A 288,358-nucleotide genomic window follows, 5' to 3' on the forward strand; every position below is an offset into this window, starting at 1 on the left:
TGTGTGGGAGGGAGGGAGGGGGTCAAAAAAAAAATCAATAAAATATATTTAAAAAAATAAATAAAATAAATAAATAAATAAAGTAGAGCTGTCCTCCTAAACGTAATTTAAATGGCATTGAAAGTTACATAATACTGCCGAAACTGGTTTGGCTCAGTGGATAGAGAGTCAGCCTGTGGACTGAAGGGTCCCAGGTTCAATTCCATTCAAGGGCATGTACCTTGGTTGCAGGCACATCTCCAGTAGGGGGTGTGCAAGAGGAAGCTGATAGATGATTCTCTCTCATCAGTGTTTCTAACTCTTTATCCCTCTCCCTTCCTCTCTGTAAAAAATCAATAAAATATATTTAAAAAAAAAAAAAAGAAAGCTACATAATACTGAAACCTAATTGTGTTTTTATTTGTTGGAACTCTAAAGCCAGTCATCTGTATCAGAAATAGTTTTATGAAACGGTATATTCAGCAGTATCACTAAATTACTGTGTGCCTTCTGATTTGGGGGTTTTGTCTTAATTACACACAGGCTATTCACATACTCCATGTGACTCTTGCTGAAGCAACCCAAGTTATTATTTTCTAAAGTTAAGCTGCTGACCTATAGAGGAAATGTTGATTTTTATCTTGTCACACATGATTACTATTTTTCACAACATGTTACCAAGTAGTTCACTACATATCAAATGCTCATATTTATAACTGTTAAGATTAAATACCAATCAGGACCAAAGTTGTGTCTGGATCATCTACTAGTACACTAATAAAAGAGTAATATGCTAATTGGACCAGACAACCGAACAACCTTCCAGACGACCTTCCAGAACGACTAGTGGGCGGGGAGAGGGAGACCAGCTAGCCTGCTCTGCCAGGCTAGCCATGGAGGTCCCAGTCCAGCACCGCTGCCCCTTTCACAGAGTGGGCAGGAGAGGCTGAGACATGGTCCAGGAGGTCCCAGTGCTACAGCCCCTCCCCCAGAAGGCCTGGCCCCAAATGGTCACCCCCCCCCCAACCAGTGGGCAGGGGGCAGGGCCAGTGCTAAGAAGCAGCGAGCCCAGCTTCTGGTTGAGCCACACTCTTCCCCCCTCTCGCCCCCAGCCCCGCTCAGCCAGAAGCCGGGCTTAAGGCTGGGGAGCACAGTGGAGGTGGCATGAGCCTCTCAGCTTCCATGGACAGGAGGTGGTAAGGAGCAAGGGTTCCTGGACTGTGAGAGCCCCAGACTGTGAGAGGGATGTCTGAGTCCCAGCTTAGGCCCCATCCCGGGGAGTCCTGGGTCCTGGACTACAAGAAGGCATAGGCCAAGTTGAGCCTCCCCCCCCCCCCCCCGACCCGCCCCCCCCCCAGTGCACAAATTTCATGCACCGGGCCTAGTTCCTATTATAAAAACTTAACTATTTTATTACAGTATTCCAAAAAAGCAAAACCATATTTGACATCAAATTTCAATATAATATGGCTTAGTATTCTTGAAACACTAAGTTTTAATACATACAACCGGAGTGCTCAAGGGAAATGCCACCTTAAAATGGTTTATTATAGACATAATGGCAATTAGTGACAGCCTTGAAACCATTGTGTAAAGAGGGCTTTTATTCCCCTTAGTGCTGGTAGGGAGGGCATCTTTATGCACCTTTAATGAGGACCTCTAGCAGCTTTCTTTACTGACAGTTATTCAAATAAAGCATCTTAAAAGCCCATTCATTTACCTGCTAGTAAAGAATGGGAAGTCATTAAGAATTATACGTTAGTAAACTCTGTAAATCTAATGATATTTTATGAATCACTTCAACCTTTGAAAATAAAGCTTAACTTTTTAATGACATTTTTTCCTCGCTCTGCTCATTATGCAAATGGATAGTTCCACATTTTATCAAAACAAATAAAGATACCCACTTGGTATTACCACCTACCCAAAATGACAATCATCTCAATGGTCACAGAGAAACAGACAGACTTGATATGGACCCATTATTTAATATCCAACTCAACCTTCCTTCCTCATGATTTCTTCCAAAAAGCTAGAGATTCCTCTTTTTAGTGACCTTATTGCATAGACTGAATATTGTTCCTGTGTGATGAATGACAAACTCTTCCATTTTGTCTACTGAGTTTTGCTGAATGTTTATACACATGTGTGTGGGTGGGTGGAGGGTGGGTGTTAAATTACATGGCAGGGAAGCTTCATAGGACTCTGGAGTTAGAGCTGCATTAAAATGGTATCTCCACTCATTGCTAAACTACAGTATTACTAATTTCACTGAGCTCAGTCTCATTTTTAAAGCAAAAATAATATGTAACTCTGGATATTGTGGCTCAGTTGGTTGAGTGTCATCCTGTGCACCAACAGGTCACCAATTCAGTTCCTGGTCAAGACACATCCCCAAGTTGCAGATTCAAATGCCTATGAGAGGCAACCCATTGATATCCTCCCCTCCCCTCCCCTCCCCTCTTCTCTCTCTCTCTCTCTCTCTCTCTCTCTCTCCCCTCCCTCCCTCCCTCCCTCCCTCCATCCTCCTCTATCTTTCCCTCTCCTTTCTGTTCTTTTGTAAAAATCAATAAAAACACAATTAAAAAATAATATCTACCTTTCAGTCTTTTTCTGGTTAGGATTAAATAAAATTTATTAAGATAACACCTATCAAAGTCCTAGTACAAAACAGGTGATGGAAGAAATGCTGGTTATATTTCCCTTTTATGGTCTATGCATTCATTCCCAACTAAACAGTTGATCTAAAACTTTAGCCTGCATGAGAGTGACCTGGGAGATTTTAAAGAATGCAGGAGCCTAACCCCATACTGGTGAGATGCTTTGGTCCAGGAGTTCTCTTTCAGATGATTCCTATGTGATTCAGTCATGGTGGGGTGGGGATCTCATTTTGAGAAGGATTAGCTCTAAATTCCTACAAGGAGTGACTGTTTATGATCACCTTGGCCCCTGGTATAACATTTCCCACATATTGGTATTCAAAAGACACAAGCTATGTAATGCAGTATTAACTATACTACTAGTAATAAATGCAAACCATATTCGTGATGAATAATGGCATTTATTGTTTTCATTATGAATTACATTTATGGTAGCTCTCTATTAACCTAATTATTTTCCTGTTCAGTTAATTCCATTACTAGATCATAACAGATAACAGCAAGTTCCCAACTCCTCAGTTTGCCTGAATAATAAATTTCTTGGTTTGGACTTCAGATATATATGCACCTACCTAGCCAATTGCTAAAAGCTATGCAATCACTTGCCTCATTACACATAAAAGAAAAATCCTTACTTTTACACTGCCGAGTCTTCACCCTCTTTTGTTAAATGGACATTTTAAATTACTTTTAATGACATCAAGTGACCTCAATATCCCGAGCACCATTTTAGGCAAGGGGGACACACCAGACAGGCATGTCCCTGTTGCCACAGGGCCTTCATTCTGGCGGAAAGACAGATAATAACCAGGTAAACAAATGGGCATTTAATATAACTTGTGTTTGGAGGAAATAAAACGATGTACAAGATGACGGCTGTGCTGTGGGTTCTGTGCTGCTCGACTGAGAGACTCAGCTGCGCCTTCAAGACTAATGACTTAATCTTTCCGCTTCTAGAAAATCTATCTGCTATCTGCTGATAGTGACCTGTCATACCTCTCTAGGTCTGTCTCTCAGTTAAAGACACCCCTGGCCCACTGTGAGGCTATAAAGGCTGAACTCTTATATGAACTTGGGAAAACTCTACTAAGGGGCCATCCCAGTTCCAGAGCTCAGGGTTTGGCTGCTCCCTTTTTGTGACTGCATCACAGTTCAGCTTCTCTTTGTCCAGTCCTATTTGCCTCCCCTCCCCAGAGTCTGCTTCCTGTAGCAACCGCACTGGGCTGGACATGGAAATGGAATGTCTGCTTTCCTCTCTTGGCATCCCCCTTGCATACTATAGGGGGGGGGAAAAAAAAAAAAATATATATATATATATATATATATGTATGTATGTATGTATGTATGTATATATGTATATGTATATGTATGTATGTATTTTCTGCTCCCATTAGCTTTTGTCTATATATAATGACTTACTTTATAAGCCAAGTTCTCTATAAATTCATGCCTACCATTTCTTCAGCTCAAAAAAGAAAAACAAAACAAACAACAACAAAAAAAAACAGAATTAACTTTTTGCCTCAAAGACATACCATTACTTTCTTCAAAAATATTTATCTGAGATACAAGTAGTAACTTACCTGTTTGAAGAACAGAAGGTCTTGAATATTTGAAGCATTAAATTGAGAAATCTCCACTCTATTCTAAACTGTCTTAGTAATAATCATATTAAGTTACATTTATAGAGCTTTTTTAAAATTGAAGGGGTTGGGGGTAGGGACATCGATGTAAGAAAGAAACATGGATCGGTTGCCTACTGCACATCCCTCGACCAGGGATTGAACCCATAACCTGGGTCCTGGTATAACAATCCCTGACTAGGGATTGAATTTGCCAACTTTTGGTGTACAGGATGACACACCAAACCACTGAACCACACTGGCTAGGGCTATAAGCATTTTCTGTGCTTGAAATGTGTAAAGTGCTTTTATATTCACTATCTCACTTTATCCAAGAAAAGCTTTATGGGATACAAATTTTTATTATCCCATTATACTGAGAAAAAGCTGAGTTTTAAGTAGTCTAAATAAACAGATCCAGTGAACCAAATCCAGTAGGTGGTAATTTTTTAATTTAAAGCCAGGCAGTGGACATGTGATCCTCAGCCACCATTTAGCATTGCCTTTCATGACATTTAGGAACTCTTCTAAGGTTAGAGACCATTTATATATTCTGTGGTGTTTTTTTTTTTAATTTTCTCTTTATTAATTTGATAAAGCGAGAGGAAAAGAAGAGAAAGGAAGGGAGGCAGGAAAGGAGTGAGAGAAAAAGAAACAAGGATTTGTTGTTTCACTCATGCATGCATTCATTGGTTGATTCTTGTATGTGCCTTGACCAGGGATTGAACTCACGGCCTTGGCATATTGGGACCATGCTCTAACCAACTGTGCTACCCAGCCAGGGCCTTATATATTCAGTTGTAAACTTCAATTCTCTTGTTTCAGCCAAAAAGGAACTCAGTACATTCTATTCACTTATGAAAATAAAGACAACCAGGTAGTATTAAAATGTATAAATTTCAAATAAAACCTAAAATTTTTGCCTACTTTAAAAAGAAAATGGAAAGTGTCTTTCTTCTCCAGAGTGCTGTATGCCACTGTCATGATGATCTCTTTTATTCTGTTGTGTTCTATGATCTGTCAGATGTTAATATGCTAGTGGGACAATACATACACATAGCACCCAAATGAAGCAATGACCATTTGAGACTTTTAATCCCACCTACTATGAGATAAAAAAGGAGTAAAATTTCAAATATTAGGGCAAGAGAGTACAAAAAGGAAAGTGACATAAAGAAGAGTTACACAGTATATCGTATACTATATAGTATTTTTTTCATTGCCCTTTTTAATACCTATGTCATTTTGAGCTACAGAATATCATCATATGGTTTGGTCCACAAAATACCTATTCATATTTCAATCATCCATATTTAAACAATGCATTTAATTAAATGTATCGTGGACATTCTTTTTAAAAATAGGTTTGAGAAGAAAGAAAAAAAAAAACTCTGTTACAGGAAAATATATCACTAATAGCACTGGAACACCATGATTTTAGGTCAACCCACTGCAGGGAAGAAATATTTATCTCTCTGAGTTTTGATCTATATATCCATTTCTAAGCTAAACTCAGAATGTCTCTCCTAGTTTCAAAAAAGTAAATTGTACTTGATCCATAACCCCTAAAGCAGAGAAAGCAAAGTTGATATGCTGAGTCAATTTAGGAAAGGCTGGTAACATTAGAAAACAATCAGACATAGCAGTAAAGCTTAAATCATTCAAAATCTGAGTTGGAAGCGAAATGAAAATAGATTCTCCAGTTTGGTTGCATCATTAGAAAGATTGGGTTAAATTATTGGTAAGTATAAAATGATGATAAAGACCTGTGTGTGCCATAATAATACATAATTCTCAGTCATGAAATCTTAGAAACAAAATTTTCGAAAGCCACACTCCGATCAGAGTATGTAGTCTATCAAGTAATAAACTTAAATTTTTCATATCAAGAAAGAAAATTCTAGGTTTCTTATTTTTATAAACTTACCCACCACTCAAATAAATAAACCCACAAATACAGAGCTTATCTTCAATATGATGGCTGAGTCTCCTTTCACATAATCTATGAATAAATCCCTAAGAAAATAGTACATCCATTCCTGTAACTCTATGACAATTGCAGCATGTATGAAATCTAAATATGGTCTATACTTAAAGCATTAATACTAAGATTTGTTCTGTCACTGGAGGATGTCTTCCATGAAGCCTACTTCAATTGGAGAAAACCGCAACTATCGATAGTTGTTTAATGGGCTTTTTAAAATAAAATAAAATAATAAAATAAAATAAAATAGGCCCATTATTAGAAAGACATTGTTATGGGCTCAGTTATGTCTTCCAAAAATTCATACTTTGAAGTCTTAACCCCATTACCTCAAAGTATGAGTAGAAGTATTTTAATTAAGTTAAAACAGAGCTAATGGGGTGGACCCCAGTCCAATATTAAAGAAGAGGAGATTAAGTTACAAACAGAGGAAAGGCCATGTGTAGACACAGGGAGAATACTGCCATCTACACTAATTAAAAAGAAATATGCAAATTGACCATACCTCTACCACACCCACCAGCCAATCAGGAGTATGCAAATTAATCCAACAAAAATGGCCAGTTAATTTGCATACACAGGCTAGGAGTGAAGACTGAAGGCTCTGGCCTGAGTGAAGACTGAAGACTAAAGAATGAAGACAACTGAAGGCTGAAGAGCTTTGGCTTCTCTGCTGCTGCCGGAGCAAAGGCCTGGGTCCCGGGTGCCAGAGGAAAACCAGTGCAGGCAGCCAGGGGAAGGAAGGCCTATTGTACAAATCTTCATGCAATGAGCCTCTAGTCTAAACATAAGCCAGGCAAAGAGCTTTCAAAGGAAGCAACCCTGCCAACACCTTGATCTCAGACTTCTGATTTCCAGGGAAATTAATTCCCCTGGTGTATATCACTCAGTGTAAAACTTTGTTATGGCAGTCCTAGAAAACTACTTCTGGCATGTAGATAAAGCTAGTTACCGCATGGCATAACTACATAAAATTCTTCATGCGTGTAGCTATTTGACCACAAATGATCATAGTAAGTGCAAATGCTGTTACATTCATGGCTCAAGTAATTGATCATTATCTAACTTATCTAGTTAATATTTACTTAAAAATTTAGGTTAATATTTTAGACTAATATTTACTTAAAATGCCAGTCAGTGGCTCCTTCACCAGATTGCATATTTCTCAAGTAAAAAAAGCAGTATTTCTCTTAATCTTCATATGAAGAGTGCCTAGAATGAAGCCTAACATGCATTACATGCTTCTAGAATGATATAAGTCCATGAAGTAGTGAAAGAAAAAATAAAGACTTGTTTGGCTAAATAACAGCAGCAAAAGAATATCAGTTTGAACCTAGATAATTACAATATGAGCTATCCATTCACCATATCCACTGTCACAATGTAAATAAATAGTGGAACTTGGGGCTCTGTTTTGAAAATAAAAATGTGATTTAGTAAAAGAGCTGGTCAAAGTGAAGCTAGCAGTTATGCATTCTTGTGGCAGTGTCAGACTCTGAGTAAATCATTTAACCACCTCATCCATTCTTCAGTGGCATGCTGGTGATACATGCCTTCCTTAGCTCACACACACTGAGCCTTTACTCCTCAAGGGTGAGAAATAAACAAGACAATATAACTGAACATGTTTGTAAAACATCTTTTATGAGATTTGATATATCTGGGACCAAATCCAATGTTTTACTGTTCCTGGCATACATCTTTTTGAAAAAATGGAAGCCACATTATGATCAAGGATTTGGTGAAAGATAATATATGCACTGGATCATGAATCCAGAGGGTATCTAAGTTGTCATGGAGTTTCCAATATAATATTTTATAATTTGTGTCCAACCATACCTACTGTGAGACTAAAATGAACAAGAAAATTCAAAATCACATTGAGAATGATTAACTATAAATTTCTTGTATTGCTCTCATTTTTTTTTAATTTTCTGCACAGTAGAGTAGGATATTAACCAACTAAAAACATAAGCTGCAACCACTTATGATCTTGTAAGATGTAAGCAAGGGTACAAAATAATAATGAATTGTGTACAGTGTGAACTTAAATTTGACTATGTTATCAGTAAAAATGTAAAGGCTTAAATCCAGTTCAATTGCTCAGTTAATAACCACAAAATGTACAGAATTTAATAAAATTAGCTTGTGTTGGGATTTCACAAAGTTCAAGGGCCTGGATGTCCAATGCATCTTTACTGCTTACCCATGACTCTAGGTCAAGTTGTTTATATGCAAAATTTTCCTTACTTCAGTCTAAGGGGGAAAAAACTTTTAAGATGTTATGTAAAGGTTATTTATAATTGTCTCCACATTATTTTATGATTTTTTTCACTTGATATTATTATGTTTTATTAAGTAAAAAGAAAGAGGTGTATGCTTGGGAAATACCTCAGTAAGCATTTTCCTTGTGTAACTCTAGCTTTAGTTGGAATTACCTGTGTGTTTAAGTACTCACCCTTGAACTCTAGTGTGAATGATTTTGTAATAAAATCTTGACTATGAAAAATATTCCTCATTAACTAATCAAGGTCCACACTATGAGTATTCCAAGCACTAGCCCAAGACAAGTCTATTTGTGAAAACTATTGATATGGGGTTTGGCAACTCTTGGTAAGACCTTCATTCAACTAACATTTGCTTAGGTCATGCTGGGTGCAAAACACTATTTACCCATTACCTTCACAGAACTTAAAATCTGGTGAAGAAAATCAGCATATACTCAGATCACCATACTCCAAGTGATATCTTATCATTCAGATAAACATATTGAGATTTTGTAGACACAATCGTAGCTTTCTTTGTGGAATGGATCCACTTCTTAAAAGAGTAGCCATTTTCAAAAGTGTAAAATATTGGATATTTTCCATCTTGTTTTGCTATGCGGGAGATACATTTTCTATTATTAAAAAACAAACAAACACATTTTAAATAGCTAAAATTTATCACAACACTTCAAAAACACTGTTGTTAGTAACTACCTCATAATGACTGGCCGGCACACTCTATGACCTGAGTGCATGTAAAATCATCCTGGGGGACGGGGTCTAAATTATATTACACATTTCGTTGATGAAGAAACTTGATCTCAGTGAGTCTAAACAATGTCCTCTAACTAGGAAATGTCGAACTAGTTTCAATAGACAAACCTGTTCCTTTTTTACTCTCACACACTACGTTTATCTTATTATTAAAAAGTAATTTGTACTATTTCTTACAAATGCACATGTATCTACAATTATCTAAAAAAGAACAACTTAATTTAAAAAGTAGATTAGCATTTTAAAAAACTCAATAATATTTTTCTTTTCCTATTTTACTGATTTTTTTAGAGAGGCAGAAAGGGAGAGAGACACAGAGAGAAAAACATCAGTTTCTTGTTCCACTTATTTATGCATTCATTGGCTGATACTTGCATGTGCTCTGACAGGGGACAAACCCACAACCTTGGCGAATCAGGATAGCACTCTCGGCAAAGGAGCCGCCTGTCCAGGGCCTTCATCGGATTTTGTATATACCAAGCTTCAATGTAAATATTATGCTTGTCATGACTAAGCTGTTTCAAATACAAATATATCCAATTACTCTACATAGTGGAAGTAAGCTGAAAATCCTATGCAAACAAGCCAACAGTGAAAAATTGTAGTAATTTAATTCTAAATAAATACCCACCAGCACAAAGCACATTTAAGATCAACTTTACCTTCAACATAGATTTCAAGTAATGGTACGGTTGTGGAATTCGCAGAATGAGTGCTTTAAAGGTTTAAATTGCTTCCCTCCACACAATAAAGACAAAAAGGCAATTCAAAAATCAGGTTAAGTGTAAGTAGAGATTTGAGAGATTTAAGCTAATTTCCCTTCCAAATATGAAATGGAAACACTGCCAACTTGAAGAAAAAGGAAAGAATTGCTCGTGCTCTTCTCAGTGACCCGTAAGCGGGGCTTGCTTTTCTGTATATTTTGTGTCATTGACTCATGATTTCCATGTAGCCAACGTAAAAAGAATACGTGGACGTTTCCTTATCTGAGCCAGCCACGGACCCTCCCACGGAGCAAGGAAGAAAAAACTCCACAGCATAATGGAAATCCCAGACTTTCCTCCTCCCTGCAAGGCTGAGTCTGTAATGATTTAAAATAGAAGGGAGTTTACGATCTTTACCTTCCCTTGCACAATAGAGAGGAATATGCAAATTGTCCATTACTCCATCACATAAGGGAGTAATGGATCACAGCAGGCGTGGGTGGGTGGGGGACTTGCAGCATCGGGTCTGGGGGTGGGACCAGGGCATACAAACAGGCCTCTGCCTGAGGGGCAGCTCCCGACCAGCCGCCCCAGCTTTGGTAGGGCGATGACTGCCAGTGTGGAAGGACACCCAGGCAGAGGGGCGCGGACCCATAGCCCTGAGGTGGGGGTTGAGGAGCAGTGCCAAGGCTGCGAGCATAGCAAGGCATGGGTGAACTAACCCAGCCCCTCCCCAGGCCCCACCTCTGATCAGCCTCTCCCACCCCATTGAGGGTGGGGTGGCTAGCCAACACCCCTTCACCCCTGCCCCTCCTCAGGCCAGCCACACCCCTACGCTTTCCTGGGGCTGGAGGTACCCCAAGCAGGCTGCAGGTAGAGTCAGTCAGAGGCAAGGGTCCTAGCTGTCCCTGGCCTAGAGAATGCCGAAAACCTCAGCAGTGACCAAAGACCAAAACTGAGTGGAATGGTACCTGATGGCGCTGATGGCTCAAAGTGCCAGGAGGAGGCAGAGCGACTTAAAGCTGCAACCCTGGCATCTGCACACCAACCCTCAGGGCACACCACGCAGGTGGCACCTGTGGGTGAAAGGGGAGAGCCAGGGACTGGGGTGCCGAGCTGGGAGGGAGGGGGCATAGAGTCTTCCGGAGCAGCTCCCACACCTGCCCCCTAGCTGTGGAGTCTGGGTGTGGGGACAGCCGCCTGCCCAGGTTGCTGTGACCCATGCTCTCTGGAAGCCAGGCCTTGCTCCCTGCCAAAATCCGGGTTATGACAGGTGAGCGAGTTTCACCAACTCCAGCCTCAGCTCTCCCCAGCTGCAGGAGTGGAGGGAAACCAAGCACTGCCCTGTGACACAGCATGCAGGGGACCACCACACACCCTGGTTTCCTAAATGGGCTCCTTCAGCTTCCGATGGCCCAAGCACAGCTGGAGCCTGGTCAAAGCCCCGGGTCAGTGCTGCCGCTTGCCTTCCCAGGGGGCTAGCTCTGGGGGAACTGGCGTTGTGCTCAGAGAAGCAACTGCCACTGGGCTCAGTTACATAAGAGAAATCAAAGAGCGGAGAGTAAATACCTTCTCAGCCCCTTCCTACAGCCCCGGATGAGGAGAGCTAGGGTTGGGGGTGATGGAAAACGGCTGCTGCTTTGCATTTTATAATGCAAAGACTCCTGCTAGGTAGAGAGGAGAGCTGATTCCTTTCCAGCAACACCTGCAGTGTTCCCTGCAGCAGCCCTGAAGCCTGACAGCACCTAGCAAGGGTGTGTCCGCACAGCCACCTTGGCCTGGCTCCTGGGACGCTGGAAGCAAGTTTGAGCTGCATTGATTTAAAAAAAAAAAAAAGAAAAAAGAAAAAAAAAAAAGTAAAGGTTGAAAAGCACCTCTTTGTACTCAAGTGGCACTATAAACGCAGATTACAGCATCTGATTTTGTCTTCTGTGTTGATTTTGAGGCAGAGCGCAAATAGGTTCATGGGAAAAGCAGGGGGGGGAAACGGGGAGAGGGGAAGGGAGAGAATCCTGCCGTCCACAGCACTGAACATTGGTTTGTTTTTGTTTGGTTATTTTTCCTTTTGTTCTTCAAGTCAGTATATGTCACTTAAACCGCTTTATGGCATTAGGTAATGAGCTAAAGCTTCCTCTATTAAGAGCAAGCAGCAGTGCCTTTCATAGGAATCGCATACATTTAATCCATTCAAATGGGGCATACTGAGTGGGGAGAATGGTATTGTCATTATATAAAGAACTTGGCATTGTGATGCTATCTGGCTGAAGATCTTATTTATTTACAATTTAGAGAATGTAGAGAAATCAGGCATTGCAAATGAATATGCATGCTTAAATGCATGGCTTTATTTTCATCCATAGAGGCCAAACAACTGGTCACCAGGAGGTACATTGACAGGTTTTGTGGCACAGCGGGTCTGGGGTCTTATGGCATAGTGGGTCTGGGTGAGGCTACGTGGCATGGGTCAGGGCCAGGGGACCTGAGGCTGTGCCCCTCCACCCCACCCCAGTGCCGGGAATTGAGGCTGCTTCCCCTGCCCGGCTGGGCTTGAGGGGATCTTGGTGTTGCCCAATAGGGGTGGTGCCGTCCGGACACTTCTGTTATAGAGAAAGGGCATAATATGGCAATATTAACATATTTCTTCTAATTAATTCCCTTTTAACATGCACAAATTTCATGCACCTGACCACTAGTATAAAATAAAACCTGGGGAGGGGGGCGGGGGGGAGTAAGACAAGTTACCAGTTTCCTGCTTGAAATCTATTCCTTCCATTCCTCATCTAATAAATAAGTTTATGAACATATTCCAATACAGATATGAGCAGAGTTCACCTAAGTACTGAGAAGTGTTTGTGATAGCGTTTATATCCATTGAGGTTAGCAGAGCCCCATTTTTACAACCTTTGCAGCATGGTGTGACTGAGGTTTGCATTTTGTGAGAAGTGTAATTCACAGCCCAGAAGGGAGAGTTATCTTGAGATTCTTGGATTCCAAACTAAAAGACTTCTTTGGATTTTTTTTTTTATTCCTGCAATATACTTACTGCCTAACCCTGTGGTCAGCAAACTGCAGCTCTCAAGCCACATGCGGCTCTTTGGCCCCTTGAGTGTGGCTCTTCCAAAAAAACCATGGCCTGGGTGAGTCTATTTTGAAGAAGTGGAGTTAGAAGAAGTTTAAGTTTAAAAAATCTGGCTCTCAAAAAAAATTCAATCCTTGTTCTATTGATATTTGGCTCCATTGACTAATGAGTTTGCCCACCACCGTCCTACTGTATTTTCTGGCGTATAAGACAACTTTTGAAACAAAAAAAAAGTCAGCCGAAAGTCGGGGGTCGTCTTATACGCCGAGTATATCCCGAAAAACGTCTCCATATGGATGTTTCTGTAACTTTGTCATAAAAGCCTGGAATGATATTACTGAAGAAACAGTAATCAGGTCTTTCAAGAAGTGTGGCATATCAAATTCTTTGGACGGTATGGAGGATGACTTCTTGTGGCAAGATAAAGGGAAAGCCGAAGCTGAAGCCACACCATCTGATTTGGAATTTGATCCATATGATGACTGTCTTACAAATGTACCACAAGAGGTCCTTGATGAACTTATCATGTCAGAAGAACATCATGATGAGGATTTTGAAGGATTTTAAGCTCACAATGCTCCTCTGCCTAGAAAAACCTCTTATCATCCCAGTCACAAACAAGCGTTTTCTGCAAGTTCTTCATGTAATTTTCTTTCCAGATGATGCCATCATTGTTAATGTTCTCTTTTGGATTTCTTGTTTCTCGGTCAAGTTCATGGCATTGCCATTTGTGAAGAGACCTTCCATTTATCATATCAATGTATGGTATATTACAATATGTTCAAAAAATGTCATTCATTAAAAATTTAATTAAAAAAAGAACTGGTGTTGCCTCGGAAGTGGGGGGGTAGTCTTATACAGCGAATATAGGCCTAAACCTATGTTTTAACTCTAAAATTAGGGGGTCGTCTTATACGCCAGAAAATACGGTAACCCATTTTTGGAGGAATGGTTTCATCTCAACCCAGTGAGGACACAGTCATCATCTAGTCTCTATAATTTCCTGTCACTAAAGATCTATATAGGGCTGTTTTAAGTGTGCAATATTGAGTTGTAATACAGTCTGAGTTTATCATCTACTTTGCAAGTATTATCAGTAAAAAAAAAAAAAAAAAAAAAAAAAAAAAAATTTGGGGGTGTGCATAGTTCTATAAACTGCTACCACATATTTTTTTATAGAATCTTCCTTTTTCATTGGGTAACAAGCTCTCCTAAAAACATGTCAGTCTAATCTGTGAGCCTCTCTTCCATTATTAAGAGTCATTCATCTCTGTTTTAACACATTGGTCTTCTATTTGATTAAAAGTTCTATGTGGAGGGACATGGGGCCTCATTGAAAAAAACAACCTATTTTTCCCAGAAAACATCTTATTCTACTGAAAACGGGGAAGGACGTAGAGGGAGAAAGGATGTTTCTGACTGTGCTGACTATGAAGATTTGGCTGTATTCTCCATGTGATGGCTTGTTGCTTATTTTAACAATCCTACAAACTGGCGGTGAGCTTATGATTCCCTGGTGTTGATTTCATCTGTGAGAACAGCACCAAAGGCGATTGCATTTGTTGCAACCTTGCCCACAACCTCAAGCAATTTCCTGGTGTTCGAGGTCTGGTCTTCCCTAAATCTACCAGCCCTGTCACAGTCTCTTTTTGGTGGACTCTCCTGATCCCATGGGTGGCCCTCTCTCCCTGGAAGGTGACTCGTCTGTGCCCTGCCACTGGTGGAGCCAGGCTGTGCCCTCTGCTCTCCTTCTCTGAGTTCCATCGCTTTTTCCAGACCACGTCCAAGTCCAAGCAGCATCAGATTCTCTTCCAGGTCAGTGGCTCAGCAACTTTCATACCAGATGCAATCACTGTTCCCTGTTTTACTACAGCAGTCTCTGTACTATTTGGTAGTTCCCCAGGTGCCGGAAATGTGTCCAATTGGGACTCATAACACTCTGATACAATTGCTTCCTCACATGAGACAGCAAACTGCACAGGAGATACATGTTGATGAATACGGAAGGTAAGATTTTAGACAGGCTGCTGTTTTGAGTGCTATCTTTTTGTAGTTTTTTTCTCTTAGTATCACACTCATTTCTTAGAAAAATGTTTTAAAAGGGGTTTTTAGAGGCGTGGCAGCAGGCTTAAGAGTAGTGAAGAGAGAGGAGGGGGAAAAAATGAGTGGTGTTCTTTCCTCATGACCACAGACACTCCTGTTTTGATGAGATTCTAGCAAGCCAAGTATGCTAGAATTATGCTTCCCAACTGCTTATCCTTCCAGCTAAGATTTCAAGGAAGTGCAAATAAATAAATATGATATATTAGGTAATGACATAGTAGATAGGTAGATAGGTAGGTAGGTAGATAGAATATAGATAGAATTGTTATGGTTTAATTCTTTAAGGGAAAGAGAAGAATAGACTACATCTATGAGCATATATCAAAGATAAGGCCATTCTAATGAGACATTTCTGAGTTCAGTCCATGCAAAGTTATCCTGAATTATATGTAATGAAACACATTGCAACATAAATCTTTGCTGAAATATTTAAGAGAGGAAAAGATGATATAAAATAGCAAGAATAAGAGGTAAGAGTGGTAACAAAACTAGACTGCTATTAAGTGAGCAAAACATTTACTATCCAGACAATGCCCTCTCTTCAATATGGGTAGAAAATTAGATAGCAAGTTATAATAGGACCGATGTTATTGTGAGCATATTAATTATATGAGAAGTGCAGGAATAAGCATTAGCACATAAAAAGAAAATTCCATCATTGAGATTTTCAAGAAGTTTATACACATAATTATATAGTACTTTTCCAGTTTTAACATAATAAAGCTTTCAGATAGGAAGAATAATAGACCAAAGCATATCATTATCCCTGAATCTTTAAGTGAACTGAAATGTTTTTAAGTTTCCAGAAGTTTGTAGAGAAGAAAATATAAACTTCAGAGTAACCATGAATTATAATAACGGCTACGTTAAGAAATGTATACAGCACAGGTGACTTTGAAATATCCAAGTTGAAAAGTCCAGTAGGAAGCTTGAAAGTGCAGAGTTACATATTTAAATTATTTTATTTACATTTTCTTTAGAACTGTGTCAGTCAAGATATGCCAGGTTTTGCTGCAGTAACAAACTTCTGAAAGTCTAAGTGAACAAAGACTTGCTTCTTGCTCATGCTACATGTTCATTCAGGTCAGCAGGTTCTCTATTCCGAGTTCATCTTACTCAGGGTCACAAGCTATCAAAGCCTCCACCATCTAAAACAGTTTCGGTGACAGGGGAAAGGGATGCTAACAAAACCAGCTTTGAAAATCTTCTTTCAGAAAATGGCACATGACTTCCTTCCATCTTTTCTTGGCCACAATAAATAGCATGTCATAACCTTACTTTAGGGTGGAATGGAAATGGAGAATTGCCATCCTTCCAAATGATTGGAAAGAGGAAAATAAGAAATATTATAAACAGATCTAATCACACAAATTGTTTTTTACATTCTATTTTAAATTACATTTATTTCCTTTCCTCCCAGTTAACTTTGAGTCCATGGAGAGAAAAAGTTGAATTTTAGCCGTATTTCCAGGATTTACATTAGGCATTCAATAAGTATTTGTTGAATGAATAACACTGACAGAAAACAGTATGATATATTTTAGCACTTTCAAGAAGTGATATTGAAAAGAGACCTTTGGATTTGACATAAAGTTCATGTGCAATCATTCAAGTGTCTCAGAAATATGGCAAATTGAGATGAAAAAAAAAATGAAGGAAATAGTTGGAGACTGCCCTTTCTAAAAGATTGACAATGATTCCAAGGAGAGATTTAGTACAGCAGTTTTAAGGAAATTATTCTAGGTGGCAAGGAGAGTACTGCAGTTCTGGAGGGAACACAGATGGAAGGAAAGAGTGAAGTTTTAAAGAGAGAGGATGAGTAATTGATGAAATATTTAGGCAGAACCAGGAGGAAGAGGGATCATAAAATAGATAAGTGGAGTTGGGACAGCAGTCCTCTAAGGAAAGAGATGTGAATCAGGATGTCTATAAATAAAACTGTGACTGTAATCAGAGAAAACATTTTTGAAGATGTGCCTGTCTGGTGGTCCTTATTCATCTGAGAAGCCACATCCAGTTAATATTCTGAATGTAAGAACAAGCATTGGACAAAACTTGAAATGCACGACAAAATTTAGAATGCCCTTTATTCAGAAGGAGGTACTGGGGGTTAGAAGAATGACAGGAGAATTAAGCATGGATATCTAGTTGAAGTTGAAATTTTAAGTGGCAGAAGCAAACACTCACCTCCACAGTTCTGAGAAGCATCTATATGATTTAGTGGCTCAATATCATGATGCCACAGGCTATCTGGTTACACACCCAGGTCTGGAACTCAGGGTATGCAAGCAGATTACCTCTTTCTGACATCCAGCAAAGAGGTAATGCTCGACTCCCTGTACCAAAAGATTTAAAACGATAGTTGACAATTTTAATTATTGGGAACAAAATAAAAATGCAATTGTGAAATGACTTCTAGCAGTGACAATTTTAAATCTACTACCATTGGTAATGCTAGAAGAAGACTGGAATTGACTCAAATATATATATATTTATTATTAAAGGCCTGATGCACAAAGATTCGTGCAAGAATGGGTCTTCCTTTCCCTGGCTGCCGACACACCACCTTCACTCTGGTTGGAGCTGCCTTTCCGCTCCAGCCCGGAGCCACCTTTCTGCCTTCTCACGCTGCCCAGAGGCCACCACTCTGTGCCTGTGTATGCAAATTAAGATGCCATCTTTTCTAGGTTAATTTGTATACTCACTCCTGATTGGCTGGTGGGCATTGTGAAGGTATGGTCAATTAGCATGTTACTCTTTTATTAAGTAGATATTATGCAAATTCCAAGAATTTTTTTTGGTCATGTAGAATCTAATACCTCCTTAAACATGAAGCTGGTATCAGGCTTTTAAAATAAGAAAAAATAAAACAGAAAGCTTTTGCATTCCCCCCCACCCCCCTAAAAAAAAAAAAATGTAGCTGGGTCTTCCTTGGGATTTGCAGATGCTCTACTACCTTGAGCATATTCATAGAATTTAGTTTTGGTCTCAGCCATAGAGAAATCTGAAAATGAAATGTCATGATAGTACAGAGCCTTTTTTAGGTTCCTTCTAATTACAAAGGTCTGATGATAACAAGGCAATCATTGCAAAACATGGTAAGTCAAGGTAACTTTCTCCTGTTTAAATGTATAGCAATAGTTAAAATAGCATTGGTACAAAAAGAAAGAGTTTATAAGAAGGAAGTGGTGTGGAATTTAGAGGCACAATGATGAACTCGGTTTGAGCTGAGAATGTGAATACCAGCAGAAATGATAAGAAACGGTACCCTATAAAGACAGTAAGTGTCTCACTGACAAAAACACTATGTTATGAATTGTATGTAAACAAACAAATGTAGAATATTATGTATGTTACTTGATATAATTTTTTATAGCGTTTATAAGACAGAATCAGCTATATGCATTAAAAACAGCATAATATATATAGTAATATGCAAATTAGCCAGGTAATATGCAAATTAGCCAGGCATCACAACCAGCTGAGGAGGAAACTGTGTCCAGACCTCTCAGAAATTGCTGAGGGTGCAGATAGGTGGGAGGGGACTGCTTGCAGCCTCCACCCCAGCAGACACACACCAGGGTTGGGGACATGCTTGGAGCGCTTGCAGCGTTGCTCGGAGCACGCCTCTTTGGGGTGGCAGCAGCGGCCAGAGAGAAGCTGGTACTGGCATCCAGGGGAAGGAAGGCCTATTGCACAAATCTTCATGCATCAGGCCTTTAGTGTTCAATAAGAAGGCAGTTTTAATGTAGAGTTGAGTTTTCAAAATTGTGGAGCCATGTTTTTACTTGTGTGGTAGGACAAAGGAGAGCTACAAACAACAGGATAGGATGAGGCTGAGATTCCCATGATTATCAAAGTCTAGCTTTAAGATCTTCTTTAGTGACATGTCCAATGTCATCTTGGAAAGTATTCATAGCTGAATTCTCATACGGTAACTTCTTTCATTTCCTGGAAAAATTCCGGAACTAGTAAAGCAAGAACTTAGTGAGCCTTTGCTAGACTAAAAGCAACGGTTTCTTTCTTTAAAACGTGTGCCCAGTAATTTTATTTTTATAGACCAAACTGCTTTTATGATTTTCCACAAAAGCAGGCCAAGCCATCCTCAAACTAATCTCTCAGTGACTTCCAAACTGCTTTAGTTTGCAGACATACGTGATTACACTCCCATACATTACACGCAGCCATATTCGTGGAGTCTGTAGCACAGTTCTAGTTCCAGACACAATAACTACTGCACGGTGCCTGGCAGCATCCTCAAGGACATACTTCACTTTGTTCTCTATGCCTATGACAGTCACCCAGATTTCAGTAATTGCCATCATCTTTTATTAGGCTCTATTTATTGCCCCTTCCAAAGAGCCAACTTCCAACGTTCACTGCTGTTGGTTTTAAATGGCAAAGCAGTGACAGGAAGTCTTAAAAATTCTTTCAAAAATGGAACAAGTACCAGTGCTCTTGTGTGCCCGGTGCACTGTGGGGAGCAGGAGAGGCACTGCGTTGGCTTACACTGTCACTGGGTGCCCCTCTGTTAGCCTCCTGCTTTAACTGTTAGAAAAAAAGAAACAGCACTTCAGCTTCAGTGTTCCGCTCTCCGTTAGTGGGAATTCCTGAGATAAAAATGAATACGTGCATTTTCCTAGGAGACTCTGATAATCAGACTGATCGCTCAGTTGGCACATTTCTGTTTCCTTCGGGTTATAAAAATTGAGAGGCTTCTAGTACTATTTGATTATGCTGACCCTCTAGAGACCACTAGCCAATGTCACTGTAAACCTTTTATTATTCTGAAGTACACAATGTCGATTATTAAAATATTCCATTTGATTTGTAATGATTAAAAATAATACACACAGCAACATCTTGCTGCTCAAAACAAAAACTAGGTGATGTTGCATCACAAACACATTTGGGAAAGTAGTTAAGTTGTCAGGTTTAAGTAAGCAGAAGGATGAGGGGAAAGCCAATTCATTGAACAGCACAGAATTTCCAAACTCAGCTAATGGACAAGATGACTCATTGTTCTGAGATAGCCAGACCAAAGGGAGAGCCAACAATGGGGGAAACACTGAAATGCCGAGACTGGGCGCTTTTCAACTTGGGCATACAGAGGAAACAATTTGCTATAATCGGAATGTAATAGGCAGCATTAATTTATAGGAAGAAGCCTTTTTGAGTATCAAATTAGCCTAATCAATTTAGAAACTTATTAATGGTCCTGACAATTTTCCTTAAGGACCATGGTAAGGTATATAACATTAACTGTGAAAGTCACTTAAGCATTTGCATAAAATTAGTTTACCTTCCCATTAAATCTCAATATGGTTATAAAGCCTCTATGAGAAGCACATTTTGGAGCAATTTTCAAATTAATGTTTCATTAGTGCTCCCTTAATACTGTCGCTTATTGATTATTCTCCTCTCCATTCCATTCATATACTATCATTGCCCCCTGGAAATTTGCTCCAATGTCTGATAAACTTAACAGAAGCGATTTCCCTGTGGATGTGGAAATCAAAGAAAATAGGCTTGGAGTCAGACAAGGTTACTTCATAATCCAACTGTTATCACTTAAAGGTTACTTGGAATTGCAAATTACTTGACCTCCCTTAATTTTCTTCCCTTATCTTTAAAAAAAAAAAAAAAAGTTGTAAATGGGGCTAATAGTAACACCTATCCACCTAATCTGTGGGAAGTAACAAAATGAAAAGTTTCAGGTCATTTTTTCAAAATTCTGAGAAAAAGTATTTCAATTTATGATTTTTAGTTTGCGCATTAAAGAGGAAAAGATAAAAACAGTTTTGCTTTAGCCCTGGCTGGTGTGGCTCAGTTGGTTGGAGTGTCCTCCCATACACTGAAAGGTCCCAGGTTTGATTCCCAGTCAGGGCACACACCCATAGTGCATACAGGAGGCAACCACCTGTTTCTCTCTCTCTCTCCCTCTCTGCTTCTCCTTTCCTCCCTCTTAAAGTCAATGAAAACATATTTTCTTACACATGCTAAAAATTTCTTATTAGGGGAACTATACTCTTGTTAAAGGTACTCTTTTAATAAAGGAATTCTTTGTTCAACTTCCTCAGAGTTCTGAGTAATTTCTCTTCAACTTTTGAAAATTTAAATTGAGAAAACATTCTAATTTATTATCTAAAGGGAGAAAACATTTTTTAAATTTTGCAATGAGGTATCACTTCACACCTCACCCCTGTTAGAGTAGCCATTATCAACAAGACAAGCAATAACAAGTGTTGGAGAGGTTGTGGAAAAAAGAGAACCCTCATTCACTGCTGGTGGGAACATAGACTGGTACAACCACTATGGAATGCAGTCTGGGGATTCGTCAAAAAGTTAAGAGTAGAGCTACCATGTGACCCAGCAATTCTTCTCCCTGGTATATACCCAAAAAAACTAGAAAACATACACTCATAAAGATATATGCAACCCCATGTTCATTGCAGCATTATTCACAGTGGCCAAGAAATGGAAACAACCAGTGTCCTGCAATAGAGGACTTGATAAAGAAGATCTGGTTCAAATACACAATGGACTTCAGCCATAAGAAAGGATGAAACATGCCGAAAATGGTTTGGCTCAGCGGTAGAGCGTCAGTCTGCGGTCTGAAAGGTCCCAGGTTCGATTCCGGACAAGGGCATGTACATTGGTTGTGGGCACATCCCTAGTAGGGGGTGTGCAAGAGGCAGCTGGTCGATGTTTCTCTCTCATTGACATTTCTAGCTCTCTATCTCTCTCCCTTCCTCTCTGTAAGAAAAATCAATAAAATATATTTTTTTTAAAAGAAAGAAAACTAAAAAAAAAAAAAAAAAAAGGAAAGGATGAAACACTGCCATTTGCAACAACACAGATGGACCTTGAGATTATTATGCTAAGTGAAGTAAGTCAGAAAAAGCTAAAAACCGTATAATTTCATTCATATGTAAAATGTAAAACTGAAACTCATGAAAACGAACAGTAGTGTGGTGGTTGCCAGAGGGAAGGGGTATTCCAGAAAGAAGAGTTATTGCTAATTTTATCAGGACTTAGAATATATAAATTAAGACATTTTAAATGTTGTAGAATTTTAAAAATGACCTGCAATGTATTATCTACTTGTTCAAAAGATTAATTTTAGCCCTGGCCGGTTTTGCTCAGTGGATAGAGCATCAGTCTGCGGACTGAAGGGTCCCAGGTTCAATTCCCATCAAGGGCATGTACCTTGGTTGTGGGCACATCCCCTGTGTGCAGGAAGCAGCTGATCGATGATTCTCTCTCATAGATGTTTCTAACTCTCTATCCCTCTTCCTTCCTCTCTGTGAAAAATCAATAAAATAAAGATTAATTTTACTAATGAATTGTAGGCATGTGTTCTCTCTGAGCTAATATTAGGTTTCCTCAGAGGCTTTTAAGTGCTTGCTTGATTTTCAACCTACAGGCTTTAATTTACTCAAACTTCACTTTGGAAACTTTATCAAAATAATAAGACGTGCTACCCACCTTGAGTATAAAAACTCTTGAAACATTCAAAATTAACAATCCTTCCCCAATATTAGTTTCTTCAATCTATGTATAAATGTGACTCAGATATCCAGCTTAAATTGCTTTTCAATGATCTGGCTGTTCAAATCACCAAGTAATATCAAATAAATTAAGTAATAAAGTATTAGTCCCATTGTGCAAATATGGAATTTAGACATTTTCTAAAACACAGTAGAAAATATGTTCATGTGATTATAATGTAACTTATAATAAGACTCCCACTTTTCAAATATTGAAGTTTATAATCAGTTTAATACTTTGCTACTAATATTAAGTATTAGCTGCTACAGCAACTTAATTATCTACTTCCAAAAAATAAGCACAACCTCTTGGCAAGTCATTACTATGCTATTTTTACACTTTTAACAAAACCTTTACATGTTTAGAAATTTATTTCTGGTAGGCAGGCAAAATGTGCTTTTTTTGAAAGACTTCAACTATGTTAAGAGAAGAAACAAAATTTTTACTTCATGCAATGCTAAGTTGCTACTAGAAAAAAACAATTTAACCTTAAAAAAAAGAGAAATCATGGCAATGATAATTTGTTTAATATGACAGGGAAATATAGTTTTATTTGAAACAATAAGATAGCATGCAATTGCAATGAAACATAGTAAAATATCTTTAACTTCTCAAAGTATCTCTATATTCCCAAAGTTACTCCTATATCTTGGATATTAATATATTAGTGTCTGAATGGATTTATGTTTTTATTTGATCATTCATGTGCAGGTAAATCAGATCTTCGACTTAAAGTATATCACTATTCTCAAAACAGGTATAATTACAGCTTGTGGAGGAATATGACAAATGCATATATTTGCCATTCTTGCTCTTAGTTTTAACAACCTCAAAATATTTAGAAAGGCACTAATAAAATTACCTAGTGAGATCATGAGTAATTGATTTATAAAATTGGAGATTACAAGAAAATAATGAAAGATGTGCACTCAGCTACCCACATGCACTTGGCAACTGGATATGAAACATCTTAATTAAATTTCAAATAAAATAAGTCCTAAATTAGACAATAATCTTTTAGCTGGGGTTGATGAAACTACATTTTGGTGCATTGCAAAAATATCTATATATATTATTATTGAACTTTTGATGCACCTTATTAAATAGAAAAGTCACAGCAGGGGGTGTAATTGTTTTAAAACTAAAAATGGTATTTTAAAACAAGTTGTTAGTATCTCTTAATAGAAATCCAACATCTTTTTAGAATCTTAGCATTAATTATAAGCTGGCTGAAATATGAGTGTCCAGGTAGATCTCAGAATATCTATATAGGGTCATACAAAAGTGACGTTAGCACCAGGCAAGTCTGATGCCATAAATCACACATTGTTAAGAGGTGGCTATCATACAGTAACTATTGATTTAGAATAGGGAGGCTCAAGGAAGGAACACTGTCAAGGGTAGCACCAAGACCTCACCATTTAGCCCTCTCTAGAGCCAGCAAGCCGAATTACATAAATGCCACACAATTTTTGTTTGAATTTGAGTCTCAAGTTCTATATTTCTGTTCATTTAAGCATTTGAAATAATTGCGGATGAATCAGTCTATGACATTATCTCCACTGTACTAATTTTTTATAAGACTCAGGACTAAGGAAGGTCATCCTTCCACTTTTCAAATAGGGCTCCAAGAGCTTGTATAGTGGTGAATGAAACTGACTTTGGAGTCCAGTAATCTTGGTTTCTAAGACACTAACTCTGAAACTTCTCTAAATTTAACAACTCTAGAGCTCCCTTTTCCTTATCCACAAAGTGGAGATGGTAAGGTTGTCTTCTTGGTATTGTTATGCATTTGCAGGGACTGTAATGCCCTTAACATGTTGAATGATGTGCAGTGAATGGGAAACAAATGTTAGTATAATAATAATACTTATTATTATTATTATTATTATTATTACTATAATGACCCCCAAACTCCTTCAGCCACTTTGTACTAAAGCAAAATAGTCCAGAAGTCCTCAAGTTCGGCTTAGGTTCCTTTCTCCTAACTTAGAGTGCTCCCAACACTTCATTTACTTAAATCCATGATAACACATTAACTCCACCTGCTTGCCTATTCCCCCAGTCTCTATGTTAGCTCCATGAATAGAGCGCGCCAGTTCATTTTCTGAGAAACATCTGGAAGGAAAGAGGAAGAAATTGCAGCAAACCCCAGACACGCCGTGCTGCATCAATCTACATAATTTGAAATGACCCATAGTTGCCTTTCATGCCGAGAGACCAGAGTCAAGCGACTGAATCACTCAGGCCAGGAACAGGGTGGCCTGAAGCCCACAGGGAGACACCCCTTTCCAGTTGATTTCGGGGAACAAGGTGAACCAGGATTGAGTAGAAGGTGAAAGACCCTTTTAGCAGACTGACTAGCCAGCAGCCTCTAGAGAAGAGAGGAAAATCTCCCCATCGCATCCCCAGAAGCGCCACGGGACCCTCACAGAAAAAGCGTTAGCTCGAGGTTCTGAGCTACATCTACAGAATGCCGGGTCATCTTCGAAGTCAGTTCAAGGTTCCAGAATGTGGAGACACTCAAACACCCAAAACACCAGCTCACTCACTATGTTAGCCGCAGCAGCTCGGGCTAAAGCAGACATAAGCACAGCCACCAGAAACGCCTGAGGCTGTTAAGTCTGAATTGTATGGGTGGACAGAGAACTGGGGCATTTCACAAAGGGTGACACCGTACTGGGGGTAGTGGGTTTCCTCTGACCCCAATTCGCAGCCACTATAAAACTTCTCCCAAAATGCACAGACCCTGTGCTCTCTCTGCTCTAACTGGGTCTCAGGCCCTGGAGGGCAGATGGGATACTTTACCCTTAGCATACCAACCTCCCCACCCCCCACCCCTCGCCAATATCAGAGCTCCTATAGCTTGGCTTCAGAGCAACAGCTTCTCACACTGCCCTCCAATTGTGTGCATCCAGAAGAAAAATAAACCAACGTAATAAAAGAAAAAAGCAGGAAGGAAGAAAGGGAGAAGGCCACCACCCAGCCAGCCCGCTGTGCTTTTCTTATCCCAACAACTTCGCCAGGCTTCCGAGGAGGGAGCGCACCCACCCCGCACACACCCAATAGGAGGCGGGCGGCGGGGCGTCCATCCTCCCATCCTCGGTGACCCAGCCCTCCACTCCAGCCCGAGCCAGGCTGACCCCGTGGCCCCCCTCTGCTGCCCCTGCTGCCCCGGGTCCCCTGCCGCGCGGGGTGTCCCGAGAAAGACCCTGGAGCTCTGCCCCTGCACTTTGGTTGGCAAGGGGTGGCAGGGGCAGGGGTGCAAAGGGTTGCGCAGGGCATGGGGATGGAGGGGCAGGGGGGGTGATCCCGGTTCTGGAAGACAGAAATGCCCACTCCATGTGCGCCTCCCATCCGGCAGGAGCGGTCCTCTGCCTCCGGAGGAGCCCAAGCCTAGACACCTATTTTGCGCGCAACTTACCTTGGCTGGGCTGAGCTTTGGCTCTCCTTCCTCCCGCCGCCGAGCCCTTCATCCTCCTGCTGGCTGCAGCCTGGCGCCCTGGCCCTGGCATCCGGGCGGAGCTGCAGCCCGGGCTGGCCGTCCCGGGGGGGCACAGGGCTGACCGCTTGCCCGCAGCCTCCGCGGCTGTGGTCACCCACCCGGGAGGCGTGAGCGGTGGCCGCACGGACCGGTCCCTGGAGCTCCGGAGCGCACACTGTCCCTCGGGCGGGCGCTGGCTGGACTTGGCAGTCAGTGCGCCTCTGCCTCTCCCAGCCAAGCCTGGTGCTGTGCTCTGCAAGGTCCGAACCGCCAGCCTCAGGTACACCGGGCTGGGGAGAGGTGCAAGCCCCGAGGGCGGGAGGGGCCGGGCCTGGGGGAGCCAGGAGAGAGGCAGAGGGCTGGGAAAGAAGGAAGAAATCAAAAGGCGAGGAGCTAGCTGCACTGGAGGGAGTGGATCCTGCGTGTTCAGGGAACACGCGGGGAGGAGAATTGCATTTGGAAAATGAGCTCCATCCAGCGAGCTGCTTCAAAAGGCTCAGGAAAAAGGGTTTCCTTTCGTGCTTTTAGTTCCTTTACCTCCTCATTTGGGTACAATTCCCTATAAAGCGGCCCCCATTTGTTTAAAACAACAGCAAACTTCGGTCCCTCAGCGAACAGATAGAAAGTGATGGGCTGAAGCTACTGCACATGTAAGGAAGTTCTTTCTCCACAAAACCTCTTTTGAGGGACCCAGATCCCACTGAGATTTTTCTTACTTCACCGGATTCATTCTCTCCCTCTCTCTCTCTCTCCTTCCCTCCCTTCCTCAAACACAAACACTCATACTCCATATAGTACCCTGTCCCTTGGGAATGAAACATACGCCTTCTGTTGACCCATTCTAGGACTTAAAGGAGTGTTTTTCACACTTTACTAGGCACAGGAAATCACCCAGGGATCTTGTTCAAGTTCAGACTCTGATCCAAGGGGGGCCCGAGACTCTCTCTTTCTAATAGTATGGCATATACCACTGATCCAAGGACCATATTTTGAATTGCAAAATAAATAAATAAATAAATAAATAAATAAATAAACAAACAAACAAATAAATAAATAAAGCTTCTTTCTAATATCAGCTGAGCCACTAACTACTGGTAAGATGATCTGAAGTTGCTAATGCACTGTGTATCATGGGGCAAATAAATTATAAACATAAACACAGGGCAAAAGGATAAAATACCCCGTAGATACAACATTATTGTCATTATTACTGTTGATGACAATGCAGAGAGAGATTGATAATTCACCACTGTGTGTGTTCTCGAGGGAGGTTCTAAAACACAATCCACAGTGGCCACCTCACAAACACACGACTGTTTAGAGAGAAAATGCTACATGACATCCTCTAAGGGGCAGTCTGTTCCTCCTGTGAGCCTGTTGTTGACATTTGCTGATACGTAGCACTGTTTAAGTGTGTATTATCGGGTAGTTGAATTGCTTAGCAGGCTAATAGATAAAGCAAATCTAGAAAAGCAAATACCAGGAGCAGAGAGAGGAAAAGGAAATATAGCCAATGCACTCAAAGACATGTGTTTGTTACACTTCACATGACTGTGTTCGCTTGATTTGATTCTCCCTTTGCATGGCTTCATCTGGACTTAAACACCCATTGCCCTGTTTAAATTCGGCGAATGCCAGTAAGCTTGAACCATGGCAAAGGCCTTGCCTGGGAGTGAACAGCATCTGGTATAGTTCCTGCTTTGCAAGAGCAATTTGACGAGGTACCAATGGACACTGTATTAAGCAGCCTCCGGTGGCAGAAGAGGGCACCAAATACATTACCACCGAGAGTTCCAAGGCTGTGAGGTCTAGAGAGGCTTCATGGAAGGCAGATCATTTGAGATAAACCTTAAAATGTGATGTGATTCCATCAGGCAGAGCTGAAAAGGATGGGCATTTAAGGTGAAAGAGTGAGGGTAGAAAAGTGCGGGAAGTAGTGGTTCTTTTACCCTGAAGGTACAGGGTATGGAAGAAAGTGGAATAAATGGCCTGAAACATCGGCAGGGGCTGTGATTGCTGTCCTGAGCAGTTTGTCCTTCACTTCAGCAGTTCAAACTTTGTTTCAACAAGAAACCACCATGATCAGAAAACTAACAAGAAGACGGGTCTGAGGTGAAATTAATAGGGTGACCTAGAACCATAAAGTAATACAGGTTTAACACATAGGAGACAGTGGAAACTGTATATAAGTGATCATAAAGGAGGGAACACTAATAGTTGGGGGAAATGAAATATAAAGATGTTTTAAAGGAGACATTGCTGAGACATAATTAAAAGTACATAAGGATTTGCCAAAACTGGCTTGGCTCAATGGATAGAGCATTGGCCTGCTGACTGAAAGGTCCAAGGTTCGATTCTGGTCAAGGGCATGTACCTAGGTTGTGGGCATAAGCCCAGTAGGGGATGTGCAGGAGGCAGTTGATCGATGATTCTTTCTCACCGATGTTTCTAACTCTCTATCCTTCTCCCTTCCTCTCTGTAAAAAAATCAATAAAATATATATATTTTTTAAAAAGTACATAAGGATTATGTGGAGGAGGGGGATTTGTTCAGTGTATCTCCAAGATGTTGTGCCCGGAGGACTAAAAAAATGTTGACACCACTCAGAATTGAGAATTCAAGAATGTACAGTTGGTCAGTCTTATTTTTATGTTTATTTGGGAAAGGCTATCAGTTTTCTTTGGACATTTTTAGTCAGAAGTTTAAGGGAGATGTTCAGGTAGGGATGTTGCTTTGAAGAAATGGGTTCTGGATGAGAACTTGTGTTTGCTCTTGTGTTTGAGAATCCTGGGTATGTATAGGGAGTTGAATGGTTGGGAGAACATGAGGTTAGTGAGGCAGAACAGGAAAAAAAAGAAAAAAACAATACAAAGTGCTTTGGACAGAAGCTGAGAGCTATGTAACCTCCCTGGTCCATCAGTATCATTGTCTGTAAAATATGAATAATGGCATCTGCACAAATTAGTTGGGAGGCTGAAGTGAGGTAATATACTTTTTTCTCATATATGCTTTTTGCACTAACCTGTAGGATATGTCTGAGAGGATAAGATATGTATTGTGTTAACTGTTGTAGCCCCAACATCTAACTTTGTGTTGCGCATGTAGTAGGCTCTAAAAATGTTCATTGAATGGAATTAATAATTTTTAGAGGAAGGAAAGACACCAAAGCATGACCACAAAGATGACTAAGTGGGTTCTGCTATTCCAATGCCATGGAAACCAAGTCAGGAAACGTTTGTTACATAGATGAACACTGGTGAGAGATGGGACAAAGAGTAAAAGGGAAATATTAATATACATTGGGAACGCTTCTGGCTTGGTTTTGAAGAAAGATTTGGTTGAAAACTTAACTGATTAACTACTGCACTAGACTTATATCACTATTATGAGTGACAAAGGAATTTACCAAAGAAATGTCAGATTATTTCTTTAAAGAAGTTAGACAGTGAACTGAAGAAGAAAATAAAGATTGGGGATAGAGAGCTGGTAGCAGAGTTGAGGAAGAGTGTTCCTCTTTAGAAAAGGGAAAGAAAGTGCAAACATACTTTATTGATAGAGTTCAGGGGCCAAAAGCGTAGGAGAGAAGCTCCAGGTGAGAAGGGGAAAATTGATTGAGCAATATTGGAAAAGAGAAACAGAACTAGTGGGCCAAGATTGTAAGTAATCAATCTGAGCAGAGAAAAGGGTCACTGAGAAAAGCAAGAACAAAGGAGTAGAAACAAGGAAATGTACTAAGATGCTCAAGAGCAGGGCAGGAAGTGAGAGAGGCTCACATTGTCTTGCCCCTATATCTCTGGGAAAATAGGTCTTCTATGTAATTTTTAAAGTTTTTAGATATTTAAAACATATTTAAAATATTCTTTAAAATCTTTCAGAACTGCAGCTGGTTTGCCAGGTTGTCCTTCAAAATTTGTGAGATCTTACACAACTGATTTAACCTCTCCGAGTCTTAGTTTTCTCATGTGTAAAACTGGGATAAGACTATTTGCTCTCCAGGCTTAGATTTTTATGTCAGAATAAGTAATATTGGTAAAGCAGAGGTTCTCAAACTAGAGCCATCATCAGAATCACTTAGAAGATTTGTCAAAACAGAATGCTTGGCCCCATCCCTAGAATTACTAATTTACTAGGTTTTGGTCTGTGAGTTTCTAACAAGTTTCAGATGCTTCTGTTCTGGAGAATGACACTTTGCAAGCACCCCTCATCCCCTGCCCCTCATTGTAAATAAGTTAACATAATTCCTGATACATAGTATGTAATAAATACATGGTAGTTATGGTTTAGGGTTGGTGGCCAACTCATGGTGTGACAGTTGAACAGAGAGTTCAAGTTGAAAAGGTTATAAATGAAAGCAGAGATCGCAAATTCAAATGTCATAAAAAAATGAATATCCAATTTCGTGTAAGGGAAGTTAGGGGAAAGATCAGGAGATCTTGGCCAGGAAGAGAATTCAAGAAAGAGTTCAGAATCTTGGAGATCAATTTATGTTTCGCCCAACACTTTCTAAAAGGGTGGTTTATAATAAAAACCATGGCCATAAAAATAAAATCAGGTCATAGAATTAGGAAACTGGGTCAAAGAAGTACAGTGACCTGTCCAATAGAGGCTCAACACCATTGCTGTGACTGAGCACAGAGCCTACTCGGCCTTAGAAGCTACTGAGAAGCAGGAGTCAGTGATGTTACATAACTGTCACTGTCTGAACCAAAGATTGGTAAACCCCAGTCTCTCCTACAGGAAAAAAACAATTCCCTACTCTCAAATTCAGAGGAAAATCTCACCCCTGGAGCATGAAATGATTTGGAATTCATGTTGCTTCTTGAGGTAGGAACCTTCAACATACATCAGACATAGTATTGCAACATAATGTAGAAGAGGCACATCTGGGAGGGGTTGGGAAGAAATGCTCTAGATAGTTAGCCTTCTAGTACTCAACTTTACCCAGTTACACACTTTCATGCCCTGAGCACTGATATTGTGTCAAAAGCTGTGGCAGGTGCTTTTATATGGACTATCTTTACCTTAATAACATCATTCTTCCAAGATGAGAAAACAGACTCAGAGAGATTATCTTCCCTGCGATCATACCTAATAAGGTCCAATCTCTGATTATAAAACACTAGAGGCCCATTGCATGAAGAAATTCATGCAATAGGCCTTCCTCCCCTTTGCTTCCAGCACTGGTTTTCCTCTGGCAGCCTTCAATCTGGCCAGAGGTCTGCCTTCTTCACCTTTGCTGCAGACTTGGGCCAGTGTCTGCCATCTTGGTCTTCATTGTGGCACTCCACTTCTATAGATCCCTTCTTGAGTCCCCGGCCCTCCCTCTCATAGCAGGCATCCTGCCCCACCTGGCCACTCCTTGCCTGGAGCAGCTGGACAGCAGTCATTGTTGGCCTTCTAATTTGCATATTCACTCTGATTGGCTGCAGATATAGTGAAAGTACAGTCAATTTACATGTTTGTCTATTATTAGGTAAGATGATACATTTACATTCTAAAGTTCTCTCTGAAAAAGTAAAACAAAGTTAATAAATGAGGTTAGTTCATACTCCTTTTATCTTAGATTGGGTTCTTCAGGAAGCAGACTAGGGAGACATGGAAATCTGTGTGCAGGAATTTTACTGGGGGAGCCCTTGAGATTGAGACCTGTAAGCAAGTGAAGGAGTGGGCATTGGGTGAGGGAGAAGTTGACCTTTAGTGAGGTCTCAAGCAGGCCTCGGCCAATCCCACCAGAGCTATGGGCTGAACAGACCTCTCAGATTTATCCTGAACTAAGGAAAGAGAACCAGGCCTTGGTCTCCTTGTGTCAACCTGTCATTCTGAATAATCAGAGTTTAGTTCTTGAGAAGTCTGTATGACAGACCTAATCAAATATAATCACTGCTTTGTAGTATCCCAAAGACAACTACCTTGAATGCAGCAGTTATTTTAATAAACAGTATTATTTGCAAGGCACTGTGATGGCTAATTTTGGGGGGCACCAGTGTATTTCAATCACAGGTTTATTGTCCCATAACTTAAATTTAGAAGTAAAATGAATGATAGAGAAATAAATTGTCTATAAAATGGGTACAAGAATAGCATCTACCTCATATGGTGTATCTGATAAAAAAAAAAAAAAAAAAAAAAAAAAAAAAAAAAAAAAAAAAAAAAAAAAAAAAAAAAAAAAAAACTACCACAGGTGTGTGGTGGTGTGGCGGCGGGAAAGAGTTTGGTGCGATGTCTCACACCATTTTGCTGGTACAGCCTACCAAGAGACCAGAAGGCAGAACTTAGGCTGATTATGAATCAGTGAATGAGTGCATGGAAGGCGTTTGTAAAATGTATGAAGAGCATCTGAAAAGAATGAATCCCAACAGCCGCTCGATCACATATGATATCAACCATCTTGTTTACCAAGCTGATACCCCAGACATACCAGCCTTATAACAACGATTGGATTAAAGAGAAGACCTATGTGCTCCTTCATCAACAGACCCAACAGGCCAGGAAATAGTTGTGTTGGAAGCATTTCGGGGTTGGGGTGGGCTTGGAACACAGGTATATGAGCTATCTGCAGTGAAGTTTTGTATTATAGTAACCCCGTTTCCATTTCGGTACACTCTAGCCAGGATTGAATGTGTTAGATGACATGTGAGAATCTTGTTCAATCTGAACTCCCATCACACACACACCCCTTTTTTTCTCTCTTTTTTTACTTAAACATTGTTATGATGACCTAGAAGGAAGTATTTCTTTGTCACTTAATGTTGATTCCAATCCTTCATAACACCACTGTACTAACCTGCTTTATAACACCACTGTACTAACCCTTCTCCCAGTTGGAGTGGGGGTTAGTGACACAGTTTAATTACATGCTAAAATAAAGTCTTAGTGAAAAACAAATAAATGTTCTTTAGTTACATTTAAAAAAAAAAAAAAACAACCTATCACAAAATAAATACTATAAAAGTATTTGCTTCTAACTACAAGAGGTTGAAATGAAAGTTCTTGAAAAATTAAAAAGGACACACAAGTATGTAATAAATTCAGGGTAAGAAATTATCCCTTTACCTGAGAAATTTTAACAAAGGAGAAGAAATGTAGTTGAGTTTTCAAGAATGGGTTGGACTTTGAAAGACAAGCACAATGGTGAGAATAAGACAGCACTCTGGGGAGAACAAATAGAATGAATGAATATAGAGGGCATGAAGGCTTAGAATTTTTTTGAGGGCCCACAAAAAGACCAGCTTGTCAAGAATACAGGTGAAGTTTCTGGAATACTGCTCATGACTTTCAATTTCTGGTGAGTTATTATGGTTTTATTTAAAAGACAGTGAAGAGTGGAAACTTTGGGGAAATTAGAAGTATGAACAACAAAGGGGTGTTAGATGAAAACTGCCCTGAGCACAATTAAAACTGAAAGAAATCAGAAGCAAAAGAAATTCTGTTGCTTTTTCCTGCCTAATGCTAGCCTTTCCTTCTGGAGGATGTGGTTGCTAAGGCAGAGGTTCTCAAAGTGGGGTCACTGGACCAGCAGCAGCAGCTTCGCCTGGTGATGCATTAGAAATGCAGATTCTCAGGCTCTGTCTTTACCTATGGCATCAGAATCGTGGGTGAGAGTCCCAGCAATCTCTTTTTTAACATTAACAAGCCTTCCAGGTGATTCTGACACTCGCTCAAGTCTGAGAATCACGGCGGCAGTGTTTCTATAATACATTTTTCTCCTGAAGCATATGAATATTTCTCCTGGAATATCTGGAAGCAATTTTCTCCTCTCCTAACTCTCTAGAGAGTATGGTTGCCGTCTCACTAACATCTTCCCGACTGTCTCTGACCAAATGACTCAGCATGGAACTATGCTATGCTAATACATGGATCAGATTGTTTCCCAACAGTTTTTCAGAATAAATCTTTAACACAAAGTGTGTGTACTCCAACCAAAGTCAGACACCAGAAAAAATTTCCGAGGTGGGGCGGGACCTAAAGGATATCAGAAATATCAGAAAGAGGCTGCCACTGATTAATTATTTTTTTCATGAAAACAGAAAATCAAAAGTTCTTTTTCATTATTACCAAAACTCTGACATGGCTAATGAAAATATATTTAAAACTACAGCCAAAAAAATAGTTCAAAATAATTAGAACTTAGGTATTGAGGAATTGAGGAGGGTATTATGGTCAGTAGAAAATGGTTCTGAGTACATGTTAAATAGAAAAGATCAATAATGGCTGAATACTGAACATATATGTGAGTCTCTGGGGATCCTGGATATTTTTGGATCAATGAATGAGAAGGTGAAAGGAAGAGAATGGACTGACAAGGAGGAAATAATGTTGGAGGGGGTCAGTGAGAGGACATGACCACTTATTGCACCCTCCACCCCCCGAGCCAGACTCTGGCAACTGGAGGCTGCTCTGTCCATAGAAAGTATATTCTGCCCACTTTCCCTGCATTTGGAGCCACTTTAAGAGCACAGCCTTGCTAAGGCCATCTGGATGACATCTGTGACTAACCTAGTTAAAGCAGCTGAATACACTGTTAACACTCTAGTGGATGGGTGCAGCGATCAACCTGTTTGCAGCTGCCTAAGACAAACCTTCTAAGTTCCCTTGCTAGTTATAATTTCTACCTACCATTCTGGGGTATTCTGCCTCTTTCTTTGGTCTCTCCTTGTCCTCTGTATATGGGAGCCAGTTTCAGATTTCATCCCAGGGAAGTCCCAAGGTAGTGAACAAACTACTTAGTATGTGGTGTATCCAGCTTAGATGGGAGGGATGCTTTGAATTACACAAAACAACCTCATGCAGTGGTGTGGCTGCAATAAATTCACAATAAGCAGCACATTTTGCAGACACACACTCACAAAGTCATTCGTGAATGTGTAGAATCCATTCATGTTTCAAAACACTTTAATTTTCCTATTCAAACATGAATCTCTCCCAAAACTAATGTATTATTTTGTAGTCATGTGAGTTAGCAGAGACTGAAGTTTGTTTTATACTGTAAGCATAAATTATACACACTTCAGCTTGCCCATCTAACTTCCCAGGGAAATTTATGAAAATTTGCAAAATAGCGGAACAGTGCTATTTTGGGTGTCTGGAGGGAATAGTATGGTAACCCATGAGTCCCACCTCACTCAAAGAGTGTGTGTGTGTGTGTGTGTGTGTGTCTCTGTGTGTGTGTGTGTGTCTCCTTCAGCAACATCTCCTCCCACTGACTCCTCTTTGCTGACAGTGGCATCCCCATTCTGTCACACTTCAAATCTCAAAGCCACATTTAATCACTTTTTCTCTGCCGCCTTAACCCCCAGCTAAGTGGATTTCCACCTCCCACTAGGTCTCAGATTCCTTTCCACTTCTCCCTCCCAGTCAGAATGCCAGTACCCCAATTCAGGCTTACCTTTGGATTCATGTGTACGTCTTTTCTGACTGAGGTCCCAGCCTGAGCTCTTGATCTTCCTCTAGATTAAGTAGATCAGTGCCAGATAACTCTGCCCCAATCCCTCTTTTCACGGTGTTACACTCAGTTCTCCATATCGCATGCCTCACCACTGCCTTCAGATTGTAGCTGGAACCAGAGCTCAGCTGGGCATCTGAGGCTCCCATTATTCTCATTACAACCTTCCATTTCTATCCTACCACTCCTCCCACACTCCCTCTCCCCTCTTACTGCCAATAGCCAGATCTCATGGTGACCTAGGTATGCTTTGGAAACCAGTTCCTACTGCCTGGGAAGTTTAATTCTCTTTCACACCTGATAAAATCCAAGCCAACTTTCACAACCAGGTTAAAAACATCAGGCCAAGCAAATGTCTGTTCTTCAAATGTTAAAAAGACTTTGCTTTTAGAACGATAATTTCTGTTAATAACGTGGAAAGCTAATAGTGGCAAGAAAAAAATGCTGTGGGTTCACCAAACCATCTACTCTCCTTCCTGGGAACAAGGGAAAACTACTCCCACCCTTCTGGCAGAAGAGTCATTATGATTACTTGTGGTCAAGGAAATTTCAACAGATAACATTGGCCCCAAGTCTCAGCCCCTCACTCACATCTCCTGTGATTTTTGTTCAAAAACTTGCTCACTCATTCCCTCTCCCTTTGTCATCTACAGATTTGAGTCAGAGGAACAATGGAGGACTCCAGGTTCCAAGGGCCTGACAGAGTCAACATCTTGTAGAAATGTGCTCTTTCATGTTAAGCTCATGAGGTGATGTGGTAATTACATAGAATAATAAAAATGAGTGGCTGTAGGCATAATTGTGAAATAACAAGATATTTCAGCAAATCTCTCTTCTCACTTTTCTGAAAATTCGCCTACCTCCTCCAATTTGAATGTCATACTTTGTGTATTTCATTCCAAACATTTAAAAACATTTACTTTGCTGTGCTAAGAAAAGAATCCATCTGATATTTGCAACCACTCTAAATTGTAAAGGACTTAATTTGGTTGCACTCTTTCATGTTCATTTGCATTTTAAAAGGCCTATAGAAAGACCACTTTGCTTGCACCTAGAGAATGAATCACTAATGGTTGACATTCAATAATCAGATAGAGGAAAAAATATTACTATGCAAATTATACCATACAGCAATAGCCTACTTTAATTAGAATCCCAGCCTTGAACAGAAATTAAGTTTACATTTTAATTATTTTTCTAAAATAAATACTACAAAAAAAGGCAGATTTTTCTATTTACATCTCTTTCTCTGCAGGTTTCTTTTTTTTTTTTTCCTGTATGGTTCTTAATCCACACTTCTTTATAGTATGCTAGATAAAATTCTTTAAAATTGGAAATACCTTAGACAGTCAGACAGGCATATGCAGAGCAGGACAATAGGCCCAATACAGACAATAAAGAATCTCACCAGAACAGAAAGTCCTGGCCTCTAGCAAGGGATACCTAGGAACTAGCAGAACTGGTAGAGCAAGTATTAGAAATAAATTTTGTTAATTAGGACCCCTGAGGCACCCTTTTTTATCCCTACATCTCTCTGTTCTCAGGAGTCTGAACATCCCCCTGACCTTTTCTCCCCAGGCATGCAGATCTCCCTCCTTTAGAGAAGAATAAGGGGATGGAGAAAAGTCCTATCTGACTTCCATCCAAAGACAGGAGAGGACGGGACAGGCCCTGATAGGTCAGCTGGAAAAAAGAAAGTAGGGGTTAAAAGGAGATCTGGTGCCCACCAATCCCTGAAGACTAGGAACCAGAAAGGACACACCTGGAAAGCTGATGAATATTCTATTGTGATTCTCCCCTGAGAACTACAGATCAATACCCTCAAGACTGAACACCCAGTTTGGCTCTCTCTCTCTAAGGAGCACACCTGGATCTTTCCCCACCCCTTCCCCTAGGCATATTTTCCTTGTCTCTCTTTTTCCCCTAAGCCAATGATAGGCAAATTCATTAATCAACAGAGTCAACATTAGTCAACAGTACATACAATTGAAATTTCTTTTGAGAGCCAAATTTTTTAAACTTAAACTTCTTCTAACGCCACTTCTTCAAAACAGACTCAGACAGGCTGTGGCATTTTGTGGAAGAGCCACACTCAAGGGGCTAAAGAGCCACATATGGCTTGCGAGCTGCAGTTTGTCAACCATGGCCCTACGCTCAAAGGGCATTTCTTTTGTAACTTCGGTAACTTGTTTTCTGAGCTCATTTCCTTTACCTCTGTATTAAAGTTTTCTAAATTAAAGTTCTCTTACAGTTTGAGTTTTGGCTCTAAATTCTTTCTTAGCCAGAACTCAAGTACTGAGATTACTGAATGAGGTCAGGGCTGACCCCACCAGTGTTATACCTGCCGCCATTCTCACTGCCAACAGAAAGTTTTTATTGTATTTATGGTTACAGCTCATGAATTTTAAAATGTCTAAAATAGAGAATAATTAAGGAAAAGATCGCATACAATGTAATTGCACCAAATGAATAATATTCACTAATTGTATAACGAACTCAGAAGTGCTCTACTTATATTCAGAAATGTTATTAACACTGTCAATTTTCTGTTTTAGACTGTAAGCAATTCCAGGGCAAGAACTTGCACTTTATTATATACATGTTGTGTGGTACCATGTATGAATTCCTATTGGGATGAATTCTTATCTTTTAAAACAGGTAACAAATCTTACATATCTAGTGAGGTTGAAATTCATTCATTCACAATTAAGATTGTAAAAAATAAATACAACAAAATAGCTCATCCACTTCTCTAAAATCCAACAACTTCCTATTACCTCCCCATCCCTACTGGTAAGATGTTGAGGAAGACAGACAGAAGAGAAGAGGATGATTCACATTTATAATCGAAGTTAACTCAGACCCTTTAGTTTTAAATAATCTTTTCTGAGTAAATAGTCAACTCAACGTTCAAATTTCTACCTGCTCCATATTCCTTCCAAAATAACATCTGCCTTCCAGGAAAAGTTTGATATTTTTGTGGCTCTGAAGAAGATGAGTAGCTAGTGGAGACTGAGTCTCTCTGCCTTGAAGTTGATGGAAAGTGTCCTCCTATATGAAGGTAGCACCATCCCAGGGTGCCTGGCTGGGATTTCTGTCTCCATTGTCTCCTAAGCTGGCCACCTTTGTACAAATTTACAATGGTACAAAGCAGTCCTAAATATCTCTCATCAGCTAATAAATTACTTCTAAGAAGAGGTTATTAGAGATCATTTTCAAACAGCCAGTGGCTGTTCAGGCTCACTGAGAGGCAATTTATGACCATAAAGTATTATGAAACAATGAAGCTAATTTTATTTTGATATTGTTTTAAAAGGGTGAAGATGGAAATGATAAATGTTAAACAAGCACTTATCTGATGCATTGTGCACTGAGTTGGGAGTAGAACATGGGTGTTCGTTTTGATTTCCTGTAGATTCATTATTTAAATAATTCCACCTTAGTTTTTCTGAAAAAATAGGTGATAATATGTCTACTTCACATTATCTTAAGTATTGAATATGCTAAAATATTAGAAAACTGTTTGGTAATGATAATGTCTGATACAAATAGAAAGAAGTCTCTCTATCCTCATATACCACATTCTACCTCAATTTTAAACTTTTGAGGAAGGGAGACAAGGGCAATATCTCACTCTTCTTAAAATCCTCACAATGCTCTTCACATAATAAAATTTCACTAACTGTCCCACAGACTGATGAATTATTTGCTAAAGAGCAACTCAGATAACTAAGGTGGCTGGTGTGGAAGTATAGATGGTCTGATAAAGGAACTCAAGTAAATAAGAGGTTTAGAAATCCTTTTTTTTGGAGTTGATGGAACATTTGAAGAGATCAATTCAAAATAAAATAAAGTGATATTTGCTTATATTAATGAAAGAAGGTTATAAACTACAATGAAAAGATCATAGTAACAATGGCTTAAACTAGGAGTTCTCAAAGTATGCGCCCACTACTACCGCCACATCAGTGTCAACTGGGAATTTGTTCAAAATGCAAATTCTCAAGCCCCTTTCCTAACCAATAGAATAAAAAGCTAGAATTAAAGCCCAGGAATCTGAGTTTTAACAATCCCTCTGGTAATTCAGATGCATGCTAAAGTTAATCACTAGCTTCTATAATATGAGGTTATTATCCGATCTACAAAAAGATTGAGGGAATTGGTTGAAAGCACTGGTTCAGCTGCTGAATCTGGCCAACAAGTATTGGGCTCTTTTTTATTATTTCACCACTGTGGCCTTAGCTTGCTGACTTTTTGCCTTGAAATCATCCTTTCCTGGTTGCACTATGGCTGCTGTATCCTAGTAATCATCTTCTCTCACTTAAGAGAGGGGGAAAAAAAAGATAAAAGAAGATGGGGAAATGCCAATTGGAAAGATCGCCTTTACTAGGAAACAAAATGCTTTCCCAGAAAATTTCTGGCTAAGTTTTTACATTGCATTGGCCAGAACTGAGTCTCATCATTACCCTTAGCTGGTTTTCAAACTTAACTTTGGAGGCAGGTAAGGAAGAAGGGAGTTGAGAGTACCAGGGGTCTTCAAACTACGGCCCGCGGCCACATGCAGCCCCCAGGGGAGTCTGATCCTGCCCGCCAGGTTTTTTGGGCAGTGAGCGCAGCCAAGGTGTTACAGTAGGAATTAGTAGTTCATATAGTCCGGCCCTCCAGCTCTCTGAGGGACCATGAACTGGCCCCCACTTTAAAAAGTTTGAGGACCCCTGAGTTAGACAGTCAACAGTGACCTCAAATAAATAGAGGCTTATCACATAAATCAAATACCAATACTCTAGAAGATTTAGCCTAGAAATGGAAAAGCATGGAAAATGAGATATCTGTCTTTGAATACTGTATTTGAAAGGCTGCCATGCGGAAGAAAATTCAACATTATATGAAGCTCCATGAGCCAGAAACAATAGATGGAAGTTAAAGATCACAGATGTTGGCTCAACAAAAAAGAATTTTCTAATGATTAGAACTATTCAAGAGGAAATAGGATGCTTATGGAGTAGTGAACAACCTATTACTCTATAACAATTTCTCAAAAATATATTGGAGAAAATTCCTGCAATGCTCTCTTCCAAATCTAAAATTATTTTAAATGACTAAAACTGAAGTATGTTATGATAATAATAATTACTAACACCTGGTGCATATTTACACTATTCTTGATGCTGTACTAGATGTTTTACATGCATTATTTAATTTTCTACCATAAAAATCTCATGAGATAAGCACTATTATTTCTCCCATTTTAAAACACTGAGTCATAGAGAAGTAATATTTTTTGCTCAAGAGCTTGGAGCTGATGTATAAGCCCAGATGATATGACTTCGAAGTCATACTCATTATTTTTGCAAGCATCTCCTGGATACAAAGCAATCCTACAATTTGGAGAATTCAAATCAAATGCAAATTCCTCATCTAGCTATAAGTGCAATTTTGTACCTCACTCCCCTCTAGTTACTCAAAATAAAGTCAAGTCTTTGAAAACCCCGTTCTGGCATGCCAGCATTCCCGTATCTTTATTTTCAAAGCTCTCACATTATCACTCTTCTAGAACCCAGTTCAAACAATTAGAAAATCTGCCTTGGTGAACTAACTTGACTTCTCAATATTTTCCTTTCAGAAACTATCCTTTAGGAATGACTGTTCCTCCACATTTTTGTGTACTGATTTTGAAGTAAAAAATCTTAACTTTTGAAGTACTTTCAGAGAAAAATGCATGTTTATTTTCAACTCTTAGGCTAATCTGAGAATTAATATGGACAACATGTCTATTCCTAGTCTCAGTTCCAAATGTTCAGTAGATATTAACTTAACATTTGTTAAAGGAAGGAATAAAATTATACATTTAAATCACAACAGTTTTTTTTGAAACAATATGTAGTATCACACTTATAAGTCTCCTGATCATTTTTTCATGCTGTACATTAACCTAGAAATAATAGCAGACCATTTTGACATGGTTGGTAAAAACAACACTTTTTGTTCTCATAGCACAGCATTCTAAATGACCTAAATCTATACTCTAAATTCTAGCCAACTGCAGGTTTAACATGGGACAATTCTGCAGTGCAATGCTTACCACCTTGCTGGTCCTAGGTCTTTTGCCCCCTCAGATTCATACCTTCCCTTCCCTGCTTGATCTACTTGGCAAGGTATGAGGCATGGCTACAGTGTTTGGACAGGTTCAAGCTTTGGACTGAGGAGAGGGCACAGTCCTCTCGTGGCCATGTGCAGAGCCCTCCCAGAACAATTATAGCCAACAGCTATAGTTGTAAGCTTGAACCTATGGTCCGAACTCTTGGCCCCACGTGCCACGTGCCTAAGTGATATCGGCTAAAAGTAAACAGAGCTTGATAGGGCGCATGCAATTGAGTAGGATGGAAACATACGAGAATGTTGTAAACATCTTGATCATGCCCTTGCTTTGCCTTGTGACATCTGGCTATAAAATAAATGGCTTGTAGTCTATGGTGCTGTCTCTCAGGAAGCAGTGTCCTACCAAGTCCCAGCTTTCATTATCTTATCTGTCTTTCCTAATCCTTCACTGCCCCAACACAGGATCACTGAACCTGGCTGAGCTGTCACGGCACATAAGGCACCCTGGGGCTGAGTATGCCATGGCCTTGCTGGCTCCCCACAGTAAGGGGCGAGGACTGACTTCTTGTAAGCATTTCCCAGGCTCTGTTGCTTGTCCACTCAGAGACAATGAACAGCGAGCAAGACTGTTTCTCACCCCTAAGGCCTTGTTCTAATGTCTCAGTGGCATCTCTGGCAGCAGCCACACACCCCACAACAGGTCAGGCTCAAATGGATCCGACTTCCATAGTAATTCTGGGTCTTGAGCTCCAGTATAACCCCTGCCTCCCTTTGTGCCTCTGACCTGGGAGCCTCAAGGCTCCTGTGATTAGCATCTTGGTTACCTCATTATCACTTGTTGGACTTCCATCTCCTCCATCATCAGTGTGGCCAGGTCCCAGGTTAAGTTTCTCCTGTTATAAATACTTGGTAGTCTATTTTGTTTTCTTGGTTTCAACTCCAACTGATGCTCTCTCATAATCTAGATTCTAATCTTCTCACATTGCCACAGAAGACCCTTTAGAATTCAGCCCTGTTTCCTCTTCAATTTTATGCCCTGATTCTTCCTTAAAGTTTGTGATATAGAAAATCCAAGCTTGTCAAAAACGGTTTGGCTCCGTGGATAGTGTGTCAGCCTGCGGACTGAAGGGTCCCGGGTTCGATTCTGGCCAAGGGCATGTACCTTGGCTTCGGGCACATCCCCAGTAGGGGGTATGCAAGAGGCAGCTGATCGATGACTCTCTCTCATCGATGTTTCTAACTCTATCTCTCTCCCTTCCTCTCTGTAAAAAATCAATAAAAAAAAGAAAGAAAGGAAGGAAGGAAGGAAGGAAGGAAGGAAGGAAGGAAGCAAGGAAGGAAGGAAGGAAGGAAGAAGAAAGAGAGAGAGAGAGAGAGAGAGAGAGAGAGAGAGAGAGAGAGAGAGAGAGAGAGAGAGAAAGAAAGAAAGAAAGAAAGAAAGAAAGAAAGAAAGAAAGAAAGAAAGAAAGAAAGAAAGAAAGAAAGAAAGAAAATCCAAGCTTTATTTGCTTTTTAAAAAATCCCTTGGCTTCTCTGCCTGGTAGATGATACCACCGTCATCACCAGCACCAATTCCACCACCCCAGCTTTTTCTGTCTCCTCTTCTTGAGAAAACTATTCCTTCTTCAAAATTCTGCTCACTCTAATGTGAGTCCATTTCTATACCTCAATCAAACAGAATTCAATGCATCTTATTTAAGAACACATCAGAGCTTCTGCTCTACATTACACAGTGAGGCTGGGGAATTACAGCACAATGCTGAAGCACACTGATACTTGAGCCAGTTTTTCAGTGGTTCTAAACCAGCTTTTCTGCTAAGAGCTACACAGCCTTGGACAAGTTACTCAATCTCCCTGAACTTCATCCTACCTCATGGTTGTCAGTATTTAATGAGTTAATACACATGAAGCATTCAATAATAAAAAGCTCTCTATTGGTATAACTTCATACTGACTCACATTTTTGGCTTGAACACCTCTGTACATTTTTATGAGTCTGTCCTGGAGCTCTTTGACGATAGGGACCAGCCTTTTTTGTTGTATTGTTTTGTTGTTTTCCTTGTTTTGTTTAGCAGCCCTTTAACTTAATGCTTTGCCTTACATTTAATAAATGTTCTCTAAGCCTTTGCTAAAAAGATCTATTCCAACCCTTGGGCAGGATAAAGTATTCCCTTCTCTCATCTTCCAATTGTTACATCTTTTCAGAGAGTTTGCCTTTCTTTTTTTTATATACATCAAGTCTCTCAGCTCCCAAATACATTTAAATAGCAAAAAGAAAAGAAAAAAAATCTCCTGATACATCCCCGTTACCTCTCTGCGGGAATGGACAAGCGGGAATTTCACTATGTCTGCAAAACCTTCATTCTCCAGAATACACAAAGGAATACCATTGACAAAACACACTCTCATTTCAGAAACTCAGGGAGGATTTCCTCCCGACCTGAAACGTTGTCAGCAGGGAGTGAGAAACTCAGCAGAAGCTTGTCTCTCTGGTGGGGAGCCCAGTGCCAAGGGGAGAACCAAGCTGAGCCATTCCAGACAACGAAGTGATGTATTTAGCAAAGGTTATAGAAGGAAGGTCAGTCACCTGGAAAGCAAGTCACAGCAAGAGCAGGTGACCAATATTTAAAAGCTTCTGCCCACACCAGGTCTGGTGATGAGCAAACTCCTCACAATCTAAAACCCCAGAGTATGTAACATTTATTTTTAGAATAGAGAAAAGCTAATAAGTGAAAAAAATCTTAGTTCCATACAATTAGGCAGGATCACTCCCATGAAACAAAAATCTCTAACCTTAAGTTAGATATGAAGTAATTCCTAAAGGATTTACAGCAATAACTATGACAGAAATATATATGCATTTGCCAAGATACCATAGGTGTTTTCGGCTTTACAGCACCAGGGTAAGAAATTATTCAAGTCAGAGTTAACAAAGCCAGGTTTTGCTAGTTCTAAAGAAGAATCTGAACATCTCTGAAGCATAAGAGGAGTCTCAGCTCCTCAGTTCCTCTGTGGAGCAGTAGGGTATCCTTTTCCTTCCAACATTCTACAATATATGTCAGGTGTACCGAGTGTGAAGACAAATCATTAAGTTATTTTGCTATTAACAAGAAAAGCCACAGAGTTGTGCTACTATAAATCTTGCTGAAAGTTAAGAGGTTAAATATGAGAAAACCTACATTCCTTCCTTTAAAGCTTTTGCATATTAAACATTTCGTAGAACTGATGCTGATAAAATTCACCACAATTAAAGAGAAGAACATCAAACAGCCAAGGCGGCATCCGGGACTGACACCGATATTACTGACCAGCAAGTTTCCCAGCATCGGTAAACTTCTTTGGAAAATTAATTTCATGCTTGTCTGCTCTGGTAAAACCCCTTACTGAGCTGTTATAAAAAGAAAATTGAGATAGGCTGTGGGAATACCAAAAAAGAGTTGATGCGGCTAAAAAGAATGGTCATGTTTACATATTTTCTTGGTTTGGGGCTCATGCTGATCTAGAACCTTTTTAATATAGTTGCATCTCTGCTGGGATCAGAGCTCAAAAGTATTGTCCACAGGGATTCTCGCAAAAATTTCATAAAGATACATGTATACTTACAGTAAGTGAATAAGTAATAATAATGAAATAATAGTAATAGTGATGATTACATGATTAAGATATTTAAAGAATTAGCCAATAGTTAAAAATTTGTGTAATGTTAACTGTACAGAGTTCATACATCCATTCCCAGATACTTGTGTTTGCTAGAATTTGTTTCACAAGCCAAAGTCTAGGGTACATTCTCCCAGGTTAGGGAGCTGCATAACTTCAAATTCTGTAGAAAACATTCTTAGCAGAATCTAACCGTATTATTTTGTTTATTTTTAGGGAGCGATTTGTTTCAAGGTGAAATTTTTTAAAATTTACCTTCCAAATGATTTCACATCTTTTGTTATTATGCACTTGAAAACAGCTTGGGCATGACATACCACACCTTCTGCTCTTCCAAATAAGACTGGTGAACAGATGGCTACTGACCTTTATCTCCAATCAAGTTCTGCCTGCCTGCATATTATCTTATTTGTAAAAATTAATCTTCTTACCTTCCAATCTTTTTCAGATTGGAACAGTTGATTCAAGAGCCTATTAGTAATCAACATAATTATTACAAGCTTGACACACATGCATATTCTCCCATGAATTGTTGATATTTTTAACAATCAAAAACCCCAGTTGGAGATGTAAGTGAATAAATATATTTGTAAAACCCTAAAACGCTCTGGTACATTTATCAGACAAATGGTCAAATCATTCAAATAGCAACATAGGGAAAACAATTTTCAATGGTCCAGTTCAGATAGAAAAAATTATCATTGCTTAAAAATGCATTATCCTCATTCTAAAGCAGGCAATTATTAACCAGAAAGGAAGGCACTGGATACATGAAAAGTCTTTGTGATATACATTATTTCTTTATCAGTTAAACATGCATTTTATAAAAGTAAAATTGATGTTTTTCATAGAAAATACTTCTAAGGCAGGATGTTAAGTCTGCATGACCCTAGGCAGACCATAGCCCTAAGGCTGTCACAGCAGTGCTAATCATATCTTTTCTCAAAAGATTACAAATTCTTTAACATATATTTTCTCATTTCAGCCTTATATCTTACGTGATACATAGTATATTTTGGTAGGTGTCAATCTAGAGAACAAACATATGTTCCAAAAATTGCAGCAATAAGCTCTATTTCAGAAGATTGTTTCTTAGAACTGAAATATCCAAAATTATCCCAAATTGTACTTTGCATATGAAAATCCAAGCATCATGTGGCATATTCAGAGAAAGTACAAAATTATAGTATGATAATAATTGAAGAAAATGACTGTTCCAGAAAATGACTGTATGATTGGTTAACAAGTTTTCTGGTCAGAAAATAACTTTTTCCCCCAAATTAACAGTAACTACTGTTATATAACTCACCCCTGGGAAAGGACTTAATTTTTTTTTCTCTCATATGCTGGTATATTTTTTATAAAACAAATAACGATAGTCTTAGAGTTACATGTATAGTTTTGCATAGTTTTGTTTTTATTATTTTTTTAGAGAGGAAGGTAGGAGAGAGAGAGATGGAGACATCAGTGAGAAACAGTGATTGGCTACCTCCTGCAAGCCTCCTACTGGTGATGAAGCCAGCAACCCAGGCATGTTCTCTGACCAGTAATTGAACTGGTAACCTCTTGATTCATGGGTTGCTGCTCAACCACAGAATCAGACCAGCCAGGCTGTTTTTTTTTAATCCTCACCTAATAATATGTTTTTACTGATTTTTAGAGAGAAAGGAAGGAAGAGAGAGGGGGTTTAGGGTTGGGGAGGGAGAGGTAGAGAGGGAAACATCAATAGTTTGCCTCCTGTATGTCCCCCTGCCCAGGAATCAAACCTGCAACATTTTGGTGTATGGGACAATGTTCCAATCAACTGAACTAATCAGCCAAGGCTTGGGTTTTTTTGTTTCTTTGTTTTTTAATGATAGCATCATTATCCTGATATTTTCTACTTGAAAAGAAAGCAGATTTTCAGGGTAAACATTGCTGGAGAAGTTTAATCTCTAACCAATGTGCCTGCAGATTTAATTCAGTAGGACAATTTACTGGTAGACACAAAGTAAAATGTTGCTCACTGTATGGGAGTCTGTGGAAACATTTCTTTTGATTCCTCTAGGAATTAAAATAATGTGGATGATAAGGTCAAAGTTCAGAATTTTACCTGCGTCTGTCTCTGAGAACTAACTGCAAACATTTAAATACCCTTTGATAAAGAACATAATAATTGTTCACCTATGTTGGCTTATCAATAGCTTAAAGCAAAACTTGACCACTCAAGTTGCAATTAAAAATATGATACTAGTATTTTCCTAAAGTATTACTAAAATTGAATACTAGTTCATCATTAAAAGTGTATAATGATATATTCAAGATAATATCTTAATGGGCATATTTTGCATTGTAAAAATCTAATAAAAAGAGTTTTAAGAAAGAACCCAACATTTATCATATTTAATGCCCTGCAATACAAAATGAATATTAATAGTATATCCTTTGCTTTACCATCTTTGCCTAACCAACTGCTTCACATTCTTCAATCCCAGGAACCATCTGCCCTTGGAATCCTTGCATGATCCTGGTCCTGTGCTGGTCTATGCCATAGTACTCATATAACTTACAATTATCCACCTGCCTGATATTTTGCTCAAATTGCCCAACTTTTTATCTGCAACCCAAATTGCTCATTTACTTATCATTTAGGTGCCATTTCCATATTTGCAACTTCTATGTTCATAGTTATAATTTGTCTGCTTGAATGTTCCTCAGCCATAGACAAGCCTAAATTCCTCATGTTCCTAAGTATTTCCTCTGGAACTTAACTTGACTCTCCCAAGCCTGGCAATTGAGAGCATAAGGGGTCTTCAAACTACGGCCCGCGGGCCACATGCAGCCCCCAGGGGAGTCTGATCCGGCCCGCCAGATTTTTTGGGCAGTGAGCGCAGCCGAGGTGTTACAGTAGGAATTAGTAGTTCATATAGTCCGGCCCTCCAGCTCTCTGAGGGACCGTGATCTGGCCCCCACTTTAAAAAGTTTGAGGACCCCTGGAAGGGATACCATGTTAGAGCCATTGCTGGAGACAAGAGGCTGTGCAGATGGCAATCTTTAGCTTGAGGACTCGCTAACAATTTAGCAGAGTCTGTTAGACTGTACAGTAATCTAGGCTACTTCCATCAACTTCCTCTCTCTCTCTCCTTCTGCTGGCTCTCCCAACCTTACTCAGCTCCCTCCCTGTTTTTCCTTACACAGTTATAATACTTGCTCTAATGAAATTCTTTCATGTTTAATCCTTTGCTTGCTTTTGCTCCTTGGAGCATCTGGACTAATACACTCTCTTCTCCTTACCATGAATATGGTAGACCAGGCCCCCAGTAGCTTTTTCAAGTAAGTTTTTATTGCAATATAATTAACATACCATGCTATTTACTCATTTAAAGTGTACAGTCCAATGATTTTTACTATGGTCACCAATTTGTGCAACTATCATCACAACCAATTCTGGAACATTTTTTTTCACTCCCCCAAAAAACCCCCCACTCAGCTACCAGTCCCTTCCTATTGTCCTCCAATGCACTCAGCCCTCGGCGACCACTAATCTACTTTGTGCCTCTCTCTATTTGCCTATCCTGAGCATTTCATTCAAATAGAACCATCCACTATGTAGTCTTTTGTGAGGAATACTTTCACTTTGCATAATGATATCAGAGTTCACATATCTTGTTCCATGTATTAATACTCCATTCCTTTCTATTGTTGAATAATCTTCCATTGTGTAGATATACCACATCTTATTTATTCACTCACAAACTGATGAAATTTTGTTTTATTCTCCATTTGGGGACTATTATGAATAATTTTGCTATGAATATTCATATACAGTTTGTTGTGTAGACATATTTGTCTTGGATATATGCCTACAAATGGAATTGCATTTCACATTGCAACTCTATGTTTAATCTTTTGCAAAACTGTTTTTATAATGGCCGAACAATGAAACATTTGCATCAGCAGTGTGTGATGGTTGAAATTTGCCACATTCTCACCACAGTTGTGGTTGCTGGTCAATTGCATTTTCCTGATGAATAATCTTTTCATATGCTTGGTGGCTATATGAGTAGCTTCAAAGAAATGTCTATTCAGAAGACTATTCCCACTTTTAAATAGGGTTGCCTTTATGTTATTGAGTTGTCATGGTTCTTTATTTTGATAGAAGTAATTTATCTAATATATAATATACAATATTTTCTCTCATTCTATTTGTTGCCTTTTCATTTTCTTGAAGGTGCCCTTTGAGGAACAAATTTTGATAAATTTCAATTTATCTTTTTCTTTTTTTGCTTTGTTGTTTGTGATTTGGGTGCCATATAAAGACACTATTATTTTATCCAAGGTCACAAAGATTTATACTTATGCTTTCTTCAGAGCATTTTACAGTTTTAGCTCTTACATTTAGTCTTTAGTTTATTTTTAGTTAATTTTTGTAAATGATGTGAGAAAGGCATCCAGCTTTGTGTTCTTTTTTTTTGCATGTGACTATCCAGTAACCTTGACAGAATTTGCTTTTGTTTACAAGCTAACAAATCAAAATAAATGGTTGCAAACTTTAAACCTATGAAGACAAAAAGTATTAGAATCAAAAACATTTTTTCTGTTTGGCTCATTGCACTGATAGTCCTATCATCTTATAGTAGCACAATAAATATTTATTGATTGAATGATATGGAACACAAAAAGGATCAAAGGACTGAGAAGAAGACTAATAGGACATTATGAGAAACAACAACAGGGAAACCTAAAGTGAAAACTAAATACTACAGAAACCTGCTGTTAAAAAGGTGAAGAAAATAGCATTCTAACCAAAAAAAAGCAGCAAGAATAAAATTCCTGACAGATGACTGGATAGATACATAAATGAATAAATGAATACTAGATAAAGAAATATTCTCTGCTTTTATCAGGAAAGACACAAAAAAATAACTGGTCTTGAATTTAGAAAAGGGCTTTAGAAACATATAGCAAAATTAGACTTGTAGAGGTTGACATTAGGGTCCCATAGTTAGGTCTAAAATAAGGTGTGTTAATCAAATTTGTCTTCTTCTCTCTTGGTCTAGAGTCCAAAAGTGATTCCCAGGGTCCTGTCTAACCCATACCTACCCACTCTGTTGTGAGATCATATTCCATGTCTTGAACCAGCTGTCACTCCACATTCTCCCATTTGATGTCAATACCTATAGTTTCTGGCTACAATGACTCACTCACCAGATAATATTGAATCATGTCTTTTATGGACTAATTCAAAGCATCCTTTAGACACTGTATATGAGCATCAATGGAGAACTTATTAGAAATGCAGATTTCCAGAGTTACTGAATCAGTACCCGCATTTAAAGAGGAATCCTCGGGTGCTGTGTGCAGGCATTCAAGTTTGAGAAACAATGCTCTAAACTAATCTACTCCTCAAATTCTCCTTCTACTTGCTTTTAGCATCCTTGATTCTTCTCACTGACAGATTTATGGAAGAACCAAAGTGCCTCATATCAAACCTTTCTGAGTTTTGTCATTTCTAGAGAAAGTTCCTCATTTTCTTTCAATAAGGAAAACTGTCTGTTGTCATGGTTGTTGAGGCTGGGGGAAGGGGAAGGAATAGATTCTAAAGTGGTATTACAGTTAAAAAATATATATATATAAAAAAGCACTGTTTTGATGAAAGCTTGAACAAGCCATGCTAATCTGGTTAGAGGTATGATCCACATCTACATCAAATGAACAAGGATCCTATTTAAACTAAAGGAGGTGGGGCTGGTACAAAGTCTTCCCAAACTCTATAATAGGACCCCTTTATGTACCACTTCAAGGTCTTTGGTCCATTCCAAGTTCACAGGTGTTGTTTAGAGGGTCATCTTTTGTTAGAGCGGAATCTTCAAATGTATGTCCATCCTATCAATAGCAAAATATATAGATTTGCCATCCATCTTTCACATAGAAACAAGATATTTAGAGACCTGTGAAATTCTAGGTAAACTCTTATCTAACAACTTCTGCTACAAGTAAGTTTTAAATGCCACAAGAAAAATCCATAACCTGCAATGAACAAAAGTGCTTACAGTAAAGAACCAAGCCATCAAGAATTGGTATTAGGATTCATTATTGGAGCCCTCAGTACTCACTAATCCAAACTTGAAGCCCTTTAAGGATTCAGGGGCAATGTAGATAAAAGAGAGGTCAGGTGACTCACAGACACTCGACTCATTTCTCAACCACACAGTATCTATCAACGCTATGAACCCTGGTCCAAAGTGGGACTAAATGGATCTTATAACTCCATTTTTGCAAAATAGTGTTCAACCCTCTCCTAATTCCCTCTTTCTGACCTTATCACCACATGCATAATAAAGAGGGATGAAGTGATGTTTCAGATGTTTATCTTACTCGGGGGGGGCCATATCATGTCCTTTTGATTTCCATAATTTATATCACCAAAGAGTCATAGCCAGAAACCTTATCACCTCAGGTAATAAATTTAAAGTCCTAAGTTACATAGATGGCATTATACCTACTGGCTGGGGGAAGCATACATTCTTCACCTTCTCCTGATCATATCTTTGCTCATAGCACAGCAGAGCTGCTCCTCGATAGTTTCTAAAGGGGAAATTTGTGTGCAGAAAATAATGACCTTTTAATTATGATGCTTAATTTCTATTAAGATTATGTTTTTCTTAAATCCCCTAAATTCAATTTATAAATCTTGCTATTTTATTTATAACTCTGGTGGTTTGGGTTAATTAAAATTAAAATTATTCATTTTATTTTTTTCTTTGGTTAGTCTATAAATCTGACAGTTTTATGTTCCCTAAACATTTGTAACCATTATCATATTTAGTTTATTAGATTCCATTAAATAATTTAAATGTTAAGCATGTTTTCTTAAGTAATTAAAATACCTACAATTGAAATCATGTTTTTTCTAAGGATTAAAAACACCCTAAGAATAATAATAAAAAAAAAAATCTATGCAGATTATAAAATGTTTACAAATAACATTAGTATAATTATAATTGAATTGAATTACTTTGGCTCATTTATTGATCATCTCTATTCTTACTTTCATACTTTCCCTGAGATCATAAAATTATTTAATACTCATCAAGAATGGCGTTAACAGAACTGAATTTAACCAAGTCTTATCAGTAGGAAATTTAAGACCAGGGAACAACTACAAATTTGGAGAGCTCTCAGTGGGACAGAGAAATCTGGGTACTTCCCTAGGATAACTTGAGTAGAAATGGCGTATAAGAGCCAGTGTACTTCTAGTTGGTTTTTCAAGATCATGTATTTTTTCCCCTCTATATCACACATCATGCATGTTTAGTTTCTCATTTTATATAATTATTACTTTATCTTTGACAATACATTTTATAACTTTATAGTTCAACCTCTTTCAAACTAAGGTTACTACTTATTCTGACTTCCCACACCTTTTTATACTCCAAATCTGGATTACATTTTTACAAGTGGTAGTGAGTACAGTGAACTGTCTATCAATTATCCATTATACTCATCCCTTTCCTAACAGAATTTGATTTTGTTCAGGAATTCATTCCATGTAATCAGAGGATTCTCCTTCCTTAGATTCAAGTGTGTTTCCTAAAGAATCTAAGTCATTTAAAGCAATGGCAGACACCTAGAAGCAAGCACAGGGCTAAAATTGTGCTTAACAGACAGAAAGAAAGAAATGGCTGAAAGGCCTAAGAGACCATCTGACCATTCGACCATCTGACTGGCAGATGTGATACACACTGGCCACCAGGGGGCAGACACTAAATGTAGGAGCTGCTGAGCAATAGCAACTTTGCAGAGTGCCCTCTCTCACTCCAGAACCTCTCATGGATGTCAGACTGCCAGTTTTGGCCCAATTGCTGCAGGTCACCATCTGCCAAAGATGCCTGCAAATCCTGGAGCTGCCCCAGGTGTAGCTGGCTGGGAGGGACCAAGGGACATTGGCTTCAGGGCATGTCCAGCCCATCTTGCCCAGTCCCACCCTGCTGGCCACCTTCTAATTAATTTCCTTTCAATGTGCACAAATCTGTGCACTGGGCCTCTAGTTTACTGATAATTAGACAACCATTCTTGTAGAGAAACAAACAATGCATGACCAAATGACATGGAAAGGACAGGGGTCCTTGGCAACATGGGAATTGCAAGCTTACCCTACCTCTGGATGGTCTTTCACATGAGATAGTGTTTTTGTTGTTGTTGTTGTTTGTTTTGCTTTTAACAGTGATATATAATGGAAAGCCATGGAAAATTGCAAAGAGATTTTACATTCAGTTATTTAGCAATAATTGAATGTAGTATGCATATAATTCAAGTTGCTTAGCATAAACCCTTTTAATAATAACATATTGGAAATTGCAGCTGCCTTCCCTTTAAAATACCCTATATTATTTGCCCATAGCTTTGAGGAATTGTTATTTTCTTTATGATGCTAAAAAATATAAGATCTATACCTGTGGAAGCCACTTTAGCTGAGCTTCATTCATTTAACAACATCCCCTTGCCCCCAAATTGCACACTTTTTTTTTCTTTTAAAAAAAATAGTTTTTCTCTGAGAATAACAAGGAGGTCCTGGATCATAGTGAGAGAGATTCTTGCTACACAAAAAAATACCCCTCTGGTTTCTTTTGGGTAAAGGACAGCATTGGCGATAAATACCTGAGTACAAATAGTTTGTTCCATAAGATTAATGGTATTTTCTAAAAAAGTGACACCTTTTATAGATCTGTTTATCAACAGAGCTAAAAATATTTTAAAGGAGATAAATTTATATTGATATTTCTGATATAACTCTTACAAAGCTAAATCTTTTTATAAATTTTATACCAAAATAAAATTATTTATAACATACTTGAATGCATACACACACACACACACACACACACATTCCAGTCATTCAGTTGTTAATGGTAGCTTAGCCTTTTATATATGTAGATGATTTGGACTTAGATATTTTTTTTTACAATTTCATATTTAGAAAATGGATAAACAGAGGTCCAAAATTACATAAATTATAAAAATCTCTCATGTAGAAGTAAACTTGCTTTTCAATAATAGTACAGATCAAAGGATATAATATTTTCTAAAAGTCACATTTCATAGGCTTTCTTGGACAAGCCTCAGCTCACCTTGGTTTTTACTGCATTTTCCTATATCGTCAACATTAAATTAGTTAACTTTCTCTCATCTGTATCTCTTTAATGACTTAAGCCTTTTCCTTGGGAGAATGTGTTTTTCATTAGATATAAACTCTATCCTTTTGTGCCCCATTGCTGCCTAATACAGTCTTCAGAACCTAAAGAGCACTGCATTTGTTTGGCTGGCTGGCTGACTACGAGTCTGAATTGTTAGAGCAGACGTTCTCATCCATAAATTATGACCTGATGGTAAGTTGACCAATTCATGAGCTGCAGCAATTGGAGTAGGACAACAGAACCTCATGTAGAAAATAACGGTTCAAATTTATTAGTATGTTGCCTCCAAAATTCCCAATTAATTCTCAGGATGCAATGTATTCCCTGGAATAATGTATCTTATTAAGCTTATGTCCTTTCAAATTAAAAGACTTTTTAAAATAAAGGTTGCAGCACACTCACTATCTTTGTTCTTCAGAGGAGACACACCAAATGTGACTTAATTAGCTCCATATTTTCCTGCAGTGTTGTAGAGTTTTTAAAGGAGTTCCACACTTGCTCTACGTACAGGTCCTACGAACCAAGCAAACTCAGTTTGTTTGTTTGTTTGTTTGTTTGTTTGTTTGTTTTGTTTTGTTTTTACTTTTCCCAACACTGTAGAAATAGTGACTTGAAGGAATCAAGAGATTTAATTAAGGTCATATCTAATCAGAGGTAAAACTGGCCTCTATCCCAGTGCCATTTCCAACATCCCACTATACCTTTCTCCCATTAATATTTTTTGTGATTTTTATATACTCCATACTAGCCTACACACCTACACATGGTTTAGTCAAAGGATAACCAAATATCATTGTTCTCAAACTCTCTTTTCATGACAAGAGAAACCACCTGCCTCTATTGCACATATTTCTTCTACTGCATCAGTAACTTTCCCAAGGTGGATATGAATTTAATGATGCCCAGCTGGACAGAGTGATGGAGATAGTGGGAGGAGGCAAAGGAACTCTCGTGCCAGTTGTAAGGACACTCTTCATTACCTCTTTTCTCCACTCCATTACATACACCTCAGGGCTGAGAAAACAAATCAGCACAGCACACATCAGCCACAGGCGTGTAAATGAGCAGAGGGGAAGGGGTCATTGTCCTCCAGGAGTGTAAGGGTGAAGACTCAGGTGGACAAGAAGGGTGAGCAAAGCTCTGCCTCTGTCACAGGTTCATATTATATTCATGTTAACAATAATTATAAAGGGAAATGAACAAAGACAATTGAACAGAACTAAATTTAAATTTGCTTCTTGCAGTCCTTTCAGACCAAATCTCCCAATGAAATGAAAAATAAGTGGCAGGAAAAAAATGTGACAATTACATTCTGAGGCCATAGAGGTGAGGACTGTTAGCTGTTTTGACTAATAATTTGAGAGGTGACATCATTCAATCGGGTACCTTTTTTATATATATAAAGATCATATATATATATATATATATATATATATATATATATATATATATATATATATTTAATCCTCACCTGAAATTATTTTTTACATTGATTTTTAGAGAGAGAGAGAGGGAGGAAGGAAAGAAGAGAGAAACATCAATGTGAGAGCTACTCATCGATTGGTTGCCTCCTGCACATTCCCCATTGGGAGTTGGGATGAAACCTGCAACCCAGGTATGTGCACTTGATCAGCTATCTAACCACTGACCATTTGGTGATCAGACTGATGCTCTAACGCCAGGGGTCTTCAAACTACGGCCCGCGGGCCACATGCGGCCCGCAGAGGAGTCTGATCTGGCCCGCCAGGTTTTTTGGGCAGTGAGCGCAGCCAAGGTGTTACAGTAGGAATTAGTAGTTCATATAGTCCGGCCCTCCAGCTCTCTGAGGGACCGTGATCTGGCCCCCACTTTAAAAAGTTTGAGGACCCCTGCACCAATGAGAAACACTGGCCAGGTCTTGTTACTTTTATTTCAAAGTCTCAACAAATGGAGGAAAATACTTTATTATAAAAAATATAAACTTGGTTTCTGAGGGAAGTGATTCCAGTGTGTGGGTATGTGTAACCCAGCCTACAACTAGCTTTTCCAGCTGGCTGATGTGGCTCAGTGGTTGAGTGCCAACCTATGAACCATTCTGAATCCCAGTTAGGGCACAACCCAGGTTGAGGCTCGATCCCCAGTAGGAGGAATGCAGGAGGCAGCCCATCAATTATATTCTCTCATTATTGATGTTTCTGTCTCTCCTCCCTCCCTCTCTGAAATCAAAAATATATTTTTTAAAAAATAAAACAAAACAAGCTTTTCTTAGCAACATGCCTGTGCATCCTTTCAAGGAAGAGAATTATGCTGTAAATGACAAAGGAACATAGTAGTATCACCCTGCCACGAACTTTGACACAAGAGAAAGATTTTTTAAAAGCATCTTCATTTGTTGTTAATTTTTTTCCTTATTGGCTAGAAAGAAGAGTAAACACATAAGCTTCACGAACAGATTGTCTCCTGAAAGGTTCTCGTATGACAGCTCAAGTTTATCTAGACAGGTAAGGCCCACAAGACCATAAAGTCTAGGGAATGTGCCCCTCACAGAAACCTATGTATACATGTTCTTTTCCTACAAATAGCTGTTATCCTGCTAGCAAGATATAGGAAAGCGGGAAGATTATTGAAACAAGGAGTCTTCAAATATGGTGTCAGAACAGGTCTCCCATACAGACCCAACTCCATGGGGATGAAGACACTTACACACTCCTGCAGCAAGGAAGTAAAACAAGCAGTGAGGCGCCAGTGTTCAGGAATTAGCATGGAAGCCAACAAGCTTCGGGCAACACTCTGAATCTTTTCAGAAAATATTGTAAGAATTTTTTTTAAATGAAACTAGCATGTAACTCATCCAACTGGTTTCCTGATTGGTTTTATGGACACAGGGGTAGAATGGCAGATACCTTAATAACATGTCCACATAGTCTGCCTCAGTGGTAGGAGACTGAAGTTCAAGGGGGACCAAAGCAATCCATAGTTCTAGGAATATAGGAGGCAGCAATAAATACTAAGTCATGGAAAGGGGGGCAGGGGTTAGACTTGAAATTCTCCAAGGTTTCCCCAGTGGTTGAATGAACATTAGCAACAATGTGTGTGCAGTCCTGGAGATTCAAGAGCTGATTGACAAGGGGGTAAACATGATCCAAAGCACAAGGGTTAGTTGCACAAAAGCTTAAGAGGAGAAAAGATGGCCCAAATCCAACAGAGGTCGAGAGTTGAAGGAGACAGAACACAGTCATTCTTGTCCAAATCCCTTGTAGGGTCTACTAACCCTGTAGAAATAATATCTTGGACTGAGAGGTCCAATATGTTAGCCACTAGCTATGTGTGGCCATTTAAGTTTAAATGAAATTAAAAGTTCCGTTCCTCAGTCACACTAGCCACATATCAAATGCTCAATAACCCCATGTGGTCAGTGGCTGATACCATATGGAACAGTCCCATCATCACAAGAAAATTCTATTGAGCAGCAATGATCTGGAAGTGACCTTACTTATGACCAAAAAAAAAAAAAAAGCAAAACAAAACAAAACAAAAAACCTACTGCCTAGAGGACTCTTGCATTAAATATGTAAGAGTTTTAAGTGATACCTAAATTGAATATGTGTTACATAAGTAAATAATTATTGAACTGATGAAAGAGGAGAAAGCATCAAAAAATACTAGAACTCCCTCTGTTCAAACAAATGATAACAAAAAGTGTGAGGCATCGAAGTGTTACTGATAAGGTGACCCTGAAACTATGAGCCTGGGGTGCTCCAACTACATCTGTAATGACATCCAGATGTTCTAGCAACAATAATGATGACAGTGGAGTAAAACTGTATTTGTTCACACACAGTTGCATTTCCGTAAGTAGAATTAGATGCCTCTAAACTTGGGTTTTTTAATTGCTTGTATGTATAACTTTCTTATTGTGTATGACTGCATACTGCAATCACCATTACATTTTGTAATGGAGAAAAAAAAATAAAGCAATTCCAGCACAGGCTTCAAGAGCATCTTGGAAACGGCTTGCAGCTCCTCTAAGTCTCCTTCCCAACCACGGGCAATGAAAGATAAACATGTGTATGAATAATCTTAAAGACAAACTTTGAGAATGTACTTACCTTCAGTGTCAATGAATACCTTTACAAGTGGGAAATGTTTCTAACATTCAGGATAGATAAATATCATCAGTGTTCTATTTTAAAAGAGTATTCTGTTTTTAAAATTATTTTATGCGAAGAAAATAGCACTAAACTAAAATGTTAAGGAAATGTAGTCATCGGCTTCCTTACACATCAAAGAGGATTTTTGGGAATAATCCATTCCTAGCAACAAAAATCAATTCAAGTAAATAATATTCAAAGCTTTAGATGTGTTCCTAATACTGATGATCAGTACAATGAAAACATGGACATGTTGTCCTGGCTGGTTTGGCTCAGTGGATAGAGCATCGGCTTGTGGACTGAAGGGTCCTGGGTTCAGTTCTGGTCAAGGGCATATGTCTGGGTTGTGGGCTCAATCCCCAGTGGGGGCCGTGCAGGAGGCAGCCAATAGGTGATTCTCTCTCATCACTGATGTTTCTTTTTCTTTCTTTCTTTCTTTCTTTTTTTTTTTTTTAATATTTCTTTATTGATTTCAGAGAAGGAGAGATAGAAACATCAATTATGAGAGAGAATCATTGCTCAGCTGCGTCCTGCACACCCCCTACTGAGGATCAAGCCCGCAACCCAGGCATGTGCCCTTAGCTGGAATCAAACCCGGGATCCTTCAGTCCACAGGCTGATGCTTTATCCACTGAGCCAAGCTAGCTAGGGCTCATCATTGATGTTTCTAACTCTCTCTCTCCCTTCCTCTATGAAATCAATAAAGATATTTAAAAACAACAACATGGACATGTTAAGTTAAAGAGACATGTTAGTGCTAAACTCTATATAATATCTATTTTTTTTTTTTAGAATTATTGTAACCAACATTCCTACCCAAATGCACTAGCTATTGATGCTTAATGACATTAGCATGTATATGGCTCATTTGAACTGGAAGAACAGATCACTCAAGTGTCCTGAAATGGAGCACACACCCTGATCCAGGACAGATAAGTAATTAGAACCAGGTCCCCAGCTGTGGAAATATACTTTCTTCTCACTTACTCCACATCTACCTCAGTTAATTCAATAAACCACTTATACAGGACAAATACTGTGTTTGCACAATCTAAGCTAAGATGCACAACCAAGTGCTTATTATTTATAAAGTTAATTGGTTCAAATGATGCTAATGAAGCAAATAAAAGAATGTCTCCATGTATATTATATTTATAGAAAGAAAGATCCTATAACTACAGAGGAAATATTTGTTCTTCTCCCATATAATGAGCACTGATTTCAAGTATCACTGATATAAATAATGTAATTTACTTCATTCCTTTAGCAAATATGAATTAAGTACCTATTATTTGCTATGGTACATTTTTTAAAAAGGTAGTGAAGGTGACATAATTTAAAGTTCTGGGAGGGGGGGTAATTTTAAATAAGATGACAAAGGAAAATTTAGTTCTGAAAGTTGATATTTGAGCAAAGATTTAAATGTAAAAGGTGAGGACGGCAGTCATGAGAATCTTTGGGAAAACAGAATCCCAGGAAGTAGAAAAAATCAGTGCAAAGGCCTGAAGATGGGAACATGGCTGATCTGTTAAAGAAGGGCAATGAAAGCAGTATGGCTTGTGCCAAACGAGTGTGGGGAGGAGAGTTTAGAAGCCAGAAGGAAAACAGAAGGCCAGATCAATTTAAATCCTTATAAGGCCTAAGTAACTTTTGCTTTTACTTGCATCAAAATGGGCACTATTGTGGGTTTCAGCAAAGAGGAACATTACTGAATATACCTTTAAAAGGATCATCCCAGTTTATTTATTGAGAATAGATTGTGAAGGGGCAGGACACAAAGCAGAGACCAGCTATATAGAATGCTATTTAAGCAATCCCGGGGAGAGATGGTGATGTCTGTGACTTGTGAGGTAATATTAGACGAGATGGTGACAAGTGATCAGGTTGTTAACAGAATTGTCTGATGGAAAACGGAGAATGTTCTGATGACAAGTATCAACAATGTCTCATTGTAAGCTAATGAATTCTTAGAAAAAGTATAAATGCACATATACACATATATCATACATATATATGTTCATATAGACATAGATTCCACATCCTGATTATAATATTTAGAAGTGATTATTCTGTTCTTCTCCAGCAAATAGTCAATCAATACTCTATAACCATGCAGGAGGGAGGTCAGAGTTTAAGCAGATCAAGAAAACTTTTAAAAGAGTGAAGCTTTTTTGGGACCAAGACTACTTTTAGAGAATTCATGTAGTCTTGGAAAAAATGAATATTTTAACCTTACATACTAGCTACAATTGGCCCTTGGGCATTACAATAGTAAATGAAAATGTATTACAGCTTTTGTTGTCTTCATTTAATAATATTAATAGCCATGGTCTCAATTTTTTAATTGAAGTACTCCCTCTCCTAAGGATACAATAGATTCCTAATTGATCCATTTTCAAGGCTCTGCACTTGTATTGTCTTTGATATTATCTTTTAATAGCTAAAACTGCTTTACATCGCCCTCTTGAGAATTTCTGAATCTTACCTCTCATTAAAAAGTTTTTGGTAGTCTTCCTGGGTTTTTGATTTTGTGGGGAAAGATAAAAAGCTCTAAAGGAGAGATGATTTGGATAAAATATAAAGAACATATGTTTTTAGGTATCTGTTGTTGATATAAAATTTGTAACTATATTAAAATCTCAATGATAAACCCATTCTTAAACTAATATTTATAGAAAAAAAATGTGCACATACTTCCCTTAACACAATTTCTTCTGAATAAGACTGATAGGCAAACAGAACACACTGAAAAGCAATGAAATATGAAATACATTTTAAGAGTAAAGCTAACATGGTTATTGAATGTGGCATAAACTTTTGGGGTTTGTTTTATTAGATAGGTGGAAGAGAAAATGTAATTTAAACCTGTGCAAACAACTTCTTTGCACAGGTAAAATGTATACCCAGGTAGTTCAAACTCTAAGAAATAAAATCTTCTGCAGCCTAAGTTACTACTAGGAAAAAATGAAAATTAAAATACTCATGAAATTAAGTTTAAAACATGTCACATCTTAGAATTGGAAAGCTTTCATATTTTAAAAATAGAAAGTCCTCTCAACTTGGTTTATCGGGACAGTGGAGAGGCAGGTGTTACAGGATATTAGAAGTGGCCATGGTCTAACCTATTATAACCTTAGCTCACATTAACATAAGGAGACCCCATTTCATCTGACCAATTTTGTGGGGTCTATTTTGTAGACTATTTCTACCCCTATAAAGGGTCTGAAATCTAAGACCCAAAAGTGGGCTTCTGCTTCCAATAAAGGATGGAGATCCCTGAGAAGTGAAAAAATAAACAGTATACTTTCCTCAAAATTAAATTACAGGCACATTGTTTTTATTTAAGTATTAACAAGATGACTAATACTATTTATTGTCTAGTGGCCCCTTATAAATACAACAAATAAATAACCCCGAGGAGAAGGACAAGCTCTTGTCCAAAATTTGATGGCAGTTAGTATATATAAGAGCATTGGGCTGAAAAAATCATACTTCCAATATGAAGCGAATTGCTACCTATTTGGTTTTAACACATGTCATTTAAGCTATTTTATGTAGACAGATAGATGGATGAATGGATGGGTGGGTGGGTGGGTGGGTGGATGGATGGATGGATGGATAGGTGATAGATACATAGATAGATAGATAGATAGATAGATAGATAGATAGATAGATAGAAGAGGAAAGGTAGAAAAAATAAGTTATATTTCTAAATTTAGCTCTAATTTTAAAGGAAGTAAATGATAATTAAATGCCCCTGAAAGACGTGTTAGGCTCCTCATATTTGTATCATGTTTCTAGGCTTTAAAAGATAAGATTTTTTAATTCCATCATTGCATGTTTGTAAACTCATTAAAGTCAGGATATTATATTAATGCCAAAAGTTCTTAAGGTGTAAACTTTAGCAACAACAGTTACAGAAAGAGAATTACTGCTTCCTGAGTCACTTGAATAGTATTTTATAACTTGATTTCATCTTATATTCTGATAGTTTTATAATATGTAATTTTTCAATATTTAATAAACTATATTTTAATGTAATAAATAATAACATTTCATACACAAGTAGTTTGAAAATGTAACTTATTTGACCAAACTGAACTCTTCAGTACAGCAGTCCTGATATCAAAATCTGCTTTTTAATTTATTCAAGTTACTCACTCAATTATTTATTGACAATATCCACACGAGCATTAACTTAGCAAATTGGTATTGTTAATCTCACTCACTAGGAGAAAAACAATATCATTATTGTCAAATTACTGACAGCATGGTGTCTGGTCAAATTAAGTAAGTTTGCTGTTTTGTAATAAATCAAGTTAATGGTTTGCTTTGCAAATGTGTTAAAATTAATCTTTCAATGGGATAAACTATTACTTGAAATGACATGGTTTAATGATCACAAGTATTTATTAGTTTTACCTAAAACCTTGAACCGGGCAAGTCAAGACAGATTGTGAGTTGTGTTACTTACATTAAAATATATATCTAGGATTTTTTTAATTAAAATATTTTCCAGAACATGTTCATCATATGTGTGTAATTATAAGGAGAAGCAAAACGAAAAACTTAAAAACATATCCACATCTTGATGTGCATTAATTTTCTGAGTATCAGCCATCTATTAGGCACCATGGAAGATGCTGGGGATTTAAAAACAAATGAGCATAACTGATCCTGTTTCTGGAAGTAAAAAAGCACAGTCCTTTAGAATGCAGGGACTGGGAAGAATGGTTAGAATGAGGCAGTCCCCAGGGCAGTTTGGCTAAGTGTGGTGAGTGACAAAGTACAGAAGCACAAAAGAGGAAGGTGATGAGAAACTGAGTTCCGAGGATGAACAGATACTGGGCAGGAGAAAAGTGAATGTCTGGATAAGTAATGGGCATTGGGACAGCCTGGCCCAGGCAGAATGAAGAATTTGTGTAAAGGCTCCCTGGTAAGAGCATTACAACTGATTTCAAGAATGTTAGTAAGAAAAAAGCCTGGAGGGTGATGAGAAAGAGATAGGAGAGAAAGGTAAAGGCAGGGCCAGGTTTATAACATTTACAATTCTTGTCTCCTTCCATAACTTCCACATTGTATTTAATCTTCAACCATTAATTACGTTGATTCGCTAGTCATTAGTCATTTAGTCACAGTTTCTTCATTCATCTTTGTGCTAAGTTTAATATATGGTAGTTTCTCTGAGATGGTTTTGCATGATCAAAACTGAATGTCCATTTGGTTAATTACAAACTCTAGAACATGTCATGTTTCATTTCCCAAAGGACTGGAAAGCCTTTTATCATTATCTTCTTGCATGGAGAAGCCAAAGGCCAGAGAGATTTATATTGTCTAATATGACTGTTTAAAAAAATTTACAGCAAGTATCAGGAAAAACTCTTGTCATATGTTTATACTCCAAATTTATAAATAATGTATTTTTAATAGGGAAGTGAGCAAAAGGTTAGGATTTCCAAGAAACAATCATCAGTCAGAAGAGATTTTTAGCAAAGTTCCAATGTCTGGAAAGTAGCAGAACCGTAATTCCAGGAGGCACCACTTTAAGTCTGTATTTCGGGGTCACAAATTTATATATTACACTAAAAGTGAAGATAAAGTGTCTTTATATTTAACTGATTTTATCTTCTTCTAAACTATGAACTAGTGTGCAAACATAAGCCTGCTGATTAATGATGTTTCTATCTCACTCCATTTAAATAGTGTCCTTTTAATAGCTTAAAAATTTCCTTTCAGCCGAAACCAGTTTGGCTCAGTGGATAGAGGGTCGGTCTGTGGACTCAAAGTCCCAGGTTTGATTCTGGTCAAGGGCATGTATATTGGTTGCAGGCACATCCTGAGTAGGCAGTGTGCAGGAGGCAGCTAGTCGATATCTCTCTCTCATCAATGTTTCTAGCTCTCTGTCCCACTCCCTTCCTCTCTGTAAAAAAATCAATTATATATATACATATAAATTTCCTTTCAGAAAAATGCTGTCAATTTTCAAAGGTCCCCACTCTATTGTCTTTTGCTTACAGGCATCTATCTGTAGATACAGGGGTGGGGAGAGCTTCTTACACATTTCCGGAGCAGAATCTAGATCTGTATGTTTCATCTGGGTTCTTTCTAGTAACTCTCACCTCCTTCCGCAGGTGAACTCCACCTTTTCCTCTTGGAGTTTGCTTCCCCCCCTCAAATCCAACTACTTCTTATGGAAGTGTGAACACTGCATAGCAATAGGCTGAGAATTTATGTAGATGAGAAAACAGACAAAAGGCAAAGAAACTATTCAGAAATCTATTGCACTAGTACAGGAAAGAAATTAAGATATTCTGTACTAAGTAAGGATCAGTAGGAATCCAGATACAAAATTACAAATATTGTTTTTATTTAATCCTCTTTCTGACTCTGAGCAGTATGTGCTATCATGAGTACAGAGTAGATAAAACTGGTTCATAGAGACAATAATAAGTTATTCAAGGCCTCATGGTTGATACATTGTTCTATCTAGCCTATATATGGAGATGTTTATGAATGAGTTTCTCAATTGGTCAATCTACAGGTTGATGAATGAATGAGAGACATGTCTGGAACTCAGCACCCCATTCCAGTGGTGCCTGATGCTTGAACCTCCAGTGGATGATATTGCTCGGCAGCTATAGGGTGATATTGCCCAGCAAATATTTGCAGAGAAAACTAAGAAGGAAACTTGAAAAACTAATGTGAAAGGGCCTTGCAAATGCTACTCTTGATGGTCAAATTAAAGCTAGTTATGTCATCATTTTTAAACTTCTACCCTGAAGAAGTTTGAGTTTCGTTTTTTGTTCTTTTTCTATCGGTGATCCACAGGTCAAGATGTGCCTGAATTCCTGGTTCTGCCTGAGAATCCAGCCAGATCCTACCAACATATAAACCCACAGTCAGGCTGTCAGGTTTAACTCTCCAGATCCAGGCAGCTCTCGGCTGAAGGCAGGATTCGAGTTTTCCTGTTATTCTGTAATTTATTTGTTGGTATTAAAATTCTAAACAGTTATTGGATGCTTTGCTTTGCTATTTACTCAATTTAATCGTTTGGCTATCCTCTCCTACTTGTCTGTTCAAATCTAATCTCCATTCCCTAGACACACGCTGATGAAAAGATAATGACATTAGGACCATGAGAAATTTAAAGTGAGCCAGGTGTTAACGTCACAAAGCTATTCCAACTTTGATGCTAAACATGAATGACTCACAAAGAAAACAACAATTTTAAAAATTCTTTTCATCTCGAACCGAGCCTCTTTGAAATAAAATAATTTCTTTTCCTAGTTTTTAATTTTTTTCAACTACGGTAGACATTCACCATTAGTTTCAGGTTACAGCATAGTGATTAGATACCTATATAACTTAAAAAGTGATTCACCCCAATAAATCTAGTACTGAATTGACACTATGCATAACTATTACATTATTGCTTATATTTCTTATCCTAGTTTTTATACCTAAAAAATCAATATTTGGGAAGATGTTTGTTTTTATGACTCCCGTCCACTAATATTGTCCTTAAAAAATGTCTGTGAGCCCTAATGTCTGTGAAACCAGTTTGGCTCAATGGATAGAGCATCAGCTTGGGGACTGAAAGGTCTCGGGTTCAATTCTGGTCAAGGGCATGTACCTTGGTTGAGGGCATATCCCCAGTAGGGTGTGCATGAAGCAGCTGATTGATGTTTCTCTCTCATCAATGTTTATGACTCTCTATTCCTTTCCCTTCCTCTCTGTAAAAAAAAAAAATCAATAAAATATATATTTTTAAAAATGTCTGAATGTGGCTGGTGTCTCTTTAAGCATGGTTTTTACATGACACCACTTTACCGATATGTGAATGAAACCACTGACTTTCATAAAAAAAAAAAAATCATGGAAAAAGAGAACATGCAAATGAGAATTAACAATAACATACCACACATCTATTAGAAAAGACAAAGGCCAGAACACTGACAATCCCAAATGCTAACAAGGATGTGAGCACAGGGTTTCTCATTTATTACTAGTGGAAATGCAAAATAGCAATCACTTTGGAAGACAGTTTGGAGTTTTCTTAGGAAACTAAGCATGCTTTCACCATACAATCCAGCAATCATGTTCCTTAGTATCCCCATACTAGGAATTGAAAATGTGTGTCCATACAAAGTCAGCATTAATGTTTATAATAGCTTTATTCCTAATTTCAAAAACTTTAAAAGAAACCAAGATTTCCTTCAACAGGGGAGTGGATAGATAAATTGTGATCTATCCAAAGCTAAGAGATTAGAAAAAGAACTGCCTCTGAAAAGCAGGGGAAAGAAGCAAGAAAGCACTGCTTTGCTTAGGTTTTGTAGACTCTGATATTTTAAACTATATGTATATATAACTGTGAAGAATAGAAAACAGCATTAAAAAATGAAATGAGCCCAAGCAGTGTGGCTAGTGGTTAAGCATCAACCCTTGAGAACCAGGGGATCACAGTTCCAATCCCAGTCAGGGCACATGCCTGGATTGTGGGTTCGTTCTCCACTAGGGGACATGCCAAAGGCAGCCAATCAATGATGTTTCTATCTCATTGATGTTTCTTTCTATCTCTCTCCTTCTCCTTTCCTCTCTAAAAATCAATAAAAATATATATGTAAAAAATTAAAAATGAGTAAGAGCCAAGAGAGCTTACGCTGACAAAAGTGAGAATAATATTATTTTACATGTATGCAAAATCTGACTTCCTGAAGACAGCTGGATTCTCCTAGCTTCAGTAGCATTCAATCTGTCACATCACGTCACGTCGCCTCTAGAAAACTCCTCTACACACTCAAACAAGTGTGAAACAGGAAATAATGTGCTAGTGAGATTAAGAAATGAGATCAGACATTGTGGACCCTCTGATAGGATTATAGGGGCACATAGGGGTTTCTGGACAACACTCTTGAAACTGCTGCTCTAGACCACCCCTACTTATGTTCTCATTCTTGAATTAAATTCCAGGCAAGGACATCTGTTTGGTTGAGCTCTAGAAGTCAGAGGTCATGAAGAGCAGGCATCTGACCTGTTTTGATGTGTGTGTTTTTGTTTGTTTGTGGGTTGTTGGTTTTTTTTTTTTTTTTTGGTCTTTAGTAGTGGGAGGTTGCGTTCTGCTTTCCACCATAGTTCACTTAACTGGAGCTTCTCTAAGCATAGAAAGAGAAATTGTACAGAAAAAAATTACAATGTTGACATTTACCATAATTCTTTCTAATAATCACATGTGGCATTGCAAGACTACATGCAGAAGAACAATCACTTGTCTGAAAGAGGACACTGGGTGAGGAGAGAAGACAAAGCAAGGCATGGCAGCTTGGCACTATTATAATGATTCTTGATGTTGCAAAGTCCTGGAGATATTCAAAACCAGTCCATGGAAACCAGAGTCCATTATCCTCAGAGCAAGCTAGCGGACAAAGCAATGTACCAGGAATCCTAATGCAAATGTCATGTAGCATAGATTTTAGACCCTCCCTTGGTGAAAAAAAAAATGTTTTCCTACACAAATGCAAAAGAATTAGGATAAGCAAACTTATTGATCACAAGTTACCCAATTCATTATCTACCTATAATTGCCTTTTATGTTCCTTCTTTGGGAATTGTCCATAGAAACAGTCATTTTGTATCAGAGCTCATATTTTACATAATTTTGGAGCCTATTTTTTAAACTGGATCTCATTCACATTTTGTGCAGATGTTTTTCAAACAACTACTTCGTTTCTGTAACATCAGGGTTTGCATGCTTGATACTGCTAATATACTTCACATTTAGTTCTTTAGTTAGACGCTATCTTCATTCAGTTGCACTTGACAACATTCCTGCAATTTAATAGCTGCTTAAGCACTAGTGTTACTATTCGAAGGGAGCTGTTGTTATTATTCCGAGCGACAGACAGGTGGGGAGAAACTTGTCCACCAAGCCACAGGACTGAGTGACTCTCCTTTAGGAGTGTGGAGGTCTGCCCCAAGAAAAATGCAAACTAGTAGGAAGTTTAATTTATGAGATTTACCCCTTTCTCATTTTTTTTAAATTTAAATCTTATTTGTCCATCACCATTTAGTCCCCTCATATCCTCTTCTACCTCTGTCCCTTCCCTCCCCTCCACATGAATTCTTAATTACACATTTCCTTTTAAAGCGAGACTACTAATTACTGTAGTTTGGTGTCTACAAGTATAATATTTAAAACAAATACAACCAGATAGGCTTGGGTACCTCAGAGTGGCCTGCTATGCTTCTCCATCTTTAACCTAATCCTGGTTTTGCCTGGTGGGCATAGAGTATTCACCCTACAGTTCCATTTTGGGATTTGGGACTTGATTGTGTCTTCCAAGCTCCTGGACAGCTAAGAGTTGAAAACCTTCCCTCTCTCTTATCTATTGCAGATTTCCCGTCACCACCCTTTTCCATGTCTGAGATCAAATTAGAACTGATCCTGGGAAAGACCCATGTGCCCATCTGGGTTTTCTACTCTTTCTTCTGAGCATCCAGAAAGAGAAATAAAAATGTACAGGGGAGCAACCATGCTGACCTAACAACCCCCTGAGGATCTTTCCCTAAGAAAGCAACTCCTGGAATGATTTTACTGGCTCATTTCAGTAGCACCCTTTTACTTGAGTGAATCGCATTATACAGGGTAAACTGAGGCTAACACTCTTGTGTTTGTTATTTTCCAGCACTCAATTTTTGAAAATGTAGTTAAAAAACAAAAGGGTCTAGAATGTTGTTTCACTTTTCTGTATCCAGGCATTTCTTCTGGAGACCAGAATATTACTTCAATATCAGCCTCACCTTCAGGCGCTATTTGAAGCAATTGTTCTATTAAAACAATTTTCAGCAACTCAGTCCAAAATCATACACATCCTTGTTACTCAGATGCTCTTGCTGGATCTAACGCTATGAAACGTTCCAGCCTACAGGCGAGTTAGGATTAGTGACTGTGTGAACTGACTCCAGCAAGAGAACAGTTTCCAGCAGTCGCATGGACCACACTTGATACAAAAGAAGAAAGAAATTCACTCTCATAATAGCTCTTCCACTGAAGGAGGGGAAAAAAACCTAAGTAGAACTCTAAAATATTCATAAGCTTTAAAATCTGTTCTGTTAAAATGAGAAAGAATTATAGCCCAGACAGATCCATTGTAAAACTACCTTTAAAGGTCAGTTACCTCCTCTTTTGCCTGGATTAGTCACCCGATTTAATCAAAGTAGAGAGACCGTGTGATGGGACACTTATAATTAATAGACTAAATATGTTCATCATATTTATGACAGCTAAATATTTTACAGCTCCACTCAGAAATCTTGAATACAGATTACCCCAAGCAATTACATTTTTGCCTTTTAAAAAAATGTCTTACAGAATAAGCATAGAGAGGAGAGTGCCTCAAACTTTCCCACACGTGAGTTAGCCATTATCCACTAGTTGTAGAGAGATTCTTACAAATAACTGTAGTCTGTGTTATTGCCATCATACTAGCAAGCTCGTGGCAACAAACAGTGACAAAAATTAGCTTTCAAAAGGGAAGCCACAAAAATTCAGCAATGAGAACTTAGGCCTATTGAAAATAATTTTTCCTTATTGAAGAGAATTTTTCCTTTATTTTTTTTTCAACCTGACTTTCAATAGACCTTGTGTTTGTTAGCCTGGCAAAAAAAAAAAAAATGAACAGGTCAGCTTCCCTTGTAAATCCCTGCCCAGCCAAAATGGGAATTTGAAAAGATGAGTCACCTGCTTCATTAATAATAACATCAGGTTCTTTTTTCTTGGTTTACTTTATAGACATATCCTTCTCAGTTTCATAAATCATTTTTTTATGTGACTATGGATCTAAAAAAAAGATAACTGAAGAAGACTGATTCTTTTTTTGAGCCTCTGTCACTTTGAATTACGTAAATGAAATATATAGCAAGGTCCCTTTGCCTTAAATACCAGAAAATAAAAGAAATAGTAAAAAAAAAAAAAAGGTGGAAGGGATGAAGGGATGGAGGACAGGAAGGAAGGAAAAAGACCCTCTAGAAAAAAAGACAAATCTAAACCTGTACAAAAAAGCATTAGAAGTACATCAAAAGACTTGCTCAATTCTCAGAAACAGGAAATTGCTAATTCAATACGTTAATTCAATCTGCTAGTCTATTTACCAACAGCTTCTATCACTGATAATGCAAACTTCAGAAGTCAGAATAACACCAGTGCTCAAAGCCTTATGATTTTGCATCATCTCCAAGTCAGTGCATTGCAGTACTGATGAGGCACAGATGGGGTGAACTTCAGAATAACCCCAATAACAATTAGCTTACCTTATGAAATGTGAGTTCTCTATGGTTATTATGAATTGCTTTTTTTCTCTTCATCAGCATTTGTCTGCTGCTTGCCTGGCCTGGTTGATACACGGCATTGCGTTTCTAAGGTCCAGCCACCGGGCTGTCACTCTTGCCTCCAGGTAGACATACAGAGTTGGAGGCAACTGTTCTTTAAAATTTCCATACCAACTTTGATAGATGGAATGCCAACACTGTAAAATGTCCATAAAACAAAAGACTTGTTCCATGCATTTCCTGATTTTTGTGATCTTAACACTCAAGGGCAACATATACTACCTTGGCAACCAGGTACTACCTTGATCGTGACAGATCAATCAACATACTACCTTGATCGTGACATATAAAGGGAAAAGTGGTGAAGCATCAGTGGAGAGGGGCCAGAGTCCTCTCACCTCCTGGAGCAGGGAGCAGCTGCCCCGTAGCCCCACTACCAAATGCAGAATCTCAGGCCAGGCCTCACGCCTGCCGCATCAGAATCAGCACGCTAGCTGTTCCCAAGGGTCCAGGGTGAACTTGAGCATTTTGAAAAGCCTGCTAGAAAGGTTTTCCCCAAGTATGCAATATATTCCAACAAATCAAAGTCCTTCCGGTGGACCTTGAGAATGGTCCTCCCAACCCAGATCCCAGGTTGTTTTAACTGTGCTGTTTGTACGGATGGATTAATCTCTCAGATATAATGCACAACAAAAGTGACATTTTGTGTATGAAATTCTTACAACTGCTTTGCCAGTTAATTAACCAGCCTGCTTTGGTCTTTGATATTCCTTGACTTAATTCATTAAAAAACAAAACAAACAAACAAAAAACCCTCTCCTATGCTTTCAATCTCATGAGCCAGCTATCTGGGGAATAAAAACAGTGATAAGGTGTGCTTTCATTTTTTTTAATGTGTTTTTATTATTTAATAAGCCATACATTCAAATAAAGAGTTGTAAACTTTTTCTGTAAAGGGCCAGATGATAAATATTCTAGGTGTTTTGCGCCAAGATGTAATATCAGTTGGTTTGTATTCAAATATAGTGTTTCCTGTCATCAAAATGTAAAGGTCATTCCTAGCTCTTGGCCAGACAAAATCAGGCAGTGGGCATAATTTGGCTTCTAGGCTGATCCGTGATCTGGCTCAACAATCTGAACTGTATGTACTTCAAGACTGAGGGTCTGAAGGCTGAGAGGTGCCACTTCCAGGTTTGCCCTGAGGGGATAGCAGTCTAGTTGTCCATGTGGCCCAACTCCAGCCAAGGCTTTGTGAGGCCAACAGACCACATGATCGATTTCCATGATTCTGAAGAGAAAGGGTAAGGATACATGGGCTTAGTTATTTTATTTCATTGCATTATAAATAAGTGTGCGCCCTCTTGACACTCCAAGGAAGTTTCACTAAACAGCAACAACAAAAAAGGCTTCCTCTAAAATAGGGAGCAAACTTGCTGGATGCTACAACATGAAGTGAAAAGATTAGTTTGGTTACACACCATTTTTAAATTCTGAGTAAGAGAAAAATGTTAAAGAGTAAAGCTATATTCAATGCTGTAGTTGTAAAATTCATATTCTGCATTTTATATTTTTCCAATAAATGTTTTTTAACCTCCTTAGTGATAGACCCCAAACAGGCTATGTTCAAGGCTCAGGGGAGTGTTTTGCAGTGGTTCTTTACTCCTCCACATACATATCCCCTTGGGAGAAAATGGAGAGAGAAAGGGGAGAGTAAGGGGAGAGAGAGAGAGAGAGAGAGAGAGAGAGAGAGAGAGAGAGAGAGAGAGAGAGAGAGAGGAGAGAGAGAAGGAAAGAAGGAATGAGGGAGAGAGGGAAGGAGGAAAGGAGGGAGGGAGGGAGGAAAAAAGGGAGGGAGGGAGGGAGGGAGGAAGAGGGAGGGAGGAAAATGTTGCCTTTTAGGCCAACATGATTTTTCACAAAGTGGATGATTACTAGTAAGCCCTAGATTTTTGTTTTACTGCTTAGAACCTCACTTATTAAGGTTACTGAACTGTGAACATATGTGTACAGTCTCTCACAGGTGGGGGCTTGATTCTACCTTTCTGGTGAGAATCGTCAGGAAATGACTCACCCGGGTAGGCAATGAGTCAGGGGCCCCTCCTCACAGCACATTCTCCCTGAGCCTGAACAGAGCTCTCCGACTACAAAAGGTTGGTCAGGCATTTAAGAAGCAGCAGATGGCTCTCCTGGGACTGTGGACGCACTTTGCCAAGTGTGGTGCTTAGTGTTAAAAGCAAAGATTATGCCAGGGCACATGTAGGGATGTGAGCCTGACTACTATGTCAACTCTCCTACCCTCCATGTCAGTGACCTATGAGATACTGGAGGAGCCCAATGCTACACCCTCTATCTCAGTAATACAGTGAAGAGTGACTTCACTTCCTCAGAAATTCTACCGGTGCTACCCAGAGTCCAGTGGCGTCCAGCTTTCAGTGCATGCTACCCCAAGGTTGAGTTGTCTAATGCCCACTGGGCAACAGTAAATAGGGCCTCTTCTAAAGATAGAGCATTCTGTACAAAAACCTAAATACTGCAGGCTCTTTAGGTTCTGTGAAGGTGTTTATTGTCCAAATCATCCTGGGGAAGGCCTCATTGCAGATTCTTTGGCATTTTAAGGGGAAATTACTGATGGAAAGGAGCTGGGATTGCTTTTCCTATGTGTCTGAACTCACAAGCCCTTCCTTGCAAACATTACCCTCAATAGTGGAAAGAAATGGGAAGAGGGTGAATGGAAAGTTAGGTTTCTGTTCAAAGAGAACATTCTGGGGTTTCCGAGGGGAAGTGGCAACAAGGATGTTTAACTAGGCTGTCATTTCAGTGAGAATGATAATATTTTTTTTCCTGTTATCCAGATATTATTTGCTCTGTTTAGGTCAATTTATATGTGCCTGATATGTATACACAGGTTGTACAGGAAACACATACAAGTGTATTTTGCTTTTGCATAAAAACTCCACAGTCAGCCATTCCTCCCCTCGCCCAGTGTGCTTGCCCAACCCTATCTCAATTGTTGGCCCTGTGCTTAGGTTGCCACTTCTGGTCTAGCTCTTAGACATTGTGATCTGGTTTTGGACTGTATGTACTGGCTTCCACTGTCATCCTGCACAAAGTTATTTCTGATATTCTCTCACAGCTCAAAGCACCAAGGTTCCAAAACCTAAGCTAAAAAGTTAGCAACTAAACCTCACTCCTGGGGATTGGGGAAGGCTGGGAGATAACGGGAAGGTATTAAAAAGAAAAGAAAAGAAAAGAAAAGAAAAGAAAAGAAAAGAAAAGAAAAGAAAAGAAAAGAAAAGAAAAGAAAAGAAAAGAAAAGAAAAGTAAAGAAAAGAGGAGAGGAGAGGAGAGGAGAGGAGAGGAGAGGAGAGGAGAGGAGAGGAGAGGAGAGGAGAGGAGAGGAGAGGAGAGGAGAGGAGAGGAGAGAGGAGAGAGAGAGAAGTTATGGACACAGACACAGACAACAGACAATGGTGTGGTGATTACTGAGGGAAATCTAAGAGCAAAGGAGGGTTTAGGGAGGATAAATTGTGATGGACAGAGACTGTACTGGAGGTGGTGAACACACAATACAGTGTTTAGATGATATGTTGTAGAATTGTGCACCTGAAACTTGTATAATTTTGTTAACCAATGTCACTCCATACATTTTAACTTAAAAAAAAAAAAAGGAAAAATAAACCTCACTGTAGAATAGAAACCTACTAGAGACCTTTGACAGAGTCATGAGATTCATCACCATTGCCATGTGAGCCTAGGAAGATCTCTGCACTTCCATTCCCAATACAAAGGAAAAACATGGCAGGTTTTATCTGTTACCGGTAGACTTAGCTATTGTCTATACTCAAATGGTTAGTTTCCCTTACAACTCCATTGCCCTATATGGTTCTCTGATGCTGAAACCTAAACAAGGCTATGGGCAATTGGTGGGTTTTTTTTACAGATACGCACAGAAACCCAGGTGAAAAGACACAACACCTTGCCCTTACTCATTCAGCAAAGGAAGTCCACTGCCAGTATCCTGTCACCAGCAGTGACACCAGGGACTCTGCCATCAAGAGGAAGGAAAGACAGAGGCAATGACGTGTCAACAGATCCAGGTGGCTCAAAGGACAGATTAGGAAGGCAAGCGCAGAGCAAAAACTCCTCAAATTGCCTCTCAGCTTTCCCTAAAAAAGAAAATGTTATTCAAAATCTAAGTTATTTAAAAGAAAACATAAGCTGAACAGCTGTTCTCTTCCATCACATAAGGATACTTCCGCCAGCTATCTCAACACCAGCAACAGGTGACATATATTTTTAAGACATTCTTGGCCATGCCCAATTTGAAGATTATTTATATTGAACAGATTCCTCATACTTTTAATACCATTGTCCCCATTTTGAACCTAAGAATCCTACATTCATCTGAAAATCCTGATATGCCTCTAAGAGACAGTCTCCCAATTAAGGTTCTTGATGTGTTAAACTTGACAAATATTGGTGGAGCTCTTACTGTGTGCCAGGCATCATTCTAGACAGCTTGTATTCACAATGATTAAAAGGAAGACCCCTGCCAGCATGGACCTTACATTCTATTCAAGAGGGAAGACAATGGAGGGAGACTGTAATTATTAGAAATGATAAATAATACAGTATATTACAAGAATAACCAGGAAAGTGCAAAGAGTGGAGAAGAATGCTAAAAGACCATCTATTATGGATCACAGAAACCCAACTTTTCCTTGAACCCATGGCACCCTGCAGCTTCTATTTGTACCTAGTTATTTTTTTCTATAAAATTTTTATTGAGGTGATTTAGCAAAGCAGTTAAGCACCTGAATGTGAAGTCAAGCCTAAGATCCAATCCTTGGCCCAATATTTATTAGCTGCAAACTAATAAACTGGGCAAGTAGTTTGACATCTCCAAACCTAAGTTTCCTTCAGTATTTTATGGGTTTTCTGATCAGTTAAAAGAAAATTTTAAAATGGTACCTCACATAATGCCTAGCTATGGTAAGAGCTAAATTAATACATAATATTATATTCTGCACTTATATTTATTTGTCTCTTTGCCTTTTCCTCCTTGTAGATCCACAGAGTTCCTGAAAACAGAGCCCAGCAATAGGAATCGTGAATTAATAAGATAGAAGGCTTATACATTCTAGCCCAAAATCTGTGCTTCAGATTTCTTACATCAGTAAAAGGAGGGCTTTCTAATAAATATTTAACAAACTGATAAAATGAATTAATGTATTAAAATTCGATTATGGAAGGTAGATGCTCAATAAATGTCTCCCAAAATGAGTCTGTAAAGATTGTAATAATGGAAGGATATGCTAATTAACCCAGACACTGTAACAGTCATGACCTGTCAGGAATAGCTCGGGAGCAGCTCCCGGCAGAAGCAGCCAATGGCAGAGGTGCGTGCAGGCCCGCGGTGCCGCCCAGCCTGGAGGCTGCCTGGTCAGGTGTCCAGTGGTCCCAGATTGTGAGAAGGATGTCTGAGATTGGAGAGGATGCATGCTTGGTTGAGAGACACCTCCCCCCCCCCCCCCCCAGTGCACAAATTTCGTGCACCAGGCCACTAGTCATATATAATTACTGCTTCAAATGACTTTCAAGTAACTGAGTACAAGTATGAATGGGTCATAGTAGGAGGTGGGAGGTGAACTGGAGAGGCCAGCATGTCACCCAGGCCTTGTAAACCAGGTCACTACTTCTGGAAGCAAGAAACCTATTAGTCACATAGGGATGCACTGGCTAAAGAACTCCTTTTCAGTAAATAGCTTTGGGTTTGTCTGATTCACAAACTCTATAAGCTTCCTCTCTCCTTGTTTCCCATTTGCTCTTTATAATGGCTCTGTGCTCTGTTCCATGTCAGTATCTGGGACAATCCTTCTAATAATCAGAGCGACTCAAGAAGGTAACTGGTATGGCAGATATCACAGTCTGTGGACTCAACCAGACCCATATACAATCCAGGCTCTGAGAGAGAAAGTATAAGTGTTGTGGTGGGGGAAGGTCAAACAAAAGTGGCAAAATGTTAATATTTATTGAAGCTGAGTGATGGGCACTTAGGGTTTTTGTATTATTCTCTTTACTTTTGGACACCCTTGAAAAATTCCAAAATAAAAAGATTTTTAGAAATCCAGTGCCATCACTTATGAGAAGTTTAGTCTTGGATAAGTTCTTTAACTATTCTGAATCCCAGTTCCTTAATTTACAAGTGAGGGAAAGCCCACCTCACAGAGTTGATGTAAAGATTAAATGACAGGGTAGACTAGTGGTCGGCAAACTCATTAGTCAACAGAGCGGCAATACCGCGGCTCACGAGCCTCAGTCTGCCGACCACTGGGGTAGAGGAAAGTAACTGGGGTCCATTCTAAGGAGGGAGCGCTATGGACATCAGTGTCCCTACAGTTTGATGTTTAAAGGTGACCCAGTATCAAGACCAAACTTTTAATCCTTTAACCTTAGCTTTAGGTTCTAGAACTTCTCTAACCTGAAAGAGCACATCAAACACCTGAAGACTTTGTTAAAATGCAAATTCTAATTTGGTTGCTCCAGAGGAGGCCAAACTGCTACGTGTCTAACAAGCACTAGGTAAAGCTGCTGGGCCACAAGTCACACTGTGTGAAGCAAGCCCTGGCCTCTGCTTTATTTCTCAGACTATGTTTCCATTGGACCCTCTTACGAATATTGGATTTCTGTCTTATTCTCCTGCTCTGAGTCCCTGACTGGACAAGTCCCCCGGAGTTCTAATCCTTCCAAGACTGAGGCCCTGGATATATGCTCACAGTTATTCATAGAGTCTGAAATCTCAGTCCTAAGCTTAGGAATGGAAGCTCTCTCTCCAGCAGCAAGGCTCCAGATTCTGATTTCCTTTGTGGATCCCGGGGGAATTCATGCTTCTAAATCGAGTTACAGGGTTGCCTCTGATGGCTTTCTTATCCCTACCTGCCCATCTCTTCTGTGGACCTGGGCCCCAAATGCTTCCTCGGAGCAGCCTTGACTGTCTCTTGGCATACAATGGACCTGCCCAGTGGAACATCATCCAATAGCCTGTGTCTGGATTTACCCTGTTTCCCAAAAAATAAGACAGTGTCTTATATTAATTTTTGCTCCCAAAGATGCGCTAGGTCTTACTTTCAGGGGATGTCTAATTTTTCCATGAAGAAGAATATGGTACACATTTATTGTTAAATGAAAATAAAGGAAATTTATTACCTGTATATGGTACGGTAGTACGATAGTTGTCAATACAAACCAGACAAACTGTGAATCCTACAGTATCAAGAATTTACTCATTTATTCAATGACAATCATGTCATCATCTTCTGGAACATCATCATAACAATCCAATTTCTGAATTTCCTGATGAATTTCTTGTGACTCCATTTCTTTCAGAATCAGTGGGCCAAATCTCTCATGTTTAGCAATAGCACTGTCTTTAAATGAGTACTTCTTGTCAAGGTAGCCTGCTCGCAGTGCATTTGCAATGCAACTGTCAGTGATTTTCTCCCATGAATTCTTCACCAAAGTCACAACTTCTTGCAGTTTAGGTTTCACAAAGTTTACGGTAAATTAATTTTCATTCTGGGACAGAGTCTAGGGGGGCCTTATTTTTGGGGGGCATGCCTTATATTTCAATCGGAAGGAAACCTGTAAGTAGGCCTTATTTTCGGATGATGTTTTATTTTCGGGGAAACACGGTATGTCTTCAGTGTATCTCAACCCCTGTGATGAGTTTCACATCCATATCCTCCCCACCAACACTTTCCAGTGCTTTCACACCTAACTGGTTGGTAAGAGAAGTAAATTCAATATGGGAAGAGAAGGAAGACTTAATCTCTTCAAAAGTATACTCCATCCAGTAATGTGTTTATTCTTAAGCTGAGGCCTTATTTGAAGGCCATCTTTAATGTGTGAACATGAAACTGACATAAACTAGTTTATGCAGAACTCTAGAACAGAATTTAGGATTATTTTATCTAACCCACCAATTATAATCACCCTTGTAACTTTGGGTGAGCTAGATGTATAAATTAGGAAAAATTACTAGGAAAAAGACCCATCAGCTCGGTAACTTATAGTTGGATTATAAGATTAAATTTTGGCAAGGTTAGTACAAAGAATCATCTGCTATCTATGTGGATTCTGCATCCCCCAGGAACAATCACAAAAGCTATTAAAATCACGACAAAATCAAACATTGAGAATAATGCACTCATGTTTAAACATGACTCATCTACTTGACAGGAGTAACCTTGACAAGCCGCCCCCCATCAAGGCTTTTTAAACTGATGGGGGTATTTCACATCTTTCCTGCAACAATAAAAGACAGTTTGCAAAATTAGCAGCTCACAGTGAACTTGGAGGCAAGTTTCTCATCCTAACAAAAACTGTATCTCTTAGGGTTCACGGAAACTCGACATTCATGAATAGTTAAAATTGCTTTGCATGTAACTCACACTTGCACGTAGGTCTTCTGTGCATATTTTTCTCTCTCATGAAGTTTCCTTATAATGTTAGAAAGTTTATTTCTTAGTTTTTCTGCTTGCTTTATTTTTATTCCAGACCCTCAGGGAACACAAAATACAATTTAGGCTATAAATTTGATGGCAAATTCTTTCTGAGAAATAAGCTTTATAGATATAAGCAGTAGTGATAAATATTCACCTGGTTTAGCTATCCCGCTTTCACTTTCTCCTATTGTTTTGAGGGAGAAATTTCAGTTATACTCTAGGAAGGACTGCCTCTAACTCCACCCATGGAGACATCTTTGGAGCCTGGCTGCTGTTCCCTCTTCTCCCAACTATATTTGGTTCAGGCTATGATTAGTCCAGAACCACTGAGAAAAAAAATATGAAATTTCTGCTGGAGTACAAGGAGAGAGGCAGGTGTTCTTCCCTGACCTTGAACATGAGAAGATATACTATAAGCTAGAACTGCTTCAGCCACCTTGCTTTCCCTCAGGGGGAAAGGCAAGTCTGAAAGCTCAACCAAGACAGAGAAAGTAAAAGTAAAAAGTGGAGAGGGAGTTTGAGAGTTGTCTGAGCTCCTGGCTGCTGATTTTTTAATTACCTGGGTCAATAAACTCCATTTTTGCTTAAGCCAGCTTGAGCTGGTTTTTTGACCACATACAGTGGAGAGGAATGCTAGTGAATGCAGTATGTTAAATGAGGCTAGAATGGAGAGATTGCGAATGCACAAGAAATATAATCCACCCCAGGATGTACAAAACCTAGACAAAAAAATCCACAATTACCAATGTGTAGAGAACAAGGGAAAATATTATAATTACATTTGAATATTATTTCTTTTTTACAATTTTATCTCTGTAAGCCAAAGGTCTTTTAATTCCTCATTTAAAAGGCAAGCTAATTAATTCGCTGTCATTTAGACATACATGTGTAAGTTATAAAAACAAATTGTGTGAAAATCACATCAACACAGACTATATAAATACATTTTTTAGAGGAAAATTGCAACTTTAAAAAATGTCACTTTACTTAAAGAGTTTACCCAACATCAAAAGAAGGGTTGGGCTAGTGTCAACTTTTTGAACGCTGGCTCTCTCCTAATTATTCCTTTTTTTGTTTGTAATAATATCTCATAGACAGTTAGGGTTTATCAAGATATTGTATATGTATTATTTTGGTTGAGATTTATTTTTTTAAATGGGAGAATATTACATACACTCCACATCAAACTCCCATGCCTTCTTTCACTCAAGCACCACTTCCCAAATTCTGCATTTGCAGACAATGATAATTTGGGGTTATGGAGTTCAATAGAAGAATAGTTTAGCAAAATGTGTACATAAACCAAGTGTCAGATGTGGAATAGTTGGCACCTTACAGAATAAGACCTCTACTTAGTGTAAATAATAGGCCACATTATTTCAGGTCCCCAACATGGATAGAAAGAAGTAGTTCAAGAGGATGGAGTTGTATCTGATTTTGGTATAATCTGCTGTGGTATGGTCATGATTTTGGAACTAAACTACAAAGCCATTGCCTAGTTCAAGATAACATGATAACTTCAAGTATACACTCTCTGGATGACAAATCCTTAAAAGATTTAAAAGATAAAAGGAAGAGTTCAGGCTTTGGTCAGAGAGTACTAAGAATCTGGCCAAACCCACTACTGCTGTGTGACCTTGAACAAGTTAATTCTATAGGCCTTATCTCAACAGTAATAATGGGAAAATCACAATAGCTAACTAGACAGTTATTATTACATTTAAAGAATAAGATATACCAGGGAAGTGCATATTCCAGGGCCTGCTTATGGGGATCCCCTCTTCTGAACTGAGGCACAGAAGTTTCCCTTCACTGACATTGGAAGTTGATGCCTCTCAGTTTAGTTGCTCTCTGGGAACTGCCCTCTGCTAGACAGTTGTTCAGGGTGCAGGGAGGGGGGCTCTTCATACAATGCTTGGTCCATGAGAGAGTATACAGTCACAGCCTCCTTGTGTCAGTTCAGTGCAATGTCTAAAAGGCCACAAGTCCAGATCTGCCTCTGACTACACAGGAGCCCAACTTCTCCTGTCTAAGCCTGCTTTCCTTGTTCTCTTATCACTGTTAATCACAAAAATATAACTAAGTGTTATATAAGTATAAGCAAAAAAAACTATGCATTTCCCAATAAACTTCCTGCACTGGAGTCTCCACCGTAGCATGTAGCTCTGGGGGAAGCTGACCCAAGGCACTGTGACATAGAAAAGGTTCAATCAATATTAGCCTTGAGGATGACAATGATAATGAAGCTGAAGAGCATATAAAAACATGAATTTGACTGTTTGGTTTTGAGAAAGTCAATCTTAAGCATATAGAGAAACTGTTTCCTTAAATTATATTCTCTAATTGTGTAGGACAGGTATCATGTTAAAAATAGAACTGCTGACAATTATGACTGACTATGCTCCACTAATGATCAGTTTAATTAGTAGATTGTATCAAAATTGACACTTCCATTTTCAATTCAGAGATTTTTTATATAGCTATTTCTACTTTGAGCTATTTCTATTACAGTGAATAAGTCTTGATCAAAAATTAAAAAAAATAAAATAAAAGCTCCTGTTGTTTAGGGACATTTATAATTTAATAATCCATGATTGTATAATTTTGATGGTGGTAATATCTGGATAATATATTCTCTGGAAAATAAAGTAATTTAAATACTAAAATTGCTTTAAAAAAACAATGCTTCATAAATTGTGCAAAGCAATGGAAATATGAAACAAATAATTCAAATAACAACATGCAAACTGCAACTGAAAAAAAGGGTGTTGAGAAAAATAATATCAGATTTGTCCTAACAGAACCATAGGAACAATGACACAGAATATGGCATAGTCATGGATGCTGGAATAATATCATACAAATTACAGCACAGGAAATGACGTTGAAGATCACTATGTAAAGTCTTCTTTATTTATATGTGAACTTACTTGCCCATGACCACACAACTAATCAGAGACAGAGCCCATCCTTAAAACCAGTTCTTCCCAAGTCTTCTTACCATTCACCTTGACTTCTCCCACAAGCTCTCTCTGCCTGTTTTATACTATTTCTTTATAAAATTCCTATTTGGGAATTTCTCCAAAAATATGCATTTTTCCTTCTCTAACTGAAATCACTTAAATTATTAAATAATATATGATACCACACATATTCATGTGCTTTAATAAATCCATTTGCTTCTGTATAGCTTGTACCAGCAGTAACAAAGTTATAGACTAGCCATTTTCATCCTTCTTCATCTCATGGCACACTTAAACTAAGTACTAAAATTCTGTAGTATACAAAAAAACGTATTTTTTTGCCAATTTGATGGGAGGAAAAAAGGTATAATTTTGATTTATTCACACTAGATGGCTATTGTGTTAGCTGCTGTCATTTTTTATTTGACCATTAAAGGAAAAAGAGGTCAGTGCCCCTGACTAGTCAGGTATTAAACATTTTAAAATTTCTTGCAGCACAGAGTGTGCCTGCTTTGGCACACCAGTTGAAAATCGTTGTTATAGACAAATGTAGTGAGGTTAAAATAATCTCCTTCATTTACAAATTTATTAGTTTTTGGGAAACAGAATACAGGAAAACATTTTTCCTGGGTCATAAAACACTCTTTTAATGTTAGTTTGAATCCCCACTAGTCACAAACAATAAAATAGAAGGTTTTGATGGTCCTTTTTCTAGGCATTTTACACATTTTTAAATATAGATATTCACATATGTACACACATATATATGTTTATATATGTTTATATATGTGTGTACACACACACACACACACACACACATATATATATATATATATATACACACATATATATAAATATATATATTTCAGAGAGAGGAAGAGAAAAATAGGAAGACCAATGATGAGAGAAAATCATTGATAGGCTACCTCCTACACACCCCCTACTGGGGATTAAGCCTGCAACCCACACATGTGCCCTGACCTGGAATCTGGAATCAAACTGTGATCTCTTGGTTGATGTTCAACCACTGAGCAACACCAGCTGGGTGACAAATTTTGATAACACTAAGTTTGGATTAAAAAATGGTTCCCAAAGACCTTTGGTAGAGGCTATTAAAGGTTCTGAGAAAATGTAGTTAGAGGAAGCTGAATATTAATTTTTGAAATAATTATTTTTAGGACATGCTGATAAAAATAGTCTTCACTGATTTTGTGAAAGGGACTTTAAAGTCAGAAACAGGATGACAATCATAAACTGAAATTGAATCAGATCCTCGAGGAATGAGTGTGTCTCCAACAGAATTGAATAAAACAACACATATTAAGTTAATCCATAAAAATCTCTAAACATATATAATTTATCTACACTGAAGATATCCTCTGAGGCACAAACATAATTTAGCCTGGTGGCAATTGAGAAGGCAGATGTTTCTTGATGGGCTGACACCAAGTGCAATCGTCACATGTGCAGTGAATTACATATAAGACATATACTAGCCTGTCTGATCCTTTTGAATTACTCAGAAACTAGCTCTTCGGCATGTTTCCCATACTTCCATCTTTATTTTGTAATTAAAAAACACATGCATACGGCAGGATTATATTTCCAAATAATCCTGGGGGAGAAAAGCCCATGTCATCTTTTTTCTAATCATTTTATTCCATCATTTTTGCCAATGTAGGAGTACCTTGGTTTGCTGTGGGAGAGAGAAAAGATGGGGAGGCAAAGAATTAACCTGTCTTAAGTTACTGATATTGACTTGTTCCCCCTATCTTATTTTAAAGGTTTCTTATTGAATACCATTTATAAAAACATATGAAGAAATGAACTCTTTTAGCCAATATTTTTTTTAATCAGCTGTTTGCATGTTGCTATATTCCTATCACTAGGTGGCTATCAGAGTATTTGCCCTTGATTAAGGCTGAATCGATAAGGAACCAGAGAAATCACCACCAGGCAAATAAACAATTTAAATCTGTGGTGAGGGAAATTAGTTAAATTTGGTTAAAAATCAATAAGGTTCAATCTTATGACTTAATTATAAAATCAATCTTGTCAAAGCCGTCAATTTGGTAAAGCTTCTGCTTAATAGGCAGAGTTTAAAATTTCTAGTATGCATTTTACTCATTAGGCCCTTTAAATACACAATCATATTAAATCCCCACAACAGTATAGCAAGTTAGACAGTGCCATTCCCATCTCACGAAAGAGTAAATTGAAACTCAGAAAGGAAGAAGAACTTGCCAATGACAGACAAGGAATAAAGGGCTGGACTGTGGTTGAAGCTCTTGGCCCTCTGGCTCTAAAGCTTTGCCATTTTCTTTCTAACATGTTGCATTCCTGTACTTGCAATATGCCAAGATTACAAGAGTATAAAAGTCCTATACCTCTGCCTCTCCCCTCTCTCTGTGCTACCCCCTGCCCCCCCGCATCCCTTTCAGAGCCCTCCCCAATGGCAGACTGAAGATGGAAAGATGGAGGCAAAGCTGACTGCACACACAATACACACACACACACACACACACACACACACACACACACACACACATTTAATCTCTAGAGCACTGGTTAATAAAATTACACAGGCTTCAGGTGTACAATTCTCTAATACATCATCTGTATTTTGTGCTCACCCTGACTCAAAACACAGTATATCACAAAAGAGGTCGGGGGACACTGAGCCCTTCACTGTACATTTCTTTAAGCCTTAGTCAAAGGCTTACCCCATCTCTTCCTTAAGCACAGGCTATGGGGGACCCTTAGGGAATCGTTTGCTCCAAACTCCTCTTAGGTCCCATACTCTGAATCAGTGCATTGCTCCTACAATCATCTCATTTAAAGTTCTTGAAGGATTTTACGTTTCTCCCATGGACCTGTAGAATTTGGGGGAACTACAACCAGCTATGTTATGAGACAAAATTCATGGATATCCCAAATCCTGAAGCATGGTAAAAGAAAGAAGGTGAGCAAAAATCAGTGAAGGTGGGGAAAGCATCCTAACTCTGATTTATTTTTACTCAATACTTATGCTGGCCATTCCTGAGAGAGCAAACATGGCTTACTGACAGGTGTCTACTTGAATACTGACTGTGTCACAGAATGACAGTTCATCTATGTTCACTGTACAAATCACAAGCTCTGTTTGTCTTTTGTTGATGAGTTTAGCTGTGTGTGTGTGTGTGTGTGTGTGTGTGTGTGTGTGTGTGTCACAATTCCCACAATTCATTGCTAAAACCAGTGGTTACATTCTGATTAGCTATGTTGTCATTTGTCTTTACTATTGAATGCATAACAAGGACAGCAAAACAGAAACCAAATATATGTTGTTCATTTGCCTCCACAAGTAGAGGCAAATACTCAGTGGTGGAAGCATGTGTTGCTCCAAGTTCCCTCATTAAAAGAGAGACTGTAAAACTCAAATTACCCCCAATGGATGGCTGAAGTTGAATATAATATAGACTCACTGACATTCAACAGTGCTGCTTAGACAAGAGAGGGCGAGGAAGGAAGGATTAAAGTTAGATGAGAACAAGTACATTGATGGACCTTTCCTCTACTCCAAATCAAATTCTTTTGATAAACAAGCATGAAAATGCAGCCTCTCAAGACAGATTCCTTGGGTTCAAAGTCTAGCTTACTAGCTGTGCAACTTGAGCAAATTCCTAAATGTCTCTGTGCCTTAGTTTCTTCACTTGTAAAATAATGCATGCTGCTTAGGGTTGTTTTGATCATGAAATGATTTAAAACCCAGGATTGTTCTGATGATGATGTGGCTTAAATCAGTACTTAATCAGTAACTAAAAACAGAGCTACTGTAAATTATCACAGCACTGACCTCCAGAACCATCCTATCACGTAGGACAGGATGCCTGCAGTCCTTAGTTCCTCAATAATTTCAGCTACAGTTAGTAATGTTTTCATTTCCACAGTGTCCTATCTATTTCTCTCTTTATTATGAAAGGTTTTGTTGTTGTTGCTGTTCCTTTGAGTGCTGGAAAACATCCCTTTGGATTGACAAAATTACTATAGAGGAAATATTTGAAAAGCACTAAGTGTTATATAAGTGTAAGCAAAGAAAGCAGCAAAAAGGAGAAAAAGCACTCACCTTTTTTGCAAATAATACTTTTCCTAAGATAACAATAATAAAGATTTTACCACCTGTTTGTCTAACCAATAGATAGTTTTTAAACCACTATGGGGTTTTTATCTTCAAACAAACCATTTCAAAAAAATATAACAATGCTACCTACTGCAATAAAGGATACTAGTAAATATTCTGGTTGTGTTCCTTCTTCATTTTCCAATGAATAACTCGTCATTTCAAAAAACGTCAATTTGATTGAAATGTTGCACTCTCTTTGCTAATGCTAATAACACTGCTGGCAACGTGTCTGTGTGCCTGGGATCGCTGTCTGCAGTCCATTTTTATACTTTAAACATTCACTTCATTTAAGAAACTATAACTGAAAATGCCAGATAAAAGGAGGAGGTAGATGAGAACTGTGATATAACACTACCAATGGAAAATAATTATTAATTATGACTGATGTCTCAATATGGCTAGTATATCATTTTAGAATTGTACCTAAACTTGAGTGTACATTATCATCATTTTAGCGACAGTTTCCTTTTATTTGGATACTAAGCTCGCATGGTTGATAGGAACCTTCAGCCCATATCTTAGTCCATTTGGGGCTGTAATAACCAGCTATCGAAGACTGGGTGGCTTATAAACAGTAGAAATTGATTTCTCACAGTCTTGAAGGCAGAGAAGCACACGATTAAGGCAGCAGCAGATCCAGCCATCTGGTGAAGGCCTGTTCCTGGTTTGTGGATGTCCGTCTGGTTCACAGATGACCATCTTCTGGCTGTGTCCTTCCATGATGGAAGGGACAAGGGAGCTCCCTAGACTCTCCTTCATAAGGGCACTGACCTTATTCCTGAGGGTTTCACTCTAATCATCAAATTACCTTCCAAGCCCTCATGTCCTAATGCCATCCCAGTGGGCAGTAGGATTTAACTTATGAATTTGCGGTAGACACAAACTCAGTATTGAAGGTTATTAAATTTAAAAAACTCAAACAGTGCAACAAAAAGTATGAAGTTCTCTGGCCTTTAAGATTCCTGAGATGAATGAGCACCATGTATTTGAATGTCACTCCCTAGACTATATCCTATATGATTTGTCCCTGGGCCAGGTGACAGGTCACTGCCCCAAAATAGGACGTTATACTCTTTAAAAAAATTTAAAAAAAATCTTTATTGTTGAAAGTATTACATAAGTCCCCCTTTCCCCCCATTGAACCCCTTCTAGCCCACCCTATCCCCTGCCCCAGATCCTCACCACCTTCTTGTCTATGTCCATGGTTTATTAGCATATGCATGCGAGTTCTTTGATTGATCTCTTCCTACCCCACCTCGCCATCCCTCAGAAATTCCACAGGAACGTATACTCTTAAATTTATGGCAGTGTTATTTCCTACACTCTTAAAATTCCAGTTGTGTCAAGCAATAACTCAAGGCCTCGGCAACACTGAAGTAATTAACACTCGAAAATGTTACAATTCCTGCAGCGGTGTAATTGCAGCCCTCACCTTTTCAGCCCTGCATGGTGCCTAATGGGAGGTTATGGACAATGGCTCCTGGCCCCGTTCTACTCTCTCCTCTTCCAGGGACTACACTTTCCTATTAGCGGTGCTGGCAGATGTCCTAGTTAAGTCACAGGAGAAGTCCCCGAGAAAGCAGCATTTGAAAAATATGATTTATAGGATAGTGTGTGGAAGGAGAAAGGGACTTTAAAAAGTTCTTATTTTCATTCCTTACTAATGTAAGCGGGTTTCTGAGTCTTGGTTCCTTTCTCAATAAATATAATGTTTATTTTTATGTTACCTATTTAGTTCCTGGGGCTGTGGAGAGAACAACAAGAAAACTAAGATGAAAGCAATAATGTATATTACAAATATGAGATGGTTGTTTTTCTACCTCTCTCCCATTCTCCCCCCGCCCCCCCAAAAATATAGAGGTTTCATCACAAGACTCTGAGACATCTTTACTGCTGAAAAGACAAAGATACCTAAATAAACACCTGGGTGCCCCCCAGGTTGGGACTATTATATAAGTTACTGAGAATCCCTGGCTGAAAAATGCATGATCCTTCTGTAGAGATGAGGCAAGTGAGTCCATTCAGGAAAGAGGATGGGCAAAGAATAGATGGGAGGTGTAGAGTTGCTCATCTTGTTTAATCTGAGGGCTTTTCTTAACATTAAATCCAAGCTTTCCATAGCTACCCACTCCCCAAATCACAGAAGTGCAGTGCACTTATTATCAGCATTACAGAGGGTCAAAGGCCTGAGAAGCAACACAAATAATGAAGTTTGCCATAAAGATGTTAGCAACTGCAGCGGGCATTTGGAAAGCATGTTGAAGAGGAAATCTTAACTTCTACAAACAAACATCTTTACAGAAACTGAACCAGCAAAGATGCCATTGGTGAGGACTTTACCCTGAGTGGCCAGATTATTATGATCTCTGAACACATAATAATCTGGCCACTATATATAATAAAAGGCTAATATGCAAATTGTCCCCTCAACTATGAGTTCAACCAGCAGGCCAGCCAATTATCCATGTCTCCTTCCCCTGGCCAGGCTGGACCCCACCCATGCACAAATTCATGCACCAGGCCTCTAATAACACACACACACACACACACACACACACACACACACACACACACTGAGTGGCCAGATTATTGTGCGTTCAAAGATCATAATAATCTGGCCATTCAGTATATTAACACTAGACTTTTCAGAGACTGATGATTCTTTGGTATTGATAAAAAGCATCTTGGTACGTGTTTACGTGGAATGTACAGAAAGTTTCTATAGCCCTCAATTCTTAGTGAAGTGACTCATAAAACCCTGAGTTGTTGAAAAAGAGAAAGAGAAAGAGAAAGAGAAAGAGAAAGAGAAAGAGAAAGAGAAAGAGAGGTGGATAATTTGGACTATAACAGACAAAGGGAAATGACAGACTAATCATTGATGTCTGCAAGCAATACCTCTTACAGAACAGGTTCTTACCAAGGGTTAGCACTATCTGCTTCTGCTTTAAGTTATATATACTCGGTGGGAAGGAATTTTTTGAAGAAACCATATGTGGATTGCAATGGAACATCTTAAGACCGGACCTTATCCTCTTAACTTTGTGGCAAGGTCCTTTTCTACACTCTGCAGCTTCAGTTGTGCCAAGATGCATCAGCAGGGCAGGTCTACTGGGTTGCTTGTACAAGGATGGTTATATCCTGGTTATTCAGAGCTCACTTACGGCTACAGTATGGAGCCATGCTACAAAACTGTTTACTAAGAAGCCCATATGTTATGGCTAATCTGTCCCAGGGAGAAAATGAACCTATAGCCTTAGCATTAAAAACAGGAATACATCCTCGTACACTGTTGGTGGGAATGCGAGTTGGGATAGGCACTGTGAAAAACAATATAGCGTTACCATATGATCCAAAATGTTGACTTCTGGCTTTTTAGCTGAAGAAAATGAAAACATCCATTCCCAAAAGTATCTGAACTTTCATGTTCATTGCAGCATTATTCACAATAGCCACAATATGGGAACAATCAACTGTCCATAGACAGAGAAATGGATAAAGAATATAAATGCCATTTGTGACAACATGGATGAACTTTGGGGGCATTATGCAATATAAAATAAGTCATACAGAGAAAGACAATTACTGTGTAATCTCACTTCCATGAGGAACCTAAAAAACAAAAAGAAACATGCCAAACTCATAGATACAGAGAACAGGTTAGCAGTTGCCAGAGGTGAAGGGTAGAGATGGGAGACATAGGGAAAAGGGATCAAAATATACAAACTTCCAATTATAAAATAAGTCATGGGGACATAATGCACAACATGGTAAGTACAGTTAATAGTGAATTAAATATTTGAAAGTTGTTAGAGTACATCTTAAAAGTACTCATAACAAGAAAAAAAAGTGTTTTGTAAATATGTATGGTGATGATCATTTAGCAAAGAATACAAATAATGAATCATGATGTTGTACACCTGAAAACATAATAATGTTTTATATGTCAATTATATCTCAATTTAAAAAAGAGGAAGTTATAAACAATTGTTAACTAGATCACACTAACTAGTAAATATAGCTAGAAAGAACCATGACATTCTATATTCCTAACATGTAATCAATTATGTGTTTCAAGTTTATTTCTTTTGGAGTACTTATATTGAGCCTAATTTTTGCATATTTCTCCTAACCATTTGCTGGTTTAAATAATTTTTCACTTGGAAGGAAGTTATTTATTACTATTTTATTTTCTTAGGCTACAATTAAGCTATTTATTTTATAATCTTAAGCACATGCACACACACACACACACACACACACACACACACACACACACACTCATACAACTAAATTCATTGGATCACTTAAGATTCAAATAAAATATCCCACGGATCTACTTAGAGCAGAAAGTCTTCTTTAGTCACATTTTTTCTGGATATTCACATTCATATGACAATCTGCTTTCCTTTTAAATTGTATATCATAGTCTCTTTTCTTTGATTCCTCTATGTGTCTCTTGTATCTGATCCACTGAATTTCCTATAACTTTTTTCAACTCAATATATCCAACAGAGGCATATTATCACCAGGCAAAAATAATATTTCTCCACTTATTTTCTTTTGTACTTCTATGTTAACTGACAGGGTACATTATAGAAATGAATGTCTCAAGAAGAATTAGGGGTTCCAAAACACCTCATCAACAATGTATACACTCTTGAAATTATGTTAATAGGAAAACAACAAAACTTACTAGCTGATGATATGGCCAACAGCTCAGACTTCTCCCAATTTTCTATTTGAAAGATTGTTTAAAGACTCTAACAACTTATGAGCAGAAAAGTAGAATAAGGACAGTGTCTTCATTTTCATCTTTAAATTCTATTTCATTTTCAAATCACCTTTCACATCCAGTGCAACATGGAAAGTCTGGGAACCTAACTGGCCACTCAAATACCCAGATGGCTAAAGGGAAGCATAGGGGTCTACGAATTTATTTTTATTATTTCAGAGAACTTAATGAAAACTGTTAATTTTCTTCAAGCTAAGGATAGACAGACTAACCGAAACTACCATGGGATGTAATTTAACCTAAGACAGTTATTCAGCTTTCCCTGTGGTCATTAGAAATGCTGACTGCTATTTTATGTAGCAGTGGTTTTAACTAAGAGAAGAGAAATGAATTCTTACTATATAACATTTTTTGTTTCATAGGCACCATTTCTCAACATATCCTGTCCATTCGGAAATACATAATTAAAGACTTCTTCACTGAGAGAAAACTTAAAAAATGACGGTTGGTCATTTAACCTTACTTTGAAATTCTTTAATTATACACATTTTAAAACATGTTCTGAAAGTCTCTTGGATTGCTCCCCAACTATACTATATATATTCTTTTCACAAACTCAGAAAATATTAATATGTTAATATCTCTCTTTTCTATCCCTTATGTAAACAGTCTAAACTTCAGTATTCTCCAACTGTGACTGCCCATCAATAAAAACAAATTCACCTCAGATAAATTAAAAAAGCACACACAACAGTAATAATATATGAATCAATATACTATGTCATCCCATTCTGTTGTAGTCTGACTCAGCTACTACCTTATTTCCTATATGTATTAATAATCGATTTTATTCCAAACACAACAAACACTTTCTTATATTTTACTTATTGTTCCTAATCAGTTCCTTGGCTGAAATGTGCTTTCATTTTTGTCCTTCTTCCCAAACACATCATCACAAAATGTAGATTTTTTTTTCCATCAGCATCATAAACACCTTTTGCTCACCTGTACTTGGAACTTATATTCTTTCTCTCTAGGACTTATGGTATTTCTTTATTCTTAACGGAAGTAACACAATATGTAATAATCTATATCTCTGCCAAAGTTTCCCCAAATGTCCCCTCAGACGTAATAATTTCTTGATGTTTATGCCACTGTTCTGACCCTGCTTATACACTGACCTTGTGAATATCTGCACAGTGGCAGCTGACAAAGCAGGATTCTTCAAAGTGTGAAGAATCCTGAAATAATAAAAATAACACTACCAAAAACATCTTGTGCTCCCTGAAACATTTGAAACAAAGCCATAAAAAAAATTACCTCTAAAGTTAGAATATGTTGATGTCAAAAGAAATATATTCCTTCCCAGAGATCAGGAAAAAAATTAATCCGAGATGCTGGAAGTAGCTAGAATGTAACTATATTGAAAATGCTATAGTGTTATTAAAAAGTTTTCAGGTGTTTTTTAGAATGATAAAGCAAGACCTAAGATATAAATGAAATACAAAAAAAGTGCTAAATATATGCAGATGCTATATTATAAAAGCCTATGGGGATTATGAGAGCAATCAGTCAACCACTCAGAAGGTGGGAGGGGGGACTTGCCACTTAGAGTTCATAACCATAGAGAACCTATGTGCTTGGGGAGGAGATAGCAGATGTTACATACTACACAGATACTGAGTTTGAATTTATTAAGAATTAAGGAAAACCAGTAAGTGTCCACTCAAAATTCTACATAGAGGAGTAGAGCTCATAGGTAAGAAATATCCTATATAATAAAAAACTAATAAGCAAATCGACCAAACAGCAGAACAATCAGTTGCTATGACATGCACTGACCACAAGGGGGCAGACGCTCAATGCAGGAGCTACCCCCTAGTGATGAAGTATGCTCTCACAGGGGGTAGTGACCCTCAGCCAGAAGCCCAGGTCATGCTGGTGAGCACAGCAGCGGGGGCAGGAGCCTCTCCAGCCTCTGTGGCAGCACTAAGGACCCCTTGGGGGATATCTGACTGTGAGAGGTCACAGCCGGGGCTGAGGGACCCACTCCCCGCCCAGTGCACGAATGTCATGCCTTTAGTAGGTCAGGTAATATGTAAACTAGATGTTGTAAGCACCTAATTAGGGAGCTCTGCTCATTTTAACACAGGGACTAATTGTTGACAAACCCAAAAGTGACCAATCAGCAAGAAGTGAGATGCTCCCAAGTGTTTACAACAGTTTTGTCATTATGAGGATACAACTACAAAATCAGAAAGTATCCTGCAGGCAAACCTGCCCTGTTGGCACCAAAGAGCAGGCTTTGGGAAGTGGTCTGGGTTGCCTAACCAGGAGACCTTCTATCAAATACCCATTCTCTCCCACATACCAAAATCTTCTACCACTTCGCTGGCTTTATGCTCAAGTTGGGTGTCACCCACCGGAATATAAAAGCAAAATTCTTCTCTGAATTCGTTAAGGCCTTTAATTCCAGCCCTAGTGCATTTTCCTTTCAGAGTTAAACTTTTCAACAAGTCATATAAGCCCGGATTCATTTTAACACTAACACAGTCTCCCTGACGCCAATGATCAGCACTCAGCACAGCTCTGAATCAAAGTTTACTTCCATTTCTCTCCCCTCTGACCACAGTTATTCAGCGCCTTAAAAGTTATTAAACCCTACCTTATTCTTCCCTCAAATATAACTTCCTGATTCAAGCTGTTCTCATCAGGAAGCCCTTATTTCATCTCCTTACATTACACTTACAGAAACTGCCTTCTTTGATCCCCTGTCACCGGTTCCTGACCTGCTCCACTCCATTATTCACACAGAGCTGCCAAAATAATTTTCCTGACCATTTTCCATTTTGTTCCTTTAATCAAATATTACAGAGGTGTGTTTTTCTGGTTGAACCTGGCAAATTGAATACATGTGTTTACCCCTATTACTTCCCGAAACCCCATTTAAAAAAGCATTTCAAAATATGCAACTAGCAAGGACATTGTAAACAAAAGGAGAAAAAGAACAAAGGAGAGATGTCCACCAGTGAGGGTAAACTGGGCAGCAGACATCTAACTTAACAGAGTATTGAAAATGAACACTTAAGGTCTGTGAAAGACAGAAGACTTTTGATCCAGTGATCCCACTTCTGGGAAGGTAGTCTAAGAATCTTAAAATTATGAAAGAACCTTTCATAATTTGAAAGAGTGTATGCATTCCCTTGTTCACTTGAAGTGTTATTTACAATAGCCAAGATCTACAAACAAAACATTAGTAGATGAGTGGATAAAAAACTATGGTACATTTACACAATGGAATAGTATGCATCTATAAAAAGTAATGAAATCTTAACTTCTGCAAAGTTATTATGCTAAGTGAAAGAAGCCAGTCAGAGAAAGACATAATCTCACTTACATGTGGAATCTAATAAACAAAATCAACTGATGAACAAAATAGAAACAGAGGCAGGGATATGTGGAAAAGACTGACAACTGCCAGAGGAAAGGGGGAAAGTGGGACTGGATGGAAGGAGAAAAGGTTAGCCGAAAACATATATATATATGGCATATAGTCAAAGACAACAGTTTGGTGATAGCCAGAGGGAAAGGTGGGCAGATAATGGAACATTTATAATAGTGTCAATAATAAAAACAAAGTTTAAAATTTCATTTAAAGAAGAAGAAAAAGAAGAAGGAGGAGGAGAAGGAGGAGGAGGAGGAGGAGGAGAAGGAGGAGGAGGAGGAAGAGAAGGAGGAGGAGGAGGAGGAGGAGGAGGAGGAGGAGGAGGAGGAGGAGGAGGAGGAGGAGGAAAGGAAGAAAGGAAAAAAGGAAGGAAGGAAGGAAGGAAGGAAGGAAGGAAGGAAGGAAGGAAGGAAGGAAGGAAGGAAGGAAGGAAGACAGATGCTAGTCAGAATCTCAGAAAGTCTTCATTAACTGAAACAAAGAAGAGGACAAATCAGGGAAGAGTGATTGGGTTGAACACAAGAGGATGTTTACTCTGCTTGAACAACTATAACAAAGATACCATGGACTGAATACTTTTACCATCATTAATTTATCTCCATTCTAGGAACTGGAAAGTCCAAGATCAAGGCACCAGCAGATTCAGTGTCTGGTAAGGGCCCACTTTCTACTGCACAGATGGCTATCTTCTCTGTGTGTCAACACATGCTTGACAGGGCAAGAGAGCTCTCTGGGATTCCTGTTAATAGAACACTAATCCCATTCATGAAGGTTCTACCCTCATAACTACTCAACCCCCAATGGCCTCACCTCCTAACAGCCTCACATTGAGAGGTAAGATTTCAACATATGATTTTTGATGCAATGATGCAAAAATTTAGTCCATGACAAAGACTTATTCAAAAATCTGGATAAGGAACTCTCCTAAGTCTCATCTCCTCTTCCAACTAATCCATGAAACAAGATGAAAAGATACTGAGCAGCAAACAGCAGAGATCCACTATAGAAAACACATTAAAAAAAATATGGACCATTAGCAGTTTTAAATGTATTATAATCCATTAGTGCTGAATGAGATATGTATTATAATGTACTTCAACACTTCTATATATTAAAGATGAGGAAATTTAGGGCTATCTGTAGAAATGTCTTACTCAAGTCCACTGTCTAATTATTGACAAAACTGATATTTGAGCATGGGCCCCTTGATTCACAACCCAATGCCCTGAAATGCAACAATAAACTTCAAGATTGTAACATGAGGAAATAAGTCCCAAATGAGAATGTCATCTTGGTATCAAAAAGGAGAGCAGAGAGTAATAATGAAAGAGATATTGTTAAATGACTTCCAGTCTTCAATAGATAGTTCTAGAGTTTACAACAGCATTCCATCATTAAGAAAGAAGATCAATTTTCTTTGATGAGACTTAACATGTGAGAAGAAATCCCTTGCTGTATTTTATCTCCTGAGCTAAACCTAGAGTTGATGTTCTGGAGTTGATGTTTGCCAATCCCTTAACACAGCTCCACTGGATTCCCGTCATCTACCAGGTCCTACTAGGTCTTAAGTGAAGTGAACTTCCCATGGTAGAATAACTCTGATTCATGAGTTGTTTGTTCTCTTATGATTTGGCGAGTGTGAATCAGCTGAGACTGACTGTCTTCACAAATTTCTGGAATTGAATGCTTTAGTCTGTAAATCTGAATAACAAGACATCAGAACCAAACAGCAACTGAAAATCTGTCCTAAAATAAGGAGAAAACTCCCACCCTGACTTCCTTCTCTTAACACCAACTGTATGAGCCCTATATCTTTGGAGCAGCTCCAGTCTCCTCTCTCACTAGTCCCAGAGAAGCCCCCTCACAATAGCTAGACTCATTCATTTTCTGCCCAAATCTTTATTTCCATAACTTCGCTACAGTTATCCTGCAATTTCTTGGTGGCTAGGTTCAAATTTATTTTATTCAAGTAGCAGAGTCTGCCCGTTCTGATAATTTATTTATAGGGCCTCCTTCTGGAGTTGGAAGACTGGGGTCAAAATCCCAGCTCTGCCACTTACCAATCTCAATAAGTCACTTCAACAATAGGAGCTCAGTTTCCCGATCTATAAAGCTGGAATGAGTCTATGTAATTAAGGCAGGGATGTAAAGATTAATGACATCCTGAATGTGAAAGTCCTCAGCAAGGCACATCACTAATAAATATTTGATCCTACAACTGGCAGTACAATATGACAAAATGGGATAATGAAAATTGCATAGAAATTGGAATTGGAAGACTAGGTTCCAGAATAGGTACTATTTACTGGGAAAGGATACAAGGAAAGTAATTCAAATTCTCAAAACTCCAACTGAAAAATACATTCACTAAATAAATATTTATTATGAGCCTTCTATGAGCCAGGCAGTGTACTAGTCTTAGGAGGCATTAATAAACAAAAATGGATAAGGACCACTGTCCTTATAGGATGGAATGACCATAAAACCTATCTCATGGCATTATTGTGAAGACTGTCAGATGCTTAAAGGGGAAAATACTTTATAAGTAGAGTTGTTTCTACTGATTCTGCCTGCACAACAGCTCCAAAGGTGTAAACAACCCAAATGTTCATCAATGGATGAAGGAATAAACAAATGATAGTATATTCATATAATGGAATATTCTTTAGCCTTAAAAAGAAATGCAATTCTAATACCTGCAATATACAACAAGGATGAAACTTGAAGACATGCTAAGTGAAATAAGCCAGACACAAAATGATAATTTTTGTAAAATTTCACTTATAGAAGACATCTAGATAGTCAAATTCATAGAGACAGAAAGTACAATAGAATGGTGGTTGCCAGGGGGTGGAAGGAGGAAGAAAAGGGGAGTTATTGCCTAATGGGAACAAAGTTTTCACTTAGGATGATGAAAAAGTTTTAGAGATGGATAATGGTGATGGTTGCACAACAATATGAATATGCTTAATACCACTGAACTAAAATCTTAAAATGGTAAATTGTTATGTATTTTTTGCCATAACAAAAGAAAAAAAATTATTTTTAATTATATTTTATCACCACACTCCAGCAATTTTAAACAATGTCTGAAAATACTTCATCCAATCAGAATATTTCCTTTGTATAAAGTTTTAAAATGTGCTTCGATATTAGAATTGTCCATTGATATTACTAAGAATATTGCAAACCATCATTACTACCAGGAATTCTTAGATCTGATAAAATCCAAGAATTGGTATCTTTAAAACCCAGAATGTGGGAAAAATTATAGACAGTTTAACTCAACAAATAATGTTAAGATAACTGAAAAAAAAAGTCTAAAAATTTGCCGCAATTACAATTGCAATTTAAGAAGATAGATGAGAGATACATAGATGGATAAAGTGTATACATATAAGCATATATATAATTACGTAGTAATTACAGTTGTATATAACACTAGAGGCCTGGTGCATAAAATTCATGAACTCAAAGGGGTCCCTCAGCCCGGCTTGCAACCTCTCGCAGTCCAAGAGCCCTCAGGAGATGGCCAACTAACAGCTTAGGCCTGCTCCCTATGGGAAGTGAGCCTTAGCCAGCAGTCAGACATTCTTAGTGCTGCCTCGTAGGCAAGAGAGGCTTCTACCACCACTGTTGCACTCACCAGCCGTAAGCCTGGCTTCAAGCTGAGTGGTGTTCCCCCTGTGGGAGCACACTAACCACCAGAGGCCAGATGCTCAGTGCAGGAGTTGCCCCCTGGTGGTCAGTGTGCAGCATAGCAACCAGTTGTTTTGTTGTGGGGTTGGAACCAAAACTGGTTCTCTGACATCCCCCGAAGGGTCCTGGATTGCAAAAATGTGCAGGCCAAGCTGAGGGACACCACTGGTGCACTATTGGGGCTGGGGAGGGACACGAGAGGTTGGCCAGCTGGGGAAGGACCATGAGAGGAGTCCAGGGTCAGACCCCAGCAGCAAGCTAACCTACCAGTCGAAGCATCTGCCCTCTGGTGATCAATGCATGTCATAGCAACTGGTTGACCGATCTACTGTCTGCCCCTTGGTGGTCAGTGAACGTGACAGTGAACAGTTGAGGAGCCTTAGCATATCATTAGCATATTACACTTTGATTGAACAGACTACCAGTACTTAGCATATTAGGTTTTTATTATATAGGATTAAATATATACGTATATATGCTTCAAACCAGCACATTTTTATCATTACTTTAAATAAGCCTTACATTCTACATGGAAGTTAATTGGGAGAAATCTCAGTTACATGGTCAACTTTCAACATATGTGGACTCAACTACATGTGCTCATTTCAAGAATAAGTTCGTAGCAGTTACAAATCATCCAAATCATCCTTCAGGTACAGTTCATTACTCCCACTAAGATTGCTACATTTAAACATCAGTTTTGAAATTAATAATAATAACATAGTGATTGCGAAGACAAAGAAATGGAGCTTAGGTAAATTTAATTCTATCATTCCATTTGACCACTTAAGAGTTTCCATTTATACTTAAAGTTTTAATAGTGAAACAGAATTTAAGCTGCAAGGTGTAATATTTTTGCTTAGTAGGTACAAATGTCAACTATCTATATGTTTACTTCATCTTTATTACTAAAATAATGTTGAAATATAGGGAAGGGATAGGTGGTATTGAAAAAGATATGATATCAACTTTGTTAGATATAGAAGTGCTTTAATAAATGCCTAGCAAATGCAATGAATGAATGAATAATGAATTCAAAATGCAAATATTAATGTCAAAAATATATCATGTAACACTCATTTGAAGTAAATAAATCATGTACTTTTGGAGGAAATTGCTTTAAAATATTCAGAGAGATTTTATTAGATGACAAGATCTTTGAAGCTATAGGAATAAGTGCCACACACAAAAATACCAGAAGGAAGTAGCATTTGAATAATTTTTTTCTTGACCATAGTCAGGTGATATCTGTTCTGAAGTAACAGCCATGCATATGAATTCTCAGGCATGTCTTTACACTAAGGAACCTCTCTCTCTCTTCTCTCTCTCTCTCTCTCTCTCTCTCTCTCTCTCTCTCACACACACACACACACACACACACACACACACACACACACACAGTTTTATTCCAAGGGTCCAGTCCCATCCTTCTGACAAAATTGATGTTTAAACACCAAATCTATTTCTCATCTTGAAGAAAACAAGAAAGTTATCTTCTTACAGAGAAAACTTAGGTCAATTCTTCTCCTTCTCAAAATAAGGGGGAAAGTTGGGCAACCATGGATAGGGTAAACATCCTTTAAATCTCATGCTATGCCAGCTCCTCATATATAAACTCCAGAATAAATTTTAGTCAGTTAAAAACCATTCATAATGCTGAAACCGGTTTGGCTCAGTGGTAGAGCGTCGGTCTGCGGACTGAAAGGTCCCGGGTTCGATTCCGGTCAGGGGCATGTACATTGGTTGCGGGCACATCCCCAGTGGGGGGTGTGCAAGAGGCAGCTGGTCGATGTTTCTCTCATCGACGTTTCTATAGCTCTCTATCTCTCTCCCTTCCTCTCTGTAAAAAATCAATAAAAATATATATTAAAAAAAAATTCATAAAGCAAATGACTGGCTTTCATTTAATCTTCTTAATAACAGGGCAATATGCAAATTGACTGTCACTCCATTACAAAGATGGCAGTGCCCATAGCCACAAGTTGGTAGCACCAAGGTTATGCTAAAGTCCTATCACCCCAAGGCCAAGTTTTCAGTTTTTTGGTTTCTTTTTTCAATGGGTTATGCTAAAGTCCTATCACCCCACTGGAGTTCCCCAGTCCTGGGGAGGGGGGGGGGGGTGGCCACTGAGAAAGGGCAGCGTAAGTGGCCTGGCAGAATGCTTGCTTCATAGCTGTGGCGACGAGGCAAGCATTCCACCCTGGCAGTGGAGGGCCTCTGGGCATTGGGCACAGAGTGATCAAGCCCCACAGTGACCTACTGGCGCACGGATTCGTGTACAGGTCTAGCAGTAGTATATAAATATTAATTGTTTTTTCTTCTTTTTTAGAGATTACTGGAAGAGGTGAGGTTGAGCTACATGAAGATCACTTAACTGGTTTATTCTGTTCTCTTTCACAGTGTCTGTCAACAGTTATTATTTATTTACCTGCAGGGACAAACTCATTTTGAATTCCAACTCTAAGCCCAGATAATATTGCTCAGGGCGTCAAAACTAACACTTTGAGTTGTGCCCAGTAACTCCTATGCTATCGTCCCACCAGGAACCAAACCTCCTTCATTCATAAAACAGTGTGTGTATGTACTTTAAAACGCTAGAGGGAGATCTGGCCCCCACAAACCCAATGTCGCTAGGTCTGGTATTGATTTAAAGAACAATATGTTAGGTAGAGTTTGTTTTGAACCTGGGATGAAATTTCTTCAACTGATAACCCACTGTTTTCCAAACACTAAATTATGAAATGGTTTGTTTTGTTTGGATCTTTTTTTATTCTCAAAGACACACGGATGAGACTTTTTTTAAATATAAAATTAAATGTACTCACAGTTCCTGTGGTGCAATTTAAATATGTTTTCAGTATTTCCTGCAGAAATTCACATAGAGTGTAAAATGATTTGCACAGCTTGAGTTTCTTTTCTTATTGACATAGAATTGACTCTGCTGACTTGATAAAAACAAAACTGAATTAAGCCAAAATTGCATTCATTTTGTTTCTGTTTTTGTTTTTTAACAAATAGCTGCTTCAGTTAAGATAGCCTTAGTAGAAATATCTGTTTTCTGCTTTTACTCTGTGGCATGTCTCTCTCATTGAAGTCTAAGTATTGAACTGCTTCATTGGGATTTTTTTGTTTACTTATTGGTTTGGCAAAGAAGCAGTGCGGCTGTTATGTTTGGTTTCCTTTTTATGAAGCAGAACTTCCAAAATGTGAAGATCATTTGGGCGAATGAGGCCACACGCTTTTTTAAAATGTTTATAGTAAAAGTGAAATTTTAGTAACTCCCATTTCCCTTTGAATGAAAAGAATTCTCATAAATAGATAATCAATCATACACATAAAGCTATGTGGGAGACTAGGACAGGTGTGGACAACATATTTGAGGAGTTTTATCGTGGATGAGAATTGGAAATGAGCAATGGTTAGAGGAGAGTGAGGAGCCAAGGCCAAGTTTTCAGTTTTTTGGTTTCTTTTTTCAATGGGTTATGCTAAAGCAGTAGTTCTCAGATTTTACCTTAATCTGAATTACCTGGGGGGGTTACTAAAAAAATAAAATAAATAAATAACAACAACTGGGCTTCAGAGTTTCTGATTCAATTGGTTGGGGGTGGAATGTGAGAATTGCATTTCTAACAAGTTTCTCTCAGGTAATACTGATACTGTTGATCTGAGATCACACTTTGAGAGCTTCTGGTCTCCAGTAAGTGCTTGCAGAAAATGGTTCTCTGTAGAGAAAGATGCTGGTGATGCAAGAGAGGAAGAACTTTAGGAGCCAAGTTTCTGAAAATGCATAAGGGTCTAAGATCCAAAGAACAAATGTCCTTGAGATAGGGGAGAGGGGGGATTTTTGTAGCATAACCTAGCCTAATCTGTATAATATTATAAAAAATTATTGTACCTATTGGCAAAGTATAACCTGGAATATAAGCACCACCCCCTCCACCATGAGCTTCTCTCTTATTTTCTGCCATTGCTTGATGATTCTCAGAACCCTAGCACCCTAGATAAATCATTACAAACATAGAAGAAGGTTTTAACATCATAGGCGTGGCTTTCCCTATTTTTCTTTATACAGCTCTCACTCCTGATGTAAGACAATCTTAAATATTTCCAACATCAGATCTACTAATCCCTGAGAAAGAGAGAAAAAAATAAGCTTATTTTCAAAGGTTCTTTTCTTTTTCAGTTTCTTTAAACTAAAGTTCAAAGCTTGGTCTGGTGGTTTTAATAAGAGATCTTTGTCTTTCTCTTAGGCAATTAGTGACCTGAGATTTTGGGGATTTGAAAGAAACCAAAGTTTTGGATCTTTTTCTAAGGTGAATTGTCAGTTAAATCTGGCAAGAAATTATTTGTTAAAATTCTCACTTGGAATGAGCACATTATTGTTGGACAATAAAATAACCTATGGGACACACACAGATCTATTTGTCCTCTTCAATTCATTTGACCATGCACTTTCCTGAATTCTTTGATTTCTCCTTGAGTACTGGCTACCCAGCATTTCAGTGCTTTATGCCCTTAGGTATTTCAAACTCTAGAAAATTCTTGGCATCTGTGTCTTAGAATTATTTTCTAAAAAATATCAACACCTACTAGTTGTAATACTTTAAACAATAAAATAATTTTTTAAAAGGATATCAACACCTTGTCAAGTGACAAATGGTCAAAATAAAGACAGTATATCTGCAATGATTAGGCAATTACCAAATGAAATATTGTAATAAAACTGAGAAAAATGCAACATAGAATTTCTTTTGATTAAAAATGCAAGTGGCTTTTTTGTGACTTGCTAATGTTTTTAAAATATAAGTATTTTAAATTATATTCTAAGACTCACTAAAAACTTAGGAGAAATACGTTAGCTTATAACTATAGATTTACTTACCAAAAAAAATTCTATGAAAATTACATTTTAAAGACACATGAACTTAGAACTGACTCAACCACCATCTCTTTATAACACTCATTCATTTATCTATACAACACATCTAGGGGGAGGGGGAGAGGTGGATAAGAGCACATATATAATACCTTAATCAATAAAGAAAAAAAAGTATTGGGTGGGTGGGAGGGAGAAGGAGAAGGTGTTAATTTTCCATCTACAATTCAGACTGCACATTAATTGACAAAGGTGTCACTGTGCCCCTCATCTTTGCCATCCACCTTCTAAAGAGTCAGAGCCATGATTTCCTCAGAGGGAAGAGCCATCCTTTACATACTTAAAACCCCTGGGGACAATGGGACTTTTATGAGTCACCAAAGGAGCATCTGGACTATGGAAGTTGCCTGTAAAAAAACAACACATTCTTGAAGTGATATGAAAATATTACAGGATTATATTTGACCTTTTTGTGGCTACATTGGCTGTGTCAGCTCTGATAAGAATTCTGAGACTCCCTGTTGTTTTCAAGCAATCCCTCTTGGTTCCTATGGGGATTATCATAGGCCCAGAGTAATTTTGATATTGATGTAGTCAAACCCTCTGCACATAAGATATCTGAGGGGGGGGCACAAAAGCCCTTCTCAAATGCAGACGATATCTCTGAGGGTTGCATTCATTTCATAGTGCTTCCCAAGTACAAAGGACAGAGCTTCATAGACTTGTAGACTTCATGAGAAATTAAAATGTTGCAACATGTCCATGAACTTCAGTCTGGGTTGGTTCTGAGATTAGTAGAGATGAGGACAGGGATGGTAGCAGTGAGTTTTATACAGAGAAGCTCCTGAAATATGTTGGAAAATAGCAAAGCCCTTGATGTCAAAATGTGATCAACAGCCCATGGGAGCTAGTAAAAAAATGCAAAACCTTAAATGTCATCCCAGACCTCCAGAGGCTGACTTTGCCTTTTAAAAATATCCCCAGGCAGACAAAACCGGTTTGGCTCAGTGGATAGAGCGTCGGCCTGCAAACTGAAGGGTCCCGGGTCCCGGGTTCGAATCCGATCAAGGGCATGTACCTTGGTTGTGGGCACATCCCCAGTGTTGGGGGGGGGGGGGGAGAGGTGCAAGAGGCAGCTCCTGTCAACGTTTCTCTCTCATCGACGTTTCTAACTGTCTATCCCTCTCAATTCCTCTTTGTGTAAAAATCAATAAAATATATTTTAAAAAAAATACCCCCAGGTGAATGTAAAGTATAGCACAGGGAATAAAATTAATAATATTGAAATAACTATGTATGGTGTTGGAAGGGGGGTACTAGACTTACCAGGGGGAGCACTTTGTAAGTCATATAAATATTTAACTACTATGCTGAACACCTGAAATAAATATAATATCAAATGTCCAATTGAAAAAAAATTAACAATAATAAATATTTTTGTACATTTAAATTTGAGCAACATTCGGGCATTGGGAACATAGAGAAGAAATATGTTTCTCAGCACCATGTGGCATCCTTCTCTGTGTAATATAAAAAACAATGGACAGTTTTCTAGGACAAGGATTGTAACGTAAGGAAGGGAGCCTTTGAAAAGCCTGTTACTAGATGGGTTATTTTTGTCCTCTGAAATGTCCAGAATAAGCCTTTAGGATTAGAGCCGAAAAGAAACCATTTGCTTTCAAATAAAACTTGGGGCCAAGTCAGAGTTAATGGCTCTACTAAGATTCTTATTTCAGCTCCTCTTTTGCTCCTCGTGAGGTGGGTAAGGCAATCTACTTAAGCTTTCATCAATATCTCTTTGGGCTTTATGCTGTGATAATAATTAGGGTGATGATGATGTGGTTGCTCTCCTCCCAGCCCCCATTAATCAGTTATAGATAATGAAATTAAATATATAATATAAAGGACATAAGAGAGTTAATATTCCTAATGTCCTGTATCCCTTTCATGTTCTGTGTGGAACACTTAGTTTATTCATTCATATACTCATTCAACCTGTAGTGTATGTCAGGCCCTGTGCAAGGCATCGGGAACAGAGAAAAGAAATATACTCCTCAGCCCCATTTGGCATCCTCTCCTGCTTAATATAAAAAAAACCAGTGGACAGTGTTCTAAGATGAGGATTATAACACAAGGAAGGGAGCCTTTGGAGATCCTATTACTAGATGGGTTATTTTTGCCTCTGAAATGGTAGGCCACATATTTTTAACTGAGTCACTGGCAGAGAATTTACACTGTGTTCTATCCCTTTGGGTCTATAGTCATGTTAACCTGATGCTACACTCCTTACAGCAGAAGCTCCCTCTTTCCTTTGCCTTAGTTGGCTAGCAAAGTATCTGACTCAGGAAGTGCCTTTGATGGATGATCCGGCTTCTCTTCACAGGAGTGCTGGAAACCTGCCTTTGGCACTAATCAATATTGACCACTCTGATGTTAGATATTCTATTCAAAGCAACCACTTGAACAATAACTTCATGTCTAGTGACAGTGTTTTGGTACAAGTGTTTATGATTTCTTGTACCTAAATGATGAGTAATACTAATTAAGCAAGAGAACAACAACAACAATAATAGCTACTATTAATTAAACAACTAGTAGTCTGTGCAACAACACTACATTCTTTGGAACATATGTTCTTTAATCTTCACATTGTGATTTTTATGTTCTTTAATCTTCAGAATGTTATGATTTTATATGATTTATGACATAATGCATCTTTTACATAAGCTGTAAAAATTTCACATCATCTTTTCTAACCAAGGCTGATGGAGTTTAAGTGATTTAATATTGTCATAAAACTAGTAAAGGACACTGTAACTATTTGATCACAGCTTTGTCTGGACCCAAAAACTATGCTAATTAACTCTGCACATCAAAATTAACACCAACAACAAGGATGACCACTTGCATTTTTATACAACTTTTTTCCAAGTACTGTGTTTAGAAGTGTGAAAAGAAAACTCATTTTATCAGAGAATCCAGTTTTGAGGAACACTTATCCCCTTGTACGGAACAGTTAATGTGCATTCGGAGTACATCAGGAAAAGGTTTCTATAATCAGGATTTTCAGCCTCATCCTTTCAAGGATAATGTTTAATATCCATTCATTAATTTATCTAACAAACAAATTCTCAGCATATATTTGCCAGCTGTTGTCCTAGTCACCAGGGGTGCCAAGATGAACAAGATCCAATTTCTGCTCTCAAGTTGCTCATACCATTGGAAACCACCCTCATAACACATAAACCTTAACATATTTACTAACTGGGCCTTTACAGAACGTGTTTCCTGACCTGCCTCTCCCCACCCCCACTCACCAACTATGTGAATGTGAAACATGAGGGAGACACCAGTGTATATTATATAAAGCCATGAGGCAGGATACGATCACCCATGGAAAAAGAACAAGTCTGAGATATGAACTCTGGATCACAGCTTTTTAAAACAAACAAACAAACAAACAAACGAACACACAACAATGGTGCTCAGTGAAGTGATTAAGAGCAAGGAAATTGATGTTAGAGGTACTAGGAACTCTAACACATCTCAGCTAATTATTAGTTGTGTGTAACTTAGGCTAGCTACACAAGCTTTATGAACCTCAGCTTTCTCATACGTAAATTAAGACCAAACTACATACCTCTCGTGGAGGGCATAAAAAATGGAATGTTAATTCATTTCACCAATGATACATCAGATAAAGAGTTAATATCAAAAATGTATAACGAACTCATACAACTCAACATGAACCCCCCCCCCAAAAAAAAAATCTAATTTAAAAATGGGCAGAGGACCTGAACAGACACTTTTCCAGAGAGAACATACCAATGGCTAATAGACATATGAAAGGATACTCAACATCACAAATCATCAGAGAAATGCACATCAAAACCACAGTGAGATATCACCTCATACCTAGAGGATGGTTATCTATAATAATAAAAGCATAATATGCTAATTAGACCAGACAGCCAAACGACCTTCTGGTTATCCATTCTGGACAACCTTCCAGACAAAGCTGGGGCTCTGAGGGCTGATCCCAGTATGGGAACATTAGCGGTAATCAACTTACTTTCTCTCTCTCTCTCTCTCTCTCTCTCTCTCTCTCTCTCTCTCTCTCTCTCTCTTCTCTCTCTCTCTCTCTCTCTCTCTCTCTCATCAATACAAACATATCCTCAGGTGAGGATTTAAAAAAAGAAGAACCCACAGGGGAAATCAAACTGAGCTAACTTAGCTCGCTCTTCTCTTGAAGCAGAAAGACGTAGATGCTGAAAAGAATGGGAAACTTGCATCAGACCCAGAAGAAAGAGCAAAGCAAGCAGAATTCAATAACGCAAAGTCCTGCCAGAGCAAGCTGAGTCTCAGAGAGAACATGTTTTAGAGGACACTGAACAATAGAAATTGAACTGTGGGCTTTGAGCCACAAGTGGAGTGATTCAGCACGCACACAGGCTTTGGTGTCGGGGGTTTGCATGACTGAGGTGAAGGGTTTTACTTTAAAAAGTTGTCTCTATCCATTTGTCACAGATTATCCTTGGTTTTATTCTATACTAATACATGATGGGCATTCAGTCCATGCTCTCGTCCTAATTTCCCTGAGTAATGACTCTGAGGGGACTGTCTTTTCTATAAATATTCAGCATTCAGGGAGTCTGCTGCTGTTTTCTCTTTGGCTTACCAACCTTTTGAGAGGTCAGTGGGTCTACTGTAGTCACTCAAGTGGAAAATGTGAAAAACACCTCAAGATTAATGGATTAGGAAATTTTGAGCACAAACTCCATTTGGCACCACACATACATCAACTTCCAGAATAGCATAAAAGGAAATAGGAAAACAAAGAGGGCTTTTGCTCACATTTTAAGCTCTAATGGAGCCACGGATTATGGAAATGGAAAGCTCTTTTTGCCTGTGTGCTTAGCGTTCTCCCAAGGCGTTATTTCAACAACTCCATTCCCTTTTTGCTCCTCGCTACCTGGAAAATTCCTATTCATCTTTCAATATCAAGTCAAATGTCACCCATTGGGTAATGCCTTTCACTCCCCCCAAGCTGAATCACTTGCATCCTTCACTAGGCTGTTTTCAGCATCCATACTTTCTCTATGACAACCAATAATGCCTGGATTGTGGCTATTTACCTGCAAGATGCTATCTTCAGAACACCGAGAATGTCTTGTTTTATCTCTAGGGCCTGTCAGCATAGTAATGCAGTCTCCCAAACCTGTAATAATTAAGAGTTGATGTATTCTTGCATGAAGCCGAAATTCCCCCAGGAACACAGGAAGATGAGAATATTCACCAAGTTCAAAAAATGTGGCTTCAACATCAGAATTCAAAGCCTATAACTGAGCCTTGGGCACCATACTAGCCACCACTGACCACCAAGGGGCAGGCGCTCTGACTGGTAGGTTAGCTTTCTGCTGGGGTCAGACTGATTGGGATCATTATTATTAATAAGGTTATTAGATTAATTTATCCCATCATAGTCATGATAATAAAATACAACTATTCAACTGAAAATGTTTATCTTTTGGCAGATATTCTTAGAAAACTCTCAATTACACAAGATATTACCATGGAGCCTGCAAAAATAACCTAAATGAAAATTTTCTACAATAGCTATTTCAGTCCAATTAGACTAAACATTATATCAGAACATTAATAATGAAGTTCTTCATAGATAACATGAGGCTTTGAAGTCTCTAAGGCCAACACCCAGAACTCACTTAGACATCTCATCTTTGCCAAAAAAGAGCAGTGGCATTTTAGATCATTTTGAATGTCTAATCTCTTATAAATGTGTCATATCTTACAAAGAATATTATAAACTAGAATATAGTCTGTAATATTTAGTAGGTAAAATCCATTATGCTCTAGTAATTTATCTCAGACCCTACACATTAGGTCAAAAGTTTCCTTTAAGAATTTAATTTCTGATTTTTTTTTTTCAAGTAGAGTACCTTGGACTCAATCAAGAAGAATCAAGTAAGTGGAGAGTGTAAGCCCACTGAAAATCTTTGTGGCTGAATCACCATCAACTTTCTGGGTTACAGGCCTCCAACCATCTTATTTTGTACATGTACCAGGGGGCTGCCAAATTATTGTTTAATTTTGAGCAGATGACAGACTTTAATGCGGCATAATAAAATCTTTGGTTTGGCTCACAAACTGGCTTAAAATTACAACTTAATTGTGTTTATTATAACCATAAACTAATGTGGTATTAATAAACCAGTTTATCCATTCTTCTGCCAAGCTAAGCATAAAGAATGTAATCAGCATTTCTAAAGACTTCTAAAATTAAATGGAAATTGTAAACAGAGAAGCTAAGTGAGAGACAGTCAAAGGATGATTTTGGAATACTGTTTGTTGTCATGGTAATATAACGTGATGACTATTTTTAACAGGTGAGAGAGTGAGTGAGCAGGACAGGAAAATGGAGAATTAGGTTAAACTATTAAATTAACTCACTGATTTAATAAATTAACTGACACCTAGGATAGTATTATCTGTACTTTAAGGCTTAATCCTTTCAAGGGAGTGATTGCTTCTTAACAGTTTTACTTATCTTTATTGTTTTTAAATTAAGAATTATTTTAGAGATAAATTGCAGAGAATAAAAAAAAATACACCTATCTGCCAGGCTCATATACTTAACATGTTCATATAATTAACCATACCTGAACATAATCTTTTATTGAAGTATAGCATACAAAACAGAAAGTGCATTACTCCAAAATATATAGATAAAGGGCATCCCATAAAATGAACATACCTATGTAATAACTACCAAGCTCAGAAAATGGAACAGACACCCAGAAGTCCTCCATGGGTGTATGCTCACTCACTAGTACCCATTCCTTCACCATGGCCATAACTATCCTGACTTCTGGTATCGCAGAAGGTTTTTGACTGTTTTTAAATTTTGTAGTAATAAAATCATTCATATTGTTGGACCTGGATTATTTTGTTCAAAATTGTGTAATTGAAATTTATCCAAGTACTTGCCTATAGCAATAGTTCATTTTCACTTCTATGTCTTACTCTCTGTTGTGAATATAACACTCATTTATTCATTGTGCTGTTAATTATGCACTGAATTATGTCCAGTTAACCATTATGAATAGTGCTACAATGAACATTCTCGTACATGTTCTGTGGTGAACATTTGCACACATTTCCCTTGGGTATACTGAAGTGGAATTCCTGGGTCATATGGGCCTGAGGCTTTAGAATAGGGGTGTCGAACTCAATCAGAGAAGGGGCCAAAATCTAAAATCCAGCCTAAATCGCGGGCCGAATGGTTTACTGAACAGTCATAAACTGACAATGTCATAAACTGACAGGGGAGTGCAGTGATGACAGCGCGGTGCGGGCCACATTGCAAGGCCTGGCGGGCTGGATTTGGCCCTCGGGGCTTGTGTTTGATACATGTGCTTTAGAAGATACAGATAAATAGTTTTTCCAAAGTAATAGTGCCAATTTTTAGACCAGCATGTATAAGAATTCCAGTTACATCACATTCTTATCAATATGGATTATAAATATTTTTCTTCATTTTGGTGTTTAGTGGATTCTTGTTTGCCTTTAATTATTTGTCGGTCACTTAGTAACTGAAGAATTTGATCATGTACCAAGGCAAGTTCCTTTCCTAGTCTCCTCCTCCCACCTACCCCCTGCCATTTTTCTTCCAAAGTCCCAGTTTCATTCATTATCCTTAGCACAACCTTGTTCTCAAGAGGAAGCTGGGCCACAACCCAAGTCCAATAAAACTTAATGGGCCTACGCCAATTATGATAGTGTCATTCACCTTCCCAAGTGATTGGCTTTGGCCTTTACATGTGACACAATTACGGCCAATAAAAATGAGAATTCTGCTGAGTGGTTCTGAGAGGAATCTCTTTATTCCTTAAGTGGGACACAAGAGAGGTATGTTCTCTTTTCTACTTTTCAATTTTCTGTGTATGCCACCTGGAGTTGGGATAGCAAGAAATCTCAGGAAGGAAGCCAGGCTTTAGAGTGAATGCCAGAAGCAAATATTAACACAGAATTGGGGACATTTTCTCCTTAAAAAAGAAGAAAATCCTACTATTTGTGACAATATGGAGCAATATGGACCTAAAGATATTGTGCTAAGTGAAATAAGTCGGTCACCAGATGACAAATGCTGCTTGGTTTCACTTACACAAGATATCCAAACCAGCCAAATGTATACAAGCAATAAATAGAATAGTGGTTTCCAGGAAAGAATTGTTGAATGGTTCTACAGTTACAATTAATACAAGACAAATAAGTTCTAGAGACCCACTATACAACAGGTATCTATAGTTAATGCAGTAATGTGTGCTTTAAAGTTTATTCAGAGGGTAAATCTCATGTTGAGTGTGTTCATCACACACATACACACAATAAGCTAAGGGACACAAGGAATATTTTGAGGGTGCTGGATATGTTTATTACTTGATTATGGTGATGGTATCATGAGTGCATGCATTTCCTCATTCAAAAAAGGGAATGTTTAGACTAAGTTATCTCTAGGGTCCCTTCTAACTTGAAAATCCTATAATTCTATGAGCCATGCACCTATTTCTACTTAGGACTTTTTATTTCCTGAAGTACAATGTCAATAACAGCCGCCAAATGATAGCCATCCAGACACTTGCTGCTTAAATCGCCCGTCACCTGATGTCACCCCCGAGGGCCTCTGAACACCTCAGTGGAACAATAGACTCAGGGAAGCTGTCAGCTCCCTTCTGAGCTGTCATTCGCTGAAACGCCTAATCATATCTGCTATGTGCGAGCAGCCAGCCAGCTCTAGGCACAAAGCATTCCCCACTGATATCTGTGTTCCAACAGGCTGTGAGAAGTAGGAACATCTTATTACAGGAACTTTGGGGAGCCAGCTAAAGGACACCATAGCTCTTTGCATCCAATTAGCCTTGATCTGGGAAATAAACGTATATTTGCATTGATTTGATTTTTCTTAAATCGATAAGTTCCAAGGGAAGCACTTACCTATCCTCAGCACGTGAGGACTCCCCCAAAAGTACAATTGGTCCGCAAGTCTTTGGTTCTATCAGTAGGCTCACAAAAAAGATACCCAAATGACCAATAAGGCCATGAAAAAGATACTCAATTTCATGGGTACTCAGGGAGGTGCAAATTAAGTGCACACTAAGATGCCACCACAAAATCCCTCCCTCCAGAAATGGCTAAAATGAAAAATACTGACAATGCAAGTTTTAGAGAGGATGGAGGGCACTGGAATGCTCAGACACGCTGGTGGGAGTAGAAGCTGGGACATTCACTTTGGAAAAACGGTTCTGTAATTCCTAATAATTTTAAGCACATGCTTCCCTTTTGACCCAGTGATTTCAATCGTATGTATAAATCCAGAGAAATGAGAGGATATATCCACAGAAAGACTTGTCAAAGAACGTTGATAGACTTTTAGTGCTGGACACAATCCAAATATCTTTTAAGAGGTGAGAGAAAGGAAGTATTGACATCTAGGTGCATGAAAAAAACACTATCTAAAGCAAAAAAAAAAAAAAAAGCCAGACCAAAAGACATAATGTATGGTTCTCTTTATGAGATTTTCAAGAATAGGCAAAATTAATCTATGGTTATGCAAGCCAGAATAATTATTACCTCTGAACAGGTGGGGGACACTGACTAGAAAGAGGCATGAGGGATCTTCCCAGATGTGCTATATTTTGATCTGGTAGTAATTACAGAGAACATAAATACGTAAGCATTCACTAAGCATTTATCCTATGTAAATTATACCTCAATTTACAAAACAACAACAAACTGTTCTTTTTCTTTCAATAACTTAAGAAAGCAGCTTTGTTTCATGGAGACTCTACACAGGAAATGCTGCTTTCTTTCTGGAAGCAATATTCCTAAGCAAGTTGGACCCTATTCGCGCCACCTCACATGGGCATCCACAGTTCAGACTAGACTGGAATTTAACGGAGAAGCCAATGGAAGTGTCATCTATACGAATGGCTTTCATGTACCACACACTGTGTATGTCATGACTTCTCATTCCCGAAAGTTCCTGCAAGGCAGGTTGCTATTAACTATATTTTCTAGATGAGAAAACTGAAGCTCACAGCAGTTGAGTAGCTTTCCCCATTTAAATAACACAACTACTAAGGGGTAGTAGACCTGGGACTCAAGTGGCGTTTTGTGTGGATATAAATCCCTGATCATTTTCATGCATCCTGCCCCTTTTCAAAAGAGGAGTGCTAGAGGGATGTGACCCAGCAGGGGAAAAATCTATGCATATTCTTTTTTTTGCTGTTTTGATGATGGCTCCACTAGCCCCTCACTAAGGCTGAAGTGGGTCAGAGTGTAAGCACCTCAGAGGTGAGAGAAAGCTGTCTTGTAGGAAGTGAGAAGAAATTAATGAATCGCCCAGGCTCCCACTGGCCAAGCATGGGCTTCACATCTGTTCAGGGGGGAAAAAGAGCAAGAAAGGTCCTCACACATTCTCACCCCTATAGACACAATTAAGCTTAAATCTCTATATGCTCCTTAGTGGTTTCACAATATATGCATTTTTCATTAAAAAAAATTTTTGATGACACTATTTCTACCTATAACCCACATTTCTCTCCACTCCAGGCTGCCAAGCTTTCAGGTCAAGAAACTTTGACGTCTAAAATATTAGTTTCAAGCCAAATAGTTCCTTAGGGATGGATACTTGTATTTAAAACGGGCAACTGTGACGAGCCATGTGAAAAGGACAATGAAATTAGTGCTATTTTTCTACAAATCTAGGCCATTCTCTCTCTGTGCTTTTGCAACAACTTTTTAAAAGTTGTTATTAAAAATATATTGGGGCTTGGTGTAATTATAAACACAGAGAAAAATCATGAAAGCAAAACACACTAGCACCCACTGTGATTTTAACATACCACTGCTACTTAAATGTGTGTGCTGGGAAATGCATCATAAAAGACTGGAACTTGTAAAGTGAGGTTTTTTGTTTTTTGGGTTTTTTTTTTTAATCTTTTGGTTATTATCTGATGTTTAGCAAAACCCAGTGGTAATAAGGAGCCTAAACTCAGTGCTAACAGCTTCTTGTGGCTAAAAAAGTCAAGCTACAACAACAAATACACAAAAGCATATGAAAGCTCCATGCCAACAACTATACCATCGTTATACTTACTGGTAGGTCACTACAATTCCTGTGAACTAAGACTGGAAATATGAGCCAGACTTGCCTAAAGGAAAAGGAAAATAATAAACCCTGTCACCAGACAAACATGTTCATACAAATCAATTCATAAAATATAAATTTTAACCATTTCTGGAATTACTGTGCAGATGTATCCTCTGTAAATGTATCTCCTCAAAAAAAAAAAAAAAAAAAAAATATATATATATATATATATATATATATATATATATATATATATATATATATATATATATATATATAGTATGAGTTGTTATTTATCACATTTGTGACCCAGGGTAAATCTCTTAAAACTATTGAAGAGCCATTTTTTTTATCTACCTAGCAAAGGTGATCTTGATGATGAAAGAAGTTAAATGTATGCAAAGATCAATACAAAGGAATATAACAGTTATGGGCGGCTAAGAACAAGAATGCTTTGTCTTACCCAAGACCTCAAGATATCACTTGGAGCACAAAATACTGACCCCCGCTCCCTGGTGGGTGGGTGGGTTGGGGCACTTTTGCATCTGAGGGAAGGATAGAAAAACAACATTGTCTTGGCCTCAGCCCCAGTGTCTTGTGTCCTTTGGTTATGCTTATATGCATGCATACAAACCCTTCGGTTGATCTCTTACCTGCCCTCCCCCACAACCCTCCTCTACCTTCCTGCTGTAGTTTGATAGCCTGTTCGATGCTTCTTTGTTTCTGTATCTATTTTTGTTCAACAGTTTATAATGTTCTTTATATTCCACAAATGGAATATAGTATTTATCTTTCATTGAGGGCAAGTGCTGGGGAGTAGGGGAGGCCAGGGGGAGGTCAATGGGGAAAAAAAATAGGAGACATGTGTACTACTATTTGTAATACCTTAAACAACAAAAAGCAAGCAAGCAAACAAACGAACAAAAAGCATTCTCAATATAGTTTTCATCTCCAACGCCCACTTTATCTTTGAACTCCCCGACACTGATCACTTTAGGAAAATGAGCAAAACCAGTCACCACCAACCCTTAAAATAAAGCCTAGAGATTTAAATAAATTACAAATCTCTCTCACACACTGTGGTCTTGCACTTGGAATTTTAATCACATTTTCTTGAACCATATTTTAACTACATGGACATTATCTGCAGCTGACTAGAATCTGAGAAAGGTAAGTTGGAAACTTTCAACATTCTACCACGGGCCTATCCTTCCAAAAATTCTATAGCAATCTAGCAGGCCCACTCTGCCGAAGTGTACACTGGTTAATAACAAATATTATTTCACCACTGTCTTCTCTTTCTCTTGTTTGCCCATCTTTGGTAGTTATGGGTCAACACCTTTGTCATCCACTGGCCATGGGTGGGGGGGAGGGCTCTTCTTTTAAATGGCCTCCTTGGTCCCTCTTTGACCAACCCCTTGATTACATAACCCTTGCATCTGACCACCAATGCACAGCCTCCCAAAGACATAGGCAGCCACCCACAGAGACAGGAAGGCATTAAAAGTTAGTCAGCTATATCGACCTGGCCTGGCTCCTATAACTTACAGGAACAAAGTGACTGTGGGCAAGAACACTGAAAATTGCAGCCATTCATCCTCAGGCCATCTGGCACTTCCGATCACCTCACAGATCAACTGCTACCCAAGGACAGACTAAAAGCTGTCACTGAGCTGGAAACCAAACCCAGAGTCCGGAGCCCAGAGTCCGAGGAACACGGCTTAGGGCAGCTGTGAATGTGAGGTGACTTTCCGGATGGCAGTGTCCCTGTTAGCACGACTAAAACTAACATAAACCTGACCAAATTTAGATAACTCTTCTTCCATATTTAATGTAGCTGCCCTACTACTTTTGATCTTGGCATATCTTGCCTGTAGACAAGAAGAACATAGCACTAACCTCTTCTGTGACTGGTCTGAAACTTCTTTAATTTTCACAATGACCCAAGAGGGTAGATCAGTAGTAGTCAGCAAACTCATTAGTCAACAGAGCCAAATATCAACAGTACAACGATTGAAAAGCTATCTCACTTTTTAAAAAAAATATATTTTTTTTATTGATTTCAGAGAGGAAGGGATTGGGAGATAGCAACATTAATAAGAGAGAATCATTGATCAGCTGCCTCCTGCATGCCCCACACTGAAGATGGAGCCTGAAACCCAGGCATATGCCCTGACAGGAAATGGAACTGTGACTTTCTGGTTCATAGGTCAACACCCAAACTCTGATCCACACTAGTTGGGCTCTCACTTTTTTGTTTACATATCTCTGATTGTAGTGAGGGTGAATTTCATTTTATCTCTAATGGTCATTTTGTTTTCTTTCTCATAATTTGCCCACTTTTCTTTTGAGTTGTTCAGGTTTTAATTATCGGGTTATATTATGTGATCTTTATATATGCTTAATATTGAACTTATTCATTTTGATATGTTTCAGTCTATAATCTTAAACTTTTAATATTTTGTAAAAAAAATTAATATTTGGCTAAATTTATATTTTCCTCTGTAATATGTGCTCTTTTGTGGATTTGTTTTTTTAACAAATCTTTTCTATACTAAGGTCATTAAAATGTTTTCTTATGTTGCCATTGAAAATTTGGAAGTCTTTTTCTTTCTTTTTCAAATTATAATAATATTTTATATTATACTAAATATTGACCTAATTTTATTTGTAATATTGCCAATACCATTTCCCTAGATCATTGTCTCCCCAGTAATGTGAATACTATCTCTACTGTATGCAATTTGTCCCAGGTGCTTGGATCTGCTTTTCTATATAATGTTCTGTTGATCTTGTCAGTACTTACATCAATACTGTGCTATTTTATTCATTTTATCTTTAGAATAAAAACATGGCTTTGATATGGCAGGACTTCTCTCTTCCCATTTTTGTCCATAAGAATTATCTCAGCTATTATTAGAATTCCAATCACCCATATTAATTTTTTAAATTACTTTGTGAAGCTACATGGGAAAAAGCTTAAAATTTCCACTGGAATTACAATAAATGTATTAGCCTGAAGAGAAATTAAGCTTGAAAAATTGATAAAATCCAGTCACTCTATCCACAAACATGACTCTCTCTCAATTTATTTTATCTTCTTATGTACATTTCAATGAGCCTGAAAATTTTCTTCAAAAAGGTATTTTGAATGTAATTTCAGATTGATTTCTTGATACCTTAGAACCTGGTTACTATTACTAATGGAATTGTTTTTGTCATTATTTTTGAAGTCAGCTTTTCCTGGAATATGATGAACACTGTTACATTTTGTACACTGATCCTTTATCTAGTGATTTTCCTTAAATTAATGTAAATCAGATTTAATGTAAAACAGACTAACATTAATTTATACATTTGACTAGTAAATGTCTTGAGTTATATTGTAGACCTATGTTTTATCTATAAATAATGATTATTGTATCTCTTCCTTTAAAATAACCTTTTCTCCTTATTGTAGAGTCTGTGAATACCAATAGATTGAAGAACAGTGAAGGTGATAGCAGCCTTACATGTATTATTTCTGATTATAATTGGATGCTTCTAAATTTACACCACTTACTATGCTATTGACACATATCACGTATCAGACAGAGGAAATTACTTTCTACTGCTAGTTTGGTAAGAGATTTTTAACATGTATTATTGAACTACACCAAATGCTTTTTCTATATCTTTAGATTATCATGCATACTGCCTTGATATATTAATAAGTAGATTACATTAAATTTTTATGTGCATCATCCTTGTAATTGAGATAAACTCTACCTGATAAGGTGTGAACTTATACGGTGCTAGATTTTATTCACTATGTTTTATTTAAGCATTTGGCAGCTACATATTCAGAATAAGTGAGTCATCTTAAAATGTTTTATTTTCCTATACAATATTGTCAAGGTTTTTCTATTAAGATTTTTTTTATGATGGTAAAACTAATGTGTTGGGTAAATACTGCAACTGTTTGTTTCATAAAGGCTTGAAAATGAAACTTTGAAACTGACTGAATCTCAATTTTCTTTTCTATTGAGATGGGAGGAGATAAGGGAGAAGGGACAGAAAATTTGATTAAATCAGTGGGTTTCTCCAGCATTTTAATCTCATGACCTTTTTACAAGTTTACTCACTATTGAGAACTTCAAAAACCTTCTGTTTATGTCCATTGTATTTATGAATATTTACCATGTTAATTTAGTCAGCAAATATTACTGTTTACTGTTTATATATTCTCTGGAATTTGTCGAGACTTAATTTTGGGGCTTATAATAAATAAGCTTATACAAGTTTAATAATTATTAGAAAAGAAACTATATTATCTATTAGTTGGATGAAAGATTTTTATTTACATTAATTTAAGCTTATTAATTCTGTGTTTGCATTGTTATTTACTTACAAATACTATCTACTTTCTCATTCTTTGTCTGCTTTTTTTAAAAGGCTGTGCTGAATTCTCCCAACATGTAATTATTTTCATTTTATTGGTCATGAAAACTGCCTAGATTATTAAGTATATAAAAGTCTTGGAAGTTATTTCTTAGTAGACTTATTTCTTTTCACATAAAGTGATTTTCTTCTTTATCACTTTTTACCTTTCAGCCTTCATTTTCAAAAGTCCTCCCACCTTAGATTTTAGATCTCAGACTTATTAAGAGCAAATGGCTGGCTCTTTTTTAAACTTATATAAACTCTCTTCAATCAGTAAATTAATTATTTTATATTTATTGTACTACTGATACATCTGGCCTTGACTATACCTCAAATTAGGTAGCCTTTGACCCTAACAGTACAAGATGTACCAATAGAGCTAATATTTTCTGAGCTAATATTCTCTATTGTCCTATTTCACCTTATTGAATATCGAAAATTCATACTCTTAATACAATAGTTTTATGTGATGTTTATGTAGAATAAAAACTATATTTGTGTCCATAAACTCAATACAATGGTTTTAGCAACATTTTACGTGGGAAAATTCTTGAACTACATTTTAAGTACATTAGCTAGAATGACCTCATCAGTGATATGAGAACCTACCTGAAACACGTCTCAGAATTGTCCCACTGAATGATGGGGAGGCTGTGCCATTCAGGAGGACCAGACTCCCATGCCCCTTGTTTTCAGGTTGTCCCAGGGACATCCACCACCCACCCAATGGGTAAGCTCCCATGGTGCAAGAGAAGGTGTCAGTACGTGAGGTGTCTGTGTGAACTCAGATGGTCTTCAGGGATAGAATCAGAGCACTAGTGATCTCTGTTGCAGCCTGAGTGCTGATTTCCTGGATTGTCATCCCTGTAGAAATGCATTATGTTCCTTTATGTATGTATGTTGCATGTTATCTAAAAAGTTTATTTAAATATTGTTTGTAGGAAATATATGAGTGATGAAGAGGGTATCATTCCAGAAAAATAAATAAATAAGTACTGAGATGCCTTACACTTAAGATCAAAACTGTTTCCCTGACTCTTCTGGCTGGAATTTCAAGGTGACCTGGTCTGCTGCTGTATAGCTCACTAACAGTCATGTCTCAGGGTTCCTGACATGACATAAAAGTCTTGCCAATGTGGAGGATGTTGCTGACCAGCAGTCTAACTCATGCTTACAAATATAATTATTTGATTTGTCACTCAGTCACTTGTTCACCCAGTATTGGCTGAACACTTAGTTGGTTAAGGACTGAATGGTCTGGTATTCTATATAATAAAAGGCTGATATGCAAATTGACTGAACGGTGGAATGACCAGCAAAACAACTGGTTGCTGTGATGTGCACTGACCACCATGGGGAAGACACAATGCAGGAACTTCTCCCTGGTGGTCAGTGCACTCCCATAGGGGGAGCACTGCTCAGCCAGAAGCTGGGCTCATGCTGGTGAGTACAGTGGCAGTAGTGGGAGGCTCTCCCACCTCTGCAGCAGCGCTAAGGATGTCTGACTGGCAGCTTAGGCCTAAGCCATCAGTCAGACATCCCTCAAAGACCTTGTGAGAAGGTACAGGCTGGGCTGAGGGACCTCCTTCACTGAGTGCACAAATTTCATGCACTGGGCCTCAAGTTGATAATAACATGATAAGTGAGTTCTTCACCCTTCAAGCAGCTCATACTTAAAAAGAGGATATGCAGCAATCCTATCTAATAAAGAGGGAATATGCTAATTAATCATCATACCCTCACAAAGATGGCAGCACCCACAACCAATAAGGAGGGAATAAGCTAATTGACTGCCACACCCTCAAAGATGGCAGCACCCACAGCCACAAGATGGTAGCACCCAGTCCCCTCAGCCCTGCTGGGGTGGCAGGCACATGGCATTTGACTGCTCCACATGCCTGCCTCTGGAGTCCCCCAGTCCCCTCAGCCCCCCAGCCACCCATAGCCGGCCCAAGGCTCAGGTAACCAGGGCCAGCTGAAGCTTGTGCTGCCAGCAGTGGCAGCAGCAGAGGTGTGATGCAGGTATCACTTTCCCCTGATCACTGGGTCGCCTCCTGTCCCTGAGGGCTCCCAGAATGTGAGAGGGGGCAGGCTGAGGGACACCCCTTGCCCCCATGCATGAATTTTCATGCTCCGAGGCCTCTAGTTAAGTATAATAGAGATTTTGAAAGCACCAGGATAATCAAAGTTCCATGAGCATCAATTTTGTCCAAGAAGTTTGGGAATGGCATTGAAGAGATATTTAAAATAGGATTAGGACTTGGATGAGATAAGAAAGCAGGGAAAAGAGAGAAATGCAAATAAAGTCATGAGGCTGCATGGTGCATTCAGCTGAGGATGGGCTGACTCTTGATGGTGGAGTGGGTGGTGGGAAACAAGGAATGAAGCTGATGTGGTAGGTATTCTCAGGTTGTATCAGAATTTATTCTGCAAGAAAGCAGAGTCAGAAAACGTTTTTAAGAGGGGAAATGGCATCAACAAGCCAGTGTTTTAGGAACTGGCACAGTAATTGGAGGACAAATTGGAGTGAGAAGGAACTACAGCAAGGAGGTCAGTGGAGAAGCGAATGAAATACTTCCAGGGAAGATGATGAGGACATATATTTAGGAAAGTTCTGAGGTGATAGCTCTGCAAATGTTTGAGTTTCACCATTAGATGTGTAGTCATGGCCCCAAGCAGCCATACAATGTGCTGTTCAAACAATAAGCACCTTTGTTAGACACATAAAGGAAGAAAAAGCCCTCTCTAGAAATCTAAAATTTACCTCCAGAGGTGAGACAAGGCAAAGAAGCACAATTTAAACACCCTGATATAAAACCAAATTAAGACAATAAAAGAGAAAATGAGCAAATAAAATAGAGTTATATGTGTAAAGAACTGATAAGGATGTTTCTAGTGGTTAAGGCATTAAGTTGACAAAAAAGAAAATCAAGCTTTTGTAAGGGAAAAGTCATTTGGTACAAAGTTTAGTTTTACAAAAAAAATAATAATACAAGTATAAAAATAATTTATAGCAGATTGAAAAGTATAAAAATCACTGGCCCATGCCTGGAATTTCAGCGATATTCAATGTGTATGTATAAAATATATAGACTAATTACCAAAACAAAATTAAAAAAGGTCCATTTTCCTATGAAAAAAATATTAAACCTCTAATAAATAAAGCTGTCTTCTACATGATGTTGACTATGTGAGTTTTGTGTCACTGTAGCCAGAGGAAGCTAGTCTGTGCACAGGCCAACAACCTCAACCAACTTACCTGCAATTGAAAGGTCAGAAAAGGTGAGAACTTAAGTTACAAAAGGTGGCTTGCAGTGCACCTGTGTTTCACCTTCTACCTTCTCTAAGCATAAGACACAACCAGTTTTGCTCCGTTTTGTTACAGTGTAATGTGCACAGCAATATGTGTGTGTATATTAATTCATCTTATATATAATATAAGAGAAACATGCAAATTGACTGTACTTTCATTATACCCACAGGCCATGCCCATCAGCCAATCAGGATGAGTATGCAAATTATTACAATCAACATGGCGGTAAATTTGCATATCCAGGCCAGAGCAAAGACTGAAGACAGTCTAGAAAGAAACCAAGTGCTGCAGAAGGGTGCGAAGCTGCAGAGAAGCCAGCAAGAAGGGCAGTGAAGAAGGGAGAGAAGCAGGCCAGGAAGGGGAGACTGCAGCAGGAAGCACTATTGCAGGAATCTTCTTGCAAGGGGCATCTAGTATATAATAAAAGTATAATATGCAAATTGACCCTAATGACCAAAAAAACAGGAATGACCTGTCGTTATGACTTGCACTGACCACCAGGGGACAGATGCTCAACGCAGGAGCCTCCCCCAGGTGGTGATTGCACTTCCACAGGGGGAGCTCGGCTCAGCCAGAAGCCTGCTCATGGCTGGCCAGCGCAGTGGTGGTGGCAGGAGCCTCTCCTGCCTCCATGGCAGCGCTAAGGGTGTCCGACTAATGGCTTAAACCTTCTACTAATCTCCAAAGTCACACAAAAAAATGCCAAGGCTGGCTCTAAAATCATTAGACATGCTGTTTTGCCTCCAATTTGGTGGCAATCAGGGCTCGGGGCATGTTTATGTGGCCTTTTAGTCCCAACAATATTTAAACTACAAAAGCTGAGACGCATGCATACAGGCTTAACGCAGGGCAAACCGAATCTGGAAAAAGCACTTTGATCATTCTGTTGATTGCACAGCGGTGAACTCGTGCGCGCTGACTTTTAATCAACCTCTTTTTGTTTTCTCTCAGTCAGCTCAGAAAGACAACCTCAACTAAATAAACATCCCTGACAATTGACCTGTAATGCAATAAGTTGCTCATAAAGGGGAAAAAAAAAAAAAAGAGAACTATATCTAAACTGCTGCTCAGCTTTTATTTTGGTAATAGGTGACCTTTAGATTCATTGAGGATAATTGCAATTTGTATATACTAGTAGAATCATAATATAAAACCAAAATATAAAAGAGAGTTCAAAGTATCATTCATTCTACATTAAAATAAATGGACGTTCAGAACAAATGAGAATAGCTTTTTAGAGGCAGCAGAAAGATAACATTCAGGTCACAGACACAGCCATCTCTACCTCTGCCCTCCTCATAACGGGATGAAAAGTGGAAGAATGGGGCCCTCCCTGCCCAGGCTGAACTCTGCCCTGCAGCTGAAAAGATGAACCCACAGACCCAAAAGGCAGGCAGGGGAGGAATTCCACACTGAATCAACCTGGGTGTGACCTGGGTGAGCCATTTCATGGCTGAGCCTCTATGTTCCCACCTATGAAAAATGGCAGAAATATTGCTACTTAAGCACACATTCCATTACTGGGACATGAGAAGCACATGTAAACAATGAAAATACTTATTTCATAATTTACTCTTATTTTTGAAGATTTTCTTTAATGTCTGAATTTCTTTTGCACTTAACTATATTTGAAATGGGTAAGATAATGCAAGATCCATAAAATTAAAAGTCCCCAAGCTCTGGCTGGGTGGGTCAGGGGGGTGAAGTGTCACGGTACACCAAAAGGGTTGCAGGTTCAATGTCAGGGCACATACTTGGGTTGTGGGTTTGATTCCTGGTTGGGGCATGTAAAGAAGGCAAGCAATTGATGTTTCTCTCTCTCACATAGATGTTTTTCTCTTTCTTTCTCAAATCAATAAACCTATCCTTAGATGAGGATTAAAAATAAAAACAACAACAACAAAAAACCTCCCTCGAAATTCAATGAAATCTTTTATTTGTGAAATTAATTCCTGATTATTTGAGTCAACATGAATCAACAACGAAAGATGATGAACCTGCCTCCCTCTGAGATTAAACTGTTCCATTCCATTAAAGGAAAAAGACACTGGAAGCATATTAAGAGTGTCAGGCCAATACAGTCAGTGATGATAAGAAAGCTGTTGCGCTTTTGGAAATTCTTATTCTCTTTTTTTACAATCTGATGATATGCATTAATAATACTCTAAATGAGCTCTAGCTGGTTTGACCCAGTGAATAGAGTGTCAGCCTATGGACTAAAGGGTTCCAGGTTCCATTACAATTCTGATAAAGGTTTCGATTCCAGTAAAGAACGAGTACCCTGGTTGCAGGTTTGATTCCTGGCCCTGGTCAGAACACATGTGGAGGCAACCAATCAATGTGAGACACATCAGTGTTTCTCTATGTCAGTCTCTCCCCATCCCTAAAAGTAAAAAAAAAAAAAAAAAAAAAAAAAAAAAAAAAAAAAAAAAAAATCCTTGGGTGAGAATTAACAAAAATCTTTTAATTGAGACAATAAAAACAGGTCTGTTTAACACTGACAAAGTTTTGAGCTGACCAGGAGAATGTGGTGGGGCCTTTTTTAATTTGAGTAGATATAGTTGACTATTTATGACAATAAATAATCATAAATAGAGAGCCGGCTATATCTACCACCATATTTCTCACTTTGCTATAGATGCTAGGAAGCTCGAGCCTATTTTTATGCATAGTCTTCATCCAGAGTTTTGTTACAATATTTCCCTGCTTTTCCTCCCTCGCTTGAGAGGATAGAAATGGGAACTATAGACCATAAGCTGGGCAGGGAATTTTATATCCTTTACTCCATATAATCTGTTTGACAGCTGCAAAATATAGCTGTCCAGATTCCCTTTCTACGGGTTTTTATTGTAAGATGCTAGAAGCCTTTGTGGAAGTAAAGAGGATACCTAACTAAATAATGTAAATCAGTAAGTAATTTCAACATCAAAATGTCATTTTATATAGTGCTGAGCACTAAAATCTGGTAGAATTTTAGAACCAGAAGGAAATCAATCATCTCTTCAGCCCCATCTTTTGACAAGCCAAGTCCCAAAGAGATGACCTCAATGACCTGAGCAATAGAACTGGCCCTTGGCTACCATTCTATCTCTTCTCTTCCAAAATAGAGTGGAATCATCTTTGTGGCTCATTTTTACTTCCTGTGCAAGGATCCCATTGCCTATTAGTCTCAGGATCCATGAACTCCCAAAGAAAGAAAGAGAGATCTAAACGTGTTAATAAAATCAACATATACTAGAGAGCAATGAAACTATACAAATAATAAACATTCAAACTTTATGTGTAAAAGTCATTCTGACTAGTCTTCAATACAGTATATTTTAAATTAACTACTGTTATCATAATAAGATCTCATGTATATCCTTAAGGGGGAAAAAAAGACTAAACATAAGTTGATACCGATTACCTGAATTAAAATCTCTCTAGAATATGTCCTAAGGAAATCAACAGGAAATGAACTATGTACAAAAATATTAATTAAAGTATTTATCTTGTTTTTAAAATCACAATATGTTTAAAAAAAAAAAAAAAGGAAAATGGGGATCATTGAAATGTCCATCAATGAGATTTAAATGAATCATCATACAAAGGAATTCTAAAAAGCAATTAGAAAATCATGTTGCAAGCCTATATTTATTGACATGGATAAAGGATAATCCCATTTATCTAAGTAAACAGATATTGCTATCTGCTGCTAGGCTTATCAAAATACCTAGAAGGATATTCTAAATGTAACTGGAGTCATCTCTCTATGGCAAAACCACCTTCTGGTCTACTTCCTATCCCCAGCACTGTAAGATTTTTAATAAATGTGTGCTATTTTAAGCCACCAAATCAGTAATAATTTGCAGCAACAGAAAATTAATACAAGTACTAATATTGTCACATGATTTTAAAGTTAAATGTGAAGGATATGTTCTTTCTTTAGTACTAATTAAAACTAATATATTGTTGTCACATATATCAAACATTATCCTGGATCCAGGAGTTAGCCGTTAGCCTTTATCTTGTTAAATATTATTTTATCTGGAAAGCGATGTGTACATGTTCGTTCTCTCTCCCTCTCCTGCCCCCCTCTCTCTACACACGCGCGCGCGCGCGCGCACACACACACACACACACACACACACACACACAGCTTTCATTCATCATTCATTCATCTTTTAAACACATTTTTTAAAAATTTCCATTCATTCCCAGTATTCCTATCTCTTACAGAATAAATTCAATGAAGTACATTTCTCTACGCTCCCCACAACTTCCTATTATCATATCCCCAGTTCTTGTACTAAGTCTGACCAGAGAATAAATTCCAGACTCCAGATTCTCACTAGCTTAAAAAACAAGGGTATTGGAGGAATTAGAATATACCTCTGAATGCAACCACAAGGGGGTAAACTAGCCACAGAATTGTGCTTGGTTTGAAAGAGAGCCAGAAGCACAGTGGAGCTGATTCTTAGATTCCTGTTGGATCACAGGAATCTCACTCACACAGGTCCACCATGCGGATGGTCTTCCTTGTACTGTCCCCGTGTTGGCCGCAGACTACTACCGAATTCGTAGTCAGAGCAAGCTAAATAATAATGTAACCACAAAAACAAATCTTGGAGTCACATATGCCTTTCCTTTCTCAATCTCCTCCTAAAAGAATGAGGCTGCATCTTTCAAACCTTATGCACCCAAAATATCAGGCTACTGTTCCTTCCTGAACAATGACTTTCTGGCCACCTCCTAATAGGGAGGCTGGATAGTAAGAAGCTAGGAAAAGTTCTTGGCAGGTAGAATGGGGAAACTGAGGCAGATATATTGCACCCAAAATATCAGGTTACTGTTCCTTCCTGAACAAACTGGTTAAGGCAGTGGTCGGCAAACCCATTATTCAACGGAGCCAAATATCCACAGTACAATGATTGAAATCTCTTTTTGAGAGTCACATTTTTTAAACTTCTTCTAACTCCACTTCTCCAAAATAGACTCGCTCAGGCCATGGTGTTTTGTGGAAGAGCCACACTCAAGGGGCCAAAGAGCTGCATGTGGCTTGTGAGCTACAGTTTTCCGACCACTGCGCTAAGGAATTTAGGGCCAGATGCAGAAGATAACACGTAGGCCGCTGTTGTATTTCAGATCCAGGCCCAGAAAAGCAGCAGGAATAGGTGGCCAATGCCAGGACCACCGCAATGACAGATGGCCCCCTGCCCTGGCACTGGCCAATCAGTAAAGGCCACCACCCAAAAAGACCACACCTGGAAAACAGAAAACACGAAGGTTCCCCTGAGGCCTCTCCTGAGATTCCAGCCTGCAGGAGAGAGATAAAACCCTAAGACAAAGGACACAGCACTTGCTCTCCCTCTGAGCTGCACTACTGTGCCATCCTCTTCCTCCTCTTCTTCCCCAACTTCTTCCCCCATAGGCATGCATCTCCTAAACTCTAAGGGTTCCCACGAGACTTGCAACCAGGGGAGCAATGGACAGCATTAGCTCATCCCCACAACTCCTGAGTCTCTCTCCAGTGCCCCCTCTTCTCTGACTTCTCAGGAATCCAAAACCACAAAGCCTAGGCTCTCCTGTTGCTTCTTCTATTCTAAGCCTTTCCTTGTTTCATTGCCCCAGCTTTAATAAACATGCCCTCACAGTCACCTGGACTTGTGTTGTGCAATCTTCCCTGCACGAAGTCAAGAACCCACACACTATCAGCCAGCCTAGGCAGGCTGAGATTCTCAGTGTATTCTCAATGTCAGCGCCAGGTCCCCAGTCCCGTGACAGTAGTAGAAATTCTAAAGGCTTCCAAGATCCGGTGCCACCCCCTGCCTCCCGTCAGATAGGAACTTTCTGGCCACTCTCCCTAGAGCAAAGGAAAACAAATAGACGAATAAAAGCAAAACATAGCCGAAATTGGTTTGGCTCAGTGGATGCCTGCGGACTGAGGGGTCCAGGGTTCAATTCCAGTCAAGGGCATGTACCTTGGTTGTGGACACATCCCTGGTGGGGGGGTGTGCGGAGGCAACTGATTGATGACTCGCTCATCAATGTTTCTCTCTCTCTCTCTCTCTTTCTCTCTCTCTCTCTCTCTCTCTCTCTCCTTTCCTCTCTGTAAAAAATCAATAAAATATATATATATTTTTTACAAAGTGAAACATAAATCTCCAGAGTGCATCCCATTACATATAACTAAAATAGTCATGTTGTTTTAAACAATTCATATGTCCCCAATTGCCTAATCTGTACTATTCCCTCAAAGCAATTGTGTCATTTATTACCTTCCTCTTTCTATAGAAGATTTTAATTTCACCAAGGCCAAAGTCATCTCCCAAATAAAGCGATACTCTCCTGTCTTGGCTCACCCTGTTTATGAAGAAGGAGTGTTTAATATTGAACCTTTAAATATGTCCTCTTCTCTTTGTTCCACATCATCCTTGGAAACCCACAACATGGTTTCCAAGGAAATTTTCCGTAAATTTTCTTTAAAAGGGACACGCTTTATTTCCAAAATGTTAAAAGCGTTCTACAAATGCACAATGTATATGTCAGAGATTTGTTTATGTCACAAGTGAGGCAACCAGCAGGGATGGTAATCGGCTTCACACAGCACTGGACAAGCAGGTTTACTAGGCTGTTTAGCCTGTCAGAGAAAATCTGCTGAAATAGGCTTGCAAAGAGGAAATAAAGGTTAATGTTCTACAAAGCAATACAACCCTAACCACTGGGGTTATCTATTCATTTGCATCTGTAGCAGAAATCATTGGTTTCTGAGATACAAATATACAAGTTAACATGTAATTTCACAGAGTCTGGGCCACAGTCAATAGTCAATAACAAAACACCTTATCCTAGAAAATAACATCATCTTTGGGTGGAATTATGCATGCTCAGGCATGACATTGAGAATACATGCAGTGTTTTTGCTCTATTTTTAAGTTTTTGGCAATTTTTCCTTACCACAATTAGGTGGGAAATCTCCATTTACCCATATCACTCTTTACCCAGGAATTTTTCTTTCCCAATTAATGTTTTCAATGACCATATCTTTGGTCTGTCCTTATATTAATGTGAACTCATTCACCTAATATTTTTTAGCATCTTCCATTTGTCAGACTATGGTCTAGATACATATGAATAACAGTTTATACTTCATAAAATGCCTTGATAGCAATAATCTCAATTTTCTTTAGTATTTAAGGAGATAAAAAGTAATTGAAGCAGAACTAAATAAATTTTAAAAATTATTATTTAGTAACTAGATTTACATTGAATATGAAATGGCTACCTTTTACTTATTTAATTCTCTCAAAAACCTTGTAAGATAGATTTTTGTTACCAACCAGGAAACTGAGGCCAAAAAAACTAACTTCCGTGAGACGAGTAAGCAGATAGGTTTCAATGCCTGTGTATTTTCCATGAGACTCCCTTTCTTAAGCTATTCTTATTTTAACCATGAGAATTGAAGTGTTCCATTTAAAGTTTAGGCTTATCTTGTTTATAGTTTAAAAGCCAATCTGTGATTTAAAAACAAAGAAGCTAAACTTATAGCTGAAAATCATTCACCAAGTAATACTCTATAACTGAATAGTTCTTTAATAATTAGAGTAAGACCCCCCTCCTACCCCAAATTTAAATTATTGATACAAAAAAACTGCTCTTTCCTAACATCTATTAAATGTGTACTTTTCTGTGAGATAACTGGCCCATTAAAGCATTCCTTTAATCATTTAGATTTTAATTATTGTCAAATCTGAGCTAATTAATCTCCCTATGTGTCTTCCCTGAAGTTTCAGTGTTTCAAAGTCCCTGGAAACAGTTATATATAAACTAGAGGTGCGGTACATGAAATTTATGCACAGGGTATAGGAGATTGTCACTCAGCCCAGCCTGCATTCTCTCCAATCTGGGACCCCTCGAGGGATGTCCAACTGCCTGTTTAGGCCCAATCAGTCAGACATCCCTCTCACAATCCAGGACTGCTGGCTCCCAACCACTCACCTGCCTATCTGATTGCCCCTAATCACTTCTGCCTGCCAGCCTTATCGATGTCTAACTGCTCCCCTGTTGGCCTGATTATCCCTAACTGCCCTCCCCTGCTGGCATGGTCACCCCCAACTGCCCTCCCCTGCTGGCCATCTTGTGGTGGCCATATTGTGTCCACATGAGGGTGGCCATGTTTGACCACATGGGGGTGGCCATCTTGTGTGTTGGAGTGATGGTCAATTTGCATATTACCTCTTTATTAGATAGGACTAGTGTCCCAGTGAATGGATTTGTACAATTGGAAAGAAAATTAATTAGAAAAAAATATATTAATATCTTTATTTGCATCCTGCTAATAAAAAAAAAAAATTGCATTCTACTGAATCTCCTAACTACCTACTCCAGGACTTCTGTGAGGATCAAATGAGATGAAGCATAGGAAAATGCTTCACAAACATTTGGTTAAACTGTGAAATGTTTGCACCTGGCTATAAAGCAAGTTGGGTTCCTGGGCTGAAGAAACTCCAAGGATTCTAGTTGCTAGGGAGAAGAAGCAGGCATTGCTATCTGATGTCATTACTTGGTGCCCACAGCCACCATTTCCTGGCTGGGCTGAGCTGTGGGGCACATTTTTCACCATAGAGTCTTGGCTACAATTAGTGGGGTGTTACTCTGGAGTGGTGGTGGGGCCTTTGTCCCACTTGGGGGAAGCCAAGTATTGGTTTGTTGGTGCTGTTTATTTTTTAAAAGGCCAGAGCATGTCATGGAAGCTCCTGTGTTGAGCGTCTGCCCCCTGGTGGTCAGTGTGCATCATAGATACTGCTTGGATGAACACTTAGCCTTTTATATATAGATATAGATGTGTGCCACTGTGTGTGTGTATGAGAATACACATAAGTGAATGAAGAGGTGTGTTCTCAGATTGAATAGGTATCTGCTAAAGAAAGAATTAGATTTCTCCAAACTCTGAGGATGATCTAAAAGTATTTATATTAAATATCAATATATTAGAGTGCATAAATTAATGATAGAAGGGTATGTGAACTCAGCATGAGAAGGTTGATGCTCCATTGTAATTTCGAGCCAGGAACTTACTTCATCCCTACTGACCTTACTTACCTATATGTCAGCTGCAGTTATTATGAGTGATAAGCTAGATATGCATGAGAAAGCACTTAGGAAAAGTTAAAGATCAATACAATGTCAGGTGTTAATGCACTAGGACGCACACTCCAGCACATCGAGACTCCTTCAGGTCTTTGAACTTGCCATGCTCTCTCTGGTGCAGGAGACCTGTACGTGCCCTCCCCTGTGCCTGGGACTCTATTTCCTCACACCTTTCTTCCTATTCTCTAACTGCTACTGCCCTGGAAACTCCTGTTTAGAGAGCACTTCCTCTGGAAATTTACCTTCATTCTCAACTATGGTTAGTCACCAATAAGCCCTCTTTTTCCATCCGAATATTTATTTCTGTGGTTTATTAATTGAGCTCTCTAAAAGGAGGGATCACATCTATCCTATATCTCTACCACTTAAGTCAGTTCACAGCATATGGTAGGCACTGGATAAATATTTGTGGAATGAATTTTAAACTGGCATATCTTCAGCTCATTACATGTAGACAAAGGGTACTGAGTACCAAATACACTTCATAAGTAGTACAGATGATATTTAAATATGGTCCCTACTCAAAGGGATTGAAGTATTGAAATTTCTACATAAGAGACAATTGCAGAATAATGAAAGCATGCTTAAAGTGAGCAGGGAATATATTTAACAGGTACTGCTGTATGTAGATAAAAAATGAAGCATTTTATAGGAAATAGGAGAGTTGGAGGCATTATTTGGTCATGGCCCTAAGTCATCAGTATTCAAAACTACAAACTCAAACAGAACACTCCTAACATGGCAGGGAGGTCACTCCTGAAATAGGACAGGGGCAGGACATGGCTGTGAAGGAGAATTATTAGTTCTCAGTCACTTTTGACTCTGTTCCCTACTTGTCACCATCTGTCCTCTGGTTTCACTATTTGGCCTTCCTTGCTGAGCTCCAAAGGATTCATTCACAGCATGAAGCCTATTTGTCAGATCACTATTTCTATACAAGCAAATCTACTAGGGCAGTGGTTGGCAGACTCATTAGTCAACAGAGCCAAATGTCAACAGCACAACGATTGAAATTTCTGTGGAGAGCCAATTTTTTTAAACTTAAACTTCTTCTAATACCACTTCTTCAGAATAGACTCGCCTAGGCCTTGGTATTTTGTGGAAGAGCCACACTCAAGGGGCTAAAGAGCCGCAGGTGGCTTGCGAGCTGCGGTTTGCTGACCGTGGTACTAGGGTATTCTCTGTGCTCACTACTTGGCAGTTCCAAACCCCTTCCTAGGAAGGTCCCTGATTCACCAGAACTCACTAGTTACCTCGGTGCCATTGCATAGCTTTCGAACAAATGCTTCTCACCATGGCAAGTGCTGAAAGGAAATGTATCGTGTGTTGGGTTCGGGTTTATCCTTCATAGTTTGGGCAATGGATCCTACTCAATAGATGATAGCTTTAACATATTTTAGAATCTGAAAGAAAAAAATGACTTTAAAGCCATTCTTTCCTCCAAGGCTTCAGATAAAACAATCACTTTAGTGTATTGTTTTATGTTGATAGACATTCGCGCACACACGTACACATGAATTTGGTTTGTAAATATATGCATATCATAAAATACGTGCATATGTTAAATTATACACACACATCATGCATACATAATACACTTTCTATTCGGGAGGACCATCCCTTGCCTGAGTAGCCCTCAGTGCACACCTGAGATGCCTTGGATGCCCCACTGTGTAACATCCTACAACACATGTGTAGAGCAAGCTATGGACATCATTCTTAAAGAGCGAATCACATTGCCAAAGCAAGGCAGTATGAAATGCAGAGTTAGAATATTTCCATCCAAAAGAGCTGAGGGTTTTTTTTTAAGTTTTTTTTTTAAGCACAGGTTTATTTGCTCTTCAGAAATATGGAGCACCCCAATAGGAGATGATCCATGTGAGCCCAGGAGCCCCATAACAGATCCTTGTTCCTCTTCTTGATTCCTTCCCTTCTACCTACAGAGCATCTCAAAGTACCTATAGGGAAGTAAACCTGTTAGGTCATCATTTAAGACGTTCTGTCCCTGGTTGAGGTAGTGTGGTACTTTGAAAATGTGCTTTATGATTTTTTTTTTTTAATCACTGCTGCCAAAAACAGGGATTTGCAGAAACCCTCGAGTGCATCAGAATCTATGGGGTAGGGCCTCAGAATCAGTGTTTTGAATAAACATGAGGCCAGTACTTCTCAATACACAAACTAACACTCATGTCACCTGGGAAGCCTGTTAAATGCGGATTCTGCCATGGCCAGTTTGCTCAGTGGTTGAAGCATCGACCTGTGGACCGAAGGGTCACAGGTTTGATTCCTGGTCAAGGGCATGTACTTGGGTTGCAGGTTCAATCCCCAGCCCAGGACAAGGTACATGTGGGAGGCAACCAATTGAGGTGTTTCTTTCACATTTCTCTCTCTTTCTTTCTCTTCCCTTCTCTTCCCTTCTCTGCCTTTCCCTTCCCTTCCCTTCCCTTCCCTTCCCTTCCCTTCCCTTCCCTTCCCTTCCCTTCCCTTCCCTTCCCTTCCCTTCTCTCTTTCTCCCCTGCCCCCCCCCCCCTTCCCTTGGGCAATTGGTCCTACTAAATACGTTGATCATTATGTATTATCTCTAAAAATCAATGGAAAAAATATCCTCGGAAGAGGATTAACAGAAATAAAATTCTGACTCAGTAGAGGCGAGATCCCACTAGAAAGTCTGCATTTCTAGCACTCCCCCAGGTCCACCAAGGCTACTGCTTAAAGGACTCTGCTTCGAGTGGCAAGTCCCTCACTGACTGTTACTATCAGACATATCCAGGAAACAGTGATCCGGTCATTAGTTCACAAAGCATCAGACAGGAGCTTGCTTGAATAGTTTGGATTCGAAATACAGGATTTGCTTAAAGAGAAAAAAGACTCAGGAGGAAAGAATCTCTTAAAACATTGTGTTGCTTCTCCACACACTATGGCAGTCATGGTGGAGGTGAGTAAAATCTGACCAGCATTTCTGACTCAGTCTTCTATAACTTAACTTCTATAGTCCATATTGTTTTCTTTGTTTGGTAGATTGTTGGGTTTTCTTGTTCTTTTTGTTTATTTCTTAAAAGTTACCTTTAGTTCTTAGATTCCTTCAGTTCTGGACTGAATGGTATGGGGAATCAGATAATAAAAGGCAGAATCCTTTCCCTTCAAAAAATATGCAACCTTATAGGAGAAACAACATATGATCTGGAATGCCTTAATTCTGGTAGGATGTGTATGACGCTAACAGAAATTCCAGTGCTACAGCTATGAGAATTCAGAGAAAAGAGATTTGTTTTCTGATTGCAAGGTAAGGGCAGGACACAAGATTTAAACCTAGGTGTGTGCCTGACTCATCATTACTTCATTGGAGAAGGCAACTGGGGCCAGACTGTCAAACCACAGGACACTGACCTTGTCCTCAGGTAACTGGGCTGCTGGCAAAGGTTTTGTTGAAGCCTAGCCATCATGGCCCCAGATGTGAGTTTAGATAATAAACCTTAAGTTTCTCCTCAAGGCTAAGCAGCATGTCTTTTAAGGGCACTTCTGAATAAATTTAATTTTAGTATATTCACTTAACATTCATTTCTATGCTTTCCAATCTTCATCTGCTGACATTGCCCTTCCAAGAAATATAATTTTAACTATATATTTTATAATCCTAAAACTGTTTAAAGTAGTCGTCTTCGTAGCCAGCTGATATGAGGCAAAGTTGTCTTGTGCTATATGAGGATTGCAGCCACTTTGTATTGCTCTATTTAATTATGGCCATTGTTATTTTTGATTCTATAACAAAAGGCTATGAGAAAATAATATCAAATTATTTTTAGCATAATTCGAAATATGCCAAACAAATCTAATTTGTGCAAAACATTTTGACTTCTAATTTTACTTTCACGAAAAGCCTTGAAAATAGGCTTTCTGTTCAGAAGCTATTACAGCAAGGACAAATTCTAAAACAATTTACTGGTTCTGTGGCTTGGAGGAAAAAAGGGTCAGCTTTATTCTCTACCGTGCACCTAAATCTGCATGGTTATCTAAAAAATGAACCATTAATAGGATTTAAAAAAAAAACAGAATTGTATGTTTTGATACATGAAGCAACATATATTTATGGAAGAAAACATATGCAAAAATTTTATTGAAGAAAATATGTCATAACATCTCGACAACATGATATTTTGACAATGGTTATTTATGGTTCACCTGTGTACTAAGAGACAAGGCATACATTTTTAAAAACAATGCCCGCATTGCCTTTGCAAATTAATCATCTATAGTGTTCCAAATCATAGACATATAATTGCATTTTATTTTGACAGTGTTAATTGTAGGATAGTTCTATAACCATGTATTCATCAAGCAACGCCACCTGTCAAAAAGAGTAACAGTTTGAAGACTAATCACATCACATTCAAACCATCATATTTATGGTTTGCAAAAATGTCATTCTTACTTTGGCTTTGGAGTTGAATCCTAGGACAACTTACTGTGATAGACACTTACCTTGCATGGCTTTCACATGCTTAAAAAAAAAAAAAAAAACTATGGAAAGAACCATTGCCAAGGCTGAGGGGCATGGAGGAGAGCAAACTCAGGCTCAGAACACAATGGCTAAGGCTGCAGTCGGCCAACTGTGGCTCATGAGCCACATGCAGCTCTTTGGCCCCTTGAGTGTGGCTCTTCCACAAAATACCACGGCCTGGGCGAGTCTATTCTGAAGAAGTGGTGTTAGAAGAAGTTTAAGTTTAAAAAATTGTACTGTTGATGTTTGGCTCTGTTGACTAATGAGTTTGCCGACCACTGGTCTAAGGTGCTCAGAAATTCTTTCAGTCATTCTCAGTAGATGCTCAGTAAGCATCTGTGGATGGAACAGCCTTAGGAGGCTTTACACTGCAAACAGTCCCTCGAGGAGCTGCACGTTACTGATTCTGGCCATCTCCTGGCCAAGTACACAGGGAAGCCTGGGGAGACAGAAGCCCTTACAATTCTGAATGCAAGCAATGAACGGTCTCTAGAGGTATTACCCACTATGCGTGGAGGAAGACCGCCCTAGACTTCTTTATGAAAAAAAATGGAATCACTATAAAATTTGCCTTTTTAATCACCTCTGTAAAAAGGGTCCCAAAGTAAGAGTTTGGGAGAAATAGAAAATGACAGAGAAGGTACATTCCTAAGTATAGATAGTCCCACCTTATGGGCCCAAATATGGAATGAATTATATTTTTCTCAAAAATGCTCCCTTGGCACAGGAGTTATTTTTTTAAGTCTTTGTGAAGTTGTAATATTTGGTGAAACTTTCTCAGTTGCTTTATTTTTAAAGAGCAATGCTGTTTAGAGAAGATGCATTACCATAACACCAATCAACAGCAGTTTTAATGTCTGTAGAGGTCACGTGACAGAATCAGTAAGAAGAGATTTAAAATTTAGCATGAATTTAGTAATTATTCCTAGAGATATCACCATTGCATTGATGAATATAATTGTAAATAAGCCTTTAAACCACATATGTCAAACACAAGGCCCGCGGGCCAAATCCAGCCCGCCAGGCCTTGCAATGTGGCCCGCACCGCGCTGTCATCACTGCACTCCGCTGTCAGTTTATGACATTGTCAGTTTATGACTGTTCAGTAAACGATTCGGCCCGCGATTTAGGCTGGATTTTAGATTTTGGCCCCTTCTCTGATTGAGTTCGACACCCCTACTTTAAACCATCATTCTAAAAGGTAGGCGTTATAATAAGTAGTAACTTGGTGGACACCATTGTATCTATCCATAGGAAGAATGAGAAAACAATAATGCTGTTATACCTATGGATTCTTGTAGCATAGTATCATTATCTCAATTTAGGTAACAGTAAAAACTACATCCTTACTCTGTAAAAATGCTGGGTGAATAAAAATGATAGTGATAATCTCAAAAATTGCTATGAAATTTTTATGTAAATGTTTATATGAAACTGTTTTTGAAATGTGAGATTGAAAAAAATTAATATTCAAAATTGATACTATTAACATACGTAATAGTGAATACATATAAGTAAATATTACACTAATGTAATAATCCCAACTATATCACTTAGAGATTTATTACTATGAGAGTAGAGATATTTGTGTTTTGTTTACTGCTAGATCCCATGTGCAACAGACACTGATTGGTATATGATGGGCAGTTGATAACTACTTATTGAATGAATAAATATAACTGGCTTAAACTCTCTTTTAATTTTCTCATTGAAAAAGAGTGAATTTTCTTATGCTCAGGATATCATTTTATATTCAAGCATATATGGTAATAACGTATTTTTGTTGAGTTTGAGGTGTGGATTCATCAGGGAACAAAAATGGAAATATTGTAGCTTTACATTAAGTCCTGTTTATGTAATTACCAATAATGACTCTATCATTTCTTTAATCTTTCTATAAAAATGTTAGTACCATTCTCAAAATAACTAGGTCCTCTTAATATGAAACATAAAAATGTGAGTTAAACCAATAAAATCTATTAGCTAGGAAAGACAGATTACAACATATAGAAAAATCTTTTAATTTTTTTTAAATCCTCATCCAAGGATATTTATTCCATTGACTTTTAGATAGAGTCATAAGTGGGGGGAGAGACAGTGAGAAAGACACATTGATTGGTTGCTTCCTGCACACACCCTGACAGGGTCAAGCCTGCAACTTGACTTTGGTACTTGACTTTGACTGGAATTGAACCTGGGACCCTTCATTCCACAGGCTGACGATCTATCCACTGAGCCAAACTGGCAAGGTCTAGGCAAATCTTCAAGTAGCAGATAACATGAAATCTTCAAAGGATATTCTTTCCCTGTGCTTTTAGCAAAGAACAATGGACTTTTCTACGTGTATAAAAGTACTGGCTTAGAAATAAATCTGTGTTATGGGCTAGGCACACCTGTTTGATAAGTTGAAAGGATTTCCTGCCAAAATTAATGAAGCGAACCAACTGTTAAGACAACTTTAGGAGAAAATAAACTATTCTGAGATACAGCTTTCTTACCAGTAATAAAAAAGCAATTGGTCTAAGTACTTCATAAAGATCATTTTGGCTCTAAAATTTTCGTAGCTCTTAATTACTCGCTAATCGTGTCTTGGACCTTCAGCATTTACTCACTTTGAGATTTCCCTTTACCCTGATATAAATAAGGATTGAGAAGTAATTTCCACTTAAAGCAATCATTGTGGCTTAGAGCCATCTACCCTTACAAAAAGTCTATGGCGTTCCTCCACATGGCACAAGCTATAAAGGTCTCGACTGCCTCAACTTGTTTGTGCATTCAGTCAGCATGTCCTTCAGTGTCAGTGATTGTCAGGAAAAAAATGAGGAAGGCTAGATGTCCATGCCATCATGGAAATACTTGCTTTTCATGTGGAACTTCTCCAGGCTGCTGATTTTGTAGTAAGTCCTGTTTACTGTGGGTATTCCAATAAAGGCATGCACAGTCCCTGCACAATATGTTCTGTGCTTTTCAGATTTGGTTCTCCTTAGTTTTAGAAAGTTGGTAACGCTTAGTTACACACAGGAAAATAACAGAGAGAACGTTGTATATGGAGTAATATATTAGGTCTTTTGGAGTCAGAGTTCTTGAATTGCATGGGGAAATTATATTGAACTCCAGGTTCTCTTCCAACTCTAAAATTGCATGATACTTTCTCCTTTTACTTTCTTAAATAATGAAAAACGAATGCAGCAATACATGAAATGCTTGTTCACATTTCAATACTTTGGGGGGGATGTATGTGTATGTGTGTGTGTGTGTGTGTGTGTGTGTGTGTATTAATCTTTATTGTTGAAAGTATTATAGATGGCTCCCCCTTTTTCCCTCATTGACCCTCCCTCCACCTTGCTCTCACCCCACCCCACTGCCTGCACCACACTATTGTCTATGTCTATGGGTTACGCATATCTATAATAATAAAAACATAATATGCTAATTAGGCCTGACAGCTGAGCAACCTTCTGGACGTCCTTCCAGACTAAGCTAGGGCTGCGAGGGTTGAGCCCCTTGCACGAATTTCATGCATCAGGCCTCTAGTATGCATATAAGTCCTTTAGTTAATTTCTTCCCACCCTTTATCCCCTTCTTCCCTCTGAGATTCATCAGTCTTCATACTAGAAATGCCTTCTGATACCTTCTCCCCTAGTAATCTTCAATACTCAAGACAGGCACCCTTCTAACTACACCCCAGCTCCACATAGTTGATACCTCTTCTCAACATGTGCACACATATGTAACTCTTCATTTTCTTGGCCACAGGTTAGCATTTTTTCTTATAAACCTTTTTATACTCCCCTAGTTGGTTGCTAAATAAATGAATATTCAAAAAAAACAAACCTTAGAAATATTGACATCTAGTATAAAATATAGCCAGAATCTTGCATCCAGCAGTTAAAAATCCATACTGGTCTTTCTTCTGACTGGCCTCCACTTTTTAATAGAATTTACGGGACCTAACAAAAATGAAATTACCCAGTGACTGGCATTTCTGATCCAACAGAGTGTGTTTGAAGGCCTTTGGGGAGAAAAATAATACCATGTGATATTTGTACAGTCTCAAATTTAAAATTTATTCAATAAACCAATTTCAAAATTGTTAATGTGGTTGTTGTGGTGGTAGTGGTTGATGTTGTCCCTATCATTGCAAGTAATAATAGTAGTCATATCTGTTTCTAGCTCTATCTTATTCTGTTTTTTAACATACTTAAAGGCTAAAAGTGGTTTTGGTTTGTAACCTTATCACCAAATAAGAGACCAACTTAAGTATCCAGTTTCCAAATTTCCATTTACATATCTCATGAAAGGAGAGAGTAGAAATGAATATTCCCCCTACCTCATCCTTAGCTTTTCAAAGCAGGATTCATTCATTCATGCATTCATTCATCCATTCACAAACATTTATTGTTTGCCTACTATGTACCAGGAAGTATTAGACACTTGAGTTAAACTGTAAACCAAAGAAATGTGATCACTCACTCCATGAACCCAACAGCCTACTAGAAATGACAGGAAGTACCTGGCCACCTACATTACATAGTGAAAACTGGTATGAGCAGAGTCTATAGGAGCACCTAAGAGAGGCCCTTAACGCACATTGTAGTATTAGGTTTAGCAGAGGAACCATTAACATAAAATATGTATTATCAGGCCATTTACAGCGAAAGTTTGCCAACCTTTGAGCTAGATGAGGGGGGGATTGATCTTTTATTATTAGGTAGCGATATATGCCCTCCTTACCCCAAGAGACGGGAATAACTTTCACTTGTTTGCATTCATAGATATACTAGAACCGGTTTTTGGGAGTCTGTTCTACACCAAGCACTGTGCCAAGTATTGGAAGATCAGAGAGGCAAGTGACAGTCCCCATCTTTTAATTTCTCGCTATCTGTAAAAAGAGGACAAACATGTAAACAATCAGTTTGTTCTTATGTTCCAAAAGCTCTATCATATTGTTGTGGAATGCAATGATATATAAAGAAAAGGTTAAATCTCAGTGGTATTAAAAACTGCTGCAGAGAATAACAAAATGCTTGAAGAGCCTTGAAAAATCAGAGAGAACACTCATTTATATGGTCAGGAATTTGGACTGTACCCTGAAAGGTAACGTTTTTGAAAATGTGGGAAATCGCTTGGGCTACTAGATAAAGATGAGACTTCTGGGCCTGACCCTAGAAACAATAATCAGAACATCTGTGGCACAGACTGGGACCTTTATTATTATTTTTTAATCTTTATTGTTGAAAGTATTACATATATGTCCCCAGGATCTTTAAACAAGAGTGATTTTCTGAAATTTTAGAACCTTATATTTAGTAACAAGGTGACATCAAAGGGTTTTTGAAGAGGTTTGTAGTAATACTAGAGACCCGGTGCACAGATTCATGCACCAGTGGGGTTCCTCAGCCTGGCCTGTGGGGATCTGGCCAAAACTGGCTCTCCAACATTTCCCAAGGGGTCCCAGATTGCGAGAGGGTGGTTCTGGGGTAACATACCCCAAAATCGGGCTTCCTCCTCGCTGGTTCCGGGTACATCACCCAAGACCACAGCTGCCATGTCACTGCAGCTTAGCAACTCCTGCATTGAGCATCTGCCCCCTGGTGGTCAGCGCATGTCATAGCTTCTAATGTCAGATGGTAGCTTAGGCTTTTATATAGATAAACTCATTTTTAATCCTCACTTAGCCTCTGCTAAGTCAACTATTCTACTCAACTGGTCTCATCTTCGCTGTTCTTAACTTCTTCCCCATTCTGGATTCCAAAAGCACCAACTCAGTCACTATGACTTTCAGTAGGTCACTATGTCTTTTCCAGACCATCTGATCTTCTACTGTCTTGGTCTCAGTTCCTAGGGATCTTATATTGACTCCTTGGCTCAATACCCAAACCTATTACTTTTCCCAAGAAAGGCTCATAATCCTCTTGACAGTTCTGTTTTCAGAAGATACCTCCCTTCATTACCTTTGAAATTACCAGGTTGTACTGGTTGATAATGCAAATTTTGTAATCAAAGAAAACATGACAATTTCAAGAGAAATATCAAAAGTGCTTTATTCAAAGTAATATTCATCGCTAGCTACACATTTCCCCCATCTTTCAGGTAATTTGTGGATACCATCTCAATAGAACTTTTCTTGTTTTGAGGCAAACCATTCAGAGACCCAATTTTCCACTTCTTCATACATTTTGAAGTGCTGCTCAGAAAGTGCGTGTGCTGTTGATTGGAACAAGTGGTAATCTGAAGGAGCAAGGTCTAGTGAATACAGTGGGTGGGTTAATACTTCCCTGGCAAGATATTTTAATGTGTTTTTAACTGGTATTGAAGTGTGTGATGGTGCATTATCATGAAGCAAAATTACTTTGCCATGTCTTCTGGAACATTCTGGTCATTCCACAATCAAAGTGTGGTTCAAAGTGATTATTTGTTGTCGGTAGTGATCAGTATTAATAATTTCACCTGGTTTTAGAAGCTCATAATACACCACACCTTACTGATCCCACCAAACACAGACCATTATCTTCTTTCCAAAGTGATTTGGCCTTGCAATCAATGTTGATGGTTGACCTGAATCAACCCATGATTTTGTGCATTTGAGATTCTCAAAATAAATGCACTTTTCATCACCAGTCACAATTAAATGCAAGCAAAAAAAAAAAAAGACTTTCTTTCATGCCATTTAAGCAACATTTTACTGATGATTTTTTGATTTTCCATTTGACTTTCGTTCAGTTGATGAGGCACCCATTTTCCATCCGTTAAAATCTTTCTCGTTATTTGTAAACATTTGGAAATTGTTTGCTGAGCAATGTTTAATCTTTCTGCAAGCTGTTTATGAGTTTGGCATGTATCTTCATCCAATAAAGCTTGTAATTGTTTGGTCTTCAAACTTTTTCCATTAACCTGGACATTCTTTGCCTTTCACATCAAAATCATCACTTTTAAAAGCATTTAAACCAGTGTTTTAAACCATCACAAGTATCATAAGATGGAGCATGTTCACCATAAGCTTCCCGAAATATACAATAACTTGCAGCAGCACTTTTTTCAAAATAGAGTAATGAATTAAAACTTCCCGCAAGTGCATTTTGGCACAAAATTGGGCATTTTTAATGGTTTGATGTTAACATTTGACACATTAAGTTTTGAATCTTGCTGTTAATATAACAAAAGAGCATACATATCAAATCAAATATATATCAACATATGTGTAACTCTATCTATTGAAAAAAAAAATCCGCAGTATTAACTGGTACACCTGTATGCCTCTGGTGATTTGACATAGTCGTGCATAAGAATAGATAAACAAAAATGCTTTATATGGCAACATGAGGTGAGAGATATCTGACAGTAACACAAGAATGATCAGAAAATGACTTCTAGTGGGGGAGTGGGAGGCAGAGAGAAGTCCTTTCATAATCGTGTCAGACTAAATAATATTTTTCCATCAAAGCAAAAAAAAAAAACCACTGCTATTTAAAGTGGGTAGATTTCATAGATGCAAGCATTCGGAACAAAGAGAGCCAGCAAGCTATGATAAAAGCCTAGGAGAGAAAAGTACTCAGAGAAACAGATAGCAGCCATTAGAAAAGCAAATTTCCTCAAGTTCCAGAAATGAATTGACACTTACAGTACATATTAATCAGAGGAGAAAACTATGCACATACAATTTATGAAGCTGTTATATATCATTGACATGAATTTCAAACACCACTGACAAAAGCACTGAAATGTCTCTACAATTAGGATGAGGAAGGAAACCATTCAAACACGGACATTGTGGGACTTGGAACAGATGGGACTTACAAGAGACTCGCTGAATGACTAAAAACCAGAACAAGAGAAAAACAGCAGCAGGGCGGAGATATTTCCCTAAAGTTTTAATAAAGATGTACTAAGATTTTAACCTCAGAACTATTAGTTGGGAGAGTTTATTGTATATAATTTATAGTTATGCTTTCTTGAACTTTACCTTAAACTGCATCCCACGTAAAAATTTAGTTATTCAAAGTCCTCTTATTGTCTTTACAAAGTCTTGATTCAAATGTTCATGATGCATTTCAGAATTGTATTGACTTAACAAAAGCAATTAAGATTCACTCATCAGGGAGAGAAGGCCACATAGACATTCTCCATTAGAGAATGCCTTACTGAAGTCTAAACTATGATGTGGGTCTCAGGCCATATGGTCACCCTCATATAGCCCTAAGTTAATCTCAATTGCAGAAACAGCAAAATCAAGCTCATTGGCTTGAATTTACATACACAAAGACTCTCATCACCTCAGTATATGTGTATGAGGCATTAACTCTGTGGGCACATTTAGATTGTGTTACCTGTTCTAACCTCTAAGTATCTGGACCCATAGAATCTGGTATAGAAGAGCTGGGGCTTCTTTCAGGGGCTCCATAATACATCCTGGCTCTCATCTCTGAGGGAGACTAAGCTAGACAGAGGTGTTCAAAAAGTAGTCCTCAAATTTTAGCACACATCAAAATTGCCTACATGGCTGTTAGAAACATAAATTGCTGGGCCTCCCTTCAGAGTTTTTGATTCAATGAGTCTAAGGTAAAGAATAACATTTCACATCTATTACAAGCTCTCAGGTGATACTGGTACCGCTTATCCAAATACCTCACATGAAGAATTACTGTTAAGAGTGAGATGACAGTGGCCTGGGACCATGGGGAAAGATGGGGTGGAAATGAGTAAATGTGGGGAGACATGTCAATCAGATCCAGTACACACATGCTTCATTCCTTCCTAGATAACTTCTGATTTCACATAAACTAGGATATCCAGAGGTGCACTATAAAGTGTGATTTAATAAAAGCTAATGAGACTACCCTTTCACCCAAGACACATTTATTGAGTGCCAACTGTGTAGCAGATGCTGGGCGAGGCACGAGGCATTCAGAAATGAAACAAGCTCCTTGCCCTTGTAAAGAGCATTCTATTTTGAGATGGTTAAAACAACGATAATTCCATCCCCTTTAAATTATGTTGCCTCTGGCTTCTGATTTAATGGTTTATTCATTTCTAAGGAAGTTAGCTGCCACCTAGAATAAAGAAGCCATTGTTCAGCTTTAAACTTCAGAAAATATTTTATTGACTCAAAAGTATGAAAATAGTCTTGGCAACCAAGATTAGTTTAGAGACTAAATGTTCTGCTAAATGTCAAAGCCTTATTTTCACATATCAAGAGTAAAGTTTGGAAGTATGAGTACAGAGTTGGAGTCTAAAAAAAAGGGGGGTTCACCAATGGATCAGATAAGTTAGAGCTTGGAATATAATGACAGAAGCATGTACAGCAACATGACAGTAATTAGAAATACCACTATCAGCTATTTAATTGGTATGGATAGCCTGGCATATAGTAGGTATCTATCAAAATATTTTAAATAAATTAATAGTATGTAGAAAGTAAAATATGAAATTATTACCGGTTAAAGGATGGAAACACTTAGAACATTTATAGACTACATGGAAGATTATGAACAATTTGAAAGAGATAACAATAACAGCCATTTCAGCCACTCTTCTCATTTTTCATAGGGGGGTGTGCTTGGTGGAAAGTATGAGATTCTTCTGATGGTAGAAGGTAGATACCACCTGTATTTTCTCAATAAATTTAGTGCTGAATCTTGTCTAGGAATCCAGCATCTTCTGGTAACCTCCCTGGTTCCAACTCTGCATTCCTGGAGTGGACATTGAGACAGTCTCTGTGTCTGCCTCAGTCAGAGCAGTGGAAGGATATGATGAATCCCCACAGACAATAGCAGTAGGATTCCAAAGACCATTGGATTATGACCATTGTCACCTTGACGAACATCCCCCTGCTTTCAACACTGGCTACTAACATTTCTGTTCTTAATGACTCTAGGATTTCAGAGAAGAACAAAAACCACAGTTTCAGGACTATGTTTTTTTCTACCAAACACTCCTTCCTCTCATCCTCTCTCATTTTGTCTGATAAAGCCACAGAAAAATAAGACCATAGATAACTCCAACATGTTATCTTGTTATAATGAAAAAATGTTTCCCAGGTTGTTGACACAACTGTAGCCCAGAGCTCAGAGTGGTCAATCTGGGATTTGAGTTACCATCTTGATTTCAAAATCTTATATTCCTCATGTATGCCATGCTTTCTTCCACAGTGTATGTGAAAATTCACATAGATCCTACCTAGCACCAATCCTATGAGCCAGGTATGAAAAGAACCTGGGGGCTTCTGTTTAAAGCCTTCTTCATGGTTTTTTGCTTGTTTGCCAAAAGTTGTTTAAATTAAGTCTGAGATAAATGATTCTAAGGAACTAAAACTTTGTAATTAAAGGAACTGATATTTGAATTACAGATCCTCCAAGGAAGAGCGTCCATGTTGTCTTAGAACACTGAGGAATTGAGTACCCTGTCCAGCTTAGTCTTTCAAGTAGAATTGACTTTGTGTTAAGGAAGCAATTAAAGCAGAGCCTCTGATAAGCAGCTGGGAAAAGGCTAAAGTCAAGGAAAAGCAGCCAAAAGCTACAGAAAGTGGCCAAGAAAGATGCTGTTATCAGAGGGAAGTCGGTGTTCAGATAACTATCCTTGAAAATTGTGGCAGGGTCAAAAGGACCACAGACTGGAATTCAGTAGTCCAGGTTCTATCCCAGACTCTGGCTCCCATTCCTAGGGTGACTCATGCAGGACAGTACAACTTCTCCTGCCTCAATGTCCACATGTGTGAAATGAGGGGATTGAATTATACAGCCCTTGAAGCTTTATAAGCTCCATCATGCGCTGAGAATCCATATAATCTGTGTGGTTAGTGTGCATCTTTAATCTAGTATTTTCTCAGAAATTTATAGCACCCTAAATATCACAAATTAGAAACTTAATTAATAGCACCCATTTTGACTAGAATTATATTTTGATAAAAACAAATACATTGTTGATTTTTTTTTGATAGCCTGAATTATCCAAAGCTAAGAAAATAGGAGCTAATTCCTTGTCTCTACCAGCTGGGTTTTCTGGAAAAAGTGCCAATTTTATGAGCTATGTTGAGTTGCCCATTCCCACCACGATTTGAAATTGCCATCATTTTGTCATCCAAAGCATGCCTCCCTGAGTACTATTTATTACCCAAAGTGGCATAACATCGTTGTCAGTGATGTTCTTAGGTTTTGCCTTGGAAAATGTTGGTCTTAATGCCTGATATGCAGTGGTTCTGAGCAGACCAGTTCTAAGGTCCATGTGCCTTTCTGTGCCCTGCAAGAAAGTGGTGCACATACATTGACAAAAGTATATCACGATAAATCTAAGCTCCTCTGGGTATCCCCTCAAACCAACAGTGGTTTATAGCGGCTTGAAGGATGGCCACCCCAAAAGATAAGTCCACTAAGTTTGGTGGAACAGAGGGGGGTCTTTGAGATGTAATCAAGATTTTGAGATCATCCTAGATTACCCAGATGGGACCTAAATCCAATAACAATTAGACTGAACCATTGTTACTATTCAGAGTGTTTCTTGTCATAAGAAAGAATATGAATTCGGTTCTGAGCTTCTTTTTGCTCAGTAGTTGATTTTGCTCTTTTTAGCATTGATCTTCAGCACTAAAGAGATGTTTGGTTTAAAAAAAAATTATTTTAAGAATGAGTGGGACACAGTCTGTTCATCTAGTGGTTCACAGTTTGACTTTTGAACTATTCCAGGGTTTTTGTTGTTCTTTTTGTTTTGTTTTTGGTACAGAAATGCCTTCATATAAATATTTTCCTTTTGTAGTTCTTTGGAATACATTTCTATAAGCAATGGTATCACCTAGGCAAATGGTGTCATCCTCATGGTTCTTAATTCATATTGCCAAATTTCTATTTACAACATTGGGTCCATTTACAGCTCCTGTGGCAAATACGTAATTATACCCATTTTCCCTTGTCAGGAGTGGGATGACTTTTATCATTACTATGCTAATTCAAAAGATGCACTGTGGTGATGATAATCAAGTTTGAGCATGTAATTTCTAAGTAGACTTCTGAGACACTTGAGACACATCGTTTGACCTCAAAATTGGTCTGGCACATTTAGGGCATTTTGTTGAAAGATTTTGTTGCTTTATCTATTTGAAACTTAAATTCCTTTTGTTGCTAATAAGCCTAGACATTTATCAAGGATGTCCACACAAAGCATATGGACATTGGACGGAAAGAGTCACATTAAACTCACTAAAAGGGGGAGCAAGAGACAAAGTAGATGTGTGCTTCCGAAGGCTGCCACAGCAAATTACCCACAACTAGTGGTTTATAACAACAGACATTTTTTTCTCTCATACTTTTAGATGCAAAAAGTCTGAAATCAAAGTGTGGCAGGGCCAAGTTTTTTCTTCCCCCCGCCCACCACAAGCATACTGACTAACATACACTATTAGCCACAATTGGACTCTGGTCTTTACCTGTGTTTCTTTAGCTAACATTTAAGCCTTTTACTTGAAAACTGAAAGTTCAATTTGTTAGCTCATTTATCACCTTTTTTCCTTACTTAATGAAAAGCTATTCTACTAAGTGCCTGCAAATACCTCTGGGAGGGCCGACCATGCCTATCTCGACCATACAGTGAGACTTTTCCAAAGATAACCTAAATTTATGCTACAACCAATCACTGTACTGAAATTGGTGCTTCAGATGTAAGCACAACTTTCCAACTGCTGCTTCTCAGAGACTGCATTCTTGCTAGAAGATAAACTGAGGTGCTGTCAATGATCCCAATTTCCAAGTTGGGCACATTTCACAACTTCTCACTTTTTAGCAAAGTTAATGCCAAATGGTGCCACAGAAATAATTTTTATTCACTTATCTAAAGGGCAATAGGATATCTTCAAATTAACAGAATAAAAAATAAAAATAAAGCAAGAGAGGCAGAACTTCCAGAATGGCATAACAAGGAGCTCAGCAGAGACTCACCTCAGCAAAACAAAAACATAGCTGATGAAAGTATTTTTAAATCAGTTTGAAGTCTGTAAATTGTCCTAAGAGACTAAAGGATCACAGTCTTACCTTGCTATCCTTAGTTCCTATAGAGCAGAGCAACTTTTGTGTGGTAAATAGGGCATCCCTTCCATTTCATGTGTGAGAAAGCAGAGATGGAAAGGTGTGTCAGCCAGGGCTCAACTAGAGGAGCGGAACCAGTAAAAGAGGTATAATAAGGAGGTATAATAATTCTTTGCAATCAAAGAATAGGCTTGCATGATCAACAAGGCTGGCCAGGTAAGTCCAAACTCTTCAGGGCATCAGGAGGGCAGCCCGAAACACTCAGGCACAATCTTAAGCTGCAGAATCTCTTCTTCCCCAGGGAAGCCTAAGCTTTGCTAATAAAGCCTTTATACTGATTGAATCAGGTCCACCCAGATTATCAAAGATATTCTTCTCAAAGTCAACTGATTATGGACTTTATTAACATCTAAAAATAAATTTACAACAACATCTAGATTAGTGTTTAAGTAATGGGACACAATTGGGTAGCCAAGGTGACACATCAAAAGACCATCAGGGAAGACTGGCAGAACAGGGCATCTCTGCTGACAGACTTGCAAAATATTACCCACAATGTGGGAGAGATAATTCACACACATCATCATCATCATCATCATCATCATCATCATCATGGAATGATGGGAAGATATCGGGGCGAGTCACTGATTCTGGGCAGCCACAAACAAATGCCCTACAGAGACTGGAGAGGAGACTGCACAAAGTGAGTGGGCAGGCTTTGATGGCAAGGGGACTCTTCCACCAGCCTGAATCTGCCCCTCAGATCCCCTCCTGTCATGTGCCCATCCAAATGGGCCACGCAATCTGTGAGACACCACAACTTTCCTTGTTATCCTTACCTTAATCCCTATAGTGCAGAGCAACTTTCACGTGGTAAGTAATTTAGGATCATCAGGTATACGATAAATTCAGTTGTAGACATTATGTTCAAGGCATAGCTGCCTATGGGAACCCTCCAATTATAACCTATTGGAAGGTAATGTTTCTATGATCAGGTGCTAACTTAGGTTAGAGAATTACTAAGGTGCATGAATCTCTTAACAACATACCCACAGGGACTGAGAGGAACTAACCACAGTCAAGGATGTCTAACTTTCTTAGGATTTCTGAAAATGCTGAGGATAAAGTTGAGCTGGAGCCTCACCTTTGTCTTTTCCATCACCTGGACTGGTATCCCCCCCCCCCTTTCCTACCATTCGTTTTGCCAGTCTGGATAAACTCTCCCTTTCTTGGTTGCTTATCATCTTTGCCACTCTCATTTCTTCTATGAACTCCATTTCTGCTGCATCTTCAAAAGCTTATCTCCTCTGCACAGCTGTCTGTTCAAAGTTGAGAGCCTGACACTGATTTAAATGGCTTGAATTGCTCTGAAATAAATTCCTCAGGGCAGAGACCAATTTCTTACACATTATCAATAGCTGAATACAGTGTTGGTGCTTCATAAACACCATGTGAATATAAATAAAACATTTCCAAAAATAGGGTAGTAATTTCTGTATATTATCCAATTAAAATATTATGCTTTGGGTTGAACTCTAAAGACCCTCCCAACACTTATCAGAAGGTGGATGCTCTGTTCTATTGTACGGGAATTAGAGCTTCACAAATAGAGAATTGAAGATCTTTGCAACATGGTATGTATGACCAGGAAAACTGACCTCTTATTCCAGTATGCCTCTGGCAGAGAATATTAGTTGTTCACAATGATCCCTTTCCCTGATGGCCTCCCTGTGTGTAGAATAGACTAGCTCTTACGACTTTGAGTTTACCCATGTGGTTTGATTTGGCTAATGGAATGTAAATGCACATGGCATGAGCAGGGTTCATTTTTTGCTTTAGCTTCTGGAACTCCTCAATTTAACCCTACGTTCAGAACGGAAGTATATGGTTCCAGAAGGAGGAGACATATGAACATAGCTGAACCCCCTTCCCCACCAGCCTGAAGCCTAGCAGTCCAGCTGACCCCAAATGATTCAAGATAAGCCCAGCAAAGCCACAGCTAACTTACAGAGAACGGGAAATAAATGTTTATTATAAACCATCGATATTTTACATAATATAGTTCAAATCAATCAATAAAACATTAGGGATTTTTTTTTTTTAAATACTACAGAAGTATCTGGTCCTAGTTATAGTTTTCTGGGAGCTCCCAGATCAACCCAGCTAAGCCCTGCCCATACCTTTTTAAAAAAAATACATTCTTTTATTGATTTTTAGAGAGAGAAGAAGGGAGAAAGATAAAGAGATAGAAACATCGATGAGAGAAACATCATCAATCAGCTGCCTCCTGCACACCCTCTATTGGGGACTGAGCCTGCAATCCCGGGCATGTGCCCTGACTGGGATCAAACTAGTGACTTCTTGGTTCATGGGTTGATGCTCAACCACTAACCCACACCGGTGGGGCCCAAGTTATTAATTTACCTTGTGAGGATAAAATGCTTTCTGTTTCAAAACACTAGGTTTGGGGTAAAATGTTACACATCAATCGATACCCGGAACATCCACTTACATGATTTACCGAAGTGACATAACCAGCAAAAGTAACAAAAGATGAAATTTACTAGATGTCATTATATGTATACTATGCACCAGGTGAAATTATTTAATTTCTTCCTCACATTAAAATGAGTGCCTATGAAATGAGTAACATCATTGTTACTGGGCATAGGTGAGAAAATTTAGGCACAGCAATATGAATTAAGTTCATATTGGTATATGTATGCTATTCTCTATGTGAAATTAGTGGTAAAGCTCAGATAGGTGGTAAAATGTAGGAACCAAGGTCTTATGTAGAAAGTATCACAGTCCCAATCTCTAACCACACCGATGAGAATTTGGGAATATGGCGGGCGTTAGCTTTCCTGGGGCTGTGTTTATTCCACTCAGCCAGTCCACAGCATCAGGCAGCCAGTTTACAAGCCTTTTGATAAATGTTACAACACTGGCATTTGTGCAAAGAAACAGGCAGGAGATTAAATTACACCTGTTAAAAGAAAGGCTGGTTCAGACCATTTGAAAACCTGGCCCACTAAGTCTTTGTGGTATTAGAAGGTCAAACAAATTAATGCAAAATAAAAATGCAGTTGCCAGCTGGCCAAAAATTATTTATATTCCTAACAAAAACAACCGCTACCTGCCAATTCAAGAAAAACCATCAGAATTAAGTGGAATTATAAAAGCAAACTACTGTTCCTTTCTGGGTGGACTGGCCATTAAGGCCTGATATAGCTGGACATGAAATTTGATTAGGTGATTGACTAAGATTAACACAAGGGCATTGCCTCAAATATAATTACTCTTATGGCCAACAAATAGGGAAAAGTTTTTCTAATCTTTTATAAACAATGTTGAATCTCAGAATACAGGTACTGTTGGATTTCCAGGTAGTAAGGAAACACTGGGTTTTCTGTGGGTGGTGGCTAACTTTAGGAGATCTTATTGTTGTCAGCAAACAGCTTTGAAAGGGAGGCTGAACCAGGGGTCCATCCATTTTTGCCACTGAGCAGCCTCTCAAATCAGTGGGATAGGCGAATGCTTGAAAGGAAACAGAGAAAATAACAGACCAACCAAAAGCACGGTTAAGAATGTCTTTGGTGATATCAGCACACCAAGTTGAGGAACAGTCTTCAAAATAACTGGCCCATCCTGCTCAAAGGTGTTAAGGTGATAAAGTCAAAGACTGAAAAGCTCTCCCAGATTAAAGGAGAACAGAACGATGTGACAACGAAGTGCAGCATCATATCTGAGATGGAAATTACCATTCCCCTTTTTGTTTAAAAAGACATTAGTACAATTGGTGGTAATGTAATGCAATAGATAAGAGGATAATATTTCACCAATTGTAATTTCCTGGTTTTGACTGTGATTTTCATGTACTGTGATTGCTTTTATGAAGTGTTTAGGAGTAAAAGGACATTATGTCTGCAGCTTTCTCTCAAATGGTTGAGGGGGAAAAAAGATATTCAGTCCATCTGGAATTTATTTTTGTACATTATGTACAATGGGAGTCATATGATTTCTTCCATATGCATAGGATATAGGATCAACGCAGTTTATTAAATAATCCATCCTTTCCCACTAAATTAAAACACAGCCTTTGTCATGTATTGTATTCTCCAAATTCTAATTCTGGAATCTCTATTTTTGTCCCATGTTATCTACTTTCCATTTCTAAGCAAATATATCAATGTGAATTTATAGTATATAGTATATTTTAATTTCTTGGTAGACAAGATAGCTTAGCTTTTTTTATATAATTTTTCATATATATATAATATATACATTATATATATATAATATGGATGTTTATATATACACACATGTATATATTGATTATTTACATGAGCTATATATGTACATATACTGGTACATTATTCATATGCATACAAACTAATGTGTATGGCAATGCATGTGCAGAGGGCCCAAACGAGTAACATCATTGTTACTGGGCAGAAGTGAGAAAGTTTAAACACAGCAATATGAATTCAGTTGCCCAAGTTTAGACACAGCAATATGAATTCAGTTGTCTGTTTACATGTATGTGAATGTTTTATATACATATATTGCATACTGGAGTGTGTGTTGCTGTACTTGAGCATTTCCCTTTTTCAAGGCTAAATGTAGCGCCTCCTATCATTTTTAATAAACTATGCAATTGTGTACTTTTTCTTATAATTTTCTAGTAATTTGTAATTTTCTAATAAAATATCTTTTTTGTCTAGTTTTTCAAAATTGCTACTAAGACCTTTTTTGTAGTCACCTCACAGAATTCTACATATTGCTCTATAAATGGCTATTCCTTTCCATTCTATATTTTTATCATTTTGCCTGTTCATCGTTTTTTGTACACTCCAAGTGGTTTAAATAATTTGTTTTCTTAAAAAAATAAATTTTTGCTTAATCTTTTTCATAGTATTTTCCCCCAATACTTTTATTTTTATCTTTATTAATAGCCTCTTCCTTTTAATTCTTTAATAATAGGTAATAAGCTAAATTGATTGCATTGTCATCTTTCCTCTCTGTCAATCAGATAATCAAATTTCATGTCCAGCTAAATCAGACACTAATGACCAGTCCACCCAGAAAGGAACAATAGTTTGCTTTATAATTCCACTTAAAAAAATATAAAGATGTATTTGCTTTGACTATAGTGTGGGCTCTGTCGTGTGTTTCCAGTTTGCATTGGTTTCTACAAAGTTTGCAAATTATGTTTTTTATTTCCAGTTTCATTGAACAGTGATTCAGAAATTCATTCTTAGCTGTTACACATTTCATATTTTGGGATTACCTTCATGTCATTTATTTCTAATTTCTAATAATTGTTTCATTCAATTTCTGATATCAATTTTTAATGTTAGAAAAGGTAGACTATAAAATGTATACTTCATATGCAAAAATGTCTCTGGATTAAGTACATGATCAATTTTTGTGAATATTTTATGAATATATAGAGGATATTCTTTTGAAAGATGTTAAAATATATTAATTATATTTTTCTATGCTATTGCTTATTTTTGTGTTCAAGATATGCACAATTCAAAAAGAGGTGTATTAAAGTTATCTATATCTATATCTATATCTATATCTATATCTATATGCCTAAGCAACCCTTCAACCAGTAGCTATGACTTGCAATGACCACCAAGAGGCAGACACTCAGTGCACAGGCATGAAAACATTGAACAGATTGATAAATCTCATAAGGGAGTGGAGAGAGGGAAGGACAGGAAGAGATTAACCAAAGATTTTATATGTATACTAGAGGCCCAGTGCATGGATTTGTCACCAAGGATCAAGGTGGGTAAGTCTATATTGATGAATCATGATGTTAAAATAAAATTCTTTCCATAAACAAGAATAATATGAAAGATATATTGCATTGATAGAAAGCTTGCTTTCTTGGGAAATGGGAACCTTTTGTATAATGTATTATACATACATTTCCTAGATTTTAACTATCCTTGCTGTGCCTTATTTATGAGCCATAAAGCTGTGTTCTATCTACCAGTGAAGGATGAAGCATAGTGGAAGTCCAGTGTGGTATTTACACTCTTAAAAATCAGATGCCACTTTGTCATCGTAATGGGGCGCACTATGAGAGAAGTGAGACTGAAGCTGTCACTGGGTGGCAGAAAGCCAGAATCAGATGAACTTTAATAATAATTTAAAAATCTCAAGATGATGCTGATTCACTAAAAGGAAGTCATGTGCTACCTGTTTGACAGGAAAGGAGAAGGAGGGGAGTAAACATCAGGAGAAGGAGAGTGAAAGGCACTGGAGGAGGAGGAGATAGTGGCTGAGAAAGGAAAAAACTTTTGGTTATGGACAAAGAATTCACATTTATAACTATCTCTGCAGCTCTTTCATGCAGATTAGTCCTAAATCAAAGATAAAATAGATTCTCTGCTGCTGTCCTAACTTCTTACAGATGTGACTTTTTAACAGAGAAAAAATATTAAAATACACACACACACACACACACACACACACACACACACTTAATGTAAATTTGAAATAAAATATTAAAATACATGTACATATATACACACTAATTTAATGTATATTTGAGAGAGGGGGAAAAAAAGATTTCTAGAACTGTGTCCCAAGCTGTCATCATTGTGAAATTACCCATCATCCATGGGGTGATGGAAAAGGCAGAGACTGTCAAATTTTTCCTTATCAGTCCTTTTTTTTCATATGTCAGCTTTGTAACCTAGAGCTTACCCATAACTGTAAATTGAGACATGTGTCAGTAGCAGCCCAAACAAATGTGAAATATTTGCTTTTGAAGTGCCTCTTTCCATTTCAAGGAAAGAGCATAGAAGTCCTTTCTCTGTGTGTCTCACTGCTCCAGTAAGATTTGGAAGAATCCCTTGTGGAAAAAACGAGCAACAGTGCCATTATTTATTTAGGAATAAGCACATTCATTTTCTTTTATGGGACTGATGCCAGCAGGGGTTAGCTCACAATGGGTAAGAAATAAGTTCTAAAGGTAGGAGGCAAAAAGCACAGCAAGAGGTCGATTTAGGGCCTTAAATATTTAAAGGTATATGGATTGAAGACACTACAAGGCGTTTGCAGCCTAAATACATGTCTATGGGAAGAAAGTATGCCCAGGCATACTGATCGGTTTTTCTTTCCCCAATGAATCATTTTTATCTGATCAGTGAAGTACATTCATATATTTATCCATTCAGCAAACTTGACTTGGGATTCTACAACATAGAGCAACCAGTATTAGGATACACCAAACAGATTTTTCTCCTAGAGAGAATTCACATTCGAGAGAAGGACAAAGCCAACTACATAATAACAACTAGCCCTAGCTGGTTTGGCTCAGGGGATAGAGCATCGGCCTGAGGACTAAAGGGTCCTGGGTTCGATTCCAGTCAAAGGCACATACCCAGGTTGCCAGCTTGATTCCCACACCATTGATGTTCCTATCTCTCTCTCCCTCTCCCTTCTTCTTTGAAATAAAAAATAAATAAATAAATAAAAAACAATAACTAATGTATGGTGTGCTTATAATGTCAGGCAAGTAGGTATTATTGATATCCCCATTTTAAAAATGAGGAACTAGGACTAAGAGAAAGTAATTTTTCCCAAGTATGTACATCTAATAAAAAAAAACTCACATATATGCTTGAATCTTTCACCCCCCCCCACTTTTAACTTCTATGCTACACTACATTAGTGTAGATTGTTTTCTGATGATACAACGTAGGGTGTATCATCAGAAAACAATCAAGCATCATGTAACTTTAGAGAAAAGAGAATTTTGCAGCTAGAAGGATCAGGAAGCAATTCAAGGATAAAGTAGCATGTAATCCAGCAAGTTTTGATTCTTTAAACAAGAGGTTTCACATAGTTCGTTCCAGGTGAAGCAATGATATCTGCCTGTGACCTTAAAAATATGCTGCTGGTACAGGAATTCCTATCATTTTCTCATAGGCATATGTATCAGAACCATCTATACTTTGTATGTTCATTTAGAAATTGGGGGCTTATGGTTAATGTCCCTATCTTTGTCAAGCTTTCACTACTGTGGGAAGGGACCATGATAAACAAGTAAACATTTAATATTTTAGAACATTTAGAAAATTTTAAGTGCCATGGAGGGAAAGAAAGCCAGGTTAAAGCGAAAGAAAGAGAGAGAAGAGAGAGAGAGAGAAAGAGAGGATATGTAGAGGGCTGCTATTTTATAATTTTATATCAGGTCGGTGGAAAAGGCCCCATCCATAACACTTGATCAGAGACTGAAGGCAGCATGAACACACCGAGAGAAACTCTCCAGCAGCAAAGTCTAGAGATGGTTGCTCTAAGTTCCTTAAAGACAGGAAGCCTCAGACTATGGATATTTCCAAGTGAGAAACTACACATTTTCCATTAAAATAAAAATATCCCCATTTCTACAGTTTCTAGACTAGTGCATATGAGTCAATCTCATCTGTATTTAGTATGTGGTTAAGAAAATTTCTAAGAATAATTTTTTTTTTTTTAGTTCGTGTCTTTTATTAACCCAAATACAATTACTTGTCTTCTGGTTTGTTGAAGCAGGGGTCCAACAATATGTGCCACAATAATGTCTGTCCAAGTGGCTGGCCATAAAATCTCCAGCACCACATTTATCTGAAGGGAAGTCCTGATGAAGGTGACTGATTTTGCCATTCTCGTCCACTTTGTAGTATTTCAGGACAGCCAGCTTAACCTTCCTTTTATGCTTATTCTTCTTGGGAGTGGTATAAGATGTCTTCTTCCTTTTCTTAGCACCACCACAGATTCTCACCACAAGATGAAGAGCGGACTCCTTTTGAATGTTGTAGTCAGACAAAGTACGCCCGTCTTCCAGTTGCTTGCCAGTAAAAAATCAGTCTTTGCTGATCAGGAGGAATTCCTTCCTTAACCTAGATCTTGGGCCTTCATATTTTCTATTGTATCTGGGGGTTAAACCTCAAGAATGATGGTCTTCCCTGTGAGGGTTTTCATGAAAATCTGCTTCTTGGAGGGGACTCCATCGCAGATGACAGTTCCATCAGAAAGGAAGCAAGAATAGTTTTTATTTTTCTAAGTTTTGCTCCAGAGCATCACCACTTGCCTGTTAAACTAATGTTTCCAGATTCTTCTGAGATAAGCAAAACATGCATCCTTCCCGTTTGATCCGGGTTTATGGCCTCCTTTACTTTACTGATCCTTTAAGTTCTGTCATTCTTAGTCAAAGCTGTGCACTATAAAAAGCTGAACTTGTCCTTAAGGAGCTCTAGAAAAGATTCTAGAATATTGGATACACATTCACCAGACTACTCATGCCACTTCCAACAACTCTGACCTGAGTCCAGAAAGCACAATCCTACTTCAAAATTCCAAGGGAAACAAGTTTATTCTCTCAAAACCTTTACATCCTAAATTTTAAAAGGCTGCAATGGGCATCTGTAGCCTAAAGCTCTCCTACTATACTTGATCTATTCAATAAGCACAAAAGCATCTAAGATATCCAAGGCTCTACACTGAGTGGCCAGATAATTATGATCTCTAAACACATAATGATCTGGCCACTCAGTGAGTGTGTGTGTATTAGAGGCCCAGTGCATGAATTTGTACATGGGTGGGGTCCGGCCAGCCTGGCCAGGGTGAGTGGACATGGGCAGTTGGCCAGCCTGCATGCTGGTTGAACTCCTAATTGAGCGGACAATTTGCATATTAGCCTTTTATTATAGAGAATATACACTGAGTGTATATTATGCATTCAGAGATCATAATAATCTGGCCACTCAGTGTATTTTAAGTTCTTTAAAATACTAGCTTACTTAATACTTACAACAACCTACAAGTATTATCACATAGTTGTTTTATAATGAGGAAACTGAGGCACATTAATTCTAAGTACTTACCCGAGCTCATATAGCCAAAAATATCTGAACTGAAATTGAAAGCCTGGCTCTCAATTAAGATTCTCTAATCTCAATCACTTCATGACAATATTCTGACCTTTTAATTCATTCTTTTGACTCTAGTTGTTGAAGATTGGAAAGCAATGATGTTGGGAGAGAAAATCAGAAGAGTAATAAGGAAAAAGATTTTAAATTAAGTGTACTTTTCCAGTTATAATATTCATAGCAGAAATGTACAGTTATAGAAAAAATTAAAATGCCACTATTCTAGATAATTACTATTAATATTTTGTTATATGAGCCTTCCCTTTTTTTTTCTGTATTATCTGCAAGCAAATGCAAGTTTCAGATAATTGGAATCTTACTGCCTTTGTCCATTTCATAATAAAGCACTGTTGAACGTTCTTGTAAACATTATTTCCAGTGGCTGCATAGCTTCAATTCATAAGCATATACCAGAATTTATTCTAACGTTCAGTATTTAGATTGTACCCATGTTTTGTGATTATATCAATAGATACCATCACAATAAATGTTTGAGCCCATCTCTGCTTATTTTTTCAAGTCTGTTTCTAGGAATGAAATTATTAAATTAAAGGATATACGAGTTTTTAAGGCTTTTGATAAACTTCTTAAATAAACTGCTCTCCCGAAAGGCTGTAGCAATTTTGAAGAGCAGGATAATTATTTTTTCCTGGCTCAAGCGTCTGATTTAAATGGGGTCTCATAGCATCAAAGAGACCTCCCACGACAGGTAGCCCCAGGAACTAGACTTCCACACAATTCTCTTTGCCACATCTCCTCTCTAGACTGAGCCAAGTTAACTGCTGTTCTATGGTAACAAACTTCAAACAGAATCAAACAGAACAGAGTTGGGAGTGTAGGATGAAAACCTGTAAGGCTTAATTCTATGTAAATGGTTTAGAAAAGCAGCAACTGAATTCTGATGAGCCATCTTCACTTAACAACATAAAATTGCATGTGTTCATTTGGCATTCTCAACTCAAATATCTATTACAATCTAGACAGGTAAAGCAGACCAGAAATTCTGATTAAGAAACAAATCAATATGGTGAAATTTTGCACTCTTCGCAATTTAACCCTTCTGGAGAGAGCTGTCACTACTTAGTAACAGCTGGTTTGGGTCACGTAAGAATACAATACAATTTTCCACTTCCTAAAGGGAAGTTGGGAATCTAAGTTGTGTGTGTGTGTGAAATCTTCCTATTTTAAAATATCGACAACTGAATCAATTTTTTAAAATAACTGCACTAGGTAGAGAATGTGCTGTTTCTAAGTTAAATTCTTAAGGTTCATTCCATTTTACTGTGCTTACGTAGTTTTATACCAGAATGTTCAACATAGTCCAAGGAACAGCGATAGAAGAGAAGCTTTTGTAAGCCTGCACTCTGCCCAGGAAGCCACAGAGGTCATTAAGAGGCATGGCCACCTGTCTTTCGCTCAAGTGTTGATTATCAAATAAAATGAGCTATAAAGAGGGTGGCAGACTAGACTGAGTGAGGAGGGGAAAAAATGGACTTAAAAAAAACTCTATTACCACCTACGGGTTTATGAATGACTGCCACGTTGAGCCTATTTCATCACAGCTGAAACTGTCTAGGAAGAAAACGCATATTGTCTGTGACACGCTGCTGCTGGCTTACCCGTGACAATCACTGCAACCCGTCTCCTCGTGATCTATTTTAATGTGTCTCTTGACCTATTTTTATATTCCCCGCACTGAAAAGTTCAGCTGCTAACTTAAGAGCCTGAGCACGTTATTTTCCAATAAAATACATTTTTACAAGTGGCTTTCTCTCCCAGCTTCCTTTTCATGGGCTTGTTTCCGTTGTACAAAGCAACTGATTGATCTCCTGAAAGTTGAGATGGAAAAAGTCTTCCAGGCGTTCGCGCCCAAGAGTGATCCCTACCTTCTGTCAGCTTGGAAATCATTTACACTCGAGGGCGTGCGTGGTCTCTGATCTTCACTCAACCCCTTTTTTTGCGAAGAGTACCATGTCGTTTCCAAAAACAAACAACGCTGAGCAAAGCTGCCGAGACTGTGTGCAGGAAGAGCGGAGCAGATTGATTTCCATTCCCTGCCCCGGGATTGTTTCCTTAGCACCTTTCCCGGTCACTATTCACTCCACGGCATCCCATTTCCAGAATGCAATTCAGATATCGAGAAAATGTAGGTTAGTGGGCTTATGAACTGCACCAATTATTTCTCCACCTCACTCACATTTATCTAGACGTGCCTAAAAGCCCCACAAATCCTGACTGAGGTCAAGGAGTAAAACTAGTCTCAGGTAACACAAAATCAGCTGATCAGAACAGAAAGCTACTGAATTCGAATTCTCTGGTATTGTATTGGTTCCTTTACACAAAATTACCCAATGAATCGAAAAGGCCAGGATGCATACACTTCTTATTCTATGCTATTAAAAAATCAAAGAAATGGAAAAAAAAAATGTTAAGTCTTTCTTGAGGTTTTAATCACATTTTGCAGAAGCTCAGAATGACTTATGTAACCAGTCTCCGGCTAGTTCAAGGTCAGCAGAAAAGTGGTTAGTGATATCAAGTAAGAACTCCTCCAGCAAAACCCTAGCACTACAGAAGAGTCACCAGAATGATCTTGAAATTACAAAAGAGCCAATGGCTCCCTGTGAATTTCTAAAGGAAAGGATAATTTAAGAAGGGTTTTACCTTTTTGTTGGGGGCAGGAGGGGGAGAACAAAAACAAAACAAAAAAAGCTGTTGGTACATTTCCTCAATGGAATATTACTCTGCCATTAAAAAGAAAGAATATCTTACCCTTTACTACATTATGGATGGACCTGGAGACCATTATGCTAATTGAAATAAGACAGTCTGAGAAAGGCAAGCACCATAAGATTTCACTCTTTGTGGAATTTAATGAACAAACTGGCCTACCAAGTACAATGGAGACAGACTCAAGAATAGAGAGCAGGTAGATAGCTCTGCAGGGAGGGGGGGTGTTGGGGTAGTAGAGGGTTTTTCTTCATTGTTGAGAAACTGCAATGACCTTACAAAGAAGAAATACAGAAGCAGGACCAAGGTTGTTGGGGGAAGATAATGCTTTATTTGAGTCATCCTGAGGATGTCAGATAAAAAGGTGTAAGAGGTAGCTTAAAATATGGAAAACATGAAAATAAAACTTTCCAAGGCGGTCAAAGCTAGAAGCAATAATTTGGGAATCACCCCACTCTAGGTAGCTGGTAAAGCTGTGAGAATGGATGAGATTCCTCATCTGTGCCCCTTCTGTGCTCTTACCATGTGATCCCGCGTGCATGTTATTTTTCACAGATCTCTCTTCAGATAAAATGTCATTTCCTTGAGAGTAGGAATTGTGTCATACTTTTTAAAAATATATTTTGATTTTATTTATTTTTTTTTTACAGAGAGGAAAAGAGAGGGATAGAGAGAAACATTGATGAGAGAGAATCATTGATCAGCTGCCTCTTGCACACTCCCTACTGGGGATGTGCCCACAACCAAGGTACATGCCCTTGACCGGAATCAAAACCTAGGACCTTTCAGTCCGCAGGCCGATGCTCTATCCACTGAGCCAAACCGGTTTTGGCTGTGACTTATACTTCTATGTGTACTCTTCTCCACACCAAATATTTCCTTAATGAGAGCAGGGTTCAACAAACATGATTCATTTGTTAAATGATTAATATCTTACAGCATAGTGTATTATATTCTCTTCATTCTGTATAATACTCATTTTTACACATCTGGAAATGAATGTAAATTGTCATTGATATGGGCAGTTACTGTGAATGCAATTTTTTCCAATAATGCTATTATATTTTTCTGATGCACCTTATGTATCTCTAAGTATCAGAAACACACACACAACAACAACAACAACAACAACACTAGACTGGAACCTGAGAAATTAGCATTACAGTTTGGCACTATATTTATGAGAAGGCTAAAAGGCTAATCCCAATGTAACCCTGATATTTAGGGGGGCTAGCAATCTGAATCTGTGCCAGCATTCTAATGTACATTCTTGATAACCTATAATTAACTCATTGCCCCTTTCTCCACAAACTGGTCTTGCAAGACCTGTTACCTAAATGCTCACATTTCACAGAGGCCATAAACCATGACACAGCCCCCAGAGAGGGGTTACCAATGCTGGCCCCAGGCCCTTAGATATGATCTCAAGACCCCCATCCCAACCCATGGGGCTTTTTGCAAAGCCTCCAAAAGGTCTGGAAGTATAATCCATATTTAGAGGACAAAGAACACCAAAAGGGGGTAAAAGAGGGGCTTCCACCATTTTGGTTTGCTCAGATTTTGGAGGTGACTCTGCTGAGACTGCCAGCATAATAAAGCTGTGTAACTCCAGCATTACTTGGGTTTCTTCAGACTTCTACAACACTTACATTTTCTGAAACAAATAACTTACATATCAAGACTTTTATTTCTTTTTATATAAAACTGCAGACCCAGTGCACAAAATTCATGCACTCAGAAGGGGGGGGGGGGGTGGTCTCTAAGCCCAGCCTATGCCCTCTTGCAGTCCAGCAGCCCTTGGTATTGGACATCCTTAGCACTGCCGTGGAGTCTGGAGAGGCTTCCACCACCGTTTCTGTGCTTGCCAGCTGTTGAGTCCAGCTTCTGGCTAAGCAGTGCTCCCCTTCTGGAAGCACAATGACCACCAGTGTCCAGCTTTTACATTGAGCACATGCCCCCTGGTGGTCAGTACACATCATAGCGATCAGTTGTTCTGCCATTTGGTCCATTTGCATATTAGCTATAGGACTAGAAGCCTGGTGCATGAACATTCATGCACTAGGTAATGGGTCCCTCAGCCTGGCTTGCCCTCTCTCACAGTTCAGTGAGCCCTCAGGGAATGTCCTACTGACGGCTTAGGCCTGCTTCTTGTGCGGGCCTAAACCACAGTCTGGCCTCCCTCTGCAGGAGGTAACTGGGCCGATCAGGGTAAGGCACCACCCCCATCATCCTACTGCTGCTGCCATTGCTGGTTGCTGGAGCTTTATCCAGAAGGACATCTGGAAGAATGTCCAGAAGACATCCTTTCTATCTAGTATAATTAGCACATTATCCTTTTATTAGTATAGATGAGCCCAATGTTTCTTCTTTGTACATTTAAACAAAGTTAAGAATAAAAAGAGCCTTGAGCTCTTTAAAAATCAAATAACTATAGTTGCAATTGACAAAACAATTTTCTGTTTTAAATTACCAGTAGAGTCTTTTTTATTTGAAAGTAGGATGCTTAATGATTGCACTTTCAAGAAATACTATGTTGATTTTTATGTGAAAATTTCAAGATCAAAGTAATTTATATTGGTACTGCAGATATTTAAATAACTGTTTTGGCCCCCTCAGTGCCTCGATCCAGTATTTAATATAAAATTATGTAAACTATTATATGAAAACAGCATGTCTTTTTAATAATGCAGTTCCTAAATCCTAGGACCCAAGCTATTCTAAGATGCATTATTAATATTTTGGAAACATTTTTGGAAAGAAGACAAATATTCACATTAAATGTACAAGTCAATTCTAAATATGTGAAAAATTAATGCAACTTAGAATAAATTAGTGAAGAGTATCATTTGAAGAGTAGAAACTATGTGGGTTTTTTTTTCAAATGTAAGACTTAATGAACATAACCAGTAACCTGAACAAACATGTCCCATGGGTGTGGGCCCATAGGAACTACTCTCTCATCTCTCTAACCTGCTGATGAAGCAGCTCTCCCCTCATTTCTCTTGGAGAAGATGAAGGCCTAGGCCACTTTAAGTCCCAAGTACTCTCTCAATTTCATAGCAAAGTAAATCCAACTGTCTATCATAGTCTAGTCTTGGCTGTACTGTCTCCTCTCCTTGAGCTAGCCCTTGCTAGAGGCCAGCTCCTTTTAGAAGCATTCCCATCACTGTTTCTGCAAACCAGATGGTCTAGGTCAGTGGTTCTCAACCTTTCTAATGCCACGACCCTTAATACAGTTGTGGTGACCCTGTGGTTGACCCACAGGTTGAGAACCGCTGCTGTAGAGCCTAAGACCATCAGAAAACACAGATATTTGCATTAGGATTCATTAACAGTAGCAAAATTACAGTTATGAAGTAGCAACGAAAATAATTTTATGGTTGGGGGTCACCACAACATGAAGAACTCTATTAAAGAGTTGTGGCATTAGAAAGGTTGAAAACCACTGGTCCAGGTAGTGGGAAAGGGAAGAAAAAGAAGCAAGTTCTTATTTAAGTGATCTCATTCTAAACTAGGTTTGCATTCTCTCAGCCTGGCAGATGTTTCAAGTTTATTCCTTCACTATTAAGTAATTTTGTGCCTTCTTCAGAGATTTCCCAACTGGGAACACTCTGTTGTTCTTTCCCAAAACCCACAGGGTCAATCTTCCAGCTGCTCCCACTGAGCCCATTGATTTTTAGCCATTCACCGCATTCACACTCTCTTTGGGGAGCTCATAGAACTTTCAGGATAACTTTTTGGCTGGATTTCAAATGGCTCCAGATTAGATTTTTCATTTGTCCATCCTCTGATGCAAAGGAACAACTCACTCACCCTTCTCCCAGAGAAACTGGGACCAGTAAAAATTGAGTCACAGCAACTCCAATGGCAAAACAGCTTTAATCAGATGCCAGTCCCCTGGACTGTAACCACAGGAATCCCATCTCAAAATCTCCATGAGTCTGATGAAGTGTTTTACACTAGACATGCTTCTACAACCTTCTGTCAAGAGCAGGAATCACCGCACAGCTTACACCAAATAAATCATTTGCATCGAGTCCTAAAAAAATCTCTAACAACCTAATTCTTATGTTACCCTTTTTTGATGCAGGTATCTTAGAGCTATGAAACCTGTTTTTAATTTATTTGCTTTAAAAATTTAAATCTTGGTTTTACAACTCACATTCCAAATTTCCATCTGTTATAACTTGATTCCTCAACTGAAACTTTCAGTTGCAGAAAGATAAACATGAAGTTATATATTATCTTAATGTCATTCTTAAATATTTCACTGGGGTAATTTCTGTTGTCTTTTAACTTTGGTTAATAAAAGACAGAAATTTACTGTTTCCTTGACATTCTTCTGCAAGGAAAAAGAATCCCTGAAGAAAGAAAGGAGATAAATATAGCTTGTACATCAATAAAACTTATGATTTTAACATAGTAGAAAAGTTTGGAAATTGTACAGGGTCAAGTCTCAGTATTGCTAATTTAGAATGTTGCACTCCAGCACAAATCCCTTTCATTTAGGCTTTCTTTAATGCAAACCAGGTTGGGAAAGAAGTGTTTAATGTTTAGGAACTGAGAATGTTTGAAGGAAAAATCAGTATCTCCTGATAAATAAATTATACTTAGCTGTATAAAAGACACTCGGTGGAGTCAATCACAAATGTTTAGGGAGAGGTGCAGCAACTTATACCAAACCCTATACATATATCTGATATGAAAATTAAAGATCTGATTATGAGAAGGTCAAATACAAAAATCAATACTGGTAATATCTGCCTTAGCACTTGAGCCATACTATAGTTATAAGATTGAGTGAATACAATAAAGCAATGTGGGAATTTACAGCTTTAGGATTATCAGGATGGATTACATCATGGTGCAGTGACAAGATCAAAATTGAATTGACATAAAACTGAACAAAGATATTTTTTCTTGCTTATATCATACTAGAGGCCCAATGCATGAAATTCGTGCACTCAGAGGGGTCCCTTAGCACTGCTTTAGAGGCAGGCGAGGTTCCTGCCACCACCACTGTGCTCGCCAGCCATGGGCCTGGCTTCTGGCTGGGTGGCACTCCCCCTGTGGGAGCACACTGACCACCAGGGGGCAGCTCCTGCATTGAGGACCTACCCCTTGGTGATCAGTGCGCATCATAGCAACCGATTGTTCCACCATTTGGTCGATTTGCATATTAGCCTTTTATTATATACAATGTCCACTGAGACCCAACAAGGAGGCCCTATCGTTCAGAGATAATTTAGTAATTATTGAAGAGTAATAACTCAGGAATAATTCTGGCTGGTGGGAGCAAACGTTTCCAGTGTTGTCTGTGAAAGAACTCCAGAGAATCTAACATCAGTAATTAATTTCTCCACCCAGAAGTGATACATCATTTTCTCTCATGATTTATTGTCCAGAGCAAGTAACAAAATGCCATCAACCACAAGGGGGTCTGGAAATACCAATCTAGTGTGTGCTTAAATCTCAGGAAGCCAAAAATATTCACTAAAGAATATTAAGGATGACCAAGCTTTATAGATAGGCTCTGTCCACATGACAAGCAAGATGGCCACCTGCTATCCATGGTTACATCCCACCAATGTAGCAATAGTATTAGAAAAAGACAATGTTTCCTGCTATGTCTGCTCTCCCCCAAAAAAGGAGCCTCATAGAATATTGTGTAAGCTTTTTTTAAGTATCTGTGCCCACTGAACAGACTCAATCACACACTTCATATGATGTTCTATCAAATGCAGAGCTCTACCTTCCATTACAAGAATGGGACATGAGCCAGAGTGGCCTATCAGAGCTCCCCGTTATAGAACATAGTAATTCAATCTGAGATAGTGACAGGAATTAAGTCAAAACAGGAATTAAATAAAAATCATTCAGAGGACCTTCCCAATCTAAGAAGCTCTGTTGCTTCTCTGGTCTCACTAGCTATAAAGATAATATAATTTTTGAAATGATGGAACCTATTTTTGATTCACATAAATAAGCATGAGCATAAAACCAACCAAGTAGAATAAAGACCTTGAAAAATAAAAATAAACTAGACGCCTGGTGCATGAAATTCATGCACTGAGGTGGGGGTAGGGGGGGCTCAGTACCAGCCTGCACCCTCTCTAATCTGGGACCCCTTGAGGGATGCTTGACTGCCCGTTTAGGCCTGATCCTATCTCTACAGCAGTGGTTCTCAACCTGTGGGTCACAACCTACAGGTTGAGAACCGCTAGCAGGGTCACCTAAGACCATCAGAAAACACAGATATTTACATTACAATTCATAATAGTAGTAAAATTACAGTTATGAAGTAGCAACGAAAATAATTTTATGGTTGGGGGTCATCACAACCTGAGAAACTGTATTAAAGGATCACAGCATTAGAAAGGTTGAGAACTACTGCCCTAACCACTTCTGCCTGCCATCATGATCACCCCCGAACCACTCCCCTGCTGGCCTTATCACCCCTAACTGCCCTCCCTTGCCAGCCTGGTCCCGCCCACCACCACCACAACTGCCTTCTGCTGCAGGCCTGGTCACCCCCAACTGCCTTCTGCTGCAGCCTGGGTTCCCCCCCCCCCCCCTCAACTGTTTTCCCCTCCTACTGTCCTCCCCTGCAGCCCTGGATCTCCCTCTACTGTCCTCCTCTGCAGGCCTGTTCCCCCTTCCCCCTACAATTATCCTCCCCTGCAGGCCTGATTGCCCCCAACTGCCTTCCCTTGCAGGCCTGGTCCCTCCCAACTGCCCTCCTCTGCCAGCCATCTTGTGGCATCCATCTTGTGTCCACATGGGAGCTTCCATCTTTGACCACATGGGGGCAGCCATCTTATGTGTTGGAGTGATTGTCAATTTGCATATTATTCTTTTATTAGATAGGATACATTCTTGAGGACATTGATTAAGCTCTTTTATCCAGTTACTTTTAAAGTGATCCTACCCTTGGTCTTTTCATTTAAGTGACCCATTTATACTGTTTTGAGTTAGAAACAAAAACAGACACCTCTTTTTATGCTATTCACTGAGGAAGAAATATTTCTGATATATGTATATATAAATCCAGGTTTAAATATACTCCTTGGAAACAATTTTGAGGTATTATATTGATCATTCCCATGGAGTTTATTACTTTAAGAAGATAATAAAATGTTCCAAGAATCCTTATTAATGACAGTAATAACTTTACCTTGTTCAAAAATTCTAGTTCTTGTGCAACCTAAGACTATAAAGTAACAAAATATTTTCTCCTAAGCAGATGAACTTTAATAGAACATAATCTATTACTCAAATACCTGTACTTTTCTTATATTCTTCACTTTTACAAATGGGGCCATGTTAGATGAAACATCCCAAACATTTTACAACACTGCCATCTAACTTTTCAGAATCTAAGTCAATAAGGGAATCCCCATTTATGCTTGAAGACACCAATAAATTCTAGTTTATCACTAGTTATTTAATGTGCAACTAACATTATAAATGTGAAATAAAATGGAGTCTTTAGTTATAGTGTAAATTTTTTCTTGTCCCTTTTCACTTTAATATCACACTCAGTAATTAGCACCAAAAACCTGTCTTTAATCATAAATTGGTATTTGTTGATTGCTAATTACTTATTTCCATGCATTTACATAGGGTCTTAAATGTATTCTCTAAGATAGGTCATTAATACTGATACTGCTAATCACATTTAATAGCATAATGCCTAAGAGTGTGCACTCTAAAACCAGAATACTTGAGAAATCAAGATTCATTATTTGTAAGTGTATGTCCTCAGACAAATTACTGTACTTTTCTGTACCTCTGCTTTCTCTTCCATGAAATGGAAATAACAATAGCTTATTCATAAGTCATTGTGGAAAAGAGTCTAATAAACAGAACAATACAATGACATGTAAGCAATCAATATATGTTAAGTATTATTTTATAATATTATTAAACATTCAAGAAGTCTATATATTATTATCAAATTCCCTCCTCCCACCCTCCCAACAAATGACTTCCACCTAAAAATATATTTCCTTAAAATCTTGCCACTAAAACCATGGGCTTCATATAAAAAGTTTGTGGATTCTAAAGAATACAATCAAACATGGCAGAAAATCAGATATAAAGTTAACTATCAAAACTATGCTAGTCCTTTAAACAAAGTGATCTCCCACTTTCTCTTCCTTTCTCCCTACTGAATTTCTCTATCTCCCTCAACAGAGCCTAAAAGTTTACAATAGAAATGTCTCTGCATTAAGTCAGAATACCTTCAGAAGGCTGTACATATCTCTTTATACTGCCATTTAAAGAAAGAAAACATAATTTATATTTACATTAACACTGTATATAAAATCTATATTCTCAGTGTTGACTTTAATTATGTTACTTGTACAGTATGCACAAAATCTTAAATTAGTTATAAGCTAATTATAATTATTATTCTCATTCAACAATAAAACCAAATGAAAACTTAAAAAGTTACTAAACCAATAAACTATAATTATTAGAAACAGTTATTTGACATAACTGATGATGTTACTGCACCAAAATGAATCCAGGAGTCTCAACCGAAGGCTACTAACTGCAATGACCCATACAGACTCTGGAGTTCTACATTCTTCACTATTTTGTGTTTTGCTGTTAACTCCACTTTCTCAACTGTTTTCTAGTGGAAAGACTGGGCGAGCTTTATTGGAATCATTTGCAGGGAAGACATTTGGCCTTCACTTGGTATTTATTGTACAGTTAGATTATTGTAGAGTTAGATTCTGCTTTTTACTTGTTAGGACCCAGCAACTGAAGCAGAGCTTCCAGACATCAAACAGCCAAAACTCAGGCATGGAAGGTTCCAAGCAATGTTCTGTTATTAAACACATTCTATGATTTCTTTTTTAAATAATCTTACATTTGGCTTTATTATCATTGAAATAAATACAACAATATTTCCACAGAGAACTGTAAAAATCTGTTACACCAACTCCCAGTATGAGAAACTCTAGGTTTAGAGATTAATTATCCTTTCTTACATGTGGATTATTCCAGTAACACTACTTTCTTCTTCTCACCCAACTGACCAAGTAGAGGGAGAATTCACATTTTAACTGGGGGCCATAAGACTCTTTGAAATAGGGTGGCCAGCTTGGCCCAGTTTGCCCTGTTCTCTCCCAATTTTAGCACCATAGGTCCCATCCCCTGGAAACATCTTTGGCCCAGAGCAAACCAGCATAGTAAGTCACTCTAGTTTGGAGCATGAGGTACTTGATGTGTTTAAACAGGGGCTGCATGGAAGTTGGAAAATGGGGAGGGAATGAGGGACATCTATTGTATAATAGTGTCAATAATTAGAAGACAAAAATATTATTTAAAAAAAACAACATGCTGTGTTTGGCTCCACAGTGGGAGACAAAGTCTATCACTTATAGCTTCCTCTTTACTCAGTCCTCAGATCTCATAAAAATATAGTTATCTTCAGACTTCCCTAGACATGTCCTGGAACTAAGAATTTAGCCCTTCCCTGGCAAGACAGCAAAGTTTTGAGGTACTCCACATACAAGCAATAGCTCCTTTAACTACTTTTTGAGGAGGTATTCCTACCACCTGATCGGCTTCTGCCCACAGTCTTTGAATTTCCAAGATTTTTCCATTTAGCCTGCATGCTAGAACCCAGAGGCGGGAGATTTCTTTACAAGTCATCTTAGTGAGACTTGCTTTCAGGCTTCAGACATTACAAGAAAAGAAAAAACAACAATGCTTTATAAATATAGATGCAAAACTCCTTAACAAAATATTTTAAGTCAAACCTAGCAACGCATCAAAGGGATTATTATAAACACCATGACCAAATATAATTTATTCCAGGAATGCAAATTTTGTTCAACATCTGAAAATCAACTCATGTAATATAACACATGAACAAAAAAATACTAAGGAGTCTAATATTATAGACTACACCTGATCGATGCCAGTCAACAATTAGAACTAATAAAGGCATTCAGTGAGTGTTCAGAATATAAAATGCACATATTAAAGTCTATGGTTTTTCTAGACAGTAGCAATAAGCAAATCAAGGAAGGAATTCTTTTTAGTCTCAGGGAGAATACTAAAAAAATAACAAAAGAAATGCAAAACTTATACTCTAAAAGCATGATAGGAATTAGAAAAGACAAATATATGGACAACATCAGAAGACTTAAACTTGTTAAATGACAATACTTGCCAAATTAGTTTGCAGATTCTACACAATCCTTATTGACATCCCAGGTGATTTCTTTGCACAAATGGACCAGTTAGTCCCAAATTTTATATGGATTTTCAAGGACACAGAATAATGAAACGACCTTAAAAAAGAAGTTTTCTTTAACCTATTTAACCCTCACTACATTTTCCAATCATCCTTAAAATATTGCAATTCAGAGCAATATCCACAATATTACAGATACAAGAAGCTTACAAACCCCCAAATGGGAACACTCAAACAAAACCCTGCCCAGACACTTCATAAAACTGCTGAATACCAAAAATGCCAGAAAGCATTCAGAGAAAATAACATCTCACAAAAAAGAAACAATTCAGATGACTGAGGACTGCTAAACAGAAACCAGGAACAGAAACCAGTCCGAAAACGGAGGGCTGTGGCTTTGCTTTTCCATTGCTGTTGTAACTAATCACCACAAGCTTAGTGGCTTCAAGGAACATAAGTTCTTTAACTTACACTTTTGTGGTTTGAACTTCAACGTGGTCTCGCTGGACTGAAATCAACGTGTCCGGAGGGCTGCTTCCTTCTTGGGGCGTCCAGAAGACCATGCAGCTCTTTGCCGAGCCTCCCCCTCCTTTTTTTGGTGACCCCCTTCCCTCCATTTGCAAAGCAAGCAACAGTGCCTCTCTAATCATGTATCCCTATTCATGCCTCCCTCTGACCACAGCTGGCAAAAATGTCTACGTGCCGGAATGCATGTGATTACATTGAGCCCACCTGCGTAATCCTGGATGGTTGTAAATAAGGTAACTTATCCATAAGTCCTCAGCATTAGAACAGGGACATCTTTGAGGGGATAATCAGTTTTATTAAGGTTTTTTTGGGGAAAATATGTCAACTCAGAACTCTATATCCTGCAAAAAATATCCTTCATGAATAAGGCCAGAAAAAAGACCTTTTTCTTAGAAGACAAAAGCAGTGTGTCAACTCCTCTTCAAAAGTAACTAAACTGCCAACAACTTCCAACTCTGAAGGGAAAAAAAATTAAGGTAATAGTTCAAGAACCAACCACAAGTTAGTATCACCTGGAAGTTGTTAAAGCTACATTGGCCCCAGCACAAAACCATTAATTGGGTGTGTGTTGTTTTCTAAAGCTTCCCAGAACAATCATATTAGCATCCAACATCGACAATCATTGTCTCGGTACCCCAAAGGCTCCAAATTATTAATCTATTAATTTAAATGTTATTTTTTTTTATTTCAGAGAGTAAGGGAGAGGGAGAGAGAAAGAAACATCAATGATGAGAAAGAATCATTGACCGGCTGCCTCCGACACACCCCACACTGGGGATTGAGCCCACTATCCCAGGCAGGTATACTAACCAGGGAATTGAACGGTGACCTCCTGGTTCATAGGTCAACGCTCAACCCCTCAGCCACGCTGGCCAGGCCAAACTCTGAAATCTAATATGTCCACCTTCTTATAAGCCTCAGGGAGGAAGAAAAAGTTTGAATAACTGCAGCTCTCTCTGCCTTCAGGCATTATGGCAAAATATGTATTTTACTTAGGGCTTATCTTGATTTGGATAGCTTACATCTGCTTTTTATTATTTTAAGTTGCCAGCATCTCTCCCTTACATCCATGGATTGCAGGCAGTGCCAGTGCTATATGCATGCAAGCAGTTAGTAGCACCAGGGCGGGCTGGCACTCAGGGGCTTTGCACTTGGTCCAGGGCTCTACATTTGCCATCTTGCAGTTACTATGAATTATTTCACAAGAGTCTGTGCATTTTTATTTTTCACTGGGCATCATAAATTATGTGCCACTCTTGATATCAGGCTAACTATGAATTATAAAAATTTGAAGAGCAAGGTGACATTGTTATAATGTCACTAGAATAGGCCTGCAATACAAGATTCCGGTTATAAAAATACATAACTCTGCAGGATATAAAATACAGCATGGTGACAATAGTTAACACTACTTTTATATATTTGAAAGTTGCTAAGAGAGATCTTAAAAGTTCTTTTCGTAAGAAAAAAAGATATGTGTGATGATAAATGTTACTATTCTTATTGTGCTGATCACTTAACAATATATGCAAATATCAAATCAGTATGAGGTACAACTAAAAATAGTATATTATATGGCCATTATACCCCAATTTTAAAGGGGTATAATAAGAAAAAGAAAGAAAAGAAAAGGCAACCCACCAATTGGGAGCAAATACCTGAAAAAAATTAAGAGATTCATAATGCTTCCCTACATTCTTAATCGCTGGCTCTTACTCATCCTTCTTCTAAAAGCCCCAAACCACAAGTCATAACCTCTTCTCCAGTTTGAACTCTTATTCATGGTTTAGTTTCCTTTTAATTATTTTTTAAATATATCTTTTTATTGCTTTAAGAGAGGAAAAGGGAGGAAGAGAAAGAGAAACATCAGTGATGACAGAGAATCATTGATGGGCTGCCTCCTGCATGTCCCCTGCTGGGGACTGAGCCCACAACCCTGGCATGTGCCCTGACTGGGAATCAAACTGTGACCTTTTGGTTCATAAGTTGATGCTCAACCACTGAGCAACATCAGCTGGGTAGTTTCCTTTTACTGACAGGAGTTGTAGAAGACATTATGTCAGTGATATCCCTACCAAAAAGCAAATGGTCACACAAATTAGGATAATTGGAGAGGGGCTTACAAACATGTGTACAGGTTCTACAATAGAAAAACCAGAAGGTGCTAGTGAACTATTATATTGTAATTCAGAGTAAAGACAACTACCCATAGATTTAGAGGCAAGTCATGTAGAAGAGGATACTTTGAGTGAAATATTGAACTTTAGCCAAAGAGGCCAGCCAGAGGCAACTTAAACCATAAGAGTAAACACTTAAGCCTCATCTTTCTCTCTCCTGCTGACCTACAGCCTTGGCAACTTATTTGCCAAACCCAACCAGAAGGTGGAGGGCAGAAAAGAGCACATATTTAAGCCTTACAACTTGGTTGCTTGGGGCAACAAAGGTTAGAGAGTAGATCTTGAGATAAAGAATGAATTTATATCACAGTCAACTTGCCTTTTCTCTCAGCAGTTATTCTTGCCCTTGTCCGGGTGAAAAGTTCATGTTCCCAATGTAAAAAATGGTTGAAGTCCCATTGGCAGCTGTATAATAGGGTGATGTCCATTCAGTCATACTCTCATCTCAAACCTTATATGACAGCTGATATTGCTTTCTTAATATAAAGTAAAAAGAAAAAAATAATTAGGAAACATAAATCATAGTTGCTTCAGGTTTTTTTTTCCCTGTATCTGGTTCCTAAGACCTAAGATTATAATTATAGCTTCCTTCTTCTATTCCACAATTTCATTCCTCTACAATTGAGACAGTGATCTATATTTACTGGGTCTTTCTATTGGAAAAGGAAGTATCAAAAGTCACTCCAGTAAATTCCTTGGATTCCAGATATATATAGTTCTCTTTGCCCCCTTTCACCATGGAAGAACAATCCAATTTCTTTTTTTTTTCTTTTTTTAAGATATGTTTTTATTTATTTCAGAGAGAGGAAGGGAGGAAAAGAGAGAGAAAGATAGAAACATCAATGCTGAGAGAGAATCATTGATTGGCTGCTTCCTTCATTCTCCCCACTGGGGATCAGGACCACAACCTGGGCATGATCCCTAACTGGGAGTGGAACCAGGCTCTCCTGGGTCAATGCTCAACTACTGAGCCAAACCAGCCAGGCAATCCAAATATAGAGATCAAATTCCCCTGCTAATACAATGATGCTATTCTCTGCCTGTTGGTTAAATGGCAGGAAAAGCCCAATAGGTACATAGGAGCCATTTCATTTCAAGGGACCTATAACTATGTTACCTGGTGAAAGCATTCCTCCCTTAACACTAGGAGCACAAAACACACTGAGCCCAGGGACCCAGCAAAGGCACACAAAAGTGCTTACAGAGGATAATTGGGTGTAATAATGAGAGGTGCAACTCCCATCTCCACCCATCAGTTTCTGACCCATGCATTCTGACAAGGTAAAAGGCATGACAAATATGAACATGTGCATGTGCTCCTGTGTGTGTGTGTGTGTGTGTGTGTGTGTGTGTGTGTGTGTATGTATATTCCAATTTGCTTTCTTCTTATCTATTTTAGTTGAGTGATCTTTATAAAAGTATTTTCTAAAGACTCAAATAACTATTGTATTTTCTGATGTGTTAGTGTATTTGTAAGAGAGATAAATGAATGTCCCAAGCTCATCAAGCCCATTTAAGATAAATTAATTCACTTAAAGATTTTTAAGGTTACAATTAGCTCACAATTTTTTATGTCCAAAACACTGAACAACCAACAACAGGTTTTTATAAAATCTATTATACAGAACGAAAGGAAAAGTAAGCAAATTGAGCAAGGAAAATAAAAATACATCAGAGAATGCACAGACTCCATTAAATGATTAGAAGTTTATTAGGATTTTAAGTAGAGGAAATTAATCAAGTCACTAAGGCAATAAGACTGTCTAAAACATCAGCTCTTGACATGTAGGTTTGCAAAAGCCCAAAATTACAGACATTTCTTTTAAAATTAAGTACTAATTTACAAGAATTAACAACAATTAAAATATGCAAAGCCTCTTTTTTCCACATTCTTACTAAATTTTGCTGAATTTGCTTTCCCTTGGTCTTTAGCTTTATGTCTTACTTTACATATCATCCTGAACTCAGTACATTTTAATAAAAGTGTCTGATTTTAAAAAGGAACACTGAAAAAGCTGTTAAATGTTATATCCCAAGAATAGTATCTCTTATGGCTGGCAAATACACAAAAATATGTTGGGCTTTATATTGTAATTTTATTTATCCTTTACCAATGAAATGCCAGAAGAAGAGATGCACATATCTGAAATGGTCCCCTATTCATATATTAACTTAATACCTTGGAACACCTACTATGCACCATCTTCAGAGTTAGACACTGTAGACTGCAGGGAGAAATGAGGATGAGCATGGTTAAATTTATATATATATATAATCTTAAATCTCAAGAGGCATATAACCCAGTGTGAAGGATTCAACACATACATGATAAATGATTAAGTAATTACAAGTATGTGACAGTGATAATTTCAGAGGACCTGTTTGCTATGAGAAGTCAAAATAGAAGGTCACTTTTGTTTGTGGGTTTAAGGAAACTCACCTTTTGGGAGAAGATTGCCTCTATGAAGTGAGTCCCGGGCAGTTGAAAAATGGGCCATGAGTTAAGAGATTGATGAGGCAGAAATATTTATTTAAAACTAGAAATACATAAAATCATCCATGGAAAGAATAAAATGATAAAAGAGGCCCAGGCCTTAACTTGGGATATATGAGCATTTGTCAGATGGGGATGTGCAGGGATGGTCACTCAGGATAAAATGATCAAGTTAAGGGCATTGAGAAAGAATGGTTTAAAGATAAGATAACATTCTACTATGAAAATAAAAGTTTCAGAGCATTTCAACTAGTGAGCCCCATTTTATTGCCTTAATTCCCCCAGCATGCCCTGGGAGCTGGTCCTGAACCCCAGCCTGACTCATGGAAAATATCCTGGATCCCCTAAACTCATCTCCACATTGATGTTTCTCTCACACTCTGTTGCACTGGTTACTTCCAGCCCCTGGTTCCATTTTCCTTTGAGCCCTACACCAGCCTTTTAACATGACTTGTTCTCTAGCTCTGTGCGTTTGAGCATTTCATCATCTGCAGACCACTTATGCGGCATTTAGTGCACTCATATACCAGCGATTTTAGATTATTTTTAAAATTAAAATATTATAAAGTAGTACCAGTTTAATAGTAATGAAAAATAAATTTTTCTCTCAGCAAATTTTCCAAAGCACCTAAACATGGAATAGCTTGGAGCACAGATCAGATTTTCTATTCAGACAGTTTCAACTTCTTTTCTTATTCTTTATCTCTGTTCAATGTGAAACTCCAAATTTACAGCTGTCATCTTCAGTGGCAGCAATGTCCCACACATGGGCTTAGGCATTACCAAGAAATACCTTCAAGTAATGCTACTTTAAGAACTCCATCTGATGCTAAATTAACGAGTACACCACAGCCCAAAATGGAAAAAATTGCCTATTTCTACTTGTGAAATAATGGAGACGTGTTTTCTACTAGTACTTTGTGCTTTGATTGCAGTCAGCTTCAGTTTTGTTTAGCTGTCATCTATTGCAGTTTTAGATATTGTTTGTCAAGATGTTCAATATGTCATTATTTTGTTTCTTCAATGAAAAATGAAAGTCATAAAATATAGCAGAGAGCTCTTAACAATCAGACCGCTTCTGGTTGTGGTAGCAAAATGTGATCTTCCTTATGAACTCTGGTGCTTTATTGGGTCTTCTAAACACTGACATTAAAGCATAGGAGCATACTTTGAATGGCATTACCATTGTTATAAAAAATTTTTATCGTCCCTCATCTTAAAAACCCATGTGCACTCTTTTTCTCTCCAAGCTGGAATATTCATACACCCACATTGATTGCAAAATGAATTTATTGAAAACCTCCATTTCCTTCGTGGCTGACTCAAGCTCACAATAAGTACTTTCGTTAGCAGTTGTTTTCCCATACACAAACCCACGTATGGATGGACATGCATGTCTGTCACCTGCCTTTATTTGCTTAGTAACACCCATCCTCCTCTGCACCCTGCTGGTGCACTTTATCTATTGCTACCAGAGTAAAAAAAATCATTAGCACCTGAGAGCATAGGATTTCATTGAAAAACAGAACAAAAAGTCGTCAGTGTGGGCCAGAGCAGATCCATCCCATCCCAGCTGTGTTCATCCACCTGTAATTATCTAAAACATACACAAGAATAATTGTACTTTCACGCTGACTGCATTTTTATATTATGTAACAGCTAAGGGTGTCCTTTGAAAGAGAAATTTTCCAATTCCTCTCCTACTTTTACTTTGAACATGATAGTTAGTAATTTGCTTTCATTCTGGTTTTATTATCTTCTTCAAAGTGGATGTATTTTTTTTTTTACCTGATTTGTTGTGAGGTGTGCAACTTTTATTATGCAGCTATAGCTTCATATCAAGTGAAACTATTTTCTCCATATCAAGTGACCAAGTTCAATAATTTCAAGTATTATTTTCCTCTTGATTTAGGGATAAAAAATATCAATTGTTTTAACCATTGCACTTAAGGATGGTTGTTTCATTTACAAATGATGTTAAATATTTTGATAAGTGGCTTTGTGCCAGGAACTGATAAATTCTCAAAGAAAAATGAAAAACGTGTTACCAGGCTAATAAAATGCAACATCCACGTGTCCATTTACCACATTTCCTATTTCGAGTTCACACTAGTGGGGAGAAATCTTCAGCAGCTCTTCCCTGTCCATCCAGTACTTGGCTAGATCCACTTGACTGTTTTGATCCTGTAACTTTCCTTTTCTTTCCTGTCTTTCCCTAATTTCTTATCTTTGGTTCCTAACACTAGCCTTGGGTTTCTGGATGCTAACCCCAGCTTCTCTGGCTCTGAATTCTCTCTTTCGATGTTGAAATCAGTCCCTGTCCCCAGGGCTTCACAGATGGGGTGAGAAGACTAGCACTCCTCAGGAGGAGGCATATAGCCTGCCATTCTGTGACTCCTCCCCACTAAGGAAGGAGGATCAAGTAGCCTCTTTCAGAGTTTAGTTTGTCTCTATTCACAGCTTTGCTGCAATATTTAAAGTTCTTTTACCCATATTATCTATAGGCTAGATGTAATGGCAGCATTCCAACTAATAAGGTAAGTATTATTTGCTAAATCTTTTGGGATACCTTTCCTGCATATGTTAGTCCGTTTGAATTGTCAGTGAAAATCCCTTCCTCTTTGCTGAGAACCCAGCCATGTCCAGTTTCTTTTCTACCCTTTACAATTTATGGAATTATAATACGATAAATGTTCATCATGAGAAAAAAATACAGAATACATAAGATGAAACAATGAGTTTCTATTCTATTAAAAATGATGAATTGTACATTCTTGTGTCCTCTTTCATGTTAATACTTCTACATTGGATCTGAAAAAAATTGATGAAAATCACCATTAACTATACGCTCTTCACTTTTGACATTTATTTTATAGGGGAAAATTGATAGATTAACTTTTAAAGCCAACATATTTTCCCTAGAAGTTGGATTTAATTTATTTAAAGGCCTAGGGGTAGAATAATCAATGGGAGGGTCAAGAGCGTGAGTCAAACACTATTTTTATATCAGCGTACTTAATCATCTGTCTTGACTGAGTGCACCAATTAGTTGGTTAAAGAATTAATCAATTCACTGAATTAAATTATTTTATCTCATGAATGGACTAGGCAAGTAACTCCAAAAGGTGAAGAAAGGGTAGGTGAAGGGGAAACTATGGCAAATTGAAAAAGGAAGGTTTCATATAAAGAAGATGACCACACTTCACTTGAAATGTGAAATGTGGAAATTAGCCTTGCCATAAATTCAAATATCTAATTTTTAAGCAAAATATCCAAATGTTTGAAAGTTGTCAATGACTTTATAATTTTCAAAAAGATAATATGTTAATTGAATAAATGACTTATAGGTCAGCTATTGCTATCAGGGCACCTATTCCTGACCTCTTCTTTAGAATTAGATGTATACAATCTAAGGGGCAACCATAATTCTCTTTACCAATGCACAATGTGAACACTCATTTTCGCTAATACTCACCTTCACAGACACACAGAAACAAGTCATAAATAACATATACTTATATGAGGGAGAATAATATATACATGCATACATACATATATACATACATATATACCGTATTTTCCCGCGTATAAGACGTCCCCCTAATTTTACAGTTAAAACATAGGTTTAGGCCTATATTTGCTGTATAAGACTACCCCCAACTTCTGAGGCAACACCAGTTCTTTTTTTAATAGACTGCCTCTCTGACTCTGGCCAATCTGAGCAGGCTTTTTACTAGAACACAGTGTACATGTTCTGTACCTGAAGCTACACTGTGTTCTAGTAAAAAGCCTGCTCAGATTGGCCAGGGTCAGAGAGGCGGTCTATTAAAAAAAGAACTGGTGTTGCCTCGGAAGTGCGGGATAGTCTTATACCTAAACCTATGTTTTTACTGTAAAATTAGGGGGTCGTCTTATATGCCGGAAAATATGGTGTATATATGTGTGTGTGTGTGTGTGTGTATCTAATCCTTCCCTAGTGCTAGCCAGAATTGAGAGTTTACAAGTAAACATAGTTCTTATTACACTATCAATAAACCTTCCAAAATATTCCCTGTGTTCAAAAGGGTTCACAGGATATATCATATTCCTAAGATTTCCGGTCACAATATTTTAATACCTAATTTCATCTCTTGTGCTGTTCCCTTTTATAGCTTTCCTTATCAAATGCCTACCAGATTATCCTTATCATAGAACTATCACAGCAGCCCTATTCATTCTAACTCAATATACTGAGGTGGGGCATAGAATTCTACATTTTTAATAAACAACCTGTGTGATTCTGACACAAGTGGACCTTTGAGATTTTGACAAATACAAACCTCTAATCCTTTTATTTCCAGACCTCTGTCTTATTTCTTTGCTTCTTATTAACGTCATCCAGAAATCTATGTCTTCTAGGAACTCCTGACTCTTCCTCAATTCAGAAAAACTCTTATCTTTGAATTCTGAGTCTTTTCTGCCCGTCTTTATTGCTGTGCAGAGTCCTGCTTCTAACTCTGCACTGTGGCTGGGCCACACCTGTAGCAAGATCTTCCTGACCCACACCATTGCCCCTTTCCCGTTTATGTTGTGCTCCCCCACTATAATCAGGGACATCTAATCACCTACTTCTGCACTTCTCCTAGAGGAACTATCTTCATGGGCTTCTTTTCATCAACTACTTTTGGGGTCCATCCCAACCTCTATCATGTTCATTTGGGTCCATTCAATCTTTGAGGCCAATCATCCATAGCCTGGCCCTTTAATAATGTTAACAACAAAAAACCTCCCATCCACCCTTATAAGCACTGGAGTCCAACATGCAGCTAATGTAAGGGACCAGGGGAATGAATAATGAGAGAGACCCTAGAGAGTGAAGGTTATAGGTTAGACACTGGTCGCCAACCGGTGGTCCGTGAGGCCCGAAAGGTTGGCGACTGATGGCTTAAAGAAACTTTGTGAACCATCATATACATTTTAAAAAGCTTATTTTCCCTCATTCTACAAATATGGATTCAATACTTTATACAAATAAGACATCGAGCAATGATCAAAAGAGACAGTTTCCTGTACTCAGCATGTGCATACTAATGATGGAGACAGATAATAAACAATTAAATTAACAAAGATATAATATGGTAGTGGTACAAAGAAAAAAGGGCAAAGGAAAGGCAAGGAAAAGGGTGAGAATAAATGGAAGAACTGAATTTCACACAGGATGGTCAGAGAAGATTTGGTGGTAAAATGATATGTGAGCAAAGACAAGAAGGGAGCAGCCATGTCGATATTGGACAAAAGAATTTTCTAGGCAGAGGAATGAGCAAGTACAAAGCTTCTGAGGGAAGCATGTGCTTGGTGAATGAGGAAAAACAAAGAGGCCAGCGTGACTGGAGCGGAGTAAGCAAAGAAGTGACAGATTCAAATAAGGTTAGAGGATAATAGGGGGTCAGATTATACAGAAACCCATCAGCCAATGTAAGGATTTTGGATTTTATTCTGAGTGGCATAGCGAGTCCTTGAAAGATTTTAACCAGAGGGTGACATAATCTGACATACTTGAGCAGGATTTCTCTGATGTAAGTGTAGGATACAGAAGAAATGTGAGCAAGGATGGAAGCAGGAAGACACTTTAGGAGGATTTGGCAAAAACCCCGGAGAGAGATGATGGTGATTTGAACACTAAGTGGTAGCAGTGGTGGTGGTGATAAAGATGGTACAATTCTGAATATATTTTCAAGGTAGAGTCAGCTAGATTTATTAATGGATTAAATGTGGGGTGTGAGAAAAAGAGAAAAATCAAGATGGCTTCAAATTTTGGCTTACACAATTACTGTTTTTGTAGTCGAAAAGTCCAGAGGAGAAGCAAGATTGAGTGCAAGGAAAGAATTTGGTTTTGATATATTAAATCTGAGATAACTCTTAGACAACCAAATGAGATGTTCATGAGCATCTGGATTTCAGAGGGAGTCAGTCTGAATATGTAAATTAGCTGACATCATAAAAATCATATTAAAACTACAGGATTACCTGAGATTACTGGATGTTGATTAAAAATAAAAGTTGGCCTATTAAAAAGACAGGGAAGGAGAAGTGAGAAAGAAGACTAGAAAAGAGAGGGTGAGCATGAGCAAGGAGTTAGAAGCAAAACTAAGAGCTGATGGCAAGAAGCCAAAGAGGGAACATGATGTAAGGAAGTAATCAACTAGATCAAATGGTGTTGAGAAATCAAGTAATATAAGGATCAAGTAAGATAAGGATCAAGAATTGGCTGCTTGACTTACCAATATCACAATCCTTAGGAATTTTGAAGAGAGCTGTTTGGCTTTGGTTCAAAAATGAATAGAAAATTAGGAAGACCGTTTTCAAGTTTGTTGTAATTACAGCCTCGTTACCACACAGCCACCTGAAATTTTCTCCATTCACTGAAGCTCTATGTGAGAAACAGTGGCCGTGGCATCATACTAGCCTTGTTTTCATGTAACTTAACTGGGCGAAACCCACAGCTTCAGAATAACCACAGCCATAGTAGCACAAATATTATGTCTCCTTTAAGGTCTTGAATTACATTTAGTACCTCCTGTGACTGCATTCGCTGCAAGGAGAGTGGGCAGTCCATAACCACCACTTACTTTAATGAAATTAACTATAACCTGATTTTTTTTGCTAAAAGTAGCAGGAAATTGCTCTATTATCCAAAAGTTCCTTAGGTAACAGTAGGAGAAAATTACTACATGATGTTCTCTTTGGTAACTTGAAGCTAATGAAAGCGTATTATCTTCATAAAGTGTATAGACTTAGTATACTGCTTGAAGCAATAATACATTGGCACACAGCTATGTTCCCCTTTAAATGTCTCCAAATGCCAAATTCCCACTTATCAACTCTTAAAGTGCCATGGCGAGTAAAAGAGAGATACCTATAGACATTAAATGTTTTCTTTCATTAAGAACATGAAAGAAGTCATTACTGCTTCCCATTAAATATCATATTCTTTGTGCTTACAGGACAAAAAAAAAAACAAAAAAAAAAACAGTAGGCTTCTTATGCTCTCCCTGAGAGCCTGAGCCCCTTCAAAGAGTCATTAGCCTAATGGAGAAAGGCACCCATTAAAACCCTAAGAAGAAAGGGTATTACACAAATTAATTTCTATAGAGAGTGCTTTTTACTTTTTCCTCTGACTGTTCCATAGAACTGATTGGAGGATAAACTCCTTAATCATAAAGGTACTTAATCCTCACCCTCTTTTGTCCCTCCCCCCAACCCCTTCCAAAACATAAATAAAAGAGAGATATAGAAGGAAACAGTTTTAAGGGTACTTCAGATATATTTGCTTCATATCAAACCTTCCTAAAGGTGAGAGAATACTAATTATACAACAAGTACTGTACTGCTTACTTTGTATTTATATACAAGGTATATAATACTTCTTTATATTTCTCCCCAAATTTTATCAGTTAAATGTAACGGAACTTATTCTAAAAGCAAGGAAGCTGAGGCTCAGAAAAGTTCATTGATCACCCGTAACAAATAGTTGCTAAGACTCAAGAAATATGGCACCTTTGGGTGACACCATCTATGGGTGTGGAGATGGATTACTTTTAATTGATCGAAACATAGTATTTTGGAATTTCATATCATCATAGATCAGAGAAAATGTACATGCTCTAATGTAAGCGGTATTATTTTTCTTTAAGTAAAATGACATTATCAAAATCCTAAATCATTCTACTTAATTGAACCATGACCTTATTTTCTTTCTCTCAATGTAGGCAAATAAAAGTCTAGAATTAGAAACAGAAGGAGATATCCAAAACCTCTGTACATAATGAGGCCAGATTTACGAAGCAACCATCCCTATTTTCACTAGTAAACCCCGCATGGAAGGCCCAACCCTCACTTCCCCCGGAAAGTTGATTCTTGAGTACATGATCCACTCGGGTGCTCTGGGCACATTCTTGCACCTAAATCAGTATCTTGCTCCCTCCCACCCTCCTAGCTTTCCACTCCACCTTCCGGAATACCACCCAAATGCTCAAACCTCCTCTCTGATCCTCAACTGAAACCCAGCTACCTTCTCCTCATGTGGCTTCTTCTAAAGCTCTCAAAAGCAATGGATCTTTATTCTGTATACTAGAGGCCTGGTGCACAAAATTTATGCACAGGGGGAGGGGCAGAGAATCCCCTCAGCCCACACTGCACCCTCTCTAATCTGGGATCCCTTGGAGGATGTCTAACTGCTGGTTTAGGCCAACCAAGGCAGGTGCCAGCTGGGGGCCCCTGAATCGCCCCATTGGTTGCCCTGCAGATAGGCCCTGATCACTGGCCAGGCCTAGGGACCCTACCCATGCATGGATTTTGTGTACTGGATCTTTAGTTAGATATAAGAGACGTAAAGAATAAATTCATTTCTCACTCTATATTTTAATTCCAGGCCAGGAGAAAGTTTTATCCCTATATATCCCCGCACGACCTGCTAGAGATATTTGACAATATCAGAAGGCATTTTTGGTTATCACAGCTGAGAAGGGAATGCTACTGGCATCCAGGGGTTAGAGCCAAGAATTCTTTTCCACTTACTAGGTTCTGTGTCAAGAAGGCCTTCACTGCTCTGGTCACCACCCCCCCCCCCCCCTTGCTCTCAAAGTTTATCTCATATTGTCTTCATCTTTTGCCTTATCAGAGAGGCAGCACCTTTGTAACCCCTCTATGTGCCTCTATGTGCCATATTTCCTTCTACCACAGTGCCTTTGCACTTTCTATGCAGAGTGTTTGTCACTCTGCATAGAAAGTTCCCAACTCCCACACCTGCAAAATTAGTAACTATGTCTCATTCTTCAATTATCACCTGAAAAAAATCTCCTCAGAAAAGATTGTCCTGACTCTTTAAAAAATATAACCCACCCCCTTTCATACAATCTCACATCATCATGTTTACTTATTTCAAAGCACCAATAGAGCCCTAACTGTAAATACTGTCTTGTCATTTGGATTGTTTGTTTAATATTGAACTGTTGGGTCTATGAGTATAGCTTACTGTTTCTCATAGATACTTGGTGAGTAAATAGCTGAATTACCCATTAGTTATCTTGGCCACAGCACATAATAAGTAAAAAAAAATCTAGGTCAAATATTCCAGGAGATGTACTTAAATATAGTATTATAGTGTATTGCTGCTGCTTATATTTACACAGATATAAAAATAGACTGCAACAGAATATATATCATCCTTGGAGCACACATATCTGGGAGGCAGTATTCTGGCAGGGACTAGCTTTTGTGCACATTTTAAGAGTGACATAATGAATGAAAACCACATGCTCCATTTGTGGAATGCAAGCACCTATTCTTAAGAGAAAGCCTGAAATCAGTAGGTATTTAGATTTTTTTCTAAGCTCTTAAAGATTCCTAACTCGATAATTATAAAGAGAAGCAAGGAATCATCCCTTTATACAAACATGTTCTAATTAAAACAAGGTCATGATAAAAATCAAAAAGAATTTCAAACTATCATAAAAATATTGAAAAAACTGGTAGGTAACCTGAAAACACATAGGCTTTCATATTCATAAAGGTATTTGCAATTTTTTAAAGAATTTGATATCTTTGTGGGCTTTACACGCCGATTAACTAAACTAGGTCTGAACCTTCATCACTTAATGGCAAATATTATACTATACATATGTTTATCTTATGTAATACTGTAACTATTTTTGCATTCTCCGAGACTCTAACAGAGAAGGAGTTTCATGGGGAAATTCTCCTTTGTCTTTAATAAGGAGAACCACGTTGTTTGTTAAGTAACATAATTAAAGCTTTTATTTATGCAGCCTGATACAGGTTTGATTTTCTTCCAAGATATAAGAATGTAATTCAATTAAAAAAAATACATATCACTTTCATAATTCCTCTCTCCAGCTTCTACTTTTTGTATTGCTGATATATGGAAATACCATACACAGCCATTTGCTGTTTCCAAACATATGTGAGAATTCCTTTACTTTCTTGTAAGGTAGGAAATCTGTTCAATTTTATCTTTGCTAAGTAGGTCCATTTTCAAGTAAGAAATTGTGCTAGTCCGCAGCTATGTCTAAATAATTGTGTTCCAGTCACTAAACATCAGCAGGTGGCTTGTGTATTATCAGCAGTGTATTTTACAGCTGTCCAAAACTTTGAGGTAGTGTCTTGAAATGCAAAGGAGATAGTGAAGTCCTCAATGACAGTGAGGACTAAGGGCATTCTCATTCCCTACTGTCTGTACAACTAGCATTTATTTCTTATAAGATTTTTGTTGTTGTTGTTCATCTTGCAAAATGCCAAAAGCATGCCTTTTAATTTAGAGTAATTTAATTTAATTTCTAACATTTTAACGCAAATGGCTTTAAAAAATAAAAGGAACAAAGTAATTACACTGAATTTCATGGTCTTAGATTCCTAAAAGCCATCATATTCTCTTGTGTAATTGAAGACTTCCATTAAGGCGTGGGGAGGGGAGAAAAAAAATCTGTGGAACTTTTACCTTTCCCTTGGAACAAAAACAGAAAGAATTTATGCTGCTATCCCATTGAATATTTACTAGAAAAGAGGTCAGCAATGATTTTACGCTGCCCAGAAATGTGGAAATCATTCAAGTGGGCCTTAATTCAGTTGGAAAAATGCCTCATAATTTCCTTCTTAATATCCGTTCAAGTTGAAAAAAAAGTCTCAGAAAGGATTAGCCTATTTTTGGATGACTTTTTTGTATCTCACAGAATATACAACTAGATTCTGAATTTAAGAGAAAATGCCTAGAAACAGACGAGTAGTTCATTGACTAGAAACATTAAGAGGTCATCCAGTAACCTTTGTTCCTACTATTTCTTTTCCATAGGAAAGCACAGGTGAGAAGGCATGGGGTGGGGCAGGAGCTGGGTAGAGGGTAATCAGGTAGGCCCCTTTCTCAGTCTGGAATGCACCTGTCCTCTAAGGACTCTCTTTTTCACTCTTGGAAATTTTCCTGATAATCTTTTTTCAAGACTTAGTTAAAAATGCATGCTCCCTAGAAAGACTCCTCAGACCATTCCAATTGGAATTAATTACCACTTGACAGTGATTACAGTGGGTAAAAGGTAAATGTAACACTCTCTCCTATATTATGATAAACTAGAGGCCCAGTGCACAAAATTTATGCACTGGGCCTATGACAGGTAGGTCCCTAGTGCTGCCAGCTGCTGGCTGCCAGCTGGGGCCTCGCTTCCCCACGGCCAGCCAGGGCCTTTCTTCATTCCTCATCACCCTCTGGCAGTCAACACATGTTATAGTGAGCAACTGAACTCCTAGTCAGTCAAATTCCCTAGGGGAAACTTTGCATATTAGGCATTTATATATATAGATTTGATCTTGAGCTACCTTTCTAGATGGCTTCCTGGGAAACCTGATAAAGATAGAATGTCAGATTTGTCACCAGTTGATATTGGTTATGGCAGAAATGGCTTCATTTTGATAAAATATTTTATTACTTATAAGATTTTAAATAAACTATAAATACTTAGTGGGGAGCCATAGCTTTGAACATCCAAAAATAGGCTAATCCTTTCTGAGTACAGTGATTAAACAAGACATATTCTTCGTACAGTGGCATTCTTAGTATATCTGACAACCGCATGTATTCTTTTTCAAACACTCCCCTTTTCTAAATGTATACGGTTTCCAATATACATGACAGAGTGGAAACTTTCTTTCCAATAGTAAGTTGGGGGAATTTTAGAGCAAATATCATTTATTTCTCATCTCTGGAGACCAGTATCCTTTGTTGTTTTATATCAAGTGTTTTAGAAACCATTGCTTTATGTTTTTTAATGTATTTTTTAAATTGTTTTAGGTGGGAGAGTAAATCCAATACATGTGATTTCATCTTGGGTAAAAGTGAAAGTTTGTTAAGAATATATATCAGCTTCAAATTAACACATTTTATTATTTATGCTTAGTAAATGTTATCTTCATATGGAAACTATAAAGCAAAAACTAAAACAATTTTTAAGTAAGGATAATCGATTTGCTAAAAGAGGAAACAAAATGAAATCACATAAAATGCTTAATTAAGCCTAAAGCAAGAAATAGATAAGAATTAAAATTAAACAGAAAAAAAAAGTTGAAACAATAGAGAAAATTAGGCAAGATCAATAAAATTGAGCTTCTAACCAAGCTAACCAAGAAGTAAAAGGGGACCAAGAATAAAGACAGATATGCATATGAGGAATTAAAGTCAGGCCATCACTACCAATCCCATGAACATTAAAAGGTAATAAAGAAATATTATGAACAATTCTATGCCCACAAATCTGATAACTTAAATGAAATGTACCATTTCCTTGAAAGACACTAAAAACACAAAGAAAAATCTAAATAGGCCTGTAAAGAAATATTAACATTACATATATTAAATAAAAAATTAATAACTTTCCAAAACAGACAGAAAAGTTATCTTTACTTTTAAAATAAGAGGTAAAAACTATGTTTTCAGATAACATTATCCTGTACATAAAAATCCTAAGGACCTCAATAAAAAGCAAGATTACAAAATACAACATAAATAAACAAAAATTGATTGTATTTCTAACACATGAACAATCCAAAATAAAATTTAAAAAGCAATTCTATTTATGTTAGCACAAAGATCAACTATGTAGAAATAAATTTAAACACAAGATGTTCTTTTTTAAGACTTTTAAAATATTATGTTAAAACTTTTTATTAACCTGTCAATTGCAGTTGACATACAATAGTATATTAGATTGAGGTGTACAGCATAGAGGTTAGGCAGTTATACAACTTATGAAATTAGCCCCTCAGTAAGTCTAATACCCACCTGGCACCATACATAGTTATTATAGCATTATTGAGTATATCCTCTATACTGTACTTTATATCCCTGTGACTGTTTTGTAACTGCCAATTTGTTCTCAACGACATTGATCAGAGGGATGCAAATTAAAACCACAATGATATGTCAACTCACATCTGTCAGAATGGCTACCATCAGTAAATCAACAAATAAGTGTTGGTGAGGATGTGGAAAAAGAGGAATCTGGTGGGAATGTAGACGGGTATAGCCATTGTGAAAAATAGTATGGAAGTTCCTCAAAAAATTAAAAATGGAACTCCCTTTTGACTCAGGGATTCCACTTCTGGGAACATATCCTATGAATCCTGAAACATCAATCAGAAAGAATATATGCACCCCAATGTTCACGGCAGTGCTGTTTACAATAGTCAAGATCTGGAAGCAGTCCAAGTTTCCATCATTATTTGAGTGGATAAAAAAAGCTGTGGTACATTTATACAACAGAATACTATGCAGCTGTAAAAAGGAAGCCACAGACAGCATGGATGGACTTAGGGATTATTATGCTAAGTAAAATAAGCCAATCAGAGAAAGACAAATACCATATGATTCACTCATATGTGAAATCTAATGAACAAAATAAACTGAACCACAAAATAGAACCAGTCATGGATACATGGTACAGACTGACAAATGTCAAGCAGAGGAGGGTGAGGCAAACAGGATGAAAGAAGGTGAAGAGAATAGCTAAAGAACATATATGCATAGCCCATGGACACAGACAGCAATGTGCTGAGGGCCAGAGGTAGGGGAGGGAGGAGTCTGGGTAGAGGGGGGCAAAGTGGGAGGGAATATGGGGATATGTGTAATAACATTAACAATAAAAAATAAAATATAATTTTTAAAAAGAATCTGTAGACATATTATGAAAATTAATTAGTGAACTCACCAAGGTGAATAAATGTAAATTCAATAGCCAGCTGTATTTTCAGATACCAGTAATAAATTAAAAGAATATGGTAATGAACATAATCATTTATAGTAGCTCAAAAACTATAACTAACAAAAGAATAAAGCTCACAAACATACAAAACCTTAAAGGAGAAAATTATGAAGCTGACTGAAAGACATTACAGAAGACCTAAATAATTAAAGAAACATATTATGTTAATAAATAGAAGACAACATTGTAAAGTTGTCAGTTCTCCCCAGCTGTATTTCAAGATCTAAAATAATTCCTGTTAAATTATGATGATTTTTAATGGAACTTGACAAGCTCATTCTAAATTTTATTTGTAAGTACAAGGACTTAGAACAGTTAAGAAATCATTAAAGAAGGAAAACAAGGGGCTAAATCACCAACCATACATCAATGCTGACTCAATGCTACAGTAATCAAGGCAGTGTGGTATTGGAATGGAGAGAGACATAACAGGTCAATGGAAAAAATCCACAAAACTCACAACAGATTCACACACTCATACATGTATAGACAATTGATTTATAATGGAAATGGCTTTAGCTTTCAGTGAGACACTGAATAGGAATAACACAACTGATTATCCACGTGGGAGATAAAAGAATTAATAATCCTTTCTCACTCTACACAAAATCAATTCCAGATGGGTTAAAATAAAACTTTAAAATTGTATAATAAAATGAAAGACATCCTTATAATCTTGAAAACTGGCATGTTTATACTAACCTTGAAAGCCCCTATGTCCCACACCCATCAGTCCCTGGAGGTGGGCCACCTTGAAAATGGGGTGTAAACTTGGCTGAGGCAGCTCCTTACAGCTGAGCTCTCTCTCAGAGTCCAAAAGCTGAGAGCAGCCTTGCTGCAGCACTTCTAGCGACTAGGAGGCTAAGTCCATGCCCAGAGGGGCAGGCGCTTCAGGGGCTGTATCACTCAGCATTTATTCAAGGAAATTCTTTACTAATAGCCACTGTGGCTTTTGGATTGAAAATGTTTCCAGGTTTTAATTCCTTCGTTATGGCCATTCACTATTGGACATTTCTGCAGCAAAATCTGGGGCCAGATCTGTGCCATTTATCAGTTGCTTATATCTGCTTCCTTCTCTCCTACCTCTACCCTAGGGTTGTCATATTGCCATCTGCCTCCATCTGGGTCTTTGGTAGGAGTCAAAATTTAGAACCTGACATGTGAAAACTGTGGGTTTGAATTCTGGCAGGCCTTCACATCAGTCTCAGTAACTGATGTTACTTCCGGTCACAGCCACCCACCCCTTCCAACCACTCCCCAACTACCACCCTCAGGATTAACCCAGGGCTGCCTTCTGGAGACTCCTTTATCTTGCCTCTTCCCACTATCTGCAGGCTGGAAAATAAGATAAGACAGCACATTGAACATGGCGGTGGTTAAACAAAGATTTATTTTGCTAGGGATGAATTGAATTCTCGGGGAGGCTTTTAAAATAAGATCTAGTCTTGTCTGGGAGATAACATCCTAAACAGTTATTTACAAATGACACTTTAATCCTAAGAAGGTATATTAAATTACAAACAATAACTTAGGTACCAGTTGAATTTTAGAGTTTTAAAGCTCCTAATATATGAACTCAGGATCAGGCTTGGGTAGGTCTCAAGACCCTTCACCATAAGCCTGTAACAAATCCAAACATAGACCAGCTTTCCTTACTTCCAAGCCAAGAGGCCAATTTGTGTCAGTGCTAAGTTTAAAATCCCTTGGTCTCAAGTACTATAAGGTCTCAATTAGTTTCTTGTTTTCATTTGCATGAGGGATTTGTAACTGGACCAAAACCAATTCAGTGGTTCTTATAGAAAAGTGGCGAGGATTGAAAGGGGAAAAGAAAAAGATGAAAAGGTGCCATTCTATTTAACTGGAAACTATTGTTGTGATTAGAACACAAATTAATAGCTGTGCTGTTTTTTTTTTTTCCTTCAGGCCAAAGTATCTAGAGAAGCACATAAGTTCTTTAATTAGTAAAATCAATCAACAGGATGACTTTTGGTCACTGTTGAGCAGACTTGCTCATAGCCAGGGACACGGAGAGGAAACATGCTACAACGCATTAGCAACCCAGGGAGCCACCTCTTCTCCACAAAGAGGATTAATTTAGTAAAACAAAGAAGTGGGAGATATTCTTTCTGCTCGCTCCACAATACACTGTCTCAATTATTCTCCTTGAGAGGAAAAATAATGGATGCTTAGAGTTCTGAATCAACAGCCAAATAGAGCTCTGTTCTTTTAGCCATTGTTAGCATTAACCCCATTTGAATATGCTGGCATTGTTTTTAAAATAGTACATCATAATAAAAAAAAATAAAAAATAAAATAAAATCTCCCCACATAGAATAAATAAATAAATAAATCTACACTAATAAAAGAGTAAGATGCAAATTGATCATACCTCCGCAATGCCTACCAGCCAATCAGGAGTAATTATGCAAATTAACCCAACAAAGATGGTGGGTTAGTTTGCATATGCAGGAGCTGAGTGGCCAGGGGTGGGGCAGAATGCTTGCATCGTCAGGTATTCCACACTGCATCCTCCGCTCAGGGCCACTGGGCAGTGTGGGAAGGTAGAAAGGCAACTCCAGCCAGAGCAAAGGCGGTGCCAGCAGCCAGGGGAAGGAAGCATGAATCTTCACACATTGTGCCTCTTGTAAGTAAATAAAGTATAAAGAAACTATACAGTGCTAATTCATTTGCTGCAATATTTTAATTCACTTGCTTCCAATCTGGCTAAATATAAAAGCAGGGCACTTTTTTAAAAAAGATAATTGTTTTCAATATAAATGTCAGCCCCTCACACTGGCATTTGTTAGCACAAAGTCTGCTTGTGATGCTTCCATTTTTCCATCCTCACTGCTCTTTCATCTTCTCTTCTAAACTATTGGCCTGATATTCTTCCATGACTAAAGCCAGACCTCAAAGACTACTACTATATTGTGACCACACAGAAATCGCACAGTCGTAAGGGTTTACATTTATGTTACCTGAAGCATCCATCATTTTTACTTGATGGGTAACATGGATTTCTAAGTAAAAGTTCCTACAGCTTCCATGTGACCTAAGACAATTTTGTGTATTCAGCAGGCACTCAGTGCTTGTATTTAAAACACTTTTTAGTTACAAATTAGTAAATCAAAATCTAAACCATAAGATCAAATTACTTAATAATTATTCTTCCTATAAGAATGCATGTTCCGGTTCACAAGAGTGACAAGAACTGGACCCTTTCTTCATTTTGAAATTTTGAACACAGATGAAAGAATGAAAAATTAAGTGCATAACATTTCATAGCTTAGGTGCTCCCAGGAGAAGACCCTGAGAGAAGAATTTGAGTACAAATAGTTCATTGGAAAGTGACACCAAAAAACACCAATAGGGAAAAGAAAGGAGCCAATAAAGTGTCTATAATTAAGTAGGTTATCAATCTGATTAACTGGAACTTAATCCTACTGGACAACTCCAAGAGCCAATATATAGCATGTGCAGTAGAGTTATCCTACCACAGAGTGCGTAGCAGAATCTACACACCATCTCCCATTGATCTTGAGTGAGAGCTGGGTGGGGAGAGAGGTATTTATTTTACATACTCTTCCCTTGGGCATGGAGAAAACAGGATATGGGGGGGGGGGGGGGGGGAAGCACAGGGGGAAAAAAGCAAGTGCTGGTCTTTAGAGGTTGGGCCTGAAAGCAGATAAGGAATATCAGTGAGGCATGCAGAAAACTAATCCAAGTAATTTGGACTCTAAAATTAGCTTGGCCATCTCCATTGTTTGTTTCCTTATATATGTAGTGCTGCATTGTTGTGGAAAGAAAGACCTGAACTTAATGTCTCACCTAAAAAAAAATAATGTAAAATTAAGGTATGAAAGGAGATGGTATAAACCAGAAACCAGGATGAAATGAGTTTGCCAAATATGAAAGAACACTATCTAAAGATGCCAGGAGGCAGAATAAAAATATTTTCAGCAACTTCACAAATTAAGACCAAGTATAACAAATGTTTTCCCCCCCTGTAAGTCAAATCAAAGGATAGTTTGAAGCCCTATTCCAAGAGTTAGTGTGAAGGTCAAAGTCAATCATTTTTCATGGCTTCCTCTTACACTCCTGGGTTATACCAAGACCTGAGAGCTCATATGCTACAAGAAAAATGATGGGCTGTCAGAAACCAGTTTTGTCTTATAGAAAACCAGTCATTTTCTAAGCCAGGCAGGTCCATTTGCAGGCACCTATCTGGAATCAGCTATTCCTTCTGTGTCAAACCACAGCCACTAAAGACGTAGGGTGTTTAACACTTAACCATCCTTGAAAACATCTCAGCCTCTCAGTCTCTTGGGATCTCATCTCACTTTCTTGATCTGTGGTCAAGCCTGTCCCTATTCCATCCAAAGCATCAATCTCCTCCCAACTTTTTCAAGTGATCCAGTCCCTGCTGATTCAGAACAACTGCTCTCAAACATCAGAGTAGTGTGAAAACACAGCTTCCTCAGAGGTTTAAGAAGTTGGCGCTCCGCAGAACACACTACGAGAATAATTTGCAAAAACATTGTTAAGGATGTCTCTAAAGCAGTCGTTCTTAACCTTTCTGATGCCATGACCCTTTAATACAGTTCCTCATGTTGTGGTGACCCCCAACCATGAAATTATTTTCATTGCTACTTCATAACTGTAATTTTGCTACTGTTATGAATCGCAATGTAAATATCTGTGTTTTCCGGTGGTCTTAGGCGACCTTGATAGAGGTTCTCAACCTATGGATCATGACCAGAAATATAGACTGAGGTTAGCACAGTACTCTGGGCTTTGAGGAAGGTCATAATAGTAGGGCAATAATGAATACCTGGCAATTGAATGAACCTCTGCTGTGTATGGTTTTTGGGAATTGTCTGTTTTATTAGCTGTCCATGGTCTAAGATACCCCCGAAACTAAATCTGGACATCCCGGAGTTGTGTCTAAAGACCTAATAAGCAACAAGGCTCCTAGGGCTGGAAACTCCCCCATATTGAGCAACCTGGAATTGCCAGCCCCCTCCCAAAGTCTCTGCTCATTTGGAAAATTACTAAGCATCAGTGACATCCTAGAGAGCACAGATTTCTAAGATCCTTTAAGAGCTATAAAGCTGATGTATGTGTTTAATGGTGGGGTGAAGTGTAAAAGAATTTTATCTTAATTATTTAAAATTGAGGTTAACCTTTTAAACTATCATCTTGTAATAATATATTAATTCTGTACCAACTGCTTTAAGCCATACCCTGTGGATCTTGGTGATGAAGGAAAATGGGTAGGCTGAAAGATCTGGACCTTGATGTTATCCCAGCAAATAAATCACCTTTTATTGTATTCACTTAAAAGGCTCGAGAGGCTACCATTTGCCTTTGTTTTTTGTTTTTTTCTTGATGCTTACTGGCTTTTTATGAAACGTTTGATGCTATGATAGAGTGATTCCTCCCCAGCTTTGATTTTTAGCACCAATTTCATTTTGAGTTCATCTGCCAAGGTTGGGAAAATGCTTTATGAAAATCCATAAATAATCTAAAACATTTCCCCCCAGCTAACAATTCTTTATGTTTATTAATCATTATCTGAAAAAGAACACATACTTGTTAGTAGTGAATATTGCATAGTGATCTTGAGTCAGGCTTTTTAAATATGCTTGCAAAGGTCACAAGGAATAAAAGAGTTCATAATAAAAGGCAGTAGTAGCATTTCAGCAGTTATTGCATTGAACTACTTTTTTCAGAAGCGACCATTACATGCATTGTCGTTGCTGCAAGCATGGACAGCTGCGTAGCCTGATGTCCACCCCAGCTCTGTCACTGTTTATGACCATATTTTATGATGCGTCTAGGCAGGGACACTAATGAGCCATTCTTGTGCTTCCTGGATGGAAACACTGCTGGGTTTTGTTTGGTACGTCTATAAACAGTTGCTCTGTTTCTACTGAATCTATTAGTGGTATTCAATAAATATAAACTTACCATTGATGGAACAGCAAGTATCCTAGCTCAAGTAAGCACAAGCTAGGCACAGAGTTTGTCGATGGTTTGGGTTTGAGTATAAGAAACTGATTCAACAACACTGGTGTGTTAAAAAAAAAAAAAAAAAAAAAAAAAAAAACTAAAATTTTCTTGCTAGTGCAACATGCCACTCTTCAGAAGTCATTGCCCACAGCACCGCAAAGTCAGTATGAAGATTCCTCACAGTTGGAGAGAGGCACAGAACAGTGTTATGGAATCTCCAAGCTTCATTGTCCAAAACCACAAAGGATTGGTCAAGGAAGCAAAAGCACTTGACCAAGAAGGAATCAGTAAAGGTGCTTATAAAAACTTTTGGAAGAGCTGGTAGAGCACAGAGTATGGAAAGTCCTCCACATAGCAGGAATTTCAAGTCAAAGCTTAGAAGGACAGGAGTAGTGCTAATTTTCAAGAGCCAAAATCCAGAACATTATCTGCATTGCTTTATTTATTTGTTTGACAACATTTAAAAGGCTTTTGCTATACAACCTATCATTGCTTTCTGAGAAATTCTTCCTTATAATTCTCTAGGGGTAATCTTGTCCTTCCTATTGAATACCCATCACAGGTAATGGTCCTATTGAATCATAGTTATTTATGTTAAGACTAGAGGCCCAGTACACGAATTCGTGTATGATGTATGGGTGGGGTCTGGTTGGCCCAGCCCCAATTGGTGCAGATCGGGGCTGGGCCTGTTGGGAGGAGGATATGGTGGGGGGAATGGGCTCTTCCTCACTTATACCTTCCAAAGTCCAGTAAAATTCTACAGCTGAAGAATTCCAATTCTTCATGGAGAAGTGAGCATCAGGTACCCTACGCTATCCCACCATGTTTCAAAGAACAGGAAGAAAAATTAATTTTTCTTAAGGTTGCCAGAAGCCAATTCCAGCATGTCCGCAGGGCTGAATCATCTAGGATGACTGAAGGCCATTTCCCCAAACCTGAATAGGATTGTCTACTGCCAGACAGTTCAGAGCATCTTAATCTGCATGTTATTGCCTCCTGTTGGCCAAACACCTGAACAGCTGTAGGCTATTCCTAAATCTGACAATGCTTCTGTAAACCCTACCCTTTGAAACCTAATCGTTGGAAGTGTAATTTATCTCCACCTTGCCTTAGGACAAAATGTGTTAATAAATAGCACAGGATTCTGAGTCAAGGGGAAGTCTTTAGCTCATTTATCTGAAGCTCCTCTGACCCCCAATGCCTTTCAAAACTATCTTTCATCTTTGGACTTATTGAATCTACACGCAGCTCCTTTCTCCAGTTTGCTGAACCCTCTGTAATGCTGGGACAAGAACCCTGGCAACTGGGCTGCAATAATTATTAGGTATGTGACACTTGGCTCATGGCCATTTCTTCTAAAGCTGCACTATCCCATATTGTAACAACCAGATGTATATGGTGATTTCAGTGCATAGTTTCATTAACTAAATTTAATCATCAGCTCCTCAGTTGTATTAGTCACATTTCAAGGGCTCACTAGCCATATGTACCAGAGACTATGGGACAGTGCAGACATAGAACATTCCCATCATCACAGAGCCGTATTAGAAAAGCAACCCTAAAGTGATACTGAAAGTTTGAAGCATCCGTGGGATGCAATTACATAGCTAGAGCCCTAAGACATTAGCTGAGTACTGAAAATGGCTAAACATCAACAAGGAGTTTTCTGGGCTTAAGCAGGTTTGTGGTTTATGTCAATAAAGACAAATACCCATAAATATTTCTCATGAGCAATGATTCTCACTGCCCCAGCCAAAAATAGAGGACCTCACCCTATTTCCTTTGCTGAGCATATCACAATCACACAAGGCACATGCAGTGACAGGCATGCTGGAGGGCAAACTCAGCTAATTCAGATTGTATTAGCAATGGAGCCAGGGCAAGGAGGCATCAAAAAAGTACTGATATCAGTTTGGACTTTGGGAGCAAGGAAACTGAATCTGAGTTCCAAGACTGCATGACATAGACAAATTTTTACTCTCACAGAGCACCAGTTTTTATGGTAGTAAGAAGGAAGTGTGATCAGTTGTTCAGACGAAAGAAATACGATCATGTAGCCCAGCTAGGTGTGGCTCAATGGTTTGTCATTGACCCAGGAACTAAGAGGTTGCCAGTTTGATTCCAGGTCAGGGCAAAGCCTAGGATTTTCAGGCTTGGTCCCCAGTGTGGGGCATACAGGAGGCAGCCAATGAATGATTCTCTCCCATCATTGATGTTTCTCTCTCTCTCTCCTCTTCCTTCCTCTCTAAAAAAATCAATAAAAACCTTTTTACAAAAAGAAATATGCTCATATATATAAAGCACTTACCACATAATGCCTGGCACATGGCAAGCTTTCTACAAATCTTGGCTAGACAAGTACACTGTGTTCTAGTAAAAAGCCTGCTCAGATTGGCCAGAGTCAGAGAGGCGGTCTATTAAAAAAAGAACTGGTGTTGCCTCGGAAGTGGGGGGTAGTCTTATACAGCGAATATAGGCCTACACCTATGTTTTAACTGTAAAATTAGGGGGTCGTCTTATGCGCCGGAAAATATGGTATATGAAGGATTTGTGGAAAAAATAAGAAAGAACTACTCTAATGCAGTTATGCTTTTTTATGCTCCATTTCACATGGATAACCTCGGGTTAATACAAGCACTTAACCTACCCCTTGACAAGAATGAGCGTAAGTCGGATTAAACCAGCATGTTCCTGGGAACCAGAGGCCAAGAAGCACCCCTCCCCTCCTCTAAAAAGGTTCCAAGGCTTTCCAGAAGCAAAGGAAATCATTGATCCCTGGTCAGCAGTATTTTGCATTTGTTAAGAGAGCAAATTCAATTTGACATCTTCTATTTATTTTTCTAGCAGAGTTAAAGACCTTATGGAGGATTTGGAAAATTGTTCCAAAGTGACATTAGATCCATAGCAAGTAGGGCTATCAAGGAAACCAGAGAATGCCACAAATCAGAGAGATGTCACCGTATAAAGTTTTGTTCTTCCTGCCCATCCAGTGTGGCTCAGTGGTTGAGCATTGACCTATGAACCAGGAGGTCATGGTTCCATTCCCAGTCAGTGCACAAACCTGGGTTGGGGTTGGATCCCCAGGACAGGGCATGCAGGAGGCAGCAGATCGATGATTCTCTCTCATCAAGATGTTTTTCTCTCTCTCCCTTTCTCTACAAAATTAATTAAAATATATATTCTTTTAAAAAAAAAAAAAAAAAAAAAAAAAAAAAAAAAAACTTTTTGCTCTTCCTACTTTAAAGAAAATAGAATTTGAATAAAACCTGAATCTAGAATTAAAATGTCATATTGCATGTCACACGTCAATGTTAATTCTCTGGCATTCTATTAGCCCACTGGCTAACTATACTTGTACTCTTGTTCTTATCACAGAGGAAAGAGGGATACATAAAAATATAAGTCTTTCAAAGTGAAAAAGTGAATAAAAGTGCCAGAATCTAGGATTTGGCCCTTGTTAGCAGCTCATCAACTTCATTCCAGTGGGGGGAAATTTTCTTTTATTTTTATTTTTATTTTTTTAATAATTTTATTGATTTTTTACAGAGAGGAAGGGAGAGAGAGAGCTAGAAACGTCGATCAGAGAGAAAGATCGACCAGCTGCCTCTTGCACACCCCCTACCGGGGATGTGCCCGCAACCAACATACATGCCCCTGACCGGAATCGAACCCGGGACCTTTCAGTCCACAGACCGATGCTCTACCACTGAGCCAAACTGGTTTCGGCAGTGGGGGGAAATTTTCAAGAATTGAAAGTTGCATGGAAATTATCCAAATCAAGAAGTTGCACACCATTGCCTCATTAAAAGTGTGTACTACAAACGGCATAGTCAGGCAGGGTCAGTCACCTTTGTTGAGAGCAGATGTCTGAATTATACTGACATTTGAAATGAGGACAGGCTCCCAGGAATGTCAAAATTTTCCAGGTCAACATCTAGGGAATTTTTATGCCAGTTACTGCCCCCTGATATTTAGATGTTCACAGTTTTCTTACCTAACAATTTCTTGATACTCTTGTCACCCTTGTGAACTCATTTTTCAACACTTCCTACTTGATCAGTTCCATATGTGAGTCCTGAGCTAGAGTGAACTACCTCAATTCATTCATTCATTTATTCATCCATCCATCTATTCATTTATTCATTCACCTCTTGTTTCATTTTGTTAATCCTCACCGATGGATATTTTCCCATTGATTTTTTAGAAAGAGTGGAAAGAAAGGAAAGAGAGAGAAAAACATTGATGTGAGAGAAACACATTGATTGGTTGCCTCCTGCACGTGCTTCAACCAGGGTCTGGGCCAGGGAGGAGCCTGCAACCAAGATAGGTGCCCTTGACCTGAATTGAACCTGGAACTCTTTGGTGTGCACGCCAACGCTCTATCCATTGAGCAAAACTGACCAGGCATCCAACCATCCACCTTTTATTCATTCATTCATTCATTTATTTATACAAACTTGTAGCATTCGTTCATTTGTATCAGGTTTTACTAGGTGCTGGAAATTAAGCAAAACCACACATTAATATAGGTCCTCTCTCCTACACCTTGCTTTCCCTTTCCTGTGTAATTTATCATAGACAATTTTAAAATTTCACCTCTAGAATTTAATTTTGGTTGGAAAAGCTGGGCTTCTTTATGATATTTTTTTTAAATCTGTTGATTTCCTAGTACATGCCATATACTGTAGTTTGTTTTCTCTTCAGGCCTCCAATTTTACTCATGAAGGATGATTGTGCTGTCTGTGTACAAAAAGAGATAAGACTTTCCATGGACCTCTATGTCACCTTGTCTTAAATCATGCACAGAAAGGCCATGAATTGTTACTATTACTTTTCCTGGAGTTATCTCTTGGCCCCACAATAAGATAAATTTTTTTGAAAGCCAGGCCATACATTAATATTTTTTAAAAGCCATACTCACAAACATAGTGCTGTGGACTAGAAATCCAATAGATAATGTTGCATAAAATAAATCATAGACAAAACTTAGCTCAAGATCCAGCCAGTCACCACACAAAGCAAACAGGTATTTACAGTCAGAAGAGACACCAGGACTGAGCTCCTAGCACAGAATTTCGTGGCAGTACTAGGATTAAAAACAAAAAAAAGTGCAAGAAGTAGTTAGATGCCTGGATAGAAGGAGTTTTTTATAAGTTTTCTGGTGATGTATCTGCTTCATCAGGAATTGCCACTAATCCAAAGTCAAAATTGTGTTATCAATCTTGGTGACATTAACATGTATTCAATTATAAAAGTCAGAATACCTTGGAGTTGACCTTAGAATTTGTCTCTCCCTCCTCACCATCGCACCCACACATCCAATTTGTCACCAAAGACCATCCAGTTCTAACTCTTAGATATCTTCCCAATCTCCATGGCTCCATCCATGTTCCCAACTACCTAAGTGTAAGCTATCATCATCCATTGCTCAGGTCACCCCAATAATCTTCTATTTTGTCCAGCCCCCTCCATTCTCACTCTCTGCCAGTCAATTCTCTCCACAATATCTACAGTAATCCTATATAATAAAGAGCTAATATGCTAATTAGACCGAAAACAGAACAACCGTCTGGACCACCTTCCAGATAACCATCTGGACGACATTCTAGATAAGGCTATGAGGGGCTCAAGGGGCTGTGAGGGCCAGCTGGGGCCATGAAGGCCAAACCCCTTGCACGAATTTCATGTATTGGGCCTCTAATCTTAAATAAAGATCTAATCACAACTTTGCCCTACTTAATATCTTTCTGTGACTTCCTATTGCTCTCTTTGGAAAATTTGAATCCTTAGTTACTCTAACAAATTTCTATACCTCCAATGCTTTTCCTGTGTTGTTCCCTCTGTCGGGGTCCCTTTTCCCACAGCCTGCTCTCCCTGCCTTGCTCTTCTTACTTTGATGATCCCTTCCCAAGGTGTTCTTCCCTTAGTCCCTAAATCTATGTTTGTTGCCCTTGAAGGTAATACCTCTACACTCTCCACTTCTCTCATAAATGCTCTTATCACCCATGGTAATTATCTTATTTAAAATTCATTTTCTCTCACTAACTCTCAACTCCAAGGAGTCAGGAGAGATAAATGTCTTATTTGCAGTTATATTCCCCAGGGCTTGGCGCTATGCTAAAATATGTTGACTGAATAACAGTGCCAAAGGAGACTCTATTCATTTTCCTCTAAACTCTACAGAGTTGTTACAGAATTAAACTATTATATATCTAACTATGCCAAGTGCAATACCTGCTACAAAAGAGCTATTTAGTTTTGCCTAAAAATAGTAGTGGCTCAATAAATAACATCAATTCATTTACCCACAGGTATTTATGGATAGCACAGGCTAAATGTATTACTCCTTCTACTATAATGTATTTTAAATTGACTTTTTTGGGGGAAGTACAAAGTCTTAATTCACTGAACAGAACTGAGATATCATGACCAACAATCAGTTTAACATCCACGCAGGTGATCTCTCTCATCCTTGAATCGCAGCACACACAATGGGGCATTCCCTTCTATCTATATGGAAATCGAACTTTGCCAGAGTATCCCCTAAGTTACTAAAGTCAGGGTAGATATGCCTGCTGTGAATGAAGGGTCCCTGGCAAGGCTCCTGGTACACCTGCAGCATCAACTGGAATGCTACCTGGGAAGAGGAAGAAAAGAAGTAATGAGAAGTCACTGGCAACCAACAGCTCAGGGAACAGTAGAAATCTATTAAGTGAATGGATACTATTTACTGACATTGCTAAGTCCCCTTAACCTATGTGTTGTCATCTGCGCCTTTCCGTCTTAGTCCATTCTAGAACTTTCTCTGCCACTTTATTCTGGTCCTCCATGCTGACTGCCTGAGCCTATAAACTGCCTTTGATCTCAACCAGAAGCTGTAACAGCAAAGGAGAGAAGCAGACTGAGTCGCCAGCTTCAGCTCTCATAAAGAAGCTGACTGCTTCGTTTTTTGGTTCATTACCTCTCTGGCATTTCCCCTCCCTGCTTCTCCTACCAGCTGTTCTCTTCCCTTCTCTGCCCACAAGTCCCCCATTGGCTATATTTTATTCCCCCTTCTCTGCTAATCCTCTGTTTCGTCCTGCTGGCCATTACTTTCCTCCAATGCTTTTGCCCCTCTGGTACCCATCCCAATTCCAATGCTTTGTGGCAGAGAAAGATAAATCTAACAACAGTGAAGAGTAGAAAACTATGCCTTTTTCCCCTAATTAAATCCTTCTTACTAAGGATATAAAAATAGATCACCTGAGTTGTTCCCACATAAAGTTAGCATTGTAATACCTTCATCACCTAAAAGTGTAGACCTATCATTTTAAGAATTACATCATAACCAGTCTCAGAGATGGCACTACATTTTTTTAAAGCAAGCCTGAGTACCAAATAGCATCTTAGCAGAGTAACTCTTCACCCTTGCAGAAATTGAAAGAAAAGAACTTTTATCTGCTTTAATCTTAAGTTCTTCCTGCAGGACCTTCCCTGGACTTGAAGCTGCAAGAAGCAGGAAAGGCAGTGAGTGTTAAGAGAGGAAGGATAAATTAAAGACAGCCTTTTAAAAAAAAAATCAATTCCCCTAGGTTTGGAGCTATACCAATACAGATATATATATATATATATATATATATATATATATATATATATATATATATATATATATGTGTGTGTGTGTGTGTGTGTGTGTGTATTCATTTTTATTTATATGTATATATATTCATTTTTATTTATAATTTAAGATAGATGAAAATCTCTAGTTACTTATAAATATGAAAATCCTTCATTATCTCCATTTATGAGGAAACCCTTGGATGAGAAGACCTCCTGATCTCTAAGTTTACATAAATCCTTATTTTTTGTTCTTTTTAAAAATATATATATTTCATTGATTTTTTACAGAAAGAAAGGGAGAGGGATAGAGAGTTAGAAACATCAATGGGAGAGAAACATTGATCAGCAGCCTCCTGCACACCTCCTACAGGGGATGTGCCTGCAACCAAGGTACATGCCCTTGATTGGAATCGAACCTGGACCCTTCTGTCTACAGGCCAACACTCTATCCACTGAGCCAAACCAGTTAGGGCAAGTCCCTATTTTTTTAAAATAAAAGATAAAAGTTACTCCACTAATTGCCTTTTTTACAGAGGTTATTTAGTCTCATCATTTCACATTCAGAAGCAAATTTGCTAACTCTAGTCATTGTTCCTAGAAGAAAACTTAAAGTGATCATTTCAAGGAGGGGACATCTTTTGATTAGAAACACCCAATTAATTGCTTTTACTTCTATTACCTCCAAAGGAGACATCAAGATTAAACACTGTGAATAGCCAGGAAAGTAATGATTCTGTCCATTTTCTCCTTCTCATTAGAGCCACCATCATAAATAAGGAAGTTTTAGAGGCCCATCAACAAAGTCTCCCAGGAAAGGTCACAAACAAATAGGGTTTCTTTTATAGTTTCTTTTTTTTTTCTTCCCCATCCAACAGGTCTGTTCCAATTAAACAAAACTAATTTTGCAACTATTTGAAAATAAATTATGCAATATTTTGTTTTAATTATCAAGAAGAGTTCCATAGTCTTGCATTGTGATGTTCTGGAGCTTCCAATTATAGTTTTTAAGTGGTCATATCCACAGAGACTTACAAGAAATAATAATGACAATAATGGCAATAACCATCATTGTCACCAGCTAGTGAGATCTTAGTGCCAAGTACTCCGCTAAATACTTCACACGCATGAGCTTCTTTAATTTTTATACAACCCAAAGAGGTTGTGTTATTGACCACAATTTATGCGGATAGATTTGCTGGACTTCAATGTAAGATACTTAACAAGCTGCCTAAACCATGAGACCCCTATAAATGCTAATCATTATTATAATTGTACAGTTGTTTCTTGCTAATCAAAAGGCATAATAATGAAACAGAGTTCAGTGAAGGTGGTTATGAGAAGAGCTGAAATAATGTGTTCCAGATAAGAAGGCTTCTGGTGGTCCAACTGGCTTAGGAATAGTGTTTCCTACCCATTCCCTACTGTTTATTAAAGTACCAGTATATCTCCATGTTGACAAGGGGAAAGCCTTGAGAGTAAACAATAAGCCACTTGCATGATGGAAGGCCATATGATCCAAGCCAAAAAAGGAGACACCAAATTAGTTGAAAAAATACTGGCACTGTTATAAGTGTCAGTAAGTAGTCAGCAAGGCTCACTCACTGGTTCTTTTCACAGGCTTGATACCACCAACCTAAGTGTCCCATAATATTAACATGCTTAATTAATTATACTTCATTGGTTTCCTGTTCTCCCTGTTTCATTTCCTTCCCTGTGTGACCTGGAATTACCTCCCACAGAAATGATTTGCACTGAAATCCTTGTCTTGGGATCTGCTTTGGAGAGTTACAGGGTTATTGTGACAATTAAATGTATTGTACAAGGTCAAAATTTCACTCCTACTAACCTCAGATTGGCCAAAACAAAATAGGTAGCTACTTTATATTCTATACCTATTCTAATTTTCTCACAAGCCTTTAACATACTAGAGAATAGTGGAGGGAGGATCTAGACATTTTTCAAAAGAAAGTACAATTAATAATCAGGTTTATTTTTTCATAAAATAAAAAGGACTGCTTCAAATTCAAACTATGTTCCATTCTTCCAGAGATTTAATCCTTTTGTTTCTACCCAACAAATAGTTATATACAGACATGATAGATAATTTATTAAAAGATGATATATTATTGTCCAGCAATTAATGTACTTTCAAAAATCAACTCTGCTTTCACTATTTCCCAATACTTAAAAAAAAAAAGTTTTTTGCAATTATTTTCAAATCCAGCAGAGTTATTAAGAAAACTTTTTAATTGCAACATAACTCCCTGAACAATTTAAAACATGTACTGAATTACTTGTCTAAACCCCTTCTAGTGAAATAACCTAAAACCTAATAATCGTAATAAAGACAGACAATCTCATGCCGTTTGTAACCAGCTGTAAATATGACCAGCAAAAAGATTTCACGGTACTGAGATGTCTTAACAAATATACATGAGACACCTACTAGTGTAGTGTGAAGTATTATCATAAATATTTTACACGATATGTCATTTCTTAAAAATAAAGTGCACTGGTGTCCAGATTGTCTGAGAGAGCTTTGCATAATTTCTAATTCACAACTTTGATAATTGCCCGAGTGGCTCTCAGTAGAGCATAGTAGCCAAGAGTCCATAAAAGCACGTTCCAATGAGGCTTTCAAATGTAGCAGCCACAAGGGCCAAACTTCTTTTGTTTTAGTCTCATGCCATCTCATTCTGCACATCAAGAAGACTTTAATTGTTTCATTTTGGATCTGCTCAAAAGGAAATGCTAATTTAAACAAATATCCTTCAGGGCACTAAATACCTTCATGCACAGAATTAAACTTAATTTTTAAACACTAAAATGAAGCATTTAAAGTATATTCAGTAGAACTGGTGATTTCAAAATGGGAGAAACGGAGAATTTTATTGGTCAGCCATAGGTATGTTTAAAAAGACTTCACTGAAGCATGAAGAATTTGGCACTTGGGCCTATTTGATTTGGTGTTTGAGTTCATCTGATTCAAGTTTTTATACAAACAAAATCTTCTGAACTATATAAATCAACAAAAAATGCCAAGCTTAATTGGCTAACAACAAGAGATTTACCCAAAGTACATGTTTCCATTTAAAAAATAATTGATTTGTGAATTCTAAATTAAATAATTACACATATATAAAATATTAAAAGGATATATATAATAAGAAGAGATACTGCATATTAAAGTAGATTTTATTTTCATTGTCTCATTGGCATTAGAATAATGCAACAATAAAGTCTTGTTTGTTGGCTCAATATAACATATGAGAGGGGTTCACAATATACAAAATTTAACATCAATATTATTTCTTCCTTTTCCTTTTATAAATCATAACTCAAATATGCATGCAATATTTTAAAAGTATACCACTAAAAATGCACCTGCAATGATGAGATGGAGCAGGTTTGCAGAACCTGATTAACATTTCAGAGATATTGCCATTATTTTTCCTGGAAAATACTTTTGATGGGGAGAAAATCTTAAATTCAAAGAAAGCATCAGTCAAAGGAATGTTTTTGGAGTCTCAAGTAGTATTTCTAAGGAGACATAAGCAGACTGATCTCTTCCAGGAAGAAAATGAAATAGAAAACTTATAAGTGATATTAATTCAGCACTACAGAGACAATCCTATGAGAGCACAGGCATTGTTTTCAAAGGAAACCGGCTTTTATAACATAAAAAGTTACAGCCTGGGGGAGAGAGGTGGAAATTATACCTATGATATAGATCACACAATAGAAATTCTAAACTAAGCCATTGTCACTTGAAATCAAGGACTGGCTACATGACCAAGACACTCCAGGCAAACTACCAGAGCCACCATGGGTGGCATTCATCTCTGCTGATTCTTCAAACAAGCAGCCTACAGGTGATACATGACAGAAGGAAATGGCTAGTCCATACATATTTTGCTCAACTACAGATAAACTGACAGGAAATGAGGAGGAAGGCATGATGAAAAGCAAATTTGAATGAAGCTTTTTTAATGTATAAAAACATTATGTTTGAGTTAGATTCATTGAGCTCTAAGTATTGAGGAAATATATTTAAAGAAACCATACAGATTTGATTCAAAATCTCATTGGCACAATTTGAAATAAGGTTAATAGTCATGTGAAATTTTTGAATGAATGATCCCACTGAAGGTGTAGGTGTTCAGTAAATGTCACCCTAAAATATGCCACCCTGACATATTGATTTTTTTTTAATTAAAGGTATTTGAGAAACAGTCAGTGCAAAAGGGATTCTCTGATCCTTCTTTGTCTCCCTAAAAAGAGGCAATAACATCTCTGAATCTTTTACCAGATAGGTAGAGGCATTCTTACCTCAAGAGACAGAGAATTCAGGGCCAAGAAGATTTTAAAAACAAATCTTATTACTTTTTCACCCTCGCCCAAACCCCTCTGCCTCATCAATTCTTCACAAATGTATTATTTCTTTATCTGAAAGATATAAAAGCTTCCTGTCTGATCATTTCTTTGAGTGTTATATCTTTATGGAGATCCCATATGTAGGTACATAATTTATGCATAGCTAACATCGTGCTCATTACAAAGGGGTTGGATACTTTGCCCTAAAATCAGGATCAGGACAAAGTGTCTTCTCTTACAGCTATAGAGGTAGAAAACAGACCAATGGTTGCCAAAAATTTGAGAAAGGAGTGTTTGACTAGGGGAAGAACAAAAAATTTTTTAAGGCGATGGAACTTAACTGGGGAACTGAAGATTCATAGCATGGAATGTATACTATGACAAGACTCTACCTGTATTAGAAACATAAACTCGCTATAGGGGGTGGAGAAAGTAGTGCTAATCTAAATAGGATGAAGAATTGTATTTTGACTGGAAACTGTAATACTAAAGACAAAAGAAACTTCGCATGAACAATGTAATCTACCTGATTAAGTTGTTTCTCACCAGATCTAGGTAAACAAATACTTCAACTAAAGAGGACAAAGGATTCATTGGAGAAATGACTGATGTGGGGGCTAGAGCATGAAATAAATATGATGATCCTGGAGCATCTTTTGATGCTAGAAAGTAAGAAAATGCTTAAATAAAACAAAAGACATAGGAATATGTCTATTGGATATAGGAGCCAACTGAAAGTGTTCCCAATGCCAAAATGATGTGAACAACAAAATGAATAGCAAAGCACTGGATAATAACCTAAAGTACAACATAATATCCATAAGTTCATTCTTATTATAATAAATTATTGCATTGAGAAGGCTAAAGGCTAATTCTTTCTAAGGGAACTTTCCTCAAGCGGAACAGTGTAACTCAGATGGGAAAATATAATCTATTGCCCCTTTTCCTCAAGTCTGGACTAACAAGATTTGTTGCCTGTTTGTTCACATGTTACAGAGGCCATAAATCATAAAACAATACACAACTCCTGGAGAGGGCTGTCAGTGCTGGCGACAGACCAGGCCCTTAGGTATAGACTCATGACCCCCATCCCCGCATACCGGGCTTTTTTGAAAAGTCCCCGAAAGGTCCAGAAATCCCAATCCATATTTGGGGGAATATGGGGTTTTAAGTTATTTAAATACCAAAGAAGCCAAAAAGATAAAAAGGAAAAGCTTCCACCAGATTGTTTTGCTCAGAATTTGAGAGGCATACTCCTCTGAGTCCACCAGTGTAATAAAGCTGTATAACTCCATTTCTGTAAGTATTGCTTGTTTTTTCTCTGGTCTTCTATAACAGCATAAATAAATAAATAAATAAATAAATAAATAAAAATAAGTAAAGACAAATTATTCTAAATAGTTTTTGTAGGTACTCTGCTCTCAAGGAGGTGGAGCATACCTCCTGACTTCCTGAGTCGGGGCTGAATTTAGTGACTTGATTGCTGAGAGTAGGGCATATAACACGGAAAGGAAACTCTATAGTGGAAAACCTAACAAACACTTCTTCAGACAGGTGATCAAGGTCAAAACATCACCAGTGTGATAAGTCACATTGATAACATGCCCATAGCATGTGGATATGGTGTAAGTAGAAAGGCATTTCCCGTCATGGTCTTCCTCTCAAAAACCTATAACCCCGTATAATCATGGAAAAACTTCAGACATATCCTAATGGAGGAATATTCTACAAAACACCTGATACTCCTCAAAATTGTGAAGGACATCAAAAACAAAAAAAATTCTGAGAAACTGTCATAGACCAAACACGTCTAAGGAGACATTACAGCTAAATGCAATATGACATCTTGTATGGGATCATGGAATATTAAAAAAAAAAAAAAAAAAAAAAAAAAAAAGAATTAGGGAAAAACCAGTGATATCTAAAAGCAAGCCCTAGCCAGTTTGGCTCAGTGGATAGAGCATCAGCCTGCAGACCAAAGGGTCCCGGGTTCAATTCTGGCCAAGTGCACATACCTTGGTTGCAGGTTCCTCTTCAAGCCTAAAGTCTAGTCAGGGCTCATGCAGGAGGCAACCAATGGATGTGTTTCTCTCACATTGATGTTTCTCTCTATCTTTCCCTCTCTCTTCCACTCTCCCTAAAAACCAATAGAAAGAATATCCTTGCCAAAACTGATTTGGCTCAGTGGATAGAGCGTCGACCTAAGGACTGAAAGGTCCCAGGTTTGATTCCGGTCAAAGGCATGTACTTTGGTTGCAGGCACATCCCCAGTAGGGGGTGTGCAGGAGGCAGCTGATCTATGTCTCTCTCTCATTGATGTTTCTAACTTTCTATCCCTCTCCCTTTCTCTCTGTAAAAAATCAATAAAATATATTTTAAAAAAGAAAAAATATCCTTGTGTGATAAATAAATAAAAATAATAATAATAAATAAATGAAAGAAATTGTTGTTAATAGTAATTTACCAATATTGGTTCCTTAGTTGTGACAACTGTTGCATAGTAACATAAAATGTCAACAATAGGGAGACTGGGTTAGGCATACAGGAAGCCCCTGTTTTATCTTTGCAACTTTTCTGTAAATCTAAAACTATACCAAACTGAAAGGTTTATTTAAATTTTAAAAATAAGACTCTGGCCTTGGGACATTCTTTAAAAAAAAAAAAAAATCTTCTCTCACACAGAAATATAGCATAGAACCAACTTCCTCTGTCTGATTTCCAGGATTTTTATTCTTCTTTCCTCTTGTTCTTGTCCAGGGCCAGGGCTTTTCCATTTATCAGCTGGTCCCTCCGCAGATATGGTTTTGCTTTCCATTCTCTTTAAACTTATCCTTTCTCATTGTTTTGGAATTGTTTTCCAAAGATCTTTATTTAAAGCTGCAGTGTTTTGTCCCCCAGTAGTCCCCTCAGTCTTTATTTAGTTGAGATAGCTACTCCCTGGAGATACTGACCCCCATTACCAATGAAATGGACACAGATCTATATCCAGGGCACAAGGGCAGAAAAACCATTTATGCCTCAGGAGCTCTTTAATACAAAAGAACAGGAGACAGGCAGGGAAATCCATTAATAACTTAAAGCCCCATAGGACCAACACTCTAAGTATTGCTTACAAAACAATTTCTATAGGACAGCAAGGAGTCAATATTAACTTCCTAACCTGACTACACTTTCAAAAATGGCTTCTAGATATATAAAGCTTCTTCTTGTTCAATTTACAGTTCCTCTTCCTACCTGTACCAGCTTTCCTTTATGTTTAGTCTAGTCTTAGATACATAATAATAAATAGTAATAAAGTCTATGTATACTTAGAGATGACTATGTGCTCTGTACTCTCTGAATTATTTCATGTAATCCTCATAATAAGGTGGTTACTATTATTATCCATGAATAACAAATAATAAAACCAAGTTCAAAGAGATTAAATAAGTTAACCAAGGTCACATTGGTAAATGGAGTCAATATTTGAACCAAGGTACATGAGCTCCAGATCCCATGATTTTAACCTCTACATATCCTGCTTCCTATCTTTTTATCTTCTTGTCTCTCTATTACCCTTATAGAGATTTATAACGTTTGCCATTGGTTCTCTCTCCACACCAGTTTCTACGGCACATTTTTATTAATCATATTTTCTCAGAATATCACTAAGTTCTCCAAGCATCAGAGCAGAAAAAGACAGAAAAAGAGACAACAAACTAAACAAAATCCTAAAGTTATACTTTAGTTCTTTCCACGTTCAACTCAATCCTTATCTCTCTGGTTAGAGCACCCACCTACAATCCTCATTTATATTATATTCAGATCTCCTTTACAACCCTAACTTTGGAAAATAATAAAATACCCTTAAAAGAATGAGGTATATAATTACAGAACAATGCTTTAGCATAACTTAGCAAGTTCCATGTAATGTGTATGCAAATTCATGACATTATATACATCAATCTGCTAGTATCAACCTTTTTTCAGTGTGTGCTGGGTACTACCTTCACCCACTAGATGTTTAAAATAGATCTAAACTTTTTAACCCAAGGAACCTAACTAGTTTTCCCCAAAGATAGCCCCTATGCACACTGGAATCATTAGAAAAATTAATCTGTTCAATTAAGAAAAAATTCAAACTAGAATAGTATTAATAAAAAATGCATGTCCCCAATTTAATTAAATTCCTCATTTATAACTTAATTATTATTTTAAACATATGTATTTAAACATAAAAGGCACCCTAATTAATTAATAATTTCCAATAAAATAATAGTGTAGGAATCACATTTCAGTTCTTCAGATTCCTGTAAAGCACACCAAGTGTCTTGCTCAGAGTAGAAACTCAAAGAACATGTTATCACTAAGGTAAAATAAATAAATAAATAAATAAATAAATAAATAAATAAAAATACTGGTTTTCTTAAATGTTTATGGATAACCATGTAAAAAAAAAAAAAGATCCTCAGCTCAAATTCAAAGTGGGACTCTTTTTAGTCATTAATCAATTTTAGGAGAAGAAAAATGTCAAGTAAAAGGACATTGATTCCTTTCAAACAGATTTTCATAAACTGCTCTATAAGAAATTTAAAAAACATGAAATTTAAAAAACATGAAATTTAAACAAGAAAAGAAGACTTTTCTTCAGAAACACATTCTACACTGTTCAAACATCCTATTTAATAAAAGAAACACATTCTACACCGTTCAAACATCCTATTTAATAAAAGCCTAGTATGCTGTGTCTGCTTGACCAGTCAGCCATTCAACCAATCAAAGCATAATATGCTAATGACATGCTAAGGCTGCTCAACCACTCTCTATGAAGTGCACTGACCAACAGGGGGCAGACAGTTGATCAGTCGACCAGTTGCTATAACATACTCTGACAACCAGGGGTCAGACACTGGGGCAGACACTAACCAGAAAGTTGGCTTGCAGCTGGGGTCTGGCCAATCGGGACTGAGTAACAGGCCAGTCAAGCCCTGGAGCCCTCCCGAGGTCCCTTTCTGGCTGGCCAACCTCCCACATCCCTCCCTGGTCCTGATCATGCATCAGTGGGATCCCTTTGCCTGGCCTGCACCCTCTCGTAATCTGAGACCCCTCAGGGAATGTTGAAGAACCAGTTTTGGCCAGGCCAAGGGACTCCTCTGGTGCATGAATTCGTGCACCAGGCCTCTAGTTAGAATTATAAAAACATTTATTAATGTTTTATTAATGGAAGAAAGAAAGTAAATCATTAATACTACACATTCAGACAAATTAATACCCACTAAATAGAAGGTAGTTTTCCAATTGAATATGCCAAGTATAGAGTATAGAAGTCTCCCATGAATATAGATTTTCAAAAAATGAACCCCTATTAAAGAATCTGTCCTATGCCATTTCTTTATCATCAGGTACTTTTGCCTAAAATGGATTTATAATATCTATTTATGTGTTCAGCTAAATGAGCCATTCAAAGATGTTCTAATAACCAAATGTTATATGGTCAAACAGTTGTCAAACTAATTAGATGGCTGAATTTACCAGTCTTACATCTTGGATGAATTTTTAAAAATTAATTTGAAGCAGGGAAGGCAAGGGAGGAAGGGAGGGAGGGAAGAAAGGGAGGGAGTGAGGAACATGTACGTCAAAGAGAAACATCAATCACTACAAGACATAGCCAGGGATCAAACCCATAACCTAGGTATGTGTGCTGACCGGGAATTGAACGTGTAACCAGATGGTGCACAGGATGACAATCAAACCAACTGAGCCACACCAGCCAGATAAAATATGGGAGGATATGTTAAATCATATATCAAGCAATAATTTTCATAATCAAAATGCAATTCACTTATTTTATGTCCTCAATTTACTTGAAATAGATCTATATTTTCAGAGTATCATTTTATTGCTAGCCTATCATTCTATTCCAATAAATTTTACTCATATTTGGTGTTACTTTCAGAAAGCCAGCTGTTTTCTTTACCCTAAACTGTCAGTCAGTACATTGAAGACCCCTGACAATTATCACCCAGAATAAAACTGCTCAAGGAAAAAAAACAGCACTGGGGAGAAAGCCAAAATGCACAATTTGCATCAACTTAGCCATCCCAAATTATATAGGGCGTTTATAAGTTCATTTAAAAATAAATCACAATTGATACATATGTCTAGGTAAAAATCTACTTGTCACCTCACTAGTGGCAATTTTGAGTTCAATTTACTATGCAAAAAACAAAAAACAAAAAAAAAAAAAAACCTTTTAAGTCAGTGTTCCACAATACAGGGACAGGCAAAAGTGGGTTTACAGTTGTGAGTATAAAAACATCAACTTATTCTTATATTACTTATTCTTGTATTATATATTTTTCCATACAAACAACTGTAAACCTACTTTTGCCCACCCCACCCCTGTATGCATATACCTCACATATACATACCTACACACACTTTACTTTTAAAAATTTTTTAAATCCATGTGATAATTCAATTAAAATGTCAAGACACATACACACACACACACACACACACACACACACACACACACACTAGAGGCCTGGTACATGAAAATTCGTGTACTGGGGGAGTGGGGGAAACCTCAGCCAGGCCTGCACCCTCTCACAGTCTGGGACCCCTCAAGGATGTCCACCTGCCAGCTTAGGCCTGCTCCTGGGGCATCAGGCCTAAGCTGGCAGTCAGACATCCATCTGGCAGTCTGGGAGTGCTCAGGGCATGTGCACCTGCCAGCTTAGGCCCATTCCTCAGGGGATTGGGCCTAAGCCGGCAGTCACACATCGCTCTGGCAGCCTGGGAGCCCTAGGGGGATATTCACAGTCGGACATCCTTAGAGCTGCCAAGGAGGCAGGAGAGGCTCCTGCCACTGCCACTGCACTCACAGCCATCAGCCCAGCTTGTGGCTGAGTGGAGCTGCCCCTGTGGGAGGGCACTGACCACCAGGAGGCAGCTTCTGCATTGAGCATCTGCATCCTGATGGTCAGTGTGCATCATAGTGACTAGCTGTTCTACCATTAGGATCAATTTTCATATTACCCTTTTATTATACAGGATAATTTCTTCTCTAAATCTCCCTATATTATAGGGCATGTGGTTTTCTCTTTAATAGGTTAATTCAGAGGTGGTGGTGGTGGTTGCTATTGCTGTTTTAATTAAATTAAATATGAATAAAAAGCTAACCTACTTCTCAGTTATCTTTATCCCTAAGCAGCAGGTAATGGACTTATATCATGTAAGTGAAAAGGATTTCTGTGTTTGCCTGTGAACACTTACCCCAGGGATTCCCAAAGACTGAACTTGGATGTTGTAGCAAAGAGAACCAAATACCAAGTGTGATTTGTTCAGTGGCACTTGGTAAACTCCTTCAAAGAGTTCCAATGTTTACATATTTTACTTTGAAAGCCCTGGCCATGCTCCCACTGCACATACCCCTGCGCTCACATCATCCCACTTTTCTGTCCTGTCGTTACTACTTGAATACTGATGAGAAAAAAAAAAAACAAAAAAAAAACCTCCCTAAACAGTCAGAGAGCCTACAGCTCTGTGCACCACAGATGCAGTTGGTGCAGAGTTGGGCAAAATGAGAACTATGCAAAGAGCCACGCTCATCACAGGTACTGAGCTCCATTCAGAAGAAGGCTAAGCTCCTTCAGAGCAATATTGCTGAGGATTATTCAAAGGTCCGCATAAAATGAGTCTGCACTACGAGGAAGCTGGATACTGAGGGTTGGCCAAAGCAAGGTGCTAAAGACACTTGCATTTAGCTCTCCAAGTAAACTTGAGTAAAAGTACACCAAAGGCACGTTCCTCCTAGGAAGAGCAGCAATAGCCACATTGTTCTCTGGAGATAAATAGAACTGGAAATGTCCTCAGGTCTCTCTTCAACCAGTAAAATCAGAGCAACTAAACTGCCTTGGTGAAACTTACATCATCTACAGAAAGTGTTTAGCATAGATTCTTCAAAATGATATTTATAACTATGCTTATTACATTGTCATTACCATCCTGATTTTCCAGGAAATCAGGTCTTAAGTGTACATTATGGTGAGCCCAAGTGTCTGGTTATGGGAATAATTTTTTTTCTCCAAACAACTTTTCTCTTCCTATATGTTCTCTGCTAGCTACCCAGCACCTGGAACAGCAAATGATAAGTGAGTGAGTGAATGAATGACATGATCAAATGAATATGTTTTAGCTCTATTGCATTTTATGTTAGTTATTTCCCATCATCTACTGTCATGGAATCTTTCATCCTTTATTGTGAAACAACTACTTGTTCTCCATTTCTTTCCATTCTGTACCAGAACACTCTAGTCTTCACATACAGATTAGCTTTTACAACATTTGAAACTTTAACTGGGCTATTTTCCCCTATTGTAAAAAAAGTGTGTTCCCACTACATCCATTTGTCAGCTCTATCATGAGCACAACAATGACTGGGAAGATAAATAATAATAGCAGGCAAACTGATTTACCTCAAATTTTCTAAAATTACTAAATGTGCTTTTCTTCCACACAAAAGATTATGGGCTGACAGAACCAGCACATTAAATTTGGGAAAGCAGCTCAGTTACACAGGTGTAGCCAATTGACTTTCCAGCGCAACTTTCCTACCAGCTTACTCTGTGATCAGCTACACATTTGCTTAAGATCCAAATCACTGCAGAGAGTTGTCTGTTAACTTGATTGGATTATGACCCTTACTTTCTTTCCATCCAACACTTTAAAAAAATAATAAAACCAGAAATATCCCTTTTGAAATAGACATACCGAGATATTCAGCTACACTTCTTATGCAAACTGTTTTTGCATGGCAGGAATTAAAATAAAATTGAATAAGATTGTAATGCAAGGGCTTAGTGGTCTGAATTCTCCCTTCTCAATAACCTCTTTGTTCTGAAACAAGTCGAAAGAAACAGCATCTTAATCCAATGTCAAAAAGCATTTTCACATTTGCAACTAAAAAAAAAAATCATTGCTCTTATTACTTACTCTTCTGTGCCTTAGTTTTGGTAAGAAACTACCATTTATATTTGAGAATGTTTGTCACTGCCAGCATCCTTTTGTGATGAAACACAAACAACAAATATATTGAGAGGCAAAAGGTGGTCGAGTTGAAAGAAGCTTAGTCTGAAGCTTAGAAACGATGCTTTTCCTATTTAGCAGGATAATGGAGTTGAAGGCAGTTCAGTGAAGAAAAGAAAAGGACAGCTGACTCCTCCTGGGGTGTGATTTTAGAGTGTTTTTCCTTATTACTTTTGATGTAATGCGAACATAAGACATTTTTGTATGCGCTGATGGTACAAAACCGTTTCTAGGCTGAAAACAAAAATTAACTTAATCACACCCAACTAGGCGTTTTCAAACTACTGCTCTGGTACAGTCAGTAGAATAAATAAGGAGGAGCTTTTGTAATAACTGCTAACTAGTTATTTTTATGCCACTCCCTTCGTTCTAATCATGCATAAGAACAAAGGCATACCACTACCACAGCAACCATGGAAAGGCACCTGTTGGGTCTCCTACTCAGGAGCAAAATGGGCAACAGCCCAAGTGGCTGCATTCTGAAATTCCTGTCTGTGATGCAACCACACTTTATATAGTTGCTTCCAGCCAGACTGAACTCAGCCTGCAAGATGTGGAAGGTTACTGAGGGGAGGACTTTGGCTGGAGGACTCCCTGTGGGCCTTACTGAAAAGTCGTACAATTGTGTTGCATCTAATACTTTCCTTCCTCCTTCCTCTCCCCTTCCCTTCCTTTCTCCCAAGTCTGAGGGGCCAGACCTGCCTCTTGGTCTGAAGGTGCTTCAAGTCTTTTTCTGACTCTCTCCCCATGTTTCCTCACCAAATTTTTCTCAAGAAATCTCATCTCATCAAATCCTACTCCGGTGCCTGTTGCGCAGACAACTGTGGCCTACACTTGTGCTTCACACAAAAGAAAATCACAGCACATGTATTTTTGTAAACAATCCTATTGTACAGTCACTGGATGAATCTGTAAAGCAAGCAAGAGACTCCCCTGTTTGCCTATAATTGTGCGCTGATTTATGTTTGGTATATTCCAATTTCTGTTTGTTAGCTTTCATTCAAGTTCAGTATCATTGTACTATTCTACCCAATCTCTAATACACAGACATCTTGCCCCCCAACCCCAAAAATAAAAAATAAATGGTGCCGAAACCAATTTGGCTCAGTGGATAGAGCGTTGGCCTGTGGACTGAAGGGTCCCGGGTTTGATTCCGGTCAAGGGCATGTACCTTGGTTGCGGGCACATCCCAAGTGGGGGAGGGGGGGTGCAAGAGGCAGCTGATCAATGATTCTCTCTATTGGTGTTTCTAGCTCTCTATCCCTCTCTCTTCCTCCCTGTGAAAAATCAATAAAATATATATTTTTTAAAATGGGTACAACTGTTACCAAAGGGATTTTTTTTTCTTTCCTTCCTTTGCGGGTGGAGAGAGTGCAGGAGGGGAGAAACAGTTTGTGGCAGAGATTGCTAGCTAATCACCAGAACCTTTCTGGACACACAGCCACTAGACTCAATTGCCCAGCCTCTTTGTGTGGCTAAGTGTGGCCACATGGCTGAGTTCTACCCAATGAACTGTGGGTAAAAAGGAAAGGCACCATTTCCATCTCTGGTCCATAAAAACTTTCCCATGTGATTCTTTCTTATAAGAGCACTAATTCATTCCTGAGGGCTCCACCTTTGTGACCCACTCACCTCCTCTTCAGGGCGGTTATACATCAGCAGATAGTCAGAGTACAGTTGTTAAGTACTAGTTTTTTCTAATGGCCATGTCATCATATTATCATGTTAAATGTTCCAGATTTCTAAGTCAGAGATTTGAGAATCTACATTGAAGCTCCATCATTCATTACTGTGTGAATATAAATTACTTACTATCAGCTTCTGTTTCCTCATTTATATGCTCGGATAATAACTCTTCCAGCAGAGATAGCTAGAGTGTCAGACGGGAAATGTATATGGAAGCATGCAAAACTTCACATTTCACAAATGTTCCCTGAATCCAGATCTGACTATTTGCAATATTTATTCTTTCTTCATTCTCACTCCTATTGCTTTTCAATGAGGGCAGAGAATTGTGAAAGGTATGCCTGCTACATATGCATTTAAAAGTGAATAATGTGCCGAAACCAGTTTGGCTCGGTGGATAGAATGTTGGCCTGTGCACTCAAGGGTCCCAGGTTCGATTCTGGTCAAGGGCATGTACCTCGGTTTCGGGCACATCCCCAGTGGGGAGTGTGCAGGAGGCAGCTGATCAATGTTTCTCTCTCATCAATGCTTCTAGCTCTGTATCTCTCTCCCTTCCTCTCTGTAAAAAATCAATAAAATATATTTATAAAAAAGTAAAATAAAGTAAAATGAATAATGTACTTTATTTTTAAACTAATAGATTATCACTAGAACATCCATCATCAAACACCATTATCCACTGAACCATTCTAATAAGAAGCTCAAGGAACTGGCAGATTTTCATTTTTGAAGCCACTGAAGACCCCAGAAAGAACAATACCATGTGTTCTACAGCTACTAGACTGATTCATCTTCTGTGTATGCTGCTCACTGAGCACAGTACCTGAGGGGGCCGAAGGCTCCTGTTAATGCCCACGACTGCTAACTCTGTCATCTGTTCCTTAACAACATGAGAGTCCTAAAGAATTACTCAAAAACAGAGTCTGACTTAAAAGGCTGACTTTTCTAGGCACTGCATTTCAGAGATACTGTCTTTTATTTTTTCCAATTTTCTTTTATTGCTCTAAACGGCATCGGAAGATGAATTTCAAAGAAGTACAATGTATTTAAGATTTCACTTACCAAACAAATGCAGGAAGAGATATCAAACATCTGCGGTTTTCAATCACACACCTAAGCAAAGAAGCACAAGCCGGTGTTAGTGAAGTGCATCATCTGGCATCCTTGTCATCAAAAGCAATTTGAAGCACATAACTCAAAATGCCCATTGACAGAAGGTCTCTCTCGCTGAATATTAATCTGCCAGGATGGATCTGGAAACATCCATGTCTCTCAATTAGAGGCATAAGCTTTAAAAATGAGAAAATCAAGGGGGCATGCACAGGGCACAAGTGGGTAATTGACAAGCCTGCATAATGTGGAAAAATCACAGGTGAGAGGAAAAGTCATAACAACAATCTAAAGCTTCGGGTTTGCACAGCCACTTCCCCCAAAGAGATCAGGGACCTTGACGTACGTTATCTCATTAATCCCCTGCTACCTGCTGCAGGGCCAGTGTCCGGGCAGACACCCATCGGTGGTGATTCTGTGGCCAGGGGCATCCTGTGTGGCAGCTATCTGTGAACCCTAATGCTTCCCTTATTTTTTTCTATAATAAAGTGTGAGATTAGCGTGAGAGTCACAGCTGGAGATGTAAGGCAGCATCGGTTCCTACACCAATTTGCCCCTCTCCCCAACTTGTCACACTACACAGGTAACTATCTAAACTATTTCCATCTACGGGTACGTTACCAATGGGCTGTAACTGTTTCTCTGAAAGGGAGTTCGAAGACATCAAAAGCATCTGTAACTACTAATGAGAGACCCGGTTAACAACATGAGATTATTTCAGAAAGCAGGTTACCTGTGTGAATCATTTGTGGCTCAACGCTCAGACAGTTCAGACATTTGAGTCTTTTTCAATCATTCTAACCTTCAGGAGACATGTCATTTTCATAAGGTACTCTCTTAGGAGAAAGTTGCAAAGGCACTCGAAGACAGTAAGGATGAAGTCTGAGTACACACACCTTTGATTAATTTTAGCACTATGTGCAGGTGTTGCATTTATGCTGAAATTCTGTCACTTTTATGAAAAGCTGAGTTAAGGCTGGGATGCCACATATGTCTGCCAGTTCCACCTATGTATGGAGATTCTTGCTGCTCTCTACTGGGCATCATTTGTATTCATAAGAAATGCAGAATTTAAGGCCCCACTGAACTAAAGCCCCAACCTACTGAATCAGAATCTACATTTTAACATGATCACAAGGTCATTGCTATGCATGTGAATCTGGGGGAAGCACTAAGCTGAAATACTATCCGAAACCCCAAACACAAAAGTAAAGCAATTAAAACGCAATATAACAAGTTTCAAAATAGTAGCAAAATCAGATATTTGGTCCAATCTATTTTCCATTGATCAGATCACCAACATTAATTACCCCATGGTCCCCCTCTTCCATTTTCAAAATATGCCTTGGTCTACTGGGTAAATGTAATATAAATATAGTAAAAAGGTCAATTTTTGGTCCCCTTTTGGATATTCAGCAACGACAATGTCTATCTCAAGTACTGAGAAGGGAAACTCAATGTCTTACAAAGGAAGGAAGTGAAGAGCTTTGAGTTCCCAAGAGGAAACTACAGCTTTGCTTTGCTACCTGAAGCAAGTTTGCTCTTCTTGATTGCAATTAATTGGTTTACCATCCTCCAGTGTGACATACTAGTGTCTTCAATAGAAATGAAATGCATTTGAACTTTTTCTGCTTCGATCATATTTTATGCTTCTAATGTCATTCTACTACGAAAATGTCACTGAACTCTTCTAAATATTAAATTTGAAGCAGAAGCTATAAAATAAGGACTGTCATTTTTATCACTGTGCATGAATTCATGGAGAATTTTGACAGAGATCTCTTACTGACATTGAAATGTGGGGTCATTAACACACTGGGAAGTTTCACGAGAATGAGAGGGGTCCCCAATAAAACCCCAAACCATCCCTCCAGAATTTTTCTCACAGAAAGTAATTTTAACTACTAATATTTCTCATCAAATGTCTTTTATAACCATAACAAATCAATTCTGGCCAAAGTAGCTGTATTCATTTCCCCCGTGTGGCATGAGCGATAGTAACTTATACCAAGAAAGAGTAGATTAGGAGCACAAAGCACCGAGGATGTGGCAGCACTTGAAACCACATCATTGCCTTCATGGTCTGCCAAGTCCCACACTCATCCAGGAGAATTAAAAATCCCTGTGCAGCAGCCATCTACTCTGGACTAATTACTACTTTTTGAGATTTTGCCAATAAATCTCATGTTGTTAACCGGGTCTTCATACCCTGGTAAAAAACCTTATGCTCTCCTCACCCACTGGTATAAACATAGACTGCCAGAGATCATTTCTCTTGAGAAATATATCAATAATCCGTAATATTGATATTTTAGAGCAGAACTTTCCAACTTCCACAGAGCATTAATCTTATATATATTATTCTCAAAAAGGGCTTCATATTCAACGAACCCCCACTATGAGATGCTGATATCTAAAGAGACTGTCCCTCTGTCTAGAAAAAAAAAAAAGGAAGACATAATCTAATGTGGCCTGTAACCAGGATGAGATGACTTCTGAAGACCCAAGCCTGGGATTGTAATGTGAGAAGAGAATCATTATACCAGGGCAGAAGGCAGAAAAAGTGCATCAGGCTTCTTATGAAAATATAAAATTCTAAACACTGCAGTATATTGTGCCAACTCCTGCAAAGAAACTTCTGATGTTTGGCTGAAACATACCACTGAGTTGCTGAATACATTTCTAATAGCTGAGAGATAAAAGAACAGGAAGTCAATCAAAAACGTACCGTCTGTCATCTGTGCTCTGGATAGACAATGCTCCATAGCTTGGATGGCATTCTTAGGGATACTTAAACAGATGGTGACATGAGTCAATTTTCTTAAGACTCATCAAAAGGAAGGGAAGAAAGTCGTTGGCTGTTTTATTAGAACAATGCTAAGTTTTTATAACATATGAAATATAATGAGTCAAAGACAATAGTCATTGATTTCTTGCTTACAATAAGTCCCTAATGAGAAAGACTGTGATAGGAAAAAACTTCTTATTACTGAAATGCGTCATAAAACCTTGGTAAAAATCCCCAATTCCCTGCCCCTCGGGCCTGTTTCATCTCACTGTCTGTCTGGGCCCTGCACAGGGGTTGTATTCTAAGCAAATTCTTGCCAGGGCATGAAGTGGAAAGTCCCACCATTGTGTTATTTCATTTTGATTAGGACCACATTATTCTGACATGTGGCTAGTTTTTTTTCTAGCAATTCACAAAAAGCACTCAATCTCAAAAAGAGTCAAGAGATGTGATAATCAAAACATATAACAATTGGTTCAACAGTGTACTGAGAGCCATAGAGTCACCAAATAATCAGAAAAGAGGCCAGCCCCAATGCATCACATGCCTGAGATGTGAGCCCTGCTCTCCCTTAATACCTGGGGGAAAGTATAGTTCTCTCCAGATACCTGTGAGCTCAGGCTGCAGGAGCACATTTGGAATCTGAGGGTGGGTTTTGAATACCAGTTCAAGAACCAGTTATATCAATCAAGGTCAATTGTTATCATTAAGCCAAAGCTTCTCCCAGCCCCAAGTTCCTGAAGGGTTTGAATATGAATGCACTAAACTTCAGAGCTTCCTATTCAGAGACTCTATGCCAGTGTTTCCCAAACTTCTCTCATGATGAGAATCACCTGGTGGAGTTGTTAAAACACAGATTCCTGAATCCCAACTAAGAAGTGCTAAACTAGAATTTTTGGGAACATATAGGTAAAATTGTATACTTAACTAGTGCTCTAACACAGATGTTATATACAGAGCACTAAGTTAGGTATGCAATTTTACCTATATGTTCTCAAAAATTCTAGTTTAGCACTTCTTAGTTGGGATTCAGGAATCTGTGTTTTAACAACTCCACCAGGTGATTCTCATCATGAGAGAAGTTTGGGAAACACTGCTCTATGCCTATTTCTCAAGAGCCTCTCTGGAGGTCAGTGTTCTGGATAGGGAAGGAAAGGGAGCTGAGGCTATGTGGCAGAAGTCATAAATATGATAGGGGTCGTGATTGACGTATCTTGTATGTGGAATTCAGGAAAATGAACTCCCAAACAGGTCCACCTTGTTTAGCAGACGGAAATCAGAATCACAGAGCCAAGTCCAGAAAAAGTAGATGAGCATCCCAAGGAAACGTTTCTGTCCCTTTTCTATGCCTCATGAAGAAGGGCTTTCTGAGAGAAAAATTGGTCAGAGAATTATCAGGTGTCACATCTCAAGCCCAAGCTATGTTATCTGAAAATAATAAACAATATAAGTGTTCCATTGAGATACCCTTGGATCTCTATTTTGCTATTTTCATGCACCTGCACCTCCCCCTCCCCGACACCGGGATCTGGAGTGTTTTTAACTGACAGGACCTGCAGCTCTTTGTAAGAGGAAGACTGCCCTCTGGCCATGGGAGCCTTTTGGCCTGTAAGAAAGTGCCTGGGTAGAAGTACCTGGAAGTCCGTGTTCATCTGAATCAGACTTTAGCCAACAACTAACATCTGTGGGAGTGATTCCCTCGCCCAACTCCCCTTGCCTGGATTTGTGACAACTCTGACTTGTAACTTCTATGTCTGCATTCCACAAAGGATCAAGACAAAGATCTTCTTTCCACAAAGGGTTCGTGGAATTTCAATTGAGATCTCACACTTCTTGAGCTTCTTCCTCGTTCTGTCCCAAGCTCCCATCCCTTTCTAGTACTCCTTGGACATTTCTATAATTAGTCACTTGCACACAAAACTTCATCTTAGGATCTGCTTCTGAGGAACCTAACCTAAGATGCTGGGATTCAAAGGTGACCTGACCATAGGGGGGTAGCAAACATTCATAGACATAGCAGAAACCTCAGGGATTCATAGCAGCTTTGAGGAGGCATAAGTGGCTAATCCTATTTTGTCCTTTAGAGACACATTGAAAGCTACATAGAATTTGTTCTGCACAAAGAAAGATAAATGATGTTTGTACTTTAAAGTCAAAGAATCATACTTTTTTGGCATAGATTCCTCTATCCTACATCTCTCCTCCTAAGGTGTTCAGTAAATAAGAAATCTATTTGGAGACAAAACTAAGATAAATGTGTTTCCTTTAGTTCCTAATAAATGGAACTGAGAAGGTATATGAGATAAATATAAGATCCAATAAGGCCTTCAAGCAAGTACATTTAATTAGCTGGGCTAATAGAGAGAAGAAAAGCCATATATAATCCAAGCCCAGAGATTATCTAACCATAATTTATGTTTGCCCTATTTAACCTAGTTCATTTTCCGATTTGTCTTTGCTTTAGGCAACTATCCAGGCTCGATTTCCTTCCCTGAGTACACAGCAGCTGGGGCCAAGAACATGGCTGGAAACACACTACATAGCAAAGGTCTGTGGGTACAATTTGCCATAGAGAGTTCAAGGAGGGTATTTGCTTCATGTGGCTTATTGACATTCGAATCCAAGTAATTTAAAACATTAGAGATAAAGGCATTTCTCGCTAAATCATGTTTTTATTGGGATTGTTTTAAAAATCAACGATGACAGGGATACTGGACTCCCAGTAAGTCTTCTTCCGATGAGGAACTATTAAGAAGAGAAATGGACATTTCTAGAGAGCAGCTTTATTTTTTATTCCATAAGAAAAGTTTTAATAGATAGTATGAGACTGCAAATGAAATATCTGAAATACATTTGTTGGGTGTAAAATCGGTAGCAATTGTTAAAAGGTTAATGAGAAAATATTTCGCATGACTTACTGTGGTGAAGTTATTTTATTTATTTAGATGACATTTGGCTCATGATGGAACACTGAAATTGAAATTAGATTCTCCATAGTGGAAATTGTTAAGTTAAAGACCGTCATTTTTTAAACTCAATTACATGAATGGAAAAGTGTTTTAGAAAATAATTGATTTAGCATGCTTAATTGGGAGTAACAGAGTCTGGATGAAAGTAGGCGACCAGAAGGCAAAGTGGACTGTGTTTTGCTAATTATGAGAAATTTCGACATCAACATATTGCAATGTTTGTGATTAGAAAATAAACTCAAGACAAACTCAAGTTTAAAATTTTCAGAAAAAAAATGCAAGACTTTAAGAGAAGAATTATTAAATTAATAAGATCTGTATTTATAATAATTAAATAAGCACCTTTATGTTATAATCTTTAATTTGTAGGTAGTCAGTCCAGTGAGTATTAAAAGAGAAAATGCATTTGCATTTAATAAACAGGTTATTATTTCTATGATACTTACATCTTTGTGGAAAGCCTAATGCCATTGACCCTGGCACAAAGAAACCATCTTGGAGGAGGACACAAGCATATAAAAGGATACACAGTTTTACCTGCAGAGATTTTTCCGTTTATCTTTTCCTACCCCCAAGGTTTCTAAATCAATGGTCACCTCCTAATGACAGTCATTGCCATAGTGGCCCACTATTACTGAAATAGGTTCTGTGTATTTCTCTGATATAGTGGATTGTTTCATACAGAAACTCAATTCAAGTCTTGAGCACCTACTATATGCTAGTCATTTCTCAGGGTGCTGGTATATAAGTGATGAACAAAAAGAGAAAAGATTCTTGCCCTCCTGAAAAGCTTTACAGTCCATTATTTTTATTCAATTCTCATTTATGTATATGCTGCTTTAAAGTGCCAGGAATTGATTTATAAAAATAATATTTCCTTTAATCCTCATAACACTTTACCTATCAGGTACATATGTAATAATTGGGAAAGCCAAGATTGAAATTTAAGTACTTTCCTTCTACATTTGTGTTTTTAACCACCATGTTATATTTATTCTAGTGAAAGAAGCAGCCAATAAATAAGTTAACAAACAAATGTGCTATTTATATGATCTACCAAGGAAGAGAACAATTTTCTCTATCTCAGTAAGGGTGTGACCAGAGAAAGAGACCAATAGGACATACATGTGCTATCACCATGTCTAAGACTGAAGCTTGAAATTCACACAGCAGGCAGGGAAGACAGATCAAATGCATGTTGGGATCCCACAGGGACAGGGTGAAACCCAGCACCTGGATCAGATGCTGCCTCACATCAAGGAGGCAAGTCAGTAGATCACCAGCAACAAAATGTACATATTGTGAAATGTCTGCAATTTCCTTTCTAGTTTCCAATTCTGGAGAATTTCCTTTATAGCCTTCCTTCATGATAAATGCACTAAAAGGGGAATTCTGAGGAACATGGTCCAACCTAGCCAAGCTGATACATCCCAAAGCCACTGCAAATGCTCTCAAAGGAAATAGTGAGTAATACGTTGACCTTAAAAAAATCTAGACTCAAATCTAGAAGACAATGTAAATGTCCTTAATGCCACAGAACTATACAATTTTTCTAAAGTACTCTTTTTTAAAAAAGGCAGATGTTGAGACCTAGAATCTGGAAGAAAACTAACTAAAGTTTAGTCGAGCTGAGAGAAATATAAAGGCTGACTTGGTTAGAGGAAAAAGAAGAAGAAGAAGAAGAAAAAGAAGACTATTACCATTTACTCTCAACATAGAAGCTATTAAGCATGGATTTTAGCAAGAATATAATTGAACTAGGAAGGGAGGAATGGTAAGCAAGAAAAAATGCTGAATAAAGAGCTTGGTAAACACATTAGTAAGTTAAAAATGCATAAACAGGATTTATAATAAAAATTAAAAATTGGGAGAATTTTTAAATGAGATGGAACTAAAATATTTGACAATAATACATACAATAAATTGTAACCAGGTTATTAAAGCTGAAATATCCTAAGATGTCTGATAGAACATAGAAATATTGATATATTTTAGAATTAGGTGTTTGGGGGTAGCTATCAAAATATAAAAGAAAAATGAACTCTTTCCAAATCAGCAGAGGAGAAAGGAGACTAAATAATGCTAAAGTAATTAGAAGCCTACAACCAAAAATGCCAACAGAAACAAATGGGCAGAGAAAAACTCTAAGAAAAGCTTACTCTCCATAGCCAAAGGATCACGAAAAGGGCAACTTAGCAAATCAGAAAACTTTTAAATGATATCCTCTCAGATCTAAGCACTAGGCGGGAGAGGGTAAGGAATGTGGTCCCACAACCACTATGTCAGCAAAATCCTAGCTGGAAACCTTGACTTATACTCGCGACCAGCTATAATGACCATGCCCCTTTCTCTCCCTATTCTGTATCAGGAAAAAAAATAAAGAACCAAGATTTTCAGCCCAGTCCAGCAAGCATGTGTGCATGTGCATGTAGACCCACACTCTCACACACACACACACACACACACACACACACATGTTAGTGGGGGCATGTTGAGGACCCTGTAGTGCTAGAGAAGGCTGACTGTGGATGCCAGATCTTCATCCCCCAGCAATGCAGCCCACTCCCACCTCCAAATTTTACTTATATTATCTTTAGTAAATTTACTTAAATTAATCCTAGTAAGAGGGTAATATGCAAATTGATCATCACTCCAACACACAAGATGGCCGCCCCCATGTCATCAAATATGGCCACCACAAGATGGCCAGCAGGGGAGAGCAGTTGTGGGCGATCAGGCCAGCATGGGAAGGCAGTTGGGAGGAACCAGGCCTGCAAAGGAGGGCAGTTGGGGGCAACCAGGACTGCAGGGGAGGGCAGTTAGGGGAGGACCAGGCCAGCAGGGGAGGGCAGTTGGGGGTGACTGGGCCAGCAGAAGAGGGCAGTTGAGGGTTTCTAGTGGTTACCATGCATCCAGGAATGCATTGTCCAATTAGTATTTTTGAAAATGAAAGAAGAATAGAGCAACAAAATTTGATTAAAGATGTAATAATTTAGTCAAAATGATAACTGTGTAACAGACAACCAGAGCAGTCATTATAATAAAAGCCAGTTAGAAGTATAATTTAAAGAAAGGCTCAGAGTAAGAAAATGTAGCATAAAGCTCAGAGGAACATAGAACTATAAGCTCAGATAAACTGTGAATAAAAGAATAGACTTGCAAAATAGTATAGCTAGAAGGACTTTGGATGATAAGGAAGCCCAGAGCAGTTAGGTGACTTGGTTTGGTCATGAAGCTAGTTGCCAATGAGCGTCCAAACCCGAAGGTCTCCTTTTTAGCACTTCCCCAGTAAATCAATCATGTAGCCTCCCAACGCGCATCAGTTGTCATTATTGCCTTAGAATGATTAATAAAAAGATGTTTTTTTTTAATTTATTTTTCAATTTTATATTGAAATTGCAACTATGAATTAATTTAATAAGCTACTTTAAAATAACCTTTCAAAGAATAACCAAAAATTATACTCTTTGATAATAAGCACATCAAGATACTGGGAGCTTTGCACTTAGGATATATGAAGAATGCCCACAGTTCTCATTAAAGAATAAAAAATATTTCTCTGAACCAATAGTTATTTTAATATTCATAATGGAATTTATCATGTCATATAATATTTCTTCAGAATTTGAAAAACTCTGAAAAATAACTTAAAGAGTTTAAAATGACTAAAGAAATGAAATAGGTTATGATTATTCTCCCAAATTATTTACAGAGAGTTGAGGGTAATGTATTAAACTACAAGGCATTGTTAGCTGGCATTGGTCTTTAAAACATAAACCAAGCAGAGCTACAGTATCAGTGACTTAGAAACCAAATCAGAATTTATAAAATGCTTATGCTTACACTTGATGAGCCCAAGAAAAGCAAGTAAAGCATATAGATTTAAATTGCATTATCGAGTGGAAATGGAAAGAAGAAAAAAATTCAAGAGTCATTCTTTCCAGTTGGCACTGCTGTTACAGCATTTTGTTGATGATGAAATGTAAAGTAAAAAAAATGGTACATAACACATAACAGCAGATGGGACATTTCTCTTTATCATGGCCAGACTCATCAATTTATTGTGCTGTTTCATAGCAAAAAAAAAGTGTTAGTCACAGTCGTCGACTCTGAAGAAAATCCTCAAGACACACAATCAGAGAATCCACTGGGGATAAAGCAGGCTCCTGCTTTTAGGCAATGGTGGTCTCCATGGTTCCTTTTATCAATGAAAGTCCATCAGTGGCTTGTCTGAGATGCCACAGGTAACATGAAACATCAGACTATTGAGAAAAGTGAGCTTAATACAATAGCTACCCAGTTGCTTGCTGACTTGTTCTGTACTATATTTGAATCCCATAAAGTCTGCTGCATTCATAACTTTTTGCCTACAACAACAAAAATATCAAAAGTATACTAAATCAATACTTGTCCTGGCTGCATATCTATGCAGCTCATTACCTGTGAATTTATTACATATAAAAAAAAAAGTAAAATTGAATGCCAAGAAGAGAGAACTGATTACATGAGCATGCATACATCTCTCATTGTCAACAGGTTTTTCTGGACAGTATATTAAAAGTGAATCCTTAAAAAGTCAGAATTGCTCCATTTGGTGTATTTAAAAAATGACTGCTATAATAAAAAATTAAATATCTAAATTGTTTGTTGTTTCTTTAAGAAAATTCCTAAGAATAGAATGCCTTAAAATATTTGAAAGCACTCAGATAGTAAAGTAATACATGTGTCCAAGTTCCATTGCCTTTTGTAGACCCCTAGTAATGCATAAACTTCTTAGGAAAAAAATTGCACCAGGAACAAAAAGACCACAATAATTAGAATCTCTTGGTCAGGGAGTATTCTGTTTTACTAAATTTCTGATAGTTTAAGGTTTGAATATAAGTCCCTTCCAGGTAATGGCTTATTATTTACTAGAGGCCTGAAAGTCATGCACAGGAGTGGGAGGTATCTCATCCTGACCTGCACCCTCTTGCAATCTGGGACCCCTCAGGGGATATATTACTGCAGTCGAACAGCCCTCTCACAATCTGGAACCACTGGCTCCTAACTGCTTGCCTGCCTGCCCTAACCACTCTGCATGCCCGCCTGATTGCCCCTAACCACTTGCCTGCCTGCCTGATCACCCCTAACTGCTCACCTCCCTGCCTGATCATCCCTAACCACTTTGCCTACCTGCCTGATTGCCCCTAACTACTCACCTGCCTATCTGATCCCAACCGCCTCTGTCTCAGCCCACACTGCCACGGCTTCATCCAGAAGGTCGTTTGGCTTTCTGGTCTAATTAGATATTCTCATTTTTATTATTATTATTATTATTATTATTATTATTATTATAGATTATAGATAGCCCTTTTGAGTGGACATGCATTTGAAGTCACCACTATGAATGTCAATTATCATTGTTGTTTCTTAGGATTAAAAACAATCTCAACTCCTCTCCTGGATTCTAGTTTATGGTTACTAAATCTCAGATCTCAGTTTATTTTCTATTTGTATCTTCCAGTTAAAGTCAAATGTAAAAATTATTGCCACTGTGAGGATTCCAGGTAGTTGAGGTTTTCCTTATCTGTCCACTTTAAAATGTTATAGTGTGACTTAGAAGTCAAAAGATAGTATATATAACAAAAATGTAAATTTGCTTTTTACTAAGTGTTTATGAAAGCATACTTACTGAATTGCCACAATACCATTATGTTATAAAGAAGGATGCTCCTATGTCGGCTTGGGAACGGAAGGGCCCCGGGTTCGATTCCGGTCAAGGGCATGTACAATACCTTGGTTGCGGGCATATCCCCAGTAGGGGGTGTGCAAGAGGCAGCTGATCAATGACTCTCTTTCATCGATGTTTCTAGCTCTCTATCTCTCTCCCTTCCTCTCTGTATAAAAATCAATAAAATATATTTAAAAAAAAAAAAAAAAGAAGGATGCTCCTACAATGAAAAACTGAAACTCAAAAAGTTTAAATAATCTTTTGTTTTTGTTAATCACCCATAGGTATTTTTCCATTAATTTTTAGGGAGAGTGGAAAAGAGAGGAAAAGACAGAGAGAAACATCAATGTGAGAGAAACACATTGACTGGTTGCGTTCTGCATGAGGACTGACCAGGGCCCTGGCCAGGAAGGAGCCTGCAACCAAAGTATGTGCCCTTGACTGGAATTGAACCCAGGACCCTTTGGTCCACAGGTCAACACTCTATTTCCACTGAGTCAAACCGCCTAGAGCTTAAATCATCTTTGACTCTACTTTTTCTCACACAGTTCCTATCCAATCTGTAAGTAATCCCTTCAGTTTCATTCTCAAAAGAGACCCGGAACCCAACCATGTTTTACCACCTCCACAGGCAGCAACCTCCTGACAGCCAGCATCATCTCTCACCTGGATTACCATGATAGCCTCCAATGGGTTTCCCTGTTTCAAAGTCACTTCTCACATCAGCAGCAAGAGCAATTATTTTAAAACATGAACCAGATCTTGTTACTCTCTGCCCAGAACTCTGCAGTAGATCCCATTTCATTTTGGATAAAAGCTGAATGAAGCCTTTACTATGCCCCACTTGCTCTCATCCACTGTATCTCAGGTATATCACTTTCTACACTTCCCCCTTGTCCACCTTGTTACAGTCACTTTAGTCAGCATGCTATTCTTCAAATACACGCGGCCTGTTCCTGCTTTGGACTCTTTGAACTGGCTTTACCCTCTGCTGGAGACTTCTGCCTTCAATATCCACATGGCTTCCTCCCGCCTGCCTAGAATCTGCTCAGTTCTCACCTCCTTGATGAGACCTTCCCTGACCACCTTTTTAAAATTGTATTTTTCTTCACACTCCAGATCCCCCTTGTCTAGATTGTATTTTGCTATTTTCTTTTAACCATAATGCTTATGACTTCTTTTCTGCTCTCCAATCCCTCACCCTTGACCCTCTGTTGGAATGGAAGATCATAAAAGTAGGAATTTCTATCACTGATGAATCCCAAGCACCTAAAACAACAGTTTCTGAAATGCATCAAGCTCTCAATAAAAACCTGCTAAATAAATACAGTGATGGAAACACGTATGTAAGTGCTCAACTGCATTTTTTCTTTATTGTTGCTATTGTTTCCTTGGTTTGTGCTGTGTTTTGGCTAAATGGGTGAGTTAAAATGACACTATTATGAACTGGGATTTTCTTTTCTTGGGATTTTCTTTACTCCCTGAGCCAAGAAATGATTTGTGAAAAGTGAAAAAGTAATAGTTTCTTAAAGTGGTCCATGAAATCTAGACAGTTTAGGATTTTCAATGTGTGAAATACAGTACTGAATTGAGTCATGGCCCCTGGACCGGAGAGCATCAGAAAAGGTCTCCTTTTATCTCATAGAGTAATGTGAGAAGGACTCACTGCAATGAAAATTGGGAGATTTGATGATTTTGTTAAAATTAGGAGCCAGGTCGAGATTGGAAATTGTCTGATGCTCAAAATACATTGCTCATCACAGGCCAAGAAAACTTACCAAGACACTTCTGATAATACTCTGTCTTCTTCTGTATCAACATGGTCAATCTATAGGAGAAGGGCCCCTGTGCATCATGATAAAAGCTTTAGGGAATGTGGGCCAATTATAGCCATTCCCATTGAAAATTAGCAATGCACTCTCATTATTATAATACCCCCAAATAAAAAAGAGGGTGTGGGGGAAAAGAAAGCAATACTATGATTTTATTTCTATAAAAGACTTGGGACACTGTGCATTCTAATTAATATGAGGACCATATTTACAGTCTCTTCCAATCCCTGTCTCCTGAAAACATTTAAACACAATTTTCCAGTGAGTTCCCTGTATTGATTTTTTTTTCCTTGAAGCTTAATAAATAAACATTTTAGCTGGTGGAAAGATAAGGCCATCTTAAATCAACATCCTTACAAAATAATGCTTATAATCAAAAGCATTTAAAAAGTACTGTAAAGTGGGCTTTAGTGCTGGGAGTGGGTAACTGTAAAGATATTCTCTTAAAGGTATGCTATCCTAATGTAATTGACCCTATTTTAGCACCAACAACTTGATGTAAGAAGATGCATCACATTAGAAACCTTATCTGTAGAGGAATCACTTGGAATAAAACAGGTAGGCATTCCCTTTATTTTAGCCAACAACATAAAGTTTTACCTCAGAAATTAAGCTTGTCCTAAAGAAGATACAGCCATTTTAAAATTCCATTTGTGAAAAATACTGTATAGTCCTAAAATCTGATGATGCAATCCATAACTACAATGTGTGCCTGGCTATTGGAGAAATAAAATGCATCTTCCTAAAGCTGGTCCATTTATTTACTCTATATTCTTTAAGCAAATAACATTTTCAAGTCCTTTCACGAAATAATATTTTTAGGAGAAAGTGCAATATGCTTTGTTCACAGAAAGTCACCATTCTATAATGAGGAAAGCATGTGGATTTTTATGTTAGACAGACTTGGGTTCAAAGCCTGGCTTTATCATTTACTTACCATGTAATATTTGGTATATTACTTGAGTCTGTTTTCTTACCTGTAATATGAGGATAATAGTGACTTATCTCAATGGGTTACTTATGGTAATTATAAAATATATATTATATAAATCATCTTGCACATAGGAAGTGCTAAAATAAGTGGGGGTTATTATTCCTGTTCTATAAAGAAATCATACTAATATTGTTAAATACCTTAGTAGTCTAGATATGAAGAGGATATACCTGACGAAAGAATTATAATTTATTTGAAAGTTTTTCTTATTTGATCTTTTCTTTTGATCATGAAAATGCCTTACTAAGACACCTCCTCATCCCCATTCTAACTCGAGTATACCTGGTTAATTCACCTCTAGAATAATCTACCCAGTAATACATCCCTTTGATAATGTAATTTCACATGTAAAAACACCTGGGGTAACACCCAGTTACATACTAAATAAAATTAAGACTTCTGAATATGACATGTAAGGCTCTCACAACTTTACACAAATTGATTTTCCTACCCGATACCCCTGATTCATCTATATAGACCTTATACTTCAATCCATCTGACCTAGTCACTGTTCCAACCATACAGAGGCGGGGCTTTATAAGGATAAAACAGAAATGCAATTGGGGTGAGCTATTCTGGATACCCAATTGAAGGAGCCGATGTCTAAATTTGGTAGACATTTATCACTAATTTTCCCTCCAGGAAAAACAATTTTTCATTTTCTCCATACTCTGCCTTCTTTTTTGTCTTAGAGAATTGAGTAGTGTTAATTAAAAATCAGGATTCCATTAGGTGGTCTGAGCTGGAATCTCAGGATTGAAGTGATTTGGATGTTATATAAAATAGAAATGACACACGCAGATCTAAGTGAGAACCTTTGGTCTAGGGGGTAAGAGGAGCAGCTAAATACACCGAGGGGAATTCTTCCATGTTCTTGGAAAGACACTGTACATCAGACAATGCCAAAAGCCCACCAGGGGATGACAAATTCACTAGTGAGAGCTCAAAGGGCAAACATTTCCAAATCGTGGTCAAAGTGACAACAGCAGGCCTTCACTCCCTATCTTTCATGATGCCACTTTTGATTACCCTTATTATGAAATGTGACTTTTATTGTGTGATTTTAGACTGACGTTTCATGCAAAGAATATTGGATGCTCACTCATGCAACCTTCGTTGATGTGCACAGCAGCATCCCTGGCTGCCATGGTGATGGCAGCTTTCATAAAGTCTCAAAAATCTCAAGAACAAATCAGCCTCTTGATTATTTATGTTCCCTGGGAAACCAGGAAGAGTTCCAGCAGCTGAGGGGCCTAGTGTTGCACTAATAGCACTAAGTATGAGCCTTCCAGCCTCTGCAGGTTTGCTATGCCAGATCTTTTCCTCGAAGCTTCCCTTAATAAAACCATTCCCAGGCTTCTGGACCCCGCCCAGGGGCATATACATCATGAAGTTCCTCTTATTCCCCACTCCTTCCTCCTCCTTCAATTCTTCCTCTAGATAACAGCACAATCTTGCAGTGATTTAGTATCATGTCACAGTGCTTTGGGTTGGCTATTGTAATTTTATTATTCCTCCACAGCTCCTTGTATAGGACCTGAATCACTCAGTAAAACTGGCTACAAAAATGATTCAAAGTAGTGTGTGTCATCACCCCGACTCTTACTGGAATTAAGAGAGCCCTAAAGTGAGCCCTTAAACCTGAGTAAAGGACAGTGAACAAAGGGAAGGAGGAGATATACAGGGTGGGGCAAGAGTGGGTGTAGAGTTGCTCATATAGAAAATAATGTAATAATTAATAAATAACTTTATGTCATAACAAAGAATAAACTGTGTTTCAGGCACTCACAACTGTAAATCTGCTTTTGCCCACAATGTAGTAGGAAAGTATTCTCAATGATTTTCTCTACTATGTACTGTCTCCTATTTTTTGTTCTTTCTTTTTTTAAATATATTTTTAAATATATTTTTATTGATTTAAGAGAAGAAGGGAGAGGGAGAGAGAGAGATAGACATGTCAATGATGAGAGAGAGTCATTGACTGACTGCCTCCGACACGCCCCACACTGGGGATGGAGCCTGCAACCCAGGGAATCGAACTGTGACTTCCTACTTCATAGATTGACACTCAACCACTGAGCCATGCAGGCCCGGCTTTTTTGTTTATTTAATTTCAGCTTTTACTGAAGTCCCACAGTCCTCACTAAAAGTCGCACTTCCCATGTGCATTTATCCTGAGCATCACTTGGCATCACTTTATACAAGTAATATTTTGAAATACTCATTCCTAGAACTGTGTTTTCAATATACCCAGTGAACATAGTCAGAGGTCTTGCCACACAGACTGTTATAAATATGTAATAACATAAGAGTACACATAACATTTCCCACATTTGTGAGTTATTGGCACAATAAAGTCAAAGTCTCTGAGGACTGTTACCCATGAATGTCAATGAAATCTAACTTTGGCAGAAAGATTATAGTTGATTTTTGGATCTGCCTCATTGCTCTCACAAAACTATAAGCTCTGTAAGCTCCTCACTTAAAGTAGGGCATGTTTTCCATTCATCACTCTATGTCTCATTGCACTTAATAACAGCTAACATTTAATGAACCCCTACTAAGTATCATGTACTCTGAGAAGCATTTTCCATGTACTATCTCAACCCCAGTAAGGTAAATATTACCCACATCATCTTTATTTTGCATTTAGGCAGGAGAAATTAACCTTCCCACAACCATCTAGCTTATTAGTGTCAGATCCCAAATTCAAATCTAAGACCATTGATTCCAAACACCATGCTTTATTATTCTATGTTAATAACCTGCATATTTAATTATTTATTGAATGAAGAAATGAGAGTTGATACACATCAGATAAAATTTCCTTAGTTTAACTGTCAGCAGCAGAGTCAAAGAATCCTAAAACTGACATCTTATGCTCTATGGCAGCAAAATTTCATCTCTCATCCACTTGTAACATAGTTGTTCAAATGAAATTCACTTTTGCATCATGTTGTTAAATTATTTTTCTGAGCAATTGACAACATTAAAAAAAAAAAAAAAAACACCTTATACAAGAAGTAAGTTCTTGCCACACTGATCTAAAGACCCAATGAAATTGCAATTGAAAGTTATTTGGGGGATATTGACAAACTGATTCTAAAGTTTACATGAAGAGTCAAAAGACTCACAATAGCCAGTGTGATATTGAAAGAAAAGAGCAAACTTGGAGGACTGACACTACCTGACTTCAAGACTTATTATAAAGCTACAATAATCAAGACAGTGTAGCAGTGATACAGGGCAGACAGCCCAAAAATAGACCCACATCATCAACTCATCTTTGACAAAGAAGCAAAAGCAAAACAGTAAACAAAAGATAGTCTTTTCAACAAATAGTGCTAGGACAACCGGACACCAACATGCAAAAAAAAAAAAAAAAAAAAAAAAAAAAAATTTAATCTAGACACTCTTCACAAAAAATGAACTCAGAATGGATCATAAACTATGTAAAATGCAAAATCATTCAGCTTACTGAAGCTAAGAGAGGAGAAAATATAGACTTTGGATATGGTGATGACTTTTTAAAATATTGTTATTGATTTTCTTAGAGGGAGATGGAGAAAGAGAAACATCAATACGGGAGAGAAACATCTATTGGTTGTGTCCAGTATGGGGACTGAACCCCCTTCCTGGGCATGTGCCTTGACCAGGAATCAAACTGGTGACCTTTTGGTGCATGGGATGATGCTTAAGCAACTGAGTCACACCAGTCAAGGCTGGTGATGACTTTTTGACACAACACCAAAGGCACAATCAATAAAAGACATAACTTATAAGCTGGAATTCATTAAAATTCAAAACTTCTACTCTGAAAGAAACAATGTCAAAAGAATGAAAAGACAAGCCACAGAGCAGGAGAAAGTATTGCAAAAGGCATATCTCATAGAGAATTTTTTTTCCAAAATATAGGTAGAACTCTTAAAACTTAACAATAAAACAAAATGATTTGAAAATGATCCAAAGGCCTTAACTGACATCTCAACAAAGAAGATATACAGATACAAATAAGCATATGAAAAGATGCTTCACATAATAGGTCATCAAGCAAATGCAGATTAGAACTATAGTGCAATTCCACTACACACCTATTATAGAATAGTCAAAACCAGAACACTGATGACACCAAATGTTGGCAAAATTGTAGAGCTGTAGGGACTCTCATTCATTGCAGGTGGGAATTCAAAGTGGAATAGCAACTTTGGAAGGCAGTTTTGAAGTTTCTTATATTATTTCACCCATACGTAGAATCTGATAAACAGACTGAACTAACAAGCAAAATCGAGACAGACTCAAAGGTAGAAAGCAGTCTAACAGCTGGGGGGCTGCAGTGGGGCAGGCAGAGGGCATGGAGGATTTGAGCAGCAAAGGGGAAAAAAGGAGAAAGAACTTACGAACACAGACAACAGTGTGGTGATTGTGGCAGGGAGAGGTAGGAGAAGGTATAGGGGGGGATAAATGGTGATGGGAAAAATTAAATTAAAAAACTAAACATATTCTGCCCTAGCCAGTTTGGCTCAGTGGATAAAGTGCCCACCTATAAACTGAAGGGTCCCAGGTTCAATTCCAGTCAAGGGCACAAACCTCAGTTGCAGGCTCCTGGCCCCAGGGGAGGAGGGAGAGGAGGAGTAACCAATCGATGTGTCTCTCTCACATCTGAGTTTGTCTCTGTCTCTCCCTTCCACTCTCTTTAAAAATCAATGGGAAAAAATGTCCTTGGGTGAGGATTAAAAAAATAAACATATTCTTACCATATGATCTAGCAACTGTGCCCTTTGCTATTCATTCAAATGAGATGAAAAATTATGTCCATACAAAAACCTGCACACAGATGTTTACAGCAGTTTTGTTCATAATTGCCAAAACTTGAAAGCAACAAAGATGTCCTTCAGTAGGTGAATGAATAAATAAACTGATTACATCCAAACAATGGAATATTATTCAGTGCCAAAAAGAAATGAGCTATCAAACCATGAAAAGTCATAGAGAAAACTTAAATGCACATAACTAAGTGAGAGATGACAATCTGAAAAGGTTACATACTGTATTATTCAAGTATATGACATTCTAAAAACAAACTATGGAGACAGTAAAATATCACTGGTTGCCAGAGGTTGGGTGAGGGGTAGGATGAATAGGCAGAGCATAGAGGATTTCTAGGGCCGTGAAACAACTCTTTATGATACTATAATGATGGCTACATGGCACTATACATTTATTCAAACCCATTGAATGTACAACACCAAGAGTGCGCCCTAATGAAAACTATGGACTTTAGGCAATTAGGTGTCAGTATAAGTTTACAACAATTGTAAACTGTTGGGAGATACTGATAATAGGGTAGGCTATGCATGTGTGGGAGCAGGTGTCATATGGGTAACCTCTGTACCTTCATCTTAATTTTTGTTGTGAACCTTAAACTACTCTTAAAGAAAACTATCATAATATTAATCTTTACAACTAATTTTTATGATTTAAGACTATTCCATTAGTTCCCTACTCAAGTTTTTAGATCTGTTCCCCAGTTCATTCTAATACTCTTTTTGCTTGGAAAGTCTGCTTTCAAAATTATGTGAAACTAGAGGCCGGATGCACGAAATTTGTGCAAGAGTAGGCCTTCCTTCCCTTGGCTGCGGGCACTGGCTTCCCTCTGGCACCCGGGACCTGGGCTTCCCTGGAAGCCCTGGCTTCATCCGGATGGTCATCCAGAAGGATGACAGGTCTAATTAACATATTACCCTTTTATTGTTATAGATTCCTTTCTTTAAAAAGATGTTTAACTTTTTAACTCTAACTCACCTACTGAGGCAACTCATTTTCATTCAAGGAAGAAATAGCCCTTTATGAATCTGATTTATCAGTCAAACTTGCATCATTTTCTAAAATCACTATCAATTGAGGTAAATAAACCTTATTTAACAGACTTAGCATTTGCAAACAATTCCTTTTATAGCTAGAGATAATACGTCAGCATTAGCGTTATATACACTTGGCAATGCAAACATCTATTTGCATATTTATCCTCAGATTTCAAACATATCCTTATTAGAAGCAGTATTAGGAAAAACATATTCTCTCTGGGATTTTATTGTTATATATTAAATTAATACAATAATGCTTCTTTATAAGTCTTGATATGATTTTAGCTTTATAATCAAAAGATGCAAAATTATGAGTATAAATTAATGTGGAGTACTTAGCTGCATATTATAGACTCTTTGGATCTCAGACCTCCTCCCACATCATTATTAAGAGCTTAGGTAAATTGTTGTATTCCAAAATCATATTTCTTTTTTCTTTGCTCCAGCCTTTGAGACTAGCTTCACAGACATGTCTTAAAAAGGAAATCAAGAATAATTTACTTAATTTCATTATTGCCTTTTTCAGGGCTTGTGTAGCAACCACTCTGACAAAATTTCAAAGATTCTAAAAGTAATTCATGTATTATCTAATTCACGATGGGCACAGGTCTAAATTAACAGTCAAATCCTTGGCACTAAAATGAAATAACACATAATAACTCACAACTTTTGTTTTTTTCTATTCTGACCTATGTATCTTTTCTCTTTCTTCCTTATCTATACAGTACATAAATGATGTTCCTTTCTGTCAATGATGGACCACATATAAGAAAGTGGTTCCATAAATTATAATGGAATGAAAAACTCCTATCACCTAGTGACACTGTGGCCATCCTTACTCTGTAGCACAATGCATTACTCACATGTTGTTGTGACAGTGGTGTCAACAAACCTGCTGAGCTGCCAGTTGTATAAAAGTATAGCACAGACAGTTATGTACAGTACATAATACTCGATAATGGTAATAAACAACTATGTTACTGGTTAATATATTTATTATACTAGACTTAGAGTGTACTCTTTCTGTTTATAAAAAAAAAAAAAAGTTTGCTATAAAAAAGTATGCTGTGTTACACCCACAGTAGCCTCATACATTTCATGTTTACTTGTGTTTGATTTATTTTCCCTTCTGTTTGATTTAATCTTGTGTTATTTTATTCATCATGACCCCTAAGCATAGCAAATCCACTGCTAATGTTGCTAGTAAGAATCCACATCGAGTGATTGACAGGGAAAATGAAATTAAAAGTGATTGAGGACTGTGAAGGTGGAAAATCAGTGTTGGTTATTGCTTGCCAGCCAGGCATGTCTCATTCCACCACAGCTGTGATCTTGAAGAACAAGTATTCTTATACACGAGCTGTTAAAGAAACTGCTTCCTTGAAGGCAATGAGACTGACAAATATCCCAGAAGGGCCTCTATCAGATGTGGAGAAACCAATGGCCTGGATAGAAGAACAGACCCAGAGCATATTCCTCTCAGGACCATGACCATGATGACCAAAGCAAAAAATTTGTATGTGATTTTGAAAGAAAAGGCTGAACATGATTACAATGTTGAATGTACTACCAGCTCTGAGTGGTTTAGACAAATCAAGAATCGCTATGCATTGCATAGTGTGAAAGTGAGTGGTGAGTTTGCAAGTGCTGACAGGAAGCCAGATAAAGAATTTTGGGAAACTCCAGATAAGCTGATTATGGAGAAAACTTACTTGCCAGAGCAAATATTCAATGTGGATGCGACCTCATTATTCTGGAAAGGGGATGCCTGAGAGAACTTTCATAAGGAGGCCAAGTCAATGCCTGGTTTCAAGACCTTTAAGGACAGGATAACAGTTTTGCTTGGGGGCAATGTTGCAGGCTACACAGTGAAACCTTTTGTGATCTGGCACAGTGAGAATCCCAGGGCCTTCAAACACTAATCACACACTTCCTGTCTACTACTGGAACATTCAGAGTAAAAAATGACCCAGATCCTCTCACAAGATGTGCTCCTATGTCTGCAAAACAAAGTGCAATACTATTTGGATTATACCATAGCTTTCAAGACTTTGCTAATTGTTGAACAAAGTTCCTGAACATCCTTTTTTTGTTGGTGATTTTCATCTCAATATCTAAATTGTTTTTTCTCCTTCCAACCAATGGGCCAAGGAGCTATAGCAGCTCTTAGGTCTACTACCTTATCCCAGCCTATTGCTGCAACTAAGGAATACACTGAGAAGACACTGATGTAATGCTGGAAAGGTTACAACTATGATTACACCAAGAACTTTGCTTGGGCTTGAGTTGGTCAACAGGCAGTGTATGAATCTAAAATATGACACTTAAGAGGTTCATCCCTGACTTTGTCAAGGATATGAAGGTTGAAAACTTCAACAGAGCTATAGCTGAGATGACAAACAACCTTAACTTGAGTGTGGATGAAAATGACATTGAGGCACTTCTAAAGGTAATTTCCAAGTAACTGACTAATGAGGAGTTGTTGGAACTGAAATAGGAACCCATGGCTGAAGAAAAGACAAGAGAAAAGGAAACTTCCAGAGAAGAAAACATGAAGGGTACAGCAGGAGCTTTTGCAGATTTCAACAAGATCCTGAAAGGTGTTTTTTTATTTGTTTGTTTGGGGTTTTTTGTTTTTGTTTTTGTTTTTGTGTTTGTGTTTGTGTTTGTTTAAACATGGACCTCCCAACACTGAAAGGTTTTCATTAATAGAGAGGAATGATTATGGCGCATTATCTTCTTACAAGCAAAACTATCATGGAAAAGCAAACAAACAAAATACAACAAGAAAACCACCATGGGCATATTTCTGAAAGGAATGCATCTTTTTTCACCTCCTCAACAAGAGCATCAGGTGGTTTCTCTATATTCTACTTTGGGCTTCCTTACAAAATAGCACTCTCAAGGCAGCTAAAGTCCTAAGAAGGAGTATTCCACCTAAAAGAAGTGAAAATAGCATCATGGCCTCATCTTCAATGGAAAGGAAAGACTTTTTATGGTCTGTTCTTTAAGTCATGCAGCATCACTTCCAATGCATCCTATTGTTTACAATGAGTCACACACCTAACCAGACTGAAGAATAGAGGAATTAGGCTTTACCTCTTGATGAGGACATAGCACAATCTTATAAAAGTATATGGTATGGTAGGAAATATTGTGACCAACATTAGAAAAAAATCAGCCACAAAATATATCAGGAGCAATGCAGGACCCACATGAAGAGAACTACATAATGTTAACAACAGTATTTTAAAGTATAAGATTTATAAATATATAAAAAGATGCTACATATCATATATCATCAGGGAAATGCAAATTAAAATTAGATTTAAAAAAAAAAAATACTGCTAAACACCAATTGAAATGGCCAAGTCTAGAACACCAACTATACCAAATGCTAGATAGGATATATCACAGTGAACTTTCATTCACTGTTTTTGGGAATAAAAGATGGTACAGCCACTTTGAAAGACAATTTCTCACAAAACTGAACATATTCTTACCATACAATCCAATAATCACACTCTTTCGCATTTAATAAAATGACCTGAAAAATTAGGTCCACACAGAAACCTGCATATGACTGTTTATAGAAACTTTATTCATAATTGCCCAAACTTGGAAGCAATCAAGATATACTTCAGTGGGTGAGTGGGTAAATAAACTGTGGTATAGCCAGACAACGTACTATTACTCAGCGATAAAAAGAAATGAGATATCAACCATGAAAAGAAATAAAGGAACATTGAATGTATATTACTAAGTGAAAGATGCCCAGTCTGAAAAGGCTAAAAGCTGCATGATTCTTACTACATGACATTCAAAAAAGTACAAAACTATGGAAACAGTAAAAATATCAGTGGTTGACAAGGATTAGGAAGGAGGAAGAAATGAACAGAAAGAGCACAAAGGAAGTTCGGGTCAGTGGAACTATTCTGTATGATACCATAATTGTGGATACATTTCATTATACACTTATCAAAACCCACAGTATCATCACGATAAACCCTAATGTAAACTAAGGACTTTGGGCAATGCAGTTTTAACATTTATAGCAAATGTGCCTCTCTGATGTTGATGGTTTCAGAGGCTGTCCTTGTGGTAGAGATAGGGAGCAATGGGAACTCTCTGTTTTTATGCTCAATCTTGCTGTGAATTTAAAGCTTCACTACAAAAATAAAGACTGTTTTTTAAAAAGAGAGAAGGTTTAAGTAAATAGATGTTCTTGGGTGATAAGACTTGATATTATAAAGATACCAGTGCCCCCCATGTAATTTATCAGGTTAGCACAACCTAAGGGATTACATAGTTGACTTTGAAGAGTAAACTGTTTACACAAGGACTAACTTAATCAAAGAGTCAAAGGCCAAAGGAAATGATCAACTTTGTAAGGGAGTTACGAGCATTGAAGGTAGTATTAGAGATAGAACATTAGGAAAAGTCTGGACTAGAACAAGCATTCAATCAATGCTAGGTACCTTACCATTATTCAAAGTAAATAAAATATTATTATGTTTGATGTAATTCTCCCCAAGGTAAAAAAGAGAATAAAAAATGGTCAGAGGTGAACTATTCTGAGACTATTATAATCCTGTGGTAAAGAACCCACAGAGATGTTATGTAAATAGAGGGAAAAATGAAATATTTTAAAATAAAAGAAATTAGAACATGCTTGTATGCTGTGTGTATGAGTCTGTAGAAAGGGGACAAAAATGATAGTACATGAGGGTTAGAGGATAATTTCTGCAGCCCTTTCATGAGCAGATAATAGAGACTGAAGTGTAAGAACATCATTTATGAAGAGAAGATTGGTCCTGCACTAGCAGTTGATCCCTACTCTCAGGAGAGGGGCAAGCCTAACACAGGCTCAGACACTAGTCAGGAGGTATATGGTCAAATCCAATGCATTGGCATCTCTGGGAGCAGTGCCCAAGCATACTGCAATCTCACAAGCTCCTCTAAAAAAAATCCTTATTCTCAACAGAATTTAAAAGCCACTGCTCTGTATATCACATGCATTTGACATATGCACTTGAGAAAACTGAGACCAAAAGGAATGTAAATAATTGCCCAAGGTCCAACAGCTCATTTGCAGAACTAGCCTTTTTGCTTTCACAATACAAAATTAATCAATAAAATAAGTTTTATAAAGAGTTATTAAAGGTTATTCCATAACCATTTAGTCATTCAGACTTAATAACAACAATCTAAATCAAATTGTCCAGCTTTTCCAATTCACTGTTAATAGAGCGCTATGGTAATGATATTAAAACCTAAATTAAAGAAGAGTTACTAGGCTTGGAAACTTTCTCAAATCCCAGAAATATGAATATGAATAGTTCCCTACATTATATAAAAATAATTCCATTTAATATTTTTTAAAAAGCTTTTTCTATGCCATTTATTAAACATTGATAACTCGTTTAAGATACAATTTTACAGTTATTTGCTAAAGCAGTTTTCCTGAGATATAGATTCAATTAGTGACTTTCATTGTCTCACCAGTTTCAGATTTTACTCACTTAAAGAAATTACCACTTTGGCACAGATAAGCACATGTATGCTTAGCAATATATGTTTAATGAAGAATCTTTTTCAATGTGTGAAATGCAAAGCCCTCTCATACCAACATTTCTCCATTATAAATTTGGAATATTTTTTTTTCATGCACCACTATCCTTTCAAAAGAATCATAGAGGAAGGTCGGCAATGTTAGTATTAAGACAAAAAGTAGAAAACACACACCTTAAAACCCAGACAGCTGAAGACCTGGAGCATGAGGTAACTGAGAATAGGGAATGAATAAAGGAATAAACAGTGACCATCTCCTATGGATAACAACTAATCACCCAATTAGCTTTTTCCTCTCTGTTGAAAATGGAAATGCATGTAGTAAAGGGAAGTTGCAAAGACAGCAGCAAGAAGAAAGCAAAAGTCATAATTTAAGGTAAAGCAATGGAGTTAAGATGAGTCAAAAATAGAATCCAAGAAGCACTTAGAAGAGAAAGAAAAAGCCAGTAGCAGGACTCATAAAGAAGCAGAAGATAGACAGTAGTACAGTAGTAGACAGATGAAGCAGAGCTGCGTAGCTGAGTTGCACTTTTGTCCCTGGAGCCACTGTCAAAGTTTTAAATAAATGCTCTCAGCAGATGAGGAGCAGACTCGTCCAGAGTGTGTGCAAATCTCATCCCTCGGGGAAGCCAAAGGCCTAAGAATAACATCAGATTACCAAGGAGCAGCCAGCCCCTTTCCCTTAAGGAGGGACCACCTCTGTGGCTAGTGATGAACTCCCCATGGGAGTAGCCTTAAGTTTATCTCCAGCTTTGCTTTGCACCTTCTCTCATTCCCCTTCCCCAGAGAGCATTCCTTCAAAACACCTTTACAGGAATCCCACCTCGGGCTGTTTCTAGAGAATCCAACCTACAACTCCTACCAAGTGCCAGATACAGCGAAGGCCCGGACACTGGGAAAAACAATGATGAGTAATACAGGCTCTGCTCTTCCTCCTGGAACTTCTAGACTTGATAGGAGACAGGAGATAGACAAATAACAACAAAAAAAAAGTATTAAATTATAATTTCTACTGTTCTGATACAGAAAAATGATCCTACCAATGAAAGGTAGCATCTGGAAAATTACAGAATTCAGAGTCAACTACAAGATTCCAGATGGATGATTAAAAATTAGAGTTGCTGCCGAAACCGGTTTGGCTCAATGGATAGAGTGTCGGCTTGGGGACTGACAGGTCCCGGGTTCAATTCCGGTCAAGGACATGTACCTTGGTTGCGGGCATATCCCGAGTAGGGGGTGTGCAAGAGGCAGCTGATCGATGACTCTCTCTCATCGATGTTTCTAACTCTCTATCTCTCTCCTTTCTTCTCTGTAAAAAATCAATTAAAATTAGAGTTGCCACTGAAGAGGTTAGATAATCACAAAGGAGTGCCATTTATTGGAGATAATTCCAGGCTCCTACCTCAAATTCAGAGTAGCATTTTTTTCTTTTTTTAAAAAAATATATATTTTATTGATTTTTTACAGATAGGAAGGGTGAAAGATAGAGAGTTAGAAACATGGATGAGAGAGAAACATCGATCAGCTGCCTCCCACACACCTCCCACTGGGGATGTGCCTGCAATCAAGGCACATGCTCTTGACAGGAATTGAACATGGGACCCTTGAGTCTGCAGGCCGACGCTCTATCCACTGAGCCAAACCGTTTTTGGCCAAAGTAGCATTTCTTTTCCTTCACAATACACTTTCTTCTTTTTCTATTAATCCAAAGAAATCTATTTTAAATTAGAGACTCAGAAAATGTCTGCATAATGTATTATACATGTGCAGTGGGAATACAGTAAGTAAATACATGGGGAGAGAGAGCATATGCACACAGCCCAGGAAAAACATTCAGGACTTGCCCCATGTTTTCAGTAACTTCTACAAACAAAACTGAAATGCAAATATTCAAGGCTGTAATAGTGTATTAAGTAAGCTAGAGTCCCCTAGCTCCCTGGATAAGTAACCACGATGGCTAAATAAAAGCATTTCCCTATTATCTACAATTTTTTATTAGATGACAGAAGACAGGTCATCTGTCCTTCCAAAATAAGACCTTAGATATAGGGGAGCCCAGAGAGTTTTATTTTAAAGGTGAAAATTCAATACAAATACACGTGAAGGTGGCTACAGTAAAAGGCCTACTCCAAAAGGAACTGCAGAGGGATTTGTTTCAAGTGTCCTGGAGCCGTAGGGCATCCTCTCTAAGCTGCATTTTTAGGAGGCACAGTTTACTGTCTTCATCTCGGAGATTTCCTCTCCTGAAAATGTGCTGCCTGTGGAAAATCTTCCCAGAGGAGTTCTCTGTTACTGATTTCCTTCAGTAGGAAAATTTCTCAGCAGCAGCACTGGAATCATGCCCAAGAGGAAGATTTTGAGCTACTGCTACTATTTATCCAGGCAGACCATGCTCAGCATAGTAATTTTAAATAAAGGCTTTAAAACACAGAGATAGCACTGCTTTTTTCTGGTTTTTTTGGGCTAGTACTGCCGGGCCTTCATTTTTCTCCAGGATACCCAGATCAACTGAGATTATAATTCTAGAAGAGTTATAAGAGGAGCAACAATGATCGGCATAGTGATAATATTGGGTAATATAGCATCATGGGCTTTGGGGTCCGACAGCCTAGAATCAAGCCCCAATTCTCCCACTCACTAACTGAGTGGACGAGAGCAAGTAGCCTAATTTCTCTGTGCCTCAGTTTTCTCATTTGTAACATGGAGATAATAATAGGACCAATTCATAGATAGTGTTAATTATATGTGATCTTGAAAGCACAAAACTTAGCGTGCTGATCGTTGATTATTGCATAAGAGGTGCTCAACACCTGTATGTATTCCACTTATTTGAGAAACATTTATTGAGTATCTACTATATGTCAAGCATTGTACTACCCCTGCACTTACGAAGTCAGTTTAGTAGAACATTATCTAGAGCTAGATGATGATGGTGGTGATTATGATGGGGTGGTAATGGTGATGATGGTGGTGATGAAAACAAAGCGCAAACAGGAAATGAGGTCTCCCAGAATAACCATAGTGATTTGCTCTTCAAAGTTTCATCTCAACTGCTCTTAAAAGTCAGGCAGTGTTATAATTGAGATTTAACTGACTCACTCTTTGGGATGAAATTGAGCTGAATTTTATCCCTTTTTCTATACCACAAAGGACCTCCTAAGCTAATTAATGCTGTAAACAAGATGGGAGGGGAATTTTGCCTGCATCAGAGAACAGTTATTTCCAAGCACTTTCACCTATAATTTTCCAACAAGCTTTGTAATTGCAAAGTAAACTGAAGCCAGCATAGCCAAGCCTGGCTTTGTACTCATTACCACTTGCCATTATCCACTCATTAATGCTGATCCTGGAAATGCCAAAAGCCCACTCAGCCTCATCGTAACTACTGTGCTCAAAAGCAAGGAAGCAAAATGCTATCGAAATTATATGCTGCACTAATTCAAAAGTTCTGGGATAATGTGATAGTAAAGACCACTGCCTCTAGAGTCCATCTACATGAACTCAAGTCAACTGGAGTCCAACTTGTATAACCTCAGTCAGCTTCCTTGAATCTGAGATTCTTCCCTTGTGAGGGTGGACAATGACAGTGCCTAACTAATAGAGTTAATATCAGGCTTAAAGAGATAATCTATGAAAATCATTTGGCACAGTACTGACCCACAGTAAACTCTTGAGAAAACTTAGTTGCTACCATTTTTTATCCTGGTCATCATTATTTTAACTATCAAATAGAATTTGGTGAGTAAGGAAAGACTCATAGTTTGATGGAGGAAAAGAAAGAAGTGGATCCTCCAGATTTTCAGAAGGAGAGAATTGGTGCCACTTAGAAAAAAAAAAATCCATGTTTAATCTCATTTTTTAAATTGTATTAACATACTCAAAGGAAAGTCTTATATTTTGCTTATAAATATAAAAAGGTTCTAAAGGAGAATTATAGTCATTTGATGTTATCTAAGTTTAAAATAATTAATGAAATACCAAAAGAAGAAAGAGGAGGAGGTGGAGGAGGAGGAGAAGAATTTGCATATAAGTTGCCAGAAGACCAATATTTCTTTTACTTATTTATTTGGTCAAGAGAGGTGGGGGAAAGAATTTCTCAAAGTCAGGCTTATTGATCCCCCTCTAAGTGCATTATCAACCTAAGATGTATAGTCACCAAATGCTTCATACCAGCTGACTTGGCAAGCAACCCTGAGGGATCTCATTCTCACCAAAGAAAGTCAACTCTGAATGTCAAGGTAATTTTGTTAAGCTTCCATGCTGTATTCTCCTCAACTAAATCTGAGATACCACTGTATTAACTTAACAGTGGGAAAAAATTAGAGGTACTTTTCTAAATGTTTTAAATTATCTATTTGCTTAAGCATGTTTCAGACTTCCAATGCCTTTCTTCTAACCATTCCACATGAGGAAAACCTCCAAATTCATTTTGAGATGACAAATTTCTGCAATTAAATGTAGATTAGTTTAATGTACAGTCGTTTTATCTTTTTTAAGCAGAAGCTATTTTCCCATTTCTGAACCAATTTCAAAAGAGCCACAGCATAACTCTGTTTTGTTTCCACTTGCTTGCGGCAATAGTTAGAATTGGAGAGCTCCTCACTTGCAACTGAGTTGTTTTTTTTCCTCGAGGAGAAAATTCTATTTGCTCTTCTTCTCCTATCTTCTCCCAAGTGAAGTGTCCCTTCTTTGAGCAACACATCAAACACTTGAAAAAAATATGTCATTTCATGTTGTTCTTTCTAAAATGAGATTTTAGATTCACTCATGAACTTGACAAATAATCATTCTTGATTGAGAGATAGGAGAAAGCTGAAAATGCTTCCAGTAAAATGAGTTTAAAATGTGAGATTGCTGCCTTGTGATGTACAAGTTGTAGGATAACAGCTGTTTCATACAAAGGCTCTTCATAGAGGAAACCAGTGTCAGTAAGCGATACTTAGCTCTCATTTCTCTCCCCTCTTCCCAAATCAGGAGAACGGGGACACTCTAGAAAAGCAAGAACCCTGGTCTCTGGATTTCACAGCAAGCAGAAAGAAACACCTAATTAATTACCCAGTGGCCTGTTTCTCTTGATGAAATATGCATATCACATAGTCATGGCCACAGTGAGACTTATGTGAGCCCAAAGGAATAGGGCAGGGACTCCATGACCAGCAAAGCAGTTAGGAGGCCAGGATCAAAGATGATTGACATGAGGAGTATCACATAAACAGGAAGAAAAAAAAAACAAAGAAAAAGAACCCCTTCCTCCACACCTATTTTTAAAAATGGGTGAAAATTTTAACACACGTCTATAAATTTTTAAAAGAGAATTGGTTTTTGAATGAGCAACATGAATTCTACAAACAGTCAAAACAATGATGTGTATGCAATCATATAGAGAGATTACTGCCTTATCTTTGTGATTTTATGAAATGCCTTTAGTTTATCTGAATTACATGATGTATGTGTGTGTATTTCCAGACTCCACACTCAACCTACTTCAGCTCCTCAAATAGCTGACAAAAATCTGTATCTCTTAAAGCTCCTCTGATAATCCTGACAGACCATCAGGTTGCAGGACATCGGGTTGAAAGACTATAACTAGAAGACTGAATCCTTCACACTGTCATGACTCTTTCTAACTCCTTGTAGCACAGATGTGGAAATACTGGCTTGTCCCGTTAGTGGGACCATTCAATTGATCACTCCGAATAGGTCTTGGCCAAAAGAATCTTCTCGTTCTGTGTAATTACATCACATTCACATAGTCAGGGAAACTCTAAATAGGTGTACTTTTCCAACAAGATTTGCTATTTAGGCATACCCTTGTTTTGCGGGAATTTACTGTCATTGAGCTATACTTTGTCAGCCCAACAGGGATTCTTAAAGCTTGCAAGAGAGCTCAGTAACATGTTCAGGCAAAAATAGCTTAAAAATAATAATAAACACATTCTTTGGTAAAAGATGAATGGTGGGGGAGATGAGACACAGATTCCAAGTAACAAGCAATGGGCTAAACATTCTACCCCCAACAAGTGTGGAGAGAAGAGAAAAGTAAAACTAATATTTATTATGGTTTGCTTTATGCCAGAGCCTAATTTTATTCTAGCCCAGTAAACTCCACCATCTTCTTCAGATTGTGAAGAGAAAAGAAAATAAAAAGTCCATGAGAGGTTTAAGGTGCTTTACAAAATCACCGCTAACAAGCATTCTCAGCTCACTCTGCAAACAGGCAGCTCTCCAGACAACCCTGCACCTGCTATTCCACACAGGGAATCATGGATAAAACAGCCCCCTGTGCTCCTCCCAGAGCCACTTTCTCCATCCACAGACATGAACCAAGAATTTGGATTTTATGTGCAACATTCAGACAATCTCTTGTAGTCCTGGGAGACCAATTCTGGCAGGGACGTTGGCAGGAAAAGAGATTCTTCAAAAAAGAAGGACCAACCTCAATACCTTGGAAAAGACCGAAAAGAAAACTGGAGAACATTCTGTCCTTCCTTGTTTAGAATGACTTTCAATCCAAACCTTCAGTGGGGTGGAGAGTAGAGAAAACTTCCAGGATAATTTGACCCCAAAAGATCTTTCATTTTATTATTGGTTAACTGAGATTATCCCAAAATGTATGCATGCATTTTCAGCAACTACCCCTTTTTGAATGTTATTAAATTTTTTTTTCTATTTCATTAAGCAAATATCCCAGGCTACATACCTGATATTTTAAGGAGACAGAAAAATCAATGATCTCAAAGAATCCATACCTAAGCAATGCTCAAATGAGACAGTCAATATTTAGATGTCTTTACTGACCACACCTATCAGCACATCTAAATGGTTTCTCAACATAATATATTATGTACTTCAATAAATTTGAAAAAAAATGTTTCATTAATATTTCCTGCATTAAACATAGGTACAAATGTCAGTTGGAGAGTTAGCACATTCAGAAGCTCTTAAAGCTGACATTGTGGTAGGAAATAAAATTATAAATAAATTTAAAAAAATAAATTTTTAAATAAATTTTTTTAAAAATTATAAATAAAACAACTATAAAATTAGAAAGTTATCATAATGATTAGACAGTTAAAACAAAATATGAAAACTCTCACAATAAATTTCTGCTAGTTCAAGGGAAGACTTCTTAATTGAGGTGGCATTTGAGATTGGATTTCAAGGGAAAGTAGTATTTCAAAGAACAGGGATGAGATATATCCAGAAGAAAATAACATAGATAATATATAAAAATAAGAAATTAGAAATAGTATTCCAGTTAAGACCTAATCCTAAAAACTTAGTTGTCATATAATAAGATGTGATTATTAGTCCTAATGTCCCTAATGGTTCAAACATAATAGATACTTATTTTTCACTCATGTAACAGTTGCCAGCAGAAGTGACTAGTGTGGTGTGTATCAGTCCTTCACATGGTAATTCAAGGACCCAGGCTCCTTCCACCTCATGCAGGAGAGAGCAAAAAAAAAAACAGATCTGGATTTGTACTTCACTGAACTAAGAATGGCTTTTACACTTTTAAAGAGTTGTGAAAAATAAAATAAAATAAAATATTTGTATTGACAGAAACCATCCCACAAAGCCTAAAATATTTACTCTCTGGCCCTTTCCCTTAAAAGCTTGGCAACTCCTGTCTTGGGCTTCATTGTCTTTTGTAAACACCAGCAACAAAGAGAAAAATTATATAGAGGGGTTTCAGCCACCTCTTAAAGCCTTGCCCCAAATGACACACATCACTTCTTATTTACAACTATTGGCCGGGATCGCAATCACATGGCCACTCCTAATTCAGAGAAGACTGGGAAATGCAGTCCAGTTGTGTATCTGGAAAGAAAAGGAAATGGGTTTTTGGTGGACAGCTAGCAGTCTGTGAAAACCCTGTTAAGGTGTTTAGATTTTCTTTAAGAGGCATAAAAGGACCACAAAAGGTTGTTGAAAAGAGCACTGGCATGATAAAATTACTTAAAAGCATCTGCTACTGAAGCAGTAATAAGCAGCCACCTGCAGGAAGCAAAACTCAGGTGTCCTCAAGTAAGTGAGGCACTAACACAGAAGTAAGTGCTCCTAGAAAATGGCTCAGACCAGTTTGTTTTAAACGACCTATTTGTCAATTAAACTTCACCACAAAGCAATCAGCATAGTGGTTTTTACTCTCCAGAGAACACAGGCTATAGAGATCAACCAGGAATTATAAGGATTTATAATAAAAGTAAATTCTCTATGAGATGGTATGTGAAATATATAAAACAGCTCAGAACAGATTCAAAGATAAATGTCCTTCAGAACAGAAGAATACTAGTAGAACCGACACTAGTGGGACCACAAGGACCACAGAGGGAATAGGAGGACCTAAGGACGTCTCCACCATGCTGTGTAATAAACACAGGCTTTGCAATCAGAATGACCTCGGTTCTAATTTTTACTCTGACGCTAAAGAAAATCACAGTGTCTCTGAACTCCGTTTCCTCAACTATAAAGGGAAGGTTTAAAAAATACCAAAAACCCTATTTTATAAATGATTGTAATAATTCATCAAAACACACATAAAACAGCTGACCCAGTTTCTGGCACAAAATAAGCCTTCAACAAATTTTAACTGCCATCATTACTGACTTGTGGCCTCTTATCATGCCCATTTAAGGCCTCTTTTGAACAAAAATGTATTCATTTGTATCCTAAAATGGCTTGCTGATAGCACGTAATTTACAAATACATTAAAATCAATGGTTTCAACTTGCTCTTTCATTTCAAATGTACAAAGGAAGAAGCTGGCATTCAAAAGCAATTTCCTTAATTAAAGGAATGGGACATTCAAAATCACAAACAAGGCTTTAGGGCAATTAAGCTGGATCCAGTCTATTATTCATATACCTCTGAGGTTTTCAAAACATACTTTACCTTTAAACACTTAAACCAGGATTCCTGGGTGAGGATTATAAGGACAGTCATTTTCACCATGAGATACCTGCATTAGTCACGTGAGTCATCATTCAGTAAAGATAGGAAATAAAAGGTGTTGCATATGAAACAGAATTATTCTGTGACCTTCATAAAATCAACGATCAACTTATTTTAAAAGTATACATTAGGAACTTAATGACTGAGGCACACAGGAAGCATTCAGTGAAGAATTGTTACCATTTAAAGAATCAAGAGTAATGTTGGCCTGTGGTTTACGAGTAACTATTCCTAAATTCCTCTCTCATCTGCATTCACAGTTGAGATGATCCCCACCTAAAGTTAGGTTCCCTCAGAAGCAGGTCTAAGACAAGAATTTAGATGCAAATGGTTTGATTTTGAAGCTAGCCCAGAATGAACCAAGAAGGCAGACAGACAGTAAGACAGAGAAAGGGAGGAAGCAGGTTAACCAGGTTTTAATGAGAAGGTTACCCCGGCAGGCAACTAGAATTCAGTCCTGCTAGAAGCCTCTGGGAGGGGATGTAGAACATGCCTCCTGGTGAGGAAAATTGAGTATTTACTCATGTAATCCTTTTGCCACAGATTGAAGGCTACACTTGAGGGTACTTACACCATGGCATTCTAGCCTGCCCACACAGGCAAAGGACCTTCCTAAAGCTACAGGTAGCTCCTTGCTGGTGCTGAAGAGGCATGGGTGAGGCACTAATTACGTCTGCTGAGATACCCAAGAAGGTATATAAACATTTAAAAATAAAATGAGCCAAGTACTATCGCCTACTCTGTTCGAGAACAAGTAAAGGAGTTAGGTTGGACTTGATCAGAATGAACAAAGGAGGAGCAATAGAGGTGAGTTTCTTGAGTGGGACTGAAAACCTGCATTTCTAACAAGTTCTATGTGATACTGATGCTCCTGGGACCATCACTTTGATAAAAACTAGGAAACCCTCAACTAATGTGGAACAGGAGTAGGCAGGTAAATGATTCCATATTCTCCATGGGCAATGCTGAGGCTCATTCTATGAGATTCCTACAGAATACCCAGTAGAGGTAGGGTAGTTCCAGCTTAGTTTGCTTTATTTCCTACTCTATTTCGCTCTTCTAAGCGCCCCATGCTCCAATTCCTTTGATCTCTCCCCAAAATAACTTCCACAAGTCCTTGTTTCACGCTCTACTTTTTGTGACTAGAGTATGTTAAACAGCACCAACCCATAAACCTCAACACACTACTTACTCTCCCACAGATTTTCATTTTCCTTGTAATATCTACTTGCTCAGTGTATAACTCACTCCCCTTAACTTCCTCAAGGGCCCTTATTTCCTTATTTTTTTTGTAAATAGGAAGGACATCCTAACTTCTGCAAGAATTGCCCTTAATTATGCTTCAAGAGTATTCTTTCTATTTTCATCCTCAAGTGAACACTTCCTAATTCAAATATTCCTCAATATCATTTCCCACATAAATATCAGTTCAACAATGTCAACATCCATGGAAGGATAATTGCTGTCAGAATATAATAATGTCCTGGTGACATCTGAGGGCTATGGCATGTCATTTGCGGAGTATGACAGAAGAGCACTCATTTTGCCCCAAGGAGGCTGTTGATTAAGAATAAGCAAGATCCCGCCCTAACCGGTTTGGCTCAGTGGATAGAGCATCAGCCTATGGATTGAAAGGTCCCAGCTTTGATTCTGGTCAAGGGCATGTATCTTGGTTGCAGGCACATCCCCAGTAGGAGGTGTGCAGGAGGCAGCTGATCGATGTTTCTAACTCTCTATTCCTCTCCTTTCCTTTCTGTAAAAAAATCAATAAAATATATATTTTTTTAAAAAGAATAAGCAAGATTTACTAAGTCTGAAATTGTTATCCTTCTTCCTGGAATGTCCCTGCCTCTTAGGATTCCTGACCAAAAACCAGTTCTCCTATGGGATTAAAAAAGAGGATTTATTTATACCAAGGTTTTCTGTGGCCAAGAAAGAAATGCACCAATAATGTCATGAGGAAAACCAGCAGGAAGACTGCCACAACTGAGAAACAGAGAGGAGGCAAAATCAAAAGGAAGTGTTTCGTCTACCAGACCTGCTGAGAACTTTTATAGCCTGCTTTAAAACTGCTGACATGAAAGAGAAGGATCACAAGAAGTCTTGAAGTTCATTCCTCTTTCCCTTCTCTGGCCAGGATATCTTTGTCAAACACAGTTGAGTGAAAGAAGTAAGGTTGATCCACAAAAGTCCGGGGGGTATGGAGGTGAAGGGGGAAATAATGAAGCTGCAGGCTGTTGTTACCATTGTTGTTGTTGTTTAAACAAGAAGAGGTGGTGTCAGAAAACTGAAGGCCTGGTTGCCTGGGAGGAGGGAGCGAGAGGTCTGGGAAGACAAAAGACCAGGGAAATGTGCAGCTGGGAGGAGAATTCGGATCCCAGGTACTTAGTAACTTACAGCATTCTCCTATGTCACCTTCCCTTGGACTGTGAATTTTACCTAAATGAATTATTACAACAAATGACTGCAAACCCATGGCCCTTAATTTATTTATCTATCGAATTGCAGAAGCCCAGAACTATCCCAGAGAGAAAACAGGGATGAAAAAAACCATCTGTCATTTTGAATGTTTATGATTTGGTAACAAATCACCAGTGTGGCTCAGTGGTTGGAGTGTCATCCCATGCATCTAAGGGTCTAGGGTTTGATTCCGATCAGGGCACATAAGCAGGTTGAGGGTTTGATATCTGGTTCAGGAGGGTGCATGAGGCCACCAACCAATGTTTCTCTCTTGCATCCATGTTTCTCTCTCTCTCCCTCTCTCTTCCCCTCTCTCTAGAATCAATGAAAAGAAAACAAAGCTCATGGCTTCAGCCTGAGCCCTGGCCAGGAGTGTTGTCCAGTGCACCAAAAGGTGGAAGGTTCGATTCCTTGTCAGGGCACATGTCCAGGTTGCAGTTCAATCCCTGGTCCTCAGGGAGTGTACAGGAGGCAGCTTTTCTCTCTCTCTCTCTCTCTCTCTCTCTCTCTCTCTCTCTCTCTCTCTCTCTCTCTCTCTCTCTCTCTCCATCCCTCCAATCATCCACCCTCCCCCCTTATCTCCTCTTCTCTCTAAAAATGTGTTAAAAAGAAAAAGGTCATGGCTTGGGAACAAGATGAGTTGAAGACTTCAACTAAATATCTAGCCCTCTGTTAACTTAACCTTCAACCTCCAAAGACAACAGAGCATAGAATTTGGCAGCAAATGATCCAAAAGTCTTAATACTGATGTGAAAATGTTCACTTGCTTAATTTAAAACAGTTTTACTGTGAACATTTTGAGTTTTGTTTCAATTCTGGATTTTAATATTTACTGATAAGTATGCAGACAGAGATGCTTTGGGACTTTTTATTACTGCACTGCCTGTTAATGCTTCTGTGTTTAAAAAATCTGCTGATTGCATGCAGGGTACAGTCAATTTGTGCATATTGGATTTAATTTTCTGCTAAGCAAATAAAAATGCCTAAATGCAATTTACAGATCTTCTTTTTTGTCAGATATTGTGTATGTACTTTGATTTCTGGTGCCGTCTGAATGACCCCACACTAAAAACTTTCATTTTGCATTTCCAAAGTGTATACAGAACCCATTAAGTGAAAGAAATGTAAGTCATAAATTATATAGGAAAGAAAATGTTCCAATCATAACCCAATGATTTTATATAACCAAGATGTCCCAGCCTCATCACCCTAAGACTACAAAATGAGGTCACTCTTTTGTATACCCAAACTATTTAACATAAACCCTTTTCACATTGCCAGATATCAGCTACCACTCACACCCCTCCCACAGATGTCCTTCAGCTGTTTCTGAGAAGGTCCCAGGATGCTGCCTGCAACCTGTGCACTGAGGGACAAGTCCCTACTTGAGTCTTCCTTCTGGTGTCTTTATCATTCAACCTCTACTGCCCATGACCTTTCAAATATCGATGAGCACATGATATAGCCATCATCTGCCACTTACTGCTGCTGCTCCCAGCCTCATCTGAGGGAACCCCAGTCCTGTCCCCCTCCACATCAAGGGTAGTCAAAGGCTTCTGTTGAATTCCCCAAAATGTCAACAGACAGTCTGTTAATAAAGCAAAGCTAAGTCAGTTCAAGCTCGCTGCAGTAAGGAAGGGAGAATACCATCTTAACAGAGGCTCAGCAGTGTCTTAGTAGGGAGAAATCAGGGGTATGGTGTTTGTAGGGTTTTAGGGTCTGGGCTTAAGTAGTCCTGTATTTTGAGGTATGGACTAACTGGGATAGGGCAAAATCTGTGACTTAATAGTTAGGAATTGGTCAATAGAGATGGCAGTCTGAAAGCAAATTTTGATAAGTAAATTGTTTGACAAGCAAGTTGTTTGCCTTGGTGAGCAGATGGCTGGCTCTGATAAATTGATCAGTGGGAATTTCCTAAAGCAAATAGTCAAGTTATTTATCTTTCACAGGCTAAGGTTTCTTAGAACAAATAATTAAGCGATGTTAACATAGGTGGGCTAGAGCCTTATCTATGCCTTGTTGACACCAAAAGACTTAGTTTCTCCTTCCCTGTTAGGCAGGCCAGACCTTGCCTAAGGTCTCAAAGACCAGCTTCCTGCCCCACTCCAGATCTGCTTCACCTGGCCAAGGGCAAGTCATTCCCTTCCCTTCCACCAAAGCCTTTCAGACCCAACCTACTCAAAGTCCCCAATACAGTTCCCCAAATATCACTAAAACCCTTAGATCCTTATAGAACAGTACACCAAGGATCTCTACAAAATCAGCCCAACTGGTCCTCAACCTTGTTTAGAGAAAGGAAAGGATGGAGAGGGGGAAGGAGGAAATTCACACAGAGGCTGAAACAAAAATCCATAGAAACCACCCATCTAAAGGCAAAACAAAGGCCAAATGCCTGGCTTTAGAGCCAGCTTTTCTTAATGAGTGAAAGGCTTAGCTGGAGAGAAGGAACAAGAAGATGAGGAAAGAGTCAAGGCTACAGGACATTCCTGAAGTGGAAAGTCGGGGAGATTCTATCACAGAGAACTCCAGGGAATGGTAAAGGGTCTTCCAAGGCCAAAGTGGCCTCTAGCAAGGACACTTCTTGCTTATCCCTCCAGCTCCATCTGGGGTCAACCTTGCCACCAAGGGAACTAGATGTCTGGAAGCCCTTCAGACTTAGACACCCTGTGTTATGATGTGGGCATGACGGGAAACCCCATTTCTGACTTAGTTGAATCTTGAGAGTGCTGGTGGGGAATTTCCCTGTAGGCTCACCCTGACTTGTCCACCTGTTTTTGTTTGTATAAAATTAAGCCAGCTCCTGCTACTGCCCTAACCTTGAAGGGAGGGCAAACATTTTCAAAATTCATAACATCTCAAGGAGTTACACCCCACATTCTCCCCCTGACCAAATAAACTGTCTTGAGATTTAGTCTATTTTAAAGGAAAAAGCAGACACAATGAATAATGTGATTTCATTGGTAGCCTCTAACATTAATACAGAATTTTAGATTACCATGGGTTAATTATTTCAGGCTCATTGTAACCCAAGAGAGTTTTTGCAACATGGTTTATTCTAATCTAATATATTCCTAGAAATGTGTTGGACAGTGAATTTTTCAAATAGTAAGAGACTTCATTCCATTATTTTAAATGGGAAAAATAAGAATGCATTTCCAACCCATTCAAAATCCCCAATACATTTCCCCAAATATCACTAAAACCCTTAGATACTTAAATAACAGTACACCAAGGACCTCTACAGAATGCAAACATTTAAAACACCAATTACTGAAGATTGAACACAATGAACTCATTAATGGGTGTTTGTACACAAGTATTCAATGATTCTAAATAGTATTACATATAAGATATGTTTTTCTAGTCTGCCACAAGAATGTTTTTACTGTATGAAAAACAGCAATATAGTAAAGATACTAAAGGATACCAAAGGTACTCTCTAAATTAGACCAGGTCAATGGAGTAGGAGGTAGAGTGAGAGGTAAATGAAAGGAGGTAAAGGGTTCAATATCAAACAAAGCTTTTCAAATGGTAACATTGGCTCAATCCCACAGGGATGCTATGAGCCCATGTGGTAACACTTCAGAGTTGCTCCAACAAGGGATGAGAGAGTACCTTCCCCATTCCAACTTTTAGTCCTTGCTTAGGGGCTGCCTTTGGGGTGAATGATGACTAAATTTCAAGGTACTTCTGTCTCTAGTACCAGTTGACAATACATTCAGGCAAAGTAGATTCTGGAAGCCTGAGGTTGGCCCTTGAACAAAGAGGTGCTGGCTATTGGTAATGAAAGCACCCAGGCTGAGCACTGCTACATTCACTCCTTACTCTGGTCTCTTTCATATACAGATGCAGAACTGAACCCTCAAGAGATGAAGCAATTTGTCACATGGTGACTGAGACTGTCAGACAGAACCAACAGGGCTTTTGACTTCCTCCTCTTTTATTTTACTAATTTCATCATGTCCGTCTGCTAGGATTTCATTTCTCTCCACTGGAAATCCTAATTGCTTTCTTTGGTTTTCACTCATAAAAAAAAAAAAAAAAAAACAACAATCTACTAACTTATCAAGTTAGGTATCTCAGGTAACTGTCTGAAACTAAGCCTGCTGTATCTTACCTTTCTACTCATTTAACTCTTCTAATTGTCTTACCATAATATTTCAGGGGAGCAAAGGGTTCAGTTTTATATGTGAAGAAGACTTTCTTATTTTGAGACAGTGTTGTTATCAAGGTGGCTATTTTAGTTAGAGGAGTCAAGTCAGCTTATGTCTCTGGTATCAGTTGACAATGACTCCTGGGCTTTATGCTATCACCCCAAGTCCTTTTTTAAGCTTTTGCCTGATAAAGCTCTCCCCAGAGCACCACACATTCTCCACCAGACATAACTCTTACTCATTCATCTTTAAAAAATGCTTCCTTTGGGAAGTTTTCCCTACCTGCCTCCAAGAGTAGGTTGAATGGACTTGGTTGCTGTAATGACATGCGGCCCTTAACTTGGAACTTTTCAAACTGTCCTCTAATTGCTTTATCCACCATTTATACCATCAGGTACTGAAAACAATAACTGCCATATTATTGTATCCACCAGTGTTTGACACATGGTATGTTGTCTATAAATAATTGCTGAATATATAATCAATGAGAAAAATCTATTCCTAAATCATAATGGATGGTCCAAAACTCTTATTATTATATATCCTCTATAATAAAAAGCTAATATTCTAATTAGATTAAACAGCAGAATGACCATCCGGACATACTTCTAGACGACCATCCAGACGACCTTTCGGACAAAGCCTGGACTGTGAGGACCAGTCGAGTCTGTGAGGGGCTGCAAGGGCTGGCTGGGGCTGCAAGGGCCAAGCCCCTTGCATGAATATTGTACATCAGACTTCTAGTATAGGTGGATAGATAGGTAGGTAGGTAGGTAGATGATAGATAGATAGATAGATAGATAGATAGATGACAGACAGATCGATCAAGATATATTTTCACACATATAGAAAAGAACAAAGGGACTGACATATTAAATTATCTTCAGCTTGCCTTTAAGCCTGGTAGGACCTTGGCACATGCCCTCTTGAATATAGAGGCAATCTCCTTTCCTACTATCATGAATAGCTACTGGGAAAGAACTAAGCCCTTGCCCTCTTATATGCCCAAATACAATCCTAATAAAAGTGGATTAAACCAGTACAGTAAAAGAAAAAGTCAATATTACTATTCTGGTCCTACCCTCTCCATGACCACAGGTTTTGCTATACTTAAACACATATAGGTTATTCATGATGATGACCTACTACTTTCATTTTCATATGAGAATAAATATTTCCAACAATTTAAAACTTCTTACAACACTAGACCAAAGATTGTCTTTTTTATTTTAAATATTTTATTTTTAATCACCTTGATGAAGCTAGTACCCATCTGACACCATACACAGTTATTGCAGTATTATTGACTACATTCCCTATTAATATGCTTACGCTAGCTCCATTACTCTCATGAGGTGCTCTTCAGATAGACATGTCACTGTGGCACATTGAGTACCATGTGGAATGCTACGCATCTATCAAATCATTCGATTGAAAGCCAATGTTACGTGCTCCGGCAGTCACCCTCATGCAATAGTTCCCTTTTTAAAAGGTCCAAGGTAACACCCTTAATTTCAATTCTGGTCACAAAAGAGCCGGGAGAGTTGAACAAACTCCATTCATAAAATATATATCATAGCTAAACTGCTCCCATGGTGATGAATTTTAGTCTTATAATCAACACAACTTAGGGTATTATTTTAATCACATATGCCCTCTTAGCCTTCTTCTTACCCAACTGGAAATCCTCTGCTGAGCTCAGCTGTTTGTTTCTGGGCATGGCTCCAGGCTCCATGTGATTCTAATCTTCTGGGGCCAGTGGGCTGCCCAGGACTTGTTCTTCTCACGCTGATAATAGAAGCTCAAGGGCATAATCCAACTGCACCAACTTTTGCTAGCAGCCCATTTGCCATAGCAAGTTACAATGGCTATATGGACATGGAAGTATATCAGCCTCACATGCAGTTGGAGAGAAGAAAGTGACTCTTTGCTAAGCAACCACAAATGATCTATATAAAATCTTTGCTATATCACTGTTCATTGTAGGGTGGGCTTTATACTTTGGTAGTTGAAATGAAGTTGAAGGTATAGGCAGGGGCTGGTAGTCCATGTTTATAACAATAACAGTAGTAATACTGACAGTTAACAACCTAACAGCATGATCTTATGGTTCATGATATTAATAATTGTTTAGCTTCCCCTCATGAAAAGTCCTTTAATGAAAGTCATTTCCTTTAATGTCTAAGTTACATTTCTCTGAACCTGAGCCTGTTCACCCTGTCTCTCTCACTTAATCTTATCGTATTTGTTCATACATGGGTTAAAAATAATAGATCCAATTCAATATTTTCATTGATCCCTGAAACACAAATGATTTTTAGACCTTCACCATTAGGAAAGAGATGTAAATAGAGGAAAGTAGAATGATGAAATGATGTAGTTATAATGTACATCAGGGTTCAGAGAGCCCATCTTCTCAATGTTATGTAATGACTCCTCTAGCCATAACCAGAATTTGGGTCACTGAAATTTAACAGGGCACAGAATGTAGTATCTATATCTGTGATCAAATAAGTGCCTTTGTCTTTTAATAACCTTAATAAAACAGCTTTCAGAGAGAAAGAGAAACAGTGTGGGATAGAAGAACTAGAGAAGGAACCAGAAGGCACGTGTCCTACTCTTCATTCAACCACTTGCTGCCGTGCGACCTGTGGATTCACCCTGTTTGACCTCAGCCTTCTCACACTGGGAATGTCACCACTTGCTCTGCCTCTGTCAAGAAGGGTTTCCAAGATCAAATTAGCATGTGTGAGAGTTGTATCACAAGACAAAAATGCATTTTATTGCTGTCCACCATCAATGAGACATGCCTTGCCCAGCCTGTGTGACTCAGTGGTTGAACATCAACCCATGAACCAGGAGGTCACAGTTTAATGCCCAATCAGGGCACATACCTGTGTTGCAGGCTTGATCCCCAGTAGGGGGCATGCAGGAGACAGCTGATCAATAATTCTCTCTCATTCTTGATATTCCTATCTCTCCCTCCCTCTCATTTTTTTATGAAATCAATAAAAAACATATTTTAAAAAAAATAAGGTATGCCTTTTCCCATGTTGGTACAGAATGGGCCAAAGATGGTGGTGAGTTAATAAATATTAAAAGCCTTAGAATTTACCCTCAGGAGAACTACAGGGAGAAAGTACTATTATAAATTCATCTATATGATGCATAAATAAATTATTATAGGGAAAAAAGCTAGAAATTTCTGACTTGATATAGATTCAATTTCACTGCAAAACTACAGAATAGTTATTCACATACAGCAAAGATTTACTAAGCCGCTGCTATGGGCAGACACTGTTCCAAGCACTGGAAGACAGCAGTAAATAAAACAGACCAAAAAGCACAATTGAAAGTTGCTGTTTTGCCGAGAGGGGCCTGCCAATTCAGAGAAAAGCCAATTAATAAATCACTCTGAGTGACTACTAGACACTGCAGGCCAGACGGGTTGATTTTCATTAAAACAAAGTTTTCCAAGGTTGTGACTTTCTCAATTGTTTGATTGTTTTTGTTAATGTCAAAGCCATATTGATGTATTGTGTTAAGGTATATCTGCTTCCAAAGGCCACTGACACTGTGATTGGTTTAAATTAAGCCTAAATAAATGTTGGTCCTGACTAGAGACTATTTGATCATATACAGGGTACACCAGTGCATTTGTAGCAGATCTGGAAATATAGGATTTCACACATTTATGGGTGCCCAGAAAGAGTCTGATAGGAAGAATCAAGGACAAGATGACTGAAAAAAAAAATACCAAGGGAACATTTTATGGAAATTTTTTTTTGCGGAAACATGATTTGGAAACTTTGGTCTAAGATTTCAGAAAGGAGGAAATAAGAAATAATGATAATAATTGAGTATTTTTTTTAATTTTAGGTATTTTTATCACTCTTATACACAATAAGGAAGAATGATCTGAAACCCATCCAGTGAAGTAAAAAGTACATTGTAAAATGCACTGATTTTGGTGGAGGGCCTTAGAAAGAGGGGAGATAGTTCTTCATTCTGCACTGGTACAAGCTGCCAACCCAGACTTAGTTCTACCCCCTAACGTACAGGACTAGGGGCAAAATTGAAATGAAAGGAAAATATAAAGTGTTGCCCAAAGACTTGATATCAGGGGTGTTTTTATTTAAGCAGGAGGTGATAATCATTTATCTTGTACCTAAATATAGAGGCACAATCCTCCATTTTCAGATTGGAAGTCATTTGCACTCAGCTTGACTCCTGTCCCACTCAGATCTGAATGCACACTCCTTATGCACACTCAGACACACAGCACCCCAACCCCCCTTCAGGGAGCTCATATCACCAAACGACAATTGCTTGCTTTCTTTCCTATGCCCCCTTCCAGGGTATAGGAGCTTCACAAGAGCATTTGTGATTTCTATCTTATCAAAGCAAACACTGTAGAGCAAATATACAAACACCTTTGGAGAGCAACTGAAGGTAGCAGAATTGAACCACTTCAAACTGAGCTCCAGGTAGACCAGGAAAGGAATGGATGGGTAGCCAAACCCTCTTAGTTATTATCATCATCCTGGCCCATGGGAAATGATTAAAAATTATTGAATGAATATATAATACATGAATGGTTGTCTAACTAGAAAAGACAGAATGGATTCTAAGGGTTTATCTAGTCTTAAACTGTGCCCATTATACTCTTCACTTTACTAATTCTGTTTCCTGTCATGGGTTTTCATCTCTCATAATTATCTCTCTATTCAATCTCAAGAAAAAGGGCAATCAATCTCCCTCAATAATCCCCTTCCTACACAAGTCTAAGAATGGATATTTCTTGGCTCTTCTTAAAGCCCATCAAAGCAACTCTATAATGCAATACATGGTATTAACAGAATAAAGAACAAAATATATTATGATTTCAATAGATGCAGAAAAAAACACTTGACAAAATCCAGCACTGTATGATTTTAAACAACAACAACAACAACAACACACCTGATAAAATTAGGAATAGAAAAGAACTTCCTCAACCTAATAAAGGAGATCTAGGAGAAATCCACAGCTAACATTCTACTGCTTTTAAGCCCTGGCCAGTGTGACTCAGTTGGTTGAGTGTCATCCTATGCAATCAAGTCACAGGTTCAATTCTCTACTAGGGCACATATCCAGGTTGCCAACTCAATCCCTGGTAGGGGGCATGCAGGAGGCAGCTTCTTAGTTTCACTTTCTCTCTCCCTCTTCTTTCCTCTCTCTTTCTAAAAATAAATTGAAATCTCTTTTTAAAATGCTTTTAATAGATATATTGGTAATAATAATTTTTGGTATTTTTACCTTAAACATTTTGGCCAATGAGATTATTTCTCCCCATAGTCACCAAAAAGAACTAAGGTTTCTTGTAGAAATGACTGATCCCAAGTCTGTGTTAGAAAATGTACAAGATGAGGCCTGATGCTCATAAAGAAATGTTGGGGGGTCTCTTAATAACAGGACATATCTAAAAAGTCTGGGAGCCAAACAGAACAGTTTGAGCATACATAGAAATATAGAGGATGTTTTTAAAGTGGGAAATGTTTTATGCCAATGAACTCAACAACTTAAAATAAACAAATTCCTTGAAAGAAGCAGACTACTCAAAATGAAATGAATAGCCTTAATAATCCTGTATCTATTAAAGAAATTGAATCTGTGGTTTAAAAACCTCCACAAAGAAAATTCAAAACCCAGATGACTTCACTAGGGAATTCTGTCAGGCATCTAAGGAACAAATAAAATCAATTCTACACAAATACTTCCAGAAAAATAGAATAGGGGGGAATACTCCTGCCAACTCAGTTTATGAGGCCAGTATTATCCTGATACAAATATCTGGGGGGGGGGGGGAGGGATTTTACAGAAAAAGAAAACTACAGATCATTACCCTTCATAACACAAATGTGCCTCACCAAACTATTAGTAGATTGATCCAGCAAGGGCTAACATTTCAAGGGCTAAAAATAAGAGAGGGGTAAATTAAGATATTAAAAGAGACTTAAGGCACAAATCAACCAGAGCTTTGTATGGAACATGTATGGACCCTGGTTTTTAAAAAATCAGAGTAATTTGAACATGTGCTCAACATCTGTTGATATTAAGGACTTACTGTTAATTTCTTCAGTGTGATTGTGGTACTATGATTTTGTTTTTTTGTAAAGGGTCCTTTAGAGAAATAATTAGCCATGCTGGAAAAAAAGTATAGATTATATGGTATAATCTCTAGGATTTGCTTTGAAATGATCTATATAATGGTGGTAGTGAGGAATTGGTGAGGTTGTATATGAAACAACATTGGGCATATGTTGATATTTGTTGAATATAGGTTTGCTACACTATTCTCTCTAATTTTATATATGATTAAATATTTCCCCTTAATAATATGTTTAATATAAAGTTTTAGAAGTACTGCTTTCTTAGTATATGTCTAAGAATTTCATTTCATTAAAAAATAACCATAAGCCCTCGCTGGTTTTGCTCAGTGGATAGAGGGTCAGCCTGTAGACTGAAGGGTCCCTGGTTTGATTGAGGTCAAGGGCACATGCCTGGGTTGCCAGCTTGATCCCCAGTAGGAGGCATGCAGGAGGCAGCCAATTGATGATTCTCTCTCATCATTGATGTTTCTATCTCTCTCTCCCTCTCCCTTCCTCTCTGATATCAATAAATATAAATTTAAATATATGTATATTAAAAATAATAATAATAATAAATAAAAACAATGATAAGCCTGCTGAGCTATAGATTTTGCCCCCTCAATTTTAAAAGGAATCTTTTGAGGTCGAGGCTCCAAACATATGCCCTTCCTCCCAGCGGTTTATGATGAAAATAGTTTAAATCCTTCCTATTTTAAGGTGTTTTTACATTGTGGTGTTAAATTAAGGCTTACTTTCTTATTGATAACCTTCTCCCCAGGAAAATCATTTTGTGATTTTTTTCTTTAGTACTAGATGTCAGGCACTCTGCATAGTTGCAGAGATATAAAGTTGAAAATAATATAAAGAGCATCTTTTTTCTCAGTATCTACTCTGCAACAAACACTGTGATGCCTACCATTTCACTGGGAGATATTATCTTCAATGTGTAAACGAGAAACAGGTTTAGTAACTTGATTTGTGGCCTAACATATGCATCACTATTTACATAGTAACTCATTTCTAAGGATAGGTAGGATGCCAGATAATTCAGTTGTTTCGCTTTGGTTTGGTTTCTTTCCACACCATGGGTCAGCAGGGTTTATTTAGTAAAAGGCCAGTTGGTAAATATTTTAAGCTTTGCAGACTATGTCTCACATATTCTTCTTTGTTTTGTTTTGCTTTGTTTATACTCTTTTAAAAAAAAATTTCTTTGCTTTCAGACATAAAAACAGGCCCATGGGCCAGTTTGCCAACACCTGCACTAGATTATGGTATATTTCATTTTAATCTATTTATATCATCTCACTTAAGTCAAAAGCATTGAAAGACTATACTATTCAGTATTAATCCCAGTAGAGGTAAATCACAAGTATTTTATGTTTGCCATCTGATCACTGCTCTTCCCTGACGTTTACCAGCGGACTGAGAATGTTAAAAGCTAAGTGACAGCAAATAGTAACCCAAGAGCATGAGATTTGCAATTGTTTTGTCCAGAAATAAATGTGTGTATCTTACTTCTAAGACAACTTCATTCATTCTAGGGCTGCAACAGCAAGTAATTAAAAAAAATAAAAAAGATCAATATAATTAAAGCCTGCTTGTCTTCACAAAAGAGATAGGAAGACAGGAATCAGTATTTCTTATTCAGGTACTCTTGAAACACAGAAACTACATCAAGGTTATTTTTAAGCCTTCTCTATGGAGCTGATCACATCAAACTAAAATGTATTCTAAATTAAAACAAATGTTGCAAAATAAAATGTGATGTTTTCTTTATAGCCTCCACAATCTTCTATCCTGGTCCCTCAATGCCCTCAGTGGTCTCACTCACCCTGAGAGGGATCTGGATTGCTTAGCAGGAATACAGAAAGAAGTAAATAGTGTTTGGGTCTTTAGTTTCCAAATCAATTTTAAAATTCATAACAAAGATAGCAGTCTTAAGAGCAAAGCATTTTATATTTAAGAGCCAGGCTTCCTGGGAGAAGAACAATTTGAGAATCCAAAGTGATAGGAACCAAAGTAAGCATGGCCTAGAGTTTATGCCCTAAGCAAGTGATTGTGTTACAGAAAACCCAAGAAGAACAAAGCAATACCAGAGAGATGGAATTACATTTATTATGCGCGGGTCCAGAGGAAAATGTCTTTCAAATTCTGGGCCCCAACATGCAAGAATTCTTCCTATTTATATGTTTTTACCTTTTTTTCTCCCAAATATAGAGTGATTCTGGCCCCTTTTGTAAGTTCTTAAAGTGCCCTTATGTGCTGGGCCTTGAGACCTCAACAAGAGGCTTAGCCTGGAGCCAGCATTGATAACCTTGTCTGGGGAAGGTTTAATGGCTTTGCTGAAGTGGGAGTAGTCTTAGCAGGCAAGAATTTACAGAAGCCAATTAGCAGGGTTAAAATTTCAAACAGCAGTTTTCATATAAAATGAATGCTTCAATTGGAATGAGAAGAGAAAAGGGTACAGATTAAAGCAGATGAGGGTTGCTTGAGTGGCAGTGGGGAGAGAAATGGAGGGCCAGCTACCAAAAGGAGGACAGTGGTGAGGCTAGAAGGGGTCATAGAGAGAAGAGGGGAATCCACTTTAAAAGAGTTACAGTCTCTGCCTGCACAGACACGTCGTTTTCCCACAGATGAAGAATGAGCCCAGCCCGGCGCCAGCAGGCAGTGCACACCATTAGTGTGCCAAGAGCAGCTCAGTGTGCACCTGCTTTTGAGAGTGGCCCACAGACTCTTGTTAATTACCCATAAAAAACAATGGCCACCGAAACTGGTTTGGCTCAGTGGATAGAGCGTCGGTCTGCGGACTGAAAGGTCCCAGGTTCGATTCCGGTCAAGGACAATGTTTCTCTCCCATCGATGTTTCTAGCTCTCTATCCCTCTCCCTTCCTCTCTGTAAAAAATCAATAAAATATATATTTTTAAAAAAACAAAAAACAATGGCCATCCTTTTACATACATATGCAAATAGTTGTCCCTTTATGTTCATGTACCATATAAATATGGGCATATGATAATTTCTTTAACCTCAATGATTGGGCATGTAGGTTATTTCCAATGTGGATTCTTATAAGCAATCCTGCAATGAAAAACTTAGTACATAAAGTCATTTCCTACATTTATACCTATAGAGTAAATCCCTGGAATTGAAATTTAAAAACAAAAACAAGCCAAAACCAGTTTGGCTCAGTGGATAGAGTCTCAGCCTGAGGACTGAAAGGCCCCAGGTTCAATTCCAGTCAAGGCATGTACCTTGGTTGTGGGCACATCCTCAATAGGGAGTGTGCAGGAGGCAGCTGATCGATGTTTCTCTCTCATTAATGTCTCTGACTCTCTGTCCCTCTCCCTTACTCTCTGTAAAAAAATAAATAAATAAATAAATAAATAAATAAATAAAATATATATTTTTAAAAATAAATAAATAAAAACAAAAACAAGAACAAAATGATCCCCAGTGAAGTCCTGAGAGTTGGCTCAGCACAGTTCAAAAAACAGACTGGATCCAGCTTAAGATCCCCACTCCTTACTCCCTCCACCCACACTACTCTCCAGCAAAGACAGTATTAAAACCCTATGAGACACCTGAGGTTCAGAGTGTTACCTACACAAGGACACCCCGCTAGCAAGTGATAAGCTGGGATTCAAGCCCAGGTTGGTCTTTCTCCAAAGCTGCTGTTCCTAAATGTAGCATTATACTGCCTTTCAAAATCCATTTTGGACCTAGATTTTTATAACACTTTTTAAAATGACAGTCCATCTGTCTAGATAAGCATAAAAGCAGTAAGAAATCTCATTTGTATTCCCAATGTCACACAAGGTTCCTTATAGACACCCCTTCGTACACCCAAGTTCCTCACGTTTGTTGCCTTACCGGATCCCCACAACCACCTGCAGAGTAAACAGTGTGCAGATGGGAACTGGATACTTGGACAGGTTAATTAATTTAACCAAGGTCACAGCCAGTACGTAGCAGAATCTGGAAGTCGAGCCCGCATCTGACTGATGCCAAAGATGTTGCTCTTTTTCACTACAGCGAATTTTCAGGCATGTCTATAGAATATATGAAAACAAATTGCACTGCATTTTTCAATTTGCCATTTATTTCTTGTAAAATAAACTGTCTTACTCAAAACAAATTTCTGTCCATTGCCCTTCAATTTTTTTGACCTGCAGCTAAATATAAATTTCTGTTCTGCTTACAATACTGATCCTGGGGAGTTAGATGGGGTCAGGCAGTTTAGGGTGAGGGAAGATGGCAGATTAAGAGGAGATGAGGCAGATGGTCAGGATGTGAGCAAGATAGACAGAGAGATGCACTTCCCCCTGAACTCAAGAGAGGGAACTAAAAGGGAAGATGATGGAAAAGGAGATTGGCTGCTGTATTTTTATTTTTTTAAGAGCCAATAGAAGGCAAGTGCAGGAAATTTAAACTCCTAGACTAGTGAGCTTCTGCGGTAACCCTTTTCTGGGCCCCTCTCACATGCTGAGAGCTTTGTTTTTTTCACTATAATAAAGTTCGCTTCCCTTTGCTTACCCCTTCACTCAACAAGGAGCCCAACAGCTCACACTCATGTCTCAATCCTTTACAAATAACATGTCTTATTAAATTCCTGACCTTAAGTATTTATTTACACTAAATTCCTAGCACTGGATTCAGATACATAAATAATGAAAGAAGAAAGAAAGCAAGAAGGGTATCAGGCCAAGAAGAGAAAGAAGTAAATATTTGAAATTAGGAATAAAATAAAATTAGGAATAGCACTGGATTCAGATACATAAATAATGAAAGAAGAAAGAAAGCAAGAAGGGTGTCAGGCCAAGAAGAGAAAGAAGTAAATATTTGAAATTAGGAATAAAAGGAATTATAAATATCTGCCTCAGGTGAATAGACTTCAAAAATTAATGTCTTAGGATGTCACAATAAATGTGCAGTATCTTTTTATAAGTGAAATCCTCTATACTACCTTTTATGTCCAATATCAGTTAGCGTTAACCAAGGCAGACTTAACTCTGGCTTGTTAATTTCAAGACCAAGTGCAATGATCTCTAGGAATTGCCTGTTGAACGCGAACCAGCCTTCAACAGCTTCTCCAAGTGGCCACACATCTAAAGCACTGCAAACCTTCCCAGCTGAGGGTCAGTTTTGCTCAATAGATCTGAAAGTTGCTGTTTCGTTTTTGTTTTTTAAGGAAGGATCTATTTACAATTATTCCTTTGTTAAACAGCAACTTATTTTTAAAATAGGAATACTTCCTCTTGAGCAACGATACACACAAGTTCTGAACACACTGTTAATGAGCTGCCGCACTTTTTAAAGATTCACTAGTTAATAACGTGTGTTGTTTCTGGACCACAGCCACAAAATATTTACCAGAGTAACTAATGGCATGCGTGGGACCTGATCCGGCGGAAAGAACCTACATTCTTTCCCCAGGACTAAGTGAAACCCATTCCCTCTATCTGGATTCATTCAACCGACTTAACCAGATCCTAACAAAACCCTGGCTACTAATCCAGTGCAAAGAGCAGAAAGTAGCATTCGCTCTGGCGAAACCACTTAGCAAACTTCTCATCAGGCAGGGACTTTACATCGTCCCTTTAGGGTCTTTGCCTTTTACCTTTTGGGTGAATTTGCCCAGGTCAATACCAGGGAAAGTTTTATTTCCTACTTCAATGCCTCCATTTTCACTATAGATGACTTTACCTCAGCTCCTGTCCTGCCCCTCCCACTTCATGACAGTTTACCTCACCCTGAATCAAGTGTAATCTATACCCGGTCCCTATCCTAACCCCACATGGGCCATGGGCATTTGTTAGTACAAGTTCAAGTAGCTATGCCTCCCAGAATATTGAGATGTTTATAGAGACCTTTAAAAACTGAAGTGTTCATTAGAAATCACCAACACATGCTAACTCAAGGATCATAGTGTTTTAAAAATCACCACTAACATGAGAGGGATAGAAGCTGATGTAAATCAACAGACTGTATGTTTAGAAGGATATTCAGAGGCCACCTCCACTGCTTCTTCCTCAGGAAATCAAATTACAGCGGAGATAGCCACAGAAGCCACAATGATCATATGGTGTGCTAAGTATTTAAACATTAAAGTTATCGAACCCAGATCATGGGAACAGGCTGGGCAGGAGGAGAAAACAAAGTAGAAGTTTCAGAGAAAATATTTCCAAAGGAAAAGACATATGAGCTTAATCTCTATCTCAGCCATAGCCAGGTAGCTTAGTTGGTTGGAGCAACGTCCTGATATGCTACAGTTGCCTGTTGATCATCAGTCAGGGCACATACAAGAACCAACCAATGAATTCATAAATAGCAACAAATCAATCTCTCTCTATCTCTCTCTCTCTCTCTCCCTCTCTCTCTCTCTCTCTCTCTCTCTCTCTCTCTCTCTCTCTCTCTCCCTCCCTCCCTCCCTCCCTCCCTCTCTCTCTTTCTCTTTCCCCTCTCTTCTCCTCTTCTCTCCCTTCCTCTCCCCTCTCCCCTCTCTCTCCCTCCCTCTCTCCCTTCTTCCACCCTTCTTCTAAAAAAATCAATCAATAAATAAATTTTTTAAAAGAAAATAATAATTCAGAGAGCCTACTCCCTTCCAAATTTCACCAAATTCAATTCAATTTCACCTTCAGTTGGGTATGCACATTCAAACCCTGAAAGCATTGTCCCAGAAGCCTTTTATACAGAGGGCCCAAGTGGAAAGATTTTCCCAAACTGGAAAGTTGTCTTCCCTGGTATATTTCCTAAATCTGAAATCTTCCCATTTCTGTTCAACCCTGCTTTTGCAGACAACAAACCAGAAAATAACTCTATCTGGGTGGATCAAAAGCTCAGGTTTATTAAAGCATTGTAGAGGCTGCTGATGAATGGAGGCTCATAGAGTAGATCCTGCCGCTGATGTTGTCAGCCTTGTGTCCCAAGAGCTGGCTAAATACCCAGCGTAGGGTCACCAGCCAAGGGACTTCCTGTCACCCCTGCTCCTTCCATTCAAGTTCAGGGAAGGACCTCAAGGGAGTCTCTCATCATAAAAAGTGATCAAAAGCTCATCTTTTAGTTTTCTGTTCTTAGATCTTTTCAGTGAAAGAATATTAGAAAACTGTCAAGAGTTCAGGGTTTTATAAAGGTGAGCATAACAGATTTCAGTGTTAACAAGCTTTGGAAACTTCTTCAATTAAAGTAACTGCTAGATGTCAATGTCTGAATCTTCTAACCCAACAATCCAAACAATATTCTGCTAAGTGTTCAGTTACATTTTATTTGATCACCAGGGAATTTCTGATATGTATACAGTGGTTTCCTCCATTTTCACTGGACAAGGTCAGTAACAAAGAAAATGATACTTTAACATTTCATTGCTCCCCACAAACCACTGCAAATATACTCTGGATTTATACTTATTCTCAGGTTAACTAGGAAACTGAGTGACTTATACTACACAGAAAGACCTGGAGATGTTTATTCCAATAACATATGTACAGAAACAAAGTACAATGTTAAAATGAGATATTAACAAAACAATTATTTGTTTATAAGATGATTTCTAACTAAGCAAAGGAAGGAAATGCAATTAATCATTTGAAGTTAGGAGGAAATATGTCATTTTGGAAAAGCATTAAGCTGGATAGTTAAGCAACTTCAGAACTTAAAACTGGATAAAATTACCTCTAAGAAGTTGGCTCCAATGGTTTAATGCTATAAACCATGAATTTCTACTAGGACTGTATTCAAAGTGATTTTATAGCTCCAATCTGGATTCACTTCGAGGAAAGTTAAGAAAGACTCGAGGCTTATCTGATGTGATTTTTTCCTCTAATGAAATTTTTGTGATTTCATCACAAAATGTAAGATACTTACTTTGAAGTTCAACATGATGCATGCAGGGAAAACAACATGGAAATCACCAGACCTTCAGCTTTAGCATACAAATTCAAGATCTCCCATTCACATAAAATTATGAATCTGAACTGGGGTTAATAAAATCTGCCTTCTGTAAAAAAATATATTCACTGACCTGAGAGTGCTCTGTAATTTCATATCTGCTTAAGTGTGACTTTAAAACATCTAATCATGGAGTATTGGAGTTATTGAAAAATTTAATCATTTCTTCCATCCTTCAATAACAGAAAGAAACCAAGATCTAGAGAGGCCCAACACGTTTCTATTATTAGCTTTCTCCTTCACTCCTCCTCTTCCAATTACTACTAAACTCACAACCTGAGGTGAGTTCTGCCTCCCCAAGCCCAACCCCATCACAGAAATTCATCCCCAATGACACGAGTGCATATTCTGTCTTAAAAATTCTCTTCCCTTTCCTCAACACAATAGTCCTCAGATTTTCTCCCTGTTTCTGAAACTTTTGCCTTAAAATGCTCTCTTTTTCTACTTTCAACTTAAATGTCTATTGTCAGCGCTCTGTCACAAATCTTCTCTTTCCACACATTCTCCTCAAGGAAAAGTCAATTCTTCCCAAGATTGATAATTCCCAAATTTCTATTTTTACCCCAGTTCTTTCTCCAAAGCATCAGGCCCAGGTCTCTCACTGACAACTTGAACTTCTGCCTGCATATCCCACAGATTTCCTAAGCTCCACATGGCTCCACTGGTGGTCATCTTCCCTCCACCTGAAATCCACTCTTCCTTCTGGGTTCCCTCAACTGCAGAAACCTACGTGTCATTCTAAATTCCACCCCCTCTTCTTCAACCCTAACATTCCCTGAATTGATGTCTTCTAGATCTTATTTACAAAATGTTTCCCTGCTCTGTCCACTTCTCCCCATCCCCCTGCCTCCATCCTAGTCCAAGCCACTGCATTCGCCTCCTCACTAGAGTCCTTCTTCAATGCAGGTCCTTCCCCAACATGTTTTCTCCAGAGCAAACAAAATGATCTTCCTCCTGATTTCATTGCTAAATTCTAAACGTCTCCCCAGTGTTCTAAAGAGAAGCCCATATTCTAAAAGGAGTATCAGGACTCTCCTGTCTTGCTTCCTCATACTTTCCAGCAGGCACAAATGTCTGCCTCGATGGCTCTTAAAAGCGTCTTTCCTCATTCATCAGGTTCTACTGGGAAGTCTTAATAGTGCATATCTATAAACACTTGCAGATGCACACCTACTAACACACAAACACATCCTAAAATTCAGTTATGGGCTCTAATATGGCCTGTTTTCTCTTGCTACTTCATACTAATTCTGCCATCTCACCAGGCTTAAGCTGTTAATTTTTGTGCACATGCCAAAGGACCAGGAAAATAATTACTGTTTACAGAAACACAGTCACTATTTTTGTGTTCTCTTCTAATACTTATCTGGATGCCCAAGTTCTACAAAACAGATCCTTCCACAAAAGGGGGCTTTTGCCAAAGGAAACATCTGACATCTTTTGAAAAATGTGAAAGTGCCACAGAGAAGAAGAACTAGAGAGAAGATGAGAGAAGCAGCATCTGCACCTCTGACAACTTCTCATCCATGCTCTGCCAGCATCAGTCCCAAAGTCACAATTAACCAACCTCAAATTGCCAATGGCTTGCCAAGTATCTCAAGGGGAGAGAAGGGGCGGGCAGAAGGAGGTAGAGAATAGTTGTTAAAGAAAATTACACCAACGGTTCTAAAGGATAACAGATACTTTTCAGAATCACCAAGAAAAGTTTTAAAATAAAGATGGCCTAGCTCTGGCTGGTGTTTCTCAGAGGCTAGATCATCAGCCCATGCACTAAGAGTAGTAGGTTTGATTCCTGGTCAAAGGCACATATCTCAGTGGTAGAGTTCAATTCCCAGGTCTGATTGGGGCATGTGCAACCAATGTGTCTCTCTCACATCTCTTGCTCTCTCTCTCTCTCTTTCTCCTCTCCCACTTCCCTCCCTTCCACTCTCTCTCTTAAAAAAAAAAAATTAATGGGAAAAAATCCTCAGTTGAGGATCAACAACAACAAAAATATATATGGCCTGCTATGATCCCTGGGGCCCCTGATTCAGTGGGCTCTAGATGATACTGGAGCACGCATGGTATGAAAGCCTCAGAGGTAATGCCATTTGGCAATTAACTCCTAGAGAATGAGCTTATAATTCTAAAAGACTTTCAGGAGTTTAAAAAATATCAGGATGCCAGTCTGTAACTCTGTTGGGTGATGGGAGAGGGTGGTGGCGGGGGGTGGAGGGTGGGGAGGAACAGTGTGGCATGCGATTGTTAACAGAATCCATGAAGAGTGAGAGAAAGAAAAATCAAGATGATAACTATCCTTGTTTCTGATAACCTGACAGTTGATTTTCTTACTCTTTTTTGGAGTACGCCAATATTTAAATAATGTAGATTTTAAGAAATGTAGAGGTATTTCTCAAATATTTTGAGAAAGTTACTTTCATAATGCGAGTCTGAGGACTTGTATACGTATTTGCCATTAAATCCTTGTTCTGCCACTTACTAATTGCTCACTTTTTTAAAACCTTGTTTCCTCTGTTATAAAAATGAGGATAACCTTGGCTGGGTGGCTCAGTTGGTTGGACATCATCCTATACACTAAAAGAATATGGGTTTGATTCCCCATCAGGGCATATGCCTAGGTTGTGGGTTGGATCCCCAGTTTCAGCGCTTATGGGAGGCAGCTGATGGGTGTTTCTCAGTCTTTTTCTCCCTTCCTCTCTCTAGAAGTCAATGAATATATATTCAAGTGAGAATTTTTTTTAAATTGGGAAAACAGTTAAGTAGGAAAAGGAAAAGGGAAAGGGAAAGTTCTCTGGTGAATCAAATTGAGCCAGCATTGTCTATAGAAGAATGGTGACTTACTGGGAAGAGAAGAGAAGAAAAGAGTGGTGGGCAAATAGAAGTATAGACAGACAGAAGCACTTTTGGGGAATGTTAAAATGTACTCTGTGATTGTGTAGGTGCTGAAACTAAAGACAAAAAATAAATAAGCAAACAAAAGCCATGTAAGCTGCCCTAGGCCTTAACTCTCTGGCTTATGCTAATGGCTGCGCCATTCCACCAGCTATGTCTCAGCTCCCGGCTGTGAAGAGACAAAGCAGAGAGTGAAAAATGGAAATGTTTTCAAACTTAAGGACATCAATCAGATAGATGCTCAGATTTCAGCAGAAGGAGATACCTGAGTAGCCAGACATATCAAAATGCTAAATGGGACGTAGAGAACTTCAGTAGGAAGCACATCAATAGTGAGAAAAGCATCCATTAAGTTTAGACTGATGACCATAAGAAAATAAAATTAAAGAAGCTGGGGAAAATGGTTAAAATACAGCAGTTGGTACTGAGCTTTGTATCATTTTCATCCTGACTTGTATCAAACTGGGTCAGATATGAAGAAAATTATTTCATATGTATATAAAGCTTCTAGCACATGCAAAAAAAATCAAACAATGTTCTATATTCCTTATCACATCATTTATTAATCAAGTGGCCACCTGCCTTGTAGAACAAACTATTATCCTTTTTTTTTTTTTCTAAAATTTTTTTCTAAATAAACCAGAATAGCACTTTATGGTATGGAGATTCCCAAGACTCTTCATAGCCCCTCCTGGTACATTAACAACTCTCACCTACAGTGCTGGCTTCTGACTGCATTAAGCCCCAAAGACTGTACACATTTATTCCTTCTTGTCTGATGGAGGAGAAGATAGAGAATGAGGACCACAGACTTCTACACAATAGCCCTCTAATATGTAGACAGAGCCAGTCATTGAAGCAGCCACCCAACAAATCACAGACCAATAAAAGCACAGAGAAAGCCTGATCTTTTGCCTTATTCATGTCATCTGTGGAGAGTTGGTACAGTTCAGGGCTCTATGCTTCCCTGAGTCTACTTAAAAGTGGTGTTTCATACACATTACGCTGAACATCTCTGTGGTATCGGGGTTATCTATTTAGCACCCCTCTCCTAGGAACTGTCTCTCCCCATCAGCATAAGAAAACAGAGGACTATTCTCTTTACAGAAGGTCACCTCAACAACTGGCTCCAGGAGCAGCTGGCCAGGCAAACCGAGCTAATAAAAAACAAAAAAAAAAAACTTGAAAGCAGTCTCTCTCTTGTTGCACTGATACTTCCGGTTTCTCATTATATGAAATGAGAGGCCCTGTGCATGAAATTCATGCACTGGGAGGGGGTGGTCCCTCAGCCCAGCTCCTCTCGCAGTCCAGGAGCCTGGGGGAGAAGGGGTAAGGGGTGGGGGGAGAGGGGGAGACGAGGAGCTCCTGTGTTGAGCATTGGCCCCCTGGTGATCAGTGTACATCATTACAACCGGTTGTTCCATCGTTCAGTCAAATTGCATATTAGCCTTTTATTATATAGGATGAGCCTGTGTGGAGTAAGAAGCTGAAGTAAGAAGCAGAAGAAGGAACTTTAGCATTCAAGTAAGTCCCTGGCTCCAGCTGCCTGAGGTCCAGCTGCAACCCTGCCCTTCCCAAGGCTTTACTGGTCAGGTCTTCTTTTGGCTCTGTGAGACACCCCCATTATCTTTCTGCTGTTGCTATTATTGTTGCTTTTGAACTCAGCCAGAGTCCATTACAGCCAGAGTTGCATATATCCTAAACAACCTAAACTTATACTTAATAGTTCCATTTACTGTCTTAGCAGTTATTTAAGTGAAAATATGACACATAAGAATCATTCAGTCCAATCCTACTTTAATCTTCTAGAAGTATTTCCCAACCAAGTGTGTTAATAGTACTCAATATGATTTGCCTTCTCCAATGCAATCTAATAGCTAAAAAACTAAACTCTGAGGCCATATATCCTAGCTTTGAATTCCAGCTCCACTCATATAGCAGATTCTGTGATATGACATCCAGATGCCCCTTCAGAACTGAATGGCTCATTCCCCCAGTTCTTGGGAGTGTTACCAGCCGACTGCTCTCCAGGAAGTCTTCTACTAAAGGGACCTGACTTACATCCAGGGTCACAACCCCTTTGCAAGGACAACTTGCATGATATAGAGGAAAGGTCCATGTCCCTCATCCCAATTCTAGAAAACTATGCAGGGCCATCTTTATTCCACAACTCCCTATGGGGTTGACAGAAGCTGCTTTGAGACCGCATCACAGCCAATTGCACTTTCCCATCTGCCCAATCCTGCTTTCTTCTCTGCCTCCTGGGTGTTGATTCTGGGAGCACTCCCGAATGCATTTTCTGAATGCAAACCTCCATGCCAAAATCAACTTCCTGGGGCACCCAGCTCACCTGCTGCAAGATCTTGCAAGTCACTCAACTTCTCTGTGCCTCAGTCTCCTCATCTATAAAGTGGGGGATTATGGTATGGCCTACTTCACAGTAATATTATAAAGATTAAATGAGTTACTTTATGTAAAGTGCTTAGAACAGAACAGCATCTGGTATATGGTAAGTGCCATTTAACTCTCGGTTACTCTTATATTTAACACACAGTAGCAAATTGACTTTTATTTCATTTTATACAACTTACATTGATTATTAAGATTACACAAGTTTCCAAGGGACCCTAATTTTGAAACACAAACAAGTTCAGGTTTATAAGGCCCATGAATCAAACACTTTCATTAAGAATCCAAGTGCATAGGCCCTTAGGGATCACAGAGGGAGATTCATCTATTGTCTGGATCTTGTGCCTGAGAAAGGGCTATGGGGGTTAGCCATGGAGCCCGATTTTTGCCAATCTGTTGTTTTCCTAAGTGGTGTTTTGTGCCCAGAGGTGCTGGTGATGAGTGTGTTGCTATAAAACTAGACATAAAACATGTGAAATGGAACCTAACTCATAAATAGAAAAAAACTGTAGCAGCAGGTTAGACTTTATGGCTCTAATTTGTCTTAAATTGACACATATCATTGCTCTTGGCATCGCTTGGAGTGGTGTATGCAAATCAAAGCTAAATATGTGACCAGATAATTAAATTTAGTTCTCCAGTGAGGTCAATATTGATAACTTGGCACTAACCATAATTCTTGATGAGGAGATAAATTTTATTTTTATTAATCTGTTCTGAAAGATAAGTAAGATAATATACATTTGCATCCACCTAGCAAGTGACTAATTGAATATTTTCATGAAAGTTTCATATTGTTTCAAGGCAAAAAAATAGAAATAGAGATTCGGTTAGGAAAAAAGACAGAATCTGAACCACTTGGAATTTGCCTTCTGTTTAAGTTAAGGTCTTCAGTGGCTGAGAGTCCTGATGAGATAATGGGCGTGAAGTGAGGGAACATGGGATATCAAAGGTGGCTACCTGGTCACAGCTTTGAGAAGATTTTGTTCTGGGCTAAGAGGTTGCCTTTATGACTTTAAAGACCATCTATATTTTGATAACTCCAAAATCTACACCTATATCCTATCATGTGATATATGGACTTCCTGCTAAAAGTTCTGCTTGGATATCAACTAAGCATCTCAAATATTGCATGATGCTTAACTTTCCTTCAAAACCTGCTCTTCCCCTGGATTTCCTCTTCTCAACAAATGACACCAACTTACTCCCAGTTGCTCAAATGAAAAATCTGACTCCCACTTTTCCCGATCCCCAGTTAATCTCCAAATACACTATAAATCCATGTACTACTTTCCATCTTTACCACCACTTCCCTAGTCCAACCCCCACATCCCTCTCCTCTCCTCTGATGCTCCAGCCCCACTGGCTTTCCTTCTGTTCCTCAACTATCTATTTTCTGCTCTTCACACTAATCATCTCAGATCACTCTCACCCTATGCCTTTTGCTAACTCTCTCCTCTGCCTAGACTGCTTACACCCTTAGTCTGTACATAGGTAGCTCCTTCTTGTCACTCAAATTTTTGCTTACCTGTCTCCTCCTCAAAAAATGCCTTTTCTGAGCATCCCAAATTAAAAAGCTGCCAGGAACTTTTATCAAGTCTTATTGTAATTTGTTGCAAATCCCTCACCATTACCTGATAACTTTTATTCTTTATTTGCCCAGTTGCTTGTTGTCTGTTTTCCCTACTAAAATGTATGTGATGAGAGAATATGAACCTTGCCTGTCTCTGTCCCCATTAAATATGGATTCCCAAAAGTAGTGCCCTGACTAAAACAGAAGCTCGGCAAACATCTGTTGAGTGAATGAGTGGCAGTCACTGAGAATTGAACAATCAAGTGGAAAGCCAGACTGAATTAATAACAAAATGCATGTGCTAATTAAGTCTGCTGTGCTCTGAGCTCAATGCTAGCCAATTTTATGTATGTCTTCTTGTTAAATCTAATCCACATCTCTCTGCAACAGACTGTATTGTGATAATCTCAAATATCTAAATTAAAAAAAAAATTCAAGGAAGTTAGTAATTCGCCCAAGTTCAAACTGATAATACAAAGCTAGATCCCAGCCCCTTCCTACAACCACACTGATTTGCTATCAGAGCATATTTCTTCCTTCATTTCCCTTTTTAATTGGCAATGAGAAACAGGATTCATGATCAAAATAGTTTTTGTTTATCATACAAAGAGCAAAACTTCTCAGATTTCAGATATATTTTCTGCAAAGAACTACCAATGCTCTGCTCTTCAAACCAATCAAAGAGGAAATATATATGCACCGTAATAAAAATTTAATAAAAATATACTTCATATTTATCTTTGGAAAAGAGACAAATATACACTTAGCTCATGTTATCTTTTGGCTGAAGCTTGCAAATAGGCAGTCTAGATTCATTTTCATTCTTCTGCTCCCTCTTTTTCTTCTTTTTTGTTCTCTCTCTGTCATTAATATTGCTCTTAGAGTTCCTATCACAGCACATAAATAGTCCCTTATACAAGGTGGAGGACCATGGGCAAGAGACCCAGCATCTCTGTATTTTAGCTTCCACCTCTACATATGACCCAAATGTTCCCAAGTTCTCCCAACTTTGGGGGGGTGATGGGGAAGAGGAATATTTGTGGACCATACCAGTTTCTCAAAGTAAAAATATGGTCATGCTCCATAGATTAACTTTATTGCTTCTCAGAAATGTGGAAAAGACAACAGAATGTAATAAATTGTACCATTTTTAATCTCTTGGCCCACTATAATGAAAAGGGGGTATTACCAGATGGCCTCTAAGCGCCCTGCCAGCTCAAGCCTCCCAGAAATCAACAAGCAGAGTGGAAAGAAGACAGGCTTTGGTGTCAAACAGACCCAAAATATAGCAGTGATTCTCTCTGAACCTCTGTTATTCTGTAAAACTGACATCATAGATTTACTTCTCAGAGTGGTTGTAAAGACTAATAAGGCATATACATATTAAATTATTGGCATTATGATTATTATGGGTTGAATTGTATCACCCCATAAAGATACACTGCTTCCTCAAAGTGTGAATGTATTTGGAAATAAGAACTTTATAGAGGTAATCAAGTTAAAATGAGGTCAGGAAGGTGGGCCTTAATCCAATATGACTGGTGTCCTTATAAAAAGAGGAAGTTAGGACATAGAGACAGGCATGTGCACAGGAAGAATACTGTGTGAGCATGAAGGCGGAGACTGAGGCAATGTGTCTGCAAGCCAAGGAACACCACAGGTTGCAAGCAACTCACAGAAGCTAGGCAGGGGGCATGGAACAGACTCTCCCTCGAAGCCCTGAAAAGGAACCAACCTTGCCAACACCTTGATCTGGACTTCTGGACTTCAAAACTGTGAGACAATAAAGTTCTATTGTTTGCTTAAGCCACTCTGCTTGTGGTACTTTGTAATGGCAGCTCTAGCAAACTAAGATATGATTCTTAGTGGCCAATTTTTCCTGATAGACTTGTATTGTTTTCTACCTACAAGTCGATGTTTTTCAAACTTTTTTGACAGCAAACGCAGTAATCAAAATAGGTGTGTGTGTGTGTGTGTGTGTGTGTGTGTGTCACTTAAAATGATATTGGGTGTTATTGGGTGTTATTACCTAAAACGCACTGTGGTGTTTTCTATTCAGTTAATTTTAATCTGCTGGTGATCTACTTAAATGGATTTCACAACCCCCAAAGGGTAGTGACCCTGCGTGAGAAGCCCTAGGCTGGCCTACCAACTCCTTGAGAACAAGAACACATCTCTCTGCTGCTGCCACCTAACCCAAAGCTGGACTTGTATTAATCAAAGAAACACTTGATGATTGATTTTTTTTTCTTTCAATCTTTATTGTTGAAAGTATTACATAGGTTGGATGATTGATTTTTAAGGCCAAGATATATTTGATACCTTTTTATGCCACTATTTGGGGCTTTGTTAATAAATCTGTGTCAAAACAGTCAATGCCTGTGAGAATTTAAAAATAACTACCAGGAAAGTATGTACCAATGACTGATGAATGTTCTCAGGTCAAATCATATTATTATAAAAATATATGCTGGATGTTTCTGTGACACACAGATTAGTTCTATCCTGGCTATCATTAGATTCCACAGGCTGCTTATCATCTAAAAAAAATTTGTGCATATAAGTCAAGTTTCCTTATAATAATGAGATAGCTTGTATGTTTTCCATCAGATATATATACATATATATATATATATATATATATATATATATATATATATATATATTAATGTGTGTGTATGTGTGTGTGTGTGTGTGTGTGTGTGTGTGTGTATGAAGGCAAAGATAAATACCAAATGATTTCACTTATATGTGGAATCTAATGAACAAAATAAATAAATAGAAAGACTCATAGACACAGAACAGGCTGTAGACTGTCAGAGGGAAGGGTTGGGTGAAAACTGTGAAGGGATTAAGAAAAAATAAAATAAAAACCTGATGTACAATAATATGGTGATTACCAGAGGCAAAGGGGAGTAGGGGGAGGTAGAAGAAGGTAAAGGGGAGATAAATGGTGATGGAAGGAGACTTGACTTAGAGTGACGAACACACATTACAATAGACAGATGATGTTTTTTAGAATTGCACACTGTAAATATATAGGTACTGGAAACCTATATAATTTTATTAACCAATGTCACCCCAATAAATTCAATCATTTTTAATTAAAGGAAATCACTGCATTTGTCCAGCAAATCAGTGAAGAATTACAAGGGGAAAAAATCTCCTGGATCAGATTTTTCCACATCATTCAAAGCCAAGAGAGTAGAGCATTCCCTGTAAAATCCTCAATGGGAAGAGTTGGAGTAAAGGATTTTATAGCCAGCCAAACAGTCCTTGAATAGAGACTACAGAAAACAGTGTTGCACAATCGTATAACTCAGGAATATTTTTCTCATGAGCCCTTCAGGAGGAAATGTCTAGGCAACAAATTCCAGCCAACTGAGAGAGGACTGGGAAAAACCACAGCGCAATGACGGATAGTGTACATTAAATGTATTTAACTGTAAGACCAAGATTAAAATAAATGTGAGGATTACAGGGACATCAGATCATAAATATTAAATATGTGCATACTCTGTGCCAAGCAACTGCCTTCATAGTTGTAATCTCTAAAGAAACACATGTATCTAGAAAGCTATCTTCAAGAATTTTATTACAGCATCATTTATAATAGCCAAAAAAAAATTGAAACAACCTAATGCTCCATGAAATTTTAAATACATGCAAACTAGTATTATAGGAAGCTTATGGATAAATATATAGCTTAAGTCAGGACTGGCTCAGTAAGTTGTAGTACAAAACGAAAATGCGGAGCTGTAACATATTTCACAAGTGCTGCCGACCTTGTTGTGTGGCATTGTTTGTTTTTTTTTAACAAGCATGTTTTTATTAGTCTTTTGGTTAATTAGAAGTGATTCAAAGGCCAGTTTTATAAGACTTGCCCCACCCAGGGAACAAATAGGTCAATTACAAATAATTCTTCTACAGATTGAAAACCCAGAGAATTACTCAATTTAAAAAAAAAATACTCAAAAGAGATACATTTTAAATGATCTTCCCTAGGCACCAAGACCCAGTTTTGAAGTCATGCTGAAAACCTCAATTTCCCTTCACCAGCAGTTTGCGAAACCACCCACTCCAACCACTTCCCTTGTCAGACTCTCACTCTCAAGAGCCACTGTGTACACATGCCAACTGCCTCCCTTATCAGTACCCAACACTCTGAGGCCAGGTACCAGCCAACTGAGGACAGCCCCTGCCCCCTGGAGCCTGTGAAATTATTAAAAGTAACCAATCCTCAGGGACCCCAGGAAAGTTAGCTAACCCCACTGGCTTGCCTTTCATAGCCGTTACTTTAAATAGGTCCAGCTTGCTGTTACTCTGTCCTGGGGGCCACCCTCCGTGTAGCCCTGTGTGGCATTCTGCTCTCATTTGCAGCTATAAGTAACAAAGAGTTCTGCCTGTCATCTGCCCATGTATCTGTGTGGTGGTAACCCACCACCAAAAGAATCTCAAGTCCTGCAAACAGGGGCCACTTGCCTTGTTCAAAAAGGATTCACAGCAGAGCCTCAGACCAAGCGCAGGCCCTTCTGAATAGGACCTTATGCGACTGCACAGGGGACATGCCCAGAAAGCTGGCTTCGGTTAAGCTTTGAAACACATGTGACGCATAAACACTAAATTCAAAGAGTTTTTATTTCAAGAGAAAGAAGCAAGGAGAACTGAGGGTTTCAACGATATCTAGGATCTTCTATTCTGTTAAAGGGGCGGTGGGGGGGAGAGGGGGATCTGAGCAAAATATGGTGAAACGTTAAGATTTGATAAAGCCAGATGGTGAATATGTGGGTGTTTGCCATATTTTCCAAATGCTCGAACTATTTCACTTTTTTAAAGCTGATTAATATGATTCATGCCGAGAATGGTTTACAATTAAATGTTAGAACAGTATTTAAATACTTTAGGATGTACTTTAGAGCCTACGAGGCTTATTATAAACTAGGAGTCCCATCAGCCCAGCCTGCACCCTCTCACAGCCCAGGACCCATTGGGGGATGTCTGCCTGTTGGGCGGGATTGGGCCTAAGCCGGCAGTCAGGCATCCCTCTTGCAGTCCAGGGCTCTTGCTGTCTGGGACCCCTGGTTCCTTACCACCCACCTGCAGCAGAGGCAGGAGAGGCTTCCGCCACCACCGCTATGTTCACCAGCCATGAGCCCAGCTTCTGGCTGAGCAGTGCTCCCCCTTTGTGAGCTCACTGACCACCAGGGGGCAGCTCCTGTGTTTGAGCGTCATAGAGACCGATTGTTCCACCATTTGCATATTAGGATTTTATTATATAGGATTTGAAAAGCAGATTAAAAATCAAAGAAACCTCATTTGAAAGTGTTGAAACAGAAAGTAGAATGGTGGCTGTCGGGCTCAGAAGAGGGAGTTGCTGTTCAAGGGGTATAACTTGAAAAGGTTCTGAGATCTAATTGTGCT

The 288,358-nt window shown here is 38.2% G+C and overlaps 2 long non-coding RNA genes and 2 pseudogenes across 6 annotated transcripts in view; 2 read left to right on the forward strand and 2 right to left on the reverse strand.

Moving 5' to 3' along the window:
• Window positions 1-32,312: 32,312 nt before the first annotated feature.
• LOC311632030 lies at window positions 32,313-238,382 on the reverse strand. Its single transcript, XR_014796699.1, has 2 exons — window positions 238,340-238,382; window positions 32,313-32,379 (listed from the first exon to the last, which is right to left on the reverse strand). It is a non-coding gene; the product is annotated as an uncharacterized lncRNA (long non-coding RNA).
• LOC311632028 (enhancer of rudimentary homolog) lies at window positions 32,417-32,703 on the forward strand (annotated as a pseudogene). The gene has a single exon. The product of its transcript is annotated as an enhancer of rudimentary homolog (transcript).
• On the reverse strand, window positions 157,490-163,163 carry LOC311632147 (ubiquitin-ribosomal protein eS31 fusion protein-like; annotated as a pseudogene). Its single transcript has 2 exons — window positions 163,014-163,163; window positions 157,490-158,024 (listed from the first exon to the last, which is right to left on the reverse strand). The product of its transcript is annotated as a ubiquitin-ribosomal protein eS31 fusion protein-like (transcript).
• A 46,215-nt stretch (window positions 238,383-284,597) lies between the features above and the next one.
• LOC311632029 overlaps window positions 284,598-288,358 on the forward strand; it is a 14,506-nt gene continuing 10,745 nt past the window's right edge. For all 3 annotated transcript variants that reach the window (XR_014796696.1, XR_014796697.1, XR_014796698.1), the window contains exon 1: window positions 284,598-284,712. This is a non-coding gene — a long non-coding RNA (uncharacterized lncRNA). The remainder of the gene's footprint in view (window positions 284,713-288,358) is intronic.

Source organism: Pipistrellus hanaki, assembly GCF_964339955.1.
Source record: "Pipistrellus hanaki genome assembly, chromosome: 13".
NCBI classification, from domain to species: Eukaryota; Metazoa; Chordata; class Mammalia; order Chiroptera; family Vespertilionidae; genus Pipistrellus; species Pipistrellus hanaki.